The 247,339-nt window shown below is 44.3% G+C and overlaps 4 protein-coding genes and 1 long non-coding RNA gene across 12 annotated transcripts; 1 reads left to right on the forward strand and 4 right to left on the reverse strand.

The window, feature by feature from the left end:
* Positions 1 to 46,253: 46,253 nt before the first annotated feature.
* LOC106582734 (igLON family member 5) lies at positions 46,254 to 202,191 on the forward strand. 3 transcript variants are annotated; one of them, XM_045703931.1, is made up of 12 exons: positions 46,255 to 46,874; positions 157,712 to 157,790; positions 168,390 to 168,622; positions 170,567 to 170,686; positions 185,166 to 185,297; positions 187,360 to 187,480; positions 189,578 to 189,729; positions 191,004 to 198,819; positions 199,316 to 200,997; positions 201,227 to 201,313; positions 201,419 to 201,470; positions 201,609 to 202,191. In XM_045703931.1, the coding sequence occupies exons 1-8, from the start codon at positions 46,814 to 46,816 to the stop codon at positions 191,105 to 191,107; spliced, it is 1,002 nt and encodes a 333-aa protein (XP_045559887.1). In that variant the 5' UTR covers positions 46,255 to 46,813; the 3' UTR covers positions 191,108 to 198,819; positions 199,316 to 200,997; positions 201,227 to 201,313; positions 201,419 to 201,470; positions 201,609 to 202,191. The 3 variants fall into 3 exon arrangements, with proteins under 3 accessions (XP_014021605.1, XP_045559887.1, XP_014021587.1); XM_014166112.2 differs by having other exon boundaries at positions 191,004 to 200,997; XM_014166130.2 differs by lacking the exon at positions 185,166 to 185,297 and having other exon boundaries at positions 46,254 to 46,874; positions 191,004 to 200,997.
* Positions 190,622 to 193,664, reverse strand: LOC123729289 (uncharacterized). Its single transcript, XR_006761027.1, has 3 exons — positions 193,577 to 193,664; positions 190,892 to 191,134; positions 190,622 to 190,711 (listed from the first exon to the last, which is right to left on the reverse strand). It is a non-coding gene; the product is annotated as an uncharacterized lncRNA (long non-coding RNA).
* A 239-nt stretch (positions 202,192 to 202,430) lies between the features above and the next one.
* Positions 202,431 to 212,928, reverse strand: LOC106582709 (free fatty acid receptor 2). Its single transcript, XM_014166065.2, has 2 exons — positions 212,519 to 212,928; positions 202,431 to 204,747 (listed from the first exon to the last, which is right to left on the reverse strand). Exon 2 carries the CDS (start codon positions 204,498 to 204,500, stop codon positions 203,436 to 203,438), a length of 1,065 nt encoding a protein of 354 aa, XP_014021540.2. The 5' UTR covers positions 204,501 to 204,747; positions 212,519 to 212,928; the 3' UTR covers positions 202,431 to 203,435.
* Positions 212,929 to 216,470: 3,542 nt separating this feature from the next.
* LOC106582717 (free fatty acid receptor 2-like) lies at positions 216,471 to 218,183 on the reverse strand. Its single transcript, XM_014166090.2, has one exon. It carries the CDS (start codon positions 217,889 to 217,891, stop codon positions 216,836 to 216,838), a length of 1,056 nt encoding a protein of 351 aa, XP_014021565.1. The 5' UTR covers positions 217,892 to 218,183; the 3' UTR covers positions 216,471 to 216,835.
* A 7,993-nt stretch (positions 218,184 to 226,176) lies between these two features.
* LOC106582751 (ras guanine nucleotide exchange factor glfB) lies at positions 226,177 to 237,895 on the reverse strand. Of its 6 annotated transcripts, XR_001323383.2 has the most exons (10): positions 237,717 to 237,836; positions 237,405 to 237,461; positions 236,184 to 236,534; positions 235,212 to 235,478; positions 233,028 to 233,318; positions 232,500 to 232,604; positions 232,205 to 232,260; positions 230,174 to 232,099; positions 226,725 to 228,499; positions 226,177 to 226,610 (listed from the first exon to the last, which is right to left on the reverse strand). XR_001323383.2 is itself a non-coding variant. In XM_014166155.2 (9 exons), exons 1-9 carry the CDS (start codon positions 237,850 to 237,852, stop codon positions 228,470 to 228,472), a joined length of 3,105 nt encoding a protein of 1,034 aa, XP_014021630.2. In that variant the 5' UTR covers positions 237,853 to 237,895; the 3' UTR covers positions 226,177 to 228,469. The 6 variants fall into 6 exon arrangements, 5 of the variants coding, with proteins under 5 accessions (XP_014021630.2, XP_014021639.2, XP_014021618.2 ...); XM_014166155.2 differs by having other exon boundaries at positions 226,177 to 228,499; positions 237,831 to 237,895; XM_014166164.2 differs by having other exon boundaries at positions 226,177 to 228,496.
* Between the last annotated feature and the right edge of the window lie 9,444 nt (positions 237,896 to 247,339).

Consider the following 247,339-nt stretch of genomic DNA (forward strand, 5'->3'; position numbering starts at 1 on the left):
ATGACAACAGCACACAGCACATTGAACAATCATCATTATTTGCTTTACCGCAGCACAGCCCTCTGAGGCATCAACGGCAAGGTGATCCATGCCTTACCCTTATCAACCCATTCGGCTTAATCTTAAACGTGTGTGTGTGTGTGTGTGTGTGTGTGTGTGTGTGTGTGTGTGTGTGTGTGTGTGTGTGTGTGTGTGTGTGTGTGTGTGTGTGTGTGACGATGACTCAGCGTTACAATGACAATCTGACTTGATCAATAAGGACATTTGCATTGTTTTGTCTCCGCTTGTCCCCTAGGGCTTCGGATTCAGCGAAGATGCGCTCCTCAAAAACCCATTACACATAGATCTGGACAGGGGGCAAGGGGGTAAGGACCCCCAAGAGTTTCCCCCCATGCCTCTCACTAAAGGGGATTAAAGACAGTCAAGACACTGATAAGGACGAAGGTTATGGAATTAAACGCCTTGGTTGACTTAGCGTTCTGGCTACATCCAGAAGCATAAATCAGCGCTCTTGACCCCAGCCCCCTTCTCCAAACCTCTCTCTCTCTCTCTTTCTCTTCAACAGCCACCTTTCCCAAACCATGATCGCTTTTCCACTCTTCCCCCTCTGAGCCTCAGTGCATTGTGGGCCTAGCTGTCAGACCCATCTGTCACCACCTCCTTCCACCCTCTCCACGGCACACGTACTCCACAGCCTGGCCAGGGACAGCCATGCACATTCCACACGGGCGGTGCAGCTGTGGGGTCCCCTCGGTCCTCTCCAGAGTGACTTTCCCCTCCAAAGCTCCAGAGTGCTCTCCGTCTGTGCTCACCACTGCATGACACGCCAAATGGAGAGGAACAGAATTTGGGGAGTGTGTGTGTATGTTCATGCGTTCATGCATTAGTGCGTGCTTGCGTGCATGTGTGTGTGACGGCCCCAGCTGTTCCCATTACCCAATATGCTGTACTGTATCCCTGGCCAGAGGAAAGTTGCCAGCCCGGTCTCTACTTAGTGTATACTGTCAAACCTCTATGGGATCGGTGTCCCCTCCACGGGATGTTTGAGCTAACATATGCTAATCACATTAGCCTGAGGTTGTAAGTAACAAGAACATTTCCCAGAACATAGACATATCTGATATGGGCAGAAAGCTTCAATTCTTGTTAATCTAACGGCACTGTCCAATTTACAGTGAAATAATTCCATGCTATTGTTTGAGGAGAGTGCACAGTTATGAACTTGAAAATGTATTAATAAACCAATTAGGCACATTTGGGCAGTCTTGATAAAACTTTAATGCAGAATTTTGAACAGAAATGCAATGGTTCATTGGATCAGTCTAAATCGTTGTACATACACTGCTGCCATCTAGTGCCGAAATCTAAATTGCACCTAGATTCCTAAGTCATATATTGGCCTTTCTCTTGCATTTCAAAGAGGATGGGAAAAAAACATATATATGTATATACATATGCATGTTTTTGTCTTTGTTTTATCTTTTACCAGATCTAATGTGTTATGTTCTCCTACATTAATTTCACATTTCCACAAACTTCAAAGTGTTTCCTTTCAAATGGTATCAAGAATATGCATATCCTTGCTTCAGGTCCTGAGCTACAGGCAGTTAGATTTGGGTATGTCATTTTAGGCGAAAATGTAAAAAAAGGGTTTGATCTTTAAGAGGTTGTACTGCCTTACTACATCTATCTTCCAATGCAGTGGTTCAGTAGCCTGGTCTCAGACCTGGTTGTGCTGCCCTGGTCCCAGACCTGTTTGTGCTGTCTTGTAGCCTGATCCCAGACCTGTTTGTGCTGTCTTGTAGCCTGGTCCCAGACCTGTTTGTGCTGTCTTGTAGCCTGGTCCCAGACCTGTTTGTGCTGTCTTGTAGCCTGGTCCCAGACCTGTTTGTGCTGTCTTGTAGCCTGGTCCCAGACCTGTTTGTACTGTCTTGTAGCCTGGTCCCAGACCTGTTTGTACTATCTTGTAGCTTGGTCCCAGACCTGTTTATGCTGTCTTGTTGCCTGGTCCCAGGCCTGTTTGTGCTGTATTGTCCTCTAGTCCCATATCTGTGTGTGCTGTCTTGTAGCCTGGTCCCAGACCTGTTTGTGCTGTGTCAGAGAAATTCAATAGAAAGAGAGAGACTGTAGATTCCTCCAACAACAACTTCATTATAAGATTTGCAAAAATTAAACAGTCAATGACAACCACTCAACAGTGCATCGTTAGGAAAGTCCAACGAACAGAGTTGTCCCTCTCCTCCTATAGAAAAATTACAACCTATTTTGTCTACGTGGCAGTTTAGCAGATGGGTGGAAACAGGGATGGAACATGTGTAAAAGCTGATTTAGCTTGTCTGTTCAGATTTAGATAGCTGATGTTGCCACCATTCAAATCAAATCAAATGTTATTGGTCTCATACACTTGTTTAGCAGATGTTGTAGTGGTGTAGTGAAATGCTTGTGTTTCTAGCTCCAACAGTGCAGTAATATCTAACAGGTAATATCTAACAATTCACAACAATCCACACTAAACACACAAGTCTAAGTAAAGTAATGGAATTAAGAATATATAAATATTTGGATGAGCAATGTCAGAGCAGCATAGACTAAGATACAATAGAATAGAATACAGTATATACATATGAGATGAGTAATGCAAAATATGTAAACATTAATGTGACTAGGGTTCCATTATTAAAGTGGCCAGTCATTTCAAATCTATGTATATAGGGCAGCAGCCTCTAATGTGCTAGTAATGGCTGTTTAACACTCTGATGGCCTTGAGATTGAGACTGAAAAAAAGCTTCTGTCCCAGCTTTGATGCATTTGTACTGACCTCGCCTTCTGGATGATAGCGGGGTGAATAGGCAGTGGCTCGGGTGGCTGTTGTTCTTGATGACCTTTTTGGCTTTCCTGTAACATCGGGTGCTGTAGGTGTCCTGGAGGGCAAGTAGTTTTCCCCCGGTGATGTGTTGGGCAGACCTTCTTCACCACACTGTCTGTGTGGGTGGACCATTTCAGTTAGTCAGTGATGTGTACGCCGAGGAACTTTAAGCTTTCCACCTTCTCCACTGCGGTCCCGTCGATGTGGATATGGGGGTGCTCCCTCCAAGTCTACGATCAGCTCCTTTGTTTTGTTGAGTTGAGTGAGAGGTTATTTTCCTGGCATCAGACTCCCAGGGCCCTCACCTCCTCCCTGTAGGCTGCCTCGTCATTGTTGGTAATCAGGCATACTACTGTTGTGTCGTCTGCAAACTTGATGATTGAGTTGGCGCCGTGAGTGGCCACGCAGTCATGGGTGAACAGGGAGTACAGGAGGGGGCTGAGCATGCACCCTTGTAGGGCCCCAGTGTTGAGGATCAGAAAAATGGAGGTGTTGTTTCCTACCTTCACCACCTGGGGGCGGCCCATCACGAAGACCAGGACCCAGTTGCACAGGGCGGGTTCAGACCCAGAGCCTCGAGCTTAATGATGAGCTTGGAGGGTACAGTCAATGAACAGTCAATGAGCTATAGTCAATGAACAGCATTCTTACATAGGTATTCCTCTTGTCCAGATGGGATAGGACAGTGTGGAGTGCGATGGCGATTGCATCGTCTGTGGATCTTTTGGGGCGGTAAGCAAATTGAAGTAGGTCTAGGGTGTCAAGTATGTAGAGGTGATAGGATCCTTGACTACTCTCTCAAAGCACTTCATGATGACAGAAGTGAGTGCTACGGGGCGATAGTCATTTAGTTCAGTTACCTTTGCTTTCTTGGGTACAGGAACAATGGTGGCCATCTTGAGGCATGTGGGGGCAGCAGACTGGGATAGAGAGAGATTGAATATGTCCGTAAACACTCCAGCCAGCTGGTCTGCGCTTGCTCTGAGGACGTGGCTAGGGATGCTGTCTGGGCCAGCAGCCTTGTGAGGGTTAACACGCTTAAATGTCTTACTCACGTCAGCCACGGAGAAGGAGAGCCCACAGTTCTTGGTAACGGTGGCACTGTATTATCCTCAAAGCGGGAGAAGAAGGTGTTTAGCTTGTTCGGAAGCAAGACGTCGGTGTCCGCGACATGGCTGGTTTTCCCTTTGTAGTCCGTGATTGTCTGTAGACCCTACCATTACGTCTCGTGTCTGAGCCGTTGAATTGCGACTCCACTTTGTCTCTAGTACTGACGTTTTGCCTGTTTGATTGCCTTACGGAGGGAATAACTACACTGTTTGTATTTGGCTATATTCCCAGTCACCTTGCCAATGTCAAATGCGGTGGTTCACGCTTTCAGCTTTGCGTCAGGTGAACAAAGGACTTGAGTTCCTCTATGTTATCACAATCACACCATGAGTAGTTAAGCATGAAACATACACCCCCACCCTTCTTCTTCCCGGAGAGATATTTATTCCTGTCTGTACGATGAACTGAGAACCCAACTGGCTGTATGGACTCAGACAGTATATCCCGAGAGAGCCATGTTTCCGTGAAACAGAGTATGCTACATTCCCTGATGTCTCTATGGAAGGAAATCATCTCCCTGAGCTCGTCAACTTTATTATCCAGAGATCGAACATTAGCGAGTAATATACTCGGAAGCGGTGGGTGGTGTGCGCATGTCCTGAGTCGGACAAGAAGTCCACTTCGAATTCCTCTTCTTCGCCGGTGGTGTCTTGGAACAGCCTCTGGAATCAGTTAAATTGCCCTGGGAGGTACGAATGAAGAATCTGATTCGGGAAAGTTGTATTCCTGGTCATAATGCTGGTAATGCTGGTGAGTGACCGTCGCTCTGATATCCAAAAGTTCTTCCCGGCTGTATGTAATAATACAAAACATTTTCTGGGCTAATAATGTAAGAAATAACAAATAAAAAAATTAAATACTGCAAAGTTGCCTAGGGGCTAGAAGCACGGCTGCCCTATCTATGTGCGCCATTGTCTGTTTCTTCCTGCATGCTTACACCCATCTAAGTTCACATAGATTGTGAAAAAAGGATGTCATATACTGAGGTCGCACCCAAACGGCTCTTATCTGTATGCCCAGACTTATGACTAAGTCACATAAGACAATCCTGTATTAGCAAAAAATACTAACATGTAACAATGGACAATTCTCAGAGTCAAAACAGCATAGTAGTTCTAATTAAACAGTACAGTATAGTCAGTGGGGAACCATCAGGACCCTCTATGCCCTCTGAGATGGCCTAAGGATAGATACAAATCTGTATATATTTTTATATATTAATATCATTTGTAATTTTGTTTTCATTGATTTAATATTTTTTTGTCTTAATTGTAGTGATCTTCCTATTGAATTTCTTCAGTTTGTGCTGGAAAAAGAAGGGTTAATATCCAAGAGAAAAAAAATATCCAATATTTTCTTTGGTTGTCTCTTGGTAGAAATAATCTAGCTGGGCTCAATGCTCATTGGCTAGGCCCTCAGTCTTTGAATAGAAGGCACCAGCCAACTTTTTAAAATGTTTTATTTTACCTTTATTTAACTAGGCAAGTCAGTTAAGAACAAATTCTTATTTTCAATGACGGCCTAGGAACAGAACAATGGGTTAACTGCCTTGTTCAGGGGCAGAACAACATATTTTTACCTTGTCAGCTCAGGGATTTGATCTTGCAACCTTTTGGTTAAGCTCTAACCACTAGGCTACCTGCCGCCCCAATGTCATTGACATTGACTTCAATTATAGCAGCATTTTGGAATGACAGTACAATCAACCAATCACAAATTGTCTTGTAATAGGTGGAACAATTGTATGATGCCTCAAGGCACTCTAGAAGGCCTAAGTATACGTCACTAATTTAGAGTCAATAGCGAGCCTTATCTTGTTTTCTCACGCTTGAGCCTAGCTAGCTGGCTAGCTTTTTCCAGTGAGTATATGTAACGATGGCGATGGCAACTGCAGAGAGAGTAATCGAGGACGATGTGGTGGATAAATTGTTAGCGTTGCCCTTTTCAAGATTTTACTTTTCATTAAAAGTTAGTCTTGTACAGACCGGGACACCAACTCCTGCACTACCTGATTTGGTGCAACGAAGAAAAAGTTTTGAAAGGCATTTTCAAGTTAATAATTATGAGCGCTATCTGTGGATAACTGGCTGTGAGCATGACAAAAAAGCTTTACTGTTGGAATTGCCTACTCTTCAGCACCGATATTAGCTCAACCTGGACAACTGATTTGAAAGATTTGACAAAGTCAGCACTTTGACACCAGAACTCAACTCCACACCTGCGAGCTACAGTGAGTTTAAAAATACTTGGGGAAACAAGAGTAGACCTTCTTTTTAACGAGCAGTGGTGCAATGAGACACTTGCTCACAATGATAAAGTCAGGCACAACTGGCAGATTCTAAAGCGCCTTATCCATACGGTTGTGATTTTAGGCAAGCAAGAATTAGCATTCAGGGGACATGATGAGGGTAAAGAATCAGCTAATAAGGGAAACTACTTGGAAATACTGGATTTCTTGGCTGAGTATGACAGCACGTTAAACTGCCATTTGGCAACGGCTACGATGTTCACAGGCACGACGAGACGACAGACTTCAGAAATGTCTTATGTGTTGCGTTTCACTATCGATGGTGGTGTTAAGGAAAGGTTTTTCAAATTTGAGGATGTAACTGAGGATAAACGGGCAGAAGCGGTTGCTGCCCGATTTTTCAGCTTTTTAGAGGAGTTTAAATGCATGGCCAAAGTTGTGGCACAGTGTTACGATGGGGAGAGTCATGGCCTCTGGTATAAACAGAGTACAAGCCAAAGTGAAAGAAACTATCCCGCAAGCTCTGTTCATTCATTGCTATGCGCACACTAATTATCTGGTGATGTCAAAAGGTGCTGGTAAACTAAAAGAGAACTTGACATGCAGTTCTGCTTGTCCAAGGTGGACGACTTCTGCAACACCACAGAGAGGGAAAAAGGAAAATTCGATTCCATCTACGAGGACACTGTGAGTGAGACCGGAGTTCCAAGGGGGCGCGGGACACATATGCAAGGAGACGTTTGCGGGCAGTACCAACAGCTACACAACAGCTACACAGTGCGATCATCGACAACATTTTCACTCAGCTAAGAAACAGGTTCAATGACCATGAAAGGCTCATGTTCCTTGCCCTCCTTGACCCACAAAATATTCCAATATATAGGGAAACGGCAAACTTTCCAAATGCTGCGTTCTCAAGTCTCGAGGAAAGCTATGGTCCTAATTTTGATTTGCCACGGCTTAAAAAGAACTCACCGTTATGTACTCAATGTCTGACTTCGAGGGTAAGAGCCTGGCTGATCTGCTCCACTTTCTCCAGCAGAAGAGACTAATTGATACTATGCACCAATTGTATCTACCTACCTGTCTAGTTTTGACCATTACAGTGTCCACTGCATCAGTAGAATTAACATTTTCTGCACTAAAAAGGATCAAGACATATTCCAGGAACACCGCTGGACAGGCCCGACTTTCAGCCCTGGCTTTGATCTCAATTGAAAAATAACTATTTTGGATTTAAAATCAAAAGACAAGCTATATGAACCTGCCATTGCCCATTTCCATCCAATTTGTAAGTCGCTCTGGATAAGAGCGTCTGCTAAATGACTTAAATATAATGTAATGTAAATTTCATAAAGAAGGACAGGAGAATGAACTTGGTTTTTAAATGATAATCATAATGGTGAGTGGACTTTTTGTTTTCATCTACGGCTTGCTTTTTGTTGCTATCTCGTTCATATCATTTCTAATACAATGTGTAAAATATTATTTCAACTTTAGATCACTGGTTGTGTGGTAAAAACAAAGGCAATGACGTTGCAATTGGAAGTACTGGGTACATGACATTTCCTGTTGTGGTGCATTCTTTTTATGTTGCAGGCTGGAGATAGAACATCGAATACAGCGTAACTTTTTTCTCTTTGACAGAATATACTGTTTGTGGTCTTGAAACAATGTGAGTAGTTGTGTGGTTGATTTTATTACGCCACTATTTGAGTGACTGTTTGTTTTGGCAAATGTTTCTTTGAAACGATGCAACCGTATTTTCTTCTAACGTGGTTCCTGCTATCGATATTTGCAACCGTTGTGTACGTGTGCTGCTTCTGTGAGCCACAGCCGAAGTGTGGCTTAGGACCGTTTGACTCTGTCATCGAAGAATTGCTTCTCCTACATAGGCCTGCAAAAGAAAGGTCTCAAGTCATGCTCTGTATACACAGGCATTCGAGTTCTCTATCTATATGCATGACGTCAGATCTTTTTCTGCAACTGAGGGCCTAGCTCCAATAGTCACAGTTTGCCACTGAGTATAGTCCACCACAGCTGTCTTGTAGCCTGGTCCCAGACCTGTTTGTACTGTCTTGTAGCCTGGTCCCAGACCTGTTTGTGCTGTATTCTCCTCTGGTCCCAGATCTGTTTGTGCTGTCTTGCCAACTCCTATGGTCATTATTGTTCAAGACAGCACAAACAGATATAGGACCAGGCTATTCACTCCTGGATAACCAGTCTTCGTGACAATCACTGGGCTTTATTGAAAGCTATCCAAGCAAGAGCCTTGGCTGGGAGATGAACCTAACTCCACAAGGAATTCTCTTAAACACCTGGGTGGAAAATCAGAAAAGATATGGTGGGACTAGAATACCACGATCCCACAGGGGATTCTCTCCCTGTTTTATGCACTCCGAAAGACACGGCAGCATTACAGGGACAGATAAAGTATTGAGTGCTCCGCTTGTAAACCATCATGACCTTAAGCTGTCTTTTAATAAGGCTCGCAGAATATCATTACCACACTAACGCATACAAAGTCGTAGACGATTTACCGACAGCTGTTCTGACTGCAGTACATATTCTATGACACAATGTAAACACAGCATAACATCAAGCTTGGACATTAAGAACATTAAGAACATCTGCTCTTTCCATGACATAAACTGACCAGGTGAATCCAGGTGAAAGCTGTGATCCCATTATTATCTTTTTAAATGTATTCAATATTTAAAACATACAATATACTTGCAGTGAAGCCACTCAACAGCTACATAACATTAGTCATTTAACAGCCTGTCATCGAGAGTGACACACCAGGGTCAACGCCCTGCTCAAGGGCATGTCGACAGATCTCCCACCAGCCCCCCAAAACCTCCAACCTCCAGTCTCCAAATATCCACTATTTCTAATGTGTCCATAATATTTGTTATTTCCTTATGGGCACTGTGATGATAGTTTGTAGAGTGAATTCCTTGCGAATCATTCCACCTTCCTTGCGAATCATTCCTGACTATTTGCACATTCAGATCAACATTTTGTAAATTAATATCATCATACCTTTTGAGTTCCTTTGTCCATGGCAGAAAATGATTTCACCACCCCATTCCTTTTCCCACGCAACTTCATCTAAGGATGTAGAGTGAGTTTCCTGTAAACAGTATATGTTATATTCCTTTTCTTTTAGCCACGTAAAGACAGATCTTCTTTTTTTATAATCTGCTAAAGCATTACAATTTTATTTGGCTATACTTATTTCATCCCTTACCATAACTAGATACTATTCTCAGTCTAAATTGACCATAATTACTGCTTGTAAAGTTACTGCCAAAAGAGGTATTATCACGGTCTTGTCACGGGCGTCGTAGTGATTGGACCAAAATGCAGCGGGGATGTGAATGCTCATTTTCTTCTTTATTAAATAAATGAACACTGAACAAAAGAACGACGAAAACAGTCCTGTCAGGCACACAGCTAAACAAGAAACAACTACCCACCCAATCCATAGAAAAACACCCCTACTAAACAGGACCTTCAATTAGAGGCAACGAGGAACAGCTGCCTCCAATTGAAGGTCAAAACAATAAACTAAACATAGAAATAGAATAATTAGAAAATAGAACATAGAAAACCAAAACATAGAACACTACCCAAAAACCCTGACAACACAAAACAAACACACCCCTGCCACGTCCTGACCAACCTACAATAACAAATAACCCCTTATACTGGTCAGGACGTGACAGGTCTAAATTAGAGATTTCAAATGTCTGATATTTAGAACAGGTTCTAGCAATATTTGTTTTATTCCCTTGCCTGTTTGCCTGTGAGCCAATGCCACAGATGTTAGAAAATTGAGTCAAGATATTATGTGTGTAGTAAATCTAAGTAGGTTGATGTGTATGGGAGTGTATATGATGTCTGGATAAGAGTAAGACTATAATGTGTGATGTCTAAATAAATAATAACCCCGCCAGTTTCCATGGTTGAGTGTTTATGTGTGTAACATGTAGTGCGTATAGCCTTAATATTCATAATTGTAATCCATATCATATCACCATCATAGTTGCATCATAATTACCTTTAACATAACTTTCATAGAAAAACACACACATCCCAACATTTCCATAGCAGTTGACGTTTCACATGATCTTGAAAGAGACCTTGCATTAATATATAGATGGCTTCACTACAGTACAAATGTATCCCGTACAATATGTTATTATTCCCCAATGTCCCTGTTCTTCCCCTTGCTTGTTGTAAACATAGATCAACATGTAGACGAAGACATAGAAAAGATAGATAAACAAAAAACATATTAAATTATAGAAAAGTTCTCGACAATAGAGAGAGAGGGGAGAGAGGGACAGAAGAGAAGAGAGAAAGAGAGAGCGAGAGTAGAGAGAGAAGAGGGAGAGATCAAGTGTGTGTGTGTATGTAGAAGTCCGTATGTGTAAGTGAGCATGTAATTGAGTGTGTGTGTGTTCATATCAACTTCATAGTGTTCAGATTTTTTTACATACTTTTTTTTTCGGAACCTGACGTCCCCGTAAGAATTTAGTACAGCCATGGTGTTATGGAGCTGTCCATCTATAAAAAGTTTGTCCGCAATGAGAAAGGCATGCTTACTCCTCTCCCTCTGTTGCCTCTGTACAGGGTGAAGCCTCTTGCGACGTTCGTTTATCTCCCGGGGAAATTGGTCATTGAGAGCGAATTTGGTCCCTTTAAGCTCCCTTCCCCTGCTTTTGATCAGCTCCTTTTGCTGGTCGTGTTCAAATTTTGCGATGATAGGTTGGGGATTCTTGGAAGTTTCAAGGCGGATGGCATGAACTCTCTGATCGCCCCCTCTGGATTATTGGATGCGTCCTCAGGAATCTCCCAAAAATATTAGATTTTCACGCATGTCTAGTAGCAACTCCCTCATCACCCTGGTTTCCTTGAGTAGACAATCCATGTTGGAATCAAGGGTTTTTACCTTAGCTGTGAGTGCCTTGTTCTCTCCTTGGAGCGTGAGAATTCACTCTGGCTAAACTCCAAATTCCCCCTCTGCCCTGCTACCTCCTCACACAACTTTTGAAGTGTTGCTGGAATCCAGCAAGAGCACTAGCCTCTACTTCAACGGTAAGTAAATCATCCGTGTCTGTAGATGAATCTGTCTTTCTTTTTTTTGTCAGGTTAGAGTTATTTTGTGAGTTAGCCAGATCTTACCACGATGGAGCATGTTGTTCCTCCATAGCGTAAAAAGCTGTTGATACTCGTCGATTTCCTTCAGGATCTCCTTAGTATCCAGGTTGGCTCTGATCTGCAACCAGTTGTTTATAAATGTTTTTAAAGCTGCGTCTTTCTCACGACGACCGAAGATGTAATCATGAGTTGGAAAATGCGCAATCCCACTTCAATTCATAGTTGCTTTCGCTGTTTTGTTTGTAATTAACAGGCTGCTCGCGTTTCAATGTTCATTGCCTTTACTTGCCGACTATAAAATGAAGTGTGCAAACGGTAGAAAACAGGAGCGATATACCCAACTCAACATGAGGATGATCTACCGTCGAGACTATCCTACCAACGGGACATAAAAACTGTAATATCTTATATTTCACCGAGTCGTGGCTGAACGACGACACGGATAATACATGGATAATATAGAGCTGGCTGGGTTTTCTTGGGTTTTCTTGAGACAATTGAGACATGGATTGTGAATGTGTGGCCCAACTGTGGGAAGCATTGGAGTCAACATGGGCCAGCCACCCTGTGGAACGCTTTCGACACTTTGTAGAGTCCATGCCCTGAAAAATGTAGGCTGTTCTGAGGGCAAAAGGGGGAGTCCAACTCAATATTTGGAAGGCGTTCCTAATGTTGGGTGTACACAGTGGGAGGAGAAACAGTAAATTAACAAAACTAATTATTTAAACATTGAACAAATATCTCTTTAGTTGGGCCAGTTTCCAATTTGAACTGGGCCAGTTTCCCAGACACATACTAAGACTGATTCTAGAGTAAAAATCACGTTGAATTCTCCATTAAAAGTGCTTCTCAGTCCAGGACTAGACTGAATATGTGTCTGGGAAACTGGCCCTAAAGACTTAATTGAATTTTGTGTTAAAAACCCAGCCTGCAGGGACAGTTTTGGGACCAAATCTTGTGTTGTCCGTACTAAAAGCACATGGGACCACATTAATGCTTTTCCAGCCCTGCGGCTGACTCCTTTCATAACATAATAATTAATCAATGAACCATGAATCATAAAGTACGAACATTGTTATGCAGAGCTTCTTTATTCTGTTACATCCTCAGCCGCATCCCAAACGGAACCCTATTCCCTATGTACTGCACTACTTTTGACCAGGGCCCATAGGCCTGGGGCGGCAGGTAGCCTAGTGGTTAGAGCGTTGGTTCAGTAACCGTAAGATTGATATATTGAATCCCCGAGCTGACAAGGTAAAAATCTGTCGTTCTGCCCCTGAACAAGGCAGTTAACCCACTGTTCCTAGGCCGTCATTGTAAATAAGAATTTGTTCTTAGCTGACTTGCCTAGTTAAATAAAAAAATACAAAATACATTTAGGGAATAGGGTGCTGTTTGGGACACAGCCCTCGTCTTCAAACTTGAGGGTTTTATAGAATGCTTCACTTTCAAAAAGTAACATCTCTCTCTTCTCCGCCTTGTGAGCCTCTCTTAGAACACAAATCCACTCCAAACGGTGTGTTCTGCAGTCCGCAACGCTTCCACTGTCTCTCAGATTAAGGCAGAGTGATACAAACAACTTGGCAACACTCTTCCTGACACTGCACTGATTTGCAAACCGATTACCATCAAGAAAAAAAAGAACCAGCACCCAGGTCGGATCCGATGACGTGTCACTTTTTCGCTGAAAGAGATGTATAACATAGAGAGGGGGAGAGAGGGAGGGGACGAGGGAGGCGGAGGGGGAAGACAGGGACAGGGAAGAGGGGGAGGATGAAACGGAAAAGAAAGAGATATACAATAATACTGATTGGGACAGCACAAGCTGACAGGAGAAAATAATTGACAGGGTGATGTAGAAAGATCAAATTAAATTAAATTGTATTTGTCACATGCACTGAATACAACAGGTGTAGACCTTACAGTGAAATGCTTCATTACAAGCCCCTTTTTTAACCAACAATGCAGTTTTAAGAAAAATTTGTGTTAAGTAAAAAAAATAGATAAGTAAAAAATAAGAAATAAAAGTAACAAATAATTAAAGAGCAACAACACACACACACACACACACACACACACACACACACACACACACACACACACACACACACACACACACACACACACACACACACACACACACACACAGGCTGACATGACGACAACAACATAGATAGGGCCTCTACTCCAGCCGGTCTGTCCCTGATCCGCCTCTCAGACCCCAAGGTCAGCCAGGAGAGAGGCCTGGATAAGTGTGTGTGGGGGGGTGGGGGTGGCTGTGTGGGGGTGGCTGTGTAAAAGACTGTGTTTGCATGTACCTATACCTAACATAAAACTGCAGTAACCTATTCTCCATTTTTCTCAGTTATCATGTTGACTTCCTCTTGCACTGCATTATTACAGTACCTCCCTGAACTCTCTCTCTCTCTCCTAACCCTCACTCATTCCCACTGCCTCCCCTCCCTCCCCCTTCCTCTCCCCCTCCTCCCTCCCCTTGTTCAATCTCTGCACTGTCAGTTTGTGGCTAGCGCCTCTCGCTCAGCCATTGATCACAGTGGCAACAGTGTTGTGTGTGCACTGGTCTAGAAAGCAGTGCAGTGGTGGCGTCTCCGCAGGCAGGGAGGGAGATCAAATACTTTAATTACACCAGACTTGTAGGTGGTGCCGGCTACAGGCACCAGTCATGTAACAAGGACAGGTGGGGAGAGAAGACACTGAGGGACACACACACACACACACACACACACACACACACACACACACACACACACACACACACAGGCATCAGAGGGAAAAACATTTCACACACCAGACACTCTTTTACATGTGCACTGAGGTGTAGAAGAAGGAAAATAAATAATTTACATACTGAATGGAAGATATTGATTACGCATGATTTTTCTATTGAATTAAATGGGGGGAGACACATTTAGAACATTTCCCAGAGTCATTGATATGCACACGAAAACACACACAGACACATGAACGCATATGTGCATACAAAAACAGGATTTACAAAACACAACCCAAGCATCACTGATTGTATACAGAAACCCTCTGATCCCCGAAGGTTTTCATTGATTGTCAGAACATAACCAGCTCTCATTGCTATAATGCTCTTTATTCGTTCATTTGTATGATCTCCATTGCGTGGATCCTGCAGATAGCACCATCGAGCATGGTGGGGGAAAAAGCTGACACAAGCGGTGTCGTGTTGTGATTGATGCCCCGTCTCAACCGGAGCCCAGTGCTGATTCAGAGCTCCTAGGCATCGTGGGAAGGGAATCTGTTCTCCACTCGACTGGGCCCAGTCACACCAGGGATCTCCTCCCTGTCACTCACCGCCCAATCGTGACCCAGGACAGTCCCACAGCAGCCAATCATCTGGGTTCCCATGCTAAGGCCTGTCAACTTGGCAACCCGAACGCAGCATAGCATGCAATAGGTCAAGTGCGTCTGGAGATCAACAAAGAAGAACAGGTAGGATTGGCCCCAACTGAATCCATTCTTCCTTCCTCCCTTCCTTGAAGTAAAGTGATTAGACATGATTTTACAGGTGAACATCAGGGCTCCGACACATAGCTTTTACCTGGCCACTTATTTCTAATCAGTGATTTCTTCATGAAAGAGAGGAAGGAAGGATGCCCCTTTAAATAATTTGATCAAGGCACAACAAAGCTGGATAGGTAACAGCATTGTGAGATCAACAAAGAACGATAGGCTCTAGTAAGGAAGAAAATAAATAACATAGGAATTCTCTTGAGACCCTATGCTTGGAATGAATCTGCTGTAATTGGGCCAATCGCTTTGTTTCTTGGTTTCAGGCTTAATGAGAACAAACTAACTCCTTATTGAATATCAGTTGATTATGAGAGATTGAATGCTTTTCTTCCTGGGAGAAAATGTATCTAAAGAGGTAAAATGTAAGGAAGGGCATTCTAGTTTATTTTGTTTTATGAGCTCAATTAGTTTGACACTGTTCATACTGTACACGCTGTCTTGGCAGAGAGAATGAAATAGGGAAGGTAATTGGACTGATAAGTGAAATAAGAAGTGTAAAGAGATGACTTGATTCTGCCGGTCTTTCATCATGTCTCTTTTTGCTTTGTATCTCTCCTTTATCTGCCTTAATGTCCCGTTACTCATCGTCTCAGTGATGTAGCCAAAAACACATCAGCCTTTCTGCACTTTTCTCTGGCTCCCCCTGTAAATGGATTCCTTTTTTATTTTCTTTAAAAGGTCTTTGATATTGCGGATCAATTTTTCAGAAGTGTTTTTCTTTCATATGAAGACTTTTTCTCTCTCTCTCTTTCCCCTCTCTCGCCGCGAGTGTGTTTGGACCAAGCCCAAAGCAGGTTGGAAGGAGAGCAGTCAAAGAAATGATGGAGGAAATTAAGGGCGGGAAAAGAAGAGAGAGGGGGTCTTGGTGAGGAGGAACAGATGGAGATGGAGGCAGAGAAGAGAAAATAATAATAAATATTTATGTCCTGTATTGTTTCTGCATGGCAGAGTCTATATCATATTTGAATGCTGTACGACCCACATCTCAACCATGAGAAATGTGTTGGCAAGGCGTTGTTACACTGCACCAATAAAGCACATTTGGGATTTGGAATGTGGGAGAGAAGGAGAGCGGGAGCCGCATTAGGGAGGAGAAAATGAAAATTAGGGAAAGGGAGAGAAAGAGGGAGAGATAGAGAGAGAGAGAGAGAGAGAGAGAGAGAAAGAGAGATGAAGGGGTATGAGGAAACCAACATGGAGACAGCCTGGTAGGAAAAGCAAAGAAGAAAGAAAGCATAGAAGCCTACCAGAAATAGATACACACAGGTACAGCATAATGGGAAAGTGTGTGCGAGGTAGCAAGAGAGCAAAACAGAGAGTGAGAGAGAGAACGAGAAAGACAGAGAGAGAGAGAGAGAGAGAGAGAGAGACAGAATGAGAAGGCGAGAGGCAGAATAAGAGAGAGAGAGAGAATGAGAGAAAAAAAGAGAGGCAGAGAGAGATATGTGTGTCCAGCGGATTGAAGGGCATGAAATAGAGAGGGAGTGTGTTGGGGTGTGGGGGGGGGCAGTCAGGGTCCACAGAGCCAGAGAGTGGAGAGGGACAAGGCCCATTAACTCGGGAATAGTACACCTGACCAGGGGGCCCAGAGGAGGGTCCGAATCCCCAGCTTGAGGTGGTGTGAGAGGGTATGAGGATGCCTGGAGTCAGGAGTGTGTGGACGACACAAAGGGTATGTGTGTCTGTGTTAAATAAGCACATGTTAACCAGCACTGCGAACCAAAATCTGATGAAAGTCTATGACGCAATACCCAAACAGTAAATGGCATATGATATCACATACAGTATGTCAAACAGCATATCTCAAGGGTGCAACAGCACAGTATCTCAATTTGTTGTGTGCCTGCGTGCATGCACACTCACAAACAATGCATTGAGGTCCATGTCATAATATGCTGTATCATTTCAGCCAAACCGGCTCCACTCGCCAGCAGCCCACTATGATCTGGCATGGTGATGCACTGGGCCGTATGCATGTCACTGCCTTAGTGCTACACGACAGACAGACAGACAGACAGACAGACAGACAGACAGACAGACAGACAGACAGACAGACAGACAGACAGACAGACAGACAGACAGACAGACAGACAGACAGACAGACAGACAGACAGACAGACAGACAGACAGACAGACAGACAGACAGACAGACAGACAGACAGACAGACAGACAGACCTTGCTACTACTGCTGAGATGCAGCAGCCGCAGCAGCATCAGTGGAAGTGACTGCTGTGCTCCTCCTAAATAGGGCCCGACGGAGACGAAAACACCGGCTGCAGATTGAATCCCGCAGACGGACAGGGACGGAGAGGGAAAGTCAAAGAGGTTGGGCCAGAGTAGTTAGTGCTCTGACTGAGTGTGTTGAAAGGAGAGGAGGAGGAAGGCACAGAAGTGGCGCAATGGCGAAGAGGCTGGCGAGGCTGGCATGTGCCAAGCCAGGGGGAGAGAGAGGCAGACCCCCTGCCTTCACTGTCATCTGTCGCCATTGGGAGGGGGAGAAGATAAGGAGGGAAAGAAAGACGGAGGGGGTAAAAGAGAGGAGAGGGAGGAGATAATTGAAGATGGGAAGAAAAGGCTGGATTGGGGAATGGAGGAGAGTGAGGCAGCAATCTCAGGTTCAACACAAAGCGTCAGTACTTACTGTCAACTGGCACTATGATTTGACACTTCTGTGTTGAAGGAGAACTCAACTCAGAAGATGCTCTCTCTGTCTCTCTGTCTCTCTCTCTGGCAGCTATTGTAAAACATATTGTGGTCTCACTCTCAACCAGCATCTTGTTTTTTTTTTGTGTTTTTGTTTTTTTACCATGAACACCACAAGAACACCATAACTTATCCACAGATACATTCCTGCAGCAACAGGAAATGTGAATTATTATAATGAATTACCATGCAGGAAAATTATTAGCAACAAAAGAATGATCAAATGAAGATCCTACATCTTTAGGCGTATGGTGCATGTCCATCAATGCAGTGTTCTCAGATCAGTTGTAACAAACATGTGCATTCCTACAGGTCCCCAGAACCAGAATAGAAAAATACAGCTCTATTGAATATGGAGATAAAGTTGAATTAATACAACTGATATGCATAATAATATAGTGTAGACATTTTATAGTGTAGATCTATTTTATTTGTGTTTCTTCACTGAGGTTATCATCCTACATTTTTTGGACTATTTCCCATGGCAGCCAAATCTTAAACACCAAAGGACATTCAATAGTCAATAGGCTCCCAATCTGTATAACAAAATACATTGTCTCACTTTCCCACTGACTCTCAGTTTGAAAGTGCATTTCTCCGCCGCCACAAGTGCCTCCTTTCAGACAGGAAAATAAACCGATTTCATTACACCTGATAAAAGAAAAGCGGCCCAACCGGAGCAGAACATCACAAGATCACATGTACTAGCAGAGTAGCATGTCCTCACCATTCACAACCATTCACAACCATTCACAACCATTCGCAACCATTCACAACCATTCACAACCATTCACAACCATTCACAACCACTCACAACCACTCACAACCATTCACAACCACTCACAACCACTCACAACCATTCACAACCATTCAGAACCACTCACAACCATTCACAACCATTCACAACCACTCACAACCACTCACAACCATTCAGAACCACTCACAACCATTCACAACCATTCACAACCACTCACAACCACTCACAACCATTCACAACCATTCACAACCACTCACAACCACTCACAAACATTCACAACCATTCACAACCACTCACAACCACTCACAACCACTCACAACCATTCACAACCACTCACAACCACTCACAACCACTCACAACCATTCACAACCATTCACAACCACTCACAACCATTCACAACCACTCACAACCACTCACAACCATTCACAACCACTCACAACCATTCACAACCACTCACAACCATTCACAACCACTCACATCCATTCAGAACCATTCACAACCATTTACAACCACTCACATCCATTCACAACCACTCACAACCATTCACAACCACTCACATCCATTCAGAACCATTCACAACCATTTACAACCACTCACAACCACTCACAACCATTCACAACCATTCACAACCATTCACAACCACTCACAACCATTCACAACCACTCACAACCACTCACAACCATTCACAACCATTCACAACCACTCACAACCATTCACAACCACTCACAACCATTCACAACCACTCACATCCATTCACAACCATTCACAACCACTCACATCCATTCAGAACCATTCACAACCATTTACAACCACTCACAACCATTAACCATTGTCCTTCAAATGGCTTCCCAACTCAAGCTTTCTTCACCCTGCTCTTCCCCTTTTGTTTGAGCACAACTAATAGAGACCAGTGTTCATACAGTTTACATAAGACAGACATTTATTCAGCTCATCATATTATTGTATTGCACATCGGCGGAGATGAATGGGGTGGCAGACTTATAACCCGAGGGTTGTATATTTGATTGGATTCTGTTCCAAGGTAAGGAGACTGATGTTTAGTCATAAGCTAGGTACTTAACCTGATGCTACCTCTGTATGTATAAACACATGAAGAGGATGAAGAGAGAGAAAATCAATCGCTATATATGCTTGGGGCCAAGGGTAGATGCATCAGCTTAACAAGTGAAAACCAATCTTGACATGTGAAGGTTATAATGGTGGGTAAACACTAAACCTAACACGGCTAATAGAAGAATAAATGAGGGCACGTGTGTCATGAAAGGAATGTGTATTTTACAAATAAAACAGATGGCATACAAAATCAAACCAACTCCCTCCAAAAACAAGGCTCTGAAGCACAAATGAAAAACTCAGCTTTGGACAGCCAACAAAGTCTGTGGCCAGTTCAGTTCCTAATCCAGGCAAGAAGTCCAATAAATCCAAAAGGGCAAACATTTTAATAAGGAAAGATCTTACCATTTTCTCCCACTAACATGCAGTCTGGAACAATGGTCCCATCTTCATGATGTTCTGCAACTGCTCGTACATATCTAGTGAGTGACCAGGGCGGAGCCTACAGCCTAACACATCAAGCGACTTTGGAACTTTGGGTTACAAGGTCTTGTTAATTGATGCATGTTCTTTCTCTCCCTCTCTCTCTCTCTCTCTCTCTCTCTCTCTCTCTCTCTCTCTCTCTCTCTCTCTCTCTCTCTCTCTCTCTCTCTCTCTTTCTCTTTCTCTCTGTCCTCACTGTTCTTTAGCTGGCTGAGAACTCCCTTTCCCCAACTCAGCTCGTGAGACCTTTTGTTCCATCCCTGGATGCTTCTCTCTGTCTGTCATACGTCTGTCTCCTAGCGGGGTTTTTTATTTCTGCCACGGGGCAGAACGTGTTGTGGCGTAGAACGAGGGAGGGCAGCGGGAGCGACGTATCTGGCGTATCTGCGAGAACACAGAACGGCCCACCATTTCACTCGCGCTTCATTATCAAGCCGATCGCACAGCAAGATATTCCACGCGGGTGTCAAGGTATGTCGCTTCACCTGAACTCTTGCTGTCACCGCCGAACGTCAAAACACGAGGGACGTTTCAGTCTAGTTTCAAGCGGCTGAGGTGGAGACGAGGCAATCGCATATTCCGCAATTATTCACGCCGTTTTTACCATAAACTCCCCTTGACTTTTCTGTTTTATATGTGTGGTCTTTGCAGATAATGAATAAATCAAGGTTTATTAACATATTAATGATAGATTAAGGTTTGTCTGTCATTTAATCAATTAGAATGACGAAACAGACAAAAATACAGCAATGAATAACACACATAAACTACTTGCAAACAAACATACATCTCTGTGCTTCTATAGCAGCCTTGATGAATACATGAATACCTTTAAAAACCTATTGGATTTCACGTAACAATACTCACTTAACAATATGTCTTATACCAGAGTAATTACAGGGTATAACATATGCAATTACTCTTTAATAAGCTAGTAACCTAAGTACATGCAGTTATAGAGTCACTCCCCACATTTGTCTATAAAGTGACACTCATGTAATCTAAAGAGTTAGCAAAAACACTCTTCGGTCTTAGAAAGAGCCAGTGGTTCAGTTCTTCAGTCAGGTTGTGAGAAACCCCTATAAGCCTACAAAACTGAAGCTGACCGCATCAAGAACTAAATCCCTAAGCATGCCGAGTGGAATAAACAGTCCTCTAGCTAGCCTGGCAGACAGGCCCAGGGTAGTTGGTAGAGGAGCCATGGAGCCAGCCAGTCTGCAGCAGGGGAGCCTTAGGAGAGAATGTCATACTGCTCCCTTCACTGTATGGCTCCTAATTGGGTGTGAATGAGCAAACCTGGCTTCCTTTTAAAGGTGCATTAAAGGTGCATCCGACACCACCTGTTGTCTCTAGCCACAGGTGCATATTGGGATTTAAAGTCAACGGGCCAAAGGCTCAGGGTCGTATTCATTAAGGCACACTGTGGCAAATGGTTTCAAAATGGTCTGTTTACTACCGTTTCATGCCTAGTGAATAAGACCTTGGTGATCATCCAGAGGCAGGAATGAAATATGAAAGGAAATAGGTCTCTTGGAACCTTAGTGGATGTGGGTCGAAATCCAAGATGGCCGATCAAGAATAGTGTCCAGAGCCTTGACTTCATGAGTGTCTGGAGGCACCTAGGAGAACACTGTAATACTTCTCAGAGGCAATGAAACGTGTTGATTAAAGAAAATAGTTGGAGAGGGGTAAAGGGAAATAGAGAGGGGGAGAGAGTGGAAATATTTTATTTGCATTATTAAACAACCATCTTATAGGCATTCAGCGAGATATTCAATGCCGTGTGCATACACTTTATAATTCAAAATGTCTTCAATGGGGAAGGAAATCAGCATTTCGATCACTGAGGGTGTTGTCATGGGGAATCAGCCTGGCCCTGTCACAAGCCACCACCGTCGAAGACTCACAATAAAATATCTTGACGACAACAACCTTGAGAGTGCTTTTCTCACGACATGCCAGTTTTATAGCCTCTTTTCACAGGGGGAAAAGCAGAGACAAGGCTTTCACAGCTACCTAGCGCTAAGTGCCCAAGTCTAAACACAGAGGGCAAGCCCCAGTCATTCACCCATACACATAGAGTACACGCACACACACTCACACAAACACAGCCATGTTGCTTTCCTCCGTGCCTTCTTCGTTGGATAGCACAGAGAATCAAAATGCTTACTCGGTTTTGTTTCAGTCAAGACACAGGGTCATTCAACTTAAAAGGCACTGTCTTGGAGAGGTCACATCCACTGCTCGTCTGTAATGGAAGAGTTCTTTTTCTCTCTTTTTCCTGCAAGGACTTTTAAAGGTCAGGGTAGCCATTCACAGACCAATTTACATTGATAAACTCTGCTTCTCTCTTCAAAGTTGTTTATCCACTGAGTGGGTGTCTACCAAATGGCACCCTACTTATGGCAGGAGCCCTATTGGCCCTTTATTTTTTACATTTGTTTATTAACCTTTTTTTAAATGAACGACTATCGCCCCGTAGCACTCACTTCCGTCATCATGAAGTGCTTTGAGAGACTAGTCAAGGATCATATCACCTCCACCCTACCTGACACCTGAGACCCACTCCAATTTGCTTACCGCCCCAATAGGTCCACAGACGACGCAATTGCAATCACACTGCACACTGCCCTAACCCATCTGGACAAGAGGAATACCTATGTAAGAATGCTGTTCATCGACTACAGCTCAGCATTTAACACCATAGTACCAGACTCGTCATCAAAAACTCGTCATCAAGCTCGAGACCCTGGGTCTCGACCCCGCCCTGTGCAACTGGGTCCTGGACTTTCTGACGGGACGCCCCCAGGTGGTGAGGGTAGTAAACAACATCTCCACCCCGCTGATCCTCAACACTGGGGCCCCACAAGGGTGCGTTCTCAGCCCTCTCCTGTACTCCCTGTTCACCCATGACTGTGTGGCCATGCACGCCTCCAACTCAATCATCAAGTTTGCAGACGACACTACAGTTGTACGCTCGACGAGACGGCCTACAGGGAAGAGGTGAGGGCCCTCGGAGTGTGGTGTCAGGAAAATAACCTCACACTCAATGTCAACAAAACAAAGGAGATGATCGTGGACTTCAAGAAACAGCAGAGGGAGCACCCCCCTATGCACATTGGTGGGACAGTAGTGGAGAAGGTGGAAAGTTTTAAGTTCCTCGGCATACACATCACGGACAAACTGAAATGGTCCACCCACACAGACAGCGTGGTGAAGAAGGCGCAACAGTGCCTCTTCAATCTCAGGAGGCTGAAGAAATTTGGCTTGTCACCAAAAACACTCACAAACTTTTACAGATGCACAATCGAGAGCATCCTGTCGGGCTGTATCACAGCCTGGTACGGCAACTGCACCACCCTCAGCCGCAAGGCACTCCAGAGGGTAGTGCGGTCTGCACAACGCATCACCGGGGGCAAACTACCTGCCCTCCAGGACACCTACAGCACCCGATGTCACAGGAAGGCCAAAAAGATCATCAAGGACAACAACCACCCGAGCCACTGCCTGTTCACCCAGCTATCATCCAGAAGGCGAGGTCAGTACAGGTGCATCAAAGCTGGGACTGAGAGACTGAAAAGAAGCTTCTATCTCAAGGCCATCAGACTGTTAAACAGCCATTACTAACATTGAGTGGTTGCTGCCAACATACTGACTCAAATCTCTAGACACTTTAATAATTTAAAATTTGATGTAATAAATGTATCACTAGTCACTTTAAACAATGCCACTTTATATAATGTTTACATACCCTACATTACTCATCTCATACGTATATACTGTACTCTATACCATCTACTGCATCTTGCCTATGCCGTTCGGCCATCGCTCATCCATATATTTATATGAACATATTCTTATTCATTCCTTTACACCTGTGTGTAAAAGGTAGTTGTGAAATTGTTAGATTACTTGTTAGATATTATTGCATGGTCGGAACAAGAAGCACAAGCATTTCGCTACACTCACATTAACATCTGCTAACCATGTTTATGTGACCAATAACATTTGATTTGAAGTCGTTAACAACAAATTCTTATTTATAATGACGGCCTAGGAACAGTGAGTGAACAGCCTTGTTCAGGGGCAGAACGCTCTAACCACTAGGCTACCTGTTGCCCCTTTAAAGGGAATAGGGTGCCATTTGGGACACAAGCAACGTTTCCCATAGAACCTGACTATAAATCACCTGGAGGTCGAATCAGGAGGCAAAGAAAAACCTGAATGTGCTTCTCCTTGAAAAAAAAAGAAACAGCATTCTCACGCATAGCTATTTCTCTCTTGCGCGCTCTCTCTCTCTCTCTCTCTCTCTCGTTTTCTCTCTCTCTAGTTCTCCATGTACCTGATATACACGTTTGTTTTTTCTTTTCCAAGATCCATGTGCATTTGAAGTAGATCAAAGGCATTGTACATTTCAGAAACAATCAACCGGTGAATTACAGTGGTCATTTGAAAATGCCGGTGAAATGAATACATTAAAAAAGAAGACAGGAATTAATATTCTCTCTGACACGTATTTCAGATGTTCTCTGTGTTGCTTTTTGTTAAATTAATAGACCAATGTTGCATGGTTTAATGGGGAAAATGTTTATAATTAATGCCTTAATCAGGTCTCAACCTCCGATCTGCCAGTGAAAATGTTGTACACACACGGCTGAGCAGCTCTGAGCTACACCTGGTGTGTGTGTGTGTGTGTGTGTGTGTGTGTGTGTGTGTGTGTGTGTGTGTGTGTGTGTGTGTGTGTGTGTGTGTGTGTGTGTGTGTGTGTGTGTGTGTGTGTGTGTGTCAGAGAGAGAGAGAGAGAGAAAGAGCAAAAAAAAATCAATTTCTTGAATATTGGATTTCATTTTGAGGGAGAGAAAAAAAGCAAGCCTTGCTCAAGCTCATTCTTTAATGACCTAAAATCCACATGCATGAATCTTTTAGCAGTGGCTGTCTGTGTGATATGGGCTAAGGCGTAGGGGGAAGAGAGGACAGTAGGAGGGGGAGAGAGGAGAGGATGGCTCATCTGAGAGTGAGAGAGTGTAATTTCCCCAAATTTGAAAGCCTTATTCAAGGGACTTTGTCCCCCCATGTATCAAGCACAGGAATGTGGCATGTTATTTATATATTTGGATATTTTTTTATATACACACACACAAACCAACACATACACACATGTGGTGTGTGTGCGTGCATACCTGCATGCATGCTTGCGTGTGCGTGCGTGCAACCGTGCGTGCACGTCTATTTCCAGTATATTTCTGTATATCCACTGTATGTGTGTCTTATTACATTGTTTAATTGAGATTGAGATGCAAATTGTGAGCTGTAATGTTCAAGCTGCATCAACATGACACACACATACATGACACTAATGAACACTGCAGTGGCTGACTGACAACCCTGTACTTACCTTCAATAGATTCAATTCTTCATATGTAATGGGAAAAAATGAAACATCATGATTCTATTAACCACTCAGCTTACTAAGTCAGGAGAGAAGTGTACGTTCAGAAGGTGGCTACTTCCTATGCCTGCGTCCCAAATGGCACCCTATTCCCTATACAGTACATTCGGAAAGTATTCAGACCCCTTGACTTTTCCCAGATTTTGTTACAGCCTTATTCTAAAATGGATTACATTGTCCCCCCCCCCCCCATCAATCTAAGCACAATACCTCATAATGACAAAGCAAAAACTAGTTTCTAGACATTTTTGCAAATGTATTACAAATTAAAAACTGAAACATCACATTTACATAAAGTATTCAGACCCTTTACTCAGTACTTTGTTGAAGCATCTTTGGCAGCGATTACAGCCTCGAGTCTTCTTGGGTATGACGCCACAAGCTTGGCGAGGAGTGGCTTCCGTCTGGCCACTCCAAAATAAAGGCCTGATTGGTGGAGTGCTGCAGAGATGGTTGTCTTTCTGGAAGATTCTCCCATCTACACAGAGGAACTCTGGAGCTCTGTCAGAGTGACCATCGGGTTCTTGGTCACCTCCCTGACCAAGGCCCTTCTCTCCTGATTGCTCAGTTTGGCTGGGTGGCCAGCTCTAGGAGGTCTTGGTGTTTCCATACTTCTTCCATTTAGGAATGACAGAGACCACTGTGTTCTTGGGAACCTTCAATGCTGCATAAATGTTTTGGTACCCTTCCCCAGATCTGTGCCTCGACACAATTCTGTCTCGGAGCTCTACGGACAATTCCTTCGACCTCATGGCTTGGTTTTTGCTCTGACATGCACTGTCAACTGTGGGATCTTATATAGACAGGTGTGTGCCTTTCCAAATCATGTCCAATCAATTGAATTTACCACAGATGGACTCCAATCAAGTTGTAAAAACCTTTTTTTAATTGTATCATTTTTTATTTAACCTTTATTTAACTAGGCAGGTCAGTTAAGAACAAAGTCTTATTTACAATGACAGCCCGGCCAAACCCAGACAATGGTGGGCCAATTGTGCGCCGCCCTATGGGACTCCCAATCACGGCCGGATATGATACAGCCTGGATTCGAACCAGGGACTGTAGTGACGCCTCTTGCACTGAGATGCGGCACCTTAGAGATGTCGAGGAAGATCAATGGAATTTCGAGTCTCATAGCAAAGGGTCTGAATACTTATGTAAATAACGTATTTCTGTTTTTAATTTGTAATATATTTGTAAAAATGTCTAAAACCCTGTTTTCACTTTGTCAATTTGGGGTATTGTGTGGAGATTGATTAATTGAAACATTTATTTTCTTCATTTTAGAATAAGGCTGTAACGTAAACAAAAGGTGAAAAAAGTCAGGGGGTCAGAATACTTTCCGAGAGCCTTGGTCAAAAGTAGTGCACTATAAAGGGAATGGGGTGCCATTTGGGACGAACCCTATAACTATGTGCTGTATAAGGATGCATAATACATTATTCTAAAGGGGACAATAACATGGTAATGAGTGTCACGCTGGTTTGCAAATCTGTTCACTTCAGAATTAAATGCTGGAACACTTTATAACAGGAACTCCTGGGCAGCAACCCTTGTCTCCTCATGACAACTCAACCGATAAGGACTGTCCTTTCTCAAAGCAATGGGCTATCAGACCTGGGTTTAAATACTATTTGAAATCTTTCAAGTACTTTGAGTGTTTGCTTTAGCCTGTCTGCAGTGCCAGGTCAGAATCTGAATCTGGGTGGGGTTTGCACTTATGAGACTTTTCTAGTTGTTCTATTGTGCTAGGCAAGCTCAATCAAGCCCAGATAAAGTATTTAAGAGTATTATTATTTATTCTCCCAAATTTCGATCTTGTCTCATTGCTGAAACTCGGGCTTGGGAGAGGCGAAGATGGAGTCATGTGTCCTCCGAAACATGACCCGCCTAACCGCGCTGCTTAACACCCGCCAGGTTAACCCAGAAGCCAGCTGCACCAATGTGTCAGAGGAAACCCCGTGTAACTGGCGACTGGGTCAGCCTGCAGGCACCCGGCCCGCCACAAGGAGTCGCTAGAGCGCGATGAGCCAAGTAAAGCATCCCTGGCCAAACCCTCCCCTAACCCGGACAACGCTGGGCCAATTGTACACCGTCCTATGTCCTATGCCACGGCCTTTAAAATTATATTAAATAGTGTTTGAACTTAGGTCTGTTCTCAGAGCAATGATCTATATGGGAATGCATACCCAGGTACACAGACTAAACAGAGACTTTACTAAGAACATGGAAAACAGGGACTAAAGGACAGTGGTGCTTTATGTCGGACACAGAGAGCTATGAAAGAGAAGTCAAAGGAGAGGGAGAGAAAAGTCAAGAGAGCCATGGATAGATGAGAGGGGGAGAGAGGGAGAAGAGAGGGAGAGGGAGAGAGAGAGGGGGGAGAGAGGGAGAGGGAGAGAGGGAGGGGGAAGAGAGAGAGAGGGAGAGAGAGAGGAAGGAGAGGGAGAGAGAAGGGGGTAGAGAGAGAAAGGGAGAGGGGAAGAGAGGGAGAGGGAGAGAGAGAGAGGAGGGAGAGAGAGAGAAGGGGGTAGAGAGAGAGAGGGAGAGGGGAAGAGAGGGATAGGGAGAGAGAGAGAGAAAGGAGAGGGAGAGAGCAGGGGGTCGAGAGAGAGAGGGAAAGAGAGGGAAAGGGAGAGAGTGTATGGAAACTGCTCGGCATCCAACCGTAAGGCGCTACAGAGGGTAGTGCGTACGGCCCAGTACATCACTGGAGCTAAGCTCCCTGCCATCCAGAACCTATATACTAGACGGTGTCAGAGGAAGGCCCAAAAAATTGACAAAGACTCCAGTCACCCAAGTTATAGACGGTTCTCTCTGCTACTGCACGGCAAGCGGTACCGGAGCGCCAAGTCTAGGTCCAAAAGCCATAAGACCGCTGAACAATTACTCAAATGGCCACCCAGACTATTTACATTGACATCCCCCTCCCCTGCTACTACTCGCTGTTTATTATCTATGCATAGTCACTTTACCCCTACCTACATGTACAGATTACCTCGACTAACCTGTACCCCCGCACGTTGACTGTATATATCCTTGTTATTGTTATTCTATTGTGTTACTTAAAAAAATATATACTTTTGTTTATTTACTAAATATTTTCTTAACTATTTCTTGAACTGCATGGTTGGTTAAGGGCTTGCAAGTAAGCATTTCACGGTAAGATATACGCCTGTTGTATTCGGCGCACTTGACAAATACAAATTGATTTGATTTGAGTGAGAGGGAGAGGGAGTGAGTGAGAAAGAGAGCGATAGAGAGAGAGAGCGAGAAAGGGAGGGAGAGTGAGAGAGAGAGGTTGGGTGGGAGAGTGTGTGAGAGAGAGAAAGAGAGAGGGGAGGGAGGGAGGGAGAAAGGGAGAAAGGTATCGAGAACAAGAGAACGAGAGAGCTATGGAGAGAGGGCTAGAGGTAGAAAGTGAGAGAAAGAGGTAGAGAAAGAAGGAGATGCATGCAGTGACACTTCATTGATTGGCACTCCGGCAGAGCTGGGATGGTGGCCCACGTCAGCACTGAAGCGTTCGATTCAGAGTGCATCGACAAATGGGTCCGGGGCGCTCTGGGGAGGGGACGTGTTTAATTAATGGCCAAATACTTCTCTGTTAGGAGTTAAACCAAGAGCAGGGCCCAGGGCGGGGCCACAGGGGCCCAGAATAAAACTCTGCTCTATCCATCCATCCGGTTGGGAAAAAGACAGGGATGGGGGAGGCGTTGATCAATACATAAATTGAACTGGCGTGATAATGGCAATGACCGCACAGCAATGCTAATGACAATACCGAGTCGCTTAATGATTTCCCTGAGCGGCCAATCGGAGTGTGAAGGCGGAACTCAGTGAGCAACGCGCTCGTCTCATGCTATTAAGAGGAACTTATCCGCACTACGACTCTCTAATATGTATTGATGAACCATGCTAAATGGGGTAAGAGACAGTGCAGGAAATGAATGACAGGATGAGGGCCTAAACAATCGGCTCCCGAGTGGCACAGCGGTCTAAGGCCCTGCATCTCAGTGCAAGAGGTGTCACTACAGTCCCTGGTTTGAATCCAGGCTGTATCACATCCGGCTGTGATTGGGAGTCCCATAGGGCGGTGCACAATTGGTCCGGGTTTGGCCGGGCTTGGCCGTCATTGTAAATAAGAATTTGTTATTAACTGACTTGCCTAGTTACAAAAAGGTTATATTTTACAAAATATATATTTCATTAGTCCATTGTTGACACACTCCCAAAATGTTTTGCTTGTCAGCAATCATGTTTACAAGATGTGTAACTTTCAAAATACAGAAATCATCCCCGTATGATGCATTATGCAGCATGAAACTTGATTGCTGGAAACAAAACCTTTTGGGACAACAATGGACTAGTAAAACAAATACCATGGAGTTTTCCTTTAACAGTGCAGATGGCGCAGAAAAATATATTTTAAAAGCCATCCAGTCAACTCTCTAGTGGTCCTGAATCGGCTCACAGATAAATGTAATGTGCAAGCATTCATTTTAGAGTTATCTCAACAATTTCGAACCCTGAACGCCTCAACTGTGTACAGAATGATTACGTTTCCACGACTCACACTCTCTCTTTCTTTCTCTTTTTACTTCTCAATCCCCCCCTCCCTCCCTCCTTCTCTTAATACCAACCAAGCACAGTCAACGCTTTGAGAAAATATGTATCAACCAAGATTGATGATACCGCGGCGCTCGTACACTGGAGAGGGTCACATTCTCGCACTCGTGTTGTGGCTTCATCAAAGATGGATACCTCTGCACTGTCTACACCCCATCTGATTATGCAGTACAAATAGCTGACTATTATTACTCGGCGTGGCATTTTTGTAATGATTTGCATATAAACACCTCCAACTTCACGGAAAACCTCAGCCAAACCCTGATGATTTCAATTCTTTTTTGCATTTGATGATTTCCTTCCATACCTGGGATCAAATGCTCTTTGAAATCTTTGAAAAACTTTGAGTGTTTTCTCTAATCTGTCTGGATTGCCAGAAAGGCAAGGTTAGTAGTTTTAGGACTATTCTATTGGTCCATTAAGCCAGGCAAGTTCAATCGAGTACTAACCTAACGTAGCAGGCATAAAAAAAACTCTTAAGCGTTCTTTCTTTCTGGCGCTTACGGGAGGTTCTCTTCTACACTGTCGAATCAATCCAGTAAATGTGGAGGAGGAGCTAACATGGCGAGTCGCCTTGTTAACGTCCAAAAGCGGAAGTCGCATCACAGGCTCTTTTCCATTTCCCCAGAAAACCAGATGCATCCGGTTGTCACCGTCACCGCAGAGGGTGGTTGAGTACAGACAGAGTATTTTAAATGATTTAAAATGGTATTTGAACCCAAGTTTGTCTCCTTCAGTCTCTGAGTATACAAAGTGCTCGGCCGTTTCTCCATCTAGCTGGCCCCTTCTCCCTCGACACCAACAACTATTTAGCAATTCTCTTTAGTCTCTCTCAACCAATCAGAAGACTACCACTTCATAGCTTCTTCTTCGGGGGAAAGATGTTTCCGTGCAGCTGTTGCTAAGCCTCACAAAGGGAGGACCATCAAAGAGTGAACAAGAGAAACAAGGAAACAATTGGGTTTGATGGTCTTTCACTAGAAAATAAATCGAATTGATACTCAAATTTTTCTTACAATAATGTTTGTTTATTTCACAAAGAAGCTGTTCTGAGTTTCATTGATGAAGCATGTAAAGGCATTTGAAGTTAGACATCATGGTTCCAGGAGGAAGGTAGCCAGTCTATGTAAACATTCCCACTGTAATCACTCTGTTCTGCAGTGAAAGCCGATAAATATTCTAGCTAGCTATCCTAAGTCAAAATAATGTGCCATTCGGACCCATTTGTTATTGCACTGTGAATGTAAAAGAATAGCATAGTCTCTACTTGGGATAGGAGTGACTTATGAATCGTTTGGCGATAACAAACTGCCATACATTTGTAGTGTGTAGACCGAGCCGGGGTAGATAGCGATTCATCTCGACCCCACAATAGCATATCATCTCACAATACATAGCAGTATAGCAGTGTAGCATATTTCAGAGCGCCAGACTGGTAATACTATATCTTATGCATGACGCCACCTTGTGCGATGCAATTTTCCGGGATGGAATATTCTGTGCCCTGGTATGCCATGCACATCTAATCAACTCATTGTTCCCCAACTCTGGGGAGTGAACCCTGGAAGAGAGGAGTGCAAAAGAAGACCATTCTAAATGAGTTGCTGTGGAACAGAAAGAGGGAGCAAGGGAGCGAATGAGAGAGAGAGAGAGAGAGAGAGAGAGAGAGAGAGAGATGGAGGGAAGATAGTGTTGACGTGGAGAGGGATGGGGGGACGGTGGGATTAACGATAAGAAATGGCAGAATTAATTCCCGGACGAAATGAGAACGATTGATTTGGGAACGCAACAAAGGAAACAGGGATCAAATGAGGGAGAGAGAGGGAGGGAGAGAGAGACAGAAAGAGAGGAAATAGGGTGAACAAGAACAACAGGGTGTCTGCATTAGAGGGAGTAATTGGCAGACTGAGTGTGGAAAAAGGAGAGAGAGAGAGAGGAATAGAGAGAGAGAAAGACCTGCTAAAATGAGGATGACAACTCCCATCACATTCTATGCAGTGCATCAAAGGCAACATCAGGCTAAGTTTAAATGAGGACATCTCTTCTGCATGAAGGACATCTTTCCCCTAGACACCCACCCAGACTTCCGCTCAGTCTTCCTTCCTCATTCACTCTAAGATTATCCCTTTGATTATGCACACGACCCACATAACCTCCGTGGCATTTACAAGCGCCACAATTAGAAACAAATGCATTTGTGAACTGACAGAAATAGGAATTACAGCAACAAATGGAAACATCCGTCTCTCTGTATGTTTCTCTCTGCGTCTCTCTTCCTCCCACGTTTTCTCTCGCTTTCTACCCCAGGCACAAACCAAGGTCGCTATCCTCATTAACTTGCTGGCTTACTCCAGCTCACCTACAGCAATCCCCACCTTCAGCTGCTGCACTCATTACAGCCGAATCATCGGAGAGGGAGAGAGAGAGAGAGAGAGAGAGACATAGACACACCTTGTATGAAATATGTTGATTTTGTACCTTTAAAACAACATATGATTTTCAATGTTTTATCCACTGTCAGAAAAAAGACAATAGTCTGGGCAGCACTTCCTAATTGATCTATCTACTGCTCCCCTTTGGTCTCCATACTAAGGTTTCAACCAAGCCCTTCCCTGCTTAGCTATTACATTTGTCTCTGACTATTGCCAATGTGCTATTGTGAGAATGCTTGTTGGGAGATCTCCACTTAAAAAATGAAATAAATTCACTGTTGCTATCGAAGTCATTCCAAATGGTAGGTTAACAGAGCAAATGAAAAGTGACCATACTTTATCACTCATATTTCATCCATGATGGTATTTGGCCTATGTAGCATTTGCAAAGTCATCAATAGTGATTGTTTCAATTCAATCCAGAATGAAACAACAAATTGACAATACAATAGGCCTAGGGTTTCAAGCTCTAGTTGATATAAAAAATTGTGATATTGAATTGTGTTTGGTTGTCAACGCAAACAAATATCAACACATGAAGGAGGTGTATCTCCAAAAACAAAGTTCAAGAATAGCACTAAATCAAATCAAACTTTATATATACTTTAAATAAAGTTTGATTTGATTTAGTCCTATTCTTTAACTTAGATTTTTGGTTAAGATGGAGACGTGAATCCAACATATCATTTATTCATTTGTAGAAAAACTGTGATTAAAGCATTGACAACCAAACACATTACAATATCATATTTGAAATACAATAAATAACCTATTAACTTGTCGACAAGTTAACAAATAATGTGTTGAATTCATGTCTCCAACTCAACCAAAAATAACAGCTAAGGAACGGGATTAAACCAGTGGCTGAGATGGAACTATCCAAGCAGTAGATACATTTATTTTCAATGTTGATATATGGTTGCGTTGTCAACCAAACACAATTCAATATTACTTTTGTAATACAGTAAATAGCCTAAGGTTAAGGCTATCTTACAAACGGATGTACCATTAAACCTTAAAATTAGTAAGACAACCATGGCCACATTTTGAGGTGACTGTAACTATAAATGTCTTCTTCTGTAATCCTAGAAAGCATGCATGTTCAAAATAGCATGCATAGTTCATCACAGGTCTATGGAGATCTTCACAATTGCTGTAATAATCTGTGAAGAATCTTGATGCACCATGTACTTTACTGTAATCTCAACTGCAATCCAGGTCATTTGGTTGTGCCATTAGACGAAGCACGGTGATAACACATATTACATTTACATTACATTTAAGTCATTTAGCAGACGCTCTTATCCAGAGCGACTTACAAAATGGTGCATTCACCTTATGATATCCAGTGGAACAACCACTTTACAATAGTGCATCTAAATCTTTTAAGGGGGGGGTTAGAAGGATTACTTTATCCTATCCTAGATATTCCTTAAAGAGGTGGGGTTTCAGGTGTCTCCGGAAGGTGGTGATTGACTCCGCTGTCCTGGCGTCGTGAGGGAGCTTGTTCCACCATTGGGGTGCCAGAGCAGCGAACAGTTTTGACTGGGCTGAGCGGGAACTGTGCTTCCTCAGAGGTAATTAAGTTTATACAACACATTAAGTTGTTGTATAAGTACACATAATGGCTGACGTTGTATTCCCAGTTGAACTTTACTGTGCTTTTAAATGGTTGGGTGACAACTAAACAAAACATCTGAGAGGTTTTTCCATTTGGAATTTTCTGGTGCTTTTAGATGACTGAAAGCGCAGTGATTTGATTGGACATTCGACTTAAATTTTGGCTGTCTTTTTGAGTGGGTCGTTTATCTCATTGATCAATGTCTCAACCAAATATTACCCAATTATCCACGTCGAAATGACGTAGCGTGCCCAGTGGGGAGTAGAGGAAAGCGAGCATGAAAGAAGAGGAAAGAGCAGGAAGCAGAGGAGATATTAAGGAAAGAGAGGCGGGGAAAGAAGAGGAATGAGAGAGAAAGAGAGTAGGCAGACAGAAGGAAGGAGAAAGAGAGGACAGAGCCAGAGAATCCATTAGGGAACAAGGGAGGAGCTGAGAGAGATGAGAGATGTGTGAGCCCGGGTGCTCAGTCCTTATAACTATAACACTTGGCATGGTGTGATTTGATAGATATCTGCTGCCCAACTCGTGTTATTCATCACTGCCATATTTCCACAGGCCTGGGGAGTGGCAATTCAGTGCAGAGGAGAAGTGTAAAGATTCCACTTTCAAGAACATTGACTAAATCCTAGCCTTAACTGATTTAACAGAGCTCTCGCTCTACAGATTTCTGATGGCTGAGTCAGAGTTCAATAAGCTCTACAAGCACACCATTGATTAATGAGTGAGCTCGTTTTAAAGTGCAATGTCTATGGAAACCAAATAGTGGATCCTACTTCAGGAGAAAGTTATTTAATTTGAAATGAGCTTAAAGAGCTATGAGTTTTTCCACAGGCAATGTCATTATCCGTATGCCTTGCAACCATTTATTCAGAGATGCCATTTATTCCTTTGGGAAAAAATAGTTACTCTATTCTATTTTATTCTTAATATATGGAATGGACAGGGGTTCATAAATGGAACAATACCTTTTTTTATATTATACAAGGCCTTTTCTAGGTATTGTTCATGGTAGGGTTTTACAAGAGGAACATGTTTTCTGGGGCAAAGCCAAGGACAGGAGTAGATGGATAGAGTGAGGTTCAGTGAGGCTTTCGGGCCAGAGGGGACGTAGAGGATTAACTTCTATGGGCTAGGTGGGACGCTAGCGGGACACAGCCAGTGAAATATCAGGGCGGCAAATTCAAAAACAACAAAATGTCATAATTCAACTTTCTCAAACATACACTTCTCCTTGATGTAACTACATTGTCCGATTTCAAAAAGGCTTTACAGCGAAAGCAAATCATTAGATTATGTTAGGAGAGTACATAGACAAAAATAATCACACAGCCATTTTCCAAGCAAGGACATGTGTCAATAAAACCCAAAACGCAGCTAAATGAAGCACTAACCTTTGACGATCTTCATCAGATGACACTCCTAGGACATTATGTTACACAATACATGTATGTTTTGTTCGATAAAGTTCATATTTATATCCAAAAACAGCATTTTACATTGGCGCGTGATGTTCAGAAAATGTATTCCCACCAAAACGTTCGGTGAATGTGCACATCAATTTATAAAAATACTCATCATAAACGTTGACAAAATATATAACAATTATTTAAATATTTATAGATGGACTACTCCTGGATGCAACCGCTGTGTCAGATTTTAAAATAGGTTACGGAGAAAGCACATTTTTCAATATTCTGAGTACATAGCTCAGCCATCACGGCAAGCTATTCAGACACCCGCCAAGTTCGAGCAAACCTAAACTCAGAATTAGTATTAGAAATATTCTCTTACTTTTGCTGATCTTCGTCAGAATGCACTCCCAGGCCTGCTACTTCCACAAGAAATGTTGTTTTTGCTCCAAATAATCCATATTTATGTCCAAATACCTCCGTTTTGTTCATGCGTACAGATCACTTATCCAAAGGCATAACACGCGAGCGCGGAAACAGAGACAAAAAGTCAAAATGTTCCATTACCGTACTTAGAAGCATGTCAAACGCTGTTTAAAATCAATCTTTATGGTATTTTTAATGTAAAATTGCGATAATATTCCAACCGGACAATAGCATATTCATTCAAGAAGAAAAAGAAGGAGGGGTGCGCTTGCAGGACCGTGCATATCCAATCCCTTTGTTGCCAGGCAGACCACTCAGAAACTGAGCTCCTATACTCTGCCCAGTGACAGGAAAATGCTCAAACCACTTTCTGAAGGCTGTTGACAGCCAATGGAAGCCTTAGGAAGTGCAACGTCCCCCACAGACACTGTAGTTTTGATAGAGAATCAAAAGAAGAACTACAATTCTCAGACTTTCCACTTCCTGCTTGGATTTTTCTCAGGTTTTTGCCTGCCATATGAGTTCTGTTATACTCACAGACACCATTCAAACAGTTTTAGAAACTTCAGAGTGTTTTCTATCCAATATGCATATTCTATTTCCTGGGCCAGAGTAGTAACCTGTTTAAATTGGGTACGTTTTTCATCCGGCCGTGAAAATATTGCCCCCTAGCCCAGACAGGTTAAAGGGCTACTCATGAGACTCACCCAACCCATCCATGAGACTCACCCAATGAAAATAAAGGGGTAAAAAGGGATCCAAAATAACAAAGCAGTCAAACAAGAATGAAGTAGCAGCATGAGATAAAGAGATATCTGCTAATTTTGAGCTCTGTGGCTATGTTGTATGCACTTGTCCAGTATTGTGTAGGATGAAGTTGCCCCAAGACGTTGATCTTGGGTCAGTTTAGCATTAGGATTGGTGGAGGGGTTCTGATCCTAGATCTGCATCTAGGAGATACTTCAGTATAGTTTATGGTTATGTGTGGGTGGGGGACAATGAACATGCTCGATTTGGATGTTAAAAACTTGTGTGGGTGCAGATCTAAGAAACATTGGAGCAATGTATTTAAAAAAAAAAAATGTTTTTCCGATTCCTACCATTATAGCGTTTGGTTTGGAAAATAGAAAATGAAATATGGCTGAAACAAGCTAGCAAACTAAGTTAATAGGGAACTTCCTCTTGCTGGTTAGACCTACTCATGTAACATGGGATTCAGCCGTCAGTGTGCTTCACAGCCTGCTGTCCACTGTCATGTGGAGCTGAACTTCTGAATTCCGACTGTTACTGCACAATTCAAGGCTGCTGAATCTCTGCTTGCAATGTTAGTGGCCTGTGATTCTTGTAAGACAATGTGTGTAACCATAGTCTCACATGCAGGGTTTACTAAAGAGCAAGATAGAGAGAAAGACAAACAGCGAGAGCGACTGAGAGAGAGAGAGAGAGAGACTGATATGGCTCACAAGAGAGCGAGAGAGCGAGAAAGAGAAAGAGAGAGAGAGAGAGAGAGAGCGAGAAAGAGAGAGCGAGAGAGAGGCGGTAACTAGACATGATTAAACCCTATCATCTATTGCAGCTTGGTGCTTTGATCCGTCTTCAAGGCCGCACACTCTGGCTCTGCTCCACTCGCATTAAAAGGTGACTAGTCTCTCCCCACCATGTTTCATCATAGATTTACCATACATCATTTACAGTAGCCCCAGGGGAATCATGGGATTAAACACACACACATTTCTGGGTAAAAATAATCAGACAGGAGTCTTCAGACATATCACGAAATGAAGTACAAATGCATATTAGGGTGGCCATTTTGGACACAAAAGGGAAAGAAAACTCCTAAGACTCCTCCTTTTCGTTTTCTTTGACTTCCCATCTTTCTTTCCTGATCTCCTCCTCCTTCCTTATATCCTCTCTTTCTATTTCCTTGATTTCCTCCTTCCCTCGCTCCTCTACGCCTCCTTCAGTGGATCCTTTTTTCTCTGATTCGGATTCAGATTTTCAATTTCAAGGTGCTTTACAGGCATAACGTGTTGCCGGGGCAATCAGCAGAGAAACAATTGTACGCTTAAAGTGGTTGTAACGACATCAAATTGGGCCGTTGTAACAGCAGGCGTGGTATCAAGGGTGAAAATGAACAAGATTAATACGGCGAGTAAATGTTTCCTCTACATGTTGAGTCTCTCCTCTGGCTGTGGGATGTATGGGGAACCTCGGTGACGCACAACCCTATTAGTGCCACAACAGGTGGGAATCTGGAAGATCTCGGAAAAGTCCTTTCACTTTCAACCACATCTCTCTCAATCTCTCTCTCTATCCCAGTTTTTCTTTCCCCCTCCTCTTCACACTCAACAAGTAAGATTGACCTCAAGCTGAACCTCGGCAAGACGGAGCTGCACTTCCTCCCGGGGAAGGACTGCCCGTTCCATGATCTCGCCATCACGGTTGACAACTCCCTTGTGTCCTCCTCCCAGAGTGCTAAGAACCTTGGCGTGACCCTGGACAACACCCTGTCGTTCTCCACTAACATCAAGGCGGTGACCCGATCCTGTAGGTTCATGCTCTACAACATTCGCAGAGTACGACCCTGCCTCACACAGGAAGCGGCGCAGGTCCTAATCCAGGCACTTGTCATCTCCCGTCTGGATTACTGCAACTCGCTGTTGGCTGGGATCCCTGCCTGTGCCATTAAACCCCTACAACTCATCCAGAACGCCGCAGCCCGTCTGGTGTTCAACCTTCCCAAGTTCTCTCACGTCACCCCGCTCCTCCGCTCTCTCCACTGGCTTCCAGTTTAAGCTCGCATCCGCTACAAGACCATGGTGCTTGCCTACGGAGCTGTGAGGGGAACGGCACCTCCGTACCTTCAGGCTCTGATCAGGCCCTACACCCAAACAAGGGCACTGCGTTCATCCTCCTCTGGCCTGCTCGCCTCCCTACCTCTGAGGAAGCACAGTTCCCGCTCAGCCCAGTCAAAACTGTTCGCTGCTCTGGCACCCCAATGGTGGAACAAGCTCCCTCACGACGCCAGGACAGCGGAGTCAATCACCACCTTCCGGAGACACCTGAAACCCCACCTCTTTAAGGAATACCTGGGATAGGATAAAGTAATCCTTCTAACCCCCCCTTAAAAGATTTAGATGCACTATTGTAAAGTGGTTGTTCCACTGGATATCATAAGGTGAATGCACCAATTTGTAAGTCGCTCTGGATAAGAGCGTCTGCTAAATGACTTAAATGTAAATGTAAGATAATCTCTTACATGATTACCCTCTCTTTCTTTACTCTTTTTCCTCACTGGCTCTCCTTTTTTGTTCACAGAGCAATGCCAATGATCTCTCTCTCTCTTTCTTCCCCCCTTCCTCATCTCTCTTTTCTTCCCTCCCACTCTCTGTGTCTGTCTCATCCATCCTCTCTCTTTCTCCCTATCTGTCTCCCTGTTCCTCCCTCTCTATTCTCTGTCTCACTCTAGCCCTCTAGGGATATCTGGTTTCAGAGGGCAATCTCAATGGGACCCAAGGATTTTTCTCACTCTCTCCCTACCTCTTTCTCTCCCTCATCCCTCTTTCTATCCCTCGCTCCCTCCCTTTCACCCTAGGGCTCTGAGGGACAGTGCATTACAAGCATGTGTTGGTCCCCTATGCCATGACAATTAATGCGGGGGGGGCTTAAGGGGGAGAGGGAGAGCCCGCATTTCAATACATTACCATACTAAACAGGCTGGCGGCGGGGCGTCTTATACCCAGGCCCTGGCACAGACACACACAGAGAGAGAGAGAGAGAGAGAGAGAGAGAGAGAGAGAGAGAGAGAGCGAGAGAGAGAGAGAGAGAGACTGTTAGCGCCATGCACAGTAGACACTTGAAGGAAGACTTCCCTGGTGAGTCTCATTCTAACCTCATCAGATGGGGTGTTTGGATAAGGGCTGAGTCCCAAATGGCACCCTATTGCCTATATAGTGCACTACTTTTGACCAGGACCCATAGGGCTCTCTATAGGCAATAGGGTGCCATTTGGGACTCAGATAAGCTGCAGCACTGAATTCTGATCAACCTGGGTTTGCCTCAACGTGCCAAAATGCGTGGATAAATTACATTACTGCATAGGCCTTTATAATCGGTTAATTGGCAGTGAAATTATTGTCACTTAGGCTTTCAATTGTTCAATGTCATTAACTTTTGCTCACACACGCACACACACACACACACGCACACACACACACACACACACACACACACACTACACATTTCCTTGCAAAATGCAGAAGCCAAGTGCTAACTGGGGAGTGGGATTCCCAACGTATAACAAACTTTTGGTGATATATAATTAAACATTCTTCAACTCCATTGCCATCCCAAAAAAACAGAATGACAACTCCAGGGAGCTTTGGAAGAATTAGGGAAATAGGCTTTGTCAAATTGAGTCAAAATGCTAATTTTTGGTCAACATCTTCTCAGGTGTGTCTTTTATAAAAACTAAAACAATGGAATACAAACAAACAGCATCTTTTGACAGGTTTATACAAAAATAAATGCAGAGCCTGTGTACAGCAGCCTGGTTGAATTACTGATTACTATCATCAATTCCATTAACGGGGTATTGACACTGCATATCTCTCTATCAAATCTGTTCCATATAAAGTCAATGTATTTCTATGCTAATGAAGAACCTGCTTTGTATCCTGCGGCATTTCAATGCAAATGTCTAGAAGTGTAGCTATGTGGGCGAAGTTTTGAGAATATACCTGTCACGTTCGTTAGAATGATCGGACCAAGGCATGAGTAGCGTTCCACATAATTTATTACAAAGTGAAACGTAATGCAAATACAAAACAAATGAAGAATAGACAAACCGTGACTAAAATACAACTATACATAAACGATATCCCATAACCCCCAAGTGAAAAACAAGCTACTTAAGTATGATCCCCAATTTGAGACAACGATTACCAGCTGCCTCTAATTGGGAATCATACCAATCACCAAACATAGAAAAACTAAACTAGAACCCCACATAGAAAATAACAACTACAAAACCCCCTGTCACACCCAAAGGTGCGGACTCCGACCGCAAAACCTGAAAAAAAAGAAAAAGGGAGGGTTGGGGGGGTGTCTAGTGTCGGTGGCGGCTCTGGTGCAGGACGAAGAACCCTCTCCTCCTGTGGATCTGGCAGTATTGGATGCGGCTCTGGTGCAGGACGAAGAACCTTCTCATCTCACGGATCCTCCTGCATCGGAGGCGGTTCTGGTGTGGGACGAAGAACCCTCTCATCCTGCTTAGGAGGCGGCTCTGGTGCAGGACGACGAACCCTCTCATCCTGCGAATCCGCCATCATCGGTGGAAGCTCTGGACCACCAACCGTCGCTGGAGGCTCTGGACCGCCGACCGTCGCTGGAGACTCTGGACCACAGACCGTCGCTGGAGACGCTGGACCGCAGACCGTCGCTGGAGACTCTGGACCGCGGACCGTCGCTGGAGACTCCGGACTGTGGGCCCTGTCAGGAGGCTCCGGACTGTGGGCCTTCTCAGGAGGTTCTGGACTGTGGGCCTTCTCAGGAGGTTCCGGACTGTGGGTCTTTTCAGGAGGTTCCGGACTGTGGGCCGTCTCAGGAGGTTCTGGACTGTGGGCCGTCTCAAAAGGTTCCGGACTGTGGGCCATCTCAGGAGGTTCCGGACTGTGGGCCATCTCAGGAGGTTCCGGACTGTGGGCCGTCTCAGGAGGCTCCGGGCTGTGGACCGTCGTTGGAGGTTCCGGACTGTGGACCGTCGTTGGAGGTTCCGGACTGTGGACCGTCGTTGGAGGTTCCGGACTGGGAACTGTCGCCGGAAGCTCTGGACTGGGAACTGTCGCCGGAAGCTCTGGACTGGGAACTGTCGCCGGAAGCTCTGGACTGGGGACTGTCGCTGGAAGCTCTGGACTGGGAACTGTTGCAGGAAGCTCTGGACTGGGAACTGTCGCCGGAAGCTCTGGACTGGGGACTGTCGCTGGAAGCTCTGGACTGGAAACTGTCGCCGGACTGGGCAGGTGCACTGGAGGCCTAGTGCGTGGAGCCGGGACAGGTGGCACCAGACTGGTGACACGCACTTCAGGGCGAGTGCGAGGAGAAGGCACAGGACGTACGAGACTGGGGAGGCGCACTGGAGGCCTGATGCGTGAGACCGGTACAGGTGGCACCGGACTAGTGACACACACCTCAGTGAGAGTGCGAGGAGGAGGCACAGGACATACCTGACTGGGAACACGCACTTCAGGGAGAGTGCGAGGAGCGGGCACAGAACGTACTGGACTGGGGAGGCGCACCGGAGACCTGATGCGTGAAACCGGTACAGATAGCACCGGACTAGTGACACACACTTCAGGGCGAGTGCGGAGAGCAGGCACAGTACGTACTAGACTGGAGAGGCGCACTGGAGGCCTGATGCATGGGACCGGTACAGGTGGCACCGGAATAGTGACACGTACTTCAGGGAGAGTACGAGGAGGTGACACAGGACGTACTGGGCTGTGAAGGCGCACTGGAGACCTGGTGCGTATAGCCGGCCTCAATTGTACCGGAACTTTAACACACTTCTCAGGACGAGTACGGGGAGCTGACACAGGTGGCATTGGACGACTAACACGCTCCTCAGGGCGAATGCCGTGCATACTACGCCAAACCAACAGCTCTCTCTCTTCACTCTCCTCCAATTTATCCAACAATTCCTCAAACATCTCTAAATCTCCCCTCCGTTCACTCTCCTCCAATTTATCCAATATTTCCTCAACGGACTCTGACTCACCCCAATATTCCTCTTTGCTCTCCGACTCGTCCCTCGCCGACCAACCCATGTGCCCCCCCAAAAAACATTTTTTGAGGTTGCTTCTTGGGCTTGTGTCGTGGCCGCGAACCCTGTCGTTGTCGCTGTCCTTCCTTCACCGCTTGCGTCTCCCGCCATGGAAGGCGATCCTGTCCTGCCTGGATTTCCACCCAAGTCCAGGATCCCTTCCCATCCAATATCCCCTCCCAAGTCCAGTATGACCCCCACTCCTGGTGACGCTGCTTGGTCCTGGTCGGATGGGATATTCTGTCACGTTCGTTAGAATGATCGGACCAAGGTTCAGCGTGAGTAGCGTTCCACATAATTTATTACAAAGTGAAACGTAATGCAAATACAAAACAAATAAAGAATAGACGAACCGTGACTACAATACAACTATACATAAACGATATCCCATAACCCCCAAGTGAAAAACAAGCTACTTAAGTATGATCCCCAATTAGAGACAACGATTGCCATCTGCCTCTAATTGGGAATCATACCAATCACCAAACATAGAAAAACTAAACTAGAACCCCACATAGAAAATAACAACTACAAAACCCGCTGTCACGCCCTGACCTACTCTACCATAGAAAATAAAAGCTTTCTATGGTCAGGACGTGACAATACCATATTGTCGGTCTACATTGCGTTACATAAACAGATGAATATAGAATGTGAATGTAAGCCCACAGTGTGTTATATTCAAATTCTGGCAAATATGAATATGGTAATAACACCATGCAAAAGTGAGAACAAGTTGTGTACTAATGTACAGCCTAACTCCCTTAAAAGTATTGTGTAAGGTGTTTTGGAGCAGGCTATGGACACATGGGTCATTATTAGAGTAGGTAACAGAGTTCCAGGGTAGGGTAGGTAACTTTCTAAATGTAATCCATTACAGTTACTAGATAGATACCTGTCCAAAATTGTAATCAGTAACATAACTTTTGCGTTAACCAAAATCAGTAGTAATCAGTTACTTTTACTTTCGCCTTAAGAGGCATTCGAAGACAAAAATGAATATTATCAATTGAATGACATCTAATGCAGTATAAATCGATGTTAGAGTTTAGGATATATCTTAGGTTAAAAACCCTAAATCTGTCAGATTTCCAGTCCTTCCAAATTATTTAATACCCCTTAATCTTCAAGAATAGGACTTAGAATTATGGAAATATAGATTAGCCAAATTGTTTTACCTGAGCATAACCCAGAAACGAAGAACTTATTAGCCTGCTCTGTTGTTTATGATATTGTTGTCATGGAGGACTGATTGGGCTCATTGATTCCAGTTGAAAAATAAATGCTGCTCTTATGGAATGGCATGCTTTGAGCACTACTGAAGAGTGCTATTTGCATGTGAAAAATGAACATCATATGCTGCATTTGCTATAGGCCTATTGTGTACGTGTTTTTATCAGCACGAATTAGATTGAGCAATAAAAGCCCCACTTGTGGTCTTCTTAAATTAAACTCGTTTTTGACAGTATTTTTAGCACAATAGCAAGGAGGAGTTCAGAACGGAGGAACTCTCTCAAACTTTTATTCCAACCCACAGGCCTGTTCAACGTCTAGTTTTCATTTACATTTAGTTGAGTTGTCAACTCTAACGCGATTTCAACGTTAAATCAACAAAACATGTCACCCTGTCATTGGATTTAGGTGAAAAGTTGGGTGAAAGAAATATGAAATTCCCTTACGTTGATGACTTTTTGCAAATCCAATCAGCTTCCCACGTTGTTTCAACGTCCTCATATTGATTTATGTTGCTAAAATTACGAAGAAACTACTTTGATTCAACCAGTTATTGCCCAGTGGGATAGGCTCAGTGGGATCCGCACTACGCAGCTGTTGCAAGATCACATTTTTCACTGTCTGTCCACTGGTCGCAAAAAAAAAGATTGATGGGCAGCTTAAACTTATTCAAAACAAACATGATTGGGTTAAAATACACATATAGGCTAAATCTGTGAACAGCCATCCACAATAACCACAATCCGTAAGGCGCAAACAGCTAAATGAGAAAGCAGCAGTGTGATTCACATAATTGCGCTAAGTAGATATTAATAATAAGTCATATCCGTATCGCCCGTAGGCTATACACCACTGCTGTCGTCCTTACCTCCAAGCGTTTATTCAAGTTGGAAGTATAATCTTTGAAGGCAGACAACAGTCGCACCATTGGAAGACAAACGCATTTGCTGTGTCATCATAGTGGTCTCTGACTTGTGGTCAGACTCCCTCAGGCGGAACAAACTTAAACTTTTTTTCAATGCTGATTTGAATGTACTTGAGAAAACAGGAAATTGTCATACATTTTTTTTCTCTCCCGCAGACACATTTTCTGAATTTAAAAGTAATCATCTAGTTTTTCAAATGTATCTGTAATCTGATGACAATATGTTTGCTGGTAACATAATGGCTTACAGTTACACTCCCCAACGCTGCAGAGTTCCTTGGTTAGGCTTACTCTCAATGTAAGAGTGAAACGCCGCTCTTCACTGCCCAGGTGCTTAACTTTCGAAATCCGATTCCGTCGCTGTCCACTTCAATGGTGCTGAATTTCCAAATTCCGATTCGCTCACTGTCCACCTCAATGGCGCTGAATTTCCATATTCCAATTATGTCGCTGTCCACTTCAATGGTGCTGAATCTGAATCTCCGTTATTACAGCTTGTTGGGTGACTCTGACTCATTTCATTTGACTTTCAATGGGATATATGATGAGTATGGAATATCAGGTGTTGCATGCTTCAACACTGCAGAGCAGGTAGTCTATCATCACGTTGCTGTACTCATATGCTACTATCGTGTTAATACCAGTCATCTCACACACATATGGTGTGTAGCCATGTGCATAAACCCTACTTAATGCAGTTTTCTTTTCTAGACGAGTAGGCCTAGTGATATTTCAAAACGCTCATGTGGACTCAATTGCATGGCCTTCCAAAAAGTGCAGTTACAGTGATCAAAATAGTTTGCTTTTCCATAATACGAGTTCACTGGTCTATTCAGTTTTCACTGTAGGATGTCTCCTATTCTAAGGTACTGGAACTCCATCCAATCTCTGGTCATGTGGGCAACCCCTGGGCATAAGCCCAAGAAAACAACCCGAATAGAACCTTCACCCTTATTCACCCTTATTCACCCTTTATCCAATAGCCTATAATTCAGATACTCACCACGCACTTATTCCTCGTAGCTCCACCTATCCCTCTCTCACTCTACCTCGGTCCCTGTACTACGATTATTATGTCTGTCCCCCTGTGGACCACTGTTTCTCCGAGTACTGCAGCAACACTAAGCCTGCTATAAATCACATTGCATTACCACCGCGCCGTTTTCGCCTCGCGCTTTTACCCGCCTACCATGCACCTCGGATTGGCCAGCCCGCCTCCTTTCCCACCCTCTCCGACAGTGGCTGCAGTGCAATTGTAGCTCCCGCCCCATCCTTGGTGGCGATGATTGGAAGAAAGGAGTCCTCCTTGAACTGTCAATCATGCCTTTTCTTGTGCGCTTCGCATTTGTTGTTTCTCGGAGCGATGCATTGAGTGCGGGGCGACAAGACGCGTTGCATACCGACAGAGATCGAGGAGAGTAGGCTAATTACGGGACGAATTGTCTACTACAGAACGCACATATTGTATCCATTAGTTTGCTATGTTCTGTCGAATATTTGGCAGAAAACAGTTTAGTATTTATCTTCGTGTTCAGGTGCGCATTTGAGCACATTTTCTCTCCAAACCATTGAAAACAACATTAATTCAGTGTCTGGAATATTTGCGATTATTTTGCACCAGGATTTTGTGTCATTTGGTATTCCCTCTACGTCTACGAAAACATCAACAACCCCTTCTTTGGTTAAGGGGTGGGGGGGTCATCAACGAGAAAAGTCAAGGGAATAGACTCATGTTTTTGTTCAGTCACATGTAAAAGCAGTCGGTTATTGCTGTTGGACATACATAAAAACACACCAGGTAGATCTTTTCACATTTTTCCTGCAAAGGCTCCATAGAAGGGGACTACAACGGTGTTCTACTACGAAAACAACATCGAAAAATCTATCGAAACATCAAAACATGAGCTGCCCAGTCTTACGAAACGTGTTCGCTGGTTTGCTCCTCGCACTGCTGTCGAACGGTAAGTTCTAGTAGGCTACTTTGATTTGATGTTGCCGCTGGATTGGATCCATACGAGCATCTTCCCCTTCATTCCCACTGGTACGGTGCTGTAGGTGAATACTAATGCCGAGGCTTCGTGATGGGGGTCTACCTGCTTATGAATCATGCGTGTGTGTGTGCTACAGTGCACACTCGGTTTTCATTTGCTCACAGTTTGGAGAGAGAGAGAGAGAGAGAGAGAGAGAGAGAGATAGGGAGCGCGCGAGAGAGAGACAGAGGTGTGAGTGGATGAAACAGTGAGTGTGCGTTAGCATGTGTTAGGTATAGGCTACAGCCTTTGCGCAGCGCACGGCTCAATCTTCAGCTTGCTTGTAGCCTACGAGTGGTGCATGTTAACATATTTCACTTCAGAATTCGAGACACCCCATTCCCATTCTCTCTGGTCTATCAGAAGGCGGGCACATTCCAATACGTGACATGATAAATCTGGTGGTAACCCGTGCACATGACGTTCGTAGTATGGCGCTAAACTGCTACCTAATTTCCAATGCAGTACAAGCAGTTGAGAAGAGTGTAGCAAAAAAAAAAAAACATTTTCTGCAAGGTTGAGAGTTAACAATAGACAGAGAGATAGAGCTTGGGGCATTCCAACACGTTTAGGGCACTCTGTACGGTGTAGCCTACTAACCTTCACTACTTTCCCGCCGTGGTTAGTTATTTATCCACCACATTGTCTGTTGGTTTAACGTTTTCTCACCGGGCAAAGATAATTGCAAGATAATTGCGGCGATCGCTTGTACATCCGGATGATTTATAGGGATTTAAGTATGCTTCATTATTGATTCCACAAAGGATGGAGGCGCGTCATAAATTGGACAATGGTTTATTCTGGATGTTGTGCAATGTGCACCGCAGAGGAAGGGAAACTTGGGCATCACAAAAGTGCCATGTCACGTGGAGCGCCTGAAGATAAATAGCATTGTAATATAAGTTATAGCCAGGGGCGGAAATCCCGGGGGGGACACGACCCCCCCATCCTGGGAAAAATATGATTTGTCCCCCCCAATATATCACTGAAACATAACTATGTAATTTAAATAATATTAATAATACGCAATGAAAGCAATTGTGCTGATTATAGACACTTAATAGCGCGTTTTTAAGTTTCAAAAGATTGCAACCCCCCCACCCTTTGCCTCACAATGGTTTGATCCACTGCCAGTTCCTTAGCTTGCTAGGTAACAGAGAGGTCGTATCTACTGTCTGAAAGGCACTCAATGAACGTAACTGACGTGAGGTTAATCCAGTCAATCGCGCACACACACTAGCTGAATATGCAGAGCTAGCGCGCAAATATTAACTATTAAGCTAGCTAGTACCTATTCCATTTATGTGGCATCGTCAAAGATGGAATCAGCATGCAGATGATGTAAGTTAGTGCTTCAAAGTCCCTGTGATAAGGTTAGCGATAAACTGAAATCCAAACTGAACAGAACTACACTCTCTTCTACCATTGTCTTAAATATATTTAATGGTCTCGTTGCAAAAGCTAAATTGTCGCAAGTGAACTTTTATTTATTTATTTTATTTCACCTTTATTTAACCCGGGTAGCAAAGATTATAGCAAACACCACTGAAACTGAATTGGTGCTCGCTAGCTTTGCAAATTCAGCTATTGTTGGAAGCCAGCCAATATGAAACAAACTATTAAAATTACAAAAGGTTGCAGCATATGTTGTGTAAATGGTGAACTCATACAGCTGTCAACTCTTGTCATTTTAATCCGTTTCACATTTGCTAGCTACCTTTTAGATCGAAGCCCAAATAGAATGATTGAAGATGATAGAAGCCCATCTCCTACTGTAAATAACCTACACACTGTGTGTGTAGCCAGCCAGGTAGAAAAATGGCAGAAAAATAAAAGACGGACATCAGAGTATTTTTCAATACACCAAAACGCATAGTAAGAACCCTAGTAGCCTAATATCTCAAAGACTAGTTGATAAAATGTTCATAAGAAAGAAATGAAATTCTAATGGAAATGTTTCACAATGATGTCATTAGGCAGAGCAGGCAACAGATGGCACACAGACAGCAGAGTTGGGGACAGATATGCAGGGACAGAATGGCAGAGACAGGGAGTCTCAGGTAAGTTTGTTGAGTCTTTGTTTGGCAACATTATGAAAGGTTCTCAATTTTTTTTACTTGTAAAATAGGAACATAATTGGAAAATGCCATGGATACCCCCACTCTCAACTTAAACTGGTGACTGAACTAAGATTTGTTAAAATCAATGGTATTGCTGTTGTGATTACATTTTAGTCATTTAGCAGATGCTCTTATCCAGAGCGACTTACAGTAGCTAATGTATACATTTCCAAAAATTTTTTTGTGGGAATCGAACCCACAACCCTAGCGTTGCACACACCATGCTCTACCAACTGAGCCACAGGGAAGGATTAGTTGTGTAGTTTTGGGTACCGGTAGTTTGGAGTACGGCAAACACCTTATTTCTTTGGTTCCTCAATATACACTGCTCAAAAAAATAAAGGGAACACTTAAACAACACATCCTAGATCTGAATGAAATAAATAATCTTATTAAATACTTTTTTCTTTACATAGTTGAATGTGTTGACAACAAAATCACACAAAAATAATCAATGGAAATCCAATTTATCAACCCATGGAGGTCTGGATTTGGAGTCACACTCAAAATTAAAGTGGAAAACCACACTACAGGCTGATCCAACTTTGATGTAATGTCCTTAAAACAAGTCAAAATGAAGCTCAGTAGTGTGTGTGGCCTCCACGTGCCTGTATGACCTCCCTACAACGCCTGGGCATGTTCCTGATGAGGTGGCGGATGGTCTCCTGAGGGATCTCCTCCCAGACCTGGACTAAAGCATCCGCCAACTCCTGGACAGTCTGTGGTGCAACGTGGCATTGGTGGATGGAGCGAGACATGATGTCCCAGATGTGCTCAATTGGATTCAGGTCTGGGGAACGGGCGGGCCAGTCCATAGCATCAATGCCTTCCTCTTGCAGGAACTGCTGACACACTCCAGCCACATGAGGTCTAGCATTGTCTTGCATTAGGAGGAACCCAGGGCCAACCGCACCAGCATATGGTCTCACAAGGTGTCTGAGGATCTCATCTCGGTACCTAATGGCAGTCAGGCTACCTCTGGCGAGCACATGGAGGGCAGTGCGGCCCCCCAAAGAAATGCCACCCCACACCATGACTGACCCACCGCCAAACCGGTCATGCTGGAGGATGTTGCAGGCAGCAGAACGTTCTCCACGGCGTCTCCAGACTCTGTCACGTCTGTCACATGTGCTCAGTGTGAGCCTGCTTTCATCTGTGAAGAGCACAGGGCGCCAGTGGCGAATTTGCCAATCTTGGTGTTCTCTGGCAAATGCCAAACGTCCTGCACGGTGTTGGGCTGTAAGCACAACCCCCACCTGTGGACGTCGGGCCCTCATACCACCCTCATGGAGTCTGTTTCTGACCGTTTGAGCAGACACATGCACATTTGTGGCCTGCTGGAGGTCATTTTGCAGGGCTCTGGCAGTGCTCCTCTTGCTCCTCCTTGCACAAAGGCGGAGGTAGCGGTCCTGCTGCTGGGTTGTTGCCCTCCTACGGCCTCCTCCACGTCTCCTGATGTACTGGCCTGTCTCCTGGTAGCGCCTCCATGCTCTGGACACTACGCTGACAGACACAGCAAACCTTCTTTCCACAGCTCTCATTGATGTGCCATCCTGGATGAGCTGCACTACCTGACCCACTTGTGTGGGTTGTAGACTCCGTCTCATGCTACCACTAGAGTGAAAGCACCGCCAGCATTCAAAAGTGACCAAAACATCAGCCAGGAAGCATAGGAACTGAGAAGTGGTCTGTGGTCTCCACCTGCAGAACCACTCCTTTATTGGGGGTGTCTTGCTTATTGCCTATAATTTCCACCGGTTGTCTATTCCATTTGCACAACAGCATGTGAAATGTATTGTCAATCAGTGTTGCTTCCTAAGTGGACAGTTTGATTTCACAGAAGTGTGATTGACTTGGAGTTACATTGTGTTGTTTAAGTGTTCCCTTTATTTTTTTGAGCATATTACCATATGACCATATTACAATGTAGGCTATGTGTTACAGCACTACTTTTGGTGTCCCCCTCAGGAATTGCTCTTGAGAAAATTTCATGTAATTGTCCCCTCCAAAGTTGATATCAGATTTTCGCCCCTGGTTATAGCCCTAATGCTTTTTCATTTCCTACCGTGACCGATATTATAACCATCTTGCAGATTGGTTTTTATCTCAATCCATGCACTGTTGATGTTTTTGTAGATTCTCTTATGCCCCCCGGCTCTCCTTCCAACATCTGGTGCGCCCCTTGCGCACGTGCATGACGCAAACCACATATTAAACCACACATTAAACCACACATCACACATGCGTGCCTCGATAACTCTCCCTCATTACCTTTGGGAAATCATGAATTAAATAAATAACCTGGCCTTAATAACAATAATTGATGTGTCAGTGTAATAAGATGCTAGGTTAACTGCTCACAGATGCAGGCAGGGCCTGGTAGATTCCTACTCCCATGTTCCTTCCGGGCAGGAGTAGTGGACCCAGCTGGTTATGGTGGGGTTCGAGTAGGGCCTAGGCTACAACCAGGAATGGGGCAGATGGACAGCCCTGCAGGACACAAACACCTAACAGAACAGCATGAAACCATCTGATTATAGCGCCTTATTGGGTTCACAGTACCAATTCACAGCCTGCTTTTAAGATTCTAAGGGCAGATGACCTTTTTTTGAATTGATTGAACTAAAATTGTAGAACATTTTACAAACCTACCACATCCACATGTTCGAGCACTAAACTGTACAGTTGATGGATGTAGCCTAGAGAGGCCATATTCTTATTTTAGTGTGTAGCACATCAAAAGCTACGGTTCGCAGTTGACTGAGAATACTGTATATAAGCGTCGTCTCTGTTCTGTGTGGTACATCGACACTATCGTATGAAGTTGACGGAGAGTATATCATTGCCGTCTTTAGAAAATGCGTGTAGCCAGTTTCCCGGCTGCTGCTACCGCCACACACCCACTCATGTGGAGGCATGCATGAATGATGAGGGAGGAAGGATGGAACACTGCCATTAACAGCCTGGTCAGCTCCCTGTTAAATCATGCAAGGTGCCCCCGAAGACGTGAGCATGTGTAGCGCTCATTGGAGTATGTCAGGTGGAGTTCCCACTCCCAAATTGACCCTTAGTCCCTATAGTGGTTACACCCTATGTGCTTGTGTAGATCTGCGAGGGTTGAATAGGTCTAAGCAAAGTGTGGAAATGTACTCCTATAGCTTGTCAGGGAGCTAGGAAGGGTCAATATTGCTTAGACCTATACAGTCCTCTCGGATCTACACAAATGCACAGGGTATAAGGGCTAGGGGGCGATTTTGGATCGGGCATATCGTTCTCATCTCCGTTGCTATTTGAGTCATTTATAAATCAAGTTTGCGCTGCTTGATTGAAGCTACATCCGTTTAGTCATTGATCAGCACTCCTGTTAGGCTGCTATAATCATTAGCTACTATGAAGTGTCAATCATCAAGTTGGTTTCTGCTGACCTGTGCAGTGACGTTCAAAGTTGCAGCTGTTGCATCTCTAAGCACAATGCCTAGTGAGCATTCTGAGGAGCACCTATGTGCTATGGACCTTTTGGCATAATGGCTTTGGCTGTATTGTACTGAGAGATGCTAAGTCATTAGTTTCCATCCTGAGACAGAGTGATAACCAAGGTCGTATTCATTATGGCACACAGTAGCAAAACGTTATGCAGAGGAACATGAAAACAAATGCTTCTTATTGGACAAGTTCAGGTAGTTCCTCTCTGTTTCAGTCTGTTTTGTATCCATTTGGTGCCTAGTGAGTTTTATGTGGTCATTGCCCCCATAGCAAAACGTTTTACAATGGAACACCAAAAAAAAATTCTCATTGGACAAGTTCAGGTCGTCTCTCCCTGTTTCAGTCAATTTTCTAATGGTTGGTGCCTAATTAATAAGACCCGGTTCTCCTAAAACTTTCTCGTCTACGTCTGAGATGGCACGCTGGGAGACTTTGCTTCCCACTTATTTTCTCAATGAAAGCTAACTAAGCCTGAGAATAGAACTACACACCCCCACACCAAATGAAACCATTTAGACTCCACAAAGAGGATCACTGTTGTGACAGACACCTGCGGTAAGTACCTTATTATGAAGTTCATGTTAGCATGTACTTTACTGGTAATGATAAATATGCCGCGGTGCTGCTGAAGATGATATTTCATGGTCTAGGAATAGGAGATGGTTATTTACGACCTCATGATGTAAGTACGCCAGTAACACAAGCTAGCATCTGCACAAAGACATAGCACCTGCTTCGATACAGATTCACATTCTAACACATGCTCTTACACAATAACACATTCTATCCAATTACATATCTGTATGCTGAGAGAAAGGACCTTAAGTCAAGGTCACATATCAGCATAACCTGGCATTTGACCTTTGGTCTTTACCTTGGGAGCAGACCAAGCGCAATCAAAAGTCCTCTAATCCATTTGGTGCACTACATAAACCTCTCTCTACTTTTCCACATTAGAGTTATGGATCCCTCTCAGACACGTCATCCTTAACCTTTGAAAATACTCTCCTGTACATCCCTGAAGCCATTTTCAAAAGACCCAACAGATGCTTCTAGCTACAAACTAATCCAAACCAGCATCCACAGGACAAAAGGTGTCCATAATGAATCAAAGGGTACAGGTGCGGGAAGTGTTACGGGGCGTATCGGGCGCAGGTAAAACAGGCGGGTCGCTGCATCGCCCGCGATCCCTCTCGTTACAGCGACATATGGGGGGGGACAAGTGGGGTCAAAGCGCGTGGCACAGCGTGGCACATGTTGATGGCATGGCCCCCCTGTTTGTGCTCGGTCAAATCACCGGCTTTGGCTGGGAGATGAAGAGCTGCAGACGCGTCTGTGTGCCAGCACCAACAGATGCCTCGAGCTCCTAATCTGGAGGGGCCTCTCTTCCCCTCTTTCCTGCCTTCCTCCTCCCTCCTCCTCCCCTGCCTCCCCCCCCGTTTGAAAGCCACCATTTCTGTGCCGTCGTTGTTCTCCAAGCCTGGCTTGCATATGCTCCTCTTTTTTGGAGCCTGTATTTTCTTTGCCTTTTTCTCGGTTCTTCTTCATCTGTTGCCAAACACCATTGGATGTGAAACTGAGAAGCCCGGGGTTTGAGTCTCATGGAGTTGCTCTTTTGGAGAGGAAAATAGAGACGCTGGATGCTGAGGGAAGTATATATAGCAGTGGAAAACTGATGGGAAAACAAGTGGGCTGTGTGATATTTCACATTTTCAATTAGATTTTTATAAGGCCCTTTTTACAGTTGTATGGGGGGAATGTGAGACTGTATACTGGGGTTTGTGCTATGGATGACGTGCTTCCACCGTATCGCTCATGCTGGATGGAGAATTGATAGATAGCCTTGTGTGGTTTGAACTAAATCAGGAAGTGTTGCTATGGCGAGGGGCACCATGGAGAGAATGGCCCCAAGCGTTTCTGTGGAATCTTCCACTTTTCCACCCCTGCCTATTACTGACCTTATCTTGGCTTAAACATGACTGGCCTTAGGGGCTATTCCATCCAAATCTACGTCCAAATATGTTTCTGTGGGTTTCTTGGATTGTTTTCAACAGGGTGAGGGTGGTGAGATGCTGGCCTCTGGAATGGTGCTGTAATGTTAATGGCTTTCAGGCTGGAACATTGACATGGGGTCATGGGCTCAAACTCTAGATGGGCACTCTGAGTGTGGAGAGGAGGGGGCAATGGTTGATGGCCAGTGCTCTGTCACCTCAATGCCCTTGAGATTTCCTGCGTCGAGTTTTGATAAACACTTCACTGGCCTCCCATATTGGTTCAAGTGAGGCAATTATACATAAGTGTCAGTTCCATAAATAATGATTACAGCCAGGCTTGTTTGTAATTATAATCACAGTTATTATATATGGAGTTCAATGTATTGGACATGAACCAGGATCACTTTCAATGTGGGACAGTTTCTTTTACTGTGTTAAATTACAGTAATACACTGTAATACTTCTCTTCTCTCTCACCCCGCCTCCTTGTCCTATTCCCAGCTCAACCCCGGCGGCCAGCGCTGCCCTGTGCATGAATATGTGCATGAGCAATGGGCCCTCAACCTAATAGTAATGAAAAAAGCCTATGTTTTATTTAACGCAGGAAGAGAAACATAATTCAAGTGGCAGCAGAATGTATATAGAGGTAGTGTCACGCCCTGACCATAGAGAGCCTTTTATTCTCTATGTTGGTTAGGTCAGGGTGTGACTAGGGTGGGTAATCTAGGTTGTTTTATTTCTATATTGGCCTGGTATGGTTCCCAATCAGAGGCAGCCATTTATCATTGTCTCTGATTGGGGATCATATTTAGGCAGCCATTTCCCCACTGTGTTTTGTGGGATCTTGTTTTGTTTTTGTGTAGTTGCCTGTGATCACTTCACTTGCTTCACGTTTTGTTTGTTCGTTTATTGTTTTGTATTTGCTGAAGTTTCACTTTATAATAAAGATGTGGAACGCTACGTACGCTGCGCCTTGGTCCAGTTCTTACGACGATCGTGACAGAAGATCCCACCACAACAGGACCAAGCAGCGTGCCCAGGAGGAGAGAGTATCCTGGACTTGGGAAGAGATTTTGGATGGGAAGGGATCCTGGACTTGGGAGGAAATCCTGGCAGGACAGGATCGCCTTCCTTGGCGGCAGACGCAAAGAGAGAAGGGAGGTCAGCGACGACGCCGGGGTTCGCGGCCACAAGGAGGGGGGGGGGGGCACACGGGGTGGTCGGCGGAGCCGAGGAGCGAACCAGAGCCAATCTGGGAGAAGAGGGAGAAATTGGAGGAGCGTGAACGGAGAGAGTCAGAGACCGTCAGTGAGTTGATGGAGAAATTGGAGGAGAGAGAAATGAGAGAGTTGTTGTGTTGGTGTATGATGCACGACATTCGCCCTAAGGAGCGTGTTATCTGTTTGATACCACCTGAGTCAGCTCTCCATATTCGTCCTGAGGAGCGTGCTAGCAGTCTGGTAAAAACTGTGCCGGCTCTACGCACCAAGTCTCCAGTACGCCTTCACAGCCCAGTACGTCCGGTGCCAGCTCCCTGCACTCGCCGTGCGAAGTGTGTCATCATTCCGGTACATTTTGTCCTGGCTCTACGCACCAGGTCTCCAGTGTGCCTCCACAGCCCAGTACGTCCTGTGCCAGCTCCCCGCACTCGCCGTGCGAAGTGTGTCATCATTCCGGTACATTTTGTGCCGGCTCTACGCACCAGGTCTCCAGTGTGCCTCCACAGCCCAGTACGTCCTGTGCCAGCTCCTCGCACTCGCCCTGAAGAGCGTGTCACTAGTCCGGTGCAACCTGTGCCGGTCCCACACATCAAGCCTCCAGTGCACCTCCCCAGTCTGGCATGTCCTGTCCTGTGCCTGCTCCACACACTAGGCCTCCAGTGCGCATCAACAGTCCAGAGCTTCCAGCAACGGTCCCCAGTCCAGAGCTTCCGGCGACGGTTCACAGTCCAGAGCTTCCGGCGACGGTTCACAGTCCGGAACCTCCTACGACGGTCCACAGTCCGGAACCTCCTACGACGGTCCCCAGTCCGAACCTCCTACGACGGTCCACAGTCCGGAACCTCCTACGACGGTCCACAGTCCGGAACCTCCTACGACGGTCCACAGTCTGGAATCTCCTACGAAGGTCCACAGGCCGGAGCCTTCCTCTGCGCCGATGCCCAGTCCAGGCACGGCGTCCAGTCCCGCTCCAAGGCCGGAGCCTTCCTTTGCGCCGGTGCCCAGTCCAGGCATGGTGGCCAACTCAGCTCCATGGCCAGAGGCTTCCTCGGCGCCGGTGCTCAGTCCGGGTGCGGCGTTCAACCCAGCTCCATGGCCAGGGTCCTTCTCTGCGCCGAGGCCCAGTCTGGGCACAGCGTTCCTCCCGGCTCCATGGCCAGACCCGTGGTCTGGGCAGGGACAAAGTCCCGCACCAGAGCCGCCACTGATGCTGGCGGATCCGCGAGCGGAGTGGGTACTCTTGCCCACATCGGAGCCGCCACCGACGCTAGATGCCCACCCGGACCCTCCCCTATAGAGTCAGATTTTGCGCCGGAGTCTGCACCTTTGGGGGGGGTACTGTCATGCCCTGACCATAGAGAGCCTTTTATTCTCTATGTTGGTTAGGTCAGAGTGTGACTAGGGTGGGTAATCTAGGGTGTTTATTTCTATGTTGGCCTGGTATGGTTCCCAATCAGAGGCAGCTGTTTATCGTTGTCTCTGATTGGGGATCATATTTAGGCAGCCATTTCCCCACTGTGTTTTGTGGGATCTTGTTTTGTTTTTGTGTAGTTGCCTGTGATCACTTCACTTGCTTCACGTTTCGTTTGTTTGTTTAATGTTTTGTATTTGCTGAAGTTTCACTTTATAATAAAGATGTGGAACTCTACGTACGCTGCGCCTTGGTCCAGTTCTTACGACGATCGTGACAGGTAGAGAGAAGTGGGATATATACTGTATACCATATACCCCCCCCCCCCCACACACACACACACACACAGTCATTGAATCATATACAGACACACACTCAAACACAGCCTTTATAGGGCCACCCACAAGATGAATTTAAACAATTCCCCCAGTGAAGGTGCGAACAGTAAATCAATGAAGCCCATCGGAGCCAGGAGCACCCAGCCTTGAGTGGTAGAGAGGAACATCTATATATTCATACATCTTTGTGCACATAAATAACTTTCATTGATCTCTTATCAATACAGGCATATAGGGAAAATCGAATATGTCTCTGGCACAGGCTAAATCCTCATTCCTCGCTTTCTGTCTGAGGCTTTAGCCGGGGCATGTAGATTGAGCTATCTGGAGAGAAGGAGAGAGAGAGATAGAGAGAGAGACAGGGAGAGATTTTGCCCCCCTCTGTCTCTTGTCTTTTTGTGTGAGGGCGTTAGCATCGTTGGAAACACAATTCAGATTAGAGCAGCCGTTGCTTCTTTCTCCTGTGGGAGCTGTGAGGGACCCGGGTCCTGCTTCTCTCCCTGTCCTCATTACCAGAGACAAGAAGCTTCACTGGCAAATCAATGGAAGAGGCTTAGGAAACTAATGCAGCCTGGTCCATGCCTGATGGGACTGTGGGTGTGGGTGTGTGTGTGTGTTTGTGTGTGTTTGTGTGTGTGTGTGTTTGTGTGTGTGTGTTTGTGTGTGTGTGTTTGTGTGTGTGTGCGTGCATGCAAGCGTGGGTGCATCTTTTTGTCTGTGTGTATGTCTTTGTGTGTGTGTGTGTGTGTGTGTGTGTGTGTGTGTGTGTGTGTATGTGTGTGTGTGTGTGTGTGTGTGTGTGTGTGTGTGTGTGTGTGTGTTTGCAAACGTGTGATTGTCTTGTGTTTGGCTATGTGAAGGAGTGTGTTAATTTGTACAACAACACAGGGGAGACAAACATTAGTTTCCACCCTGCTGCTCTATTATGGTCTGTTAGAGTACTCGCCATGCACCCAGTTAACCACAGTAATGCTTACCACTGGGATATGATACCTCAGAAGCCCTAGAATTACTTTGAGATAACATTAGATTTATCATCTGAATCCATTTTAGTGCAATACTAATAGGGTAACATGGGGTACGATGCTCCCCCCCCTTGCAGATTTTTTTGTTATTTAATAAAATATATTTTTTAAAGAAAGGGTTATTTAACCAGCTACCGGGTTAAGATGCCCCCATGGGTTCTCACAGAAGTGTCCCTATTTTGTACCTACAGTAAATTCTCTTTATTCTTTTTTACCTTCTCCTGACACTCCATTATGTACAGTTAAACTAAACTCATATTCATTTGAATAAGGCAAGATTGTAAATCCCAGCAGTCTCTAAAATGAAATTCAAGAGCAAATGGTTTTCAATAGTTTGTAATATTTATACATTTTTGGGAATATACCAGATTAAATATTGATTAAACACACACACACACGCGCACACACACACACACACACACACACACACACACACACACACACACACACACACACACACACACACACACACACACACACACACACACACACACACACACACACACACACAGCTCGAACCAGACTGGTTGCTTGTGGGTGGATATGGATGGATAATTCTGGGTGCCGCTTCATAAAACCGTAAAACCAGTCTATGCCTGCCAACCGCCTTTCTTTATTAAATGTGTTTTGGATTCCCATCCTCTCGGGTCAAAGGCAAGTTTTTGTACATCCCATGATGTAAGTCCGAAAAGGGCTCAGTGAATACTGGTAACCCACTCAAATGGCTGTGGCCTGGGGTTTTGACCTGCTTGTCTCAGTGGCACTTCAGGGTTTTGGGTGGCATGATAAAAGCACAGGACTCTGCCCTGCCCATTTTCAATAGAATTCAGGACACAATGAAGCACCTCTGTCAGATAAATTCTTGTAAACTCTCATCTGAAAAGAAAAAAATGAAAAGGAACAGTGGAGAACTGACCCCTAATTTAACCCTAACTCCTATTCTGACACTAACCTAACCCTAACCCCTATTCTGACCCTAACTTAACCCTAAACCCTATTCTAACCCACTATTTTGACCCTAACTCCTATCCTAATCCTAACACTGGCCCCTATTCTAACTCTGACCCCTAATCCTAATCCTCCAATGGCACCTCATCCCATTTGTAGGGTTGGGGCATCTCGCCCCCAACATACTAACCTAACATATTACTACCTTACTCAACAACAAAAAAAGGTTTCTCTCTAAACAAGTGGATGATTTATCTTAAAGTTTCCCTTCATATACGTATATATACACTACCAGTCAAAAGTTTGGACACACCTAATCATTCAGGTGTTTTTCTTTATTTTTACTATTTTCTACATTGATCTGGGGTGTAATCATTAGTCCGAAATACTTGCACACATTTCGTTCTGCTTGCTTCTGTTTAAGAAACGCTTTTAAACAGAATCGGCGGAATTAATACACCCCGGAATTAATACACCCCTTCTCGCTCTCCTCCTCTCACATTTTTACTCCGCTTGTGGACTTCAGTGCACAATACAACAGCTGTCGGTGACCATGCGCTAAAACCTCTTCAAGCCAAACCTTCATATCATAACCGCTAACCGTTACACAGTCTACGTCGTTGTCACCAGATTAACAATATAGTTAACAAACTAGAACTAACGCATTAGCAAACCCACAATCAATGTGTACAATCACATCAACATTTACATTTTAGACATTTATTAGATGCTCTTAGGGATAAGTGCATTGCTCAAGGGCACATCTACAGTTTTTTTTTAACCTAATCACAAAGTACAGTGTACAGCAAGCAGGTACTAGATTCATTCTCAGATCCTTTGATTGGATGGACAACTTGTCAGTTCATACTGCAAGAGCTTTGATCAGTTGGAGGACGTCCTCTGGAAGTCTTCATAATTACTGTGTAAGTCTATGGAAGTGGTGAGAACCATGAGCCTCCTAGGTTTGTATTGAAATCAATGTACCAAGGGCGAAATTGGGGTGTAGATATTGGGGGGGGGGGGACATACACACACACACACAGAAGATGGGCATGTGGGGGGTCCTCCCCCAGATATTTTTTTTACATTTTAAAAACATATTTCCTGCAATTCTACACAGTTTCACATTACTTATCATGCCTCTCTTGCGGAGTATTTTGAGGAGTATTTTGAAAAACACAGTATAAGTGGAAGGTCCTCCAACCCCCCCACCAAATTTTTTTTTTTACTATTTGTTTTTTGGAGGGGAAAACATAATACTTTTTTTTAAAACAGCTAACTTCCTGTATTTCAACAAAAGTTTTAATGAGTCAGAGAGAAAATTTGGCAGTTTTAAAGCAAATTTCCTTCTACTCTACATGTTCCCATGAGGCTGAGAATTCTTTTTGCACTTTTAAACTGTTCAGTGGACATCTCACTTTTAAAAGTTCATATTATGTTAACTCATACTCAAATAATACTTGTATTTTGTGGCCAAAGCATACATTGGAGAGAAAAAAAAACACTTAAAAAACCCAACCTCATGTCACATCCTGACCAGTATAAGGGGTTATTGGTTATTGTAGTTTGGTCAGGACGTGGCAGGGGGTATTTGTTTTATGTGGTTCGGGGTTTAATGGGATATGTATTTACGTAAGAGGGGTGTTTGATTTATGTGTTCCGGGGTTTTTGGGTAATGTTCTTGTTTTGTATTTCTATGTTTTTCTATGTTGTGTATTTCTTTGTTGGCCTGGTATGGCTCTCAATCAGGAACAGCTGTACATCGTTGTTGCTGATTGAGAGTCATACTTAAGTAGCCCTGTTTTCACTTGTCCCTTTGTGGGAAGTTGTTGTTCTATTGCTGTGTGTTAGCCTGCAACACTGTTCTTTCGATCGTTTTCTTGTTTTGTTTGATACGTGTTCTAATAAAGTTAAGATGAGCACTCAACCCGCTGCGCCTTGGTCCATGACGTACGACGACCGTTACACCTCAAGCTTGTATCTCATACAGACTTAGTATTAATACTTCTTCGTAGAGGAGCTGGCCAATCAGCGGTGTACTCGCATTAATATTTTTAATGACTGTATATGCCCAGACCATTCTGTTGTTGGGGTACGCCCACACAATTCCAACACAGAAAAGCTGCTTTTTAACATACTTAATTACAATGTTTTGGGATGGAAACTATTTTACTCATATTGTAATTAATTATAGGTCAGATTTAATAAAAATCTGGAAACACTGGACAGTTACTTTAAAGGTAGACTTTGGGCAAAATGCAAAAATAACATCTTTAAACTGTATAAATGATCAATGCACCATTATACCTGGTAATGTAATGCTTAAAAAATGGATGAATAAGATATTTGGCTACAGAAATGCAATTTCTTTCCGCTCTCTACAGCAGACCGTCCAAAAACAAATCCTGTGAAATTACATCAACACATATTGGAGGAGTTACTGGTTAGCTACAAGTGGCTAGCTTAACTAATGAAGAAGCTACGTCAGTCACAGCATGCATGACAAGAATGACACATCGATGAATCATCAAAGGCACACTCCATTGCTGTTTGAAAATTGAGAAAGAGGAGGAGTTGGACCGTTTTCGTACCCAAAGTCAACCGTAATTACCTGCAATTTTACACATGTTGCCCCTGAACTCGAGCCACTGCCCCCCCCCCCCAAAAAAAGACAAATATTAGTATTTGTTGTTTTAAAGAAATTATTGAGGGTGACGAATCTACTTGTTCTGAATATTGGGGGGACACATGTCCTTATATCCCCTGTGGCAGTTCTGTCTATGCAATTTATCCAGAGGAGGGGAACTAGTGTAGCTGTCCTCCGGCTACACCATAGTGCTACCCTAGAGGGTGTTGTTGAGGCTACTGTAGACTTTCATTACAAACCAGTGTGTCTTAATCAGTTCTTTGATCAGCTGTGAATATATTTTGTACAGTTTTACAAAACAATATAACTTTAATGTTTCACAATTTTTATTTTTATGAAATTAACTTAGTAAGATGGTCCTCTCCTTTCCTCCTCTGAGGAGCCTCCACTGTTCCACTCTAACAACATGCTTTCAGAAATACTATCTGTTAAGCACTCAGCTTGTCAGAAGCTGTTCTCATGCTACAGCGTTGTCTTATTCCTCGCACATCCTTACACCTCTTGTGTTGTTGACAGTGCAACTACAGGCTGCAACTAATGCTAAAATATCCTGCTATAACAAATACTGTCTGTCAAGTGCTCAACTTGTCAGAAGTTGTTTTTAGCCCACACACATCCCCGGCAACTCTAGTGTTGTTTACAACTATGGGCCGGGATGCAATGAATGCTAAATCACGGTGTCATGTTGTGGTTTTAGTCCCTCCACTTCCTCTCCTCGTCTATCAGGGCTGGAGGTTTTTGGGTCGGAGGAGGGAAGGAGAGGAGGGAAGGTAGGTGGGAGAGAGGAATGGATGGAGAAAGGGAGGGAGGGAGGGGAATAAATAAAGCAGAGAAAAAAAGATCAATAAAAATTTCAGCAGCTGGCTCGTACACTCCTCCTCAAGCCAAAAGATGGAGAATGAGAGGGATGGAGAGAGGGAGAGAGAGAGAAAGACAGAGGGATAGAGGTAATGGGAAACATGTGTGGGAGAGGGAACCAGACAGAGGGAGTGGGAGAGAGAGTGCCAGACGTACATAGAGAGAGAGAGAGCGCAAGAGACAGGGAGAGAGAAGGTGTGAATAGCGACACGGGGAGTCTGCCGTTGAGACTGAGAGAAACATGTTGCTGAGATATCATCAACTGATACGTTCCATTCATTTCCCTCCTGCTACTCATTTCATAGTGATTAAAGACACAGGCCGAGCATTATACACTATATATACAAAACTATGTGGACACGCCTTCAAATGAGTGGATTCGGCTATTTGAGCCACACACATTGCTGACACGCGTAAAATCGAGCACACTGCCATATAATCTCCATAGACTAACATTGGCAGTAGAATGGCCTTACTGAAGAGCTCAGGGACTTTCAACGTGGCACCGTCATAGGGTTAAGGTTTCCAACAAGTCAGTTCGTCAAATGTCTTGCCTGCTAGAACTGCTCTGGTCAACTGTAAGTGCTGTTATTGTGAAGTGGAAACGTCTAGGAGCAACAAAGGCTCAGCCGCGAAGTGGTAGGGCACACAAGCTCAGAGAATGGGACCGCCTAGTGATGAAGCATGTAGGGTGTAAAAATTGTCTGTCCTCGGTTGCAACACTCACTACTGAGCTCCAAACTGTTTCTGGAAGCACAAGAACTGTTCGTCAGGAGCTTCAAGAAGTGGGTTTCCATGGCCAAGCAGCCACACACAAGCCTAAGATCGCCATGTGAAATACCAAGTGTCGGCTGGAGTGGTGTAAAGCTTGCCGCCATTGGACTCTGGAGCAGTGGAAATGCGTTCTCTGGAGTGATGAATCACACTTCACCATCTGGCAATCCGACGGACGAATCTGGGTTTGGCGGATACCAGGAGAACACTACCTGCCCCAATACATAGTGCCAACTGTCAAGTTTGGTTGAGGAGGAATAATGGTCTGGGGCTGTTTTTCACAGTTTGGGCTAGGCCCCTTCTTTCCAGATAAGGGAAATCTGAACGCTACAGCATACAATGACATTCTAGACGATTCTGTGCTTCCAACTTTGTGGCAACATTTTGGGGAAGGCCCTTTCCTGTTTCAGCATGACAATGGCCACGTGCACAAAGCAAGGTCCATACAGAAATGGTTTGTCGAGATCGGTGTGGAATAACTTGACTGGCCTGCACAGAGCCCTGACCTCAACCCCATCGCACACCTTTGGGATGAATTGGAACGCCGACTGCAAGCCAGGCCTAATTGCCCAACATCAGTGCCCGACCTCACTAATGCTCTTGTGGCTGAATGGAAGCAAGTCCCCGCCGTACTGTTTCAATATCTAGTGGAAAGCCTTTCCAGAGGAGAGGAGGCTGTTAAAGCACCAAACGGTTGACCAACTCCATGTTAATGCCCATGATTTTGGAATGAGATGTTCGACTATGTACTGTTTAATTCAAAGGGAGTGAGTGGAAGGTAGGGCGAAGGAGCGAGAGAGATAGAGGGTATATGAAAGTGGACAGGCCGGAGAGAATAAGAGTTATGAAAATATGATTGAAGAAGGGTGCATAGAGAGAGGGAGCGGGAGAAAGAGAGGCAGATGGCAAGAGGGAGGAAAGAGGGAGGAGGAGGAGGAGAAGGATGGACGCAAAAATCCGCAACAGGCAGTGATCGAGATGGATTAGTTTGCGGGACAGACGATTCGATTAAATAGTAAATGGCAGGTTTAATCCCTGCCAATAAAAAAAAGATTATCGGCGAGTGGGTGTTGTGAAACTGTTTCAGGGTCAGTTGCTGTGTGATATTGCGGCGGTAAGGATTTGGCGCTAATGTGATATTCTACTCATTAGGGATTCGTTCCAGGGAGGCACATACCTCGCATAATTATAATAAGATGCTCTTACAGTCTGGGTGCCACTGCACACTGCATGACAATAAGTGGTTAGGAGCTGGGTGAGACCGCCAATGGCCAAATAAGGCCACCACATACCCTGTGAAATATCCCTTTTTAAATTGCCTGTGTATAGGAAATAGTGGGTTGTGTCAGTGTGTTAGCGGTGTGGCTGTGGGACTGGTACCATTTCGGGAAACAATAGAATTGGTAAGGCAATTCCGCCTGATGCCCAGTGGTAGGCGGTGGTGGCACAGTGCAATCACCCCTACTCACCATCGCTGTGCCACTTCTCTGCCACCATGAAGAGAATCACGGCAATTTTGCTGTCATTTAGGGCTGGCAGGTGGTCGGCTGTTCCAGCTGTGAAGGTGCCAGTGGGATTTTCTGGTAATAAAGAGTCCATGTTAGCAGCCCGCATCTGACAGTAAAGACTCAGTTAGGCAGGATTTTCACCGCAAATTTCACTGTGACAGCTCCCTAACGACACTTACAGGAGCTGTTCTACACCGGTATGAAAAGATTCCTCTCCCTCTATTACCAGTGGGTATTTCATTAATAGGTATGAAAAAATCTCGGCATGTGTCTGATCTGATATTCCCATATTCCGACACTAATTCATTTGGAATGAGATGATGGGGAGAAATAAATTATTTATTGTTTTGTGATATTTCCCATAATTTGGTTTAAAGTGAGATTGCACTGACTGATATTTCTCATAATTTGGTTTAAAGTAAGATTGCACTGAGTGATTTGTGTGGCAATAGTCCTGTAATTGGGTTAAAATGGAGATTGGGCCAGGTTATTGTGTGGTGATATTTCTAACTAATTGGATGTGGTGTGAGATACCACAGTAGCTAAACGTCTGTGTTGTCTTGCCAGTTCAGTAATGCACGTTAGAGTGAGATTCCGTTAGTGTATTGTGTGGTGGGGAGGACAGAGGAGGGGTATTCTACCAGGATGTTGTGGATTGCCGCATGCAGAGAATTCCAATCACACATTCTAGTCTTTTGACAGTATTGTCTTCTAGGGTTCTGGTTGTTTTGAAAATGTCAGCCTCGATCCAACTTAGTCTGTGTGTGAGGAGAATCCTCTAATTATAGAATAAGCCATAGCTAGCCGATATAGCACATATAGCTTCTGATTACTCTTTATTAGTTAAACTGTGAATATGCATAATTGATAAATGAGGCTTACAATTCCTAAGGTTTACAGTACATTCCAGAAATAAAGAAATCCATAAGTAATGCAGTTATTTCAACATGCAAATTATAACTTCATTTGGAGCGTAACACATTCTCCCCGAGCTTATTTGACATCCATGAATTATAGATGCAGTATAGATTGAGGCATATTCTAATACACCCTAACCCTAACTAACACAATCAAGAAAGTTTATTTTCCCTGAAGCCTGATGATCTGTTTCTCAGCAAACCTGGGTTAAATTATCTATTTTTTAAATCATTTGTTTGATATCTGTATTTGATTGACCTTGCCTTTCTCAATAGAACCAATAGAACTTTCCCAAAACTTCAAACCCGCCCATTTAACGCTCCGGGCAGGCTAAAAGAAACGAGAAAAAAATAAATAATTGTGAACATTTCAAATAGTATTTAAATCCAGGTCTGCTTGGCTGTGAAATCACAGTGTCAGAGCGACAGAACATCACACTATTTCACAGAGTACTGGCTGTATTGACGCAACCTTTATATGGTCAGCAGACCCCCGATTCCCATTAAAAATAATGAAGGTGTCGGAAAAGGGCAATTAGCTGGCTAATGTCAGGCAACAGTACTCTAATACAAGATAGTTTTGCTGACAAGTCAATATCTGCTCCAAAAAACATTATCCACGGTAAGAGACTGACTCTTTGGGGAAAGTTTTTCTTTACTGTTGAGAACCTCACATTAGGCCCAGGCTAGAGAGAACTAGGTGAAATGAATGCAGAACATACAGCTAAATATGATATAGTGCTTTAATAAAGACAAACTCAAGACTTCTGAAGACCCAGACTAGCAAAGATGCAAAGAGACCTGTATCTATAGAATATGCAAGATGAACAGTACTGTTAACCATCAGTGTAAAAAAAACACTGTGTGTATTACTTATGATGTTGATATACACCCATAGGTGTAACATGATGCATCTGTGAATGTTCTTTTCACTTTGACAGCTGTGATCAAAATTGATCTGTATACCAGACAGAGCCTCTTAAATCAGACAAGACAAATGTGGCTACAGTTCAGGTGTTTTCTCAATCAGCCAGACTGGATTGATCTTCTCTGGAATCAATCATGATCTAGTCGCATCGACAGAAAGATGCCCTTAAGATTTCTGTAAAGAAAGAAAAACCAAGATAGTGATTTCGGAGGGGAAAGGTTTCAGCCTAGTATTGTTGTTTCAGTAATGTTTCAGCTCACCAAGCATTTATGAGGTAAAACTTGGAAGGGATTCATAATAATTATCATAATTATATTTTACAAGTTCTGGTTGGTGTGGTGAGCTTAGTTTGAGGGTTTATCATGGTGTGAAAGTACACTTGCCTGTGGGTTCAATTAATACAGACGGTTATTTCACTCAGACTTTATCGATTAGACGTTATTAAACGCGTAAAACGTGTCAGATTACATGTAAAGGATTTAATATAGTTTCCACTACCTTCCATTAATTCCTTCTTCATACTGTTATCACTCTCCACTAATATGTTTCTCATTTGCATCCATGCCAATGTCAGTGTTATATTATCTCAGTTTTTGCACAATATAATACTTGAGTGAATTCCATATTCCATGTGTAGGCTGCTTAGTAAGTAAGTAGCATTGCGTTGGCGTAAAACACTGTTTTGCTATTCCTGTGGTGTACTGCGTCATTGTGTGGAGAACCTTCAGCCTCTGTGAGAGCCCAGTCACTGAACCTACCACCTCTTGCAGTAGCATTCCTCCCACCCTCTGCTCTGAGTTCTCTTTCACAGACACACACACATACCATCTGTTTGCCTTTTTCCTGGGCAGACCTGTGTCCATTGGGACATACTGTGCCTTGCAAAAGTATTCTCCCCCTTAGCGTTTTTCCAATTTTGTTGCATTACAACCTGTAATTTAAATGAATTTTTATTTGGATTTCATGTAATGGACATACACAAAATAGTCCAAATTGGTGAAGTGAAATTGAAAAAATTACTTATTTCAAAAAATTCTAAAAAATACAAAACGGAAAGGTGGTGCTGGCATATGTATTCACCCCCTTTGCTATGAAGCCCTTAAATAAGATCTGGTGCAACCAATTACCTTCAGAAGTCACATAATTAGTTAAATAAAGTCTACAAGTGTGCAATCTAAGTGTCACATGATCTCAGTATATATACACCTGTTCTGAAAGGCCCCAGAGTCTGCAACACCACTAACCAAGGGGCACCACAAAGAAAGTGTAACGGCTGTCGTGAGAGAGAGTAGACCAAGGTGCAGCGGAGTTAGTGTTCATCATTGAATATTTAATAAAGAAAGAACACTATACAAACAAAACAAGAAAACTGACAGCCAAACAGTCCTGTCAGGTGCAAAACACTAACAGAAACAATTACCCACAAAACCCAAAGGAAAAACATGCTCCTTATGTGTGACTCCCAATCAGCAACAACGAACTTCAGCTGTGCTTGATTGGGAGCCACACACGGCCCAAAACAAAGAAATACAAAAACATAGAAAAAGGAACATAGAACGCCCACCCAATGTAACACCCTGGCCTAACCAAAATAAAGAACAAAAACCCCTCTCTATGGCCAGGGCGTTACAGCAAGCGGCACTTTGAAGACCAAGGAGCTCTACAAACAGGCCAGGGACAAAGTTGTGGAGAAGTACAGATCAGGGTTGGGTTATAAAAAAATATCTGAAACTTTGAACATCCCACAGAGCACCATTAAATCCATTATTAAAAAATGAAAAGAATATGGCACCACAACAAACCTGCCAAGAGAGGGCCGCCCACCAAATCTCATGGACCAGGAAAGGAGGGCATTAATCAGAGAGGCAACAAATAGACCAAAGATAACCCTGAAGGAGCTGCAAAAATCCACAGCGGAGATTGGAGTATCTGTCCATAAGACCACTTTAAGCCGTACACTCCACAGAGCTGGGCTTTAAAGAAGAGTGGCAAGAAAAAAAATAAGCAAATATGTTTGGTGTTCGCAAAAAGGCATGTGGGAGACTCCCCAAACATATGGAAGAAGGTACTCTGGTCAGATGAGACAAAAATTTAGATTTTTGGCCATCAAGGAAAACGCTATGTCTGGTGCAAACCCAACACCTCACAGTGAAGCATGGTGGTGGCAGCATCATGCTGTGGGGAGGTTTTTCATTGGCATGGACTAGGAAACTGGTCAGAATTGAAGGACTGATGGATGGCACTAAATACAGGGAAATTCTTGAGGGAAACCTGTTTCAGTATTCCAGAGATGTGAGACTGGGACGGAGGTTCACTTTCCAGCAGGACAATAACCCTAAGCATACTGCTAAAGCAACACTGGAGTGATTTAAGGGGAAACATTTAAATGTCTTGGAATGGCCTAGTTAAAGCCCAGACCTCAATCCAATTGAGAATCTGTGGTATGACTTAAAGATTGCTGTACACCAGCGGAACCCATCCAACTTGAAGGAGCTGGAGCAGTTTTGCCTTGAAGAATGGACAAAAATCCCAGTGGCTAGATGTGCAAAGCTTATAGAGACATCCCAAGAGACTTGCAGCTGTAATTGCTGCAAAAGGTGGCTCTACAAAGTATTGACTTTGGGGGGGTGAATAGTTATGCATGCTCAAGTTTTCTGTTTTTTTAATCATATTTGTTTCACAATAAAAAAATATTTTGCATCTTCAAAGTGGTAGGTATGTTGTGTAAATCAAATGATACAAACCCCCAAAAAATCCATTTCAATTCCAGGTTGTAAGGCAACAAATTAGGGAAAATGCCAAGGGGGGGTGAATACTTTCGCAAGCGACTGTACGCTAGTGCTGGGGTACGGTCCTGGAGGCGTGATCCCGCACCTCTAGCCCAGTCGCCCACCCTCCCCTCGCCGCTAGACCCTTACACACCATAATAAGAGCCCTCTACCACCTCTGCGGCGCCACTTCACAGCAAGGTTAATGGGAATGCCACAAATATTAATAACACCATTATTACCCCACCAGTCCACCCCTGTTTGAATATGATAGTTTGTAAAAGAGCTTCTTAAAGGGCTGTGACTACAGTAGCAGTTTGTGCTCACTAATGGTCTTCAGGATGGCACTGGCCCTTTGCCCTTCACATACCCACCAGCCAGCTAGCCAGCCACACGCACACACACACACACACACACACACACACACACACACACACACACACACACACACACACACACACACACACACACACACACACACACACACACAACCCGGTTGTCAAACACACCTGTCGAGGTCAAACAAGGGCTGTCTGTAGCTAACAGCAGATTGCTAACGATAAAGCATCAGCCCCTGAAGGCCAGCCGGCGGCTCTACAGCTCAGAGAATGAAATAAAGTCTCTGACCTCCCGGCTAATTAGTGACGATACATCTGGATGTGAGAGAGTGGGAGCTAGGCTCTTATTGGCTCTGATTGCTGGCCCTCCTCAAACTCAAAACAAACCCAACTGGAGAAATGGGTGTTATGCCAGCATCTGAGTCATCACTGGGTCAAATTAAAACTTCCATTTGATTTGTTTCCGTTTTTTTCAGTGTGTTGTTATTTGTTACTGAATAAAAAAACACATCAACTGGATTTTAATAATCCAAGCCTGTCTTAGTCAACTGGGGCTGTGTTCATCAAGCATCTCAGAGTAGGATCTAGAATCAGGTCCCCCTTGTCCCTACAGTATAATGTTATGATCTAAAAGTCAAAACTGATCAGTACCCCCACTCTGAGATGCTTTATGAATACAGGCCCTGCTGTATAAAACTAGGGACCTGAGTTGGCCTCTGTGTTGGCTGAAACAGGACTATCTATCTGTCCAACAGATGCACTAACCCCGGAATGAACCCTCCTTCCTCTCCTATCTCCCCCTCCTTACCGTCCACTCTTCCCCCTACGCCTTAGCCCATATCACACAGACAGCCACTGCTAAAAGATTCATGCATGTGGATTTTAGGTCTTTAAAGAATGAGCTTGAGCAAGGCTTGCTTTTTTTCTCTCCCTCAAAATGAAATCCAATATTCAAGAAATTGATTTCTCTCTCTCTCTCTCTCTCTCTCTCTCTCTCTCTCTCTCTCTCTCTCTCTCTCTCTCTCTCTCTCTCTCTCCGTATTTGCCTATGTGTTTAGTCTCTGTTTGCTTCGCCTTGTTAGGCCAGCGAGGGTTAATGGTCTCCTAAAGGCATGTTCCAGACTAGGACAGTTAATTAGGAGGAGGTGATTGACGCCTGCCTGTGTAAAGTAAAGCATGGGGAGTAAAGGGTGGGGGTATCTGCACTCCTGAGGCTTATGTATAGAGGTCACACTAATCAAAGCTTTGTTTAAACAACTGCCCACGCTGTAGAGTAGTGGTTGGAGCCGCTGTATTAACGCATAATCAAGTTATGAAGAACAATCTTATCCGTGTATACCCTCCAGACATACTTGTGATGCACAAAAACTGTGCACGCTAGATTTGCTGTATATGTGAATTTTTTTTAGAAGGATCTAGTACTGATAGTTCTAGTAAGCTAACAATACAACCTGTGTTATCATCATCATCATCATCTTTCTCAAACTGTTATTACCAGTGCTAATTCCTGGTAACACATTCAGCTCTGTTCTGCAGTGTTGTGTTGGGGTACGGCTTGAGTCGTGGTGTTCTTTACCACAATTACATACTCCAGTGAAGCAGCCGAGGTAATCCCCTTCCTCACTGTCTCTGATTGTATTTTATTGCACTCGTTTTTCATTTGTCCCTATCCCCCTCTCTGCTATCTGTTCAGTCATCTCCATGCTTGGGAGAGAGATTCTCAAGTTCTCTCTCTCTCTCTCTCTCTCTCTCTCTCTCTCTCTCTCTCTCTCTCTCTCTCTCTCTCTCTCTCGCTCTCTCGCTCTCTCTCTCTCTCTCTCTCTCTCTCTCTCTGGGTGAACGCTGATTGCAGAGTGGACTGCACCACATGAAGCTGTTTGGACTGCTGATTGAGAGACAGGGAGATTGGCTGGAGTGTGTGTGAGTGTGTGTGTTAGACTGTGGAACTCCATATCAAGCTATATCAAAATACAGCAAATTACTTCTTGTTTGCTATATGTGGCTACAGTGTCCATTCGTGTGTGTGTTTATGTTGGCTCGTGTTCGTAGGTGCATGTGTGTGTGTATGACAGGACAGGATGGATTGCCTGTGTGAGGCGTGTGTGTACCCTTAGGTAGCAGGGGGAGGTGGGGTGAAAATGTCAACGCAGGAGCAGGAGAACCTTTCTGACAGGACCATGAAGTTTCTCCTAGGTTCAGATCTAGCATCAGCTTCCCCTTGCCTAATCCTAACTGTAACCACAGTGGGGAATATGCAAAACTGACTCAAGATCAGCGTCACATAGAGTCACAGCAGGGAACAGCCAATGAGCAGTCCCGGGGGGCTTCATTAGAGAGACACACACTCACATACACAACCCCACATCACAATCTCTCTCAATGTCGTCTGCACCTCGGAGCCGGCTGCCAGTACGAGTCTGAAGGAATAAAATCATCACGCCCACACAGCCAAAGGAAGAAGAACGACAAAGTTAGCGCTATTAACAAGTGTTTTCTAATTGGCTGTGAGTACTGACAGACAGCCAAGGAGCACCGTACAAGACGAGGAGCTTTTCTATAAATAAAATCCAACAGACTGGCTATGCCCCACAGTGCAATGAGAGAAAGAGAGCGAGCGAGTGATGAACATACACAGACACCCATGCATGCACGCATGCACACACACATACACACATATACACACACATGATAGACAGATACAAACAAGTTCATAAATCAGAAACTGAATAAATCGCAAGATCTTGGAGAGAGAGGATTATTATTTGTTTTGCCTCGTTCTTTCCTTCCTTTTGCTTGATCTTTCCCCAGCCTAAATGGAAAAAGAGAAACTGAATAAAAAAATGCTTTTGATATCTCTTCCTCGCCGCCCGATAAATACAATTGTCACAATCTGTCAACTGGCTGCCTCCCTCCCTCCCTCCAGTCATCCCCCCACTCTCCAGATTGGAATCTGGAAACCCATTTTCTTTGTTCCTCTCCTCACCAAGCCCAGGCCATGTCAGGTAGTCTTTACACGTCCCCCACTAACTTCTTCCCTCTTTCCCCACCCTTCTCCCTTCCTCTCCTTTTCTCTCTCTCTCTTTCTCGCTCCATCTTTATCCCCTTGCCGTCTGCTGCGGACTCTGTGGAGAATTTGCCCAAATTACCTGTCATACTGGCAGCTACTTGTAAATAAGCCCGGAAAGTGTGTCGCTCTCCTCCTCCCTTCCCTCACTCTCCCCTCTCTCTCTCCGCCTTCTTCTTTTCAATCCCTCATGCCTCCCCCTCTCCCCCTCCTCTCCCTCTGCTGCTTTTTTCTATCCCTCCCTCCATCCCTCTCTTCTTCTCTCCCTTAACAGCACGACTAACTGGGACGCCCAGGAAGTCTTTGCATTTCTTTCTCTGGGAGAAAATGAGTTTGTGCTGGCTCCACGGGAGATGTTTCAGGCAGGGAAACAGACCATTGACTACCTGTCATTTAGCCCTGCAGCATTAGAGAATTAGAAATGTATTTGGTCTGGTGCTCTGCAGCTCTTAACAGCTGGGGGAGGATGAATACAATGGAAGTAGTATGGGTGTGTATGGGGCGTTTGATGTGTGTATGTACCAGGATTTATTTATACACCTAGCTAAGTATGTCTGTGGATGACATGAGTAGGCGAGTAGCTATTTGTACTGGGATCTAGACATGTGTACTGTAGCAGTGTGTGTGTGTAGTGTAGCAGTGTGTGTGTGTGTGTGTGTGTGTGTGTGTGTGTGTGTGTGTGTGTGTGTGTGTGTGTGTGTGTGTGTGTGTGTGTGTGTGTGTGTGTGTGTGTGTGTGTGTGTGTGTGTATTCTGCCAGGTTTCTCATTGTGGGCGGGAGGTGTCTGTGGCAGGTCAGGGCCACACTCTTAGTTCAATTTCTAGTTTGGAAGGTGTAATCATTTCTTTCACGGGGGGTTACAGGTACAAGGGCTGTGATTTGGAGTGAGGAAGGCAAGTGGATGAGAAACCTTAAGAAACAGGAGAGAGAGAGAGAGAGAGAGAGAGAGAGAGAAGCCTCTAAGCTAAACCTTGTCCTGTTAACACTGTAAGAGTCCAGAGTCTGCCCAGCGACCAGATTTAACGAGTCCCCCCTTCCACCGACCCCCTCCCCGTCCAAATCATAAGGCAATAGAGATGTGTCATCTTGATAAATGAAGAGGTCTTGGTTATTTCTGGCTTTTTTAAGGAGCCTTTGGGGAACAAACACTTCCTAATTCAAGGACGCCACATTTAAAATGTGACCCACTTCATTCATCAAAGGCCCTCTCTCTCCGTCCATCGCCTTCCTCCATCTCCCTACGCCATCATCACACTGATTTTAGGAGGACCGTCTGGGCTGAGCTGAAGCTGAAAACAACTGCCTCCGGCCAACGAACACCAGACCTCATGGGTTCAAATACTATTTGTAATCTCTCAAATACCTGGAGTGCTAGGTGGGTGGAGTTTGCAGCAATTGGAACTTTTCTATTTGTTCAATCTGAACGGGCACGTTTAATCAAGCACAGCCAAAATATTTGAAATTATTTCGAATAATATTTAAACCCAGGTTTGGCCGACAAACTTCTGTGAATCCTCCACCTTTCCACAATTGGAAACTCTGGCCCATTTTTAACTCTAAATGTTCAAGTTCAATTATGCTATCACTCAGATTTCACGCTGGGCCAAGTCTTTGTGGTCAGAATACCTACGTTTCTTCATCTTTACACTCTGCCTGATGGGCTAAGTGCGGGTACTGCGAGGGGGAGAAGTGCTGAAGGTTTGCGGAGATGATAGCACCTGTTAGCCAAAGCGAGCTCAATCATGGCAAGTCACGGATCAGCTCCCTGCATGATAGCTGTCGACGCAGTGCAGAAAGGAAGGTATAAGGTAAGGTATGCACAGATGAGCTAGCTAACGCTAGGTGAGCTGGCACTACAGTAGGAAATGGCATGGTGTGTTGCTTCCTAATTGAAGTTAGCGCTAGCCTGCGGCTTCGGTAGCATGTGGCGAGAGAGGAGGAAAAAGAGAGGGAGCAAGAAAGAAAACAGGTGGAAGCAAGGGAAAAATAATAGTAACCTGGGGCATTTTATGTGGGTGTGTGTCCTTGTGGGTGTGATGTGTAAGCTTTCACAAATTCACACTCCCTCACCTACACACACCTACACACTCGCATGTAATGTAGAGTCATATTGAGGCATTTTGTGTGTGTGTGATGTGTGAAATTTCACACACACGTACACACTCTCCCTCACCTACACACACTCTCTCACATGTGTATAGTAGTCGAGATAGCATTGCTCTACAAGAAGACAAACAGTATAAATATTCTAGCCCTTAGCAGCTGCATTAGCATACCTGTTGGTGGTAGCTAGGTACCTCTGGGCTATTACCATGTGTGTACTGCAGCTTCTTTCATCCTCTCACTCTGCCCCCAAACACACATACAAACACACAGAGACAGACATGCACACCGTTTGCCCACTGGACTGTTTCTTACATGTGCAGCTTTGCTTAGGATTTAAAAGTCAACATGGGGTTGGAGGGATGCTGTTTATCCTTCAAAACACACACACACACACACACACACACACACACACACACACACACACACACACACACACACACACAGATATACACACCCGTGCAATGAGGTCAGTCGACCAGCCGATCCTATCTGATGTTGTCTTGCCGGGGCGGGTCTCAGATCTCTTTTTGGGGGCATGTGATATCTGCTTGTGCCCAGGTACCATGGGCATTAGTGCTGCTGTCCTTGTGGCTGCCAGTCAGCCAGGCAGGCAGGGCCTGAGACAGGGGACTCTGGGCTCTGCAGCAGGCAGCTGAGTAGAGGAACCTTTGATCAGGGCCCGGCTCTGACTCCATCCACACAGCCTCACATTTACTCTGCTCCGATCTGGCCACAGCACAGCCGGCTCTTTGTCATGGTGGGGGGGCTTCAGGAAGATTTTCTTTAGTCTTCACCTCGTCTTCCCCTCGCTAGCTTTTATGACCCAGACCCAGTGTCAGTCACAACCCGCCAAAGCCTCTTTCAATCCTTGATCCTCACGCCGCTGGTTTTCACCACAGAAAATGAACTTAAATATCCCCCAAATGCTTCCGATTAAATGTCATCCATGAAAATGGCATAAGGGAAAAAACATGAGGGAGGAGAAAAACACTTAATCAGCGTGGCCTTGCCATTTCAGCGGAGGAATGAGGAACATGCTTTTGCTAATGAGGTCCCGTTGAAATTCCCTGCCATGCGATGTTGGCTTTTCATGGCTTGATTTCACATCCATTTATCCGCCCCCGAGCCGCAAATGGGCCCAGGAATGTATGCGTCACATAACGGCGACAGCTGCACTATCAAAACAGGGAAGTGGGAGGTAGCAGACATTGGATGGGAAAATAGATTATAAAGGAAATGTATGGATTGGATCAATGTCAAGGCACTCTCCTCCCTATGGGGAGTCAGTAGACTAGAGGTGTAACGGCAACCTGGTTTCAGAGCATTTCGTATTATTCTGTATGTAAATGCGAGACACTACTTTTAGTATGATACTGTATGTCACGTTTCGTCCATCATCCATTTCTTATGATATATTACGAATTACAATTTGTATGATATGTTACGATTTGCAAAATGTTCAATATGCTACGTATTTGCATAACATAACATATGTTGCAAATTCCAATTTGTGGATAACATTAGCTAGGTGGCAAATTCTAATGTTAGCTAGCTAGCTAACATTAGCTAGGCTAGGGGTTAGGGTTAAGGTTAGGGTTAAGGTTAGACGTTACGGTAGGTTAAAGGGTTAAGGTTAGGGTTAGCTAAAATGGTTAATTTTACAGTTAGGGGAAGGGTCAGCTAACATGCTAAGTAGTTGAAAAGGAGAAAAATAATTGTATTTGAAAAGTTGCTAATTAGCAAAAATGTTAAAATTGTCCTTGATGAGATTCGAACACGAAACATTTGTGTTGTTAAAGATTTGCATTATACATAAATAAATAAAGGTAAAATAAATGAATAAATAAATACGTCCATCCACCCCGACCAACCGCCTTCCTTTTGTTTTTTTACCTTAAGTAACCTTCTGTCTTTTGTAACCATACCAAACGTAACATATCATACTCATTTGAGTGTTTTGGATTTACATTTACTATGTTACGTCTAGTCTATGAGACCAGGCTGGTAACAGAGATGGTGTAGTGATGCTTGCTCTTCAAAAAGTTTTGCTTGTGTAATTTATTTTCCACTTTTTGGAAGACTAGAAGTGTAGTTGTTAGGGTGGATGTGACCAGCATTGGCATCCTTTTTATGTTCACGCTCTGTTTCTTGGTGAATGCTTCTCCACTTTTTTCCTCTCATCTTCAATGTACACAAGACACCGACACTAAGGCGGAGACAGGGAATGTATACAGCTTTCCATGGAGGTTGCATTGCGAAAGCTGATTGAATTCCTAAACCCATTTCCACTCTGAGAGAGAAAGAAAATGAAATTATCCATCTCCCCGGTTCTCCGAGACTATCTCGCCATTTCTTCATTCTCTAGCCAATTTAACTGTGTAACAAATCCAAAGCAAAAGATTGGAAGATTTGACCTTTTTTTTACTCAGTTATGGTAAAGATAAGCTTGTCGTTGTTTCTGCTGCAGGAGGAGAAACAAAAGTATGATTTGATTTGTTTTGCAAACTTAATTTGAAGTTTTTAAAAGTGGGCATGGAGTGATATTGATTTCTGTAATGGTTTGTGGCCTTCCAAATGAGTGTATAATGCTATCCCCATGCTGCATTTACATTGGATTATTTGTGAATCCAGGAAGAGGGATATTCATGTTGGTAGTGCAGTAAGATGTAGAGTAAATGGACATGCTCGGATTGGGACTGATTTAAAGGCTGAGTCTCAAGAGGAACGTTAGCCTTTGGTTGAGTTGTCAACTAACGTGAATTCAATGTGAAATCAACAACATTATTCACCATGTCATTGGATATAGGTTAACATTTGGGTGAAAAAGAGATGAAATACCCTATGTTGATGACTTTTTGTAAATCCAATCAGTTTTCACTGTTGATTCAACATCATCACGTTGATCTATTTTGGTTGAAATGACGTGGAAACAACGTTGATTCAACCAGTTTTTGCCCAGTGTGACACTTCGTAAAGGGTATAACTGGTTGTGACAGCCCTTTTAGTTAGCTAGACTACAGTGGCGGTTGGTGCCATTTAAGATGTGTGAGGACAATTATTATTTTTATGAGCGTGGCCTTACTTCTATCACAGCATATTGGATGACTGTCATTCAAATTCCATTCACCCAGGTCAACGTAACGTCGATAGGTTTAGTCTACTACATGATACTAAAATATTCCCTATACCCATCATAAGATTGCTACAACCTAGCCTATGAATGAAAGTTTACAACATAGGTGCACAGGTCGAGAAAAATGTGAGTAATCAAGGTGACAGACATTGATACATTCAATACCGCCTTGCACACTCTTGCCTGAATCTAGCTGTTCTGGGGTGTAATCATTAGTCCAAAGAGAATGAGAGTTTCTATTGGAAAATTCAGGTAGGTCCATCCCGTTTAGTTTGCTTCCGTTTGAGAAATGTTTTGCAATGGAATCAGCGGAATGAATACATCCCTGATCACCCGCACACACAGTTCACTTTCATAGCAGCCAAATACAGCATCATTACTTTTTTCATTGTATAATTATTTATCGGATCTACGCACTCTCCTCCTCTCACCTTTTCTCTTCGCTTGTGGAATTCAGTGCACAACACAACAGCTATTTGTGACCATGTGAAAAAACCTCTCCAAGCCAAACCGTCATACCATAACCGATAAACGCTAAACAGCCTATATCATTGTCACTATACTAGTTAAGGTTATAGTCAACATAGCTACTAGAACTAACACGTTAGTAAACCCACAATTCCTCTATTTTCTTTCTCTCAGCATTGTTGGGATGGGCCTGACAGTAAGGATTTCACTGTTCGTCCAAACATGTTGTTTACAAAGCATGTGACAATACAATTTGATTTGACTTGAATCCAATCCATGTGTACAATCATGCAGTACATGTATAGCAAGCAATTTAGCAGTTACACCGGCGGGCCCCAGTGGCAATAAATTCATAAAAACTAAAGCTTACCTTGACTTGGAAGAGTTGCAGTGTTGGCTAGCCTTAGCCAGTTAGCTAACATAAATAGCATTCTTCTCTGTTTGAGTCAGGTTGTTGAGTAGGCTAAATTAGCTGCAGCCATTAGATAGCTAAGTAAATGAAAGGTAAACTAAGAACAGGAAAAAAATACAACTTAATATAGCTAGCTCTCTCTCTCGCTCTCTCTCTCTGCTGCTTCTCCTTAATTTGTTAAGAAATTAATTTGTTCAAAACTGTTCAACGATAGTCTGTCTCTCTCTTTGAGTCAACTACTCACCACGCTTTATGCACTGCAGTGCTACAGTAGCTAACTTATGGTTTCAGTACTAGATTCATTCTCTGATCCTTGGACAACATGTCAGTTCATGCTGCAAGAGCATGTCTTCTGGAAGTTGTCATAATTACTGTGTAAATCTATAGGTTAGCTGTCCTCCGGCTATACCATGGTGCTAGCCTAGAGGGTGATGTTGAGGGTACTGTAGACCTTCATTGTACTGTAGACCTTCATTGTGTTTTAATCAGTTATTTGGTGACGTGGATATATTTACTATAATTGTATGTAAAAATGTATGTTTCACTATTTAAATTTTTATGAAATTCACTGAGTAGGATGGTCCTCCCCTTCCTCCTCTGAGGAGCCTCCACTGCTTGACATGAAGCATCACATCTTTTAGTCTGTCTGTTTTGGTCTCTCATATTTGTTTATGGGGCGCCATATCTTGGGTGACATGTTACTTGAAAATAATGTGCTACCTAGAACCGTAAAGGGTTATTTGGCTGGCCCTGTAGGAGAACCCTTTTTGGTTACGTCCATGTAGAACCCTTTTTGGCTCCAGATAGAGGGTTCTACAGAAACAGCCAAACAACTCTTTACAAGCCATTTCTTCTAGGAGTGTACAGCTGCCAGCATTAAGTGCAATGATTATCAGCCCTGCTTCTATTTTTTCCATTAGCTTAAATGATTAAATGACACACAAAAGCCGTTCCATACAGTGTGATCTGATCCCTTTAGGATTAGCAATACGTTCTGTGGGAGACTGATGTGTGTCCACCTTACCCTGCCTGCCTGCAGTGCTGAGGGGGCTGTTGATGTTCCGAGGAGAATGGCTCCTCGATGACTCGTCTCCAGTTTATTATTAGTAAGGAGTGAGTGGGTGGGAGAGAGAGATAAATAGAGGGGAAGAGAGGAGATAGACAGAGTGGGGATAATAGGAGTGTTTGTCGGAGGAAGGGAGATGGAGATGGAGACTAAAGTCACAGGGAGGGGAGGCGGAGGGGGAGGAGAGGGAGACATGTATACAAGAAGTGTGAGAGGAACCACAAAATGGAAAAACGAGGGGAAAGTAAAAAAATGTTTAGGAGGGACAGGAAATAACATAGAAACTGAGAATGTAGAATCTGAAATGGAAGGTAGGGAGGGATAATGACGAGAAGGTTGGAATCGTGGAGACGGAGAGACGTGTTCTGTATTGAGAGGATAGAGACAGGGAGGGAGTGAAAGGGAGCCTTGCTGGACTGATACATTATTGCTGGACTATTGATTTAGAGGGGAGGTAGAAAAAGGAGGGCGTCTGCGAATGAGAGAGAGAGATGGTGATAAACAATGGAGGATGAGAGGATGTTGACAGTAATGTTAGATATCTGAGTCATTGGTATTACCCCATTCACAGCGGTAAACAACGTTTAAGGACCCAATGCATCCCCCGGCCATCGTAAACGGTTCATCTTGACAATGTGAACATCATCCATTTATATGTGTGACCTTAAAAGACTTGTGGAAGGCCTCCAGAGTGGCGCAGCGTCACTACAGCCTGTGTCACAACCGGCCGTGACCGGGAGTCCCATAGGGTGGCGCAAAATTGGCCCAGCATTGTCCGGGTTAGGGGAGGGTTTGGCCGGGGGGACTTTAGTTGTGGCGCCTGCAGGCACCCAGGCGCCTGCAGGCTGTCTTCGGATGTCAGTTGAACGGTGTTTCCTCCGACACATTGGTGCAGCTGGCTTCTGGGTTAAGCAAGCGGGTGTTAAGAAGCGTGGCTTCCCGAGCCTGTTGGGGAGTTGCAGCGATGAGACAAGATCGTAATCATGAAATTTGGGAGAAAAAGGGGGTAAAAATTGCAAAAAATAATAAAACACGTGGTAATCTCTCAAGGGTCGGAGAGACTGATCTATTAGCTAAGTAATTGTTGGCCACAAATAATACCCATAGGAGAGGGGGAGAGAGAAAAAAGATATATATTTACTGATAGTTTTTGAGTGACGAATACTCACCATTACAAATGACTGCCTGCTGTGTTTCGCCCTCAGGTCACAAGGCTCTAGCAGAGGCAGACAGTTAGATACTGTGCTAAGAGGCAGACATGTTACCACAGGGGTTACAATTCTGCTTCATTCCCCCAGGGAGGACTTCGGTGTAACCTTGAACAAGGTACACAGACTTCAGGCAGGCAGTAAACAACGACACGAGGCAGACATTTTGTGGAACAGAGGTCCCTCTCAATGAGGAAGTCAGCTAATCAACCTGACACATTATTATTACACAGATGGTAATCATGAGCATAAAGGAAATAGAAGAAGACAAAGCGTTCCTAACTGAAAAGAGACGTTTTTTTCTTTTTCCAGACTGCCAGTCTGCCAGTATCAGGCCTTGGCCTTTAGCTGTGTGTGTGTACGCGTACATGAATGTGTGCATGCGTGTGTGCTCTCTTTCAAACACACACACACACACACTCTGAGGCCTGCAGCCATCCTTCAGGGGTCTGATATCTGATCGCCTGGATTGATCTGCCCAAGGAGAGCTTGACATTCAGCTCACATTCAGCTTGCCCAATGAGGCCACAGAGCAGCGAGGAGAGAGCTCCGATACAGGAACTTAATTAAAGCCAGAATAATAACGCTAACAAAACAAAACAGAATTTAATCCAGCTGCTAGGTATCACATCGATTCCCAGCACAGGACGTTCCTGCAGCGGAGCTCCAAAACTTCATACTCGGAGGGGTTTCCCATTCAATGATCCACATTGTGTCCTTCGGGAAATCTGTCTCAAGACGAGACTGGGAGGCTTTTAGTAGGGCTCCAGGCAACTCAGGTAGTGCCCTTGAATCCATTGATCTCTGAAGTATTTTTACTGTAAAGAGTACAGTATGTCTGCATTGACAAAAGACTACAAGTACAGTACATCTGTACTTCATGAACTTAAAGCACATTATGAAATGCACGCCTTTCCTACACATGCCTATACTACGCACTTCTCACTAGTTGGTATTCAGACTTACCTTATGCAGGTGCATAATGAGCTTTGCAGGCGTGGTTCCCTTGTGAGTGCTGAATACATTTAATTCAACCGCTGAAAACCCTCCCACTTGCTGGCCAACAGATTTTCTTGTGGAGTTTTCATTCAATAGGGTTTTCAGTACGTTTATCCGTTTAAATACGGTGTACCTTTAATTAGAATTTTGCCTAATGACTCATTATAATACATTGAGATAACGGGTTCTGAATATAGGGATCAATGAAAAAAAGCCATCTAAATATATGCATATTTGTCTCCATGAAAAAAATACTGTGATCCTGTATATTATTTAGGCACATTTTAGGGTTAGGAAAGTACAGCTGAAGTCGGAAGTTTACATACACTTAGGTTGGAGTCATTAAAACTATTTTTTCAACCACTCCACAGATTTCTTGTTAACAAACTATGGTTTTGGCAAGTAGGTTAGGACATCTACTTTGTGCATGACACAAGTAATTGTTCCAACAATTGTTTACAGACAGATTATTTCATTTATAATTCACTGTATCACAATTCCAGTGGGTCAGAAGTTTACATACACTAAGTTGACTGTGCCTTCAAACAGCTTGGAAATTCCAGAAAATGATGTCATGGCTTTAGAAGCTTCTGATAGGCTAATTGACATCATTTGAGTCAATTGGAGGTGTACCTGTGGATGTATTTCAAGGCCTACCTTCAAACTCAGTGCCTCTTTGCTTGACATCATGGGAAAATCAAAAGAAATCAGCCAAGACCTCAGAAAAAAATTGTAGACCTCCACAAGTCTGGTTCATCATTGGGACCACGCAGCCATCATGGGACCACGCAGCCATCATACCGCTCATGAAGGAGACGCGTTCTGTCTCCTAGAGATGAACGTACTTTGGTGCGAAAAGTGCAAATCAATCCCAGAACAACAGCAAAGGACCTTGTGAACATGCTGGAGGAAACAGGTACAAAATAATCTATATCCACAGCAAAACGAGTCCTATATTGACATAACCTGAAAGGCCACTCAGCAAGGAAGAAGCCACTGCTCCAAAACCTCCATAAAAAGCCAGATTGCGGTTTGCAACAGCACTTGGGGACAAATATCATACTTTTTGGAGAAATGTCCTCTGGTCTGATGAAACAAAAATAGAACTGTTTGGCCATAATGACCATCGTTATGTTTGGAGGATAAAGGGGGAGGCTTGCAAGCCGAAGAACACCGTCCCAACCATGAAGCACGGGGGTGGCAGCATCATGTTGTGGGGGTGCTTTGCTGCAGGAGGGACTGGTGCACTTCACAAAATAAATGGCATCATGAGGAGGAAAATGATGTGGATATATTGAAGCAACATCTCAAGACATCAGTAAGGAAGTTAAATCTTGGTCGCAAATGGGTCTTTCAAATGGACAATGACCCCAAGCATACTTCCAAAGTTGTGGCAAAATGGCTTAAGGACAACAAAGTCAAGGTATTGGAGTGGCCATCACAAAGCCCTGACCTCAATTCCATAGAAAATGTTGTGGGCAGAACTGAAAAAGCATGTGCGAGCAAGGAGGCCTACAAATCTGACTCAGTTACACCAGCTCTGTCAGGAGGAATGGGCCAAAATTCAACTTATTGTGGGAAGCTTGTGGAAGGATACCCGAAACGTTTGACCCAAGTTAAACAATTTGAAGGCAATGCTACCAAATACTAATTGAGTGTATGTAAACTTCTGACCCACTGGGAATGTGATGAAAGAAATAAAAGCTGAAATAAATCATTCTCTCTGCTATTTTTCTGACATTTCACATTCTTAAAATAAAGTGGTGATCCTAACTGACCTAAAACAGGTAATTTTTACTAGGATTAAATGTCAGCAATTGTGAAAAACACAGTTTGTATGTATTTGGCTAAGGTGTATGTAAACTTCTGACTTCAACTGTATGTATGAATCATAAAAAAACAGTTTTTCATTACAAAGGGAAGGGACAATGGGAAGCTATTTGCACACTCAATTTATGTCCATTCCTACCACTTGATGCATAAATAATTCCCACATTAGAGTATCCATAACTGCCATTTGGGGGGAATGTTATTTCTATTCAACCCACAAGGACTCATGTTCAGATATCTACCTATGATAGGTAATCGTCTTATGGCCAGGTCTTATCGACATTCATTCCATTAACCAAAGAATTGCTGGCACGAGTTATCGTAAGCTTCAGTGTTCGCAGAGTGCTGCCAGAAGTCACACTGGGGCTTCCCATGGATCAAGATCAGGAACCTTGGCAGTGCAGGATCCCAAAAGACATCATTAGCATTATCTCAACCCCAGTCTGCTGCAGGGAAAACCACCCACTGTCCCCGGAACATCTTCAATAATTCCCACTCAAGACTCCCTTACAAAAGGGCAACTAGGCCTATAGACTGGTGATCATTGGAGGACAAAATAAGTCGGGTGGAGAATCAGAGAATGAGTGCTGATCAGCCTCTCCCCCCCCGTCTTATTTATTGTGATCTGAAAGGAAAAACTGATCCAAGATCAGCAACCCTACTCTGAGACTTGTTGTCAACCTGTGTCCAAAAGCATAGAAATGTAGAGATAAGTGATCTAAGGGGTAGTTTGTTTTGGAGACCCACCGGTACTTATATATGCAGAATTTTTTAGCGTTCGGTTTCCTTTATCTGGCTCATCTCCACCGACAGGGCCTGTCGTGGTCCCCCGCTGTGGATTTGGCTGGTCTGGCCGGCAGCCATGAGCGTACGTGGCCGTTACGGCTGTCTTTGATCATCATCTGGCAGTGGAGAGTCTCACACTTAACAGCACCTGGTTGCCTCACGCCCCCACACACACCTACAGTTTAGCGCTCTGCAGTGACTCATCCTTCCAAACTCCTCTAGCGATGCCTCCACTCCAAATGTTCACTCAGCAAACAAGGGAGCCATCTTTTTGTAGTAGTTCCAGTGGGAAAGTCATTTCCGTCCATTTGATTATCATAGTAATAATGCAGTAGATATATAAAGGTGGAGCTATAGCAGGAATCTCCAGTGTAAGATAGACCTAGTTAGAAATGTAGTGACCTAGGTTACTAGTCCCCACCAATGCCCCAGTCCAAAATACTGCATAACACACTCATCTCATTTCCATAAAGCAGAGTTAAAGAAATTGTCTATCTGGAATGATAATATGGGAAATCTATTTAGTTTGCTGCTTTGAGAGAGAACAAATAATAGGATGTAGTATATGAGATAATGAAACTTGCAGTGAGGCTGACTGGGCACAATAACATAAGGTATGAGACTACAGGAGCGGGTTCTGCTTTGCCCAGTCAGTGTAATTTCTATACGTTTTGTTCACCACTCAGTGATTATTTCCAGCACATCAAGGGCCAAGACCAACCGGCTCGGCTTTCTTTCTTAATGAATGGATTTATTTTGTTAGGTCACACTCCATTCCCAGGCAACCATTATATAGGCCACACATAAATGCAGCCATAATAGTTTATATGCTCATTAAACATGTCGTCTATACATTGGCGTTGGTGTTGGTTGTTAACACATGCAGTGGTTGTACTGTATCCAGGTTTTCTACACCAAAAGCACTTCTATTACTTTCCCTTTCCAATTTGTTATTGGTAAACACAGCAAAATTTCATGAGTCAACAGCTTTCATTGTAAGGTAATTTGCATGAATTGCTTTTTGAACCGATATCCTCCCTCTTACAGTATGTTTAAGTCTGCACCATCTGGCCCTTGGTTCATGCTGTATCAAACTGTATATCAAGCTCTATCAAACTCCTCGTCTTCATTCTCCCACCGAGGACTGATGAATGTATCAATTTCCATCTCAATGCAGCGGCTGCAATATTACTATAGAGCAGGCACCTGAAATTTAGAGCAAATTATATGATATACCATGGCACATTCCAGCTGCTGCGCTCCGAGTAAATCTCCAGAACAATTTGGTGGATGGACCGGCATCTGTTTTCATCGCACTTCTCTGACACTTGTCTTTTAGGGGTAAAACGTTATGAGTGTTTGTTTTCCTGATGCGAGCGCAGAACTTCACAGGTCGTAAAATAGGCCTACAATGCAACGCTCGCTAACAAAACATAGCTAACATAGCTGATTTTCATCACGTCCTCGAAATGGGCGTCTGCCAACCCCGAGAGCGATAATAAGATGTAGAACGTGCCGGTGAATTGTTTCTCTCCCCTCGTTTCCATTATCATAATCTTCAAAGCTGCTTGTCTTGTTCATTTTGCTCATGACCCTGGCAAGTAGGTCATTGAGGTCCCTGAAATAACTGCAAATAAGAGTGTCATCATTAAGGATCCCAAGCGTGTAGGAGTGATAGGACTGCAGAGGCTTCAGATATAAAAGGACAGAGAGCGGCCTTGGTAATGATCTCAACCAAATTCATGCTGTGCATTCTAATATCTAACTAAACGCTTGCTGGTCTCGTTTGGCTAGGGATGGGATGGACAACCTGCATAATCGGACTATGTTTTAATGTTACGGACACATGTAGGGCAAATGTTACTGCGTGTTATATCAATTCATATTTCTGGTTTCTATGTTATTTGTGAGAACATCTGTGTTTACGTATATTTAGTGGTATTAAAACGTACACCAAGGCATATATGAAAAGTAGAAACAATGTTTACAGATGTTACGCCAACATTAGTGGTATACATGAATGTTTACACATGCTATACAAGCGATTTTATTAGCGAGGAGGCTCTGGCGCTGCGCTGTAGATACAGTATCTTTGCCAAGCCTCAGGCTTCAATGGGCGGGCTGCGTTGTTGCACGCTCCGAAGCTCACAGAGCCTCAAGGTGAACTAAGAGCAGCCAAATGTGGCCTAGATACTGTACTGAACCCTCCCTGTTCCCTGCACCTAGATTTCCTGTTTTAACCGTTTTTTACATAAGCAAATTTTATACTCTCCCAAACGCCTATCAACTTCCCTTAGCAACTGAGGTAGGAGATGAAACACTCTGACATGCTAAAGAGCAAAACATGTATAGTATAACATATAGCTGGGTTGGATGAAAAACATCCTGGGTGAAAAAGTACCCATGTGTCTTGTGTGTCCTGTAGGGTCCTTGCCTGTACCGTTTGCAAGATTCATTGTATGACTTTTTGGGATCAAGGGACACAGTGGGAGAAATAACACTGTTGGCTCTATTTTTTGTTGATTGTCATATGGCAGAAAGTGTACATTTATATTTAGCACTGCAGAAAGCAAATAACAGTAGAAATAAAAAGCGCAGTATCAATTCAGGTGTGGTGCCGCATGGGCTCAGATATAAATGACCAGAAAAAATAATGGAAAGTGGTCTACAGCATGTAGTGGTCTACAGCATGTAGTGGTTTACAGCATGTAGTGGTCTACAGCATGTAGTGGTTTACAGCATGTAGTGGTCTACAGCATGTAGTGGTCTACAGCATTTTCCAGTTTATATAAGTGTAATTTAACTCAATATTCACACAGAGACTAAAGTAACAAGCATGAAATCATCCCCACCTGGCAGTGGCGTGTGTCTATGCGTCTGTCAGCTCTGTGCGGCGTTAGTGAGGGTTAACACCGCCGTCGCCAAGGCTGAGGCTCCATTTCATCTGGGCGCCACGGCTACATGCTGTTCCACCGCCGCCCGGGCCGTCCGTCGCTCCTCTCATCCAGACTTATTGTTTTATTCCGTCATGTATTCGCTTCACGGACGGCCTAAACTAATGTGATTTAAGCCACTTACATTTTTCATAGTGCACATTAGCGGTTTAGTCGTGCCTGAGCGGACCAGGTTAAGGACTTTCTTCAAGGGCACTGCCACCACACTGCCACGCTCACCCGTCATAGGACCCTCTCAGTCCCTCTTTGTGGGGTAGTTCGTTTTGCACTGACACACTGGCACCCCTTGATAGGTGTCTCAAAACCCATTTACTGGTGTGGATGGCCTGGTTCCACTTCAAAAAGGGTATTTGTCTCTTCAGTGCATGACTTTGATACTGTAGTAGACAGTGTGTCATGTTCTATTCATGGTAGGGCCCTGCAAAGGCTGAGCTATGGTGTGAGAATAGTTATAGTCCCATACAGAATGGTGAATTACATCATGTCAAATCCAACTTAGATCACCTTTGAATTCAGTGCGGAACACAGGCCGTCAAGGTAGTGTATAAATGTTAATGTATTTCCACCCTGTAAATGAAGTAGGACTTTAACATATGCATAACAACATGTCAAATCCAAGGGTACAGTAGTGTACAAAAAATATATTTACATGCATATTGCAAAATACACAATTGTAGAGGATAGACACTTCCAAGTGTCAAACAAGTCCACTTACCAGTAAGAGGGAAGTATGTGTCGGCATTGACTGTGCTGTCCATGGTGCTGCATTCTGGTACTGCAGTGTGTGTGTGTGTGTGTGTGTGTGTATATGTTAGCAGCATAGCACAGCCCTGACAACAAGCAGCATGCTAAGACAGCCCACTCATTCAACACACTGAGTTGTTGTCTTCACTGGAGAAAGCCGAGCCTAACTCTCACTTCATATTCAGAATTACATCTTATTTTACCTTAAAGCCATATCTGACTGAGGCAAACCAAACTAACATTCGTTCATCAAGGGCATATATCGATATTCTCCATGTGGAATTGAACTAGCATATACTGTATGTTAGTTAAAAGACCTTTGCTCTAAGCCATGCTAGAGTTACAGCTACAACACTTCGTCGTGCATATGCCATGAGTTTACTGGCCTTGCTCTCCTTCCTCTCTCCTTCCTTTTTCTCCCTCCTCCTCTTGGTCCATCACCCCATCACGGTGTCAGAGATGGAGGAGAGTGTTCTGGCTATAGAAACTCACATCGATCCACTCCCCGTAGTCCACACCCAAGCCTGCTGACTCCGGGCAGAAAAGGGAGAGAGACAAAAAAAGAGAAGAAGAACCCTCAGCTCTTTTTCTCTCCACCCCTCTGCCCCATGTCGTCTACCCTGTTTCCCCCCTCTTCTTCCCGTTGCTTTCAGAGTTTCAATTCTCCCCTTCCCTTTCCTTATCCCGTATCAGACATGACTGCTCCTCCTATCCACCTTGCTGTTCAGCATTTTTGCACCATCCAATTTTTCCAATTTCCCTTCCCATCTCTCTCGTTCTCGTCTCTGTCTCATCCATCTCATCCCTTATTTCCTGCATCTGCTCCCTCCTCTTCCCTCTGTGTGTCCTTCCACTCTTCCACCCTTCCACTCTCCCCTCCTCTGCTGAGGCCCCCACCGCACACACACCTCCCTCCCTGGCTCTTCCCCCTGCCGTCTTGCAGCCCATGGAGAGGGCTCAGTCTCAGAGGATTAGAGGCAGTTGATCAGGCTCTCTGCAGCTCTGGTTCCAGGTTTGGGGCTGGTAGCAAGAGGATTTACACCAGGAACTTAATAAGACACCATGTTGGGATCCTCAAATGAGCCTGATGTCTGCATCTTACTCACATGGAGCCCCTGAACTCCTGGGCCCATGTCCCCAAAGCATCCCAGAGTAAGAATACAGTTTTGCCCATTAGTGTCACGTTGGTATGAAGAGATTCGGGAGACAGGCTCAGGAATGCGTAATATTTTTTTTTATTAAGCCCAAATTACGGCGTGCCGTGTAAAGGCATGGGGATGAAGACCAAACAAACACTATACAAAACACAGGGTAGAAATCCAAAACAAAACAGCGAGGAGTACCTCGAATAAATAACACACGCGTACAATGATTAACACACGGGACAAGACCCGTAATCATCTGCGCAATCCACAAGGGCACGAAAGCCCAAAACACACAGCACAGGTACACTCACACGCACCAACGGACATAGTAACAATATTCAACCGCCTAATGAAACCAAAGGGCACATATAAACAAATACAAATACAATCAGTGGGAATAGGGGCCAGGTGTGCGCAATGAAAGTTCCGGAGGGATCTGTGACAATTAGCTCATAATTAGATGGCTGGGGGGACCTAATCCTAGATCAGCACTATGAGATGAGAATATGGGCCCTCATTCTACATCCAGAGCAGACCACAATCACTACATTTCAGACCAGAGGAGAAACTATGTATGCATGGCATAGATCCTGACGTGTATTACATATTTCCCCATCAATACGAATTAATCATCAAACACACATTCTATTGGACTTGAAGGGCAAATTCAACCGCGACAATACCCTCTGCTGATTGCAGCTATTGCCTGGTGTTTAACCATTCATATACAAGGATGTGATTTAATATACACTGCATATTCAGCTTTCCATATGCAGAGTGACGAATGTTGTATGTTCAGGTTTTCCATCATGCGCCGTCTAATTTATAGAGAGCGTTTTCATCAAAGCACGTGTGCGAGTCGGCTCCTAGATCAATGAGCACGATGTCTGGTGATGTACATTGATATCAGAGGATAAGGGAATCTGTAACAATCCCCTAGTATGCATGTGTTTACATTTATGTACGCGTGCGCCCGCACTACTCCATTACATTTCACTGCAATTCAACGAGTTCAACGTCAACTCCGATGTCAGCAGTATCATTCGAATAAATGAATCACCATATTGCCATGTCTTACTCAGAGAAAGGACTACGTATTGGCAAAACATGTGTGTGTGTGTGTACGTGCACTGTGGACCTCCTATTTTATTTTCATTTCCCTTTATCGACCTCTACTGCTGAAGAACACACAATGAGAAATAGAGCTTTTACGGAGTCACAAATCCCTGTTTATTTACACAAACAAGGGTCTGTGTTCCTCATTAAGGCTCTAAACGAGCTCTTAATGAGTTAATTGGCCTGTTACGGCGATTGCTCCCAGGGCAGACAGAATGGTTTGGCTGTCATTCATCGGAAGTCTACAAACAGAGATAGGAAGTCTACAAACAGAGAGAGGAAGTCTACAAACAGAGAGAGGAAGTCTACAAACAGAGAGAGGAAGTCTCCAAACAGAGATAGGGCGGATTCAATTATGCTGAGCCGCAGGGCACTGGTCTATAACCCGTGATGTGAACAGTCAAAAGTGGTGACGGTGGAGCGTCCTTCTCAAACCGGACAGTAATCTGCATCGCTCGGTTATGTTGTCAACAAGGCAGCGTGGTGCATCGTTCTGAAACATGCAACATCTCTTTTCTATAAAACATATGTTTTAATTTTCAAACTAGTTTTCATTGGGAAGGCAGATGAAGCGTTTTTATGTGAAAACCCAGAATCCAACTCATTAATCCACGTGCTTAATTGCAGCACTTTTGTTTTGAGCCGACTTCACCGTGGGCTTTGAACGGGGCACCTGGCTCACGCCCGGGAGGCAGTCTGGTTCCAAAACAAATGCAATCAACTTTCACCGGGTTCAAAATCCTCCCACCAGGGGTAACCCGGGCCAGATAAACCAACCCCCTCATAGAGAGTGCATGGTGGTGTCTGAACCTATCAGAGGGATGGCAACAAAGCAGGGCTCTGCATCTGAACCAATCAGAGGTAGGGAAAAGAAGGGAGGCTTGTGTCTGAACCAATCAGACAGAGGGAAAAGGAGTCGGCGGACACAGAGAGCGGACACCATAGATATAGAATCAGGGTACATTGGCTTGTATGGGGAAAGCTGTTCTAGTCATTCTATTTCTATGGCAGCCACTCAAAGTGATGAAATAAATGTTGGCAGATCCGTGGCTCATCGTCAGCTCGCCATCCTAGTGTTGGACTGAAGCAATCTTTCAGTCTGCCCTCAATTTCACACTGGAACACCAGGTGAGAGATGACCTTTAATTAGCACCATGGCTTTAATTAATCAGTTATGAGGGGAACCGTAATGAGAACCAACCAACAGACAATCCAATCATGTTCATTATGCATCAAAAGGGAAGAAAAACTGATAAGAGGGACTACCTGGAGTTGTCCAATAAGAAATGCATATTTCTGTTTTCTATTGCAAAATGTGACGGTTTGCCCTAATGAATACAACCCAGCTCATCATAACAACCAGGAGTGGGAGGTACTGTCGATTCTATTACCGCTAAAGGTAGAAGAGGAACAGAATGCTTTTTTCTCCCGTGCCGTATTTTTATATTCCCCCTCCCATCCTTCAACCTTCTCTTGCAGTCTATGTAGCGAAGCGCTGCGAGGAATTCTGATTGAAGAAGAGGGATGGGGATTGATAGAAACTCAGAGCTCTGACTTGGAGAGGCTTGAGAGAGGTGTGCACGTGGGGAAGTTTATTGGAACCCGTACAGGGTGTCTCAGGTTCGCGCCAAGCGTTTATTTGGTTATGATGATTTAGGAAGTTGCCTCGTTAGTGGAGAGGATCAACCGCTTGGCTCAACCTCACTCAGTCCCATCAGGACACAGCGGGAGGTATCTTCTCCAGACCTCTTTTTTACAAACTAAGAATAAAACTGAAGTGTTATGTTCTAGTTTTCTCTCACCTTCAGATGCTCTAGTCACACTGTTGACGGAGTGAGAGTAAGATATTGTGCAGTGATGGACTGGCCTGTAGACTGCAGTATTCCGCTGAGGCACTGAGGGAAAAAACATCAGCCAGGATGAGCCTGATAATTACCTGCCAGGGGGTGTTGTGTCCTAACGCTCTGTTTTTAGTGTGTGTGTGTGTGTGTGTGTGTGTGTGTGTGTGTGTGTGTGTGTGTGTGTGTGTGTGTGTGTGTGTGTGTGTGTGTGTGTGTGTGTGTGTGTGTGTGTGTGTGTGTGTGACAGTGTGCATTCCTGGGCGTTGCGGGGGCGTTAATGGTGTGTTCTCATTGGCAGTGGACCCTGGCAGATCTCCCTCTCAAGGCTAAAATGTTTACACTTGACTAAAAGCAGTCCGCCCACACACGCCTGGCGTTCTCATAAGTGGCTGGCTCTGTTATACAAGCTGCATTCAGATAATACTAGCGCCTCCCTGGGATCGCTTATTGGCACAAACAGAACGCACAGATCTGTTTTACAGGGAAAGTTTTGCAAATGGTGTTACAAAGTGCACAAATTATCTACGAAACCAATTGTTTTCCCATTCAGCGAAGTTGCATTGTGTTTTGTTTAATTGACTGTGAACCTATTGCTATGTACACGGCTCTGTTCAGCAGACAAGCCAAACGAGTCTACTGGGGAAGTTAAAAGTAACAACAAATTAGCGAATTCACAGGCATGTCAGGGTTTTGGGGTGAGGATGATTGGGGGAATGATGGACCTAATAGTAGAAACACAAGCCGATCTAACACTAGTGCTTCTTGTTATTACACCCAGGTGCACTGTGGGTAATGATTTATTATCTTCTCCTCCATATTCTGCTTCCCCATATCAACAGTCTGTCTGTATCTATTTGAAAGCCCCCAAACAGCTAATTAGAAGAAATGTATGCTCAAACACATTCTGCATCCTGTTGGATCCTATCACATTATTCGGTTATGCAATTGCATAAATAAATGCAAGAAGAGTGCAATGCAATGTACTTGACAGTTTTATATATAGTGCCATGCTTTTGAGGGAAATTAGTTCTACCGCATGAGAGTGCTGAGGGGGTGAGAGAGAAAGAATGAGGGAAAGTGGAACATACCTCATGAGTCACTGCAGATTTCTTCCCCTTTTTTATTTGTCTGTTTCCCCAGTCAGTGACTGTCCCTAGTCCCAAATGGCCCCCTATTCCCTATATAGTGCAGTACTTTTGACCAGGACCCATATGGCTCTGGTCAAAAGTAAAGCACAATACAAGGAATAGGGGGACATTTGGGACTCAGCCCAGAGTCTCTCCTCTTCCCGTAAGGGGTCGAAAAGGGACCAGTGATGTGGAGTGTTGCTAGAGTCACAGATCACTGGGTTTAATTGTCCCTGATGGTTGGCACCGAGGGCCACTCTGTGAGGCTCGGCTTGGCCAGACTCAGTTTGGCTTGGTCAGTGTGTGTGTGTGTGGGGGGGGGTCTGTGTGTGAGAGAGTATGTTGTGTGTGTGGAGACTGTGCGTATGAGAGAGAGAGCAAGACAGAGAGAGAGCAAGACAGAGAGAGAGAAAGAGAGAGAGAGAGAGAGAGAGAGAGAGAATGGAGAGGGGGGTTATGAGAGATGGTGACATAAAGAGCAGTCTTTCCCACACGCTTCCCCCATCTTCTCTCATCCCATCAAATGAACTTCACATTGCCACTCTCATCGCATCAAAACACATCTTAAATTATGCAAAGTTAAACTTTATTGGTCTGCTGACTTAAAGAAAAATCTTGTCACATTTGAAGTTAAGTTGACCTTAACCCTGCAAGTTGATTTGTGAAGTGCAATCACGCTCTAGCACTCGCTCCGCAGCTGTCACTCATGTAGACAGTTTTTTCATATCCTCATACTGAGCGGCAGTCCAGCATGCATTTTTATGTCTCCAACAAATGTAAATGAGTTGCACTGACACCCCTGAATGACTGTGGAAAGTTTAACAAAAGCCCAGAGACCCTGCGGGATAGGCTCTAACCAGAGCTTGCCCACTTTAGACAGCAGGGGCCAAAACCTCGGCCTCTGTTGCATGCTTTTGGGAAGCTGTAAGTGGGCCAAGCTACCCAGATAATTAGCAAATGAAGTGGTTGCATAATGGAAGTCAGAGAGCTCGGTGGTTGTCGTCCCCCTCAGTAGCGACCTGATACTGACAGACATGCATTTAATAACAGTAATTAAGCATGTCTTCTTCATTCACTGTGACAGGGTTCATTCCCTCATAGCAAGTGTTGTTGTTGATTGTATGTTGAGCCCGTATCGTTGCTGAGCAGTGAGCACCATTCACACGGCTATAGAGTTGCATATCAATTTGTCACTGTAATACAGCTGGATACCTTTTTATTTAGGCCAATCATAGCCAGTGTTTTTGCTCTGAGCAATTCACCACCTGGCATCTCAGTCTAATATCTGTTGTTCCTCCATCAGCTTGCCTCGCATCGTGCCAGAGATTCATTGGAACATCTACCAAGCCCAAATGAGCACCATGGGACAGCGGGAAAGGGCGAGTAAACTATAAGAAAATTGACTTTCAAAGATTTCCCAGTCGATTCCATGTGCTGATATGGAACCTGGAATCGCTGGGCTTGTGTGGAATTGGATCAGTCACTTCGAATTGGTAGCTGCAGTTCTCCAGGGAGCAACAAGCGAATGAGGACGGGTGGGCTTAGGAGTGATCAGCCAGGAAACAGGTAGCATCAGAGGCAGCGGCTCTAACCTAACACCGGCTTTGATGGATGAGGCGCTAGCCTTTGCTAATGCTAACCCTTGGCAGTAGGCTAATGCTAGCCCTGCGTGTCCTCTGGCATGTCAGATTGGGAACGAGAACAAAAGGCGACACGGCTCCAGTTAAAGGAGGGAACACAGAGGAGGGAGGGACAATGCGTGTTGCTCTGCCCAAACTTCTCATAAATCCAGGTCTGCAGTAGATCAATGTCCCCGTCCGGTGGGTGCATGCGTAATAAGTCACTGCTGATCTGCGTGGCAGGTCTGCTAACATGCTTGAACGGGCCTAATTAAAAGGATCACTGTAAATCATTTCCGGGCGGACGACGCCTGCCGGACGAAGAAGACCGTCCAACACGCTCTGACCTTTAGCCTGCCAGCCAAATCTCCATCTGCACTCATCATGTAGATCCACTGGCCCACAGCATTGTGGCATACAGTATGGAGCCTCTGACGGCTCTCTATGCGAATGCCAGGGACAGCCGGGGAATGAGCATGAAGCGGTCTTGCTGCTTTGTTCCTTGTAGCTTTCTGTGTGTGGCAAGACGTCAGAAGCACTAAAGCCATGCTGTCCCCCTGGAAGCCTTGGTAGCTCATGGGATTTTCTTTGTGTGTAATATTGGTAGACAAAAAAACATTCCAGTCATTTCAGAACCACTTATCTCTTTAGAGGGATGGGAAAAAAGGTGGTGCGGCTGCCGCTGTTGTTCTACTCCCCTTTTCCCCCATCCCCACCAGAAGCACTTTGGAAAGGAATCAAACTGGAACAAAGAGGCAACAGGGACTAACAACAGAGAGAAATGAAATCTGCTGATCTAATCAGGATTCCACGCCTGAATCGAGTCGTGCTGGTTTATGCCGAGTTGCGTACCTCCGAGGCGGCTGTTGGTGGCTCCTACTTTGGTGCTGACAACCAGACGACGATGGCTCGCCGACCCAGCTCCCCCGTTAGAAAACGGACGGTTTAGGTGGTTTAGGGGCGAGCTCCTTCAGGTAGTTTTTAATTAGCCACTCATTAGGAACCGGTGGTAAAAGCAAACGGAACAGCCGGTGTGAGTTATTATCCAAATAACGAGTTGAATTTGGTAATTAAGTCCTGAGGTAGAGTGCAAATGAGCAAAGCCAGCCGGAGTCTCGGAGGAGCTATGGCCACACCTGGCGGAGGCTAACCGCTAACCTTCTCCAGCAAGCCACCGTGGAGCAAGAGCCCCCTGTGGTGGCGGAACAGGCCTCCCACAGCTGCACAGTTGAGTGAAATCCAGGCACTGGAGGACCAATTTAGAGCCAAGATGGAGGGAGGAGGAGGAGGGGGTTTGGCAAATATAGCTTGCAGCGCGCATGAAACACTTGATAATGTCTTGCCAGACTCACTCAACTGATCTCATCATGAAATCCTGCTAGGGAAAATGAGCGCCCGGTGTGCGATGGCAAGGGCAGTGTGATGCCTTTAAAATATGCGTCTGGTAACAAGGAGGGGAGGGAAATGAAGGAAGAAACATCCGCAGGTTGTCATCCTCCAGGGAAATCATGGCTCCTTCATGCAGTGAGGGCCATCATTGGTTAAAGACCAACCCGGTGTGAACATGCCAGTGAAACAAGCCTGGTTGCTTAGGCGAACAGGGGGCTTTGATTTTAATCTCCTTCAATGTCAGAAAGATTTATGACAGTTGATGGGAGATATACAGTGGACTATGTAACATTTAACACTGCTGACACACTCCCTGATTCACCGTGGCTGTCTTGACTTACACACTGACTCACCGAGAAGGCTGACTGACACAACGACTCACCTCTACAAGGAATCTCATTACAGGAAGAAGAGAGAGTAAGAGAAGAAACCTACAAGGTTTGCCTAGAGTGTTGTCCTGGATCCCAAGAGCTAAAGAGGCAAGGAAGCAAAAAGAAAGACAGACGGGAGAGAGGTCCTAGAAACCAGTCCTGTCTGAGAGAGATGAATGGAATGCGATAAAATCTAGAGCGGGCAACATCATCAATGGTAGGCGAGGCCTGGTCTCTATGGCGCAGAGGGGGTGTGTTTAGCTTCCTCAGATCAATAGACCCTACATTGATGCCCTGAAAGACACTATACGAGGTATACTGGACAGCCGCACTGGTGTCACTCCAACTGTTCCTACGTCTCCCTCTTTCTCTTTCTCCTACTTCATCTCTCCTCTCACCTTTTCTCTTTATCCCTCTCTTCTCACCCACTTTACCTTCCACCTCTTTTTTTCTCCCTCTCTTCCCATCTCTTTCTCTCTCTCCCTTCGCTCTCTCTCTCTCTCCCTCCATCTCTCTCTCAGTAGGCCAGCTGTATGACGGGCCAGGGGGGATAAGGGGTCGTCAGCTTCTCTCCAGATGGTTGGCTGAGCAACAGCTGCCAGAGGGCTGTGGAGGCAGGAGGCAGAGGCAAGGGTGTACCAGGAAGAATGATTACAATTTTGTGAGGCGCCCAGGTGAAAACGGGGAACACACACAAAATATAATCAGTTGTTGGAGTGTGCTGTAGTGTGGCTGGAGTGTTGCCTGAGTGATTCTGTAGTCTGCCAGAGTTAGTGTGTTGGCGTGTTGCTTCCAGCCTATAGTGGTGTAGAGGTGGATAGGGAATGGGACTTCTGGTTGGAGAGTGGCGTATGTGTGTGTGTGTGTGTGTGTGTGTGTGTGTGTGTGTGTGTGTGTGTGTGTGTGTGTGTGTGTGTGTGTGTGTGTGTGTGTGTGTGTGTGTGTGTGTGTGTGTGTATGTGTGTGTGTGTGTGTGTGTGTGTGTGTGTGTGTGTGTGTGTGTGTGTGTGTGTGTGTGTGTGTGTGTGTGTGTGTGTGTGTGTGTGTGTGTGTGTGTGTGGCTCCCTGAAGACATCCATGCCGTATGAGCCCGGAGCAAGGTATCTCACTGGGGGTTCGTTTTGAATATGCAGATGAACCAGTGATCTAAAGTGTGAGCAATGTGATTGGTTCAGGTTAAGCAGACACGTTATGCAACAACTGTATTACAAATAGGGACGCCTACGTCCCCATAAAACCCCTGTCTCTACCAATTATGACTCATATGTCACATGATTTCCATCCAATTATGTGATGTAACCCTAATTACTCTCTCTGCCTGTGCCCCGAATGGCATGCTATTCCTTATATAGAGCACTACTTTTGACCAGGGCTCATAGGGCTCAGGGCAAAAGTAGTGCACTATATAAGGAATAGGGTGCCATTCGGGATGCAACCATAGTCTGGTACCATATTCTTTGGTCTAGCAGATCTTGGTCACAGTGATGGCCTGTGTCTGGGTATTTACCGAGTGACTCAGAGAAAGGAGGGAGGGAGATGCTGGGTAGAAAATGGATACTCACAATGGACCCCACTCAATAATAAAAATTACAAAAAAATCCTGGTGGCTGCAAAACTGTATGTCCCTGAAATTGGTAGGTTATTACGGTAATTTACTCACTCTGTTCAGAATAGGCATCTAACAGAAATATGCTCTATAGCCACTCTACCTTGTCCAGCAGCCAACGTTCTCACACGCTCTCCTCTCTCACCCCATTCAACCCCTGACCCCCCCCCCCCCCTTCTCACCTATAATCTCACCCCCACCAAAATGTTTGTATTTGTGTCCAGCAAAAGGACTTACCTGGTAAGCCATTTTGTTGTATTTTTGTCATGGTTGTCCAGCACCCCTCCTAATTGTCTTTGTTTGCTGTAGCACAGGCATACCTGAACCCGTTTGCTTGGTGTCACTCCTCTCAAAACCCTAGCCCTCCTTCTTTAGAACCCCCTCCCTCTTCAATTCCCCCATCAGCTCCCCCTATCTACTTCAAACAAGGCCTGTTTTCTTTTGCCGTTTCGTAGGAAAGGCAGAGCAGGCCATTGAAGGGCTCTGGAGGCCTTGTAAGGAGAGGAGGCGGATAAAGAAAGAGAGGGATCGAGAGAGGGGAAGGAGAAATGGAGTGTCCCTGTGCATGACAATGAGGAGACCATTCAATTAGTGGCAGTTTACGGCCCCTGATGTTGATTACCTAAGACAGGCCAGTGAGTCCCAGCTTTTCACTGATTAAAAGGAGGAGAGGAGCAGGGGGGATGAGACAGAGACTCTGGAAGTATTGGTTCCAGGTATTAGAATCTCCTTCTGTTTAATAAACGAGGGAGGAGAAGGAGGATAGGAAAGAGAAAGGAGGTCACTGTGTTCTTGGAAGGCGAAAGGCTTGGAAGGTCCCCCCCTTGTGTACTGTCACCCTCAATGTTCAGGTAATTGGACCATATAAATGGGGAAAAATACCCTTTCTATTCACTCTATTTGTCTGTATAGGACAGGTAGAGGGCAAGTGCATCCATATGGCAGTGTATGTTTTAGGAGCCTGTGTAGAAATAGAGGTTATTCCATGTAATTAATGATGTTTAGAGATGTGATTATGTGACGGTTCCCCTTGATGGGATGTGATCGGGAGCGACTACTTCCAATGTTCCGTGCCACTTACCAAATATGTCACTGGATGACAGTCCAGGTATGTGACTGCGTCACAGCTGCTGGTTACTGATTCAAGAGGGACACAGCCCGCTGCTTTGTGACCGCCATTCATCAATGTGACACTCATCTTATTTATTTAGCCCGCCTAATGAGTTATCTATCTATTAACTTTTAGATGTTAAGTCCCCCATATGGGGAACTTTGAGCGGTTCAGGACCAGTTCCGACTGACATTGTGGTGTACAAAGTGCTCTGTGAACGGCGTAAAACAATACCACTTTCTCTTGGTCACAAATGGACAAAGTCACTTTGTGCTTAAAGCTGATTTGTAACGTGTCTGCACCAATTTGAATGGTGTTTCTGCGCCGCTCATTGGACGTTTAGGAGAAAATTCTATGAAATTATAATTATTATATGAAATAGTGACAACATTGTACTGTCACTAATTATGACCATGTTTATTTTACAGTTGTAAGAAATGTGAAGTCTTATAGTAAGTAATTTATAATTTCATTGTTACTCTATTTAGAAAGCAATTCAAAGAAAAAAAATATATATGATTTTTTATATTTTCATAACAGTTGTACTGTGCTTGTGTATTTGAGCTTGTGTCCTCAAAAGAAAGTGCATCTTCCTTTTGAGGACTTGGTCAAACAACGTTTGATGACCTAATACCAAGTTAATGACCAGCTATGTGTGGAGCCATGTTTGTTGACATCATACAATGCATTCTGGGTGTCACATAAACAACTCTCAGACAAAAAAAAGTCTCATCTCAGCAAATTTAAAATGTTTTTACCAGAAAGGTGAGTTCCAGTCTTTTCTAAAACTATGCAACGTTAACAGTTATTGTTAATTCCCATCTCATGAATTTTTTTTATATTTGGGTATGTCTATTTAGGCAGAAATCAAAATGTTGCCCTACCATTCAACTTAAAGCTGCAATATTGCAATTTTGGGGGACCCGACATGTAATCTCATTGAAAGTAAGTCTAAGAAGCGGTATATATGTTCTATGTGCGCCATTTCTATGCTTCCCGTTCTTAAGTTTCATTTTTGAGTATTTTACTTTCGGTTTTGTACAACAGCTTTAAAAAACAACTGAAAATACAGTATTTTTTGTTATGGAAAAAATACTGTATTTCACTGCAGTTTAGATTGTACAATGATTCTCTACATTATACTTGCTTGTGTTGTCACATAAACAGAAATTAGGCGAACTGTTAGAATCTTCATCTTCTTCTTTTTCCAAGTATGGAGTATTAGTTGCCATTCTTATTTAGGCTCTGCCAGTGCAGCGCTATCAGAAGCCATAAAAGCACTCTGCCTGTTGGCAGTGTAAATACTAGGAAGCTGGAACACTGTTATCTCATTTAGAGATCTGCATAATAAGTTAGGAGACATCAAACAGCGGTAGGTAAAATCGGTCAGAGGTGTTTGTGTGTGGGTGGGTGTGTTCATACTTGTTTGTGTGTGTGTCCTCTCCTGTTTTCCTACCTATCACTCAAGGCGACATTGTCGTCAAAAGCCGAGCGGCATAATTGCAGGCACACAAAAATAAACACTGACATTAGCTGGCTAGGGCCAGTCACTAGCAGAGTATGCTAAAAAGAAATATGACAGACAGCTTGGACGTCAAGTATGGGGGAGTTAGGAAACAATGTAGGGAGGAAAGGAGGGAGGGTGTGAAGAAACAGAGAGGGGCCAGAACAAGCACACAGCGTTTTTAATCACATCATTCTCCAGCTCTGCCACAGCCTGCGTGTTGGAGTTGTTTGTTTCGCCTTTAATAATTCATCCAAAGCCACTGACCCACTCAATTAAATCCCAGACGATTCTGTCGGCAGCGCCTTCAACAATTCTTTCTTCCCCGAGAAAAAAGGGGAAGCAAATGAATAAATATTACAATTTCAATATTCAAACAGTTGCGGGGAAGGATAAACAAGCCGAGGGAATCGCTAAATATGATTGCCTCAGTAATTTAAGAAGGGAAGGCGAGAAAGGAGGAGAAGAAAGGAGGAGGAATGGTCGGGGGAAGGTGTTAGTCATATCTGAAATGCGTTCGCGACAAGATTACAGAGAAGAAAACAGAAGCGGATTAGAGAGGGGTGGGGGTGGAGAGGCAGGGTGGAGGAGGAGAGGAGGGGTGGAATCAGATGAGGTCACAAAAGGCTTGGGGCTGCAGACCGCTGTGCCCTCACTGCTGAGGGTCTGACAACTCTGGGGGAGGAAGATGTGTGTGTGTGTGTTTACTAAGATGTGTTTGTGTAAGTGAGGTTGCATAGATGTGTACTGAACGTGCATAGGATAATGTATGTGTGTGTTCATGTGTACAGATGTGTCCAGATGTGTGTCTGCCTCTGCACACATGCAGGCAGGCGTGTGTGTGTGTAGATATGAACCTTCTCACCAATCATCCCAACCCATTTTCCCATCTTCCCAATCATCCTCACCCATCTCCCCTGTCCCTGGTGGTGCTGGGCAGGTGGTCCAGTCTTGATGGGGGCCACATCCTTCTGCTCCCTGGGCTCTGAAGGCTGTATTTTGGTTCACTGCCTATGAACTCCTCATTCACTCAAGGAGACACAGGCGATGGAAGCAGACTGTTGAGGTGTGAGTGAATGCGGGGGGGGGGGGGGGATATCCAAGGATAGTAAAAGAAGGTAAATTCAGACAAGTGGGGACATTTCGCCGGTTCCCACAAGGAAAAAGGCAATTTTTGGCTCGGAGGTTAGGTTTAGGCTTACAATTAAGGTTAGGGTTATAATTAGGGTTAGGGGTTTGGGGTTAGATCTAGGGTTAGGAAAAATCAGATTTTGAATGGGAATAATTTGTTTGGTCCCCACAAAGATGGTAAAGTAAATGTGTGTGTGCGTGAGTGAGTGAGTGAGTGAGTGAGTGTTTGTTTGCGTGTGTGTGAATATTGGCACTGGTAACGGCAAGGTAGGGGTAAGATCAATCGCACCGCAACCGAGGCTGGAACAAAGTGCTCCAGCCCTCTGTGTTGATGTGGTGGAAATTGCATCTTCAAGGAAACATGCTTGATGCGATTGTGGGATCAATAAAGAATAGGGGAGAGAAGGGGGCTCCTAGGGCTGGTGGGACTGTGGGGCTGGGGTTGAATGAGAATGGGCGTCATGCGGGCTGCTCCTCCCTAACCTTTCCTGATGTTCTAATAAAACATGTCACCTCACGGCAGAACGCGAGCTGGGGGTCTTAAATAGAGCCAGTGTTGGGGAGTAACTAATTACATGTAATAAGTTACATGTAATATGATTAAAAAAATAATAATAATTGTAATCAGTTATGTTACCAGCAAAAATATTATAATCAGATTACAGTTACTTTTGAAAAACTCGATTATTAGTACTTTTAAATCCAGAAAGGATGTTTGCAAAAATATACATTATGACAGCTTTTTGTTTTCTCAATGACATTCAATTCAGCATTGAAAAAAGGCGCAAGTTTAAGTTTGTTGAGCAAGTCAGAGACCAGTTTGATGACACACCAAATATGTGCTGTTTTGGTTGTTGTTTGTTTTTTCCTTAGTGACATCAACTTTTTGGCTTTTAACTCTGATTTAACTAGCTATGTAACTAATCTTGCAAGAATTTGCACACTCACGGATACAGAGCCGCAGAAATAAAAGATCCAGTCATGGATAAGGAGCCACTCCCTATTAATAAAATAGTCAAAGGTTTAGTATTTGGTCCCAAATTACTTGTTGGATGCGTTGGCAGTTAATTTTGGTTGTGTTTCAGATTATTTTGTGCCCAATAGAAATGAATGGTAAATATACTCTGCAAAAAAGAAACGTCCTCTCACTGTCAACTGCGTTTATTTTCAGCAAACTTAACATGTGTAAATATTTGTGTGAACATAACAAGATTCAACAACTGAGACATAAACTGAACAAGTTCCACAGACATGTGACTAACAGAAATTGAATAATGTGTCCCTGAACAAAGGGTGGGTCAAAATCAAAAGTAACAGTCAGTATCTGATGTGGTCACAGCTGCATTAAGTATTGCAGTACATCTCTTCCTCATGGACTGCACCAGATTTGCCAGTTCTTGCTGTGAGATGCTACCCAAATCTTCCACTAAGGCACCTGCAAGTTCCCGGACATTTCTGGGGTGAATGGCCCTAGCCCTCACCCTCCGATCCAAACTTTGACGCAGAGTTGCAAAGAAAAAGCCATATCTCAGACTGGCCAATAAAAATAAAAGATTAAGATGGGCTAAAGAACACAGACACTGGACAGAAGAACTCTGTCTAGTAGCCAGCATGCCATAGCCGCCTCTTCACTGTTGATGTTGAGACTGGTGTTTTGCGGGTACTATTTAATGAAGCTGCCAGTTGAGGACTTGTGAGGCATTTGTTTCTAAAACTAGACACTCTAATGTACTTGTCCTCTTGCTCAGTTGTGCACCGGGGCCTCCCACTCCTCTTTCTATTCTGGTTAGAGACAGTTTGCGCTGTTCTGTGAAAGGTGTAGTACACAGCGTTGTACGAGATCTTCATTTTCTTGGCAATTTCTCACATGGAATAGCCTTCATTTTTCAGAACAAGAATAGACTAATGAGTTTCAGAAGAAAGTGCTTTGTTTCTGGCCATTTTGAGCCTGTAATCGAACCCACAAATGCTGATGCTCCAGATACACAACTAGTCTAAAGAAAGCCAGTTTTATTGCTTCTTTAACAGGACAACAGTTTTCAACTGTGCTAACATAATTGCAAAAGGGTTTTCTAATGATCAATTAGCCTTTTAAAATGATAAACTTGGATTAGCTAACACAACGTGCCATTGGAGCACAGGAGTGATGGTTGCTGATAATGGGCCTCTGTACGCCTATGTAGATATTCCATTACAAACCAGCCGTTTCCAGCTACAATAGTCATTTACAATATTAACAATGTCTTCACTGTATTTCTGATCAATTTGATGTTATTTTAATGGACCAAAAATGAGCTTTTCTTTCAAAAACGTTTGAACGACAGGTGCAGGTGTAGTACTGCTGGTAGTAGCAGTACTATCAGTAGAGCTGGTATGTGTCTCTATGGACGCGGGCCTTACTTTTTTTAACCATTTATCCATTTTTGAGCAAACTGAAAGAGTAGCAGCTACGTTTGGCTACATACGGACTGTTAGTGCAATTCTCACGAGAGAGTAACGGTTAATGTGATTGGATGATAATTATTTGACTAGGCTACCTGTATTTGACACCGTGTTGTTATTTCACTGAACACTAGAGGGTTTAACTTTATTTTTGGCAGTGAAACGAGGCTACTCAGGCGAGAAAAAAACCTCACCCAAATGTATAGCCCCGTTGGAAAATATAATGAATCACATTTTTATTTGGTGTACCCCCGACGGCATTGTGCGTACCCCTGGGGGCCCCAATTTGGGAATACCTGTGGTAGAGCACGAACCTGCAAGAGTGAGTCACTGCTTTGATGTTAGCAGAGAACAACAGGGTGTTGTCCAGGGTCAAGCCAAGGTTCTTTGCACTCTGGGAGGGGGACACCGGGGAGTTGTCAACCATGATTGAGATGTCTTGGAGTGGGCAGGCCTTCCCCGGGAGGAAGAGCGGCTCTGTCTTGTCAAGGTTGAGCTTGAGGTGGTGGGATATCTACCAGGCATGCAGAGATGCGTATTGCCACCTGGGTGTCAGAAGGGGGGAAGGAGAAAAGTACAGCATTTGAGTGTCATCATAGCAATGATAAGAGAGACCATGTGAGGATATGATGGAGCCGAGTGACTTGGTGTGAGAGAAGAGGAGAGGGCCTAGAACTGAGCCCTTGGGGACACCAGAAGTGAGAGTACGTGGTGCAGACACAGATCCTCTCCACATACAAACATGCACACACACACACATAGTATTTACTCAATTGGAAATGTTTACCTACGCTCATTCATAAGCCTTCTCTCTCTCTAACACACACAAGCCCACACACACACCGCACGCCCACACCCACACACACACACACACACACACACACACACACACACACACACACACACACACACACGCAAGTCCAGCAATGCGGCATAGGTCTTTATTTTTTTTCTTCCCTCTCCCCGTGCTGGTTGTTTCCATGGCAACAAACTCCAGTTTCTGGCGCTGAAAAGTGGAAACTGACAGGAAGTGTGAGCAGCCTCCAGGGGGCGGGCAGTGGGGGAGTGAAGAAGGGAGGCGAGGGGGATGAGGTACAGAGGGAGGAAAGGGAGGGATGGAGGGGGAGTGCAAAGGAGCAGGTGTGGGCAGAATAGTGATCAACCTGCTCTTTTTTTCCACCATCCTTCCATCCCTTGTTTATTTAAATTAGCCTGGGAGTGCTGATTGGCATGAAAACATTTGCTGCCATGTAAATGGGGGTTGGCTTGAGGGCCTGAAGAGGCCTGTCATGCAGGTCAGGGGTGCATGAAGGAGGAGCCATACTGCTGATAATTACTCCCCTCTATCCAGTCAAATTCCCCTCCAAAAGAAACCAGACTTTTCTATCCTACATGTAAGAGCCTAGAGTTCCAACTAACACATCACGGGATGTGTTAGTTGGTGGAGGTGGCTTGAAAGCTTATCAAGGCGCACTGCTGTATAACCCTGACACAGTGAAAAGAGAGGCCATGTAAGTGCCTGCTGCAAATCCTTCAGTCACGCAGAATTATTTCCCTTAAGCATTGAGAAACACATTATAAATGCAGCTCCATTCAACTGCTGCCTGATTGCCTCCCACAAGGAGAGATTTCTGGGTTGGAATGTCTGGTTTGTCTGGGCTGTGGATGGGCTTACCTGCTTGGAACGGCCCACAGCTCAGGTGATACGTTGGATTTGTTAGCCACTGTCTGCAGCCCCTGGTGTGTCCTGCTTGACTTAGTTAGTGGCCTACATTCTCTCTTTCCTTCTCCATCACCCACTTCTCCTCCTTCTCTTCCTTTCTACCCCTAAATGACTCTCTATCCACTGGGCACAGACGTCAGTTCAACAACTAGGTATGATTTACATCAGTTAAATGTGAAATCAATGAAAAATGTCAGCATGTCATTGGATTCAGTTAAAAAATTGGATGAAAAAAATATGAAATTCCATTACGTTGATGACTTTTTGTAAATCCAATCGGTTTTCGAAGTTGATTCTAAGTCGTCACATTTAGTTTTTGGTTGAAATTACATGGAAACGACATTAATTCAACCAGTTTTGGTCCAGTGGGTAGAGATTCCTGACTGTGTGACTGTAGACACATCAGAGTTCTCTCTTTTTCCCTCTCTCTCCATTGCCTCAGGTTAACCCCTGCCACCCTCTATTCTTTCTCTCTTCCCCCTCCCTCCCTTTCTCTTGTACATTCTCCTGCTGTTGTTTCCTCTCCCTTCTTGCTCTCCCCTTGTCGGTTGTCTTTTCTCCCCCACAAAACTTTGAGTCCAAACTTTAAAAAATGGAAGTGATTGACATATCAAGGGGAAATCCCAAAGCACTTAACTTGAATTGAAGCAAAACGTATAGGCATTTTAAGAGATGTGTCAGTCAAAACATCTCTGGGTTTTCTCCTCCCAATAGATTTCCATCTGCACATACTTTTCAGTCAGCTCATGAGATGAGGGAAGAGGCTGTAATGAATGATGCCGATGTTTCTAAGGGATGAACTGGAACAATGCATCGGTGACACAGCAAGAATGTTTGGAATGCATGACTCTGCTGTTGAACTCTGACAGTTTCACTAACCACTCAGGATTGTGTATGGACTGCTAAGGACTGTTGTGAGCCCAAGGTTGTGAGAAAAAAGGCTCATCTTCCATTACATTTATTTCCAACTCCATTACATGGTAAAGTGCAAAGCACTCACAATCTTACTCTGCTCAACGCTGATTCAGCCCCATAAAAAGCTGCATGAATACCAGCTTTTCTTATATATTGTGAATGAGCCACTATGCATATACTATGAGGTTGACAGGGTCAAGCCCTTTGCACTTTGCCCTCTCTGGGTTGAAGCCACTCTGACAGTCAGAGCAGAGCTGCTTTGAAATTCTGAACTCATCTCTGTGAACCTCCATGATGCCTCTGACCCAGTTCTTTCTTTAATTGAGCTTTTCCTTCTTTGTTGTTGCTGCATCTGATTCTTAGTTCTCCCATGAGTCAGTGTTTCTCTCCTTTATCTGTTTTCTCTCCATTTCTTTTTGGCTACAGTTTTCCATCCTTTTCTATCTCTCTCTCTCTCTTTCTCTGTCTCATTCTCTTTTTTCTCTTTTTAACCTGTCTCGTTCTCTTCTTCACATTTTGTTTCTTTCTTCCTCTGTCTCTCTCTCTCTCTCTCTCACTCACTTTATCTCCCTCGCTGCATTTCTGTATTTCGCTTTCTCCCTCTGTCCTTTTTTACTTTCCTTCCATCTCTTCTTAACTGCCCTCCCTCTCTCTTTCCCTCTTTCTTTCTATTTATCTTTGTTTCCCCTTGACGGGACTCAGACAACACCAATTCTTCTGTCCCTCCATTCCCTGTCCCTCCATTCCCTGTCCTACTTCCAGGCCTTCCACAGGGGTGAACAAATCGGATGATCAATTCACCCCCCTTCTTCCCCTCTTCTCTCCATTCCCCTTTACCTCTAAAACACACACCCCTGAGCAGCACAGAGATCACTCTCGCCAGCATCCTGCCAACCAATTACAACACTATCCCTCACCCGCGCCCCCCCCCCCACACACACAAACCCACACACACACACACTTGCCTACTCACCTTCCTTCCCACTGACCATGTACCCATCCACTCTCCTCTTCCTCTTCTTCCTACAGCACTCTCCCTGCTTAGCGTCCCAGCTGCCATCACCTCCAATTACTCACAACACCAAAGTCTGCTCCCCTGCTGGTTCCCCTACTGATTGTCTTCCACCTCCACCTCCCACCTCCTCCTCTCTTCCACCACCTCTCTTTCCGCTTTCCTCGCACACACTTTTACAATTATCACCTCTGCCCTCCATTTTGTTTTCTCCAATTTCCCCCCGTTACTGGAGATACTGTATTTCATCTTCCCCTCCCTCTCTCATCACCCTCTCTCTCCCTTCCCGCCAAATTCCCTCAAGTGCGTGCCGTGTTCCCTGGTCTCCCACATGCCTTCCTCTCAGCTTTAATTAAGGTCGCTCTCACGGAAACACCCATTTCTCATTACCTCGATTTCTTCCCCCATTCCCCTCCTTTTCTCTCATTGATCATATAACAGTCATGTCACAGCACTCACATTAATACATATGTGAAGCATATCAAAGCTTTCTTCTTCTCTTCTATTGGCCTACCTCTGCTACTCCCCATGCCTCTCATGTTGTATGAGGAAAGAACACTAGTTCACTAATGGTCTGCCCTATTTGGTTCCCACATTGATATACAGCCCCATGCTGTACAGGATATCAGATCTGACTAACTGCATTGTTAGACATCTTGTGTGTGTACTGTAATGGGTTTCATTAGTTCATTGTGGTCGAATCCACTGAGCAAGGCAGTTAACTCACAGTTCCCCGGGTGCCGAAGACATGGATGTCGATTATGGAAGCCCTCCGCACCTCTCTGATTCAGAGGGGTTGGGTTAAATGCGGAAGTCACATTTCAGTTGAATGCGTTTCAGTTGTACAACTGACTAGGTATCACCCCTTCCCTTTCCCTAGTAGGCTTCATCACCAACAACAACGAGACAGCCTATAGGGAGGAGGTGAGGACACTCGGAGTGTGGTGTCAGGAAAACAACCTCTCACTCAAAGTCAACAAACAAAGGAGATGATCGTGGACTTCAGGAAACAGCAGAGGGAGCACCCCCCTATCCACATTGACGGGACTGCAGTGGAGAAGGTAGAAAGTTTTAAGTTCCTCGGTGTACACATCTTACACATCTCGGGCAAACTGAAATGGTGCACCCACACAGACAGCGTGGTGAAGAAGGCGCAACAGCGCCTCTTCAACCTCAGGAGGCTGAAGAAATTTGGCTTGTCACCTTAAACCCTCACAAACTTTTACAGATGCACAATTGACAGCATCCTGTCGGGCTGTTTCACCGCCTGGTACGGCAACTGCACTGCCCACAATTGCAAGGCTCTCCAGAGGGTGGTGAATGTCTGCACAACGCATCACCGGGGGAAAACTACCTTCCCTCCAGGACACCTACAGCACCCGTTGTCACAGGAAGCCCAAAAAGATCATCAAGGACAACAACCACCCGAGCCACTGCCTGTTCACCCCGTTACCGTCCAGAAAGCGAGGTCAGTACAGGTGCATCAAAGCTGGGACCGAGAGACTGAAAAATAGCTTCTATCTCAAGGCCATCAGACTGTTAAACAGCTGTCACTAACACAGAGAGGCTGCTGCCTACATACAGACTTGAAATCATTGGCCACTTTAATAAATAGATCACTAGTCATTTTAATAATGCCACTTTCATAATGTTTACATATCTTCCATTACTCATCCTGTCACAGGTAAGATTTTCTCCCTTGAGTGTACTACCTGAGGTTGCCACTGGAGAACACCCTTGGGTTACTTCTAGTATCCAGGTGACCCTGATTGGGCTTATTGGGATCACCTGCTGGATGACTATTTAGGTTCCTCTGTGGACTGGGCCAGTTGCTCAGGTCTCATGTTTTGTTCAGTGTTCTCATGTGTCCTTGCTTTGTTGTTTTGCTATGAAGACCTTCAGTAAATATTCTGGATTTACCCTTACCTCTGCTTGCTATGTTTCTCTGCGCCTGGGTCCGAGTTCGTACTAGCACTATTTTCACAGTAGACCTGATCCAAAAAATGGACCCAGCAGAGATTTCTCCGTCGTCCGAGGGACACTCCGAGCTCCACCACTTACGGTCGACTCTCACTCACCATGGAACAGTGATTGGTCGCCATGAGGCGCGGCTGAGGATTTAGGAGCTCTTGTGTTCACTCTGCAGACGGGACAGACGGGAGCGACTGCGGCGGTATCTAACCCTCCTACCAGTTCATCTTCCTCCCCTCGGGAGCTTCATCTCACAGCACCGGAGCGCTAAGAGGGGCATCCTGGGAGGTGTCGTGGGTTTCTGCACCAATGTTCGCTGGTCTTTGAGCTGCAGGCATCAACGTTTCAGCCCGAGCGTTCCAGAGTGGCATATGAAATCTCCTTGCTCTCAGGACGGGCTCTGGCCTGGGCCACGGCCATCTGGGAGCAGCAATTTGTTTCAATTGTCAAAGCTTCACCCAGGAGTTGAGGGTTTTCGATCACCCCATCATTGGCAGGAATGCTGCTCAAAGACTCATTGCGCTTCCACAGGGCTGCCGGAGCGTAGCTGATTATGCCATTGACTTTCGGACGCTCACCACTGAGAGCGGTTGGAATATAGAGGCACTTCACTCACTTTCTGAACAGACTCAGCGAGGTTCTCCAGGATGAACTGGCTTCCTGGGACAACCCTGACACTCTGGAGGAGCTTATCGTTCTGGCCACCCGGATTGATAACCAGCTTCGGGAACGTTGTCATGAGAGGACGGAAGGGTCCCGAGTTGGTTCCAGTGTTTCGGGCCCCGCTGAGGGAGTCGATTCTTCATTTGTTCAACTGCTGTATGTTGGGCCTGCTTGTCCTCAGTTCGGCTATGGTTCTCCTTCATATCCTTCAGAGGAGCTGATGCAATTGGGAGGCACCAGACTTTCCGCTCCGGAGAGTCAGATACAGTCTCCTGCGGCCGATACGGTACGCATCTTGCTTCCGGCCAACCTGCGGTGGGACAATGGACAGTTGGATATTCCTGCTGTTTTCTGGACCGCACATTAGCTCGCCAACAGAAGCTGCCACTCACTAAGCTGGACACTCTGTTGTCAGTCACTGCGCTGGATGGTCAACCCCTAGGGTCTGGGAAGGTGAAGCAACTCACCATGCCTATTCAGCTACGAGTTCTGGATGACCATGTGGAGCTTATCCAGTTACATCTGGTGGACTCTCCTGAGCTTCCCCTGGTTCTTGGACATCCATGGCTTTCCACCCATAATCCTCAAATTGACTGGCCTTCAGGAAGAGTTCTGGGATGGAATCCTTCATGCCAGTTCACCTGCCAGCAAATCTCTCCACACCTTTCTGGTCCTGCTCATCTGGAGACTTCCGATCCTCCTGTTCCTCTGGCTGGGAATGACAAGCCTGATCTTTCCTGTGTACCTCAGGATTACTGGGATTTGGGTCAGGTCTTCAGCAAACAAAGGGCCAGCAAACTACCTCCTCACAGGCCCTATGATTGTGCCAACAACCTCCTGTCCGGTACCACTCCTCTGAGAAGAGGGCTGTATTCTCTCTCAGGTCCAGAGACTGCAGACATGAACAGTTATATTAAGGAGGCGCTGGCGGCTGATTTTATTTGGCTGTCCACTTTCCCTGCAGGAGCGGGGTTTTTTTTGTTGGGAAGAATGATGGGGGATTACGTACCTGTACCGATTACTGGGGTTTAAATAACATTACCATCAATAAACGTCACCCCCTTCCTCTTATGTCATCAGCTTTTGAGAGACTCCAGGGAGCTACGGTTTTCTCTAAATTGGATTTACGGAACCCGTACAATCTGGTGCGCATCAGACAGGGAGACGAGTGGAGGACAGCGTTCAACACTCCTAATGGACATTATGAGTAGCGGGTCATGCCGCTTGGACCTTCTAATGCTCCAGCCGTTTTCCAGGCCCTGGTTACCTCTCTAGGGTCGGCGGGACGAAATCGTCCCACCTACTCAACAGCCAGTGTAATCCCGTGGCGCGTTATTCAAAAACCTAATAAATGCAAAAACTTCAATTTTTCAAACATATGACTATTTTACACCATTTTAAAGACAAGACTCTCGTTAATCTAACCACACTGTCCGATTTCAAAAAGGCTTTACAACGAAAGCAAAACATTAGATTATGTCAGCAGAGTACCCAGCCAGAAATAATCAGACACCCATTTTTCAAGCTAGCATATAATGTCACATAAACCCAAACCACAGCTAAATGCAGCACTAACCTTTGATGATCTTCATCAGATGACAACCCTAGGACATTATGTTATACAATACATGCATGTTTTGTTCAATCAAGTTCATATTTATATCAAAAACCAGCTTTTTACATTAGCATGTGACTAGCATGTGACTAGCATTCCCACCGAACACTGCCGGTGAATTTACTAAATTACTCACGATAAACGTTCACAAAAAGCATAACAATTATTTTAAGAATTATAGATACAGAACTCCTCTATGCACTCGATATGTCCGATTTTAAAATAGCTTTTCGGTGAAAGCACATTTTGCAATATTCTCAGTAGATAGCCCGGCATCACAGGGCTAGCTATTTAGACACCCAGCAAGTTTAGCACTCACCAAAGTCAGATTTACTATAAGAAAAATGTTATTACCTTTGCTGTCTTCGTCAGAATGCACTCCCAGGACTTCTACTTCAATAACGAATGTTGGTTTGGTTCAAAATAATCCATAGTTATATCCAAACAGCGGCGTTTTGTTCGTGCGTTCAAGACACTATCCGAAAGGGTAAATAAGGGTGACGAGCATGGCACAATTCGTGACAAAAAAATTCTAAATATTCCATTACCGTACTTCGAAGCATGTCAACCGCTGTTTAAAATCCATTTTTATGCAATTTTTCTCATAAAAAAGCGATAATATTCCGACCGGGAATCTGCGTTTAGGTAAACAGACGAAAGAAAATAAAGCATGGGGTCGACTCGGGCACGCGCCTAAGCCCATAGTACTCTGATCGGCCACTTGCCAAAAGCGATAATGTGTTTCAGCCAGAGGCTGCCTCGATATCGTTCAGCTTTTTCCCGGGCTCTGAGAGCCTATGGGAGCCGTAGGAAGTGTCACGTTAGAGCAAAGATCCTCAGTCTTCAATAAAAAGAGCCAAGATGAAACACAACTTGTCAGACAGGCCACTTCCTGCATGGAATCTTCTCAGGTTTTGGCCTGCCATTTGAGTTCTGTTATACTCACAGACACCATTCAAACAGTTTTAGAAACTTTAGGGTGTTTTCTATCCAAAGCCAATAATTATATACATATTCTAGTTACTGGGCAGGAGTAGTAACCAGATTAAATCGGTTACGTTTTTTATCCGGCCGTGTCAATACTGCCCCCTAGCCCTAACAGGTTAATGATGTGCTGCGCGACTTCCTTCACCAGTTCGTGTTTGTGTACCTGGATGACATCCTCATCTTCTCCAAGTCCATGGTTGAACATGTCCAACATGTCCTCCAGGTTCTTCAAAGACTCCTCACTCATCACTTGTTCGTGAAGCCCGAAAAGTGTGAGTTTCACATTCCTCAGATCTCCTTCCTGGGGTACATCGTGTCTCAGGGCTGTATACTGATGGACTCCCAAAAGGTAGGAGCGGTGGTCTACTGGCCGCGACCCAGCACGGTCAAGCAAGTTCAGCATTTTTGGGGTTTTGCTAATTTCTACCAGAGATTTGTGAGAAACTTTAGTGCTGTGGCGGCGCCAACGCTCACCAAGGGCTCGGCTGGGCATGTATGCTGGACCTCTGCTGCTGAGAAGGCATTCCAGGGCCTGAAACGTTGGTTTTCTTCTACACGCATTCTCGTTCATGCGGATCCTTCTCTTCCCTTCATGGTAGAGGTGGATGCCTCTGACATTGGTGGGGGGGCGGTTCTGTCTCAGCGCTCGTCGAAAGACCAAACGCTTCTTCCCTGTGCCTTCTTCTCCAAGGCATCTCACTCCAGCGGAGAGGAACTATGATGTCGGCAATCGGGAGCTTCAAACTGGCTTTGGAGGAGTGGCGGTTGGAGGGCTCAGAACATCCTTTTACGCTTTGGACTGACCACAAGAACCTGGCCTACATCCAGGAGGCTAAACACCTCAACCCCCGACAGGCTTGTTGGGCTCCCTTCTTCACTCAGTTCAGATTCATGTTATATTACCGTCCGGTGTCTAAGAACGTGAAGCCGGATGCCCTTTCTCGCCAGTTCCCCAGCTCCAGTGAGGATCGGCCGCTTGAATCCATCATCCCCAGGTCGCTCATCCTCGTGCCGGTGTCCTGGGGTATAGAGACTGTAGTGAGGGAGGCGCAAGGTAGAGAGGAAGTTCCAGACAGCTGTTCACCTAAAATACTTTTTGTTCCTCTTGGGGCACGGTCCAAGGTACTTCAGTGGGCTCACTCATCGCGTCTCACCTCTCATCGGGGAGGGCAGCAAACGCTAGAGTTTTTGAGGAGGTTTTGGTGGCCCTTGGCAGAGACGGACACTCTAACTTTGTGCTCGTCAGCAGCCTCTGAGGCTTCTTCATCTGCTGCCAACACCTTCTCGACCCCGGTCCCATCTCTCTGTGGATTTCATCATGTGCCTTCCATCCTCAGAAGGACACACGGTCATCCTGGTCATTGTGGAAAGCTTTTCCAAGGCAGCACATTTTATTCCTCTTCCTAAGCTTCTATCTGCCCTTGAGACTGCTCAGCTAGTCATTCTGCATGTTTTCCGCCTTCACGGACTTCCTCTGGACATTGTCTCCGACCGGTGCCCCCAGTTTGCCTCCAGATTTTGTATGGCATTCTGTACTCTTCTGGGCTCATCAGCCAGTCTGTCCTCTGATTATCACCCTCAGTCCAACGTTCAAACTGAGCGGGTGAACCAGGAATCTGGAGAACGCCTTACGGTGCTGTGTGTCCGCCAACCCCGACACTTGGAGTCAGCACCTTCCTTGGGTGGAGTATGCACACAGCACTCTCCAGTGTTCCTCCACTGGTCTGTCACCATTCCAGGTGTAGTACGGTTACCAGCCCCTCCTGTTCCCAGATCAGGAGATTGAAATGACGGTTCCTTCCGCTCAACGCCTCATCTCTCATTGCCGCAGGACCTGGAAAAGGGCTCGTTCAGCGCTCCTGAGGGCTTCAGCTCGGGTTCAACGACAGGCCAATCATCGTCACTGCCCGAGTCCCTTCCTGCATTCAGGCCAGATGGTCTGGTTGTCTACTAGGGATCTGCCTCTACGTGTGGAATCTAGGAAGTTGGCTCACCGGTACCATTCAAGGTTCTACGGCGCATCAATCCGGTGGCCTATTGTCTTCATCTTCCCTGGTCCATGAGGGTTCATCCCACCTTCCACATCTCCAGACTCAAGCCTGTGGTGTTCAGGCCTCTGGTTCCGACCACTCAGCTTCCATCTCCACCTTGCATGATAGCGGGACAGCCAGCCTCCACGGTGCGACGCATCCTCTCCAGTCGTCAGTTCCGGCAAGGGACTCAGTATCTCGTGGACTGGGAGGGTTACGGGTCTGAGGAACGTTCCTGGGTTCTGGCCCGGGACATTTTGGACCCCGGACTCATTCTGGACTTCCGTCAACGTTCAGCTACCCCTGGTGGAAGATTCTTTGAGGAGGAAGGGGGGGATCCTGTCACAGGTCAGGTTTTCTTCATTTGGTGTACTTCCTGAGGTTGCCACTGGAGAGCACCCTTGGGTTACTTCTAGAATTCAGGTGACCCGGATTGGGCTTATTGGGATCACCTGCTGGATGACGATTTAGGTGGTTCCTCTGTGGACTGGGCCAGTTGCTCAGGTCTCATGTTTTGTTCAGTGTTCTCGTGTGCCCTTGCTTTGTAATTTTGCTATAAAGACCTTAAGTAAATATTTTGGATTTACCCTTACCTCTGCCTGCTGTTTTTCTCTGTGTCTGGGTCCGAGTTCGTACTAGCACTATTGTCACACATCCCATATGTATATACTGTATTTTTATACCATCTATTGCATCTTGCCTATGCCGCTCGGTCATCGCTCACCCATATATTTATATGTATATGTTCTTATTCCATCCTTTACTTAGATTTGTGTGCATTAAATAGTTGTTGTGGAATTGTTAGATATTACTGCACTGTCGGAACTAGAAGCACAAGCATTTCGCTACACTCGCAATAACATGTGTATGCGACCAATTTTTTTAAATTTGATTTGAAATAGTCTCCTGTGATGTATATAAAGTGTAATATTGGGATGCAAACTCAAAATTGAATAAATGTTAACTCTATATCTGACATGGTACAGGTGTCTTCTTTTTTTAAGCCCATAACCATGTGTGTGAGGTGTATACTTTTGTTTCAAAGTAGATTTGTTTAAGACTACCAAGAATCACTCTGTGTCCCTGATTTAGCCCACTGCAGTAAAAGGTTAAGGGCCTGGGAGGAGGTGTGGTGTATTGGGTTGTTTGGCTGTTTAATGTGCTCTGTCTGTATACTGAGCTATTTTTATGTGGGGGCTGGCCTGGGAAGTGTATCTAGGCACTAGGCAGTTGATCTTGGGGCATCGCCTGTTTGTGTGTGTGTGTGTGCATGTTAGAGAGTGAGAAGGCTTATGAACATTTCCAAGTGAGTGAATACTGTGTGTGTTTGTGTGTGTGTATATTGGGTTTCATTTGTTCACCGTTGTCATGCATGGATTAAGGTCCTGGTAGGTACTGTGTTGTATGCCATGCTGTTTGGCAGTTTGATATACTCAGTATACTCAATATGCTGGGTGTGTTTTATGTGGGGGCTGACCTGGGAACTGTTTCTAGGGCATAGGCAGTACTCATTTGATCCAAGGCATCCCTCCCCACAAGCTTTTCTTCCTCACATAATAGCCTTGTCTCTCTTCAGGTTTTTGTCTTGTGTCTTAAAAAACAAAAAGTCAGGAATCGACTGGCTGGTCTAGACACGTTCTCTATAGGTGGCTTCCAGGGCACAATCCGGTGTTTTCCCTTTCCCTCGTCTGCTCTCGTTTGTTTAGCCTGATGGCCGAGGCCAGCGTTGGTGATCTTTCACTCTGCTAAATGGGGATATCAACCCTGAGGTCACCAGAGCAGCTTCCTAACTGCTTCCTCAGACTGTCCTGCCTCCCCTTTGCAGTTCGATCATTTCTCTAATTGAAAGGTGTCTTTAAAGCTTGAGGGGGCCCATGGGCTCTGAGGTACAGGGTTATGTCAACCTTTCAGAGCAGTAAACATTAGAGAAGTGAAGAAGCCTAAAGGAGGACAGGGACTTTGGAGTAGCTGGTATAGAACTGGATAAAACACTGTAGAACTGTAAGTGTGTACACTCTTAGAAAAAAAGGTTCCAATGGGGTTCTTCTGCTGTCCCCATAGGAGAACCCTTTTTGGCTCCAGGTAGAACTCTTATGGGTTCAATGTAGAACCCTCTGTAAAAAGGGTTCTTCATGGAAGCCCAAAAGGGGTTTTATCTGGAAACAAAAGTGTTCTACCTGGAATCAAAAAGGGTTCTTCAAAGGGATCTAGATAGAAAAAAAGGTGCTAAGAGTGTAGGGATGGAGAGTACTGTATTGTAGTGCGAAGGACTTTGCACAGATCGGACCGGTTTCCAGACCCATTTTCAGATGTGGTACACCAATCACCTCTCCTGTTCAAAGCTCATCAGAAAGAGAGTCATGTTCAGCATCCTTAGTAACCCCTTCAGACAGGCTCTGTCAGGTTGCGTTTACCCAGAAGAACCATTCATTTGTCACATCCGTCAGTGGTGTTTTTGACCTCTAATCCCCACTGTGCGCCCGCATTCCCCAGTGTGACTCACTCCTCACCTCAATTTGCTGCTCCACATCAGCAAGCCAAGGCATCAAAGTTTCTTTCACAGGCCGGCGCGTCCTTCTTCTCCCCCCTTTTTCCATCGTTTCAGAAGTTCCCTTTGAAGTAAAAGTTTACTCTGTAACGTTTTACGAGCAACTTATTTCCCAGCCGTTTCCTTGATTTCCTATTGATTCCCTTCTGCCTTGCTTGGCTGGAAAAAGGAGAACAAGAAAAAGAAGGGGAAGAAGAAGAAGAAGAAGGAAAGAGAGGCAGGGGAGGAGGACGGGTCGATGCTGGTGTGACCTCCTGCAGGGTTATCGGGCGGGTGCGTTAGGGGGGTTGTCATTAACCCATTCTGATCTGCCAGCCTGGACAGAAATAGTGAAATACCGATTTTATTTTTTTCTTCCAAAGAGTACCCAATGTTCAGATTTTCATGCTATTTACTTTGCTCTTTTTGCCGTATTGAATTTGCAAATGCTGTGACCACAATATGTCACCTATTATTCTCAATCATTGTGAGGCGTCAATACTCCTTTACGTGAGCACTGCCTTTGTAGATGCTAAAGTTAAAATGTCTGGATCCAAAGTATGACTGCAGAAATAGAGAGCAACTGAGAACTACTCTGCCTATTACATCAGTTAGATCCCTACTAGTTTCATTGTGCCTTTGTTTCTGACCTGTGTGGAATCAACAGGCTCTTTGTACCAAAGCATGGTTGGGAAAAGTATAGCATGGGAAGTTTGCTTCTCCGACCCCAAGGAGTCAAGCCCCAGACACAACACAGCATTTACTTGACATGCAAGTTACACCACGGTTACACCACAGTTATACCATGGTTGGGATTTAAATAGGAGGGGAATGAATATTAAGCAGCTTTGGAATTCTGGCCCTAATAGGAATGGCATTGAATAGCAAGAAACTACGCAATTCCACACCTTTAATCATGAAGTATTGTAGACCTCAACCATACTATCCACAGATGTAACGCGTCTCCTGTAGCACCCTGGGTGGTAGTTTGTGTCTCGGCCCTGCATTCCTAAAGCGTACCCCGTCCTCGCTCGTCCTCCATGGCTTTGGCCAAGCGTGCAAATGGCAAATGGACGATGCAGAGTGCACCCCGGCGGGACCCTCTCTGGCCATGTCTTATTCATGAGCCCTGGGTCTGAGGTGCTGGCTGGCCCTCGATGCATGGTCACACACTGTGACAAAAACACATGCCGGGCCTGCACAGGAGACTCCCGTGCCCCCCCCGCCACCCCCCCGTGACAATTCTCTTTATGCCCTGCTGCACTTCCCATCCTGCAAGGAAAATTAGAATAGTAATAGCTGACCGTAACGGCGCGACATGTAATCCAATGTCCAATCTAACATCTAAAAGGAGGCAATCTCCACTAATCATTGCTTCTAGCTGTTCTAGCCATGCAGTCAGAATATGGTAATTTGATGACTAGACGTGTGTGTGTGTGTTTGTTTGCGTGCGCGTGGGTGTGTTTGCGTGTGCCTGCGTGTGTGTGTGTGCATACAGGTATGCATGTGTTTTATTACTTCTGTACGTGTGTGCATGGGATGTCAAAGCAGAAGCTGGGAGTGGGCTATAGCAGTCACTGGTCAGGCATGGAGTCAGAACTCAGACCGACCAGCAACCTGCTGGTCAATCATAAAGGGCAGAGAGTGAAGCTAAGTGACCAGGCGGGCGGACTAGCTGAGCTGCTGCCAAGGTCATTACATACCTTCATGGTTTCTTACAGATATCTTCTACTACTCTACTCACCAGGCAAATATTACACCAACTCTCTCTCTCGCTGTCATTCAGTAGAAATGAGGGGAATGTGAAGTAAAGTAAAGAGTCTCCGATCCCTTATTGATTTATTGAGTGGTGGGGACGTCTTGGTTGAAAGTCAAAAGTATTGAACCTTCTGGAATCAATGTCGGCATGGGTTTCACCCAAAGAACACGCAGGGAAGACCTTTAGATGATCCACGGGTGTTTCACAAACCAGACCGTTGGCAGACTCAAAGGCTCTATAGTCACAGCAGATGCTGAGGTATCTTGAGGTATCATCTACTCCCTAGGGGTGAGTTGAGTCGAAGGATCTCACCTTTTTAACGGCTGCATCTTTTTAAGACCCACCGTTGAGGATCAATTGATCAATTACATTTTAACAAGACACTCTCAGTCGGGTTTAAATGTTCCATCCATCATTGCCATTGCTCTCTTTCTTTCCTCCCCTACGCCGTGCTTTCCATCTCGCTCCTAACTGGGCTGGGGGGAGGGGAAACTATCTCCTGATTTAAAATGTTATTAAAAATCTATTTAACTGACTTTATTTTCACCTCAAATGCCCTTAGACGTGAACTGATAGAACTTCATCCTCAATGCAGGGAGTGTCTCGCTCTTGTGGTTATGATGTCACTCAACCCTTCTGCAGACTTTGCTTATTTTTCGGCACTTTTATCCTACTTCTTTCACCAAAGATCAATAGGATTACACTGAAACAGGGTTGTACTGTAAACACAACACGCATCCAATGCTCTAAATGCATATCTATTACTATCACATTGACAAGACCATGCCATTTGCTGCTCCGTAATGGTCCAAACCAGTGACCATAACCCATGGAATCACTACTAATCCACTTATTGAATATAATCATTGAATCATCCACATATCCAGCCATCTGTCCTGGAGATGATATCATTGGCTTGGCCCTCCCAGCAGTTCGGCTTACCCTTCGCTGTGACCTCAGTGATTGGCTGTGACAGAGTCAGTGCTGAGACCTACACTGGGCTACAGTACAGTAAGTCACAGGCCTAATAAAAGCCCTGGGGTGGTGAACGACAGGCTTTCTAATTGAATAGATGATTCCCTTAACGGGGCCCATGTGGGACCTGCCCCTCTGAGGATAATCTGTGGTTTGAATGTGTGTGTAGACAGTAGACATGGGAGTAGGCACTGTCTAGCACTCCTACATGCGTGTGTGCGTGTGTGTGTGTGTGTGTGTGTGTGTGTGTGTGTGTGTGTGTGTGTGTGTGTGTGTGTGTGTGTGTGTGTGTGTGTGTGTGTGTGTGTGTGTGTGTATGCCTGTATGGGCATGTTTCCTTCGCTCACACTCATGTGTTTGTGTCTTCCTCTTTATCTACGGGCCGCGCCATTTCTCCTTAATGACCAGTGACCTGCTGGGAGCGGCGGGTGAAGTAGGCATCGTGACTAACGGCTTGGACACTGTCAGAGCAGACAGACGGGCTCGTGCCAAAGCCCTGTCTCTAGCCAAGGCCGTAGCTACAGTGTCACCACTATCACAGCCCCGGCCTCAATCATCAATCTACTCACCAAACCCCATAATGACACAGCAAAAACTGAAATCTCACATTTACGTAAGTATTCAGACCCTTTACTCATTACTTTGTTGAAGCACCTTTGGCAGCAAATACAGACTCAAGTCTTTTTGGGTATGATGCTACAAGTTTGGCACACCTGGATTTATTAAGGAGTTTCTCCAATTCTTCTCTGCAGATCCTCTTAATCTCTGTCAGATTGGATGGGGAGCATTGCTGCACAGCTATTTTCAGGTCTCTCCAGAGATGTAAGTCTGGGCTCTGGCTGGACCAGTCAAGGACATTCAGAGACTTGTCCCGTAGCCACCCCTGCGTTGTCTTGGCTGTGTGCTTAGGGTTGTTGTCCTGTTGGAGGGCAAACCTTCGCCCCAGTCTGAGGTCCTGAGCGCTTTGGAGCAGGTTTTCTCTGTACTTTGCTCTGTTCATCTTTCCCTGGAGTCTGACTAGTCTCCCAGTCCCTTCTGCTGAAAAACAACCCCACAGCATGATGCTACCACCACCATGCTTCACCATAGGTTTCCTCCAGACATGACGCTTGGCATTCAGGCCAAAGAGTTCAATCTTGGTTTCATCAGTCCAGAGAATCTTGTTTCTCATGGTCTGAGAGTCCTTTAAGTGCCTTTTGGCAAACTCCAAGCGGGCTGTCATGTGCCTTTTACTGAGGAGTGGCTTCCGTCTGGCCATTATACCATAAAGGCTTGATAGGTGGAGTGTTGCAGAGATGGTTGTCCTGCTGGAAGGTTTTCCCATCTCCACAGAGAAACTTTGGAGCTTTGTCAGAGTGACCATTGGATTCTTGGTCACCTCCCTGACCAAGGCCCTTCTCCCCCGATAGCTCAGTTTGGCCGGGCGGCCATCTCTAGGAAGAGTCAATGGTGGTTCCAAACTTTTTCCATTTAAGAATGATGGAGGCCACTGTGTTCTTGGGGACCTGCACTGTGTTCTTGATTGCTGCAGAAATGTTTTGGTACCCTTCCCCAGATCTGTGCCTCGACACAGTCCTGTCTCGGAGCTCTATGGACAATTCCTTCAACCTCATGGCTTGGTTTTTGCTCTGACATGCACTGACGACTGTGGGACCTTATACAGACTGGTGTGTGCCTTTCAAAATCATGTCCAATTAATGGAATTTACCACAGGTGGACTCCAATCAAGTTGTAGAAACATCTCAAGGATGATCAATGGAAACAAGATGCACCTGAGCTCAATTTCGAGTTTCATAGCCAAAGGTCTGAATAATTATGTAAATATGGTATTTCTGTATTTGTTTTTTTACATTTGCAAAAATGTGTCATTATTGGGTATTGTGTGTAGATTGATGAGGGAAAAAAGTAATTTAATCAATTTTAGAATAAGGCTGTAACATAACAAAATGTGGAAAAAGTCAAGGGGTCTGAATACTTTCCGAATGCACTGTATGTTGCTGTGGGTGGCGGGTGCTTCATGATGAATATATGTGAAAGTATAGGTTAAGGGATATGGATGGGTGTGAGTGTAATTGCATGCATATATGTGTACTGCATGTCATGTGAGTATACTGTGTAAAGTATGTGTGGGTGAATGTTTTTCATATGTGTGGGAGTAAATGTCTGCATGTGTACAGTAGGGTACAACATTATTGACACCGTTGATAAAGATGTGCAAAAATGATGGTGTGAAATAAATAATTATAATACTGTATGCTCAGAAAAATTGGGAAATTAGGTAATTTTTTACTAACAAGTAATATTTATTTTCTGAAAAATGTAGGGGTCAAAATCATTGACAACCCTGTTTTCAATACTTTATAATACCTTACCTTGCGAGGATAACGGCACTGAGCCTTTTTCTCAAATGTTTTATGAGTTGGAGAACGCATTGGGAGGGATCTTAGACCATTCCTCCAAACAGAATCCTTCCAGATCCTTGATATCCTTCATCTGCGCTTATGGACTAACCTTTTCAATTTTAACCAAAGGCTTTCAATGGGTTTCCGGAGACTGAGACTTTGATTTTGATGTGTGCTTGGGGTTATTTTTTTGCTGGAAAATCCACTTGCGGCCAAGTTTCAGCCTCCTGGCAGAGGCAACCAGGTTTTTTGGCTAAAATACCCTGGTACTGGGTAAAGTTCATGATGGCGATGACCCTTAACAAGGGCCCCAGGACCAGTGAAAGCAAAATAGCTCCATAACATCAAAGATCCACCCCCATATTTTACAGTAGGTATGGAGTTATTTTCTGCTTATGCATTCTCATTTCGAAACCAGACCTACCGTCTGTGTGTGTGGCCAAACAGCTATATTTTCATGTTGTTCAACAAATGTAAATGCATGGAGTTTGCTAAATAGCATTGGCACTTGGATTGGAACCGGTGCTTTACATGCAAATACAGCTCTTTTGCCACACACACCAGTTGTGGTTTTTGTATCGAAATGAGAATGCATGAGCAGAAAAAAAAACTGTAAAATATAGGGGTGGATCTTTGATGTTATGGGGCTATTTTGCTTCCACTGGTCCTGGGGCCCTTGTTAAGGTCAATGGCATCATGAACTTTACCCAGTACCAGGATATTTTAGCAAAAAACCTGATTGACTCTGCCAGGAGGCTGAAACTTTGCTGCAAGTGCATCGGCAGGTAGCCTAGCGGTTAAAAGCATTGGGCCAGCAACCTAAAGGTCAATGGTTTGAATCCCAGAACCAACTAGGTGAAAATCCTCTTATTGCTCCTGTAAGAGTGTCTGCTAAATGAATAAAATGTCTATGTAAAATCTTCCAGCAAGACAATAACCCCAAGCACACATCAAAATCCACAAAGAAACAGTTCAATGGCCACAAAATAAACATCTTCCAATGACTATCTCAGTCTACTGCCTTGAAACCCATTGAAAACCTGTGGTTTAAATTTGAAGAGAGCACGCCATAACCACACAAGACAGAAAGAAAGATAGAGAGAGGGTGCATGTTTTTACCCAGGATTCATACAGTGCCTTGCAAAAGTATTCATCCCCCTTGGCGTTTTTCCTATTTTGTTGCATTACAACCTGTAATTTAAATTGATTTTTATTTGCATTTCATGTAATGGTCATACACAAAATAGTCCACATTGGTGAAGTTAAATGAAAATGAAACAATAAAAAACAGCATATGTATTCACCCCCTTTTCTATGAAGCCCCTAAATAAGATCTGGTGCAAGCAATTACCTTCAGAAGTCACATAATTTGTTCAATAAAGTCCACCTGTGTGCAATCTAAGTGTCACATTACCTGTCACATGATCTCAGTATATATACACCTGTTCTGGAAGGCCCCAGAGTCTGCAACACCACTAAGCAAGGGGCACCACTAAGCAAGCAGCACCATGAAGACCAAGGAGCTCTCCAAACAGGTCAGGGACAAAGTTGTGGAGAAGTACAGATCAGGGTTGGGTTATAAAAAAGAATTCTGAAACTTTGAACATCCCAAGGAGCACCATTAAATCCATTATAAAAAATTGAAAGAATATGGCACCACAACAAACCTGCCAAGAGATGGCTGCCCACCAAAACTCATGGACCAGGCAAGGAGGGCATTAATCAGAGAGGCAACAAAGAGACCAAAGATGACCCTGAAGGAGCTGCAAAGCTCCACAGCGGAGATTGGAGTATCTGTCCATAGGACCACTTTAAGCCGTACACTCCACAGAGTTAGGCTTTACGGAAAGAGTGGCCAGAAAAAAGCCATTGCTTAAAGAAAAAATAAGCAAACATGTTTGGTGTTCGCCAAAAGGCATGTGGGAGACTCCCCAAACATATGGAAGAAGGTACTCTGGTCAGATGAGACTAAAATGTAGCTTTTTTCCATCAAGGAAAACGCTATGTCTGGCGTAAACCCAACACATCTTATCATCCCGAGAACACCAACCCCACAGTGAAGCATGGTGGTGGCAGCATCATGCTGTGGGGAGGTTTTTCATAGGCAGGGACTAGGAAACTGGTCAGAATTGAAGGAATGATGGTGCTAAATACAGGGAAATTCTTGAGGGAAACCTGTTTCAGTCTTCCAGAGATTTGAGACTGGGACGGAGGTTCACCTTCCAGCAGGACAATGACCCTAAGCATATTGCTAAAGCAACGCTTCAGGGGGGAAACATTTAAATGTCTTGGAATGTCCTAGTCAAAGCCCAGACCTCAATCAAATTGAGAATCTGTGGTATGACTTGAAGATTGCTGTACACCAGCGGAACCCATCCAACTTGAAGGAGCCGGAGAAATTTTGCCTTGAAGAATGGGCAAAAACCACAGTGGCTAGATGTGCCAAGCTTATAGAGACATACCCCAAGAGACTTGTAGCTGTAATTGCTGCAAAAGGTGGCTCTACAAAGTATTGACTTTGGGGGGGTGAATAGTTATGCACACTCAAGTTATGTTTTTTTGTCTTATTTCTTGTTTGTTTCACATCTTCAGAATGGTAGGCATGTTGTGTAAATCAAATGATACAAACCCCCCAAAAATCAATTTTAATTCCAGGTTGTAAGGCAACAAAATAGGAAAAATGCCAAGTGGGTGAATACCTTCGCAAGCCCCTGTAGATCCTCTGGATGATTAAACGTGTGCTATAATTCATTGTCAACAAGCACACATACTTCCAGAAAGAACAAAAATAACACCCTCAGGCATAATTAGATTACGATTAGGTTACCTAATAAGGGTAGGATTTAGGTAGAGTTTACTGCACCAGACGACACAACAGTGCATAGAAATAGCATAGTGGAATGCAGATTCCCAAAGCAATTTGAGAGGTTCCTGAAGCTAACAAATTAGGGACACTGACAGATTGTGTTCTGTGTCATGTGTACGACAGTATATGTGTTGATTATGTTTTTGGTTAGTAAAGGGAGTTGGACAAGTTTTCAGTTTTTAAAAATCTTATGTCTTGTTTGTTTCACAATAAAATATAATTTGCATCTTCAAAGTGGTAGGCATGTTGTGTAAGTCCAATGATATAACCCCCCCCCCCCCCACCAAAAAAAATAAATTTTAATTCCAGGTTATAAGGCAACAAAATAGGAAAAATGCCAAGGGGGTGAATACTTTCGCAATTCCCTGTAAATCACAGACAGCAGTGACACAGGATTATGTTGTCAAGAAAAAGTAGAGATGGGGGGAAGAGGGGTTGTATGGGACAAGTTGGGAGCTATTTACACTGTATTGTTTGAAAAAGAAAAGGATAGAAAATGCTGCCCCTACAGCAAAGATGGCTAGATGACTTGAAAAAGCACATCTATTTTTCTGTGCAGGTGAGAAAAAAGCCTGAAGGAACTTATGGCAGAATGGAGGCAAGAAATGGAGAGAGATTAAAGAAAAAAAGTGTTTTTGGAAGCAGGAGACGAACTAGCAAAAGATAAGGATGTTTCCAAATCAAACCAAATGTTATTCGTCACATGCTTTGTAGACAACAGGTGTAGACTAACAGTGAAATGGTGACTTACGGGCCCTTCCCAACAATGTAGAAAGAAAGTGTCTTGCCCTGACCATAGATAGACATTGTTTCTCTATGGTGAAGTGGTTCACAGCGTGACTGGGGGGTGATCTACTTTATTTATTTCTATGCGGGGCTCTAGGTTTTATTTTCTATGTTGGTGATTTGTATGATTCCCAATTAGAGGCAGCTGGTAATCGTTGTCTCTAATTGGGGATCATACTTAAATAGCTTGTTTTTCACTTGGGGGTTATGGGATATTGTTTATGTGTAGTTGTATTGTAGTCACGGTTCGTTTATTCTTTATTTGTTTTGTATTTTTCTAAAGTTTCACATTCTAATAAATTATGTGGAACACTACTCACGCTGCGCCTTGGTCCGATCATTATTATGATGAACGTGACAGAAAGAAAATAGAGAAATAATAGAAAAGTAAAACACGCTTTAAAACGTAAAAAGCAAAATGAAATACACAATGAGTAACGATAACTTGGCTATATACACGTGGTACCAGGACTGAGTCGATGTGCAGGGGTACGAGGTAATGGAGGTAGATATGTACATATAACTAGGAGTAAAGTGACAGATGATGAACAGTAGCAGCAGCGTACAGTATGTGACGAGTCAAAAGAATGTGTGCAGAAAGGGTCAATGCAGATAGTCCAGGTAGCTATTTGGTTAACAGTTGAACTATTTTGGAGTTTTATGGCTTGGGGTAGAAGATATTCAGGGTGGTCCTGTTGGTTCCAAACTTGGTGCATCGGTGCCACTTGCCGTGCGGTAGCAGACAGAACAGCCTATGACATGTGTGGCTGGAGTCTTTGACCATCTTTAGGTCCTTCCTCTGTCACCGTCTGGTATAGAGGTCCTGGATGGCGGGGCACTCTGCCGCAGTGATGTACAGGGCAGTACGCACTACCCTCTATAGCGCCTTGCGGTCAGATGCCAAGGAATTGCCATACCAAGCGGTGATGCAGCCAATCAAGATGGTCAATGATGCAGCTGTAGAACTTTCTACGGATCTGAGGGCCCATGCCAAATTTTTTCAGCCTCCTAAGGGGGAATAGGCATTGTCATTCCATCTTCATGACTGTTGGTGTGTGAACCATTATAGATCCTTAGTGATGTGGACACCGAGGAACTTCAAGAGAGTCAGAGAGGAGAAGCGTGAGAGAGGGAAGGAGAGAGGAACTAGAGGGAGAGAAGGAGAGAAAGAGAGTCTATCTCAGATCAGTGGTTGCAGGATCCAATCAATTATTAATGCCATGCAGATTAGAGTTGACAAACGATGCAATGGTGGCTGTCTATTCCCTCGCCATTTTACCCTGCCTTCCGGAAAGAAGAGGGAGACGGATAAGAGAGGGAACGGGGACGAGAGGGAGAGATGAGTGGAACCGTTTGAGTTTGTTGTTGTTTGTTTGTTTACTTCACTGGGAAGAGACAGAGCGAGTGAAACTGGGATGTAAACAGCAGGGGGACTGGGACCAGTAGGACACTTAATTTGGGGCACTGAAGGGGAGGGAGTAGCGTATTTGCCCCTAGACACTGATCCAACTTCAGTTTCATGTTTTCCCCCTAATGGTTAAGATATGAATTGGGGAAGGGTATAATTATCCTAGATCTGTGCCAGAGGACATATTCTTCCTGGAGCGGTGGATAGAACCTTGAAAGGTATGATGAGAGTCATGTTGTTGGAGGATTAGTAAGTTTGTGTATGTGTGTATGTGTGTGCGTGTGTGCGTGCGTGCGTGCGTGTGTGCGTGCGTGCATGCATGCATGTGTGTGTTTTTACCGCTTCATTAAAAGGATCAGCTCTCAGGTGTAAAAACAGCTGGATGCCCTTGAGTGAAGCAATTAACCAATAGCCACACTGGTGATATAAATAGACTACAATAGACACAAATACAATGTACAATATAAACACAATTTGTGTATTTGTAAATCCAGTAAATCACGCTGTTCAAAAATCGGAAATATTAATAATCCTGTAATTGTGTGTCAGAATGTCTTAAATATACCTAGGGCACAGATTAGATGCAATCTAAAAATAGCATCCTTCCCGTAGGCTAATGTACCATTCTCAATGTACAGTAAGCATACTGTACAATGCTGACAATGCTTCAGGGTTAAGAGAGGATAACCCAATGTACTCTACATGTCCTGCCTGAGCTCAGCAGTACAGTACACTAGCTCAAGGGAAAGTCCCATAGCCGAATAGAGACAGAGACCTCGGACTGGATCTTAGTGGGAATTATCTCTAGCTTCTCTGCTATAGCCTACTCTCAGGTGCTCGCCCACCCACGCTGTACTGTACAACTCATTTTAGATATCAGACCTTTCAAACCAAGGGAGGTATGAATAAGGCATAACATTCTGAAATGTGTGTCAAATGAATACAAAAAAAAGAGTGAGAGGAGGAGGGATAAAATACAAACATATCACTCTGGATGTTTTATTAGGCACGTGGCTGATGCAGGGAGAGCAGTTGTAGGTCTGCGAGGTTACATGAACAGGGCTTTGCGATTAACCAGATATCCAGTGATGGATAAATGGTTGGATGGAGTGGTGAGGGGAAATGGGTAAATGAGTAATGGGTAAAGAGAATAGAAACGGAGAGAGCAGGGAGAGAGAGAGAGAAAGAGAGAGGAAAAAGAGAAAGAGAGAGAGAGAGAGAGAGAGAGACAGACAGTTAGCTGAAGGAGGAACAGTCCCATTTGAATGTAGTGAGCTGGTGCCATTGTGTATGAAAAAGGCAGAATCGAACGATGGTAGAGGCGCTCGTCTTTAGCCCTACTGGAGCCCTGAGTCCAGCACGGCTGCCTGCCTCACCATCTCTGGCTGCAAAGTGTCCAAAATTAATTAGCATGCCACTGGAGAGGGGAGCGGGAGATGAGGACAGGTCCCTACTGGGAGACCAGGAGAGGGAATTAAAGGGGAGGGGGAGAGGAGAGGAGCGACGGCAGAGAGGAAAGAGCAGGAGAGGAGAGGTGAGTGAGAGGGAAAGGAAGAGAGAAAAAGAGAAGAGTGAGGGAGAGAAGAGAGTGGGAAAGAGGAGGGCAAAGAAGAGGGGACTAGAGCTGGAGAGATAGAGAGTCAGATAGAGACAGAGAGGAGTGAAGGGGAGAGGAGCGGAGAGGAGAGGAGGGCTCTGTGTGGCAGAGCTAGGGCTTTGAGCCTGTTGGAGACTGACTAAAGATCTGGATTTGTGTGACACGTCTGTACAACATCTCCATCAAAGACTTCCTGTCTGTCTCTCTCTCGCTCTGTCTTTATCTCTGGCCATCGGAATCCATACATCCCTACTCTCTCTGTGTCTGTCTATTCACTCTTTTTTTTTCACTCTTCCTCTCTTTCTCCCTCACTCTTCTTTCTCTCGTTCTCTTCTCTCTTCCCCCTTTCCCCCAATCCTATTCACACTCTCTCTTTTCTCCTTTTCTCCTTCACTTTTCTCCTCTGGCTCTGACTCAAGTCTTTCTGGGGGGCTGAGAGGTGGTGGGCTGAGAGAGAGCTATGTAGGAACTTGTGTGCTCAGATAAGCTGGGGAATTAGAGGGTGGAGATCAGTAGTGGTGTCAGTGATGAGTTCAGAGAGGAAGAGAGGAACTGGAGGCCTCCCTGTTTTCCTGGAAACAGTCTGTGAACTTGGAACACACACACACTTACACTCAAAGTCACGCGCACACACACACACACACACACACACACACACACACACACACACACACACACACACACACACACACACACACACACAGAAACACACTTGCACACGTGTATGCATGCATGTGCACAAACCCACTCTCTCACACACACACACACACACACACACACACACACACACACGCACAGAAACACACTTGCACACGTGTATGCATGCATGTGCACAAACCCACTCTCTCTCACACACACACACACACACACACACACACACACACACACACACACACACACACACACACACACACACACACACACACACACACACACACACACACACACACACACACACACCTGGCAGGGAGTAGGATACATTTACATTCAACACCAGTAAGCCCTCTTTTAGTACCATGGAGGGACTTGAACTCAGAGAAGGTCCCCCCATAAAAAGATGTCCGAAAATTGCTTTGGGGATAATACATGGAACTACGGCATATAAAAGATGTGAGAAGGGGCTGAAGAGGTATGAAAATGAAAGTAATGAGCTTCGACTCTGATATTTCTTCCCTCTCATCACGAAATGAAAAGTTATTTCAATCAGCTTGTGGAAGAAACTACGTGAACCAGGCAACCAGGCATTTTTTGTAGTTTAGATACTTGTACGGAAACATTTAGGAGGCTGGTACTAATGTTGGATTTGTGTTTTTTCCAGGTCAAGTCAAGTTGAAGGCTGTTGTGGAACACCACAATGTTAGAATGCGTAAATGAATAGCTTACAAGTACCTGCGTAACACTTCACTATAATGTGGTTATAATGCATTGTAATACTTGTTATAGGCATCTATGATCCTGGATGGTGAGGTCACCTTTGCATTTACCTTTACAAATTAGACTTAGAAAGAATAGCTATGATAATGACAGTTTATAATAGTTTGTCTTATTGCAAATGATGTAGACTAGAGATATTTTAAAAGAACACGCGTCATCTGGGGGATGTAAGATCATATTGTCACTCTTTGGCTTTGACAAAGAAGTCTGGCAGTTTCAGCGTGTTCTGTTATTCATATTTCAATGATGCATGTCTCACAAGTATGCCATGTTTGATGCCTCTGTATCCTTTAGTGTGCTGTGAATAGTAACGTGAAAGATTGCTGAAAAATAAATGAATAATCGCCACTGTGCATGATGCACATGGACAGCAGCTGTCAAAGGGTGTGTGTCTGTCTATGTCTGCATGTGTGTGTGTGTGTGTGTGTGTACATTTCTGTGTCTGAGTCTGTGTCAGTGTGTGCAGTACACTGCTGGCAGAGCAGTTTGCTGCTTATTTACAGATCATTCTCATATTAACACATACAATGCCTCCAGAAAGTATTCATACCCCGCATTTTATTCCACATTTTGTTGTGTTACAGCCTGAATTCAAAATGGATTCCATCTTTTTTTCCCTCACACATCTACACACGATACCCCATAATGACAAAGTGAAAACATGTTTTTGAATGTTTTTTGCACATTTATTGAAAATGAAATACATAAATATCTAATTTACATAAGTATTCACAACCGTGAGTCAATACATGTTAAAATCACCTTTGACAGTGGTTACAGCTGTGAGTGTTTCTGGGTATGTCTCTAAGAACTTTGCACACATGGAATGTTCGATATTTGCACATTACTACTTTTAAAATTCTTCAAGCTCTGTCAAGTTGGTTGTTGATCAAGGCATTAATCCAAACCAAACAGCTCGGAGGAGACAGATTGCCCGCTAAATTACATCTAGTGGCTTGGATTTGTTTACAATTTTAACATTCACCAAAGAGATAAATAACCGATTTAAGAAACATCGTAATATGATCAGCCATTTTCAGGTCTTGCCATAGATTTTCAAGCCGATTTAAGTCAAAACTGTAACTAGGCTACTCAGAAACATTCGATGTGGTCTTGGTAAACAACTCAAGTGGATATTTGGCCTTGTGTTTTAGGTCATGGTCCTGCTGAAAGGTGAATTTGTCTCTCAGTGTTTGGTGGAAAGCAGATTTAACCAGGTTTTCCTCTAGGATTTTGCCTGTGCTTAGCTCTATTCTGTTTCTTTTCATCCCCCCAAAAAACTCCCTAGTCGATGATAAGCATACCCATAACATGATACAGCCACCACCATGCTTGAAAATATGAAGAGTGGTACTCGGTGATGGGTTGCGTTGGATTTGCCCCAAACATAACACTTTGTATTCAGGACATGAAGTTCATTTCTTTGCCAACTTTTTTACAGTTTTACTTTAGTGCCTTATTGCAAACAGGATGCATGTTTTGGAATATTTTTATTCTGTACAGGCTTCCTTCTTTTAACTCTGTCATTCATGTTAGTATTGTGGAGTAACTACAATGTTGTTGATCCAGCCTCAGTTTTCTCCTATCACAACCATTAAACTCTGTAACCATCCAAAGTGTAATTAATAACTTCACCATGCTCAAAGGGATATTCAATGTCTGCTTTTATTTTTACCCATCTACCAATAGGTGCCATTTGCAAAGCATTGGAAAACATTCCTGGTCTTTGTGGTTGAATCTGTGTTTGAAATTCACTGCTCAACTGAGGGACCTAACAGATAATTGTATGTGTGGAGTACAAAGATGCAATAATCATTCAAAAATCATGTTAAGCACTATTATTGCAGTCCATGCAATTTATGTGACTTGTTAAGCAAACTTTTACTCCTGAACTTATTTAGGCTTGCCATAACAAAGTGGTTGAATACTTATTGACTCAAAACATTTCAGCTTTTCATTCGTAATACATTTTTGACATTATGGGGTATTGTGTGTAGGCATGTGATGCAAAATCTCAATATAATCCATTTTAAATTCAGGCTGTAACACAACAAAATGTGGAAAAAGTCGAGGGGTGTGAATACTTTGTGAAGGCACGGTACTATTGGGAGTAGAGTGCCAGAGATTATTTTCTGAGCCGTGCACGCCGACAAGGCATTAATCCAAACCAAACAGCTCGGAGAAGACAGACAGTCCGCTAATAACATCTGGTGGCTTGGATTTGTTTACGATTTTAACATTCACCAAAGAGATTAATAACCGATTTAAGAAACATCATCATAATATGAATATTATTACGACGCATTCCAAAGAAATTTGAATTCGGAAAGGGAAACAGACCTACAAAACTGACGTTTGAAGATAAATGAAAGACAAATTAATGAATACTATATTTTATTACTTATTACATATTTCATTGCCTCGGCTAGGTCGCTAAAACCCCCTTAGCCCCCAGGGGAAAATACAACAGCTCTATCTAGCATCATCTGTGGTAAATCCATCAATGGAATGTTTCCCCCTCCCTCAGGTGACAATCCACAAGGTACTGTTGAGACCGAGGCTGTTCTAATACTGGCAAAATGTTCCGTCTTCAGCTAGACAATGAGACGTTAATATAACTTTGGTCCAAAAAGACAGAGGTTAGTAATACTGGCTTTATTCCAAGTCCTTAGCTATTTCTCCCTACACAAGACCCTCTCACGCTCTCAGCCTGGCTCGGTGAAAAGTGTAAATATTAAATGGCTCTCCATCGATTGCTTTCTAGTGCTCCTCGCTTGCCTCCTTCTCAGAAGAATACCCACATTCGTCATCATAGAGGCTGGCGGCGGCTGTTTTTACGAGAGGGTTTGTTTCACTCAGAGGGCCTCTTTTCTCAGCGAGATGAAGAGAGTGTGTGTGTCTGTGTGTGTTCGCTGGCAAACATGCGAGCTTGCCGAGGGAATGAGGCTTTTGTGTAAGCGAGCTAGCAGCTTGCTGCGACGACAAACGAGACCGGGTTTCATCCCAGCCACACAATGGAGGAACTCTGTTTCCTTCTGCTGTGTTGAGAGAAAGAGAGAAAGATCCTTAGCTTCTGTTGCTTCCACATGGAAAGAAGGGGGTGTACCTGTACGGGGTTCAAATTAGGAAGTCCTGCTGAGACTAAGGATATCCTAGTATGGACACCCGTATAATTGTGTAATGGCTAGACAATTGAGACGGTAAGAGGGAGGGAAGGTACGTCAGAGCGGGGAGCAATGAGGTCAAGAGAGCACTGTAAGAAAGCCAGAGCTGGGTAGTCCCCTCTGCCACAGCCGACCTCACAAGTGTTTGTGGAAGTTGAGTGCGTGTCATACAGGCTCTCCAAAGCACCCTGTTCTGGCCAAACATAGCTAACACAAAAGCACTGCCAGAGTGGCTAGGCTAACAGACCAGCAGTGGTAGCATAACAATGGCAGAACTGTTGTGATTCAAGCACTAAAATCTAAGGAGATCTGCATGCACAGTACAGATGAATCCAAGTCACCTATGTGCACACAAACGCACAGATGCACGCACGCACACACACACACATTCCCGATACCTGCCAGCCTGCCAGTGCAGTGCACTATACCCCCCCTCCCCCGCCCTCCTCCCTGTCTTCCCCAGGGGCTCCTTCCTAAGCTGATTAGCTGATTTCTGCTCCCCTATTTTGTTCCTAGCGCAAGTGGTGCTGATGCCGTGAATGATCCTGACAGCACTGACTCCTGGGCTCTTGCCCCTTTCTCCGGCAATTCCCCTCTGTTCCTCCCTTCCTCTACCTCACCTCTCCACCCTTTCTCCCTCCTTCCCCTCAATTCTCAACTCTCCTCACGAAGGAGCATGACTCTGCAGCTCCTGGCTGTGCAACCTGCTGCTCTAAAAACAACACCTCAACTCATACACACACACACACACACACACACACACACACACACACACACACACACACACACTACATGCACATGCAGGGGTGCAACTTTCACTGGGGACGGACGGACGGGGTGACTGGGGTCATGTCCCCCCGCATTCTGAAATTGCACTTTTGTGCCCCCCCACCAGTTTTATCATTGCAATGTGATACTAAAAGTGCAACAGTTTGCTTTAGGACCAAGCGGATGCCAAAGAACAGTTGGGTAGGCTTTTTCCCAGTGCTAAGCTATTAGCTAGTGTAACTGACATCTAACCTTAGCTAATGTTTCATCCCTTCTCAACTTCGGTGAATTAATTAGCTAGCTAGCAGCTAACTTACCACAGCCAGTTCAGCTCTAGCCTCTAGCTACAGTATCTGTCAGATAGTAATAACAGCCATATTGTCACGACTTCTTCCGAAGTCGGTTCCTCTCCTTGTTCGGGCAGTGTTCGGCGGTCGACGTCGCCGGTCTTCTAGCCATCGCCGATCCATTTTTCATGTTCCATTTGTTTTGTCTTGTTTTCACACACACACCTGGTTTCAATTCCCTAATTACACGTTGTATATTTTCCCTCTGTTTCCCCCATGTCCTTGTAGGGAATTGTTTATTTTGTAAGTACTCGTGTTATGTGTTACTGGTGCGCTACGGGTTTTGTACCCATGTGTTTGTTGTTTTGTATGCCGTTAGTTTTATATATTAAACTGCTCTGGCTATTCACCAAGTTTTGCTCTCCTGCGTTTGACTTCCCTGCCACCAGTTACACACCCCTTGCACATATCACTATCTATCAGCCGTTGTTTGTATGAAAATGTTTTGTAGCCTTTGTTTTGTCCCATTTCAACAGAAGTAAATGAACTTGGCTAGCTTTCGCCAGTTGATGTATCGTTAGAGAGAGAGCTGTCCAAAAGTTGGCTAACGTTAGCTATTATTTTTTGCCTCAATCACACTAGACCTGAATCAAATGATGAAACCAGCAGCCAAGTTGAAGGCCCATATTCTGACGTTTTTTCAGTGCAATGTGAGTTTTTAATATTCAGTATAGAAATGTAACGTTATTGATCTGTCAGTTTCCCTAGCTAATCCCCTACTTTTCAAACAAACACAGTAATAAACAGCACTACAGGCTTCATGGTGCACAGTACTCAACATTATGCTTATCATGTCTTAGCAGGATCAGATGGTGACAGGTGTCCCAGCAGGGTCAGAGAGCCAGGGAAGACCAGTCTATCAGAGCTCAGGTGAATTTTGCAGTATATTAACAATATCAGTGAATGATACAAAGTTCCATCTGGAATTGATGGGTAGACCTACAGTAGCTACAGGAGAGCTTAAAGCTACAGTCTGGGATCTGGGATCTGGGAATAATGGTCATTTCAATGATTGAACCATTGATTCTATTCTTGGATAATTGAATGTATAAATGTACACCTAGGTGATTCTTTGTCATGCTTCATCTTAGCAGCCAGGGAAGATCAGTCTGTGACGGAGCTGAGGTGAATTTTTGCATATAGAACAAGACAGATGCTTCAAAGATTGAGACTATTTTAAGGCAGTCTGACAAACCTCCGAAGTTGATTTCCAAACTGTATTAAAGGTTGGTACCGGCTTTTCCCCATGACACAAAACATGTCAAACAAAAATGAGAGGAAGACCTGGTAGAAGCTATTGATGATGATAAATGGATACAGATATGTTAGAATGCCCAGTCATGTTCATATCATCTCAGACATAAATTACTGTAGTTTAAGACCATCCATATAACATACTATATGCCAGTGAAACGTAAATGTAATTCCTCTGCTGGAGGTGTAAAACACTTTTATCTCAACATGTCTGCAGATTCTCCATGTTTTTGTTCGCTTGAAAATGTTGATAATGGAGACTGTTAACAGAAGAAACGGTGTAACCTAGGATTTATAGCGGCTTAGATATGCATTGCCATTAATTGGAAGGTTGGTTATCCTCCCACAATGTCACAATGGATGGCAGAAATGTCAAGTTATCTATCACTGGATTTGATTTATTACAAGATTAAGGGTATACTGGGCAACTCTCATAAGGCCTGGATGCCTTATATGGAATACAGCATGACAAAAGAAGTCTATATTGAAAACATGTCCACGTCAGGGGAGATACCTATTTAGGCAATCCCTAGCTGCTGGTCTGCTCAGTCCTCGCCCTGGGGGTCTGCCGTACTGTTGGTTGTCACTCTGGCCTTGGCCTAACACACCTGAAAACAATAATGAATGTTTCACTAAGATCCTAAAGCTGAGTGGGGTGTGTTGGGTTGAAGCGCTACAGGGCCGTGGACCTCTAGCGACAGGACAGGGTGATCCAACTATATTGTATGCAAGTAAAAATAGCTCTACAGTACTATTAGGCCTATGATATTAATTATACTGAACAAAAATATAAATGCAATATGCAACAATTTCAAAGATTTTGCTGAGTTACAGTTCATAAAAGGAAATAAGTCAATTTAAATCAATTGATTAGTCAGTAATCTATGGATTTCACATGAATGGGCAGGGGCGCAGCCATGCGTGGGCCTGGGAGGGCATAGGCCCACCCACTTGGGAGCCAGGCCCACCCACTGGGGTCCCAGGCCCAGGCCCAGCCAATCAGAATTAGCTTTTCCCCACAAAAGGGCTTTATTACAGACAGAAATACTCCTCAGGATGTCTTAATAAAGACAATCAAAAGTCTTTGTATTTTTTTTGAGAGCTGTTCATTTTTTAGGCTATTGGTTAAAGGTGCAACACAATATTAATTATTAATAACCTTTGATCTAGTTCAGGCTTATCAATCACTTAAACATTTAATAATTTAATAATGACATCTTACCTTGATAACTCTGGGCCGTATTTACTTATTTTTTGTTGTTCTAAATAGACACAACATATTGGATTGTGTAGAAATGCAGGAAATTAGTTTTAGATGGTCAAAAAAAATGCCCCCCACCTTAGTTACTCTGATAAATGTTGTGTCTTCCTGGTCCTGTTAAACAGTTGGTAACTTGTTTTATGTTTTTAATTAGTCTTGCAGCTTGAAACTAACTTCTAATTGGCTAATTTCCTTCATTCCAGTCATCACAATTAACTGGCCTAATTATACTGTATGTTTGAGCATATCTAAAATATTTGCATATTCAAGACGAAATATGTCCTTATCGAGCAGAAAATTAACAGGGAGCAAAATTTGTAAGCTTAGTCTGTTGTGAACTGCTATAAGGCTCATGCATGCAAAAACTAAACAAAAGCCAAATTAGATATTTTAGCCAAGCACTAAATTGAATTCAGATTTTGTTAAAAATGTAATTTGCTAATGAATTTTCAGCACTTTATCTATGCCATGTCGATTGCTGGAAACCAGTGTGTATGTGTGTATTTCCTAATCCGTCTAGTGTGAAACTTGGATCGCTCAACTCTTAATTCCATACCAGCTATTATTCTGCAGATGCTATTGCTATAAAGATAGAATGAGAGAGATGTAGGACTTTGGTCAAATGCAGCAGCACACTATTAAAACACATCATGGATCTATTGTGGTCACAGACAACAATACTGACCATAGACAGCAATTCTGGTCACAGACAACAATTAGGACCAAAGACAACAATTCTGACAAAGACAACAATTCTGACCACAGAGAACAATTTTGGTGACAGACAACAATTCTGATCATAGATTACAATTCTGATCACAGACAACAATTCTGATCACAGACAACAATTCTGGCCACAGACATTTCTGGACACAGGCAACATTTCTGGCCATTTCTTAACACACTTCTCACATCTATTGAACAGATGTTAGATGTTGTCAATCGCTCAATGTGCTTAATTGCTTTTTTCAGCGATTTGGATTATCAACACTGTCAATTTCCCACTCTCAAGCCACAATTCTCTTTTGTCTATTTGTAATCAGTGTAGATTTTCTGTCGTTTTAATTAATGCAACTGCTGTTGGCTGTCTGAGTATTAGAAAGCACACAAGTAACATGTGGCATGTGTTTTTTAGGGTTGAAAAGAGAATGTGAAGTACTCAGCTCTGTACATAAACTCAGCAAAAAAAGAAACGTCCCTTGTTCAGGACCCTGTCTTTCAAAGATAATTCTTAAAAATCCAAATAACTTCACAGATCTTCATTGAAAAGGGTTTAAACACTGTTTCCCATGCTTGTTCAATGAGCCATATACAATTAATGGACATGCAACTGTGGAACAGTCGTTAAGACACGATGATAGGCAATTAAGACAGTAGGCAATTAAGGTCACAGTTATGAAAACTTAGGACACTAAAGAGGCCTTTCTAATGACTGAAAAACACCAAAAGAAAGATGCCCAGGGTCCCTGCTCATCTGCGTGAATGTGCCTTGCTGCAAGGAGTTTATTGCATGCTGCAAGGAGACATGAGGACTGCAGATGTGGCCAGGGCAATAAATTGCAATGTCCGGACTGTGAGACGCCTAAGACAGCACTTCAGGGAGACAGGACAGACAGCTGATCGTCCTCGCAGTGGCAGACCACGTGTACCAACACCTGCACAGGATCAATACGTCTGAAAATCACACCTGCGGGACAGGTACAGGATGGCAACAACAACTGCCCGAGTTACACCAGGAACGCACAATCCCTCCATCAGTGCTCAGACTGTCCGCAATAGGCTGAGAGAGGCTGAACTGAGGGCTTGTAGGCCTGTTGTAAGGCAGGTCCTCACCAGACATCACCGGCAACAATGTTGCCTATGGGCACAAACCCACCATCACTGGACCAGACATGACTGGCAAAAAGTGCTCTTCACTGACGAGTCGCGGTTTTGTCTCACCAGGGGTGATGGTCGGATTCGGGTTTATTGTCAAAGGAATGGGCGTGACACCGAGGCCTGTACTCTGGAGCGGGATCGATTTGGAGGTGGAGGGTCTGTCATGGTCTGGGGCGGTGTGTCACAGCATCATCGGACTGAGCTTGTTGTCATTGCAGGCAAACTCAACACTGTGTGTTACAGGAAGACATCCTCCTCCCTCATGTGTTACCCTTCCTGCAGGCTCATCCTGACATGACCCTCCAGGATGACAATGCCACCAGCCCTACTGCTCGTTCTGTGCGTGATTTCCTGCAAGACAGGAATGTCAGTGTTCTGCCATGGCCAGCGAAGAGCCCGGATCTCAATCCCATTGAGCACGTCTGGGACCTGTTGGATCAGAGGGTGAGGGCTAGGGCCATTCCCCCCAGAAATGTCTGGGAACTTGCAGGTGCCTTGGTGGAAGAGTGGGGTAACATCTCACAGCAAGAACTGGCAAATCTGGTGCAGTCCATGAGGAGGAGATGCACTGCCGTACTTAATGTAACTGGTGGCCACACCAAATACTGACTGTTACTTTGGATTTTGACCCCCCTTTGTTCAGGGACACATTATTCCATTTCTGTTAGTCACATGTCTGTGGAACTTGTTCAGTTTATATCTCAGTTGTTGACTCTTGTTATGTTCATACAAATATTTACACATGTTAAGTTTGCTGAAAATAAATGCAGTTGACAGTGAGAGGACGTTTCTTTTTTTGCTGAATTTATATTGGTGCAAGTGAATCTGTAAGATCAGAGATACACTGGCGGCTATCACTTGTTTTGCCTAGGGCGACATAATGTTTATACAGCCTCAACTCCAAAGGATTAGGTTGAAATACATACATTTTCCAGATAGGGAGATAACTGTGTCTACACAGTCCATAATTACATTATGATTTTTTTTAATTTTTTTATTTAACCTTTATTTAACTAGGCAAGTCAGTTAAGAACAAATTCTTATTTACAATGACGGCCTACCCCGGCCAAACCCTCCCCTAACCCGGACAACGCTGTGCCAATTGTGCACCGCCCTATGGGACACCCAATCAAGGCCGGTTGTGATACAGCCTGGGATCGAATCCGAGTCTGTAGTGACGCCTCTTAGACCGCTGCGCCACTCAGGATCCAAAAGATGTCTGGCTGTATGATATTCCAGAATTACTGGTGGAGAGATTTTTTTTCTCCTAACTTGTCAAGGGAAATAAGCTTACAGCCAGATCTTTTCTCAGTGAGAAGGACTATTTTAGGCCTTTACGTTGATGGCAGCACTTCACCCACAAATCTGTCAAATTACCTGTGTTAAGGGTTTATTGACAGTACTCCACTTGGTCTTGAATGGGGATGGTGCATGGTGGGAGTGTGGTTGTCTGGGGGAGGGAAGTAACAGTTTAACTACCCTATCGATTTCAATGTGCTAAGGGGTTTAGGCTCCAGTCCAAGGAAAACCGGGTAAAATACCGCTCGAGAAGCATCGTCCCAGGAGTTAACACTTGGTTTTTCTCCGGAGGATTCAATGGTAAAGATCTGTGGCCTCCTATTGAAGTCGTACAACTCTGCAGATTGAGAGCTGTATGGCTGTGTGCACTCTGCGGTGCTCTATTGACTGTTGTGTGGAGAGGGATTAGAGAGAGGGAGGGAGGGATGGAAGGGGAGGGATGGAGGTAGGGAAGGGTGGGGGAGTGGATAAAGAAGTGTGGATGCAGCACATGTACAGTAGAAAAGGGGCAGATGTCAACTCTTTTGGCTGAGGCCAGAAAATCACCATGTGTGTGATCTAATAGTAAAATCAAGCTGACGGTTTTGATAATGGATCTTTTAGGATATTCTGGCAGTTGCTGTAACATATTGTCGAGGAATTGCTTTCTGAAGGCAACACTTTGTCTGACCTTCAGAATCTGTAACCGAAATGACCACTGACATTTTAAGAGACTAAGGCAATAAAGAATGAGCTTGAAACAATGTCTTCTTCACATCTGATGATTCATACATGTTCATACATTCATTCATACATTCATTCATTCATATTCATGTATATCCATAATTGTCCTACTAAATGATTCAGCCTTCAGATTAAATAAACACCTTGGCAAAAACATGATGCAGCACAAATTCAAAATAATCTATTCACTACAACTTCCCTGACGTTTCTTAGATTTCCCTGTCAGCTAAAATCCTGCCCACATCCATTTCAACCTAGTCATTCGGGAGAGCAGGCTACCTGTATCCATCTTGTTCTCCCGTGTGAGAGGTGTCCAGGTGGTGCTCGTCTGCTGCCCATCACTCTTAGCTGCTGCTCTCGCCATGCTGGGGCTGACAGGTGGTGGGGCAGGTAGAGGGCTGGCAAGATTGGCTGTCAGGGGCGTGAGAGGTGGAAAGGAAAGTGGGGGGGCCGGCTGGGTCTTTTGGGGTAGCACAGAGCAGGTAGCTAGGAGTCTGGCTGTCAGGGGCATGAGGGGTGGAGAGGAGAAAACCAGTCGCTGAGGTAAGAGCTGGGCCAGGCAGAGTTAATGGGATCAGACGGGGAAGAAAAGGGATCTATCTGGCGGTTAATGTTTAATCCTCTCCCGCCCCAGGCTCCAACCATCTGATAATCCTTGGGCTGCCTCTCTTCATCATAAAGGTGTCGGAGTGAAGTGCCTCTGTAAATATTTAATTGGCTGCAGCATGCCGCTGTTAATTATGCAGGTTTGCCTTTTCTCTATCTCTTCTCTCCTCCCGCTTTCCTATTCCTTCCTCCCTACCTTCCATTGCTCAATCGGTCTCTCTCAGACAGGAAACGTTCTCCCTGTGTCTCCACTCAATTTCCGTCTTCTCTATCTATTCTACCACTGTTGCTCGCTCTCGACATCTCCCTTTGTGGACAACCCCTCGCCGTAGTCGCCGCTCGCTCTGAGTGACTATCTCTTTATTTTTTGGCGTTCCATCTCTCGCTCTTTGCCTCGCTCCTTCTCCCTTTTCAATTTGTCCCTCCCTTTCAAACCGAGCTTCTGTTCAACTGATTATTGTTGTGTAATTCATTATTCATACCATTGCCTGTTATCCTCCTTGACGCCCCATGCTTTCAAAAGTTTTCTTTCTCCCATTTTTTTTCTTTGATCGTCAAGGGCAACGGGAAATAGATGTAGACTACACAGACTCTCTGCAGGCTAATGCACTGACTGGTGCTTCAATTGGACAATGGTTCATAAGTTAGCTCCAGCAGCAAGTGCAATTACAAAGGGGTGCATGTAAAAGTCAACAGAATACAAATCATGTAATGAATGTCTCGTGGGGCCTGTGGAAAAAGGTCCTGGAGCGTTTTCAGAGATGACACACAAAGCAGGAGGAGTGCGTAGGAAGAAAGCACGGAGTGTCTTTGGATGGACATGGAGGACTATGGGCCAGGTTGAGTGTTTGGTGTTCAAGTGTTTGATGTAGTCTAGTGCAAAAATAGTAGCTACTATTATCTAGGGGGACTTAAACAGGGTAGGAAAAAGTATTCATAAAGACTGCCCAATGGTTTAGCTTAGGTTGTGTATATTCTCCTCTGAATGTGGTATTGTCTAACAGGTGAAAACCTTTTTACTTGGGAAAGGGAATATTAAATCTGGTTCTTAGGCTGTGTTTAGTCCTGATGGGGACATATGCTGTGGACTATGGATGTTTGGACAGAGAGATGGGTGTGCATGTGTGTGTGGGCGTGCGAGCGTGCGTGTGAGTATGTGTGTGCATCTGTGCTTCTGTGTGTAAGCACGTGTGTGTCTGTATGAGTGTGTGCGTGAGTCCATGTGTGTGTGTGTGTGTGTGTGTGTGGTGCTGATCGAATGCCAAAAAGATGGGTCACGTCAAGGACGAGAGTCAGCCGGGATCATCCCTATCTGTAGTAGACATGGTGCTGGGCGAAATTCAGTATGCAGACAGACTGACACTCTCATGCACCATGGAGGAATCTTGCAATCCTGCACCTGAGAGGGAGAAAAACTACTGCACTTAATCTTCCAACACAATACCACAAGGTTGTTTGTCTGTTTACTCTCAGTTCATAGTGTACAGTTCTATATGCTGGCTCTAGGCTTTTCCTTTCCCTTACCACCACTTCTCTAGCTTCCTGTGTCTCTCTGTCTCTGTCTCTTTCTCTCTCTCTCTCTACCTGTACTGCTGCATCTCTCTCTCTCTCTCTCGCTCTACCTGTACTGCTGCATCTCTCTCTCTCTCTCTCTCGCTCTACCTGTACTGCTGCATCTCTCTCTCTCTCTCTCGCTCTACCTGTACTGCTGCATCTCTCTCTCTCTCTCTCTCGCTCTACCTGTACTGCTGCATCTCTCTCTCTCGCTCTACCTGTACTGCTGCATCTCTCTCTCTCTCGCTCTACCTGTACTGCTGCATCTCTCTCTCTCTCGCTCTACCTATACTGCTGCATCTCTCTCTCTCTCTCTCTCTCTCTCTCTCGTTCTACCTGTACTGCTGCATCTCTCTCTCTCTCTCTCTCTCTCTCTCTCTCGCTCTACCTGTACTGCTGCATCACTCTCTCGCTCTCTCACTCTACCTGTACTGCTGCATCTCTCTCTCTCTCGCTCTACCTATACTGCTGCATCTCTCTCTCTCTCTCTCTCTTGCTCTACCTGTACTGTTGCATCTCTCTCTCTCTCACACTCTACCTGTACTGCTGCATCTCTCGCTCTCTCACACTCTACCTGTACTGCTGCATCTCTCTCTCGCTCTCTCACTCTACCTGTACTGCTGCATCTCTCTCTCTCTCTCTCTCTCTCTCTCGCTCTACCTGTACTGCTGCATCTCGCTCTCTCTCGCTCTACCTATACTGCTGCATCTCTCTCTCTCTCTCTCTCTCTCTCTCGCTCTACCTGTACTGCTGCATCTCTCTCTCTCTCTCTACCTGTACTGCTGCATCTCTCTCTCTCTCTTGCTCTACCTGTACTGCTGCATCTCTCTCTCTCTCTCGCTCTACCTGTACTGCTGCATCTCTCTCTCTCTCTCTCGCTCTACCTGTACTGCTGCATCTCTCTCTCTCTCTCTCGCTCTACCTGTACTGCTGCATCTCTCTCTCTCTCTCTCGCTCTACCTATACTGCTGCATCTCTCTCTCTCTCTCTCTCTCGTTCTACCTGTACTGCTGCATCTCTCTCTCTCTCTCTCTCTCTCTCTCTCTCGCTCTACCTGTACTGCTGCATCTCTCTCTCGCTCTCTCACTCTACCTGTACTGCTGCATCTCTCTCTCTCTCGCTCTACCTATACTGCTGCATCTCTCTCTCTCTCTCTCTCTTGCTCTACCTGTACTGTTGCATCTCTCTCGCTCTCTCTCACACTCTACCTGTACTGCTGCATCTCTCGCTCTCTCACACTCTACCTGTACTGCTGCATCTCTCTCTCTCTCTCTCTCGCTCTACCTGTACTGCTGCATCTCTCTCTCTCTCGCTCTACCTATACTGCTGCATCTCTCTCTCTCTCTCTCTCTCTCTCTCGCTCTACCTGTATTGCTGCATCTCTCTCTCTCTCTCTCTCGCTCTACCTGTACTGCTGCATCTCTCTCTCTCTCTCTCTCGCTCTACCTGTACTGCTGCATCTCTCTCTCTCGCTCTACCTGTACTGCTGCATCTCTCTCTCTCTCGCTCTACCTGTACTGCTGCATCTCTCTCTCTCTCGCTCTACCTATACTGCTGCATCTCTCTCTCTCTCTCTCTCTCTCTCTCGTTCTACCTGTACTGCTGCATCTCTCTCTCTCTCTCTCTCTCTCTCTCTCTCGCTCTACCTGTACTGCTGCATCACTCTCTCGCTCTCTCACTCTACCTGTACTGCTGCATCTCTCTCTCTCTCGCTCTACCTATACTGCTGCATCTCTCTCTCTCTCTCTCTCTTGCTCTACCTGTACTGTTGCATCTCTCTCTCTCTCACACTCTACCTGTACTGCTGCATCTCTCGCTCTCTCACACTCTACCTGTACTGCTGCATCTCTCTCTCGCTCTCTCACTCTACCTGTACTGCTGCATCTCTCTCTCTCTCTCTCTCTCTCTCTCGCTCTACCTGTACTGCTGCATCTCTCTCTCTCTCGCTCTACCTATACTGCTGCATCTCTCTCTCTCTCTCTCTCTCTCTCTCGCTCTACCTGTACTGCTGCATCTCTCTCTCTCTCTCTACCTGTACTGCTGCATCTCTCTCTCTCTCTTGCTCTACCTGTACTGCTGCATCTCTCTCTCTCTCTCGCTCTACCTGTACTGCTGCATCTCTCTCTCTCTCCTCGCTCTACCTGTACTGCTGCATCTCTCTCTCTCTCTCTCGCTCTACCTGTACTGCTGCATCTCTCTCTCTCTCTCTCGCTCTACCTATACTGCTGCATCTCTCTCTCTCTCTCTCTCTCGTTCTACCTGTACTGCTGCATCTCTCTCTCTCTCTCTCTCTCTCTCTCTCTCTCTCTCTCTCGCTCTACCTGTACTGCTGCATCTCTCTCTCGCTCTCTCACTCTACCTGTACTGCTGCATCTCTCTCTCTCTCGCTCTACCTATACTGCTGCATCTCTCTCTCTCTCTCTCTCTTGCTCTACCTGTACTGTTGCATCTCTCTCGCTCTCTCTCACACTCTACCTGTACTGCTGCATCTCTCGCTCTCTCACACTCTACCTGTACTGCTGCATCTCTCTCTCTCTCTCTCTCGCTCTACCTGTACTGCTGCATCTCTCTCTCTCTCGCTCTACCTATACTGCTGCATCTCTCTCTCTCTCTCTCTCTCTCTCTCGCTCTACCTGTATTGCTGCATCTCTCTCTCTCTCTCTCTCACTCTACCTGTACTGCTGCATCTCTCTCTCTCTCTCGCTCTACCTGTACTGCTGCATCTCTCTCTCTTTCTCGCTGTACCTATACTGCTGCATCTCTCTCTCTCTCTCTCTCTCTCAGTCTACCTGTACTGCTGCATCTCTCTCTCTCTCTCGCTCTACCTGTACTGCTGCATCTCTCTCTCTCTCGCTCTCTCTCTCTCTCTCGCTCTCTCTCTCTCACACTCTACCTGTACAGCTGCATCTCTCTCTCTCTCTCTCTCTCTCGCTCTACCTGTACTGCTGCATCTCGCTCTCTCGATTGGCTTTATTGGCATGGGAAACATGTTTACATTGCCAAAGCAAGTGAAATAGATAATAAACGAAAGTGAAATAAACAATTAAAAAAATGAACAGTAAACATTACACTCACAAAAGTAAAAAATGAAAGTTTATCAAAATTGGGTTTGTTTTCAAATGCTTTGTGGGTCTGTGTAATCAGAGGGAAATATGTGTCTCTAATATAGTCATACATTTGTGGGCAGTGTGCACATAGCCTTTCTTCTCTTAAGATTAAAAGCCAGGTCTGCCTACAGTGGCCTTTCTCAATAGCAAGGCTATGCTCACTGAGTCTGTACATAGTCAAATCGTTCCTTAAGTGTGGGTCAGTCACATTGGTCAGGTATTCTGCCACTGTGTATTCTCTGTTTAGGGCCAAATATTTTTCTAGTTTGCTCTGTTTTTTTTGTTGATTATTTTTGTCAAGTAATTATCTTTTTGTTTTCTCATGATTTGGTTGGGTCTAATTGTGTTGCTGTCCTTGGGCTCTGTGGGGTCTGTTTGTGAACAGAGCCCTGGGACCAGCTTGCTTAGGGGACTCTTCACCCGGTTCATCACTCTGTAGGTGATGGCTTTATTATGGAAGGTTTGGGAATCGCTTCCTTTTAGGTGGTTGTAGAATTTAACGGTTATTTTCTGGATTTTGATAATTAGCGGGTATCGGCCTAATTCTGCTCTGCATGCATTATTTGGTGCTTTACGTCGTACATGGAGGAGGTAGCCTAGTGGTTAGAGCATTGGGTCAGTAACCGGAAGGTTGCTGGATCGAATCCCTGAGCTGACAAGGTAAAAAGCTGTCGTTCTGCCCCTGAGAAGGCAGTTTACCCACTGTTCCCCGGGTGCTGAAGCTGTGGATGTTGATTATGGCAACCCCCCGCACCGCTCTGATTCAGAGGGGTTGGGTTAAATGTGAAAGACACATTTAAGTTGAATGCATTCAGTTGTACTGTACAACTGACTAGGTATTCCCCTTTCAATTTGGTGTTTGTCCCATTTTGTGAATTCTTGGTTGGTGAGCGGACCACAGGCCTCACAACCATAAAGGGCAATGGGCTCTGTAACCGATTAAAGAATTTTTTAGCAGATCCTAATTGGTATGCCGAATTTTATGTTCCTTTTGATGGCATAGAAGGCTCTTCTTGCTTTGTCTCTCAGATCATTCACAGCTCTGTGGAAGTTACCTGTGGCGCTGATGTTTAGTCCGAGGTATGTATAGTTTTTTGTGTGCTCTAGGGCAATGGTGTCTAGATGGAATTTGTATTTGTGGTCCTGGCAACTAGACCGTTTTTGGAACACCATTATTTTTGTCTTACTGAGATTTACTGTCAAGGTCCAGGTCTGACAGAATCTATGCAGAAGATCTAGGTGCTGCTTCAGGCCCTCCTTGGTTGGTTACAGAAGCACCAGATCATCAGCAAAGAGTAGACATTTGACTTCAGATTCTAGTAGGGTGAGGCCGGGTGCTGCAGACTGTTGTAGTGCCCTCGCCAATTCATTGATATATATGTTGAAGAGGGTGGGGCTTTAGCTGCATCCCTGTCTCACCCCATATTTTTTTGCCAAATTTAACCACACACTTGTTGTTTGAGTACATAGATTTTATAATGTTGTATGTTTTCCCCCCCAATACCTCTTTTCATCAATGTGTATAGCCGAACCTCATGCCAAATTGAGTCAAAAGCTTTTTTTGAAATCATCAAAGCATGAGAAGAGTTTACCTTTGTTTTGGTTGGTTTGTTTCTTTGTCAATTAGGGTGTGCAGGGTGAATACGTGGTCTGTCGTACGGTAATTTGGTAAAAAGCCAATTTGACATTTGCTCAGTACGTTGTTTTCACTGAGAAAATGTACAAGTCTGCTGTTAATGATAATGCAGAGGATTTTCCCAAGGTGGCTGTTGATGCAAATCCCACGGTAGTTACTGGGGTCAAATTTGTCTCCACTTTTGTCGATTGGGGTGATCAGTCCTTGGTTCCAATTATTGGGGAAGATGCCAGAGCTAATGATGATGTTAAAGAGTTAAAGTATAGTCAATTGGAATTTGTGGTCTGTATATTTTATCATTTAATTTACACCACAGGCCATTTCATCAACACCACAGGCCTTTATGTTTGGAGGGTTTGTATTTTGTCCTGTAGTTTATTAAATGTAATTGGAGAATCCAGTGGGTTCTGGTAGTCTTTAGTAGTTGATTCTATGATTTGTATTTGATCATATATATGTTTTTGCTGCTTGTTCTTTGTTATAGGGCCAAAAAGATTGGAGAAGTGGTTTAACCATGCATCTCAGTTTTGGATAGATAACTCTTGTTGTTGTTGTTTGATTACTGTTTTCCAATTTTTCCAGAAGTGGTTAGAGTCTATGGATCCTTCAATTTCATTGAGCTGAATTCTGACGTGCTGTTCCTACTTTTTCCGAAGTTATTTCTGTATAATTTTTGTGATTTACCATCCTGAAGGAGTAGGCTCAGGTTTTCTGGGTCTCTATGTTTTTGGTTAGATTGGTTTGATGAAACCTAAGAAAGAAATTGAGAAACCTTTTTTTTATTGTTGTTAATTTTCTTAGGTTTTCTGCTTGAAATGTTTTAGATTTGTTAGGGAAGCTGAGAGGTCAAATATTGTAATCCAGTGCGTACTGGCGGCAGAGAAGTCAGGCGCAGGAGAGCGAAAACTGATTTACAACGGTGTCGTTTAATAACCATAAAACACCGTCAACAGAACAATACATGAAATGGGTCAAACAAAACCTGGTAAATACCAGCATACAGTGCACAAGCACTACAAGAAAACAATTACGGACAAGGACATGGTGGGGAACAGAGGGTTAAATACACAACATGTAATTGATGGAATTGGAACCAGGTGTGATGGAAGACCAGACAAAACCAATGGAAAATGAAAAGTGGATCGGCGATGGCTAGAAGGTCAGTGAAGTCGACTGCCGAACACCACCCGAACAAGGAGAGGGACCAACTTCGGCGGAAGTCGTGACAAATATACTGTTTAGGTTTTCTACTGCCAAGTTTATACCTTCACTATTACAATGAAATGTTTTGTCCAGGGATTGAATTTGTTGTTACCTAATAGTTTTTTGGTAAGTTTCCACACTACTTTCCTTCCAGCTATAGCATTTCTTAATATTATTCAGTTCCTTTGGCTTTGATGCCTCATGATTGCGTATTGCTGTGTTCAAGTAGACTGTGATTTTGCTGTGATCTGATAGTGGTGTCAGTGGGCTGACTGTGAACGCTCTGAGAGACTCTGGGTTGAGATCAGTGATAAAGTAGTCTACGGTATTATTACCAAGAGATGAGCTATAGGTGTACCTACCATACGAGTCCCCTCAAAGCCTACCATTGACTATGTACATACCCAGCATGCGACAGAGCAGCAGGAGTTGTGACCCGTTTCTGTTGGTTATGTTGTTGTAGTTGTGCCTATTCTCTCTCTCACTCTCCCTCGCTCACTCTCTCTATCTCTCTACCTGGACTGCTGCTTCTCTCTCTCTCCGTCTCTCTCCCTGTGTTATTAATGCTGAAGTGTGGCGGGCATGTGCAGTCTAGCAGGTGTTTTCACACTCTGTCGTCATCTGTCCTTTGTCCACCCCATCAACCCTTACACCCCCCTTCTTGACTGTGTAGTTTTTTAATTGACAGGACCCTGACTCCGCACATCCAACTGTCCAGTGGTGAGACACCACAGACACTCGCACACGCCCCTTTAGCTCCTCGTCTTCGATGTGATGCCCTTCACCACCCTACCAAGGTCAAAGCGGGAGCCTTTATGCACAGCGCACGCTCTAAGTGAGTGACAGAGGGGACAGGGGTTGTGATGGTGTGTATGCATGAGTGAGTGTGGTTCTGTGTGTCGATAACTGACTCAGTTGCTGTGTGTTTCTGTTTGGACTTATACACATGGCTGTGGGTGAGTGTGACTGAGTAAGTGTGGGCTGTGTGTGTTGACCTGGTTAACACCGTGTGCAGTGAGGGAGGGTAAAGGCAGGGTGATACAGGTTTTAGAATCAAGGTGACAATTGAGCTGTAAAAATGGGAATTGAGTGGGGAATAGGGAATAGCAGCCCTCTGGTGTGTAACCTTCGCCGTGTTGTTTTCAGGTTTCAGCTTATGCATACATCATTTGTGTGTGTGTGTGTGTGTGTGTGTGTGTCTACGTACGTCTGTGTGCTCCAGCATGTGTCCCACCTGCCTTTGAGCTGAGCCCTGGTACTGAATTAAATTATCCTAAATAAAACCTAGTATACAATGCAGTGCACTAAGAAAGAACAACTGAGGACGCACAGTAATACAGCGTACTGTGCAGTGTGGCACGTGCACAAAGCATGGTATAGGTTACAGTATATCCAAGGTTGTTTCATAGAAATAACCTTAAAGAGCGGCTTAACTCACCGACTGTGCATCTGATTTTCTGATGGTCATGAAGAAAAACGAGATTGTCCCTCTTGCGTCACGGTAAAAACAACATAGCCACTACCACTTCCTCAAAATAGTGTGTATTATTATCGGATAAATAAGGATATAGGATATAGGCGCTGCATAATGTGCAGGTCTATCTCACTGCCTGGATGTTCTGCTGCCACGTTTGGCTGGAGCGCAATCAACGCAGCTGTTTTTCCGTGCATGACAATTCTCCCTAGGCGCTACAATCCCGTGTTAGTGGGCATGACTGTAAAAACAAACCCAACCCTCATGTACGTTCTGATGACCTCACTTACACAAATCTACTGACTTTATGACCAAAGTGATTCTACTTACACTTTTTTTTGTGTTTCTGAGTAACATCGATGCCACATAGGCAGTTTTCAACCAGATACACTTTGAGTTCAGTTGCCCTTTAACAAACACCTACCGCTGGTGACATTTCCTAGGCCTTGGTTATACAGTACATTGGACACAATGACTAATGTCTCCCCTCCCCCATGCAGTGAGAGGTAGTGATGCTGATGCAGCCAGTGTGTTCTTCCTTCCTGGGTTTCTTGGCCAGCCTAGATAGCACAGCAGCAAGCAGCACGCTAATGTGATTATGGCTTTTAGCGGAGGATTTTCATGGACATTCTCCATCCCTCTCCATCCTTCAAGGCGCCATTAGTTCTCACTGTGGGATGGCCTGTCCTTGCTGGTGGCTGACACACTTAAAGCAAATGCGCACATACTGGACACACACGCACACTATACAGGCGCACACACACAATAACTGTCTCAAGGGACCATGAAAAATGGTGGATCTTCAGACACACACACACACACACACACACACACTCATATTCAACTTATTAAAATTACTCTGTTTAGGCTTTGCATTCATTTCAATACTTTGGGAAAATAAATATCTTAATTTACCATTGCCATTGACCGTCATTACCATGCATAATTAGATTCACCTTTTTTCAGCTATTTGTTTATGAGACCGTGACGCGAATTAGAATGCCTGCCCCTTTTCATTACGCTGTGCAATCAAGCCATGATTCCACCAAGAACCCGTGTTGAAATTAAAAGCGTGAGCAATTGGCCATCAGATGCTGCACTGCTTACGACTGTCACGTTTCAGACCCCTCTCTGCCTGGAATTACACTTGCCAAGCTTAGCGCGTATTGTCTTAGCGCACCTCTTTGCATTAATCAGACAAACCTCCGGGTGCTTCTTAACTCCTGACTGCACAGCGTTTCTTCTCATAAGTCGCTGTTTATTAAACCTTAGAGGCAAGACGGTGGCGGCAGCAGCAGCATAGAGATATTATGGATACGTTAGGAAAGAGATAGAGGAGATTGGTTGAAGATCTAGGAAGGACAGACAGGGTTTTGTCTAGGAAGGGATTCAGCTTTTGTCAAAATTCACTTTTCGTAGGAGGTTTAGGAGAACTTACGCAGCAGGTTAGGAGAATTAACGTTGCAGGTTAGGAGAATTAGGTTAAGGTTAAGAAAAGGGTTAGGGTTAGCTAAAATGCAAAACCCCAAAAACTTTTGAGGTCAAATGTAGACATGACCCTCAGACAGTGAGGGTGTCCTAATATGGGCACCGTAAGTGTGGACTTGATGCGCATGCTGACATTTGGCAGAGTTTGGAGGGACAGAGCTGGTGTCATGCAGAGTGTGGACCTGCCTCAGTATGTCACTGCTAAGATAGCACTGTATGGCTGCTGTTATCTTTCTTTGCAGAGTCAGTTGATGCAAATTTCCAAAATATAATCCAAGGAGAGGAAGCTTCAACAGTACTGTAGCCTAGTCTTTTTAAAAATATAAACGCTTTAGGGCTGGGTGTTATATAGAATTCTATAATGTTTTAGCATGATATTCCAAATGGCTGTATCACAATAATCCAATTATTATTTTATTTTTTATGAGCATTTATGTCCACTTGTTCTCATGTTGTCTTTTTGGTCTCATCTCCTTCGCTCCTTCTATGCTGTGTGTGTCACGCCCTGACCTGAGAGAGAGGGTTTGTTTCTCTATGTGGTTAGGTCAGGGTGTGGGGTGGGCATTCTATGTTTTTGTATTTCTTTGTGTTGGGCCGAGTATGGTTCCTAACCAGAGGCAGCTGTCTATCGTTGTCTCTGATTAGGAACCATACTTAGGCAGCCTGTTTTTGCTTTGTGTTTTGTGGGTAGTTGTTTTCCGTTTAGTTGTAAGTACCTGACGGAACTGTCGGCTGTCATTTTTGTTTCATTTGTAAAGTGTTCATTTTTGCATTAAACGACAAGATGAACATATTCCACTCTGCACCTTGGTCTACTCATTTTGACGCCTGTTACAGTGTGCAACTTATCATTTACACACACACAAAGCCCCTCCCCCTGTCATTCACAACAACAAAGATGAGAGATCAGTTCTTCCTCTCTGACAAGCAGTTTCAGCTGAGAAGGGTGCAATTGCATCCAGAAAATATGCTAACGAGCACAAACGAAAAAAGAAAAAAGTCCAGCTCATAAAGTTATACATATATAGGTAGGAGCTACCGAATGTCATTTTTGGTGAGTTTGGACATTTACAAGCGAATGTGAATGAGAGACATTGTGTAAATGAACAGTACTGGCTCTGGAGCAGCATACACCCTGTGTCTGTGAGGAGTCTGGAGTCGCTAGGGCAACCTGCCTGCCTGCCTGCTCTGTTCGAGAAGATGGGGGAGGAGCAGACTGGCCGAGAACTGAGAGGAGAAAAAAATCAAGAAAATCAAAAAAAATAGCAGTGGCAGTTGTACAGATAACTCATCCAAAGGGCTTTGACTTCTCGAACACAGCAGAAAGCCAACGCAATATGATGCCCCGTCACTTAGGGATTGTGTCAATGCTTAATTCTTAGTTTTTCATACAGCAAAAAAATATGAAATGCATGAGAAATATCTTGCTGAGTTTTGTAAACACAGATCTAAAATGCTTCTTATTGGAGTTTCTGCTGGGCATCAGACTCATTTTGTGCTTCAGTTGCACTTCTCCACTTGGATGAGAATTCACGAACGGGCATTCTATCAGCAGACAGTGTTTTGACTGTAGCTACTTTTCTCTGGTACTTTTATAGGTGTAGCTAGCCTACTTTTCTCCAGCAAAATGCAAGATTAACTTTAAGAAAAACATCAGGAAATGTAGCTGGCTACATTCGTTCTATGATAAACAGACATATGACTGCCATGCATAGTGTTTGCAAAAAATACATGTATTTTAGCCTACTTGTGTGGCTGCCAGCCAAATAGCGTTGCACTTCTGTTGTCATCTAATGAAGATGAGGCTATTTTCTGCTGAAGGTGTTGAACTAATGTATTTTCTGTGAAAGAAAACTGTAGTTGCAAGTCCCTGATCACTCTATTGAAGCAAAAAGAACACGGTTGACGTTCAATATAAAACGCGACCCCTGTCAATACACAGCCGGAGTCACCTGCTCCCTTCTCTTCTGGGGAACTATGGTAAGCTTCATAATGTAAAATAACGTGACAGGTGAAATGAAGAACGCAATCTGCTTTATCTTCTAACGTATTGCACAAGCGGGTATTTACTTAAAAAGTAGTTACAAATATTCAAATATCGTCAATACCGTTATTGACGGTATTGAAAAAAACCATCCTGTGGCTATTTCCAAATAAACACCGGTGTATACGGTATATACGGTATACCGCCCAAGTCTAATTCCTGCATCTGCAGGAACACCTCTCTATACTTCTATTGGTACATTGTTTTGCTAGGACTCCGGTACACAGCAGGCTGGATAGGTAGCTAGCTAGCTAGCTAACGATAGTTAGGACACCGGTAGACAGTGTCCTTCGCCTTCACCTGTCAGGCACTGCTTTCCCACAGTTCTGTTAACAATGGCGAGGGCAGGTCTTCGGCAATTGGGAGCGAAGGACACTGTGTGCTAGCTATTTAGCTAGGAGGACCCCAGTACACAACAGGCGGGAAGTGGGGGCGACACTGGTAGCTAGCTAGGACACCTGTAGACATCGGTAGACCACTCTTGACCCACATTTTAATCACATAGACAAATAGGGGAAATCCAGAATATCAAAAGTGTCACACAAGCATGAAGATGGCGTGCTCGATTGCAGGAACCAATGGGATGCTCAAGGTGTTCCACATGCAGGAATGCCCCGAATTGCTGGCAGCAATCACACGCTATTGTTTCAACTCTATATTTGGATTTGAGGGTTGGTCTAACTGAATCGGTCATATGGACACCGAAACACATTGAGTCATTATTTTACTGTAATAGAGGACAAATTAACCATTCTATTGATACCCTTTTTAGGTCTCAATTTCTCAAATTGCGTGCAGAGCAGACACTACTAAAACAGGAGTATCAATGAACATTGATTCTGGAAAATGAATTCTCAGTTAGTCGCGGGTTGCATTGTGGTACTATGTCCTACTAGTAACATTGTTGCCAAAGACTGTTACACTAGCTGTCTAGTCTGTGTTTTATAATTGTGTTAAAAGCATCAAACACTATTATATAAGTAATTGGAAACTCGTTCCCATTCTGAGAAATAAGGTAGGCCACCTGATTTCAACATCTGAACAAAGTGGACAGGCGAGCATGCTGTCCAAACAGTTGGAGACGGACAGAAGGGGGTGTTCGTAACCATTCAACTGTTCCACCTTGTCATCTAGCAAAGAGATCCAAGTTGGCTAAACTTGAAGTATAAAGATTAGCTGGCTACTCACTAGCACATGGGCTCCTGCTTGAGAGATTGTTTATGAGACCTGTCTTCATTTTCTATAAAGTTAGTCAGTATTAGTGAATGTGTATTATGCATGGTTCTGGTTAAATTTGTAACAAAAAGGGCATTTTCATAGACAGACGATGCCCCACACGTATCAACCCCAGTTTTCCATTTAGTTTCATTCCTGTGGTAGTGTGTGTTTGCGTGCGCTTGTGTGACTTCTTGGTGTGTGTGCGTGTCTATTTGTAGGCAGGGTGAGCCTCACTGTACGCATCCCTCCTGTTGCCATTTGTGTCCCTTCATTTCACGCTCTGACGTCCCTGCGTGAATCCTCCTCTTCCCCCGGCTCATTATCAACACTGTTCAATGAGACACACACACACATGGGGTGGGGGGGGGAAAACGAATCATTATTCAAATAATACAGGGGGTCAGTGTGTACGCTACAACACCTTTGTTTGTATATTTATGACAAATAACTAAGAGAACCACCAAACACATCCAGCCTGACCCGGATCAATGAGGTACTCAGCACCGCGGCGGCTGAGATGCCAACCAGGGGATTTGGGGATTGAGAATGCGAATGGACCGTCTGTTGTTGTTATAACGGCATTATGCTCACCCTCCTCCCTCTCTTCTCTCATTTTCCTTGGCAGGACCAAGTGTGCACGGAGCCGAATTCGGCCACCTGCCCGACAACATTACAGTGCTGGAAGGAGAGAGCATCATTCTGAGGTAACTCTATGATCCTACACCTGCACCTACTAATTACATGTTGAATTATTTTATTTTTTTCACCTGTCATCATGCTGACTTAATTGCCAATTCAATGTCATAAAAACCCCATGAGGTATACCCCAACTAGGTTGAAAAATGTTCCTCAGCAAAACTGCCATTTTGGCAATATCCTGGACTTTGAGGCCTTCATAAAAGCCTACTGTCTATCAACATTTGAACTCTTTAACCCGCTGTCAGGAATCATTCCAAATCTGGTCACCATCGCTGTCATCTCATATTGCCTAGCCCTAGAACCATAGACCGCCACAGGCTCCTGTAGTTGATATATGATGCCCTTTCATACTTACAGGATCATCTATTCATTGCATGGGCGATTAAAGGTAATATCACTGGCATAGATGAGGCCTATTCACTGGAGACCGTGTGATCTACCTCACTGAGATTTCTTTTTTTTACCCTGGCCACATCAATTAAACATAAGCGCTCAGGCTTATCCTCTCCTGGCCTGGTCCCCAGCTGAAGCTTCTAAGGACATCTAGTGGTGAAGGACAGTACTGTAGTCATACTGTCACAAAACATTTCTAGTTCAGAAACTGTGAAAATTACATTCCAAACTCAAAATAATATTTGTATTCATATATACGTATAGCCTGAGTGTACAAAACATTAGGAACGTCTGCTCTTTCCATGACAGACTGACCAGGTGAATCCATGTGAAAGCTATGATCCCTATCTGCTTCAATCAGTGTCGATGACGGGCAGAAGACAGGTTAAAGAAGGATTTTTAAGCCTTGGGACAATTGAGACATGGATTGTTTATGTGTGCCATTCAGAGGGTGAATGGGCAACACAACATATTTAAATGCCTTTGAACGGGGTATGGTAGTAGGTGCCAGGCATACCGATTTGAGTGTGTCAAAAACTGCAACGCTGCTGGGTTTTTCACGCTAAACAATTTCCTGTGTGTATCAAGAATGGTCCGCCACATTGTTTACATCAAAAGTTATGTAGCAGCAGTAACTACCACTATCAGCCCCTCTCTCCCCCTCACCAATCTGTCTCTCCTAGCTCTTCATCTGCTTCCTACAAAACACAACTATATTTTACCCAGGTGTATTGCCCTCGTAGTTTCAATTAAGAAACATACTGTATTTTTTATGAACCGCTACCTTGTGCTAGGTATGTATTAACAACCTCACATTACGAGACCTGGCTAGTGGTTTGTTTACGAATGCTAGTGCTGACTCTTTGTGGCGATAATATTGAATTGCATATACTAATTACAACCGGATGATCAAAATGTAATTTGAAATGAATTCAAATGAACCTTAAAATATTCCTTTCTGCACTCATGATAGTGATATTTGTGACCTGACCAAATTCACATAGAAATTTGAGTTATAGATCTGTCATTCTCTTTGAAAGCAAGTCTAAGAAGCAGTAGATATGGTCTATGTGCACTATTTCTATGCTTGCTGTTCTTATGTTTAGTCATTTTTGCATCTTTTGGTTTTGTACACTAACTTCGAAAAGCTGAAAATACAATATTTTGGGTTATTTTAAATATATTTCACAGCAGTTTAGGTGGTACAATGATTCTCTACACTGCTTGTTTTGTCACATAAACTGAAATTAGGCGAACTACCAGAATCTTAGCAACCAGAAAACGGCGGAGCAATTTCTGCATATTGCAACTTTAAGGCCTACCTTCATTACAAGGGTAAGGCTTGCACTAATCCATTTCATGACTTATGTACAGTAGTTGAAAAAGTCAAATCTGGTATCCATCAACATGGTTAGTCTCATTAATTGTCTAATGAAAAAGACGGTAACACTTCTTAAGGGGTCCGTATTAAAGTGTAATTACATATGTAATTACACTGTAACAAGTATTCTAAATAATTGTAATAATTCATAGTTACACTGTAACTGGTGGTAATTGCAGTGTAACAACGAATGCTTGTTACCATGCTTGTTTCTAATTTCAAAGTTTACGATAACATCCAACTCACCATATTTCAGCCTGCACAAACCACATGATAAGTGTTAGTGAATTGACAACCGACCACCTCAGTGACCCAACTCTGCAATAAAGGCTCTGGAGTCTGATGCCCTGTCCCAATAGCAAAAACGGTTCACATAAAAAAAGATCACGCTATCTTTTGAGTCAGTGTTTTAGTCCTGAGCGCTTTGGAGCAGGTTTTCATCAAAGATCTCTCTGTACTTTGCTCTGTTCATCTTTCCCTCGTTCTTGACTCCCAGTCCCTGCTGCTGAAAAACATCCCCATAGCATGATGCTGCCACCACCATGCTTTACCGTAGGGATGGTGCCAGGTTTCCTCCAGACGTGACACTTTGCATTCAGGCCAAAGAGTTCAATCTTGGTTTCATCAGACCAGAGAATCTTGTTTCTCATGGTCTGAGAGTCCTTTAGGTGCCTTTTGGCAAACTCCAAGCGGGCTGTCATGTGCCTTTTAGTGAGGAGTGGCTTCCATCTGGCCACTCTACCATAAATACCTGATTGGTAGAGATGGTGCAGAGATGGTTGTCCTTCTGGAAGGTTCTCCCATCTCCACAGCGCAACTCTGGAGCTCTGTCAGAGTGACAACCAGGTTCTTGGTCACCTCCCTGACCAAGGCCCTTCTCCCCTGATTGCTCAGTTTGGACAGGCGGCCATCTCTAGGAAGAGTCTTGGTGGTTCGAAACTTTTTCCATTTAAGAATGATGGAGGCCACTGTGTTCTTGGGGACCTTGAATGCTGCAGAAATGTTTTGGTACCCTTCCCCAGATCTGTGCCTCGACACAATCCTGTCTCGGAGCTCTACGGACAATTCCTTCAACCTCATGGCTTGGTTTTTGCTCTGACATGCACTGTCGACTGTGGGACCTTATACAGACAGGTGTGTGCCTTTCCAAATCATGTCCAATCAATGGAATTTACCACAGGTGGACTCCAATCAAGTTGTAGAAACATCTCAAGGATGATCAATGGAAACAAGATGCACCTGAGCTCAATTTCGAGTCTCATAGCAACAGGTCTGAATGTAAATAAGGTATTTCTGTTTTTTATTTTGAATAAATCTGCAAAGATTCCTAAAAAACTGCTTTCACTTTGTCATTATGGGGTATTGTGTGTAGATTGAGGAGAATTGTATTTTTTTATCCATTTGAGAATAAGGTTGTAACGTAACAAAATGTGAAAAAGGGAAGGGGCCTGAATACTTTCCGAATGCACTGTATTATCGACATGTTTGCGCAGTGGCGAACCTATTGGACCTAGGCCTTCAGTGTGTGACAGGGTAATGATGCTGAAAAGGCAGCAACAGTAATACCAGCGCACTCATGTAGGAGAGTACACTTTTTGTAAAACACAGAGGGCTAGTGGTGTAGTGGAGGATATATGCAAGTATAAGCCTTATACCCACTTTCTTTTCAGTATATTCACTTCTTAATCCCCACTGATGCGTATCAAATTAGTGTAGTGGAGGTATACCATTTATCAATTATGTAGTACAATAGTGAAATGATGCACAAAGCAGCCTGCACAATCGCAAAGCATGTAAAGTATATTCACATGCGCTGTACATGTGCAGGCAGCCAGAGCACACAGCTCTCAACTGGTTTTGAAATGGAGCAGCTCACAGAAGAACGTCATCGGTAGCGGGTAGGGTAGGTAGGAAAGCCGTTTCAATTTATGATATCTACCAGTAAATGCTAACTAAGGCAACAAGGGATATGCAAACCAGGTATTGAAAAAGTTTGGCCCGAAGTCTTGGTTAGTAGGCTATTTGTGTTCCACTCACATGGTACAGGTGTCTTTTTTAAGCCCATAACCATGTGTGTGAGGTGTATACTTTTGTTTGAAAGTAGATTTGTTTAAGACTACCAAGAATCACTCTGTGTGACCCTGATTTAGCCCAATGCAGTAAAAGGTTAACTTCTTGTTGAAAGTTATTTTTTAAAAGGGAGAAGCTAACAAATTAGCAGCATCCTACTCGATAACATTTGCTGCAGCCGCTGCAAACTAGCCTACAACAAAAGATAGCTAGCTAGTCTGTGGGAAAACTAGCATTCTCTATTGCGCAGTGACCTATTGGCCTTTGAGAAGGCAGAAATCTCCACATTATTTTGTAAAATCGGTCCCACCCATTACAAGTCAAAATGTGATTGGTTGATTGCACTGTCACTCCGAAATGTTGCCCTAATACAGTTGAATGGCAGATGCCTTCTGTCTAGCTTCTGATGGCCTAACCAATGGCTGACTTAGCTAGCTAGATTTCCCCAGAGACCACAAAAGAAAAATCCTGATTGGATCTTTTTTTCTCTTCAGTGTTAACCCTTTCCAACAAAAACTGAAGAGATTGAATCAGAACACAATTGAAAATAATAATATAATTAAAATCATAAGTATTATTGTATAAGAAGGCCCTCGTTGTTCCCCACTGTTTGGGTTAGTAATAATTTGTAGAGTGGCTCAATTTGCCCTCATCATGCAATTTGTTTTACCATTCTAAATGTCTAAAGAATCCATAAGTTCTTCTGAAATATCAACACAGAAATCCCCCCCCCCCCCACCCCCCCTTCTCGCAAGCTGACGTTAGCTAGAATAGATGGTTAACCTAATAAACCTATTGTGACCATTGACTCATTGACTGAAAATATTTCTGCTTTTGGAGATTCCTTTCTAAAACCCAGTGTGGTGTCACCCCGTGCATATGTACACGATTCTATGGACATAATTAACAACCTCAAGACAATGCACAAAATCATTGGGGAGACGCTTATGGCTTGCTTTGATGATGAATCCCTGCATACAAATATCCCCCACCAGGGAGGCCTAGAAGCCTATCTTAGTCAACGACCCACTGGTACACTCACTAGCACTGACTGTATTGTTGAACTTGCTCAGATTGTTCTGACTAAGACATTTTTCATATTTGAAAATGACATATTCATTGAACAGAAGGGAACTGCTATGGGTAGTAAAATGGCACCAAATTATGCCAATCTGTATGTGGGGTTGTTTGAGAAGAATGTGATTTTCAGCCCTAACAATCATATTCTTGCACCATATCAGACTCTGGAAACAAATCAAATCAAATCAAATTGTATTAGTCACATGCGCCGAATACAACAGGTGTAGACCTTACAGTGAAATGCTTACTTACATGCCCCTAACCAACAATGCAGTTTAAAAAATATGAATAAAAATAAGAAATAAAAAGAACAAGTAGTTAAAGAGCAGCAGTAAAATAACAATAGCGAGGCTATATACAGGGGGGTACCGGTACAGAGTCAATGTGCGGGGGCACTGGTTAGTCGAGGTGATTGAGGTAAAATGTACATGTAGATAAAGTTATTAAAGTGACTATGCATAGATAATAATAGAGAGTATCAGCGGCGTAAAAGATGGGGTGGAGGCGTGGACCAATGCAAATAGTCTGGGTAGCCATTTGATTAGATGTTCAGGAGTCTTATGTCTTGGGATAAAAGCTGTTTAGAAGCCTCTTGGACCCAGACTTGGCGCTCTGGTACCGCTTGCCGTGCTGTAGCAGAGAGAATAGTCTATGACTAGGGTGGTTGGAGTATTTGACCATTTTTAGGGCCTTCCTCTGACACCACCTGGTACAGAGGTCCTGCATGGCAGGAAGCTTGGCCCCAGTGATGTCCTGGGCCGTACGCAGTACCCTCTGTAGTGCCTTGTGGTTGGAGGCCCGAGCAGTTGCCATTACAGGCATGACGAAACCAGTCAGGATGCTCTTGATGTTGCAGCTGTAGAACCTTTTGAGGATCTGAGGAACCATGACAAATCTTTTCAGTCTCCTGAGGGGGAATAGGTTTTGTCGTGCTCTCTTCATGACTGTCTTGGTGTGCTTGGAGCATGTTAGTTTGTTGGTGAGGAACTTGGACGCTCTCAACCTGCTCCACAGCCCTGTCGATGAGAATGGGGGAATGCTTGGTCCTCCTTTTCCTGTAGTTCACAATCATCTCCTTTGTCTTGACCACGTTGAAAGAGAGGTTGTTGTCCTAGCACCACACGGCCAGGTCTCTGACCTCCTCCCTATAGGTTGTCTCATCGCTGGTGGTGATCAGGCACTGTTGTGTCATCGGCAAATTTAATGATGGTTTTGGAGTCGTGCCTGGCCGTGCAGTCATGAGTAAGCAGGGAGTACAGGAGGGGACTGAGCACGCACCCCTGAGGAGTCCCTTTGTTGAGGATCAGCGTGTCGGATGTGTTGCTACCTACCCTTACAACCTGGGGGCAGCCCATCAGGAAGTCCAGGATCCAGTTGCAGAGGGAGGTGTTTAGTTGCAGGGTCCTTAGCTTATTGATGAGTTTTGAGGGCACTATGGTGTTGAACGCTGAGCTGTAGTCAATGAATAGCATTCTCACATAGGTGTTCCTTTTGTCCAGGTGGGAAAAGGCAGCGTGGAGTGCAATAGAGATAGCGTCATCTGTAGATCTGTATGCAAATTGGAGTGGGTCTAAGGTTTCTGGGCTAATGGTGTTGATGTCAGCCATGACCAGCCTTTCAAAGCACTTCATGGCTACATATGTGAGTGCTATTGGTCAGTAGTCATTTAGTCAGGTTAGCTTAGTGTTCTTGGGCACAGGGACTATAGTGTTCTGCTTAAAACATGTTGGTATTACAGACTCGGACAGGGAGAGGTAGAAAATGTCAGTGAAGACACTTGCCAGTTGGTCAGCACATTCTGGTAATCCATCTGGCCCTGCGGCCTTGTGAATGTTGACCTGTTTAAAGGTCTTACTCACATCGGCTGCGGAGAACATGATCAAATAGTCTTCCGGAACAGCTGGTGCTCTCATGCATGTTTCAGTGTTATTTGCCTCGAAGCGAGAATAGAAATAGTTTAGCTCGTCTGGTAGGCTCGTGTCACTGGGCAGCTCTCGGCTGTGCTTCCCTTTGTAGTCTGTAATGGTTTGCAAGCCCTGCCACATCCGACGAGCATCAGAGCCGGTGTAGTACGATTCGATCTTAGTCCTGTATTGACGCTTTTCCTATTTGATGGTTCATCGGAGGGCATAGCGGGATTTCTTATAAGCTTTCGGATTAGAGTACCTCTCCTTGAAAGCGGCAGCTCTAGCCTTTAGCTCAGTGCTGCTGTAACCTGTAATGCATGGCTTCTGGTTGGGGTACGTACGGTCACTGTGGGGACGATGTCATTGATACACTTATTGATGAAGCCAATGACTGATGTGGTGTACTCCTCAATGCCATCGGAGGAATCCCAGAACATATACCAGTCTAGCAGAACAGTCCTGTAGCTTAGCATCTGTTTCATCTGACCACTTTTTTATTTACCGAGTCACTGGTGCTTCCTGCTTTAATTTTATTTGTAAACAGGAATCAGGAAGATAGAATTATGGTCATATTTGCCAAATGGAGGGTGAGGGAGAGCTTTGTACGTGTCTCTGTGTGTCGAGTAAAGGTGGTCTAGAGTTTTTTTCCCCTTTGGTTGCATATGTAACATGCTGATAGAAATTTGGTAAAATGGATTTAATTTTCCTGCATTAAAGTCCCCAGTTACGAGGAGCGCCGCCTCTGGATGGGCGTTTTCCTGTTTGCTAATGGTGGAATACAGCTCATTGAATGTGGTCTTAGTGCCAGCATCGGTCTGTGGTTGTATGTAGACAGCTATTAAAAATACAGATGAAAACTCTCTAGGTAGATAGTGTGGTCTACAGTTTATCATGAGATACTCTACCTCAGGCAAGCAAAACCTTGAGACTTCCTTAGATATCGTGCACCAGCTGTTGTTTACAAATAAACATAGTCCGCCCCCTCTTGTCTTACCAGACGCTGCTGTTCTGTCCTGCCTAGCTAACATGCAATCATTGGAAAATAAAATCGATGACCTACGAGGAAGATTAAACTACCAACGGGACATTAATACAACCAGCCAGCTGTATGTTGATAATGTCATTGTTCAGCCACGACTCGGGGGAAGCATAAGATATTACAGTTTTTAATGTCCCGTTGGTAGTTTAATCTTCCTCGTAGGTCGTCGATTTTATTTTCCAATGATTGCATGTTAGCTAGGAGAACGGAAGGCAATGGGGTTTTATTCGATCGCCTAAGAATTCTCAGAAGGCAGCCCGACCTCTGTCCACTTTTTCTCCATCTTCTCTTCACGCAAATGACGGGGATTTGGGCCTTCAAACGCTTAATTGATGACGTATTCGTTCTATTACAGAGCACAGCAGAGGAACTTCTTCAATTCCACTCCTTAAACAATACAAGCAGTGAACCTTTGAAATTCCCCCTCACCTTTGATGCGAATGAAATACGTTTTCTTTACATTTTGATTAATAGGGAGGGGGTGGTTTTAGCACGGATCTATACAAGAAGCCGACAGACAGGAATTCTCTGTTACGAGGAGACAGCTTCCACCCTACACCCCTAAAAAAAGAGCCTCCCCGTTAGCCAATACAGTCGCCGATGAAGGATTTGTAGTACACAGAGTGACTATGACAAACAAGCCGTCTATCTGGATTAGTGTTTCAGACAGCAGGGTTACCCAGAGGAATGGCTGCAAGATGCAAGGGAACATTATAAAAATATGACCCAGGATGACAGCCTCACGCCCAAACTTCCCCGTCCTCCTGACCAACACGTTCAATGCTTTCTTCAATACTCCCCACTTGGTAAACAGTTTGACCACATCATTAAAAAACCCTGGCACATCTTGAGCACTGATCCACAACTGGAAAAGAGGTTAAAGAACCCCCATGGCTAGTCTTCAGAGGCGCCCCCAACATCAGTCAAATGGTGGTGAGGTTTGATCTTCCACCAGTGGCACGTGATACCTTTCTAGACAATGTCAGACGGTAACTTTAGATGTGGCGGATGTACCCAGTGTAACTTTACAAACAAATGCACAATGTTCAATCACCCTATTACGGGCAAGGCCATTTAAGATACAAAGTGTATTTGTGGTCTATGCTATGTAGGAAAAACAAAACAAGCTCTGAAAACAAGGATAGCAGAACACAGGAAAAATATCAGGACCCTTGACCAGAGAAACCTTGTGGCTGCGCATTTCATGGAGGCTCGTCACAACATTAGCTCTTTGAGACACATTGGCATCGAACATGTTAAAACTTCTGGGGGGGATACTGAGAGGAGAATTGTATTAGATTCACCATGTGTGTACCATGTCTCCTAGAGGTCTGAACCAAGAGTTTACATTAATATTTCATTGATGTACAAGACAATGGTCACGTGAGGTGAAATGTGTATATTTTGGGATGTGAGACTCAGTTTGTTTGACCTGACCAAGATCCGTCTCGGATCAAAACGTTGTCAATAAATCAGGGAATTGGGAGCTTTAACAGTGTACCCATGTGTTACACATCATCTTGGAGCCACCACCTCCTGCTGCTGATTTTACTTTCCACAAAGGCAATTTTTTATTTTACCTTTATTTAACTAGGCAAGTCAGTTAAGACCAAACTCTTATTTTCAATGACGGCCTAGGAATAGTAGGTTAACTGCCTTGTTCAGGGGCAGAACGACATATTTTTACCCTGTCAGCTCGGGGATTCGATCTTGCAACCTTTCTGTTACTAGTCCAACGCTCTAACCACTAGACTACCTGCCGCCCCAATGCAGCCTGCTGCGATGCTTCTTTGGGAAATCTGTTAACTTTAATATTCAAAAATAGATTTGTCCTCAGTCGTAATTTTGACCTTGAGAAAACAACTACACTAAGTTAGCTAGCTTATCTAGCTAGCCTTTTACAGCCGCGATGGAACAGCTGTTGTTTTCAAACGCATCGGAAGTTCTTTGGAGTTCCAGGGTTCACTTCTGCTCCTCCTCAAAAATGTCTATGCTATCTTTGTTCATACATAAGCACATACAGACTCACTTCAATATATGTACATTATGTTCCGTAGTTGCCATGGCGCCGTGTGGTCACCTAGGCAGAGAGCTCTGTAAATATTGTACTTTTGTACTTTTTTGTTGGGATAAAAGTCATATTTTTGTCATATAGTTAGCTAGCTAACTGGCTGTTTGGATTCAAATAATGCAGCCCCAGCTTTATTGCTTCATCTGTCGGGAAGAATTACAACTAGTACTGGATGCTGTGGCCAGAGATGGCAGAAGAGGCTCAGGGACTGTTCTTAACCACTGCCAAGGTGTGGTGGCTTTTCGTGCACTTTTCAGCAGCCGTAGCATCACCCAGGCAATGGAGGACCAGTACTTACGGAGGAGCAGGTCCTATGGAGGAAAAGCAGATGCGGTGCACGGATAAAGCGCTCCGGGCCTGTTTGTCAGACTGTCTTTGTTTCTCTCTGTCTGTTCTATTGATGCCCACTCCCTCCGCTGAAGCTACACTGCCTTTCCAATCCAAACTGCCTCAACTCCCAGCCTTTCATCCCATGTCAAATAGAGACATTCAAAATCCATCTCTACCATCTAAATTTAAATGTGTTGTTTCTTTTTTTTTGATTTTTATGCGCTTTGAGATTATTTTCTGTAATGAAAATCGCTATTCAAGTTAACTAAATTATTATTAATAAATTATCTGGGTCTTTTCTTATCCCCTGTTTTCTCCCCCTCCATCTCAAAGGTGTAAAATCGACGAGGAGGTGACCCACAAGGCGTGGTTGAACCGCTCAAACATCCTGTTTGCGGGGACAGACAAGTGGTCGCTGGACAGTCGGGTGTCGCTGGTCAACAGTAACACTAGTGACTTCTCCATCCAGATAGAGAGAGTGGAGGTAGCTGACGAGGGGCTGTATACCTGCAGCTTCCAGGCCAGCAACAAGCCCCGCATAGCCCACGTCTTCCTCATCGTCCAAGGTGAGTCCCTGGGGACATCTAGGTGGGGGGAAAGATGGGGTAGGATAAAATATTTGCATGTTTTAAATCTCAAGCCCAAATGCTCCCAAAGTGTCTGACATTGGTTGCGTACATTAATGAATTTGTCAAAGGATATTTAAAACATGCTAATTTGGGGGATATGGACTTGGTTTCTGGACAAGAACAGCTAACGAGTTAAGATTTGGTGACAGCAGCCAGGGAAAAACAAAAAAACCATGGCTTTATCTTTCTCTTTGTCCATTGACTGTTTACAGGGTAAGTATACAAATATTTAGGTGTATTAGCCCTTTAATAGCTATATTTTAATGTGTTTACAGTACATATTGTACTTGGTTCTGTAATAGGCACGTACCACTTTATTTATGGGATTATTTATTCACCTCCAGGTTTTAGTCCAGCAATTGTAAACACAACTTTACTTTTACTTTACAAAAAAAATGTAAAGTGACCCAAGGCCTTTGTTAGTGTTGTGCAGTGGATGGAGCCTTGGACTGAGCAAAGAAAGCAGCCAACCGAGTCCTTAGCAACTGTGCCTCGAGCCAATACATTAGCACTGATGTGCAAGTTTACCTCAGAACTGAGTGGGGTGGGTAGATCCTGGGGTAAGTGGGTAAGACGATATGGGCTGCTATACAGGAGGCTGTCCAACTGCCTGACTGAATAATTGACAGTGCAGGACCAGATCTGGCCTATCGTCAAGGCAACGGTGGAGTGAGTGAGAGTTTGACTGATCCTGAGTGACGTGATTTATTGGCGCCCGGCTGCTTGGCTGATGGATTGCAGACCTTTTCTCCCTGCATGTGTCAATTGTTATGTATATTGTACCTTGTGTACTAGCATATCGCAGTAATACAAGACCAGCGGAATAAAAATGAAAAATATTAGGGTATATATCAACTGGCCAACAAACACACACACACACACACCATGCTGCTACAGAGATGGAGAGAGAGAGAGCAAGCTGGGCACGTTTCAGCAGTGTGTGTGTGTGTGTGTGTGTGTGTGTGTGTGTGTGTGTGTGTGTGTGTGTGTGTGTGTGTGTGTGTGTGTGTGTGTGTGTGTGTGTGTGTGTGTGTGTGTGTGTGTGTGTGTGTGTGTGCGCGTGTGAATACAGTACTTGCATGCGTGTGTGTCTGTATATAGGCAGGGTGCAGGCAGGATTACCCAGAAGGCTAAACCAGCTACTCTCCAACAGACTGTTCACACAGTGCAGGCGCCAAGGAGAAGCATTTATCCGCAGGGCAAATGGGCACACAGATGACCATGTTCCCCTAGTTTCCAAGTCGCCTCCAATTTCAGTCTTAACCGCGATATCATACAAAATAATTACACCCCAGAGTCACTGCATCAAACAGTGACGGCCATGGTGGGGTAGCGATGGCTCCAATCTTTGCTTTATCGCACAAGAATTTTCGCCTGGCCAGAGAGTTAAAAATGGGATCCTGTGGTTAGATGCTTCGCAGAAAAACAGCCTCATGGCCAAGCTCATTAAAAGCAACGATAATGGGCCATTTAAATTCAAGGGCCATCTAGTTATCTATCTAACTATATGCATAGTGCCTGCTCTGGAATGGCAATTTAGAGCAAAACAGCATTTGATGGTGGTCATGCTGTGAAAAGAAAAAAACAAAGCAACTACCAAAGAGAGAAACTTCTAGACCTTGAGTGAAGATTTCCATCCCTATATTCAACACCATAGTGAAGAACATTCTATAGCTTTGTCTTGTTATAATAGTAGTCAGAGAATCAGTGTTTGTCATTGGTAGTATTGTTATTTTGGTAACCCCTTACTTTTATGCTTGTCATTTCAGTTTTATACCTTGTTTATACTTTGCAAACAGTGAGGGGAGGGCAGCTTAGGTGGCTTTCCTCTTTTTTGTCAAGTCATGACTGTCAATAAAACCCAACTCTTTCGTCTTGCAGTGCCAGCCAGAATCGTCAACATCTCCCAAGACGTGTCAGTGAACGAGGGGGGAAATGTATACCTCTTCTGTCTGGCGGTGGGACGACCTGAACCCACTGTCACCTGGAAGGAGAACAAATGTAAGACGCCCGTCCCTGTCTACTGTCGTAGTACCCAGTCCTCATGTCTCCTCTCCCAGTTGCCCGTCCCTTTCCCAGTCTCTGTGTCGTGTCCTTTGTCCGCTGTCGTAGTCTATACTAACTTGTCGCTGTTCCCAGTCCCTTGTTTCTGTCCCCTGCCTTTCCCCTGTTTCTGTCCTTGTTTTCTGTCATGGTCCCCTACCCTCTGTCCCAGTCCCTTTAAGTGTCCCATGTCCACTGTCTCCTGTCTCTGTCACCTGCCCTTGTTACCATTTCCATCGCACCCAAGCTGTGGCTGCTAGTTCCCTCTCTTACCCACCACACACCCACACACCCACCCACACACACCCACACACACATCACATCACACATAATTATCCACAAATAATGCATGCCAGCCACAATCATCAGCATCTGTCACCATCCTCACTGTCACCGCCTTCACCATGTCAACAAAGCTAATAATGATGTTTGTCATTAGAACACTATTTATACGTTGGTTTCGAGGGTGGTCGTGATAAAACGACTAATAAGCTAAGTCATATCCATTTAGATTTGTCCGTGAAATGATTCCTATCCTATTACCATTTCTGCCACCATCGATGGTAAGATTTTAAATGATTTACTTCATGTTGATGCGTCTCATAGAATGTGTTGAGCATGTTGAAGTTACCCTGCTAGGCGTTAGATAGGTTTAGCACAGTGTTACAATGTGTTACAGTGACCTACTGGGGGTGCAACAGCTTGGAAGTAGCTGGGAATCCTGCTCCATTTCCTCTCTGTGCCCTGATAACACACACACACACACACACACACACACACACACACACACACACACACACACACACACACACACACACACACACACACACACACACACACACACACACACACACACACACACACACACACACACACACCCCCTTAACGTACATTACAGCCACTTGCTGTGCTTGTCTGCAGACCTACAGCAGTTCTTCCTTGTCATCACTATACTCCCCCACCCTCGTTCCCTCACACACACCCCTTCAGTTTGCAGTGTGAGATAGGGAGGCATTGTTATTCTGTGGGAGTCACTGCAGCGAAGCCATGGGCTGCTGGGGGAGTGGTGGTGGGGAGGAGAAAAGAGGGAGGGGAAAGAGAAGCCTAGAGAAACTGTGAGAAGCTGTGAACCATCTGTCCCTCTATTCAGACACTGCAGTCGGTGGGAGACAAATTGGTAGAGGGGTATCCCGCCTGGGTGTAGGGAGTCGGGACACACACCTTCAAGACAATCCACCATGCACCTGTCACTCTATTCAGACACTGCGTTGGTGGATAGATTACAGTGGGACCCTTATGTAGGTGTAGACACACACAACTTTAAGACAATCCTCTGCACCTGGCATGGTGGCACCGTGGTGGCATCTTTCCCCTGGTCACCAGGGCCCTTATTCATTAGAGCTGGCAACAGAAATAGTTTTCAAATGTTTTGCAACAGAAAACAACAGGTTGTCCCTCCCTGTGTCAGTCTATTTTCTTCCAATGCATGCCTAATGAATACAACCCAGACGTGTAAGTACTGCTCCTAGAACTGCTCCTGCCCACTTTATCTCTCACTGATACCATCTCCATCTCCCATTCACACTCTTTCACAGACATCACCTGAACCCCCATTAAATCTGAGACATCAAGCTCTTATCATTGGACATCTCATCCATTAGATAAAATGCGCACACACACACACACACACATACATTAACACAGACAAATGCCCTCACTCACACACTCCTCACTTAATCGCCAAACAGCACGCCACATCGATGCTCTCTGGCCCACCCACTCCATCGCATCAGACTCCATTCACTATGGTCTCAGTCAGACAAACAATGCCTGCCAGATGCTCGACTACTGCTGATAGAGCTAGAAAGAACCAGACCACCTCTGCTACAGAAACACTCCACTGCAATATAACTCAAAGGCTCTGACTGAGTCTGACTGCTCAGTGCTCATAAAGTGTCAACGTCCTATAAGGAAATAGACTACAGTTTCACTGCAGGGCAGATCTAAACTCTGACCTCTTTCCTTTCAACCATCCGTCTGGCTTCCTTTTTCCCCGCAGGTCTAATCTAAGTGTTTGGTTGGTGGTGGGAGTCCAGGCCTGCATCTGAAATGGCACCCCCACACATCTCCGTTGACGGTGGCTGAGCACCCAACTCTGCCCCCGGGGAAGAAGGGAAAGCAAGGGAAGAGAAAGAAGCTAGAGATCCAAATCCCTGAGACACAACCAGTGCTGCAGAAGACATATTTAAAGAGACTGGCCTAATATATTATAGCTTCTAGAAAGGAGAGAGAGAGTGAGAGAGAGAGAGAGGGAGAGGGAAAGATAGAGAAAGCAGAAGAGAGAGACAGAGAGAAAGGAAATGAGAAAAGAGAAAGAGAGAGAAGGCGAGAAAGAGGATGACAAAAATAAACAGAGAAAGAGAGAAACGGAGAGACAAAAAAAGATAAAGAGAACGAGTGGTCGAAATTGAAATAAAGAGAAAGGAACGTCCATTATTGACAGTAACCCTGGAGCAATGCCTTGCTCAAGAGTAGGGGATTAAACATGCAACCTTTCAGTTGCTGTATGGTGCCCGGTAGCTTAAAGGTTAGATCATTGGTTCAGTAACTAAAAGAGTGCTTGAGGGAATCCCCAGCCAACTAGGTGAAAAAAATCTGTCAATCTGCCCTTGAGCAAGGCACTTAACCCTAATTGCTCCAGGGTCACTGTCAATAATGGCTAATCCCCAGGGGGAGTGGGATGAGCAGAAAACACATTTCCATGTCATACTTGTACAGGTTACACACTTGTACATGTGTGAAACAGGACAAATACAAGCACCCCCTATTTTATATAGTGCACTACTTTTAATCAGAGCCCTGGGGGAGTCCTCTGGGTCCTGGTCAAAGTAATGCATTAAATAGGAGATAGGGAACTGTTTAGGAGGCCTTTTGCCTTTTGGTAGGCCGTCATTGTAAATAGGAATTTGTTTTTATCTGACTTGCCTAGTTAAATAAAGATCAAATAAAAAAATAATGAAATGTAAAAAAAAATCTGAGGCAGCCCTAGGTCTTCCTCCAGTAGTGTTTGTGTAAGCGTCTGATGGAGCTGTACTATTTTACAGGCCATTGTGAGAGCTATGAAAATTCACTGGAGGACTGATTCCCTGATATGATCTCGCTGCGGAGGAACGGTCAGCGATAAGTCAGAGGGAAGTAGGGAATGAAGGGAGGGGTAAGGAGGATGCTGTGCTGTGACATATTACATCACACAGCTGCTGAGAATGAAACTAGTCACAAAAGTGCACATGAAATACCCCGACCGGACTTCCCTTTCTCTTTATTTAGATTTCGACCACTCGTTCTCTTTCTCTGTTTCTTTTTGTATTTCTCTCTCTCTCTCTCTCTCTCTCTCTCTCTCTCTCTCTCTCTCTCTCTCTCTCTCCTAGAAGCCGTCTATAATATATTAGGCCAGTCTCTTTAAATGTCTTCTGCAGCCCTGGTTGTGTCTCAGTGATTTGGATCTCTGGCTTATTTCCCTTCCCTTGCCTTCCCTTCTTCACCGGGGGCAGACTCGGGTGCTCAGCCAGCGTCAACGGAGATGTCACAGGGGAGCCAAATGTATTAGGCTAATGTTATGAGTGAATAACATTGCTGTAAACCCCCCAACGCGTCTCGCCACCGCTGCCACTACTCGCTACAGGGTGGCGGGCGGCAGGCTGTACCGCCACTGCAGCAGCTGCAGATAATCATCTCCAGCTCAGTAGCCGCAGCTAATAATCCCCCAGTATAATCTTCAATTGGAACCGCCGCGTTAATCTCTGACAGGAATTATCGCTACCGTTTAGAGTGTCTTGCGTCAGTTGTTACTCGGGTGCAGGCACATGTGTGTATGGGGGGGCTGGGGGGGGGGTTGCTCGACAACACTGTGTGTGTGTGTGTGTGTGTGCGTGTGCGTGCGTGCGTGCGTGTGTGTGTGTGTGTGTGGAGGCCAGTGGTCCACTGACTGGCTGGCTTTTTACATTTTTTTATTATGATAACTGAGCAGCAATTTAAGCTGTGGATTTCCTTGTTAGCAGACAGATTATGTATTTTGTCGTGTTCCACAGCCTGGCTTCTTTAATGGGGAAAATAGGAGAAAAGCTTAATGGTATTGGAGCTTGGAGGCTGCCAGACAGACAGCTGGCTTTGTGGAGACACACAGTGGGGCAATGTTCCCTCTCGTCGCTGTCCTTCTAATAACACCTCTGCATCCATTCCCTTACACGGATAAAGCCAATATATTCTAGCCTGCTGGTCTCTTTGACTCAGTAAAGACTTTTGCCGTCACGTCGCCGGAGGAAAACGAGGGCTGCTGAAGTGTGAGACAGACTAATTCGCTTGTCAGGGCACTAGGGAGTTTTGTCAACACCACATAACAGCCCCATATTGTTCTTACTGCATAGTGACGCACACACTGTTACCCTGTCGAGTTTGGTGTGGCCAACGCTTAAAAATAAATACCTATTTATTTCTGTAGAGGCTTTGTGAAGTAGTGATGTAACATTGTTGTCAAGCCTCAGTCCCTAGCTTCAGTATCTGCTTATCTGTTGCTCACGGACATACAGTAACTCCAACACAGATCTAGGATCAGCTTCCACCTCCTCCAATCCTAACCTGGCAAAACCCCCAAACTGACCATAAATCAGCATCTAGGGCAACTTTATTTTACACCTGGGTCGTGTTCATTAGGCACCAAATGGAAGGAATATAATTTGATCTCTGAGAAATTAAGCTAATTGATTGGCCCTTTGAATTTATAGGATTCATATAATTTTCAATAAATATAGTACCTAACATCCAATTTGGACCATAATTATTTCTAACAATGAGTAAGACATGAGGAATCACCCACAGACCAGTCACCCACAGACCTCCCACACCCCATACCAATCCCACCCCAACAACCAGTATACAGTATCAGTTCTCTATGTCTGACAAGTAGTACGGAGCTGCGCTTGGAGTATTGCTTCTTCAACCTTTGTGAATCTGTTGATGGTTTTATTCCCCTGTTCAGAGAAAATAGCTTGTATTCTTTACCATAAATGATTGTGAAGAACCACGTTTTTCCCACTTGATGCTTGTAACGGCTGTCTTCTGTGGAAATGGACCAAGGTGCAGCAGGTTGCGTGTTCATCATGATAATTTATTAAATAAACGTGAACACGGGAAAACCAATAAACAAAAGAGAACGACAGACCGACAGTTTTACAGGCTAAGTACTTACATACAGCAGTGCAAAATCAACTACCCACAAAACCAAGTGACAAACATACTCCTACATATATGACTCCCAATCAGGAACAACGATCCCCAGCTGTTCCTGATCAGGAGTCACAAGACCAACACAGAACACAAGACTGCCACGTCCTGACCCCAAAACTACAACAACAGCTCCATCTGCTGGTCAGGACGTGACAGTACCCCCCCTCAAGGTGCAGACCCCGGAATGCACCTAACAACGAAAAAAACACCAACAAACAAAATCCCCAACAAAACCCATAAACAATAACCCCTAAACAATAAGGGAGGGAAGGGAGGGTGGCTGCCGTCAACGACGGCACTGTGCTACACCCTCCCTCCCCAACCCACCTATCCTGGAGGTGGCTCCGGTGCAGGACGTGGACCCTGCTCCACCCTCGGCGTCGCCCACTTCGGTGGAGCCGATAGCTGCGCCAGGCAGACGGACCCCTCGAGCCGGACAGGAGGGCCCCTCGGGCTGGGCCGGGGGACAGGAGGGCCCCTCGGGCTGGGCCGGGGGACAGGAGGGCCCCTCGGGCTGGGCCGGGGGACAGGAGGGCCCCTCGGGCTGGGCCGGGGGACAGGAGGGCCCCTCGGGCTGGGCCGGGGGACAGGAGGGCCCCTCGGGCTGGGCCGGAGAGCAGGAGGGCCCCTCGGGCTGGGCCGGAGAGCAGGAGGGCCCCTCGGGCTGGGCCGGAGAGCAGGAGGGCCCCTCGGGCTGGGCCGGAGAGCAGGAGGGCCCCTCGGGCTGGGCCGGAGAGCAGGAGGGCCCCTCGGGCTGGGCCGGGGGCAGGAGGGCCCCTCGGGCTAGGCCGGGGAGCAGGAGGGCCCCTCGGGCTGGGCCGGGGAGCAGGAGGGCCCCTCGGGCTGGGCCGGGGAGCAGGAGGGCCCCTCGGGCTGGGCCGGGGAGCAGGAGGGCCCCTCGGGCTGGGCCGGGGAGCAGGAGGGCCCCTCGGGCTGGGCCGGGGAGCAGGAGGGCCCCTCGGGCTGGGCCGGGGAGCAGGAGGGCCCCTCGGGCTGGGCCGGGGAGCAGGAGGGCCCCTCGGGCTGGGCCGGGAGGCAGGAGGGCCCCTCGGGCTGGGCCGGGAGCAGGAGGGCCCCTCGGGCTGGGCCGGAAGGCATGCGGGCCACTCGGGCTGGGCCGGAAGGCATGCGGGCCACTCGGGCTGGGCCGGAAGGCATGCGGGCCACTCGGGCTGGGCCGGAAGGCATGCGGGCCACTCGGGCTGGGCCGGAAGGCATGCGGGCCACTCGGGCTGGGCCGGAGGGCATGCGGGCCACTCGGGCTGGACCGGAGGGCAGGAGGACCACTCGGGCTGGACCGGAGGGCAGGAGGACCACTCGGGCTGGACCGGAGGGCAGGAGGACCACTCGGACTGGACCGGAGGGCAGGAGGACCACCCGGGCTGATCCTGACAGGCCGGGCACCCTGGCAGATCAGGGCAGGCGGGCACCTCTGGCAGAACCGGGCAGTCTGGCCACCCTGGCAGTTCAGGGCAGTCTGGCCACCCTGGCAGAACAGGGCAGTCCGGCCACCCTGGCAGAACAGGGCAGTCCGGCCACTCTGGCAGAACAGGGCAGTCCGGCCACTCTGGCAGAACAGGGCAGTCCGGCCACTCTGGCAGAACAGGGCAGTCCGGCCACTCTGGCAGAACAGGGCAGTCCGGCCACTCTGGCAGAACAGGGCAGTCCGGCCACTCTGGCAGAACAGGGCAGTCCGGCCACTCTGGCAGAACAGGGCAGTCCGGCCACTCCGGCAGAACAGGGCAGTCCGGCCACTCCGGCAGAACAGGGCAGTCCGGCCACTCCGGCAGTTCAGGGCAGTCCGGCCACTCCGGCAGTTCAGGGCAGTCCGGCCACTCCGGCAGTTCAGCGCAGTCCGGCCACTCCGGCAGTTCAGCGCAGTCCGGCCACTCCGGCAGTTCAGCGCAGTCCGACCACTCCGGCAGTTCAGCGCAGTCCGGCCACTCCGGCGACTGTTGACTGGCGGGCAGCTCCGACGACTGTTGACTGGCGGGCAGCTCCGACGACTGTTGACTGGCGGGCAGCTCCGACGACTGTTGACTGGCGGGCAGCTCCGACGACTGTTGACTGGCGGGCAGCTCCGACGACTGTTGACTGGCGGGCAGCTCCGACGACTGTTGACTGGCGGGCAGCTCCGACGACTGTTGACTGGCGGGCAGCTCCGACGACTGTTGACTGGCGGGCAGCTCTGGTGACTGTTGACTGGCGGGCAGCTCTGATGACGACTGTTGACTCCTGATGCGTGGGGCAGGTATTGGACGTACCAGCCTGGAGACACGCACCTCCATGCTAGTGTGTCTAGCGGGAAACACCGGACCGAAAGGGCGCACTGGCGGTCTTGAGTGCAGGGTTGGCATCACCCCTTCCGGCTCGATGCTCCCCTTGCCCTGGCACCTGCGGGGCGCTGGTACTGGGCGCACTGGGCTGTGCGTCCGTATAGGCGAGATGGTGCGCACCTCAGCGTAACATGACGCCCTCCACCTCGTACGCACCTCCCTGTAGTCACGGGTAGCTGGCTTACGGCTCTTCCCTGGCCTGGCCAAACTACCCGTGTGCCCCCCCCCAAGAAAATCTTGGGGCTGCCTCTCGGGTTCCCTTAGCTCCCTTAACTTGTCCGCCCAGAATTTTCTTTCGTCCTGCCAGGTCCATTCTTCCATTTCCTTCTCCTGTGGCTTCCTCCTCTTCTGCTGCTTGGTCCTTTGGTGGTGGGTAGTTCTGTAACGGCTGTCTTCTGTGGAAATGGACCAAGGTGCAGCAGGTTGCGTGTTCATCATGATAATTTATTAAATAAACGTGAACACGGGAAAACCAATAAACAAAAGAGAACGACAGACCGACAGTTTTACAGGCTAAGTACTTACATACAGCAGTGCAAAATCAACTACCCACAAAACCAAGTGACAAACATACTCCTACATATATGACTCCCAATCAGGAACAACGATCCCCAGCTGTTCCTGATCAGGAGTCACAAGACCAACACAGAACACAAGACTGCCACGTCCTGACCCCAAAACTACAACAACAGCTCCATCTGCTGGTCAGGACGTGACAATGCTGCTGTTCCTGCTGCTGCCACCAGAACCATTTCATCTCATCATGAGCAAAAGCTATTGGTTTTCTACCCAAAGCTGAAAAGACAATATTGTGATCCATTTGTGACCGACCAGCTCGATTCGGTCTTAAGTAGCAATATTTTAAATTGTGTTTTTTACATATGATAAAAGTAGAAACGCAGAGCAAGCACAATGGTATAACTTACACTACAGTTTCTGTATAGCACTTTGTGACATCGGCTGATGTAAAAAGGGCTTTATAAATACATTTGATTGATTGAATGGGAAAGTAATGCTGCTTTGAAAGTTGATAAACTTGTAACCCCACTTTTGAGAAAATAGCCCTTGAATGTTTTTGTACACGTACTGTAAAGTTCTTTGTCTACACCCATTCAGCACTGTTCACACCCTCTTAAGCCTCAGCCCCACCCATCTCTTTAAGGATTCACATACATGACATTAGCAGCCTGGTGGTCCAAAATAGCCTAACTGGTGTATTTTAACACCAATAAACCCATCAGTTTAAAAATGAATTTACCTACCAGGCAACTTAAAGCAACTTTCTTAATAATACTTTGGTTCGTTTTGTAGCTTGTTAGCTAGCAAGCTAATGTTAAGTTACAGGAAAATAAACTCGCAACACGCTCATTATTTACAAGTTAACGGCAAGCAAATTACAGAAAATAGCTTACGGTTGTGAGAATTTTTTAGCTTGGACACTGTCTTGTTGGCCTAACGTTATATCCTAATTTGACTTTAATGCAGGTCATGTTGTTCTTCACATTGCCGTCGCTGGTAAACACACAGTATATCAAATCAAATCAAAGTGTATTTGTCACATGCACAGAATACAGAAGGTGTAAACGGTAGGTACAGTGATATGGTACCTTGCATAGTGGAATATTTTGTTTAGACATGCAGCTAGCTAGCTAGCTACAAATTGAACCATAATCCCAACTCATAATGTTACTACGCTGCATCGACCTGCAGGTAGCTAACCAACTAGATTCAATGTTAGCTAGCTAGCTAACATTAGGCTATAACTAGCAATGCAAATCGTCTGAGATACAAATAATATTACTACACAGGTCATACACGTAATGTTAGCTTGTGAGCCAGCCAGCTAAAGTTAGCTAGCTGGCTAACAGTATGCTTTAACTTGCAATGAAAATGACTTTCTGACTAAATTAAAAACGAACAGTACCAGTCAAAAGTTTGGACACATTCCAGGGTTTTTCTTTAATTTTACTATTTTCTACATTGTAGAATAACAGTGAAGACATCAAAACTATGAAATAATACATATGGAATCATAAAGTAACCAAAAAAATGTTAAACGAATCAAAATATGTTTTATATTTGAGATTCTTCATAGTAGCCACCCTTTGCTTTGATGACAGCTTTGCACATTCTCTCAACCAGCTTCATGAGGTAGTCACCTGGAATGCATTTCAATTAACAGGTGTGCCTTGTTAAAAGTTAATTTGTGGAATTTCTTTCCTTCTTAATGCGTTTGAGCCTAACAGTTGTGTTGTGACAAGGTAGTGGTGGTATACAGAAGATAGACCTATTTGGTAAAAGACCAAGACCATATTATGGCAAAAATAGCTCAAATAGGCAAAGAGAAATGACAGTCCATCATTACATTAAGACTTAAGACATGAAGGTCAGTCAATCTGGAAAATGTCTTTGGTCTGATGAGTCCAAATTTGAGATTTCTGGTTCCAACCGCCATGTCTTTGTGGGACGCAGAGTAGGTGAACGGATGATCTCCTCATGTGTGGTTCCCACCGTGAAGCTTGGAGGAGGAGGTGTGGGGTTGCTTTGCTGGTAACACTGTCAGAGATTTATTTCGAATTCAAGGCACACTTAACCAGCATGGCTACTACAGCATTCTGAAGCGATACGCCATCCCATCTGGTTTGCGCTTAGTGGGACTACCATTTGTTTTTCAACAGGACAATGACCCAACACACCTCCATGCTGTGTATAGGGCTATTTTACCAAGAAGGAGAGTTAAAGAGTGCTGCATCAGATGACCTGGCCTCCACAATCACCCAACCTCAACCCAATTGAGATGGGTTGGGATGAGTTGGGCCGCAGCGTGAAGGAAAAGCAGCCAACAAGTGCTCAGCATATGTGGGAACTCCTTCAAGACTGTTGGAAAAGCATTCCAGATGAAGCTGGTTGAGAGAATGCCAAGAGTGTGCAAAGCTGTCATCGAGGCAAAGGGTGGCTACTTTGAAGAATTTGTTTAACAGTTCGTTGGTTACTTTATGATTCCACGTGTTATTTTATAGTTTCGATGTCTTCACTATTATTTTACATTGTAACATTTTTTTTACAAATAAAGAAAAACCCTTGAATGAGTAGTTGTGTCCAAAGGTTTGACTGGTACTGTAAAATATCTGAAAATGAGTCTAGCTAGACGCTCTTACCCGTAGTCATGGATGAACGCTTCTCCCTCTCTGTCACGGATGCCATGGTTGCACTTGGTTTAAAGAGGTAATTGTATTTATTAGGGATCCCCATTACTTATACTTCCTGGGGTCCAAACATATTAAAGCAGTTACATTACATATTAAACAAATGATAAAACAGGACATCATAAAACATTATCACACCACTTCATATCTACAATACAAAATGTTTAATACCACCATACAACAATATCACAATGTATGTGTATGCATGTGTTTGTAACTGTGTGTGTGTGTCCCTTCACGCTCCCCGTTGTTCCATAAGGTGAATTTTTACCTGTTTTTTATCTGATTCTACTGCTTGCATCAGTTACCTGATATGGAAAAGAGTTCAATGTAGTCATGGCTCTATGCAAACTCAACAATAAAAGAAACGTCCTCTAACTGTCAACAGTGTTTATTTTCAGCAAACTTAACATGTGTAAATATTTGTATGAACATAACAAGATTCAACAACTGAGACATAAACTGAACAAGTTCCACAGACATGTGACTAACAGAAATTGAATAATGTGTCCCTGAACAAAGGGGGGTCAAAATCCAAAGTAACGGTCAGTATCTGGTGTGGCCACCAGCTGCATTAAGTACTGCAGTGCATTTCCTCCTCATGGACTGCACCAGATTTGCCAGTTCTTGCTGTGAGATGTTACCCCACTCTTCCACCAAGGCACCTGCAAGTTCAGACAGTTCTGGGGGGAATTGCCCTAGCCCGCACCCTCTGATCCAACAGGTCCCAGATGTGCTCAATGGGATTGAGATCCGGGCTCTTCGCTGGCCATGGCAGAACACTGACATTCCTGTCTTGCAGGAAATCATGCTCAGAACGAGCAGTATGGCTGGTGGCATTGTCATGCTGGAGGGTCATGTCAGGATGAGCCTGCAGGAAGGGTACCACATGAGAGAGGAGGATGTCTTCCCTGTAACGCACAGTGTTGAGATTGCCTGCAATGACAACAAGCTCAGTCCAATGATGCTTTTACACACCGCCCCAGACCATGACGGACCCTCCATCTCCAAATCTATCCCGCTCCAGAGGACAGGCCTCGGTGTAACGGCCATTCCTTCGACGATAAACGCGAATCCGACCATCACCCCTGGTGAGACAAAACCGTGACTCGTCAGTGAAGAGCACTTTTTGCCAGTCCTGTCTGGTCCAGCGATGGTGGGTTTGTTGCCGGTGATGTCTGGTGAGGACCTGCCTTACAACAGGCCTACAAGCCCTCAGTCCAGCCTCTCTCAGCCTATTGCGGACAGTCTGAGCACTGATGGAGGGATTGTGCGTTCCTGGTGTAACTCGGGCAGTTGTTGTTGCCATCCTGTACCTGTCCTGCAGGTGTGATGTTCGGATGTACCGATCCTGTGCTGGTGTTGTTACACGTGGTCTGCCACTACGAGGACAATCACCTGTCCGTCCTGTCTCCCTGTAGTGCTGTCTTAGGCGTCTCACAGTACGGACATTGCAATTTACTGCCCTGGCCACATCTGCAGTCCTCATGCCTCCTTGCAGCATGCCCAAGGCACGTTCACGCAGATGAGCAGGGACCCCGGGCATCTTTCTTTTGATGTTTTTCAGAGTCAGTAGAAAGGCCTCTTTAGTGTCCGAAGTTTTCATAACTGTGACCTTAATTGCCTACCGTCTGTAAGCTGTTAGTGTCTTAAAGACCGTTCCACAGGTGCATGTTCATTAATTGTTTATGGTTCATTGAACAAGCATGGGAAACAGTGTTTAAACGCTTTACAATGAAGATCTTTGAAGTTATTTGGATTTTTACTAATTATATTTGAAAGACAGGGTCCTGAACAAGGGCCGTTTCTTTTTTTGCTGACTTTAGTACTGTGCGTCTCCCATATTCTGTTCTAAACTTGGGGACTGTGAAGAGACCTCTGGTGGCATGTCTTGTGGGGTGTGCATGGGTGTCCAAGCTGTTTCCAAGTATTTTAATGTTAGCTCTCTGTGTACTATTGAGGGCCAGCCATGCTGCCCTGTTCTGAGCCAATTACAATTTTCCTAAATCCCTCTTTGTGGCACCTGACCACACTACTGAACATTAGTCTAGGTGCAACAAAACTAGGGCCTGTAGGACCTGCCATGTTGTTAGTGTTGTTAAGAAGGCAGAGCAGCCTTAGCTAATGTTGTATAATATGTTTTGACCATGACAGTTTACAATCCAGGTTCACTCCAAGCAGTTTAGTCACCTCAACTTGCTCAATTTCCACATTATTATTTACGAGATGTAGTTGAGGTTTAGAGTTCAGTGAATGATTTGTCCCAAATAAAATGCTTTTAGTTTTGGAAAAATGTAGGACTAACATTTTCCTTACTACCCATTCCGAAACTAACTGCAGCTCTTTGTTAAGTGTTGCAGTAATTTCAGTTGCTGTAGTAGCTGATGTATATAGCGTTGAGTAATCCGCATACATAGACACACTGGCTTAACTCGTTAGTAAAGATAGAAAAAAGTAAGGGACCTAAACAGCTACCCTGGTGAATTCCTGATTCTACCTGGATTATGTTTGAAAGGCTTCCATTAAATAACACCTTCTGTGTTCTGTTAGACAAGTAACTCTTTATGTACATTAAAGCAGGGGCTGTAAAGCCATAATACATACATTTTTCCAGCAGCAGACGATAATGTCAAAAGCTGCACTGAAATCTAACAAGACAGCCCCCACAATAATTTTATCATCAATTTCTCTCAGCCAATCATCAGTCATTTGTGTAAGTAGTGTACTTGTTGAGTGTCCTTCCCTATAAGCGTGCTGAAACTCTGTTGTCAATTTGTTTACTCTGAAATAGCATTGTATCTGGTCAAACACCATTTTTTCCAGAAGTTTACTAAGGGTTGGTAACAGGCTGATTGGTTGGCTATTTGAGGGGCTTTACTATTCTTGGGTAGCGGAAATACATTAGCTTCCCTCCAGGCCTGAGGGCACACACTTTCTAGTAGGCTTAAATTGAAGATGTGGCCAATAGGAGTGGCAACATTGTCCGCTATTGTCCTCAGTAATTTTCCATCCAGATTGTCAGACCCCGGTGGCTTGTCATTGTTGATAGACAACACAAACTTTTACGGAATTCAGAAGTACAATTCTTGTCTTTCATAATTTGGTCAGATATACTTGGATGTGTACAGTCAGTGTTTGTTGCTGGCATGTCATACCAAAGTTTGCTTATCTTGCCAATGAAAAGTCATTTAAGTAGTTGGCAACATAGTGGGTTTTGTGATGAATGAGCCATCTGATTCAATGAATGATGGAGCCGAGTTTGCCTTTTTTCTGTAGACAGGGGTTTCATACAACAGGCTTCTTCTGTGTGTTCTTTTTTCAACCTCATTCACATATTTGCAATCAAACTCTAGAATTTTCTCCATCTCCTTAGCTATCATACTCTGCTTCCACCGGGCATTCCACTGATTTCAAAACTCTGTCCTCCAGAAAGTGGAGCGCAACACTATTGCAGTTATTTGTGTGTGGTGCCAGTATTAGCAACAGCAGCATCTAGCAGGCAAAAATTTATACTTTCACACTAATTGATTTAATCGACCCTGAACAAACGCAAATTTCAGCCTGTGATGACCTCTGACCTCTATCATTTGACCCTGTCCTTTGTCCAATCAGATGGTCTAATGAGTGAGGGGGAGTTCCTGGACATAACAGAGATCAAGCGGCATCAGGCGGAAGAATTTGAGTGCATCACTAACAACGGAGTGACGCAGCCCGACATACGCAAGGTCAAGGTCACCGTCAACTGTGAGTGTCCCTATAAACCACAAAACACACGCATGCACTCACATACACAGACACACAGACAGACAAAGAAACAGTCACAGACACAGACACCCGACACATAGTATACCTCCCATAAGATAATACTATACTGAACAAAAATATAAACCCAACATACAACAATTTAAAATATTTTGCTGAGTTACAGTTCAGATGAGGAATCAGTCAATTGAATTAACTTCATTAGGTCCTAATCTATGGATTTCACATGACTGGTAATAGATACCTTTAAAAAAAATGGGCCTCAAAATGGGCCTCAGGATCTCGTCGTGGTATTTTTGTGTATTCAAATTGCCAATCGATAAAATGCAATTGTATTCATTGTCCGTAGATTATTCCTGCCCATACCATAACCCCACTGCATCCATGGGGCACTCTGTTCGCAATGTTGACATCAGCAAACCACTCGCCAAGAGTGTGCAAAGGGTGGCTATTTGAAGAATCTCAAATATAAAATATATTTTGATTTGTTGAACACTTTATTGGTTTCTACATTATTCCATATGTGTTATTTCATAGTTTTTATGTTTTTTTTGTTTCATTTTTTTATTTCACCTTTATTTAACCAGGTAGGCTAGTTGAGAACAAGTTCTCATTTACAACTGCGACCTGGCCAAGATAAAGCAAAGCAGTGTGACACAGACAACAACACAGAGTTACACATGGAGTAAACAATAAACAAGCCAATAACACAATAAACAAGTCAATGACACAGTAGGAAAAAAAGAAAGTCTATATAGAGTGTGTGCAAAAGGCATGAGGAGGTAGGCAATAACTAGGCCATAGGAGCGAATAATTACAATTTAGCAGATTAACACTGGAGTGATAAATGAGCATATGATGATGTGCAAGTAGAAATACTGGTGTGCAAAATAGCAGAAAAGTAAATAAAATAAAAACAGTATGGGGATGAGGTAGGTAGATTGGGTGGGAAATTTACAGATGGACTATGTACAGCTGCAGCGATCGGTTAGCAGCTCAGGTAGCTGATGTTTAAAGTTGGTGAGGGAAAAAATCTCCAACTTCAGCGATTTTTGCAATTCGTTCCAGTCACTGGCAGCAGAGAACTGGAATGAAAGGCGGCCAAATGAGGTGTTGGCTTTGGGGACGATCAGTGAGATATACCTGCTGGAACGTGTGCTACGGGTGGGTGTTGTTATCGTGACCAGTGAACTGAGATAAGGCGGAGCTTTACCTAGCATAGACTTATAGATGACCTGGAGCCAGTGGGTCTGGCAACGAATATGCAGCGAGGGCCAGCCAACTAGAGCATACAGGTCGCAGTGGTGGGTGGTATAAGGTGATTTGGTAACAAAACGGATGGCCTGTGATAGACTGCATCCAGTTTGCTGAGTAGAGTAATGGAAGCTATTTTGTAGATGACATCGCCGAAGTCGAGGACCGGTAGGATAGTCAGTTTTACTAGGGTAAGTTTGGCGGCGTGAGTGAAGGAGGCTTTGTTGCGAAATAGAAAGCCGATTCTAGATTTGATTTTGGATTGGAGATGTTTAATATGAGTCTGGAAGGAGAGTTTACAGTCTAACCAGACACCTAGGTATTTATAGTTGTCCACATATTCTAGGTCGGAACCGTCCAGGGTGGTGATGCTAGTCGGGCGGGCAGGTGCGGGCAGCGAACGGTTGAAAAGCATGCATTTGGTTTTACTAGCGTTTAAGAGCAGTTGGAGGCCATGGAAGGAGTGTTGTATGGCATTGAAGCTCGTTTGGAGGTTTGTTAGCACAGTGTCCAAGGAAGGGCCAGAAGTATACAGAATGGTCTTCACTATTATTCTACAATGTAGAAAATATAAAAAATAAAGAAAAATCCTTGAATGAGTAGGTGTTCTAAAACGTTTGACCGCTAGTGTATGTCTTAATAATTTTATGTCATGTATTTATCAACCTCAACCTTTCTCGACCTTGAAGGTCACTGAGCCTTTCTTTGTCTGAGCTTAACTTTTAATCACTATCGTTGTGTACATATGTTAAAGATTTCTCTCACTTCTCCCTCCTTCTTCCTTGTTCAGACCCTCCCATGATCACAGACGTGAAGAACATGCCAGCCCAGCTGGGCAAGACGGCCGTTTTGCGCTGTGAGGCCATGGCAGTACCCACGGCCTCCTTTGAGTGGTACAGAGACGACCGCAGGTAAGAAAAATACCTCCTCCTTCTCCTCCTTTTCCTTCACTTTTTCTCTAATAGGACGGTTTTGCTAGCGCAGACTGGAATTTGTTCCGGCATTCATCCAATGGCATTGAGGAGTATACCACCTCAGTCACCGGCTTCATCAATAAGTGCATCGATATCCAACCAGAAGCCATGGATTACAGGCAACATCCGCACTGAGCTAAAGGCTAGAGCTGCCGCTTTCAAGGAGCGGGACACTAATCCGGACGCTTATAAGAAATCCCGCTATGCCCTCAGACGAACCATCAACCAGGCAAAGTGTCAATACAGGACTAAGATTGAATCCTACTATACCAGCTCTGATGCTCGTCGGATGTGGCGCGAGCCTACCAGACAGGCCTTTTATGCTCGCTTCGAGGCAAGCAACAGCGAAGCGTGCATGAGAGCACCAGCTGTTCCGGATGACTGTGTGATCACTCTCTCCATAGCTGATGTGAGCAAGTCCTTCAAACTGGTCAACATGACTGGTTGCATCACCACCTGGTATAAAAACTGCTCGGCATCCAACCGTAAGGCGCTACAGAGGGTAGTGCGTACGGCCCAGTATATCACTGGGGCCAAGCTTTCTGCCATCAACGACCTATATACTAGGCAGTGTCAGAGGAAGGCCCAATAAATTTACAAAAACTCCAGTCACCCAAGTCATAGACTGTTCTCTCTGCTACAGCACGACAAGCGGTACCGGAGCGCCAAGTCTAGGTCCAAAAGGCTCCTACCCCCAAGCCATAAGCCTGCTGAACAAGTAATCAAATGGCCACCCGGACTATTTGCATTGACCCCCCCCCCCTTTGTTTTTACACTGCTGCTACTCGCTGTTTATTATCTATGCATAGTCACTTTACACCTACCTACATGTACAAATTACCTAGTAAATATTTTCTTAAATCTGCATTGTTGGTTAAGGGCTTGTAAGTAAGCATTTCACGGTAAGGTCTAGACCTGTTGTATTTGGCGCAATTGACAAATACAATTTAATTTGATTTGATTTAATTGGTTAGGTAGATTTTTTTCCTGTATTGCTAACACCATCCTTTCAGATATAAAGAAACGTATTTCTCTCTCTTTCTCTGTCTGTCTTTCTCTCTCGAATAACACATCCCCCCTCCTCTCTGTAACTACCTCACCTGACAATTCTGATAGTCAAAATTTAACAGCACTTAAATCTACAATACCTTCTGGTGTACCTTCTCTCTTTTTTCCCTCTTTCCCATGGCACTTTGTTTACATTTCAAAGGATTGGGTAAATGTAACCAAAAAGCTGAGCTTTTACCATATTAATCATTGCAATCCAATCCTTTGCTGTCGAGAGAGAGAAAGAACACAGAAAAGAGAGAGAGAGGGGGGTGGGAGAGAGAGAGAACACAATCTAATGGGGCACACCAGGAAGTATTGTAGGTTTAAGTGCTGTTACATTTTTATTGGAATTGTCAGGTGAGGTAGTGACAGAGAGGGGGAATGTGTTATTCTGAGATCTCTGGGGAGAATATAGTAACACTCTCCTGCTAAGAGGTGTGATTTAATGTTCTCGCTCTCTCTGTCTCTCTCGACAGCAAAGGGTTGGATTTTAATGAGTAATATGGTAAAAACCCAGCTCTGTATTGGTAACACTTACCCAATCCTTTCAAATATAAACAAAATGCCATGGGAGAGAGAGAAAAAAAAGAGAGCGCGAGAGAGAGAGCGAGAGAGAGTGAGAGAGAGAGTGAAAGAGAGAGAGAAAGAGAGAAAGCAGTCTAATGGGGCACACCAGAAAGTATTGTAGATTTAAGTGCTGTTACATTTTGACTTGTAAGTAAGCATTTCGCAGTAAGGTCTACATCTGCTGTATTTGGCACATGTGATTAATACAATTTGATTTGATTTAATAGGTTAGGTCGATTTGTTTCCTGTATTGCTAACATCCTTTCAGATATAAAGTTATTTCTCTCTCTCTCCATCTGTCGCTCTCTCATCCCCCCACTCTACCCCTCTCTCTCTATCTACCTCCCCCCGCTCTCTTTGTCCCGCCCTCTCTCTCTCTATCTCACCCACCTCGCTCCCTCTCTCTCTCTGTATCAGGCCGGTAGAGAGCGATAACACTCTGAGGATCAAGAACGAGAAGACGCGTTCACTGCTTCTCTTTACCAACGTGACGGACAAACACTTTGGCAACTACACTTGTTTTGCCTCCAACAGGCTGGGAGCTTCCAACGCCAGCATGCTGCTCTTCCGTGAGTCTCTTTAAGCATTCACACACACACACACACACACACACACACACATACGTAAGCATGCATACGTACACACAGATAGCCACATGCAGACACACACACACATGCATACATACCACAGGAGGTTGGTAACACCTGAATTGAGGAGGACGGGCTTTTGGTAATGGCTGAAGAAGAATAGGTGGAATGGTATCAAATACATCAAACACATGGTTTCCATGTGTTTGATACGATTCCATTCGCTCAATTCCGGACATTATTAGGAGCCGTCCTCCTCTCAGCAGCCTAATGTGATGCATACACACACAGACTCACATACTATACTGTACATACACATGCACGCGCACACACTTCCATACATGTGTCTAAGCTCATTCTACTTCACTCAATCACACAAGTAGTCACATGTGCATGCACTCATACTTAGAGAAGGAAACCAATGCAAACACACACCTAGTCACACACTGCATTACCCCATCCCCATCTCTCTTCCTCTCCCTGCTCACGGTGTTGGATTTTCTCATTTCCCTCCCTCCTTCCCCAATCCCTCCTTCCATCTTGTCATCTCTTTATTCGCCGCCCCATTACGCCAAAGAGCTTTTCTCCTCCATTTCTCCCTCTGTTCTGTCCTGTTCTGTTACCCCAGGAAGTTGTCGTTTCTCTCCTTCTCTCTCCTCCCGTCTTGCTCCCCAATGAGAGATTTCCAACACTGTGTTCTCTCTCTCCCTCTATCCCTCCCTCTCTCCCGCCTTCCACGCTCTGGCATTACCATCTTAAGTGAGTCCCTTCATCTCCTCCCTTTCTCTTCTTTCATTCTCTTGTTCTGCCGTTTCCTCGGCAAGTCTCCCTCCAATGACTCACCCCCAGTCAGTCTCATACATCTTTCTGCGGTGCATTCCTCCATTCCCTCCTCTGTCGGCCTCCGTGTCTTATCTCGCCATCATCTGTCTTTCTCCTCTCCTTTTTTCGCCTAATCTTCCCCCTTCATCATTAGAAAAAGCTGGGTCTGAACCGTCTGTGCGAATGGGACACAGACCGAAAATCGAACCACTCTGACTAATATCAGATAGCTTCGGGGATGGTTTCACACTCTGTCCCTGTCATTGCACTCAGATTTCATTCCTATCCCAAAATGTTTTACCTCTTTTTACTTGTAGCTTACCTTTTCTCTGGTTGTTTCCTTTTTCCCTTACGAATTGTTCTTCACTCTTATTTCCCTCGGTTTCCTCTCTCCTTCTGGTGCCTGTCCTTCTCTCCCGGGCCCCTTGATGCAGGGCCGGGAGCCGTGTATGGGCGAGGCGTGGCCGTCAACGTGGGGGTGAGTGCGGGTGTTGGCTTTTGGCTTTGCCTCTCTGTCTCTCTCCTAATGAAGGTCTAAGAGCTTTTCCCGGAAGTCCCATCCTGCCTGCGGAAGGAAGAAGGAATTTATTTAATTACGAACCCATCACTGTGAAACAAAAATAATATGCATTATTCCAGGAGCCATTGACGCATCGCATCTCACACCCACACCAACTCCCCCCTCGCTACCTATATTGCCACCATCACCATACCACTCTCTCTCTTCATCCTGTTTCCAATGAGGGTCACCATGGTGATGTCTATAATGTGTTTATTAAGAATGATAATTGTGATGATGATGATGAAAACAGATATTTAACACCAGGATAATACTATTACAAATCTAAATCATGACTAATCTACGATAATGTTCATGAACATTTGGAAACTAGGAGTGACAACGCTACTATTTATGGTTGGAACTACTCTATAATGAAAATTATTCATTAATCTGATGAGGGTCACGTGACCTTGTTGAAAGCTGTCCATTGGCCCGTTGGTCCTGTGACATTTGACCTTATGATCATACGAGTACCGTTTTATTCCGTTTTTAACCATGTGGCAGTGTATATGACGCGGCTGCTGTGAATGATGTCAAAACACACATGAAGGGTGGGCAGTGGGGGTTCTATAAAGCCTTTGCCCTTCTAGTGCATCCCTTTGGGATCTCAACCAAGAAGAAGCATGTGAGAAGACCCACTTCACCCCCCCTCCATCCACCCCCCACCCCTCTTTAAAAAGCCCTCATCCTCTGCCCACCCCATCCCCCCATCGTTAAGGTGGTTTGTGCGCCGTCCCGTGTGTAAATATAATGCAGTACAGAGGCCATGCCGTTACTAGAGGCAGTCTATCCACATCCAACCCTCCTTGGTTGGTGGCTAATGTAGTGGCTAATAAAATCTAAAATATCCATCAAAAACTACATTACCCATCAGCCTCTATTACAGTTTTCATAACCAGGAAGGGACTGTAGAAATAACAATCGTATCTCCTGCTTTGAAGGCGTTGACCAGTCATCTTCGTTCCTTGTCGCTTGTTGATAGCATGTACCGATTAGAGATGTTCCTGTCGTGAAGCCTCCCTCCCACTCCCACTCCTCCCCTGTCCGTTTTACTCTGCAAGGTTAAACTGCTATAACTTTTTTGGTGTTGATAATAATACTGATGATGTTAATAAGTATTTAAATAAATATGAAAAGTAATTCCATGTGAGAAAAAAAAGAACACATACTACTCCAGAGCTGACGAGCCGTGTGTGCTAAAAATATTTTGTACTTAATCCCTCGGAGAAATCACACTCATTGAACTGAACAACAACGACAAAAGACGAAGTCGTAAGGTTTTCAAGTTGTGCTCTTTTTTGCCATGACAAGGATTTTAAAAACACATCGAAGTTGATCCCGAGGGAGTCTTTTCATCCGAAAGAGTCCGCAGTCAATGAAGTGTAATATTGTTTGTATACGTGTATGTATTTAAACCTTTGTTTTCATGCTGTTAACTGTATAAAGCATATTACACATATTCAACCAGCTTTCATAGCGTGTCACTCTCCAGACAGACCAGCTCAATAGATAAATTATTTAAAGCGATGTATGTAAAGCAGCGTCCCTGTAAGTCAGTCAGCCCCCGTATGGCAGGACAGGCGCACCAGGAGATAAAGATGTAATTAGCCACTACCTATGACTGGATAAGTGACGGGGCCTACACTCCCCGCCTCCCCCGTGTCCTTCCCGCCAGCCATGGACAAGCCCCATAAATCACGTTCAATCCTGGCCCCTGACAGGATCCTCCTCAAGGACACCCTCGTCCCTGTAAAGCAGACGCGGCGCGTCCTCACAAACCCCCACACCTGGGCCCTGATTGAACCCCCCCCAGGGCTCAATTATCCAGCCACGTTACCTGCACAGATCAACCACCGAGACGTGCACTGTGAGGCTCGATGACACCCCAACCACCCAACCGCTGTCTCTCTGTCACGTCCTGCTGTGCCTATGTCTATATGCAAACTCCCCCCATAGTGAACCAACCTGCATGGAGAGATGGGCTCACACTAGCAACTCTCTGACTACCCACAATTCCCGTGACCTTACAGGAATATGCAGCATCTGTATTCAGTATTCTGCGAATAGCTGTCATCTTTTTTTGTTCGATTTTATTTTTAACTTGCAACATACCTGCTAACTCTGATATAGAAGAGGCATCCAATCCGGTTAAGCTGTGCTATGATATTTAAGGGTGCCCCTAACAATCTATTCAAGAATGGAACTGTTTTAGTAATACTATTTTATGAAGTGTGCTAATGTATGAAGAGATGTGAAGCCCTAGCAAGAGTGAATGTCCCCTTTAGCAGGAGGCTAGTCGATGAAAACCTGTTTGTCTCACTGAATATAGTGTGAGATATGTTCTGTTGATGCCCATTGCTCTATGCAATGTAGTCAGTCATTGGTATGTCTGAAGGGTAACACACACAGACACACTTGTGTTCATCTTGTTTTGCTCAGACTCACAGGACATTGATGGGTATCGATTTTCAAGCACAAGAGCAGGTTGTTTTGGTCAGTGATTCTGTTTATCCTCTTTGTCGTTTTCGATCCCCCTCTCTCACTGACGCTGTCTTTCTGTCTTCTCTCTTTCACATACTCTGTCCCATGTTAGCACCCAGCTCAATTTTATCAGTGGAATAAACTTCTGCATGTACATACCTCTGTCCTTGAAGAAAAAAAGAAAAGAAAATAAGGAAAAACATACAGTCGTGTTTCTCAATGTGGGTTTGAAAAAAAAGCATGTAAATGTTCGTTTTGGGGGGGATTTTGAAAAACAAAAAGCTGTATCTTGTGTAAAGGCTTTAGGCTGGGGGAAAGGCTGGGGGATATGCTTTTAAATTCATGCAATGGAGGGCGATATGTATGGTGGGCATTTGTAATAACCCCAAATGAGTTTGAGGGTCTCCATGAGTTCTTCATCAATGTGAAAGTTAATCAGAGGACTGGAAATGGGAAAAGGAAGGATGCAGCGAATACACTTCCTCGATGGGTGTGAGAGGACCTCCACACTCAGTGGGAAGAAGCCCAGACTGGTACAGACAAAGGTCTGAGGCAGAGGGAGATGGGATGACTCTGACCAGACAGTGAACTCTCCATGGGGGAGAACGAGAAAAGACAAGGCAGACACTTGATAGGATAGCAGCTCAGATAGAATTCCTAAAATGGCCACTGCGTTGTTCCTCCTGAAGGAAGACATACCACAGTGATGTCTATGATTACACCATGTAACATGAATAGCATTAGCACTGCAATGATCACAAACACTGTCTGTGTACAGGCAGCATTTCATGACTCTATCTGCTAGCCTATCAATGAGCGTTTACACTTTATTGATATGGTGTGGTGTCATATAGCTTGACCTGTAATTACAGCACAGAGATATGCTGTATGATTCTAATGGACGTAAGTGGTGTAATTACTTGTAGTTCATTACTCCCAACAAATGGTGGCGATGCTAATTCTACGGGCGCCACTCGAGCATTGCTAGGCAGCACTTTTTGGCTTATGTTGATGTACATAATATAAACTAACTTGCTTTATTTATATATGAGATTATTTAAATGTTCTGAAGACAATTATAACCATATTTGGGTGGTGTATTTTTTTATTTATGGATGACAAGTCTAGTTGTATATGAAAATACAGTGGGAGAGTAGCAGTAGAAGCTAGACAACTATACACCCAGTCTCCGTTTGAATGTACTCGTTTTTTTAAGTTGTGTATCTGTGTTAGATCCAGAATCACTATAAGCACTATATTCCAGTCCCGCCACATTAAACAGTTCCTTTACAGACTTTCAGTTCCAAATGCAATGGTTAATCAATACATTGGACTGGATGGCTTGAAATAGAGTAATTTCTCCCCAGGCTCACTTTACCAGGGTCCAAAGACTGAACTGTCAAGTGTCTATATTAAGGCCTTAGAATAGAGAGCATAATTTATCATGCCTTGATACAAGACACCCCTAATTGCGCATTGATTTTCTCCCCATCTCCGAAACATTTTGGCCAAGCTATATTGTCAACTAAGGTAACTATTTGTTTAGAGAACATACACTGAAGAATGAGTCATTCCTTTTTATTTTCATGTCAGTTGAAAGAGTAGCTAGTCAAGGCGCATTTTGTTCATTTTGTTCTTTCGGATAATGAGATGTCTAACAATTGTCTGTATAATGGCACCTTATAGTACATTATATTTTATTATTGTACTCAATTAAATGATTGATACCAAATGTTAATTTTGGAAATGTCAATACCTATCGATACTGTGTATCTGGAGGCTTATGTCTGACAAACACAGCCGACTCTTTAATAGGAGTAGAGTCTAGAACGATAGGATGTACAATAGAACGAGATGAGATAAAGAGGAATAGAACCGTAGCCATGATAGTATTTGGTCAATATTCAACTAACATGATAAATTATCAGAATTATGTCAGATTTTCAGTATCGGTACTATGTATCAGTTAAACATAAGAAGATATGTCTTATTGAGGGACAGACTCATTGATATATAAATGATTTCCTTAGTACCAGCCAGGTCTCTCCAGCTTTTGTCCTTCACACCAAAGCCCACTAGCTAGATAACAATGTGTTATCCTAATGAGCTATTGTTCACCAGCTAATCTAAAGGCCTGTTCAGTTCTTATGAGCAGAGTCAACGTTGCGAGTGTATTTAAGCTCCAGTAGATTTCCATTAGCTATACTAATGAGTGCATCGATACACAACAAGCTGGACTGAGGTTAGCTACATGATGAAAATAGGTCATTATTGGATAAACATGCTGACTACATGTTGCCAAGCAGAGGAAGGGATATTTGCCTTGACTCACTGAAGGATACACTTGGAAGTTGAATGAGGTAGCTAGGTACTATAGTAAGTTGGTAGTAGTTGAATTGATAGATACACAAGGACAGAATATATAGAAAAAAGATAGATACATTTATGTAGAGAGGTGGATATTTTGCATTTCTATTCTGAATTCTAATTAGGATATATTATTATTCATGTAAAATATTGACTGGATTTGTTTGTGTGGATAGTGGGTTAAAGTAATACTTGCGAGCCACAGAGGCAAGAGCAGCAGTCACTCACTCCCACCTCCATCCACACAGACAGGTGGGGACTACAGATGGTTGCTTGTCAATCACCCTCTCCTCTCTAAGAATGTAGCTAGTGGCCAATTAACAGTGTACCAGTGTTGGTCCATCCACAGCTGGAACAACAAGAGTCTGCACACTACTAGGCAACAATGGAGGCGCCCACCAGCCAGTCTCCTTAGTCATTAGAAGCCTGCCTAACATCCCCAACACTGAGTGCCCTTTTACTTGGCCTTTGTGAGTCACCAGCACAAACCTGCCATTTGGCCTGTCAATCAACTGGGTAAATATTGGTTGCCATGGCGAAAACTGACAATGGAACTATATATTTTTCTTGTCGAATGACATCATCAAGTGATGTTCTGGCTTGTGTTCATAGGATAAAATGGGAGAGAACCTGTGCGTTGTGATTAAGTCGCAAACTGTCTGAAACTGTCCTATTAATGTGAGATGTATAGATTTTAATTTATGACACAATATAAGATTGGGTTGTCATGACACTGTCGTTTCACCAGAACAATTTTGAAACTTCTGAAAAACTATGACAATCAGGTAATAACAATTAACAAAGACAAGTGTGATTTTTATCAGTGCGAGAACTAATAACAAATATTAGGTTGTTTTAGCAATCCAGTGGATGAGTCTACTCTAGAATGCTTGGTTAGTGTTTGCGGACATCTTATGGAGATGTCATGCCCATCTCTCTCTCTCGTTGCCCCTCTGGCCCACTTCCTCCTCCCTCCTCCATCTCCTTTCCCTCTCGGTGGAGAAAACCTACCACCTGTGCCCCTCCCCCATGCCAATCCCGCTGCCTGCTGCCTTGCCACCTCTCTGTATGCCAGGTTCCCACCCTGGTAAATCTGTGTTATTGATTTGTGAGTGTGTGTGTGTCCGTGGGTGTGTGTGTGTGTGTGTGTGAATTATCTGACCTTCACATGGCAGGCATGTTGGTTTCAATCTACCCCTAGACCTCAACATTATTATTTCTGTCTGTGTTGACTTTTCAAGATTGCATTGATATAACTTACTGAACAAAACAAAGGAACACAAACAGCATCGTCTTCCATCTTGACATATTTCTGTGCAGTGAAGCGATGATGATTATGATGACTCTTTTGATTCATTTGATCTCTGTTCTGTCTCTGTTTTTGTCATTTCTAAGTGAGTGGACAATTTTTTTCCCCAAATCTATAGAAGTGGAGTTAAAAAATATATATATATATCAGAGGGAGAAAAATCAATAAAAATAATGTTGTTTTTAACAGAACTCTGTGAGAGTGGTTGATTGTTGTCATAGTTTGATGTGATATGTTGTTGCGTTCTCAGCCCCTGTGGTTGGAAAGCGAGGTTAGGTGAGCTGCGTTTCCTGAGTAAGGTTCCAGCTACGGAGTCGAACTTTTTACCTTTGCTTGATGCCACTACAAAGTTGTACATTGGCTTTTTGAATAGGAGTAAATCATGAGGATATTTCAATACAGAGGAAAACAGTCAGCTGAACATCCAACATCTAGTAATACATAATCAATAGGACCTTATAGTTCCATTAGAATTCTGTAAATTATTTACACACTTTCAAAGAGAGTAAAGATCATTGAGAGATGGATGGAAACTGCAGTTCACTAATACATGTCAGAAACAGTTGCCAAATGTTATGCAAATGTTTCTGTTGAGGTGCACAGAGTAGGTCAGTCCCCACTTCTCTTGTTTATGGGATGGGGAACATATTTAATCCAGTGAAAGGGCTATAAGAGGCTGTTTGTTTCCATTTTTGTCAAGTTGTTGTTCTGCTTCTGGCTGTGAGTGGTACAGGTTTGGGGGTCAGCTTTTGGGTGAGGTCAAAGCTGTGGTAAAACTAAGTGGACACTGGAGTCAACTAAAGTAAACACAAAGTAAACTCAGAATGTCGTTTTTATATGCTTTACCTAAACATTAGACTGATGATGATGATGAGTGAAACCACTCATATTCTAAAGTATCCTATACATGGAGTATGACATACTGCACTATTCTCTTATTCATCAGAACATGTGTAAGCCATACAAAAAACGCTCTTCTACATATTCTTCTACAAAATCGTTCATAATAAAAATAAACAAAACGTTTTGAACTTGAAACTAATTTCAACTTTAATGATGGTTTGAAATGAGAGGGAATCTCAAATCTTGACATTTTATTCTTCACACATTAACCACTTTGTTGTTAAGTAATTAGCTAACTGACGTTCTGTTCAATGAGCACCTTATCATTGTGAAATAGACTGATGGTTTTGTTTTGTTTGTTTCTGTAGACTGCATTTTGCTTACTGTTGCATTGCGGTTTGTGCAGACACCAAGAGCGAGGCCTATTTGTCTGCTAAGACAGGCTTGTGTCGTCTGACGTAACAGGCGCTGAGATTTGTCTTGTTTTGGAGCATGGCCTATTAATGAACATTGGAGCATAATGAAGCAAAAAAACAAGCTGACATCTCATTGTCTTTGGAGGGAAGCTTGACATTCAAAGCCACTGTTCAAACAGTCCTTTCGCCACTGGAGTTTAGAAGGAGGAACAAAAGCATGAGAAATATCCTAGACCTGTGTGTGCTTCTGTTGATAGCAGGTCCAATACCAGGTTAGTGTCTTCCAATCATACTAGGCTACCAATATTCTTACAAATAAATATATTTTTTCTATGTTTATGATTTTTCAGCATATTCAGTGTCATAATTAATATGTATTATACAATATCCCTAAGCATATTACAGTCCATATACATTTACCTAATTGCATAAATTCTGCCTTTCTGTTTTGGCTTCAAGTCTTGCAATATCAAGACTCCTGTTGACAACACTGACGATCTAATTACTTTCAGAAGTGTATAGAGTCATTAGTTGTTTGTTTGTCAAGATAAGAGGACTAACTCTCATTATTCAGGGAGAAAGTCACTCCAACTCACTCATTTTGACTTTAATAAAATACTGTGATCATCTCCAAATACACCTCAACATCGTGGGCAAGCTTTGGGGCAAATGCCTTTGAACTGAATGTCTTGCTGTTTTTTTTTGTCAAAATGAAATATTCTGTCTTACTTTGATGAAGACGCATTCACTGAATGTGTCCTCACTCAGCCCCGTTAAGGATGGTAACAGCAGAGGGGTTAAAGGTGAGGCAGTGGCCCCCTTCTCTCACTGTAATGCGGGGTCAGAGTGCCAACCTGTCCTGCCGTTTCGAGGCCACGTCCTACGGGGTGGACTGGTTCAAGATAGAGGGGGCCGAAAAGATCCCCATCCCAGATTCAGCTGGGCAGACGTCCCTGGTGATAACCGAGGTGTCCGTGGAGGATGCCGGTGTGTATTACTGCGAGGTCAACGTCCTACACAGAGATCCAGAGCGAGGGGGCGGCACAAAACTCATTGTCCTGGGTAAGACAGAAGTAAATTAGCCTGGTCCCAAATCTGTTTGTGCTATCTTGACAACTCATATGGCCATTGCTTGGCATGATAATGACCATAGGATTAAGCTTTTTTTTTTAATATGGGACCAGGTAAAGAACTAGCTCTAATAAGAAATGAATACATCCGGCTTTATTCTTGGAATGTCTTATTGAAACGCATTAGAGTTTCTCATCATTTTTCTGTCTTTGTTGGTGTTGTTGTTGTTGTAATTGTCTCTCATATGTATCCTTTGAGAATTTGTTTGAACCCTAACGGTTTGCAGGGAGGTTATTACATTTAAACCAGTGGGCTATGCATCACCATAAAGAGGCCTAACCAAGCTCAAATCTCAAAAGATTCTGGTCTCATGGAAATTTCCTTTCAGTTCATCTTTTTGCCTGAGTGGATTCGTGACAAATCCAGATATAATCACCATGGCACAATGCATTGTGGATTATATTGATCTTTGCAGGGAATTGAAACTCACCACAGGACAAGGCAAAGAGGGATCGTGAAATGATTATGTGCAAACCCCTCATGCGAAAGAGAAGGTTCCTCTCAGCGTTTCTCCAGTGGGGTGCACGTTGCAAAGTCCTGCACCATTTACAGAACCATGAGTGTGTTGTTTTGCCACAACTGTATTACCAGCATTGTCTGAATAGAATATGCTGAAATAGTGAAATATGACATACAGTATAAAAATGGTTAAATGTCAACAATCTGACATATTTCTAACGAGCGGCTGGTAGCCTAGTGGTTAAGAGCATTGGGCCAGTAACCGAAAGGTTGCTGCTTTGAATCCCTGAGCAGACTAAAAATCTGACGCTGTGCCCTTGAGCAAAGCACTTATTCCTAATTGCTCCTGTAAATTGCTCTGGATAAGAGTGTCTGCTAAATGACTAAAATGTAAATGTCATGAGATAGATGGTATTGCATCACCCCCTTCCCATGTCTCCTCCTGCCCCTACTAGCACCCCCCTCTGTGCCCCAACTCCTCCTCCAGGTCCCCTCGGACCTCCAGACGGACCAGTGGGCTCTCCTCTGCGTCACCGGTGGGTTCCACCCACACCACCTCACCCTAACCTGGACACACCAGAGTGGAAAAGATAGCCCCCACCACTTTGTTGGCAGCAACTGCACCCTTCACCCTGCCTACCCTCACATCAACCAATCACACAGCCTAATTCCAAAGATCTCAACTCCTAATTGGATGGGAGAGTGTTTACAGGTGACAGACAGCTCCAGAAAGGAAGTGTACGTAATCAGTGTGCTGTCCCTCCCCCCACGGGGGTCTGTGGATACTGGGATCTCCTACACCTGTAGTGTGCAAGATCACCCTGCGCTGGACTCACCCCTGTCTGCCTCTTTCTCCTGGGGTGAGCTTTAGTTAACACTACTGAGAGGCTGTGTATTTCACTAGGCTATTTCTCACATGGCTCAAATGTTTTTATACATCTGTGCTTCCACTACACACAGCTTCAGTCAGTCATGGGCCTTCACCGAGTGTAAATTGAATTCACCCTCAGGTCTGTCATCATTATGTGAGGTCCATAACTGTATAACTTAACAGTTATGTTTGCATTGCCTTTTTGTCTACGCTCACAGACGCAGCCCCCAATGAGGTGATTGGATGCTTGAATATCCTTAAGATCTGTGTCCTCTGTGGAGTGACTGTGGTGTTTTCCATTGCAAGTAAGTACTGTATGGTTACACTCACAAGATCTCACAAGGATCATGGGAAATGGAGTCATGTAAATCATTGTATTGTTGTTTTGGATATCGTCTTTTTCTCCACAGCACTGACACGTTTGTGTGAAGAAAAAAAAAGACCTCATGTGTCCTATGTACTGTAAGTACACACACACACACACACAAGCATGCATACGCACATTCTGTTTTACAGCTCTATCTGTTTAGCTATCCAACATTGTGAGAAAAAGTCAACACTGACACACAGTCCATATTTGTCCAAATTAATGTCTTTCAGCAAATAAAGGGAGAAAACCAAGGACATTTGTGAGAAAGAAAACAAAGGATCTGAACACACCAAGAGCATCCGATTTTCTTTAAATAATAGGCTACCCACAACAGCTTCTATACATATCTTTACTGCATGATACATTTCCTGATCCGATGGCACACTTTTTATGACAAAGAGTATGCTGGGTTTTAACTGAGGGACTTTTTTGGGGACCAGTAGTTTTGTCTATAAGCACATGCCACAGCACTGTTTTAAAAACTAGCTCTACTCTCTCTCACTTGTCCTCCGTGATATATATTCTATCCAGCTCACACATTCTGTAACATCCCCAAATCATAATGCAAAACTGATACTATGTGAAACTTTAGGTCTATGTCTCGTGTTGAACAGAATCCTTCTTCTGCCATTTTGCAATCGTGTCAAGTGCTACTGTGCTGCTGAATGCTTTTATTAGTCATAATGTACTCTAGTGTCAAAATAAATGTCTTGTCGATGGTATGTAACAATCACCTCAACTTCTGTTGGAGCATAAGCCCTGAATAACCGGATTAAATAAAATCAAGGCACCTCCTGGTGTGACAGTATTGAATCTATGGGTTTATGTTGGTGGTGTGGGCTTTCCTTGCACGTGTTACAGGTACTGTACAGCAGCTTGCTGTACAGTATACATGCACCACCCATTATACCATATCAGAGACTATCGTCTCTGTGTAAATATTTGAGATGCTCATCAATTATCATGAGTTACACTGTATTGGGAAGTATGTCTGAAGGGATGGTCATCATGTTAAACATGTTATGACTCCAAAACAGTAGCAAGAACCAGGGTTCCACAGCAACCTGATTATGTTCATGTATGCCATTGCCAACCTTTTTGCCTGTAATTGTGTAACCAATTCAACGCTGGTCAGCTATTATCGTATTATTGTTCCTGTAATTCACAAAATGAACACGCTTTTATTTCAACATCAATGTCTTTATTTGGTCCCCACAATCAAACAACGAAGGCCCCACAATCAAACAATGAAGGCCCCACAATCAAACAATGAAGGTCCCACATGTTAGAGGTGTGTACAAAATGGGACCGTGAGTCCACATTCATTTCACAAAGCCAATAATAGAACTCTATGGACACAATGAATCACAAGTACACACAAAATCCCTCATTACGCATGTGTGCTCATGCATGCACAAAAACACATTCACACACGCACCCCCCCCCCACACACACACACCAACTCTGCTCAGTGCTCAAATTCATCGTTCCTTTTCAACCATATGCGATACTACTGTGACACTTGTTTGAGCTGCTTATCTCTCAGTGCTGGGAGATGTTGTTCTGATGTGTCTCTCAGATGTTAGAGCTGTTGTCCTCTACAGTTGACATCACCATAACTGCTCCTAGTTGTGTAAATGGGCTTCAACCTTGTGAAATACAATTATAATCAATGAGAATTTTCTGTTCTGTTTGCCGATCTTGTCAGGCAACCCGATACAACAAATGTATTCTCAAACTTATTTCACGCACTGTCACAGTAGATGTGTACTTATAATACATAATTGGCAATGACTGCACTTGATTCCAGCTAACTGCAGCAAGGCAGTAACTCCCTATTGTGAGCCCTTGTTTTGTGTCTCTCAGGAGGAAGGCAGGCTCCGTGTCAACCATATCCTATCTCTAATCTAAGTAGGAAGTTTGCCCGCCAATGATCAAACAGAGACACAGATACAGTAAAATGTGAAAACATAAACATCAGAGCACTCATATCCTGCCACTAGGCATGAAGAGCACAACATCTCCTTTGAGTTAATACAGGCCTTATTCAATTAGCTTCAGATAGTATTCATCTCTACTTGTTTGGGTCCCTTATCTTTCTGAGGCTCGCTCGTTCCCTTCCAAGGGGACCAGTGGATGTGACAGCCACAGAACATACACTTGGCCAGCCTGATTCTGGCCCCCTGCAACATACTCCCTAGGGTCCCTCTGACAGCTGAAGAGGAGAAGTAGAAGATGAAGGGGTCCAAGCAGGCGTTGAAGGTGCTACAGAGCAAGGCCATGTCCCTCCAGTCGGGGTTCTTCCTGGTTATAAAGCCCACAATGTGGGAGACGTTGTAGGGGCCGAAGCAGAAGGCAAACACCAGCAGTGTCCCCAAAGCCAGGCCGATAGCACGGAGGCGTCTGCGACGCCCGATGTGGGGCAGGCCGGAGAGTATGCGGATGAAGTTGATGTAGCAGAAGCTGCAGATGAGAAAAGGTACACAGAATAGAACCAGGCAGAGCTCCAGACGCACAGGCAGGAGGATCGCCAGTTGCTTCTCGCTGAAGTCCTCATAGCACACATTCCTGAAAGACACAATGTTGATGCCGTCACTAAGAGGCGCATTGGAGACGTTGGAGAATTCGTAGCTGTTGGAAGAGTTGGTTGTGGAACTGAGGGAGTCTTGCGGTGGGTTGTAGTAGGGCATGATGACGACGATGCTCAGTTGGAGGACGGAGAAGACCCAGATAAATACACTGGCCACCACGGCATACAGGGGCCGGCGCTTCAGCGAGTGTTGGATGGGGAAGGCCACGCCCAGGTAGCGCTCCACACTGACCGCTGTCAGGAATAAGGTGCTGACGTAGATGGTCATGTAGAAGAAGAAGCCAGATAAAGGACAGAGGATGTAGGGTAGACTCCAGGTCATATCGTCCGTGACTTCCTGCATCTTGAAGGGCAGGAAGAGCAGGAAGAGGAGGTCCGAGATGGTCAGGTTGAGGAGCAGGATGTCGATGGGCGTGGGTTTTTGCCTTACCTTCTTGCTGAAGGTGTAGAAGGCCACAGCGTTGGCCGGGAGGCCCGTCAAAAAGGTGACAAGGTAGACAGGCAGACACAACGCAGTATGACACTCCTGCATGGTGGCCTCGGCGGTGGGTACAGTCACTGGAAGGCACAGGGAGCAAGATCTGTCACATCATCTCAGTGCAGTCTGGGGGGGATGAAAACGTTGCAGCGCAAGGGGCTTGATCTGTCAGACAGTCTGAGGCTTCAGAGGCGAAGTCTGCTTACTGGGTCAACAGCCTGGAACAAACCCGGTTAGACAGCGTGGTTTTCCTGTCTCTGACAATAAACCAACTCATCGTCTCTTCAAGGGCTCCAAGACTCTGATGGCAAGAGAGGATAGAAAGAGATTACAACATGCCATATTACGGTTTCTTACGGCCTTTTGTTACTCACTACTCACCCCTTTTAAGTTTGCCAAGTGGAGGGTGTAATTGAAACAACATCCGTGTGCGCAATAATCACAATAAAATACTAGCAGATGAAATAGAATTCAGATTAATGTGAATTGCATGTAAAATAACTACAATAAAACCAAACACACGGAGAGGCAATATGGTCAGTGTCTGTTGGGAACTGACTGTATACCACTCAGGATGTGTGTGTCTGGCACATGGTTCTGTATACAAACAGTCTCAAACACAACATTATTGCTTCCTGTGTCCTCGTTCTAATACTGTCTTATCATTAGATGGACACCTGTTCTTCTTGTACACACAAACACAGAACAGCTTGTAAGTATATTGGCGCTTACGTCCACAAACGGGGGACGCATGGTCTTAGCTGCTACCATTCTTTATCCTAGTTAGTACAACAGTATTTTAATTTCCTGTTCTTAAACATCTCCAATAGGTCAACAATGGATTAAACAATCTCTGACATCATCAAAGGGAAGTCATAAACACAACACTCACAATTAAGAAAAAGCTATAACTCATTCTACCACAACCAGGGACCAAGTAGCCCTTACTATATACTTGTTCACCAGCCTTGTGCCGTGAGGCTGTCGCTTCAAGAGAGTTATCATAGCGTGTCAGCACTGAACTGAGCTAAGAAAAACTAATTCTAAGATAGCTTATTATTTTATCTTACCCTCCATGTACTTTCAGCATCAAATAAAGGACAGTATAATAAGGCATGAGCGTAGGAGACAATTAAACCAACATTACTTCCTTGTATTGACCATAGAGCTAACTAATATACTGTACGTATGGGAAATTCCTGACTCACACTTTTACTGGCAGATATGATGACAGTGGAGGATTGCCAGGAAATCAAACAACTCACTGACCTCTATACCAACTCTTCACATTGTTTTGTACTTTTTCTACCTTAGATAGCTACAGTATTCCGTTCCACCTTACCACACATGCTTACACATAAGCTCAAACTCACACACATACAGTACCATTCAAGGGTTTTTCTTCATTTCACTATTGCTACATTGTAGATTAATAGTGAAGACATAAAAACTATGAAATAACACATTTGGAATCACGTAGTAACCAAAAAAGTGTTAAACAAATCAAAATACGTGACTCACCACCTGGATTCGGTTTTATGTAGCAACATGTCAATTTCTGCTTTTTACATTGGATAAAAGTGGAGAGATACAAAATGGCATATCATACACACCATTTTTGAGGAACAATGGGAAAGTAATTCTACTTTGAAAGTTGATACACCTGTAAACTCACTTTTGAGAAAAGGGACTTTGAATATTTTGGTACCTACTGGAGAGCTCTCCTTTGTCTACACCCATTCAGCATTGTTCATGCCCTCTTAAGCCTTACCCCCACCCATCTCTTTAAGGATTCACATGAGGTCATGTGCTAAGGACTAAAAGTGGTAGTAGCCTACGATAAGGAAAAATTCCAGGTTAACAGAAAGGGTCCAGATAAAAATATGTTATAAATATTAGATGATGCTTACCCAGACACACTTGTCTAAATTGATGGGTCATGTGAAAGAAATGCTATAACCCCCAGCCACATCCAGTGGTGGAAGAAGTACTAAATTGCCATACTTGAGTAAAAGTATAAATCATTTCAAATTCCTTATATTAAACAATTGTATTAAAAAATTATAATAATGTATTGACGGATAGCCAGAGGCACAATGTACTTAAGTATCAAAAGTAAAAATATAAACCATTTCAACTTCCTTATATTAAGTAACCCAGATGGCACAATTGTATTATTTTTTATTGATGGATAGCCAGGGGCACACTTCAACACTCAGACATCATTTACAAATAAAGCATTTGTGTTTAGTGAGTCTGCCAGATCAGAGGCAGTAGGGATGACCAGGGATGTTCACTTGATAAGTGTTTGAATTGGACAATTTTCCTGTCAAAATGTAACGAGTACTTTTGGGTGTCAAGTAAAATGTATGGAGTAAAAAGTACATTTGTCTCTTTACGACTGTAGTGAAGTAAAAGTTACCAAAAATATAAATAGTAAAGTAATGTACAGATACCACCAAAACTACTTAAGTAGTACTTTAAAGTACTGTTACACCACTGCCCAAATACCTTCACACCAGTACATTAGCATACTTTATATACTGTTACACATGCACATATCACATAGTATTCCGTACATAAGTTAAGGCCATGCAACCTGAGTTGAAACCTGAGTGAGGTGCACATGTACAGTACATAAACAGATGCATGCGCCATATATTTAATTGGAGGACACTTGATACGGTCACATGATATTGTTGTGGTATGTCACAAAAGTGGATCGTCTCTACAGAAGGTGTAAACAGTACAGCCAAATGGTAGCAATATCAGGAATAGATAGTGTCAATATAAATGAAATATACAGTATGTACAAGAACAATATCAATAACGATATCAGTGATAGACGAGGCAGTTATATGCATGCAATCAGGGGTAAAGTGGCTGAGCAGCAGGATTTTTTTTAAAAGTAACATCAACGCATGGTGTGTGTTAGGAGAGAATCATGTGAATAGAGGAACTGCAGATAGTTCTTGTGAATGGTCCGTCCGAATCACGCATGAACAAGGGAATCTATATTCGGAGAGCCTGTTTCTATCCTGCCTTTGACTTTGGTGCAGTGCATGTGATGTCCATAGCCTCTTTGTCGCAAAACTCCCTGATCTTGTCAAAAAGATAGTTTGTCTAGTTGTGTCCAGTTCAGGTGGTGCTTTTACAGGTAGACCATCTATGGGAGGAAGGATGTCAGCGTTGCGCAGCAACTGAATCCTGGTCCAGACAGTCTGAACGCTCCTTGGTGACAACACCAGGCTCCAGAGCATCGAAGCTGTAAAACAGGAAATAACAAAAAATCAGAAGATAACATCAATTCACCTCACAAGTTTAGATAAGAATAACCTCATACAAATAAAATATTTTTTTACCTGAAGTGCTGGCAGCGGCCTGAAGTACAGAGTCAGGTGTTGTTGTCAGCCATAGCTTTCCACCAGCACCATACCATCCTAGGAGCGGAAGGTAGCCTAGTGGTTTGAGCGTTGGGCCAGTAACCGAAAGGTTGCTAGATCGAATCTGTTGTTCTGCCCCTGAACAAGGCAGTTAACCCACTGTTCCTAGGCCTTCATTGTAAATAAGAATTCGTTCTTAACTGACTTGCTTAGTTACATAAAGGTTCAAATTTAAAAATACTCCAGTCCAACCAGCTGTGGGATATTGACCCCTGTCACAGTGCTGTCCTTCACAACACCAGCAATCTCAGACAAAGTGTTCACTCTGGTCTTTCTGAAGTGCTGCTTGATGAGGCCAGTCTGGGGAAAATGTGGTGTGGCCTGTGATCAGGAAATGAAGGTCCAGATTGTGGTAGAGCTTGTGCATGGTCCACCAGGCACGATACCAGAGTACAAACTTGTTCTTGTTTTGGCCACTACAGTTATAACAATTCAGGTCCACATGTGTTTTCCCAACTCCGTAGTTGGTGAAGAAACGGTGCATGTAGTTGATGACTGCGCTGCTTGGGCCAGCTATCTTTTTGATGACTGTATGACTGGTGGATTAGAGTCAGGCATGTTCTACTGATTAATGTTGAAAGACAAATTCCTGATACAAACATTTTAGCATTATTATACAAGAGATTTTAGTTTTCAAAAAAGAGGACATTACATTTTAGTAGACGCTCGACTTACTGTAGTGAACGCATACGTTTCTTTTTAGGTTTTTTTTGTACTGGGCCACTGTGGGAATTGAACCGACAACCCTGGCGTTGCAAACACCATGCTCTACCAACTGAGCTACAGGGAAGGCCATGTCATGTCCGGGAAAAAGAGGACGCATGGTCACCCTAGTTAATTTACCTGACGAACTCTCTCCTTTAGCTGCAATTTTGTGTTTTGCAGAGCTTATGTGGGCTTCTAGGTCGTTAGCACCTTTATTTGACACTGACACGTACCTGCCAGCTTTGCAGGTCATGCATTCTGCTTCACACGGATCCCGACCAAGACGAAAACACAGGAATTTTCTCTGTAAATCGTCTGTGAATTTACATTTGCGTTTGGGCATTTTTACGCTGTTCTGGAGCCATGTGCCACTGTTGACAAGCAAGCTGCTGCTCTGTCTCTTGGCTGTTGCCATGGTGAGGGTAATGATTGAGATGCAGTTTGACCAATGTTTGCGTAGGCCTACATGACCCACCAATGGTGGCGTGTGAGAAGGCGGGACCTAAAGAGAAAGGTCAATGCAATGCAAAACCCCCAAAACGCACACAATGAATGGCGACTGTAGAAAGCAAAAGCCGAATCCCGGACATTTTGGGCGATTTAGAAATCCCGGCCGGACGCATTTTTTTTAGGTCCAAAAAGAGGACATGTCCGGGAAAAAGAGGACGTATGGTCACCCTACAAGAGATGAGAAATGGCATTCTGAGAGAACATCACTACACACAGTTCATACAGGTAATGTTAGCTATTGTAACTAGCCAGCCATCCAACGTCAGCTGGCTAGCTAACAACAAGCTTTAACTAGCAATACAAACTGATTGTCATAGCTAGCTAAAGTTAACCAATAAGTTCAATGTTAGCTAGCTAACATTAGGCTATAACTAGGAATGCAAAATGGCATTCTGAGAAAATCACTGACACTACACACACTTCATACACATAAATTAATGTTAGCTAGTAAGCCAGCCACCAACCTCAGCTAACATTAGCTAGCTAACATCAAGCTTTAACTTGGGATCTTTTGTTTAGACATGTCACGTTAACGTTAGCTAGCCAGCTAAAAAATTAATGATATTCCCAATCCATAAAGTAACATTACCAACAATACAAACCGATTGTCATGGCAAGCTAAAGTTAACCAAATAATGTTAGGTTCATTGTTAGTTAGTAAGCCAGCCATCGAACTCCAGCTGGCTAGCTAACAGCAAGCTTTAGCTTGCAATGAAAACAACTTTCTGACAAAATTAGAAACGTATAATATCTGAATCTGTAGCTAGATTCTTACCTGTATACATGGATGAAAGCTTCACGGCAGACTGCAACCCCTTTTATAAGACATCCTGTGTTGTTTCCGTTTAGTTTGCACAGCTTGTTTGGCCTGTGTGTTCCACTGATTTCAAAATGTGTTATTTTCAGAGTGAGAGAGAGTCAGCATTGCATGGCACGAACGTCATCCAGAAAGTAGTCCATCACAACTTTTTCCCACTGACCTTAGTCAATAGCGCCTGATAAATTCATGGCAGCAATGTTATTGAGAGCAGTAGCAACATATTTGCAGTTCTCCATGGCTAACATAATACCAATCGAAAAAACTGAAGTAGAAAGGACTATCTACGCATTACAAGCAGCTCATTTCATAGACACAAGATGCAACACCGCAGACCAATCCAATCTCATCTCTTGGCATGTCCAGCCCACTCATTATCTCAGCCAATCATGGCTAGCGGGAAGGTTGCTGGCTTTTTCTGTGGCTAAACCAACTAGGCTCGTAACTTAACATTTTTTTTGTATTTACAGATGACATAGAAGTTTGACATTAAGGCACATGAAAGTTCACATTTTCGAGAAGGCATTTCTGCATTTTGATTAAAAAAAATAAAACAATTTACGTTCAAAAGGCTCTCCTGTGAAGTCGTGACTTGCGACATACGCCTAGTTTCCTGAATTGGATCACATATATCTAATATTTGAGATTCTTAAATTAGCCACCCTTTGCCATGATGACAGCTTTGAACACTCTTGGCATTCTCTCAACCAGCTTCATGAGGTAGTCACCTGAAATGCTTTTCCAGCTGTCTTGAAGGAGTTCGCACATATGCTGAGCACTTGTTGGCTGCTTTTCCTTCACTCTGCGGTCCAACTCATCCCAAACTCATCCCAAACTATCTCAATTGGGTTGAGGTCAGGTGATTGTGGAGGCCAGGTCATCTGATGCAGCACTCCATCACTCTCCTTCATTGGTAAAATAACCCTTACACAGACTGGAGGTGCGTTTAGTTTAGGGTCATTGTCCTGTTGAAAACAAATGATAGTCCCACTAAGCACAAACCAGATGGGATGACTTATCGCTGCAGAATGATGTGGTAGCCATGCAGGTTAAGTGTGCCTTGAATTCTAAATAAACCACTGACAGTGTCACCATCAAAGCACCCCCACACATCACACCTTCTCCTCCATGCTTCACTGTAGGAACCACACTTGTGGAGATCATCCGTTCACCTACTCTGCGTCTCACAAAGACATGGCGGCTGGAACCAAAAATCTGTACTTTGGTCTGATGAGTCCAAATTTGAGATTTCCACTGGTCTACTGTCTATTGCTCGTGTTTCTTGGACCAATCAAGTCTCTTCTTATTATTGGTGTCCTTAAGTAGTGGTTTCTTTGCAGCAATTTGACCATGAAGGCCTGATTCATGCAGTCTCCTCTGAAAAGTTGATGTTGAGATGTGTCTGTTATTTGAACTCTGTGAAGCTTTTATTTGGGTTGCAATTTCTGAGGCTGGTAACTCTAATGAACTTATCTGCTGCAGCAGAGGTAACTCTGGGTCTTCCTTTCTTGTGGCGATCCTCATGAGAGCCAGTTTCATAAGTGCTTGATGGTTTTTACGACTGCACTTGAAGCAACTTTCAAAGTTTTTTAAATTTTCTGCATTGACTGACCTTCATGTCTTTAAGTAATGATGGACTGTTAAGTTCTTGACATAATATGGATTTGGTCTTTTACCAAATAGGATTATCTTCTGTATTCAAACCCTACCTTGTCACAACACAACTGATTGGCTCCAACGCATTAAGAAGGAAATAAATTCCACAAATTAACAAGGCACACCTGTTAATTGAAATGCAGTACAGTTGTCATCAAGGCAAACGGTCGCTACTTTGAAGAATCTGAAATATAAAATATAATTAAAATGTTGCAACATAAGACCGAATCCAGGTGGTGAATTACGTATTTTGATTTGTTTAACACTTTTTTGTTTACTACATGATTCCATGTGTGTTAATTCATAGTTTTGATGTCTTCACTATTATTCTACAATGTAGAAAATAGTAAAAATAAAGAAAAACCCTTGAATGAGTAAGTGTGTCCAAACTTTTGACTGGTACTGTACATAGCTGTGGGAAGTCAAAAAAAGTCAAAAAATTAAAAGATTAAAAAATATATTTAAATAATCTCAACACCCTCTCCCCCAAGCTACTTCCCACGGCTACACACATGCGCGCGCGCACACACACACACACGCACACACACACTATGACTGCTGCTACTGGAATACTATGTATTATTACTGCACAATGTCTATTTATTATTGGCATTGCGTATCTATTGCACAATTTCCCAGTCTTGTAAATATTCAACTTCAATTAATTTGAGTGCCTTCTGTATTATATTTTTGCTAAATTACTATTCTATTTTTACTTAATTTAGTTATTATTTTTACTACTCTTTGTATTCACTTACTTATTTTTTCTATTGATGTTGCATTGTTGAGAGGTGAACCTGCAAGTAAGTATTTCATTCACTGTGTACTCCATGTAGGATTACAATATATCATGTGTATATGATGAAAAAACTAACTTGACTTGAATTTATTGTAGATACTTTTTGAAGTAGCCAAAATAGAAATAAAGAAATAAAGCTTACCTCGTTCCACCATGGATATCCTGCCAGGTGAGACAATTGAGTCTGGATCTTCTTTACTTCCTCCCTCTGTAGCTCCGACCTCCTATCGACTACAGCCAGCCACGCTGTTTACAGCATAATCGAAACATCCAGCGCAGTTAACGGCAAATTATTATTAGATAGATACCGCTGCTATCTATCGCCAGCGCTCTCCAAACATGGTTTCCGTGGTAACACTGTCCTGCGATAGAAGCTGGACGTTCTTCGAGCTAAGGGCTTTGAGGAACCGGCCTGTCTGCTCTATTGGTTAATAGATGTAGACTGTTATCTGGCCTTGACTGTGCCGGCCTCTTGATAGAGAAAGAGAGGAGGGAGGAAACAGTGCACGAGGGAGAAAAGTGACTCCGGTCTATTATAAGCAGCCTATAACAGCTCCTCCCTAGCTACCATACATACACCTGTATGACTAACTAAACATTGACTGTGGTGGTACGAGGTCATTCTTTCATTCTGTTGGCTAACCGCAGTGGAAAATCCCGCAACAGAATAATGCCCACTCATACTGACAAACGTGGTCAAAATATGTATTTAGTTATCCTACTTGTGTATCCTATTTGTCAGTATGATTGGTGGTGGGGCATTTCTTAACAAAAAGGGAAACACAAAAATGCACTATCATTATTATGGAAGGTGAATGGTTTTGTTACCGGATCTGGTTGCAAATACAGGAAAAGTACCCAATCGGGTTGCCAATAAAGGAAAAGTGGTCATTTGGTCATTTGTAGATAATGTATAGTAAGCACACTGGTGAGAGCAACAGGTTTCAACCCAGGTTTGGTCCAAAACTAAAGAAGAGCATCATGAAAAAAACATTGACAATTTAAATTAAAACGTTTCTCCTCCTTATAAAGTAAGCTAAAAGTCAACCTTTTGGAGTGAAATAATGCTATGTACATTGGTGCGAGACACTATTCAAGTGAGCAGATTATTTTAAACATATCACATTATAGTGCTTATTGTTTGCACACAATGTGTCAAATGTCGAATTCATGCTGACCTTTTGGCCTGCCTCCTTAGAATTTACAGTTATACAGTAGTCACAGCCGTGTATATTCCCCCTCGAGCCGATACCACAACGGCCTTCAAAGAACTTCACTGCACTTTATGCTAACTGGAAACCGCATATCCTGAGGCCGCATTTATTGTAGCTGGGGATTTTAACAAAGCAAATTTGAAGAAAACGCTACCGAAGTTCTATAAACACATTGATTGTACTACTCACACTGCTAAAACACTCGACCACTACAACTCCAACTTCCGGGATGCCAAGGCCCTCCCTTTGGCAAATCTGATCACGACTCCATTTTACTCCTCCCTTCCTATAGGCAGAAACTCAAAAAGGAAGCACCCGTGCTGAGGACTATTCAACGCTGGTCTGACCAATCAGAATCCACGCTTCAAGATTGTTTTGATCACGCAGACTAGGATATGTCTCTGAGAATAACATTGACAAATACACGGATAAGGTGACTGAGTTTATCCATGGCAAGGTGACTGGGAATATGGCAGAATATAAACAGTGTAGTTATTCCCTCCATAAGGCAATCAGATAGACAAAACGTCAGTATAGAGACAAAGTGGAATCGCAATTCAACGGCTCAGACACAAGACAATCACGGACTACAAAGGGAAAACCAGACACGTCGCGGACACAGACATCTTGCTTCCAGGCAAGCTAAACATCTTCTTTGCCCACTTTGAGGATAACACAGTGCCACCAACACAGCCTGCTACCAAGGACTGTGGGCTCTCCTTATCCGTGGCTGACGTGAGTAAGACATTTAAGCGTGTCAACCCTCGCAAGGCTGCTGACCCAGACGGCATCCCTAGCCGTGTCCTCCGAGCATGCACAGACCAGCTGGCTGCAGTGTTTACGGACATATTCAATCTCTCCTTATCCCAATCTGCTGTCCACACTTGCTTCAAGATGTCCACCATTGTTCCTGTACACAAGAAATCAAAGGTAACTGAACTAAATGACTATCGCCCCGTAGCACTCACTTCTGTAATCATGAAGTGCTTTGAGAGGCTAGTTAAGATCACATCTACCTTTTTTATTTTACCTTTATTTAACTAGGCAAGTCAGTTAAGAACAAATTCTTATTTTCAATGACGGCCTTGGAACAGTGGGTTAACTGCCCAGTTCAGGGGCAGAACAACAGATCATTACCTTGTCAGCTCGGGGATTCAATCTTGCAACCTTTCGGTTACTAGCCCAACACTCTAACCACTAGGCTACCCCACCTTAACTGATACCCTCGACCCACTTCAATTTGCTTACCGCCCCAATAGATCCACAGACGATGCAATCGCCATCGCACTGCACACTGCCCTATCCCATCTGGACAAGAGGAATACCTATGTAAGAATGATGCTCATTGCCTATAGCTCAGCATTCAACACCATAGTACCCTACAAGCTCATCATTAGGTTCAGGGCCCTGGGTCTGAACCCCGCCCTGTGCAACTGGGTCCTGGACTTCCTGACGGGCCGCCACCTGGTTGGGAAGGTAGGAAACAAAACCTCCACTTCGCTGATCCTCAACACAGGGGCCCCACAAAGGTGTGTGCTCAGCTCCCTCCTGTACTCCCTGTTCACCTATGACTGTGTGGCCATGCACGCCTCCAACTCAATCATCAAGTTTGCAGACGACACAACAGTAGTAGGCCTGATTACCATCAATGACGAGACAGCCTACAGAGACAAGGCGAGGGTCCTGGGAGTGTGGTGACAGGAAAATAACCTCACACTCAATGTCGGCAAAACAAAGGAGCTGATCGTGGACTTCAGGAAACAGCAGAGGGAGCACACTCCTATCCGCATCCACGGGACAGCAGTGGAGCAGGTGGAAAAGTTCAAGTTCCTCAGCGTACACGTTACTGACGATCTGAAATGGTCCATCCACGCAGACAGTGTGGTGAAGAAGGCGCAGCAGCGACCCTTCAGTGGTATTACGAAATCACAAAAACCAACAGCTACATTCGACACAGATTGGGGCAATCAGAGTGTATTATGCTAGTTTGCGTATCCCATTTAGTGAAACATTTTCAGAGGGGGCATCAATTGAAATCCAGAAGTATGATGCAAAAATAGATTTTAATGTCATCACTACAAAAAAAGTCATAGAAAATAAAGGGGAACAGAAATAATATAAAACCTTCAAATGATCATAAATACACACATACAAATGCATACTACACATCCTTCCAAGTCAAGGTAAGCTTTTGGTTTTATTAATTTATTGCCACTGGGGCCCGCATTGTAATTGTTACACTACTTTCTGACTGTACACTGTACTGCATGATTGTAGCGGGTTTACTAACTCGTTAGTTCTAGTAGCTATGTTGACAATGATGTAGGCTGTGTGTAGCGGTTAGCAGTCATGATATGAAGGTTTGGTTTGGAAAGGGTTTTTCGCCTGGTCACAGACAGCTGATGTGTTGTGCACTGAAGTCCACAAGCGAAGGGAAAAGGTGAGAGGAGGAGAGAGCGTAGATAGTTGCGAGTAGGAATTATATGTACACCGATCAAAGTGATCAGGCTTTCTTTATATGGGTGCTATGAAAGTGAACTGTTTGCGTGTGATCAGGGGTGTATTCATTCCACTGATTCTGTTGAAAAAATAATCTTAAACGGAAGCAAATGGAATGAAAAGGGGATAAACATACCTGAATTTGTCCAATAGACACTCATTTGCAACTGTTGGACCAATGATTACACCCTACATAGGTCAGCTAGATGCAGGCAAGAGTGTGCAAGGCAGCAATGAATGTGTGACATTTCTCTCAACCTATGCACCTAGGTTGTAAACTTTCATTTATAGGCTAGGTTGTAGCAACCTCATGATGGGTATAGGTACAATTTCAGTATCATGTAGTAACCTAAACCTATCGATGTTACATTGAGCTGGGTGAATGGAATATGAATGACAGTCATCTAATATGCTGTAATAGAAATAAGGCCATGCTCATAAAAAAATAAAAAATCATCCTCCCTCATCGTAAACGGCACCGACCGCAACTGATTCATGTATAGGCTACTTATAAAGACAGATAGCATAGTCCTCAGTCTTTTCCATAAGAACCTAAGTGCAATAAACACATTGGACAGGCTAGCATTTAGCTAACTTATGTAGCAAGCGACGCATATGGCTTGACTACACACTATAAACAGGGGTGTCAAACTCATTCCATGGAGGAGCTAGAGTCTGCAGGTTTTGGTTTAAGGCCTAGACAACCGGGTAAGGGGAGTTCTTTACTAGTTAGTGACCTTAATTCATCAATCAAGTACACGGGAGGAGCAAAAACCTGCAGAACCTTGGCCCTCTGTGGAATGAGTTTGACACATGTTGTCATTGGAGCTTGGTGTGCTGTCCTTCTGAGTTCTGGTGCAGAACAACACAGCGCAGTAGAGAGCCTTACTGCAACAGCACAACCCCTGCACCCTCTCCAACAGGTTCTTTAGGAAGAGGTGGAAGGTACACCTGAGGGCCGACGAGGAGAAGTAGAAGATGATGGGGTCCAGGCTGGCGTTGATGGTACTGGACAAGAGTGCGCCCATCCGCCAATCGGGACTCTCCCAGTTAACAAAGCCCACTAAGTGTGACAGGTTGTAGGGCACGAAGCAGACGATGAACACCAGCAGGGTCCCCAGAGACAGGCCAATGGCCCGCAGACGTTTCTTGGGGTTGATGCTGGGCAGCTGAGAGAGGATTCGGATGAAGTTGATGTAGCAGAAGCAGCAGATAATGAAAGGTACACAGAATAGAACCAGGAAGAGCTCCAGACGGACAGGTATCAGGACCCGCAGCTGCATCTGGGTGAAATTTGTGTAACACGTGTTCCCTTTCTGGGTGGCATTGTAATCGACTAAATATTGAATGATGTAGACAATACTTACGTGCGCCATGGAGATCGCCCAGAAGGCGACACTAGCCACCGTGGCGTACAAAGACCGTCTTATGAGTTTGTACTTGATGGGAAAGGCCACCCCCAGGTAGCGTTCAATGCTGATGGCGGTAAGAAAGAAGATGCTGTTGTAGATGGTGGTGTAGAAGACAAAGCTGGTCAATGGACACAGGAAGGTGGGCAAGTTCCATATATGGTTGTCCACCACCTCTTTCATCTTGAAGGGCAGGAAGAGCAGGAAGAGGAGGTCCGAGATGGTCAGGTTGAGGAGCAGGATGTTGATGGGCATGGCTTTCTGCCTCGCCTTCTTTCCAAAGGTGTAGAAGGCCACAACATTGGCAGGGAAGCCAATCAGGAAAGTGATGATGTAGACCACCAGCACCAGGCTGCTGTGGCTGTTATCCCAGGATTCATTCCCAGACAGCATTCTGCAAAAGAGGAAGGAAACAAACAATGAGCTGATGTTTGCGTTAGCTAATGCAGGTACTCAATTTGGGGTCAATTCAGGATATGCATAGTTAGTCCGTAAGGGTGTGAAGCAATTCAAGAGAAACTGAGTCACTGTCACTAGTTTGTTTACAGAAGTTCACAAGGAGGTAGAATTAGGTCACAAGGATGGCTACAATGGGTGTGATGCAATTGGTTAACAAAGCCATGTCATTCTGTGTAACAAGAGTTTCTTTGAGTCTGTGGTTGTCTTTGGCAAGTCAGCGGTCTAATGCACTGCATCTCAGTGCTTGAGGCGTCACCACAGACACCCTGGTTCAAATCCAGGCTGTATCACAACCCGGGCCGTGATTGGGAGTCCCATAGGGTAGCGCACAATTGGCCCAGCGTCGCCCGGGTTTGGCCGGTGTAGGCCGTCATTGTAAATAAGAATTTGTTCTTAACTGGCTTGCCTAGTTAAATAAAGGTTAAATAAAAAATAAATGGTTGGACTGTCTACAGTAGACAAATGGAGGTATACAGAGCAAACGTCAATGTCATTATGTTCCTCAAGCAGGTGACTTGTTAGCAAACCCTGCCCCCTTTCCAAGCAAGACCTTGTCTCTGTAGGCACAGTGCATTGGAGTGAAGGCATTAATTGTCGCAAACGAGGTACCCATCACAACAATAAAGGGAGCGGTCTGTTTGTGCTTCACAGCCTTGAGTATCCCAGATGCCTCTCGGCTAATCCCAGTGTTAATACCCAGCGCACGCATGAACCCCTAAGCTTCCTTCTATTCATGGTGGAACAAACTAACAACATAATACTCCCATCATGACACAAGTGTTCAGTGGCTGCTAAGCCACGAGGACGGTATTAGAAGAGTGACTTTAATTTCTACAGAGTAAGGGGTTATTTGGTTCCCAATGACACTTCCACAAAGTATCCGTTGAAATGACAGTCACATATTTTGGGGCTAGCAGTGTTATCAAGGATGACCTCTGCACTGACAATATTAAAATTGTGAACAGAATACGAATTCAGAAGAAGCTAAGTAGATTTTCTGGTTTTCCATACTTTCCTGCTCACTCCAATTCAACAATTTGATGACAAGTGCATGTCAATTTGGTAAAATTATGTCAATGTCAATTACATGGGGAAGAATGTAACCAAGGGAAACAATTACTTGTGAGAACTGGATCCTATTTTCTAACTGACCTTGGGCAATACTGATTAACACGAACATCAACACGGTCATCTACTTCTCATTTCCTTTCCCAACACTGATTCAACACTTACTATTCTTGTAATCAATTAGTGCTAAAACACACCCTAGGAGGAAGGATATAGTTATTAAAAACTGGGTCATGTGAACGTCAATTGTTTATAGAAGCCCAGGTTCTCCAGAAGGGTATATGGTATCTAAATGACAATAAACGACAACATACACCTGCAGGAAGGAGGTAGCCGGGTTTTCTTAGTTTATCTGGTGTTGCCGGGAAGTGGTCAAGGTGTTGTAAACCCTTGACTGACTGATAAAACGGCAGTCTAGCGGATGTGTTTTGGTCTGGGAGGTAGCTCGTTATGAGAAACCACCAGGCGCTGGACATGTGGCTGTACATGTAAGGGTACATGTTTGAGGTTCCATGAGGTGTCTCATTCATTTGACAGCTGATTTCATTAATAAGACAACAGAGTGTAGTACAAACACAGAACATACCTATACCATCTCATTACTGAAATGTATTTATTTATATTCCAGTTGCATGGTAAGTATTTAATATTTACCTTAGATCTAACAGATTTCAAAAGGCTTACAGGTATTTTGTTATATAAAAGCATTGTCTGTCTACTTTTCCAACATTTACATAAAAGCTCTGGATAATAGCACAAGAAGCGTGATATCAAAAGAGTTCCACTGTACATACCTCAGTCAGCAAACACACACTCCCAGGCACATCTCCTGGTCAAAGGTCAAATGGTGAGTAAGCTTGGCTCCAAATAAACTGTGCTGTTAATGGTAAAGTCTCTATTTAATGTACATGATGTCACGTACCTCAGTTCATACTAAACAGGAAAGAAGATTTACATGTTCCTTTTTTGGGGGGAGGGGGGGTGAGAGACTCCATTTGGGTTACACTTTATTTGGATAGTCCACAACAGATGATCTTTCTGGAAATGCTCAAACTATCAACAACAAAAAACTCAACTGCAACTCTGTTGATATGCAACGGCTTACTCAGATTACAGTTCGGTTTAGGTTTAGAGTTAGGATGTGAGGCCTGGCAGCTGAGGCTCGGGTTATGGATTATGTATTAGGTGTGTAGTCACAGTAAGGTTTACAATTGGGGTTAGTATTAGGGTTATGGATAAATAGCTGAATACCATCTATTGTTAAATACACTAATAACCTAAAAAATACATTCCTCTCACCCAACCTTTTACATGGATTATTCAGCATGTGGAGAATGTTAATTACGTTTGGGAAATATCAAACTGTCTGATTTACTGTCCCCTCTAGTTCATTTCAACGTAGCCTATCGGATTGTTTTCACACAACATCTCACACAAACCATGTGAAATCACAATTCACGCCATTGAGTTTATTGCGTTGTTGTTTTTGCAAAGTTTTTACAGACATTTTTGACTCTTCAGCATAAAAATTCAAACATACTTCTACAACAAAATGGCTAAAACTATGCTATTTGAGTACAATGTTGAGTACAATGCCAACTGAACATGTGAGGTAGTTGAGTCTAATTTGGGGGAAATCCTAGTGGATACTGTCAATTACAATGCATCATCCCTAGTAACTACACAGTTACTATAAACCAAAAACAAACTGTTCATGAGAAACTTGAGTTGCGGTTACAACTTGCAAGACCTAAGTTCCCATTTATAGAGCAAAGCAACCATACAATTGTCTATACATGCCTTGAATGGTTGTATTTTGTCAGATTTGAGGTATGATGGGCCAAAGTTTATTCAAAGGAAACTGTTTCAACACTTTCTTGGTACATCTACTGCAACATGCTTGTTCACCATTTTCCATGAAACCAAGCTAACCATGTCAACAACAAAAAAAACATAAGGCCAACTCATTTCCTTGATGCCCCCATTATTAGCCAAATAACGGTCATTCGGCCCAAAAAAACAATTAGACGGGCCCGCTGGGCTAAAGATGGACGAGCCCATATGGCATTTGCCAGAGGAATATGGCCAAACCAGTCGATCTCTGCTATTGAGTATTACGTTCTCTGCTGATCTGCTGCTTAGATTAATTTCATAAATAAATTCATAAATATTTCAGAAATACATTTGTTTCTTAATAAAGAAACTCTGGTTGATGAACATGTGCTTGTGTGTCCGGTCTGTCTTTCACATACCACACACACACACACACACGCACGTATACACACACACAAGCACGTATTAAACAGACGTATGCACGTACACACACACACACATATACATGGATGCACTCTCGTACACACACACGCATACACACGAACAGGCACATACAAACACTTCTGTTCAAAAGCAGGTTTCATATTGCACAAATGAAGATAGAGCCCAGAGAAGAGGGATTCATAGTCCAGCGGCAGTGAGGAACTATTTGTTTACATCCAACTATACTAAGTATAAGTCCCAAATAGCACCCTATTCCCTGCGGTACATGTACAGTGCCGTGAAAAAGTGTTTAGGCCCTTTCTGATTTTCTCTATTTTCGCATATTTTTGATATTGAATGTTTTCAGATCTTCAAGCAAAACCTAAAATTAGATGAACGGAACCTGTGTTTACAAATAATTAACACACTTATACAACACCCAATTCCCCTGTGTGAAAAAGTAATTTCCCCCTTACACTCAATAACTGGTTGTGCCACCTTTTTCAGCATGAACTGCTTGTTTCAAGTCCTGCCACAACATCTGAATTGGGATTAGGTCTGGACTTTGACGAGACCATTGTTGCTTTTTAGCCATGTTCATGTAGACTTGATTGTGTGTTTTGGATCATAGTCTTTCTCCAAGACCCAACTACGCTTCAGCTCACAGACGGATGGCCTGACATTCTCCTGTACAACTCTCTGATACAGAGCAGAATTCATGGTTCCTTCTATTAAGGCAAGTTCTCCTGGTCCTGAGGCAGCAAAGCATCCCCAAACCATCACACTACCAACCCCATGCTTGACCATTGGTATGAGGGACCCATGTCGTCCAAAAAGCTTTTGACTCATCTGTCCATAGAACATTCTTCCAATAGTATTGATGATCATCCAGCTGCTTCCAGGTGCTTCTTGGCAAACTTAAGTAAACCTTTTGGATGAGAAGGGTCCCAGTATGTCTAGCAAAAAAAACTGCATTCCACAGTAAGAACCTTATACCAACGGTCAAGCATGGTGGTGGTAGTGTGATGGATTGGGGATGCTTTGCTGCCTCAGGACCTGGACAACTTGCCTTCATATATAGAAAGAGCCCTTTATCTAATATTAGGTTTTGGTTGAAGATCTAATAACATTCAGTATCAAAATATGCAAAAATTGAGAAAATCATAAAGGGGGTAAATACTTTTTCACAGCTCTGTAGTTAGCGCACTACTTTTGACAAGAGGGTTATGGTCCCTGATTAAAAGTAGTGCACTACATAGGGAAAATGGTGCCATTTGGGATACAGACTATGTTTATGTGTGTGCCACCGATCGAGGCTCCAATCTAACACTAATTGTATAGTGAAAAGCCAGGTTTAATATATGTGTCATCCTTTTGACATAACGACACAGCAGTGACAGAAGTCCTCTATCTAGCAGGACATTTAGAGCACCCTGGTGGTACTAATAAAGGTAAGATGGGGGGGGGTATCAGGGGAGCGCTGGGCCCCCATGGTAATGATGGTAGACACACCGTGTCAGATGAAAAGCTGCCATCTTGGAGGGTGTTTAATCAGGGACTATCACGACGAGTGCCACCTTCCCTAACATTTGTGCTTACTGTGTGTGTGTGTGTGTGTGTGTGTGTGTGTGTCGGGCGAGCTGATAGATGAAGACGTGATATTTAAAATGGTTTGTTCTTAGTCTCTCCCCATAATTACCCGGAAACCTCAGCGTGGTCTGTGTGCAGCGCGAGCAAGTCAAGAGTTGTTTATCAAAACGGTACGGTCTGACTGGCTGGCCTCTCATGCTCGGCAATGCACCGTGGTTGACTGTCTACAGCGGCTGATTCATGCATTGAATGCCACGTTGTGTTCTCTCGCCAGACCTGGGTATACAATGTGACTCTTGTGTCTGTCAGTGTGACCCTCCTGCTGTCAGTGTGTATACAGTATATACAGTCCTGGACTGTGAGTTTTGGGGCTACTCAAATATCTGCTGCCCATTCTTAAGATGTTGTAATCAGAAACACGATATGAAAAGATTGCAGTTGTGATGGCTCTGTTGCCCTCAAGAGACCTCAGGTTAATGTGTTATCCCTAGCAGCAACAATTCTAAGATATATTCTAAGATATTTAAGTATGAGTCCGAAGATATATTATGTCTCAAGTCTTGACATTGTCATTTTCATAATTTTCATTCTGCTGTTTCGAGGCCCTTAACAAATGAAGGAGCATTACCGTCGACTCTAAGACAAGGTGGTTGAACAATGGTTGAATTCCTTTTCATGTCTCTCAAGGCCTTACTGTGGTGGAGCCATAGAAATACATATTTTATTTATATGGGTAAAGTACTTCTGAGCCAACAGGATGTTACAGTAGCAGTACAATGGATGGGGGAGATAACACATTAGCTTAGCTGTTACGACTTCCGCCGAAATTGGTGCCTCTCCTTGTTTGGGCGGCGTTCGGCGGTCGACGTCACCGACCTTCTAGCCATCGCCGATCCACTTTTCATTTTCCTTTGGTTTTGTCTTGTCTTCCATCCCACCTGGTTCCAATTCCATCAATTACATGTTGTGTATTTAACCCTCTGTCCCCCCCCCCCCCCCCATTCTAGCCTCCACCGATCTACATTTCTTTTTCCATTTGTTTTGTCTGTATTGTTCACACCTGGTTCCCATTTACTTTTTAATTATTTCCCTATTTAACCCTCTGGAGCCATCATGGTTTTGTACGTGTTTATTGTTGTCAGTTGTCTCGTTTATGTGATTCTGGATTTTCGTTCTCCTTGTTGGAAGATTGATTTTGAGTAAAGTTACTATTAGTACTCATCTCTGTGTCCTGCGCCTGACTCCGCCTTACCCACATCCCCTAGACTCTGACATTAGCTAGTTGTCATTTAAGATATGTTTTTTCTTATGGCCTCATAACAGCTGATAGGCCTCTGCCCAACCACTCCCTGGTAATAAATAAATGCACAACGGTAATACTTAAATAGAATACATATACATTTCTTTCCTTTAAAGGAGCAATCTGCAGTTGCTTCATCCGTTTTTGGATTTATAAGTTAATGACCCTATAAGTACCTATTGATGGTTGAAGAATATAACTTGTGAATACCTTATGAGCTTAGTTCAACTATCGTACCATCAGACCCCAAAATATAAGCTTGTTTTACTCCAATGTTTGTAAACAAAGTAAATGTAAACAAACCTATATAGCCTCAAAATATGGTTATAACTATAATTTTACGTCGTGGATGATCAGTCTTTGCATGCATTGTTCTGTCTCTGAATATGAGAGTGGTTACATTTCTCCAGCCCCATCCATCAGCTTTTTGCCAAAACAGGGGTGGGGAGTACGCTTCATTGTTTCGATTGCTGATGGCCACTTTAAGATAAGACCTGATGACCAGAACAAACAAAAAACTCAACCAGTACTCTATTTCTATGCTGGTGGTACAGTACGGTCACAAATGGTTCGCAAAAATACATTTCATTAATTCTTTTTTTTTTACACAAATAAACAAAAATACAGCCGGAAAGCATCGATTAAAAAACACAAGCCTATTTTTAGTTTGTTGATCTGATTTGATATTTGAATTGTTGACCATTCATGTTCGTATTTCATTGGATGCTCTGCTGCCACAGTATGTCTGGCGTTATAGAAACAACCATCTGTACATCAACGCAAGAGCAAGTGGCAGTTGTAGGATGTTGACGTTTTCTGTAGCCAGCAAATAGGCCGAGCATGCACTCTCTGGGGTTTCTGCTTTCTCTGTTGTGGTTTAAATCAATATCTGACTGTGATCCTTTTTAGACGAGCTAAACATGACTGTGGATTTCCTTGTTGCTATCCACCACACTTTCATCTGTGTTCAGTATGTTTATTGAATGCAGCCAAGGGTTTCCTTGCCTATGGCTCAAGTCTATTGTTTTAATTTTGTGATATTGAACGAGCAGTGTTGTAAAATCCTATCTAATGGAAAAGACCTTAGAGGCAAAGGAAATGGTTCTAATCGACGAGGCCCCTGAAGTCTCTCTTGCACGTTTGGCTCCCCCTAGTGGCGTTACAATACATAAAAACTCCTGTCTGATTTTGCTGCTCAAAATGTTTATTGCAGACAGACTGATGTGATACTCAACGCCAGACGTTGTTGAAATTATGGTTGTGTTCCAAATGGCACCCTATTCCCTTTGTAGTACACTCATTTTGACCAGGACCCATAGGGCGCTGGTCCAATTTTTCTCACTAAATAGGGAATATGATGCCATGTGGAATACAACCTATGTTGCTACTGGGCTTCAGTCAATACATTTGCATGCAGATGCACATCCGGTGCAGACAAACACGGCCTATGTTCCAGCCTGTCCCTGCAAAGAGAGACATGCATTAAAAATGGAACTGAAATAGAAAATAACAGATAGGTGTTCAAAATGAGAAGGATTTAAGTCTTACTTCGGGACTTATCCTCATGGACCCATATCTCCTGATGGCATCAGGATGGAAACGAAGAGGAGACTTACCACCATGTAGGTTAAATCTGTGCAGTGCGTGAATACCTCTGAAATGGATGCTTTCTTTCCTCCCTTCCCTGTGGTAATCACTGATCAGTACAAGAGTGGATACGTGAAAACGAGCGTTCCCCATTGCTTTAATCAACGCGTCAGATCAGTGATTTCCTCATGGAAAGAAGGAAGAATACATTTGAAGGGTATTTGAATAGGTCCATTGACTGTCCTGTGTGTGACACCCTCCACGGTTTATAATACCTGTGGCGTCGGATGCCATAGTAGATCCCCAGAAAAACCACCACCAAAACCACACCAAGGGTTACACACACGATGAGCAGCACTGGCACGTGGGAGTCAGGAGGGCTGGGTGGAGCCACTGTGTGATAAAGAGGAGACACACACACACCAGTATGTAATTTAATCACAACAAAAATGCTGATTTTACACATCCACTGCTGTTGCCTTGTTTCGTACGCTAATTTATTGCCCCAATGTGAAACATAAACAATGAAAATTTGCTGCAGCAAACACAGTAAATCATGGATGGAGAGAAAAACAACCACGTTCAATGTACATGCAAATTGCGTTCTGGAAAGGAGCAGTATCAGCATGGAGTCTTCCTACGTGACATATTCCCATCACTTTGGAATAACAGACAGTCGTTTAAGCTTTGGAGGATAACTATAATATGTTTTCTGCCATTACTCAACAGTACAAAGTCCTTCTACCTTAGCAGTTGTGGAGCAGGGCTGTATTTGATGTACTCACAAGTGGGAGCTGTGCTGAGGGACTGATAGAGCAGCAAGCCAGAAACTCCTAATTCCTCCATAACAAGCTGAGGAAACAGACATACATTTCCCTAATGTGGAAAATCAACAACTCCCCAAGGGAGTCTGCATACTCAGCAAAATGTAACAGTATTTTATTCAATTTAACATGTCTTACTCACCGAGTGTCCGCACATACAAAACAGGATTCAAAAGGTCAACACAGCCACTCGTTTCTCTAAAGGACTTTCTCCTATTCTTAGTCCTGAAAGCAGAGATCAACATATCTTCCTCATTGTTATTGCTCTAAGATACGGCTTGAGATTCAGTAGGCTTATTCACTCTATCAACCATGACTCATCCAGTAAATTCTGCCATGGAATCATGTGCCCAAATTTACAGCAGGAATACAGTAATAGGTTTCACAGTAAGGAAAATCTCTGCTGTAAAGCAAAATTACTGTATTCATCTGGCAACTCTGGTGCTGTAATTAAGAAGGGACCTTTTTACAGTGCAGATTCTTCAACTTAAAAACTGTCTAGTAAATACAATATTCTGGGAATATTTGTAACCGCTGAAGATGATCAGAATGCCTGGAGGCCAAGATGATTTCAAAATCAGTTAAGATTATACCAGTAGGAAGTTAAGATTATACCAGTAGGTAACATTATATCAAAATTAATGTCATATAATACACTGACATACAGTATTTTCCTGTAAATAAACTCCTCCTAATGATCGACATTCACAAGACACCACGTGGGGCAATCAAAATACTTTATCATCATCAATAAAACATAGTGGTCTTGAAAAGCATGTTCAATGGAGACCCCTAATCTTTAAAAACCTTATTTATCCTCTATTCTGTATTCACATTGAACATATATTTTAGTATAAAACAGCCTCCCTGAGTCACAAAGACACATATCGCAATGGCAGTACCAACATATTTACCACGTGACAGAAAAATAAAAACATTAAATACAGATTTTGTTTCGAAAGAAAACTAAGATTCCTTCCAAAAGAGATCACTTTTAATGTGCCAGTCCCCCACACAAAAGACCATTGTAGTCTCGGAGCAAATTGTTTTGCTTTGCTTAGTCGGGGAAAATGTTGCAGCTCAGCAGCTTCTTTGTGCTGACCTCCTCCACGCATGGGCGCTATTATTTTCCGAGTCATTTAAGTCGCATAAAAGCGCTTAATTAATAAGCGGCCCATCCATTTGTGGGGTCTCCTTCATAGTTAGTTGAACATTGCTTCCGAAGCCCAGGCGCCGAGGCGAATCCCCTTAATTGAGTGGTGTCAAGAGAAGCATCTGTAAACAGAAAGTCACCACATAAATACTTCCATGGAAATATTAAATAAAACAAGTCACAGAGGGGTTTTTTCCTTCAGAATTTTCACACAGTAGTTCCCAGGGGCCAAGTCCATTCAATCAATTGGAATCCATCCAGCAAGGGTCCTCTTTTCCTTTCCTTTTTACTGTTTATTCTAGTCACAAGGAGCAACACACACACAGATATGAATGGAAACAAGTCCTCATTGTTGTGGCAGTGGCTCATTCTCTCTCTGAACACGCTGAATGGGAGAGGCCACGTACACACAGCCTGGAGAGTCTCGCCATCAATAAGGCCCTTTTCTCATTCCTACTATTTGGTTAAATGGTGCATCAGAAAGAACACATCAGTGTGGTTTTCCAGTGACTCATTGTTGGTACTGTTGAAAATCAACAGATAACATACACTTGACAGGCAGGGGGAGTCGACTGCGGGAAGTGTGTGTGATAGAGTGTGAGTGGGTGTGTGTGTACGCGCATACATGTGTTTTTGCTTGGTCTCTATTGCTTTAGAGTAGGGCTCCCATAGTTATCCATGCTTGTGTTTCTCCTCTTGTCAGTTTCTGGTGTGTGTGTGTCAATTGGCATCTCTCAGTGTCTAGGCCTCCCTTGGTGGGTCTGCTGTCAGAGAGAAAGAACAAGACCTTAATTATATATAAGTCGTGTTCAACATAGCCACTGACACAATTCTGACACTGAAACACTGGTACAGTATAGACAGACAAACACCAAGCCAAGCTAGCCTGGCTGTATCCCTGCCAAATACGCGTCATTACTCCAGCAGAAAGATACTTGTCACTCAACAGAAAGTGCAGGCCCCGCTATAAAAGCTGCTTGGCAAGCTTCCCTGTGACTAGGGTTGCAAAGGGAGGGTATATAACTGGAAACTTTCGTAGTTTCAACGATTTAATTTAATTTATCACAAGACGTCTAGAGGCTCTTTTGGGTACTTCACATTTTCACAGGTGTCTAATCTAATAATAAAATAGGATAAAAAAAATCTAAATAAATTAAAACATTATCCGAAATATAAGCCATCAACTTAGTGAATACCATTGTTATGAGGGTTTTTCAGCATGAAATATCCCTTATATATGTATTTGTATATGTATTTATATATGAAATATCCCTTATATATGTATTTGTATATGTATTTATATATGAAATATCCCTTATATATGTACTTGTATATGTATTTATATATGAAATATCCCTTATATATGTACTTGTATATGTATTTATATATGAAATATCCCTTATATATGTATTTGTATATGTATTTATATATGAAATATCCCTTATATATGTATTTGTATATGTATTTATATATGAAATATCCCTTATATATGTATTTGTATATGTATTTATATATGAAATATCCCTTATATATGTATTTGTATATGTATTTATATATGAAATATCCCTTATATATGTATTTGTATATGTATTTATATATGAAATATCCCTTATATATGTATTTGTATATGTATTTATATATGAAATATCCCTTATATATGTACTTGACCGTGTCAATACGTCTTTGTTGTTAATATTTTGGCGCCAAACTGGTGAAAAAAGTAAATAGTTGGAAGAGTTGCAGAGTTCATTTAAAATAATACCATAGTTGATTAGATGCTTTTCTCATGAATTAGGCCATTTTCTCTTGTACCATATGGTCTATTCACTAGAAACTCATGGGCAATATGGACACCGAAATACTATATATGAATAAATCTTTTTAAAGTTATTCATGTAAAAATGACCAGAGAAGGCCTGTTAATTACCAAAATGACAGAAGATTACAGTAACTTGAGTAAATTACCAGTAGTTTTACAACTCTACCTGTGACACACATATTATACATATTATAGGGGTGGCAGGTAGCCTAGTGGTTAGTGCGGTGGGCCAGTAACCGTAAAGGTTGCTGGATCGAATCCCCGAACTGACAATGTCAGAATATGTCGTTCTGACCCTGAACAAAACTACCACTGTTCCCCGTTAGGCCGTCACTGTAACTAAGAATTTGTTCCTAACTGACTTGCCTAGTTAAATAATAAATCAATCAATCAAATAAAGTTAATAGAGTTCCATTTGGGATGCTGACTGAATGAGAGGTGGGGAAACCAAAGAAACTAAGTACACAGCGAATGACATAATGAGACAGTCATAATGATCACACATCTGAGACAGAGAGCCATGTGGCAATTAATGAAACATGAAATGGCTAAACAACATATATCAAACATATCGGAACGGTTGGCTCTGATATCAAACACTACTTTGGTGTTTACTTACCTGGCGTGGGTGGGCACGTTGAGCATGTTGACCGTGCCTGTGGGTGTTATCAGCGTGCACGTGGTGGCCATTTCCTGAGTGCAGGTTGGCCGGTATGGTAGCGCTGGGATGTCTGTGGGGCGGGTGGGCGTTGGGGTGTCTCTGTGCGGTGTGTACATTGACTGGGGGCCTGAGAGGGCCAGTGGGGCCCCGGTTTGGAGACTGGTGCTGGGTGCGTTCTCTGGGAATAGTCTGGAACTGAGCCAGAGGGATCACGGGAGGGGGCGTGGGGGGCCGCTTGTGCCCAGGGTTACGGCATTCAGCTTGGGTGTTGAGCAGGGCGGCCTGTGTCTGGTGGTTACGGTTGTGAAAAGGGTTAGGGGTCGTCAGTGTGTGCATCTCCAGAGCCGTCTGAGTGAGGCTACTGGGGTCCTGTGTAACAGGCTGTGTTATTGCACCCCAACCTTGTGTTGCTGTCTGTCTCTGGTCTTGTGTGGGCTGCGGTATCATAGGTGTGTTTCCCCTACCATACTGAATCCCGGTTTGTGTCTGTGGGATGTGATTTGGATTGGCGAGAGCTTGAGTGTCGAGCGTGGTGCCTCGGGGCATGTTGGTTATTAGTCCCTGTGGAGCACCTGGTCCCTGTTGTTGCGGCTGGGGGTTGTGGTGGCTGTGTGAGGTATTTTGTTGCCTGGGGCCAGTCTGGCTTTGAGAAGCGGTCTGAGCTGTGATCTGGGACTGAGCTCTGACATCCTGCCGGGCTCTCTGCCTTGGTGTATCGCGTGCATGAGGACTGATATGTGACTGTGTGTGGCTCGGAGCCCCAGGCTGATTGTTTGTCCCATGAGTGTGGGGGAGGTTCTGGGCCTGTCTGCCCGCCGTCGGTGCAGCCTTCCTGGGTGTAGATCGGCTCTGTGGGGGGCTCTGGCTCTGTGCTCCTGGCCCACTCCTTCGGGTGTGTGGTTGAAATCGTGTAGCCTGGGACGGAGACTCTGTGCTATCAGAGCTGTAGCTGCTGTCGCGGGAAGCCTGTACCCTTCTGGGGGAGTTGTTGGGGTACGCCGGGGTGCCCCTCAGACGGTCCCAAGGCATTTGTTGGCGGTGTGAGCTGGCACTTGATGTGGCATGACTGTCATCACGTGGCACAGAACTGGCCGCTGCTGGGTCGGAGTGTCTAGGCTGGGTATCAGTAGCCTGGTCCATCTGGTAGGTCTGCGTGTTGGCGTTTCGCTGAAGAGTGTGACTTCGACCACGGTGTGTGTAACCAGTAGGAACAGGACCTGTAGAGACTTGAGGACCAGTGTCTAAGTCACTGTGGTCAACCTGTGAAGGATCACCAGGATATGACAAGCCAATTTGCATCCTGGGATTGGTGTATGACTGTCCAGTCTGTGTGAACGTTTGTGGGTTGTTATTTTGAACTTGAAGAGCACTAGCACTGTTGGCTACATTGATGGCACTCCGCTGCATTGTACTGTCCTGTGGGCTTGTAAATTGTTGCTGTGACTGTTGGTTGGGTTGTTGACCATTAGTTGGATAGGAATTGAGATTGACGTGAACCGTGGGTAGCTGTGCGTTGCTATTTTCCTGGTTGTGTGGCAGTGTGTTAAGGTTAACACCAACCTGAGTAGAACCCGCTTGTATGAGAATGTTTGGATTGTTCGGGTGGTTTTGAGTTATCTGTGGGAGGGTGTTGAGTGTGTTGGCATTCTGAGGTGCAGCAGTGTGTGTGAAAGTGTTGTGGTCCTGCGTGGTGGCATTTTGTGGAAATGAATTGGCATTCTGATGTTGGGCATTGTGTGGGAACCCATTGCTGTTGGCATGGCCATTGTGTTGAAGTGTGTTAGTGTCGCGTGGCGGTGTGTGTGTGTTTTCGCGGCCATCGGGTGGGACAGAGTGCTGGCCTCTGCCTAAAGTCCGGGTACCAGGTGGAGGGGGCTCTGGGGGCTGAAAAAGAGAGAGAAATAGAAGAGGAAGAAAGAAAATGGGTTAATTGATTAAATAAAGTGCTTTCAGAATCATAATATTTTGGGGAAAAGACGAGTGTCTTACTGTAAGCATGAGTTCTGGGTTTCTCTTTTGTCCTGTGGCCTGCTGTCTTCGGTCAACTGCAATGATCAACATTGTCACATACAGTATTCAAACATGGAAACATATGTTTACATGAGCATAGTACACACAGGTCGATGTGAATGCTTACAAAGAGGACTTACTTTCATGGCTCCACAGGGGACTTCCTAAACAGACAGACAGACAGACAGACAGACAGACAGACAGACAGACAGACAGACAGACAGACAGACAGACAGACAGACAGACAGACAGACAGACAGACACGCTCACTCACCTCTCCTCCAGCGCACCAGGAGTACGATGGCTATGATGATTAAGATCAGAGCGACCACACAGCCAATCACTATGCCAGCCACTGCCCCTGCACTGAGGCATGTGCCTGAGACAGAGGGAAACAGGGAAGGAAGGGCGGGGACAGGGACAGAAAGAGTGGGAGGGAGGTGGAGACAGAAATTAATCATGATAATGTGTCTGAGACACGGAGCCCAGACAGACAAATAGAAAAGAAACGAGGTTTCAGAAAGAGAATGATGAAGTGATGGCAGGGGAAGAGAGGTGAGAGAGAACGAGTGGTGGAAATAAAGGGAAGATCAGTGAAGACAGCTGAAAGTCATAGAAAAAGAGTTAGATTCCCATTGCGAGAGCATTTGGATTAATCAATCTTTCGCTGATGAGCTAGGCTGTGCCAAAATGTTCCCCTCTCTTCACTCAAAGATGGACGCCGCTGCGCCGTCCAAAACGAACAGTCACCAGAATGAGTCACGGCAGTGGTCAAGGCCAGTGTTCGTCCCACATAACTCACCCACGATGGCCAGGTCCGTTCCCTGCTCCGACGTGGTGCCCGTGATGGCGTTGCTAGCCACGCACTTGTATTGGCCGCTCTGGTTGGTGGAGAAGGTCTGGAGGCTGAACACGCCACTGTCTGGTTGTCCAGACGCCACGGGTTCGTTATTGTATTGCCAGGAGAAAGTGGCGGGGGGCAGGGAGCCGGACACGCAGGTGAGACGGATCGTCTGGCCTAGCACTGCATCCGCTCCTCCTCCCACACAGTCTGCCGGAGAATCATTGCTCAGCACGGGGGTGTCGGGACCATCTGGAGGTGGAGGGGGGAAGGAACATCAACAGACAGACTCAAAGACAAATCCTATGGCTCACAGACTATCACAGTAAAGTTTCACCTCAAAATGAATGGGGACAATATTACTGGGGTTGGGTATGACTAGTAGCTTCGCGAGTTGCGTGATACCTTGAAGCTCATGCGGGATCAGGCGGCTCGCGAAGTTTTATGAGTAGTGCTATTATTACTAATGAGAATTAGCCCTGTAGCCTATTTAGTAATGCACTTATGTGGCTAACTGGTAGTTACATTACTTGGTGTAATGTAGTTTAACAACTAGCTCATATTATTAGCATTTTAGCTGCTGGGTCAAGAATATTAGGCACCAAGCCGAAGAAAACAGACTAAAACAAGGAAAGACTACTCTGACTCTCAAAAGTGCCCTAATTAACAGAACCCTGGACACTAGATAGTTACTCACAGTCAGAGCCAGACCACTGCATCTGGGGCCACAGTTTTCCCTGCAATTCTACACATTTTGCCATGTGGCAGAGACAGAATTGTGCAGTCTTATAGCTAAGCTCATACTACTCTGTGACCACAGAGAGTCAGGACACCCGTTTAACGTCCCATCCAAAAGACGGCACCCTACACAGGGAAATGTCCCCAATCACTGCCCCGGGGCATTGAGCTATTATTATACTGAACAAAAATATAAACGCAACATGTAAAGTGTTGGTCCCATGTTTCATTAGCTGAAATAAAAAATAAATAAAAAAAAATAGAAATCGCAGAATTTTCCCATTTGCACAAAAACCTTATTTCTCTAAAATGTTAAGCACAAATTTGTTACATCCCTGTTAGTGAACATGTCTCCTTTGCCAAAATAATCCATTCACCCAACAGGTGTGGCATATCAAGAAGCTGATCATTACACAGGTACACTTTCTGCTGGAGACAATAAAAAGCCACTGTAAAATGTGCAGTTTTGTCACACAACACAATTCCACAGATGTCTCAAGTTTTGAGGGAGCATGCAATTGGCATGCAGACTGCAGGAATGTCCACCAGAGCTGTTGCCCGAGAATTTGATGTTCATTTCTCTACCATAAGCCGCTTCCAACGTCGTTTTAGAGAATTTGGCAGTACGTCCAACTGGCCTCACAACCGTAGACCACATGTAACCACGCCAGCCCAGGACCTCCACATCCAGCTACTTCACCTGTGGGATCGTCTGACACCAGCCACCCAGACAGCTGATGAAACTGAGGAGTATTTCTGTCTGTAATAATGACCTTTTGTGGAGAAAACCTAATTCTGATTGGCTGGGCCTGGCTCCCCAGTGGGTGGGCCTATGCCCTCTCAGGCCCACACATGGCTGCGCCATAGATTAGGGCCTAATTAATTCATTTCAATTAACTGATTTCCTTATATGAACTGTTACTCAGTAAAATTGTTGAAATTGTTGCAGGTTGCTTTTACATTTTTGTTCAGTATATTTATTTTTACCAGAGGAAAGAGTGCCTCCTACTGGCACTCCAACACCACTTCCAGCCGCATCTGGTCTCCAATCCAGGGACTGACCAGGACCGACCAGGACCAACCCTTCTTAGCTTCAGAGGCAAGTCAGCAGCGGGGTGAGGTTTAGAGAAAATTGTGCAGTTATATAGCTAATCTCATGCTATTCTACACGTTTTGCCATTATGAGGCTGAGAGAAAATGTTGCAGTTTTAAAGTTAATTTACGGTTAATTACAATCCTACACATTTTGCCATGATTTATCACATGTTCATATGCTATCTAATTACCCCTGGATTACCCCTGCATGCCAAGTCGCTAATCCGGCCCTGTTCACTGGCCCTGCTCACTGTGTGGCTGTCTAATTAGCTTATGTTATTAGCATTAGCAGCTGGGCATGCAATGACTCACAGTAAACTGTGAGGGTCTTCGAGGCAGTCTGAGCACTGACAAGGTTAGCGACGGTGCAGGTGTAGACCCCGGCGTCTCCCCTCCTGGCCGGGTTGATCACCAGGTCGCCCCCTTTGATAGTGACCCTGGAGTTCGAGGTGAGAACAGAGCCCCCTTTACCCCACATCACACTGGTTTCTGTCCCCTTGGTCCAGGTACAGCGCACAGACACATTGCCCCCCTCCAGAGCCACTGATGGCACAAACATAGTCACGCCATCCACTGCATCTAGGGTGGGGAGAGAGGATATGCAAGGGAGATTATATATATATAACTCCTACGGTCATTGACAACTCTTATGGTCATGCCAACTTCTATGGTAATTGTCAACTCCTATAGTCATTATCATGCCACAAACTATTCTGGGACCAGGCTAGTGAATACTGGAGTAGTTGACTGATTGGGAGATACACACAGGGCTTTTGAATGAGCCATTATTGGGCTTTCACAGTGTGATCACAGACATAGCTTCAAGCTTCAAAATATAGAGGGACGCTTAGTGTTTTCTGCCTAATCTAATTTTATTTAATGAAAATAATGGAGGGTTGGGAGAAGAAACAACATCCAGACATGGGAGCAGATGGTAAATAAAGGGTCAGATGGTAAATAAAGGGGCAGATGGCAAAAGTGGCTTTCAAGATGCCAATAAACGCTAGGCCTTGACTGAGAAAATACAGATAGAAGTGCTATCTGTGACTAAAAATAACAGTAATAACAAGCACTAACAGGTCTGGGCAAACAAGTGGCTATAATCACATTACACTTCATGCTCGATTTTCCACCACTGCTATTCACTTCTGTAATTCTCCCTCCCATCCTCCTTCTTTCTCTCCCTCACTACATCCCTCCTTCCTTTCCTCCCTCATTACATCACTCACTACATCCCTCCTTCCTTTCCTCTTTCTTTCACTCCCTCCTTTCCTCCCTCCTTACCGAATACCCTGAGCTGTATGAACCTTGAGTTTTGGGCCAGGCCCGTGGTGGGCGAGGGGTCCACCTGCACCGTGTAGTTCCCCGCGTCTCCCAGCTGGGCACTGCTGATGCGGAGCTGAGTGGCTGTGATGGTGACCCTGCCCTGGTACTGGGTCACAGTGTTGAGCACCGCACTGCCCCCCACCCACAGCCCCAGGGGGGTCACCCCACCTGGGTATCCCCATGTGATGGAAAACACCTGGGACACTGTGACCACCGTGAAGACTGCATCGGTGCCAGTCTGCACCAGGACTGGATCTGACTTAAACTGGATTGAGACCAGGTCCTGGGAGAGTGTGACAGATAGGATGACTGGAAGGTAGGAAAGGGGGGAGAAGAAAGGAATACAATGATTATCACTTATTTACCTGCTTACTTTCTTACAGCGATTATGACAGGTTATAACACTAGTATGAGAGTGTTTGAGGGGTATATAGTTGGGGGAATTATCCAAACACTTTACAAGCATTTAAAAGGCCCCAAAGGTCTTCAGCAGATGAATTATACTAAATCAAATCCATATGCTCCTGATCAGTCATGGTGGATTGACTTTACAAGGTGTGCATGAGAAGGACAAAAATTGAGATGAATTGCACCAAGGTTCCCTCATTGATCATTTGCAGTAAAACAACAGCACACTTTCAAAGTAGAGGTGGATACTGGATAGAGAAAGTATGACTCAGAGGCTGTGTCCCAAATGGCACCCTGTTCCCTTTATAGTGCACTAGATAGGGCTCCGATCAGGGCCCATAGGGCTCTGGTCAAAAGTAGTGCCCTATGTGGGGAATAGGGTGCCATTTGGGAAACAGTCATAGAAGAGCTGATAAGCCATTGGACATTGTGTGGTACAATATCACACACCCTGATAAAGGTTGTTAAGCCAAAACTTTGGTAGAATAAATTCACAAGAAGGAGAGATGAGTGTGTGATTTTATTTTTCATTTATGCGATAGAACACACAGACTAAGAATGCAGCCGAGCTGGGGAGGAGTCATTGTTTCTGTCACCTTGGAATTTCCCAAAAATGTAGAGCTACTACTCCAACCTCTCCCACATTTTAAAAACACACACATCAGCATTCTTTCCACAGGCACACCCTTTTGGTCAGCTTTAGGTTAGGGTACTCAATTAAGTCAACATTGAAGGCCCTGCCAGAAAATTGAGGGAGGAAAGATGCCTTACCTGCCAATGACAGAACTACAGGAAGCAGGTGTAAGTTCATCACATAGTCAGGAAAGCCTGTGGAGGATTTTTGACTCAGACTCAAATCACAACTAAATTAAAGTGAATGAAATGTCTGTTTAAGACTTATTAAAACTCAGAAAGAAAGAAACCCAGGCTGTGTTCTTCTGAAAACACAAATTGGACATGCTAGAAGCTTAGCGTGCTAGCATTCTAAACCAGACAGAGTACATAGTGTTAATCTATTGTGAATAAACTCACTTTCACTTAATTCAAAACATGTCTTCAAAGATTTTCAATGTCAACACTTACGACAGCCTTTTCTCTCTTCTCTCATGTTTCATTTGTAAAAGCCATAAGCAGACTTTTGGCAAAACCAGTTTGTTTACGTGTGAAAGTCTTCACTTACTGTTTTTCCACACTCACCTGTCTCCACCGGTGTATTCATTAGTCCACACCTAAGTAAAACGTCTTACAACGGAAAACATTGTGCAATAAAAACAAGAGTTTCTTATAGGACGAATTCAGATAGGTCCATCCCTGTTTCACCCCTTTTCTTCTGTTTGGTTCCTAGTGAATACACCCCTGTCTTGCAGACACACCTGTACTCTTAAAGGGATCGTTCACCTCAATTACTTGAAAGCAGCATTGAGAGCCTATGGGCCAAGAGAGCACGCAATCCATACTGGGTTTGTTTATTAAGTCACACCAGCTACAAACATTAGTAGCCGATGACAATTGAAATGAACACCAGTTAGTTTCCATTCAAAATCACAACCATATCCTGCTGTCCTTCCTCAGTTGACACTTGTGGAAATACTTGTGGGAAAACTTTAAAAAGTATAATTCAAGAGCAATTTGTACCTGTGTCGAATACTTTACACATGCTCCACTTATAAATGTAAGGAGCTGAATTTCTTTTGAGTTGATTTGATTGTGAAAATACGAATATGCAAGTGCTGCCCTATAGCAGAGACAGGGAAAGATCAAACTCGCAAACGCATATTGTAGCCTTGTAATGTAGGCTGTGTGGAAAATGTATTTACCTATTAAAGCTCAAAGTTATGAATAAAATTTAAAAAATACATTGTATAAAAAGCTTAAGTTCTATCAATTCTAGCTATTTAAAAACACCCAGAGAAATTAGCTCCCAATAAAGTGAACTAAAGTACAAAGGGCATTGTGTTCTTCGTTTTTCTGTTACTTGGTGGAACTAGGCTATGCGGTATGTTGGCCTATGGTCAAAAAGCATTGTAGTTCCTTGAGAAAGATACATGAATTAACAAACACTATAAGTGAGAGCTCGAAGAGGAAAATAGCCAGCAGTAAAAAGAGCATGCACATGTACGCATCCCAATGAAGCCAAAGCAAGGGCGGAACATAAAGCGTTATTACGTTTATACAAAAATAAGTTACAGTGGTCTGGACCTCTGTGTCCTATGTAGCTACGGCCAAGAAGTTATCTATCTACTACCAGTAGATTGGTGCAGAAAAATGCACAGAAACAATAAGTACGACTTGGCTACTAGGCCTAATCAAGAGCTCCACTCTTTCATTTATGCATCAGTGAAATGAACACAATAGTCTGTCACAGCAAAGTGACAAGGTATTCTTCCTGAATAAATGGAAGAATGGATCTCTTCATTAGGCCTAGTAGCCAAGTCTTATTGTTTCTGTGCATTCTTTCTGCACCAATCTACTGGTAGTAGATACATCACTTCTTGGCCCGTAGCTACATAGGACACAGAGGTCCAGACCACTGTAACTTATTTCTGTATTTTTTTAAAGCCAGCTATCTAAACTTCTAGTAATCATGTCGAAATTATCGATCGGGCATGCAGGGCACGTGCCCAAGGTCCCTGACCTCCAGCGGGCCCCCATTGATTTTGCTAGTCACTCTCACTCAGATATCATATTAAACATGGCGTAAGTCAGGAAAATGTGTTGAATTTCTGAAAATGTTATTTTAAAACTGCAAAAAATGCCTCCACAGCCCATGGCAAATGTGTTGAAGATATTGAAGACATGGAGACAATCTCTAACATCCAAAGCATGGACACAGACAGAGGGACAGGGACAGCGGGTGACATGCACATCCATAGATAGTTTAACCTGACATCAAGCCCTCTAGACTGAGGCAACTACAAAATGTAATTTCCTAAAGAAAATGTATGCTTGCGCATCTTGAATTATTTATGGTTGTGAAATAAGTTGTAGTGGGTGTAATATAAAGCTTGTAGGCCTACTATTATCCCTCGTAGTGGTAGTGTTGATGACTTCAGTAGTAATGGTACTGGTAGTAATGGTAGTAATAGGGTTGCCATAGGCATATGGGTTAGTTAGTGCGCTTGCTAAAATCAAGAACACAACAAGGGCACTGCGTTCATCCACCTCTGGCCTGCTCGCCTCCCTACCTCTGAGGAAGCACAGTTCCCGCTCAGCCCAATCAAAACTGTTCACTGCTCTGGCACCCCAATGGTGGAACAAGCTCCCTCACGACGCCAGGACAGCGGAGTCAATCACCACCTTCCGGAGACACCTGAAACCCCACCTCTTTAAGGAATACCTGGGATAGGATAAAGTAATCCTTCTAACCCCCCCCCCTTAAAAGATTTAGATGCACTATTGTAAAGTGGTTGTTCCACTGGATATTATAAGGTGAATGCACCAATCTGTAAGTCGCTCTGGATAAGAGCGTCTGCTAAATGACTTAAATGTAAAAAGGTAAATGTAAATCTCTCCTGGCTCAAAGTAGAGGAGATATTAACTGCATCACTACTTGTCTTTGTGATAGCCTTCCCTGTAGCTCAGTTGGTAGAGCATGGTGTATGCAACGCCAGGGTTGTGGGTTCGTTTCCCACGGGAGGGCAAGTATGAAAATGAAATGTATGTATTCACTACTGTAAGTCGCTCTGGATAAGAGCGTTTGCTAAATGACTAAAATGTAAATGTAATCTGCCCTACTTATTTTAGTGTGCTTGCTGAAATCAGGAACACTAATTACATTTGCCTCCCGCTGGCACCTGTAGCGCCAACACCAAAATCTATGACAAAGGGAACATCATAAGAGCAAGCTGATAAACTGTGGAAAGAAAATGTACCATTTAGCCGACTGTTCATAAAAACGTCAATATTCAGACCACTAGGGGTCAGTGTTTTTAGACAGGGGATCATGTAGACCTCCCTCTGTAGTAGTAGGGTCTTGATGCTACCTCCTCTGTGGTGAAGCATATCAATGATTTTATGCCGGACCATATACAACAGACCCTGGCCAACCTTAGCTCAACACAGCTAGAAGTCCCAACGGCAATTTTAATAGAATTTGTATTTTTTAATTTAACTAGGCAAGTCAGTTAAGAACACATTTTTTATTACAATGCAGGCCTACCCCGGCCGAACCCTAACCCGGACGATGCTGGGCCAATTGTGCGCCGCCCTATTTGACTCCCAATCACGGCTGGTTGTGATACAGCCTGGAATCAAACAAGGGTCTGTATTGACGCCTCTAGCACTGAGATGGAGTGCCTTAGACCGCTGCGCCACTCGGGAGCCAGTGAAATGCCCAGATAGCTGCTCAGTTAGTGGTAGTAGTCCCTGCCCAGCTCCCTGGACATACACGACATGATCAAAAGTATGTGGACGTTGAACGTCTCATTCGAAAAAATCATGGGCATTAATATGGAGTTGGTCCCCCATTTGCTGATATAACAGCCTACACTCATCTGGAAAGGCTTTCCACTAGACGTTGGAACATTGCTGCGGGGACTTGCTTCCATTCAGCCACAAAAGCATTACTGAGGTCAGGCACTGATTTTGGGCAATTAGGCCTGGCTCGCAGTCGGCGTTCCAATTCATCCAAAAGGTGTTTGATGGGGTTGAGGTCAGGGCTCTGTGCCCTAGACATAGTTCGCACTATGCATTTGGGCTGGTAGCGTTCTCCTGGCATTCGCCAAACCCATATTGTTCCGTCGGACAGCCAGACAGTGAAGCATGATTCAACACTCCAGAGAACGCATTTCCGGCCATGGAAACCCATTTCATGAAGCTCCCGACGAACAGTTCTTATGCTGACGTTGCTTCTAGAGGTAGTTTGGAACTAGTGAGTGTTGCAACCAAGGACAGATGATTTTTACGCGCTACAAGCTTCAGCACTTGGTGGTCCCGTTCTGTGAGCTTATGTGGCCTACCACTTTGCGGCTGAGCTGCTGTTGCTCCTAGACATTTCCATTTCACAATAACAGCACTTATAGTTGACCAAGGCAGCTCTACCAGGGCAGAAATTTGACAAACTGACTTGTTGGAAAGGTGGCATCCTATGACGGTGCCACGTTGAAAGTCACTGAGCTCTTCAGTAAGGCCATTCTACTGCCAATGATATTGCATGGCTGTGTGCTCGATTTTATACACCTGTCAGCAACGGGTGTGGCTAAAATAGCCAAATCCACTAATTTGAAGGGGTTTCTACATACTTTTGTATATATAGTGTAGTCCCATGGTCGAAGCATGACAGGAGACAACCTGAAAGCAAGCCAATTAAAGTTTGACAGTTTAACAAGATTCCCCCGTCTCATGGCTAGAACTTCCACCAAAAGGCACAGTAAGGTGAATGTGGTAAAAATGTGGTGAGTTAGACAAGTTAACCAACATGCTGCACAACAGGCATCAGCGGAGGTCTTGACCATGGCCATTTGTCCCGTCAGTGAGGTCCTTGTCCAATCCTCAACAAGCCTTACTGGCCACCGAGATCAGTGCCCCGTGACACTACGAACACCAAATGTTGTCAGTTTCCCATACTTGACGGCAGACCATTTCCGGAGACCTTCTCCCTTACCTCACCTTGCTCATCAACTCATCCTTGACCGCTGGCTACGTCCCTTCCGTCTTCAAGAGAGCGAGAGTTGCAACCCTTCTCAAAAAACCTACACTCGATCCCTCCGATGCCATCAACTACAGACCAGTATCCCTTCTTTCTTTTCTCTCCAAAACTCTTGAGTGTGCCATCCTTGGCCAGCTCTCTTGCTATCTCTCTCAGAATGACCTTCTTGATCCAAATCAGTCAGGTTTCAAGACTGGTCATTCAACTGAGACTGCTCTTCTCTGTGTCACGGAGGCTCTCCGCACTGCTAAAGCTAACTCTCTCTCCTCTGCTCTCATCCTTCTAGACCTATCTGCTGCCTTTGATACTGTGAACCATCAGATCCTCCTCTCCACCCTCTCCGAGTTGGGCATCTCCGGCGCAGCTCACTCTTGGATTGCGTCCTACCTGACAAGTCGCTCCTACCAGGTGGTGTGGCGAGAATCTGTCTCCGCACCACGTGCTCTCACCACTGGTGTCCCCCAGGGCTCAGTTCTAGGCCCTCCCCTATTCTCGCTATACACCAAGTCACTTGGCTCTGTCATATCCTCACATGGTCTCTCCTATCATTCCTACGCAGACGACACACAATTAATCTTCTCCTTTCCCCCTTCTGATAACCAGGTGGCGAATCGCATCTCTGCATGTCTGGCAGACATATCAGTGTGGATGACGGATCACCACCTCAAGCTGAACCTCGGCAAGACGAAGCTGCTCTTCCTTCCGGGGAAGGACTGCCCGTTCCATGATCTCGCCATCACGGTTGACAACTCCATTGTGTCCTCCTCCCAGAGTGCTAAGAGCCTTAGCGTGACCCTGGACAACACCCTGTCGTTCTGCGCTAACATCAAGACGGTGACCCGATCCTGTAGGTTCATGATCTACAACATTCGCAGAGTACGACCCTACCTTACACAGGAAGCGGCGCAGGTCCTAATCCAGGCACTTGTCATCTCCCGTCTGGATTACTGCAACTCGCTGTTGGCTGGGCTCCCTGCCTGTGCCATTAAACCCCAACAACTCATCCAGAACGTCGTAGCCCATCTGGTGTTCAACCTTCCCAAGTTCTCGCACGTCACCCCGCTCCTCCGCACACTCCACTGGCTTCCAGTTGAAGCTCGCATCTGCTACAAGACCATGGTGCTTGCCTACGGAGCTGTGAGGGGAACGGCACCTCCGTACCTTCAGGCTCTGATCAGTCCCTACACCCAAACAAGGGCACTGCGTTCATCCACCTCTGGCCTGCTGGTCCCCCTACCTCTGCGGAAGCACAGTTCCCGCTCAGCCCAGTCAAAACTGTTCGCTGCTCTGGCACCCCAATCATGGAACAAGCTCCCTCACGATGCCAGGACAGCAGAGTCAATCACCACCTTCCGGAGACACCTGAAACCCCACCTCTTTAAGGAATACCTGGGATAGGATAAAGTAATCCTTCTAACCCCCCCCCCCTCCCCCCCCCAAAAAGATATAGATGTACTATTGTAAAGTGGTTGTTCCACTGGATATCATAAGGTGAATGCACCAATTTGTAAGTCGCTCTGGATAAGAGTGTCTGCTAAATTACGTAAATGTAAGTGTCAGAAATGGTTGAGACTGTAGATAAGCTGACCAGCTTCAGGATAACTTGAACCACGTTGACATTGCCATGGTTTCTTTGAATGATATACTTCTATTCAGGGAGAATGAGAAACTTTCAGAGACCCAATTAAGGGCATTGGCCCTTTGTGAGAAACTCTGCAGTTCTCATTCCCTGTCTACCAATGCAGAGGACGCATACCAACTCCACCTAGCCATGAAGTTATTAGCATTCTGGTCTTCTCATTCCTAACAGAGAATGCAACAGAGTCTACTTTGGGAGCAATAAAATTTGAAACCGGTAGTATAGTTGTGAACAATCTGTTGTCCCACATGGAGGATTAATCTTCCTCTGGTATACCTTCTTTGTACTCTGTGAGATCGGTGATGGACTCTGATGATATCACTATTAGTGCTAGCACTGTCCGTTCAACATGGAGAGGAGTCGGACTTATTGGAATGTTTATCCATTACCTGCAAAGGCTTAAGAAATCTGCCCCAAAACGTGTCAGTGCTGACCAGATTGAGGCTGTGATCTCAGAGACCGGTCTTGTTCCTTCCTAAAACTCATTGACCTCCAGACCGGGCCCAAGTTCCCCTAGGGTTGGTTCCACTCTGCTGCTGCTAGCTTTTATAGCAATGTGAGGTTCAAGGTGGACAAGTTCATCCTTCCCATTGACACTATTGATCAGGGATTCAGATCATTCCCTGCTCACAAACAGTGGTTTGGGTTCCATGTTCTGCAGCGTTGGAACGGTGTTCAACAATGATGCCTCTGTTGAGAAATACATCACAGCACCACTGAACAACTGCTCTGTGTTACATCTGAATGAGACAAGATGTGTCTGATCACACAGTGGGCTCAGAGAGTATTGAAGATCAGGATAAATCTATCCTGAGTTGCACCTCTTCCACCATGCCCATGATCCCATACGACCAGCCAACATCCCCCATTACTAGCCTCACAGTTAAGCCAGAGAAAGCTAGTGTTGGACTTTTTGACAGCACAATGAGTAGAGAGAGCCTGGACAAGGAGCTGAAAGCTATCCAGAGCACCCCCTCATCTGCAAGCATCACTGATTTTCCCACATCTAAGGGAACACCCTCCCTCACGGATAGAACCCGTCGGGTCATTAAAGCACTGCAGGAAAGAGCTAGAAGTGGCACAACCAGCCTTGTCTCCCAGTCAGAGGTGTTAGATAAGGTCACCAGGGCAGTATGTTGGCAGCATGGGAGGATGCAGCTGAGTGAAAGCTTCAGGCCCTTCTCTCCACAGGCCTCCGCCGGCCATTCATAGACCACCTGGTGGAGCAGATCTGCAGGTTCCTTCTGCAGAACAGCATCCCAGTGTCTTCTGTGGCCTGCAGATCTAAGTCTGAATCTGCTCTCCTGAGCAGAAGGCAGATAGGTGAGCTCCAGATGGAGCCATTAGCAGAGAGATAGTCTATGCCTTCACAGAGTAGTCTGACTAGACGCTAGCTAAGTTAAGTGTTTTGTTATTTTTGTTTTACTCTGCCTGGCAAACACGCTGGATGATTCAGAATCAATCACTGAAGAGCTTGAGCGATTAATTGACGAGAGATACTTACGAACTCAAAGAAACATGTCGCTGGTTTCGGAGGATTCAAGCATTGTTAAGGACAACAAACCCAATCAACAAAACAAACCTAAGCCAAGTTGGCCAAGCGGTATCAACGATGGAACCAAACCATCCCCAAGCAAGAAGGTGCGTGTGGAGAGTGGGGAGAGGTTAACTGATATGGATGTTGACTTGTTAAAATCCATCAAGGAAAGGCTTGTCAAACGTGATATCTTGGATAGATTACGAGAAGACATCAATGCATTATGTGCCAGTATAGAATTCAGCCAATGTCAGATTGATGATCTAAGGAAAGAGAACACAGAGCTACTGGTACTGTAGACTCTATTCATGGAAAGGTGGAGGTGGTGCAAAGGGAGAACAAACAATTTAAAGAAACCTTGCTTCATGTACAGTGTCGATCAATGCGGGACAATCTAATATTTTCAGGGATACCGGAGAATGACAACTGCACAGGCTGTGAGGACACTGTCCGAGACTTTATGTCAACTCAACTTAAATTGCCTCTGGGTAAGGCCTCTGGGAATAGGCCATGGGATATTATTGCATGTTTTGACAAATTTAAGTAAAAGGAAATGACGAAGAGCAGGGGCAGAGAACTCAGAAACACTGATTTTGGAATGAAGGATCACTTCCCCACCGAGATCAATGAAAGGAGAAAAAAATGTATCCCATCATGAAGGAAAAGTGTTGCCTGAATCAACGAGTCTCCATGGTGATGGATAGACTTTACATCAACGGGCAATTGTATCGGGACTCCAGAATAACTCCCTCGCTATTTTAATTAAATGTTCAAATCTGAGTTTGTGTGTTGTGGTGGGTCATGACAACTTCAACTATAACGAATACATGCTCTATTGATTTTCACTTGACAAGGAAAGGGCTGCATATAGCTCAGGTTCATGTATGTAGCCTTCCTAACAAAACACATGAGGTTTTTAACTTGGTCAACATAAATAATATTCATCTTTTGGCTTTGACCGAAACGCATTTAGATGCATCTGTAAATGATGGGCAAATGAACATTCAAGGATATAGTCTACTTAGAAGGGACAGGAATGGTGAGGGTGAAGCACTGTACATTCAGAATCATATACCTTTTAAGAGGAGGGATGACCTTAGTGTATGTCAAATAGAGGCACTATGGGCTCAAGTATATCTGCCTTGCCAGGCACCCATATTTGGTAAGATGTGTGTATAGACCTCCTAGCTCTAAGGTGTCCTATCTGGATGACTTATGCACTGGGTTTGACCAGGCCACAGATAGCAACAGAGATGTATTTATCTTGAGTGGTTTTAATATAAATTGGAAGGATCATAATAATTAGAATAGAACTAAATTGATGAGATATGCCGAGAACTGTGGTTTGAAACAAATGGTTAATGATACTACTAGATCATCGACTAGGTTAGGTCATCGTTCAGACACATGCATTGATCTGATCTTCTATAATATACCTGTCACGACTTCTGCCGAAGTCGGTCCCTCTCCTTGTTCGGGCAGCGTTCGTCGGTCGACGTCACCGGCCTTCTAGCCATCGCCGATCCACTTTTAATTTTCCATGTGTTTTGTCTTTGTCTTACACACCTGGTTTCAATCGCCCAATTACTTGTTCATTATTTAACCCTCTGTTCCCCCATGTTTGTTTGTTTGTATGTAATACGATCCGTTATTGTGGGCTGGATTATTGCTTTGTATTATTGATTCTTGAGTAAATTAAGTTTATTACTCTTATCTGCTGTCCTACACCTGACTCCTCTACACCAGCTACACACAGGCTTTTTACAATACCATTGCCATGCTTAAAAGCCAGATCAATACCAGTGGGCTGGACAGACCATAATATTGTGACCATAACCATGAACACCGAGGTTCCAAAGAAACCCCCAAGGATTGTGGTCAAG

This window comes from Salmo salar, chromosome ssa02 (genome assembly GCF_905237065.1).
Source record: "Salmo salar chromosome ssa02, Ssal_v3.1, whole genome shotgun sequence".
Classification (NCBI taxonomy): domain Eukaryota; kingdom Metazoa; phylum Chordata; class Actinopteri; order Salmoniformes; family Salmonidae; genus Salmo; species Salmo salar.

Excerpts from the sequence above, each read along its gene's own strand:
- LOC106582717 (XM_014166090.2), bottom strand. The coding sequence starts at position 217,891 with ATGCTGTCTGGGAATGAATCCTGGGATAACAGCCACAGCAGCCTGGTG.
- LOC106582709 (XM_014166065.2), bottom strand. The coding sequence starts at position 204,500 with ATGCAGGAGTGTCATACTGCGTTGTGTCTGCCTGTCTACCTTGTCACC.
- LOC106582751 (XM_014166143.2), bottom strand. The coding sequence starts at position 237,741 with ATGAGAGAAGAGAGAAAAGGCTGTC. Across the intron at positions 237,462-237,716 it reads AGAAGAGAGAAAAGGCTGTC|GCTTTCCTGACTATGTGATG; the intron begins GTAAGTGTTGAC and ends AATCCTCCACAG. Across the intron at positions 236,535-237,404 it reads TGTAGTTCTGTCATTGGCAG|TCATCCTATCTGTCACACTC; the intron begins GTAAGGCATCTT and ends CCTACCTTCCAG.
- LOC106582734 (XM_014166112.2), top strand. The coding sequence starts at position 46,814 with ATGAGCTGCCCAGTCTTACGAAACGTGTTCGCTGGTTTGCTCCTCGCA. Across the intron at positions 157,791-168,389 it reads GGAGAGAGCATCATTCTGAG|GTGTAAAATCGACGAGGAGG; the intron begins GTAACTCTATGA and ends TCCATCTCAAAG. Across the intron at positions 168,623-170,566 it reads CGTCTTCCTCATCGTCCAAG|TGCCAGCCAGAATCGTCAAC; the intron begins GTGAGTCCCTGG and ends TTCGTCTTGCAG.